The sequence below is a fragment of the Ictidomys tridecemlineatus genome, chromosome 9 (genome assembly GCF_052094955.1).
Source record: "Ictidomys tridecemlineatus isolate mIctTri1 chromosome 9, mIctTri1.hap1, whole genome shotgun sequence".
Classification (NCBI taxonomy): Eukaryota; Metazoa; Chordata; class Mammalia; order Rodentia; family Sciuridae; genus Ictidomys; species Ictidomys tridecemlineatus.
Window position 1 is genome coordinate 55,783,396 of NC_135485.1, and position 288,358 is coordinate 56,071,753.

General features: G+C 35.4%; 4 protein-coding genes and 1 long non-coding RNA gene across 12 annotated transcripts; 4 read left to right on the forward strand and 1 right to left on the reverse strand.

The window, feature by feature from the left end:
* Nucleotides 1–5,602: 5,602 nt before the first annotated feature.
* Mthfd2l (methylenetetrahydrofolate dehydrogenase (NADP+ dependent) 2 like) lies at nucleotides 5,603–123,828 on the forward strand. Of its 8 annotated transcripts, none has more exons than XM_040292305.2 (9): nucleotides 5,604–5,881; nucleotides 20,814–20,998; nucleotides 21,605–21,727; nucleotides 39,292–39,444; nucleotides 40,631–40,738; nucleotides 57,497–57,589; nucleotides 96,706–96,831; nucleotides 121,002–121,105; nucleotides 123,581–123,774. In XM_040292305.2, exons 1-9 carry the CDS (start codon nucleotides 5,739–5,741, stop codon nucleotides 123,629–123,631), a joined length of 1,086 nt encoding a protein of 361 aa, XP_040148239.1. In that variant the 5' UTR covers nucleotides 5,604–5,738; the 3' UTR covers nucleotides 123,632–123,774. The 8 variants fall into 8 exon arrangements, with proteins under 8 accessions (XP_040148238.1, XP_040148239.1, XP_077877538.1 ...); XM_078021412.1 differs by lacking the exon at nucleotides 123,581–123,774 and adding an exon at nucleotides 123,795–123,828 and having other exon boundaries at nucleotides 5,605–5,881; XM_040292309.2 differs by lacking the exon at nucleotides 123,581–123,774 and adding an exon at nucleotides 7,626–7,714 and having other exon boundaries at nucleotides 5,844–5,881; nucleotides 121,002–121,574.
* On the forward strand, nucleotides 121,017–130,883 carry Epgn (epithelial mitogen). Its single transcript, XM_005333239.4, has 6 exons — nucleotides 121,017–121,105; nucleotides 123,795–123,878; nucleotides 124,430–124,519; nucleotides 127,214–127,334; nucleotides 128,092–128,244; nucleotides 129,510–130,883. Exons 2-6 carry the CDS (start codon nucleotides 123,836–123,838, stop codon nucleotides 129,562–129,564), a joined length of 462 nt encoding a protein of 153 aa, XP_005333296.1. The 5' UTR covers nucleotides 121,017–121,105; nucleotides 123,795–123,835; the 3' UTR covers nucleotides 129,565–130,883.
* A 38,604-nt stretch (nucleotides 130,884–169,487) lies between these two features.
* Nucleotides 169,488–175,095, reverse strand: LOC120892341 (uncharacterized). Its single transcript, XR_013425825.1, has 3 exons — nucleotides 174,391–175,095; nucleotides 171,810–171,862; nucleotides 169,488–171,112 (listed from the first exon to the last, which is right to left on the reverse strand). It is a non-coding gene; the product is annotated as an uncharacterized LOC120892341 (long non-coding RNA).
* Nucleotides 174,921–194,962, forward strand: Ereg (epiregulin). Its single transcript, XM_040292313.2, has 5 exons — nucleotides 174,921–175,754; nucleotides 186,882–186,968; nucleotides 189,096–189,219; nucleotides 189,816–189,965; nucleotides 191,162–194,962. The coding sequence occupies exons 1-5, from the start codon at nucleotides 175,706–175,708 to the stop codon at nucleotides 191,241–191,243; spliced, it is 492 nt and encodes a 163-aa protein (XP_040148247.1). The 5' UTR covers nucleotides 174,921–175,705; the 3' UTR covers nucleotides 191,244–194,962.
* A 41,295-nt stretch (nucleotides 194,963–236,257) lies between these two features.
* Nucleotides 236,258–245,582, forward strand: Areg (amphiregulin). Its single transcript, XM_005333237.4, has 6 exons — nucleotides 236,258–236,626; nucleotides 237,654–237,899; nucleotides 240,425–240,626; nucleotides 241,314–241,469; nucleotides 243,385–243,493; nucleotides 245,332–245,582. Exons 1-5 carry the CDS (start codon nucleotides 236,566–236,568, stop codon nucleotides 243,476–243,478), a joined length of 759 nt encoding a protein of 252 aa, XP_005333294.1. The 5' UTR covers nucleotides 236,258–236,565; the 3' UTR covers nucleotides 243,479–243,493; nucleotides 245,332–245,582.
* Nucleotides 245,583–288,358: the final 42,776 nt, after the last annotated feature.

Below are 288,358 nucleotides of genomic sequence, written 5' to 3' on the forward strand. Positions count from 1 at the left end.
TTTTAATTCTTGTTAATTTCATTTTGTATTTTCCTTAAAAAATTTATAACTCTTATCTGTTAGTGCCTTACAGAAGTAAACTTCTTAGCTCCTACACCTTCTGGTTAAAAAAATGCTGGTCACTATCATCATCATCATATTCATTTTGATGATTATAATATAGCTGATTATAATATAGCTGATTATAAAATAGCTGATTATAATAAAGAAGAGAAGAAAGAAAGAAAGAAAGAAAGAAAGAAAGAAAGAGAAAGAAAGGAAGAAAGGAAGGAAGGAAAGAAGGAAGGAAGGAAGAAAAGAAATTGGGTAGATAGTACTCCCTATCATCAGTGCTTTGGAACAAAATATTTCAAGAGTCCTCCAGGATCAGGAGGCTATTGATAATGAACTTAAAGCTAAGTTGAATAGGTTAGAAGCTACTGTAGTGGGCTTGGGTGATCAGATATAAAGTTTTCAAGTCAAACAACAATTATGATGTTATGTCACTTATCAGTTTATTTATGTAACACTGTTCCATAGAATACCTCCCAAAGGGATTGGGAAATGATAAAGATGTATCTCTTAGGAATTTGGAATCATATCAATGTTAGTTTAAATCTCTTACCACTTCACCATTACATCCAACTTATTCAAGAAAAGTTGGATTCCTATGTTATCTCCTGCCAGTTTTACAAAGAAGCTGTTGGATGATCTGAACGGCTTCAATCCTTGGAATATACTAAAACATACTTCATGGTATTGCATAGGACTTATTTCCTTACTCTTAAGTCAATGTTGTTTTCTTTCAGTCATCTGCAAGCTCATCTGATACAAGTTCAAGCACTTCAGAGTAGACATGCATCAGTTACATTTTAAAAATATAAAAGGGGGAGATGTGCAAGAGTGGTGACTTAGATCATGGTCTCTGCCTCAAGGCTATGGCTGAACTTGTGCTCAGAACTTTCTGAGCAAATATGCAGAAAAAGATTGCCCAGTTACTATGGTGATGCCCTGCCTGATGAAGTTCTGTGCAAAGGCCCAGAACTCTATGAGTCTGGACCTTAAGGTCAGCCGCTGGGGATAGAGGATACAAGATACAAGATAACCACAATGACTCACAAGTGCTGTGACCTTCAAACTTGTTTGCTTTACAGAAACTTTCCCACGAGAAACCTTTTGATGATAATATAATAAATGTGCTATACTAGCTCTGTGTCATTGTTCCTCCACCAGAGGATGTTGTCTTACCTGGTTCCAGCTTTCTCTCCGTAAATTTTTGTGTGTCTTTCTTAATTCCCCATTGACCCTCCTTGATTTCTAAGGTTCTCTTGTGAAGGTCTCAGCATCAGTTCTTAAATTTCTAGTCCAGAAGGGGGTAGGGTCAATAATTGCAATAAATATAACTTGGATAGAGTCCACTTTAGAGAACCTCTCCTGGTATTGATTCCAATGGATACCTGCTCTGGCTGAATAAAAAAGACATTAGTTTTTAGAACAGTTATTAATTTCCAGAACAATTGAGAAGATAGTATCAAGAGTTCCCATGCATCCAGTTTCTCCTATTATTAATATCACATTATTAAAGAACCAGTACTGATGCATTATATTACATTATTTTTTCTTAGCTTTTATGTAAAGTCATTTTTCTGTTCCAGGACCTAATTCAGGTTACCTCATTACATTTGGTCATGTCTTCTTAAGGTTCCACTTGGCTGTGACAGTTTTCCAGACTTCCCTTGTTTTTGATGACCTTGACAATTTTAACAAGTACTGCTCAGCTATATTTAATCCTAAATATAGCTCTATTATCCCTCTATTGGGATGACTTAAAATTCTTTCTCATTATACTGGAATTATGAGTTCTGGAAAAATACTACAGAGGTAAAGTATAATTTTGATCTCATTTTATCAAGTATCCATACAATCAACATAGTCTATCACTTGATGTTAATTAATAACATGGCTGAACAAGTTTTTGTCAGGTTTTTCTACTAAATAACTGTCTTTTCTTCTTTGCAAACTATAGATTTTGAAAGGAAGTCACTATGATCAATTCCCACTTAAGGAGTGAAGAGCTTTTCTCTTCCTCTTTGAGGGTATGGTATCTACATAAATTTTTAGAATCTGCACATGATTTTCTCTTCTCTTCCATTCATTTATTTATCTAATTATGTATTTATATAAGTATGCTATTATGATTGTTAGTATTTTACATTGAGTTGTAACCCCATACTATTTTATTTTGCTGTTCAAATTATTCCAGCTTTGGCCTCAAAGAGCCCATTTAGCTCATTGTCTTTGGCATAGCCCCATTAAAATGGAATTCTTTGAGCAAGAATTAAAGCTAGACTTGTCTTATATATTTTCTGATCAAGTCCTAGAATCAGCCTTTTCTCCAAGGACTCCTGGTTCCTTTATTGTTAAAGTCAAGATCTGGGTCCTAGGTTTACTTATTGCTGCTAGGCATTGTCTCTTTTAGGCAGTCTCAGCTGACAAAGCAGAGAAATATGTATGCATACTAACTCCTGAATATTCACACATCTATAAATATTTCTGTACGTAACTATATGTATCTATTTTATGCCAAAAATCTGTTCATAAGATGTTCCAACATTAGTCCATTGGTATATGGATCATTCTATTCTCCTCCCATTGCTTATGTTGATTCTTACTCCAAAAGCAAGAAACCTGTTTCCCACCATCCCTCATTTATTTATTTAACTATTCCAGTGTATATGCATATCATTTCAGAATTGTTAACTTATATTTCCAACTTCATTAAATATTGTATAATGTTTATATGCTGTTTCTTTTGCCATTAGTTTTAAGGATTCTATTCAGTTCCAGAGTTACTTAGGTAAGAAGATTTCCTCACCCCTTTCAGTGAGCATACATTACATTTGTAATGCAATTAGATTATCTTGTCACAGTCTGCATTCCTTTTTGGAAAACACCAATCTCCTAAATGATTTTTTTTTGTAATTCACCTACAAGTTTCACTCTTTGTGCTATGAAGTTCTAAATATTTATGGTCTCACTGTCCTAAAATTCCTCTGTGCTTCACCTATTAAAGCTTCTCTTTTTCTGAATCTGTGACAACCACTAATCTTTTTACTGTCTCTATAGTTTTGCCTTTTATGGAATGTCAAAGAATTGAAATCATATATTATGTAATTATTTCAGACTGGTTTCTTTCACTTATCAATATTCATTTAAAGTTCATCTTCATCATCTTATGGCTTGATGGATAAATAATATACCATTGTGTGGTTATATGATAATTTGTTTATTCATCACCTATTGAAGAACATCTTAGTTTTTAGAGAGTGTGAATGAAAGTGCTATCAACATTCATGTGGAGGTTTCTGTGATGATATAAATTTCAAATCAGTTGTGTAAATAGCTAGAAACATGACTGCTCATAGTTTAGCACTGTTTAATACAGTTAAACTATTTTTAACTTTGAAAGAAGTTTTGTTAGTTTTCCAAGCAATCTTCTAAAGTGACTTAGTATAGTTTGGATCTTTAAATGTCTCCTAAAGGCCCATGTGTTAAAGCCCTAGTCTCCAGCCTATGGACCAGTTGGGAGATGGTGTAATTTTTAGAAGGTGGGGATGAGTGGAAGGAAGTTAGGTCACTGGGGGTATACCCTTGAATAGGATATTGGAGACCCCTGACTGCTATCAAGTGAATTAGTGTCCTCTGCTACATACTCCTGCCATGATTCGATGTGCTCTTACAGACCCTCAGCAACAGGGCCTATTGATCATGGACTGGAACCTCTGAAACTGTGAGCAAAAATAAACCTTTCCTCTTTTTAAGTTAATTATCTCTTGTCACAGTGACAGCTGACTAACAATGATTGATTTTTTTTTTTTTTTTGTACAGGAGATTGAATTCAGGGTCACGAAACCACTGAGCCACATTCCCAGCCCTATTTTGTATTTTATTTAGAGACAGGGTCTCACTGAGTTGCTTAGCACTTCACTCTTGCTGAGGCTGGCTTTGAACTTGTGATCCTCCTGCCTCAGCCTCCCCAGTCGCTGGGATTTCAGGTGTGCATATACCACCCAGCAATTAAATCATTTTTATTCCTGTCAACAATGAATGATAGTTCCTGTTGCTCCATATCTTTGTCAACTTTTGGACTTTAGCTATTTTACCAGGAATGTAGTGGCATTTTATGGTTATTTCATTTGCATTTCCTTAATGCAAATGATATTAAATATTTTTCTTTTATGTGCTTTCTTTTTCATCTATGTATCTTATTTGTGCTTGGTAGGTTATCTGTTCAGATATTCTGCAAATTTTTAGCTTTTTAGCTGGCTTGTTTAATTTTTGTTATTAAGTTTCAAAAGTTTTTTTTGGGGGGGTTTAAAACATTTCTTTTTCTTTTCTTTCTTTCTTTCTTTCTTTTTTCTTTTTCTTTTCTTTCTTTTTTTTTTTTTTTGGAACCAGGGATTGAATTTGGGGCACTCAACCACTGACTGAGCCAAATACCCAGCCCTATTTTGTATTTTTATTTAGAGGCAGGGTCTCACTGAGCTGCTTAGCATTGGTGGAGGCTGGCATTGAACTCATGATCCTCCTGCCTCAGCTTCCCCAGCTGCTGGGATTACAGACGTGTGCCATGGCACCGGTCACTTTCTTTATCAGAAAGTTTCACAAATATTTTCTTCTAACAGTGCCTTTTTGCACAGCAGCAGTTTAAAATTATTTTGTGTGTGTGTGTGTGTGATTTTTTGATTTAATGGATTTAAAAATATGTTCTGGTTTAGATCTAAAATCTAGTTGTTAACATTTTTTGTTTTCTTCTAGGTTGTTTCTTTGTGTCAAATTGACATATCAGCAAGACAAGATGCTCATTCTTAGTGATATACTTTTTAAAGAACAATTTTCTGGCAGTCTGTAACTTTTGAAAACAAATTTTCTCAGTCAAAAAGCAGTTCTGAAAAGAGATTGTTATGACTCTTCACAGCTGCAGCCAGCCCCAGGGAGAAATATTTCCTGTTGACTTTGCAGATGGTTTTATCTATGACTCTTATTGTCTTAATTGGAACAACGAATCAATCGTCTGATATATATGTGTGTGTGTGTATACACACACACACACACACACACATATTAAACATTTTATAAGGAACTTGCTGGAAGAGGTTTTCCTTCTCCACACATTTAAATCTTCATCTCCTTAGACTTCTTTCTTCTAGGTATCCCAAGGTCACCTAAAGGCATTGGAAAACAAAGACCCTATTACTTTACAGCTTCAAGTCAAATTCCACCTAACCCTGGGGACGGGGCGGGAGTATGGCTTAGGGAAAAGGGGGGCTGCCTGAAGTTATTGGTTCGGATGTCTTCACTCAGCCCTCACTAAGGGAAGGTCAGCAGAATGTGGGTGGGTGCAGACACCGGCCGCCAGGCCACACTGCCAGCCTCCGAGGTCTCCAGTTCTCCAGAACCTGCAATACCCTCCGCTCGCCCAGTATTCAGCTCCTGGCCCGGTCCCTGAGGACCCGGCTCCTCTAGGCTCCTTCTTCCCAGGGGTCCATCTCCTGGCCCCGCCCCTGAGGACCCGGCTCCTCTTGGACCAACCCCTCCCGGAGCTCTGCTCCTGGCCCCGCCCAGCACAGCGACCCAGAACCCGGCAGCTGGCCCACGCGCTTGCTCCGCCAGGCCGGGTGGGGGCAGAGCCGGCTTCTGTCGGTGAGGATTCCAGCTGCGGGAGGTGGAACCCGGGGTGGGAAGCCGGTGTTGCGGCCATGACAGTACTGGCCCGTGGTTCCTCGCTCCTCCGTGGTCTCCTGGGCCGAGGGCCGGCGCTGGGCGGGAGCGCTGCACCCGCCGTGGTGTCCCCGGGAACGGCCGGGCGCGCGTCCGCTGGCTTTCGGAGCAGCGGCGTGAGGTACGGGCGCTGCGGGCGCGGGCCGCTGAGCCGCTGGCCGTGGGATGCGGTGACTGGCGCCCTCAGCGCGAGAGCGGCGCGCGGGCCAGAGCCGATTGGGAGTCGCGCCAGGCGCGCTAGGGGCGAGGCCAGCCTTCGCGGTGAACGTGGTCTTGCGGGAAGGTGGCCTTTGCTTGGTCTCGGCCGCTGGGACGCACTCCGCCCTGTGCTGTCGCCCCAGCACGTTACATCTTTGCAGCAAGTGCAGTTGAGTGACTTATGAAGACATTTGAAGTTCCCAGGAAAGGTGCCATAAAAGCCTGTCTGCTTGGTCAAACAGTTGTTTCTGTTTTGGTTACTGTTGTGTTTCCAAGGAATTGTCCAGAATTTAATTGTCCAGAATTTCTCACAATGATATCTGAGAAAATAACTGTGATTCAGAGGACTGGTTGTGTGAATTCCTTTCTTTGCTGAGCTCTTATCCAGATCTAAAATTCTTAATGGTTTCACAAAACCAGACTTTCAACTTGATTCTCTGGCGCTTCCCAAACTTCTCTCAAACGTTCAGTTTTAGATTTATTACATCCCTGTGGACTTGGTTGCGGCTAGTACACTAGTGTAGATGCACAGTGGAACCCAGAAACAGTTCACCTACTTTACTTACTTCAGTTAGAAAACACAACTTAAGCTAAAATTGCATTCACTCAGAGCCAGTGATTCCAGAAGAGCCTTTGTTTTCAAACGTTCAGGGCTTCCAAAAAGGCATTTTCTCTGCTGTTTTACATGACCACACATTGTCCTGTACTTTAGTATTTCTAGTGCCTGGTATGCTACTTGGAAAGAGTAATAGTATGTAATCATAGATGCTGTTTATTTAATTTAAATTAATTCATTCCCCACTGTATACATTTGGGTCTTAGTCTTGAGTGACTGAGTTAAGTTTACTATATAGAGTTTACTTTGGACATGGTTTCTAGTAACTAGGCCTTCCACAGTGATATGTGAGAAAATAACAGTGATTCAGAGAACTGGTTGTGTAAAGTGTAAATGGTGTCTAAGAATTTGTGATTTGGAATTACCAGTCAGCTGTACTTCCTAGAAAAATAAAATTCTGTAGAATTCTATTTGCTATTTGTATTACAGAACTGTGGGGGTTATTTAATATTGCCAGTCTAAATTATTTAGATAGATCATCATTCTTTGAATTTCCATTGTTTTAAGGCTTCTTTCCAGAATATAATAACCTTTTTCGAATTGTACAAGTTGGTTAATTTCTCATTGTCAGGTTGATGTAAGCACTTCCATCTCCCCATCCTTTTCGTTACCTGTGACCATTGAATAGGTCACAAACAATATATAACCAAAATATTTGGTAGTAGCTACGCATTTCATATGCAATAGCACATATACACTTACAGAGAATTTAGATCTTATTTGAAAGCCTCCTTATAATTTAAAATAATTGAGTGAAATGGTTTTGGAAAGCTATTATTCATATGAATGTTAAGAGGTATTACTTTCAGCCTGGCTGCTTTCTGCACCATTTCATGCAGATTACAATTATGTAAAAGTAAATAATATTTTTAAAGACAGAAGTAATCAAATTAAGATAGGTAATATTTTTGACATTCTGTTGGCACTGATTACCATATTTGAAGGTGAGGTTGGCTGTAAGGTTGAGAAACACCTGTGGACTGGAGGATCTCGGGTGGGGAGGACTTTGGACAGTGTGTTGATGCTTATTGGTGTCTCTTTTCTCTTCTAGGACCAGCAGAGAGAAGAGATTCCATCCTCCAGAGGTCGCCACTGTCTGCCTCCCCACTTGTCCCTATCCTCAGTCATCTTTTAAAAAATGTATAGTGACACATTAGTTATCTAGTTCTGCATAGTGAATGTCACTTGTAGTTAATATTATTCCTATTGATAGAAATTTGGAGCTTAGCATTATTTTGACTGAAAATTATCTTTCAGTTTGATAACTCTTTCCCTAGTGATATTGACTGTTTTAAATGAACGGATCTGTCACCAGTTTCTGAGTGTTCTAAAGCCTGAAATGAAAAATATTTTTAATTTTTTTTTATATTTGTGACACTTATAATAATGGGATATATTAAATGCATTTTAAATGGAGAAGTTTTTAAATAAGAATTTCAAGAAATAATATTTGATGGAATTTGGAAAATTCAAATTCTTGAGGTATTATTTAACATTTTCAGTGGTTTTAGCTGTAAAATTTGCAATGAGATTTTCCCCCATTTATGAATGAAATGTTAGATATTATTAATTGGGGAAAATTAATTATTATCAAATAAATAAACCCTTCTGTTTATTGTAGTTTCTTATTTCTTGAAATTACCTACACATGCTGTGTTTAATAAGGAGTTAATAAATTTGAAGTATCCTGGGTTGTAAATATCATGTGAATTTTGGGTTAGGGCTTTTCAGTGGAGGGAGGGAGCCTGGCAGCAGCCTATCCCATGTAGGTAGACAGTGTATATTAATGCCAGGATCAAAGCAGATTTACAGGTATCCTACAACATGGGAACTTCTCCAAATCCTGCTTTAGATCACTGTACATGAACTACTCATTTTCAGTAACTAAATGAAAATCCCATGTATTTGTTTCTGTTTATCTTGCTGCTTAGTGATTTCTCCAATCATTATTTTGAAAGATTGTCTTTTTTTCCCTCCTTATTTCTTTTAGCATCTATTAACTTTTGTGTACCAGCCCTACAGCTTTTTATTAAGGCCTCACCTTTCTGTATGTCTCACTGCCAATGGCTATAATTTTTACACCTAGGCCAACATTAAAAAAAAAAAAAAATATATATATATATATATATATATATATACACACACACACACACATACACACACACAAACACACACACACATACACAAACACACACATACATTTTTGGAGCTAGTAAACATGTTATGTTATTTAGATATTCATGTCTTTTTGAGTGGGTAGATGTGTTTAATCATTTAACAAAGACAAATTTTAGCAGTAACACTGTTTATTTTTCTTCACTTTTCTTTAGTATTTACTTAGTATTTCTGTCTCTGCAGTAGAGTTATCATTTGATTTAAAGACCTATTGTACTCTTTTGAAGGACCCAGACTAGTTAGGCCATTATAAAAGTTTATTTTCTATAGATTGATTTTAATCATTGTAGAGTTAATCTTAAAGGCAGTCCAGTGACAGTTTCTCAAAATCATATTCTGTTTTGTTGACAAATGTAGTGTGGTTTTTCCTATCTTACTGCATTATTTTATTCTAGTGAAAGTATGATATAATAGCCATCTGTGTATAATTTTGATTTCTAAGCAGTTCTTGTGTCATAAATTTAGAAATTAAATGTTTTACCATTTGGTATCTCATGCTTTAGTTTAATCATTGCATCTGTGTCCAGCTGTTCAGAGATAGTGTGTATTTCCAAAACCAAGTTTTTTATTAAAATGGGTCAGTAGAGGAAAAAAAAAAGGGACTGATGTTAATCTTAGATCTACTTAGTATTGGTCTTAGTTATAATTTCGCATTATCTTAAATGACCGGAATCTTTGTTTTTGAAATGCTTTGAAGTTATGTTATATTTTCTTGTTTATACCCTTGATTGGATAATAAAAACAGCAGCAGGGGAGTAAAAAAACCCAAGTAAACTAAAGCACTAGATTATCTTTCACAGCTGTATAAGTTTTGAAAATAGCTTGGCTTAGAGATGATGAAGTTGTTGACAGAGTTAGGAATAGTTTAGATGAAATTTGAACTGTAAAGTGGGATAAACTGAAAGAACAATTTGTAACTAATGATATTTTCTATTAAAAATTGCAAATTGGATCCAAGAAAATAGAAATCTTTGTAGTCAGAATGAATCATAATCCAAACTAACATAATAGTAGTGCCAAAGAAGATCTTACAGCTGAATATATCCAAGAAGGCTTATGACTGCTGTATTTAACATTACATCATGAGCTTTTTTGGTGTGTTGTTAGTTTTTTTTTTTTTAACATTTCAATGTGTGCATGATATTACATTGAATAATTTGTCTACTTCTTAACCTGGTCATCTTGTTATTAATGTTTAGTTCTTGAAAAATGAAATAATTTACTTTAAGATTCAGGTCATATATTTATCAACATCATACCAGCCAGGTTTCTTCACTTAATGATCTATGATCACACTCATTAAAATCTGTGTTTTGAACCAAAAGTTTTGTAATTCTAAAGATTTGTAATTCTAAAGTGAGGGCATTTATATGATTTAAAACAGAGATGTTCACCCTTTTTCATGTTTCTCTTTATAACTTCGCAATGTCATCTTGCCTTTAAGAAATCCAGTTTTATTGTTGAGAAATAAATTTTTATTAATATACAAGGAGGCTTTACGCATTTTGCAGAGATTTTTCACATACAGTATATTTTTAAATTCTTAAAACAACTGATGGAATTGGGTACTACTGCTATCCTGAGTTGACAGATTGGGAGGTCATTAACATCTAATAAATCCAGCATTTTTTCTATTGTAAATATTGGCAGCAAATCACAATACTGTTGGTGCTTGTAATATAACCAATAAAAAGCACAAATATATTAATATAGAGTGAATGCATAGGGGCTGGGACTGTAGCTCAGTGGTTAAGTGCTTGTCTTGCCGTGTGAGGCACTGGGTTCATCCTCAGCACCACATAAAAGTAAAGATATTGTGTGTCCATCTACAACTAAAAAAAATTTTAAAAATAGAGTGGACACAGATACCTATAAACATCTATATTTATATATTCATCATTTCTTTGATATTATGGTAGTTAAAAGATCTACCCTTAGATCCTGTTATTTAATGATTCGTTTTAAAAAAGAAATAATTTGATTACAATATATCAAAAAACCTGGTTTTCCTTGTAATCTTACATATTCTATCTTAAACATTTAAAACAGTTATTCTGAGAATATGTCTCTAAATTTCAGCATATGAACCAGGAGTTCTCACAGCACAAAGATTAGCATCTAAGATTCTTCCTGGGAAAATTAGTTTATAAAAAGCACACATTTATTTAGGTTGTTACAATGTTCTAATTTACATGTTAGGGTCCCGAGTGAACATGTTATAAAATTGAATATAAAAAATAATCATGCATAATAAAAACTTGGCTTCTCTTCTGTTAACTTTCAAATGTATGATTTTTAGTGAAATAATTTCAAGGTGTGAGTATTTAGGATATGAAATGAAATGTTTTTAAACCGTTTATAAACTTAACGTTTATTGACACTTATTGACTTTAAAAACACCTCAAAAGGCTCCCTTGTACTAGTGATTTGTTTTATTCCAAATGTAATTTTTCTCTGGTTCCCTTGGGTATTATTAATTCAAAATCAAAATGTGTAAGTTGTGCCATAAAACAGAAAGTGATTAACATATATGTTAGAAACTGCTGAGACTTTGAATTTCCTAATGATTTTGTTAGGCTTTTTATCTTTAAAATAAACAGTTTACTGAAACTCTTATTCAAATTCTGATTAAAAAGAAGATTGAAAAAAGGGTGTAAGACTTGTCAATTGTATAAATCAAACTATTGATTTGGCTAAAATTTTGCTGATATTTTACTATTTTGTGGTGGGATTTATTGATTTACAAAAAGTGATTATTTTTCTTGTTTATTACTTTGCTGTGGTTATTAAACACTATATTGAGTTGTAGTCCATAGATTAAAATGGTTACATTTATTTTCTGGAAATACAGGTAAATAAGTGCATAGAAATAATGCTAAGTGCTGATGACTTTGTTTTTATATTGTTCCAGGTTATTTGAACAGACTGTATTATTAAATAGAAACTAGGAGAAAGAGCCATTTTTGCAAACAAGTCAATCAGCTCTTAGCCAAATCACAGAAAGTATTCTCGTTATACAAATGGGGGAATAGCCTGCCTTTGAAAGCAGTTACAAGACTTGCCTGATAATAGGGCTGCTAGTGGTGGACACTATCTGGCTTTAGGTGAGCAATTTTTACTGCAGAGTACTGCCTCAATACTCCCTTCCACCCCTTCTGTTATTTTTCCTATGAAGCCCCATTTAGAAGCTAGCTCAGCAAGGGGGAGAAAAGTAAGTATAAGGAGTCTGCCTTTCTTGGGTGGTGGTAGGGAGGGCAGGTACTGTGTAAGGGTGTTCATTTAGTAAGGCTGTTGTAGCAAGGTACCACAAAGTAGGTGACTTAAAACAATAGAATTCTATCCTCACACTTTTTGGAAGCCAGAAGTCTGGAATCTAGTTATCTTCAGGGCAGCTCTCCTAGCTTCAGCTCTCCTGGCTTCTGATTGTTGCCAGTAGTCCTTAGTATTCTTTAGTACTCGGTGCATAATTTTAATCTTTGCCTCTGTAGTTATGTCACTGTGTTCTCTCTGAGTTTTTACAGGGTATTCTGTGTGTGTTTGTCTCTTTTCTTGAAAGAACAGCAGTTGTTTTGGAATAAGGATCCCACTGTATTCCAGTTTGATGTTATCTTACCCTTAATTACATACACAAAGACCTTATCTTCAAATAAGGTCCTATGTACCATAGGTTAGGGGGTTGAACATATCTTTTGGAGAGTGGGCACAGTTTAATCTACCACAGAATTTCAAAATAATTTGTACATTGCTTGAGGTATCATTTAATTAGTTCAGTTCTTTCCTTGGGTTTGAAAGGGTATGTTTCTGTTTGTCAGCTTTGGTTTCACTAATTATAGTTCACTAAAAGCTTCAAATCTGAAAATGCTCTTTTCTCTTTTTGGTCTATTTGCTCAATAGTGGATTAATAATTTCTAACAGATTTTAAGCAAAATACAACAATTTTAGATCTTTCAGGCTGATTTACAAAATATTTTTTTTTAAATTCTTATTTCTAAAACCTGGTAAGGCAACAAAGAGAAAAGAATACTTTCTAGGTGAAAGTATTTTTTGTATTAAACATAAATTTTTCAACATAATTTAAATTTAGCCACAATATATATGTACAATATTTATTAATTTTGGTATGGGTTTTTACTTCAGTTGATCAAAGATTATAGCTTATACCTTGTTTGTACACATTTATGGATAGCATGTATTTCATGACCAATTTCAAGCATATTTATGCATCATAATTTTCTTCATATTGAAAGTAGATGATGGCCTCCTATCACTAATACTAGATTGGGATTCCTCCTTTGAGAGTATTGGGCCTAAATCTGAGGCTCTTAACTGAGGCTCTGTAGAGCCATGTTAATAATAAACTGTGGGATTTTCAGATCTACCTATAGAATATCTCAACAAATTCCTGATAACTGTTTAACAAGTCTGTTTTATCAATTGTGAGTCTTGTATTTTGTGACATTAGAGCTCTGACCTTATCAATAGATTAATATTTTGTCCCAGTAATGAAAAGCTAACACAGATAGGAAAACAAAAATGTGTGTGTGTGTGTGTGTGTGTGTGTGTGTGTGTGTGTGTGTACAAATTCTAGAGTTACTGAACATTTTGGAATACTGAAACAAACCTCCAAAATTCCAAGAAATCTTCAAGAGCAAACTTGATCAAACAGAAGAAAGAATCAGTAAACTCAAAGACAGGTCATTCAAATTTACTAAATTCGAGATGTAAGAATGAGGAAATAGTACTTAGGGGATACTGTCAAGTGAACTAATATGCAAATTATGGGAGTCTCAGAAGGAGCAGAGAAAGAAAAAGGGCAGAAAGTTTATTTAAAGAAATAATGATATAAAACTTCCTAAATTGTGTAGAGGAATTCAATAAGTTCAAAGAACCACAAATAGATTAAGTACACAAATACATTATAATCAAAATTCTCAGTGAATTCTGAAAGCAGCAAAAGAAAAGTAACTCTTCACATAAAAAGGAATTCTCCATAAGGCTATCAGCTTGAGAAGAAAAAAGCAAGAAAGGAACAAAGAAAAAAAGATATACAAATCAACCAGAAAATAATTAACAAAATGATAGTAGTGACTCTTTGCCTATCAGTAATAATCTTGAATGCAAGTGAATTAAATTGTCCAAACAAAAAACATGCAATGATTAATGAATAAAACCAAGGTTCAACTATCCTCTGCCCACAATAGACATATTTTAGTTTTAAGTATAAACGTGGGTTGAAAATAAAGTGAGGAAAAAAGATACTCTATACAAATGGTAACCAAAGGACATAAGGGATTATTATACTTTGACAAAATAAATCAAATGAGGCAAAGGAGATTATTACATAATAATAGGAATCCATTCTCCAAGAATATACGATGCTTGTAAATATGTAAAATAAATATCTACAGAACTAAAGAGAGGAATAGAGATCAATATAATAATGATAAGGAACTTCACTACCCCACTTTTAAAAAATAGATAATCCAGATGGAAAATCAAAAGGGAACAGTGGTCTTGGACAACAGTATAGACCAAATTAACCTAACAGATATACAGGACATTCCATCCAACAGCCATAAAAATACACTTTCTTCTCAAACACATAGGATAGATCATGTTAGGTTATCAAAAAAAAAAAGATTTAGCAAATTGAAGATGATTGAAATCTTATAAAGTATTTTCTTACCACACTGATGTGAAACTAGATATCAATGAGAGTATGTAATAGAAAATTTTACAAATATGTGAAAAAAGGAAAAGAAGCCTCAAAGTTGTAAACTAAAGAGATGATATTACATGATTACCACTGATTCCACAGAAATATAAATGATCATAAGAAATTCCTATAAACAAGTATACATCAACAAATTGGATAACCTAGAAGAAATGAGTGCATTCCTAGAAATATACAACTTATGAGACTGAATCATGAAGAAATACAGGCTATGAGCAGGCCAATAATAAGAGACTGGACTAGGTAATAAAATGCCTTTTAATAAAGAACACCCTGCACACCTGATGGCTTCAATGGTGAACACTATCAAGCTTTAATAATAATACCCTTTTAAATTTCTTCAAAAAATGGAAGAGGGAGCATGTCCAAACCCATTTTAAAAGGTCAACATTACCTCTATAACAAAGCCAGACAAGGTCATCACAAAAAAAGGGAACTACAAGTCAATGCCCCTGATGAAAATAGATGCAAAAATGATAAAACAGTAGTAAATTGAATTTGGTAGTTATTTGAAAGGATTATATGTCAAGATCAAGTGGAATTTAGCACTAGGATGGAAAAATAGGCTAACACATATAGATAAGTATGGTGCTCTACATTAACAAAATGAAGGATGACCATTTTATGATCATCTCAGTAGGTGAAAAGCATTTGACAAAATTCAATGTTCTTTCATGATAAAAACTCAACAAATAAAAGCCCACCTCAACATATTAATCTTACATCACACATAACAAAATATTCAGTGGTAAAAAGCTGAAAACTTTTCCTCTAAAATTGGGAACAAGACTAGTATACCCACCCTTGCCACTTCTATTCAATATAGCATGAAAGCTGGAGTCGAAGAAATTAGGCAAGAAAAAGACATTAAACACATCCAAATTAAGAAAGAACAACTCTCTCTCTCCATCCCTCTCCCTCTTTCTGTCTCTCCCACCCCTGCTCTCCATATATATATATGGCCCTAAAACTTTTACCAAAAAACTAATAATTCAGTAAGGTTGCAGAAGATAAAATAAATATACAAAACTCAGCATTTCTATATACTAACAACAAACTATGAGAAAAAGAAAAAAAATCCCATTTATAACAGCATAAAAACGAAAATATTTAGAAATAGATTTAACTAAGAAAATGAAAGATCCATTCACTGAAAACTATAAAACACTGATGAAGGAAACTGAAAAAGACAAACAAGATATCCCATTCTTGTGGATTGGAAGAATTAATATAATTAAAGCATCCATACATACTACCGCTAGTTGTCTATAGATAAATTGTAAGTTCTAACAAAATTCCAAAGGCAGTTTTCACAGAAGTAGACAAAAAAAAAAAAAAATCCTTAGGTTCACATGGAATTATAAAAGATCCTGAAGAGCCAGAACAGTCTTGGATAAGAAGAGTGAAGATGGAGGCATCACCCTACCTCATCTCAAAATATATTACCAAGTTATAGTAATTTGGCATAAAAACAAGCATGTAGATCAATGGAACAGAATAGAGATCCCACACATTTATATTTAATTGAAGATGGAGAAAGGACACAATAGAGAAAGTTTCTTTAATAAGTGGTTTTGGGAAAGCAATATTGTTATACTGAGGGATGAAATTAGACTATCTCATGCCATATACAAAATTCAAAATGGATTAAAGACTTAAATCCTGAAATCATACATCTTCTAGAAGACAATATATGGAAAAACTCTTTGAATTTGGTCTGGGAGAGGATTCGTTTTTGGACATGAGCCCAGAAGCATAAGACTTAAAAACAAAAATGGTATTGCAAAACACTCAAAACTTTACACACAGCAAAGGAAATACTTGACAGTCAAGAGACAACATACAAAATGAGAGAAAATATTTGCAAACCCTATACCTAGTAAGTGTTAATATAAAAATATAAGGAATTCAACTCAATAAGCAACCCACTTAAAAATGGGCAAATGAAAAAAACTGGGCACATGGCTTTAATATGAACTTCTCTAAAGAAATAAAAATGGCCTACAGATTTATGAAAAAATTGCTAAAATATCATTTGTCATCAAGGTAACACAAATTGAAACCTCAATGAGATATTGCTTCACACCCATTAGGATGGCTATTATCAGAAGTAAAGAAATAGCAAGTATTGAGGATATGGAGATATAGGAAACTTTGTGCACTGTTGGTGGGAATGTATATCAATTATGGAAGATAATTAGAGGTTCCTAGAAAAGAGGTTCCTAGAAAGATTAAAAATAGTATTACTATTTGATCCAACAATCCAACTTCTGGTTATATATTCCAAGGAAATGAAATCAGTTTGTTGAAGAGATCTCTATACTCTGATGTTCTTTGTAGCATTTTTCATAATAGCCAAGATGTAAAAACAACCTGTATCCATTGATGGATGAAGGCATAAGAAAATCTGCTATATAACTATACAGAATGGAATGTTGCTCAGCCACAAAGAGAAAATCCTGTCTTTTGAAACAACATGAATGAACTTGGTGGACCTTATGATAAGTACAATAGGCTAGACACAGAATACCACATGCTCTTGCTTACATGTGAAATCTAAAATAGTTGAACTCAGAATTAGAATGGTGGTTACTAGAGGCGAGAGATGAGAAGAAAGAATTAGGGAGATGTGGATCAAAAGGTACAAAGTTTCAGTTAGGATGGATAGTTTCTTGAGATCTACTGTACAGCATAGTGGCTATGTATTTCATACTTGAATATTATAGGACTATAGATCTTAAATGTTTTCATAACAAAAAGTGATTAGTTTGTGACATGATAGACATGTTACTTAGCTTTATTTAGCCATTTTACAATGCATACATATACAAAACATGTTGTACACCATAAATACACACACACATATAGTTTGTCTTTTTAAATTATATTTTAATAAAGCTGTGGGGAATAATAACTATTAAACTAAAATATAGTTCTACTAAACAATTACCAAAATACTATAAAATAACTACTAAAACATGGACATAGGTTAATAATGTAACTGAACAGAAAAATGGTCAAAAGAGACAACAGGCCTTCAATAGAAGAACTTTGGCCAATACACCTCTAAGACATCCAAACTTTAGTAATTAGGGCAATGTATATCAAAATAACAATGAAATACCCTTTAGCTAATTGATTAAAGTTAAAAACCTTGGTAATATCAAGAGAATAAAGGAAAGCTTAGAGTCTACTAGGGAGAGAGATTAATTTTAATAAGAATTTAATATAGTACTGAAGGTTAAGAACAGACTACTGTAGGAGCCCCTAGCAGAGGCAATTCCTCCATGGTGTAGAAAGGCTTCTAAGTTGAGACTTGAGTAATGTGTTGGATGGACTTGCCAGGGAGGCTGGAGGGGTAAGAAAGAGAAGAGAATGCTTGGCTGAAGGAATAGTATATGTGAAGGCCCAGAAATCAGAACATACATCATTGGTGAATTAAAATGTAGTTGGTGTGTAGTTTGGAACTTGGTGAGCATAGTGTTCTTTAGCAGTGAGTCTAAAGAAGCTCATGAAGTGGCCCTGGGAATTTGCATTTTAGTAAAAACTCCTTTTTACTTATTTTTGAGGTTAAAAAAAATTTGGTGTCATCTTTGACTTCCATCCTTCTTCTCAAATCCTGCACCCAATCTCAGTAAATGCCCTAAAAAAAGATTCCCAATTAGACAACTTAGCACCTCCAGTACTGTCTAATGCACCAGCATCCTTTACTTGGAATACACTGGTCTCATTGGCATCTCCTTCTCTCCTTGAGATTTTATAAATCTACCCTCCATATTTTCACTAGATTTCATTTTCAAAAAGAAAATCAGTTCATGTCATTCTTCTCAAAATCCTAAATGGCTGCCTGTCTCACAATAAAAGCCAATCTCCTTTTAAAGACTTGCAGGGCCTTGTATGACCTGATATCTAGCTACTTCTCTGACTTCCTATCTTTTCCTGGTTAATTTGTTCTCCTCACTATAGCAACTCTTGCTGCTCCTCCAACATGCCAGCACACTCCTGCCTAAAAGCTTTCATACATGCTATGCTATGTGCTTCCCTGGGCCTAATATTCTTTTTACACACTACTTATTAGTTTTATTTATTTCTGTTCCAATATCACCTTTTTTAACAGTTTCACCTTAACCATTGATACAAAATAATTTTGACCCTCAAATGGGTCCTTTCCCTCTATTATGTCACACATGATATATTAAATATTTACTTAAATTTTTTTTCATATGTCTTCTTTAACTGGAATATAGTTTCCGTGTAAGTGGTGCACTTTACCCTTTTAGCTTTTCAATAGTATGCATATTGAAAAGTCTCATTTTTTTTATGCACTACATTCTGTGATCCAGAAAATTTGTTTTCAGTTCTTCTAGCGTATAGACTGATGCAGGCATTCTCTCATGGGACCTCTGCTAATTCTGGGTAGCTTCATTCAGTTTCTTATTGTTTCTACAGAGTAGGCTTGGTTGGGCTCTGAGGTGACTGAAGGGATCAATGCAAAGGGCCAGTTACTAATGAAAATTCTCAGAATCTCAATTCTTAATTTACTCACAAACACCAGCTAGGCTATATCATTTCAGTTATACATAGTAATTTGATTTAACATCTTAATGCTTTATTGTAAAGGAATCCCTTCCACGTTCTCAGACTTAACATAGGATGTAGTCGAATTTAATCTGTATATAGTTGTTTTGTCTCTTTGGAAGCTAGGAATCAGTTTATGCCATTGTCATTTCTGACATCCTTAGGGTCACATGTCTTCGTAGCATCTGGTCCATAATTACCCTGGACCATGTTTAGTGACGGACAGCTTCATAGTAGTCTATGAACAAATTATTGTGTTTAACAGAGAATCAATTAATAGCATCAACAACAACATTTCTATTCATATGCTATAAACCTAAGATAGAGACCAAAATGTTTTGTATTTTAAAATATAAATGTGTTCTTTACTGTGAGAGTGAATTATCTGTTAGCAGATAAACCTGCTTCTGTAAGAATGTTTTATCCTAACTGAATATTGCTGACACAAATTAATTTATTAAAAGTATTTACTTTTTTACTATCTCTTAGAAATGAATTGTGCTGTAATTATTTATCATATCTGCAACCCTTAATATTTGCTAATATAGAAGGTAATTTATATTTTAGTATTAAAAGGCCACTTAAATAAATTCATAAAATATGGGAAACAAAAATTCATAATGGAAAAAGTTTATTAATTTATCTTTAAAAATAAAACTCAAAATTAAGCATATTTATTTTAATTTGATTTAGTCTATAATTGTAATAAGCATGACAAGACTGACAGCTTAAGTCAGGGTTCTGATCAGGGTGATAGAATAAAATTATTCCTTGGAGAAGTTAAAAGAGTTGTGTAGCATGGTGCTCATGGCTTCAGGCTCTTATATAGGATGTATTAAGCAAGAGTGAACTGATTTAGCCTTAAGGTCACAAGCTTTGGGGGCTACTTATACACAACATGGAGCACAAGTTTGAAATTAGGTGCTAGTTTTAACTAAGCTCTGAGGATTTATCTCTTTAGAAAGAATATATAATATAGCCAATATTATAGTAGAGATCTTGAGTATGTGGCTTGACAATTAAAAAATGTATATGAATGAAAGTTATAAAGAAATGTATAAAGTAGTGATTTTGTTTATTTAGGCTGCTAAACCAGCATACCATAAACTTAGTGGCTTATGAACAAGAGAAATTTATTTCTCAAGTTCTGAAGGCTGAAATCCAAGATTAAGGTACCAGGAAATTTGGTATCTAGTAAGGACCTCCTCCTTGATTGGTGCATAGTTATATTCTGTGTGCTCACACGGAAAAATAAGACCCTCTCTAGTCTCATTCATGAGGACTCCATCCTTTTGCCCTAATCATCTAACAAATGACCCACCTCCTAATCCCATATCCTTGGGGGTTAGGATTTCAACATACAAATTTTGGGGAAAGACAAACATTTCCCCTATAGGGGGTGGATTATAAAGTAGAACTAAAAAGCAGAATTGGAATCCTTCACAAAATTACAAATATATTTATGAATCTGAAGAGTGTTCAATATAATTGAGAAAATAAAATTTTGGATGCCTATCCTTGTTTTTTTCATTCTTGTACCTTAAACTTATGCAGTGGAATGAATGAAATATTTTTTAGCAAGAGTGAACTGATTTAGCCTTAAGGTCACAAGTCTGTGGGGCTACTCATATACAACACGGAGCACAAGTTTGAAGTTAGGTGCTGGTTTTAACTAAGCTCTGATGATTTATCTCTTCAGAAAGAATATATATGCGTTTTTAGTATTAAAACTTTTTGTTTCATTTTCCATAGATATGAAGCTGTTGTCATCTCAGGAACTGAAATGGCCAAGCAAATCCAGAAAGAAATACATCAAGGTGTGGAATCATGGATTGCCCTTGGGCACAGAAGACCTCACCTCAGTATCATTTTAGTGGGAGACAACCCAGCAAGCCATACATATGTCAGGAATAAGATAAAAGCTGCTTCAGCAGTAGGTGGGTATGTGTTTTAGTTGGAATTATTGTTTAGTGATTTTATTTAAAAGTGTGATCATTATAGATAATGATTATCAAATAAGCATCATTTGAATAACATGTATCATTATTATTAGAGATTACCCAGTTACCAAAGTTTATGTTAACCTTACTAGTTTTCTTCTGATTTTTTATGGAGTGAATTCAACATGATTTCATATTTTATGGGAGATATTAGAGGAATACTTAATATTAAAAGGGCCTACACATTCACTATATTTGCTTTAATGAAATAATAACCTCCCTTACTCTGTTCTAGTTGGCCTAATAGTGTTGGTGGTAGTGGTATTTTTACTCTGGTTAAATATATTAATAGTAGGTTGTATCAAATTAGTGCAGATTGTCACTTGGGAAAGAATGTATAACCAAAGAATGCGTATGAGTCATGAGAAAACATCTGATCTATTTGAGAAATCCTACCCTATGATATGCTGAACACTGTCTTTGTATGAGGGGCTTTCCCTCCAGTGGGATGGGTGCATAGGAAATGAATCACACACTGTTGAACACCATTAATGAAAAACCATATTTTGGTTAGGTAAGTGATTTTGCTTATTTTTCTTCCAGGTATCTGTAGTGAGCTCATTCTAAAACCTAAGGATGTTTCTCAGGAAGAACTTTTGGATATAACTGATCAATTGAACATGGACCCAAGAGTCAGTGGTATATTAGTTCAGTTACCGCTTCCAGGTACGTAAGGCTCTTCCATATGTCTGGTTTGTCTAGGATAAAGGGTATCTTTCAACATAATATCATAAACCTACAGGTAATTTATGCAATATATTCAGAAGGAGACTAACTATTATACTAATGGTGGGGTAATAGGTAACAACTTCTGAATCATTTATGGTGACATTGATGAAAACCTATGAAAGAAAAATTTAGGCATTGGCAATACCCACACTTCTTGCTTTGCACAATAGTGTACAACCATAAAAATGACTGTGTACACTAAAATCAAGCAATATAATCTTAATAATCAATAAGAAACAATAATTTTTCTGTGACTTTAACATTTTTTCTTAAATTCTTACAAACTGTCTTGGTATGGTTTATAAATATAGTGAAATAAAAAGTGAAACTAATGTTTATTCAAAACACTAATTTAAAACATTAGCAACATTGAGAATTAAAGTTTTTTTTGTTTTGTGTTTGTTTTGTAAAGAGTAGTGCATTGTATGAGCTTGGCATGGTGACATAAGTCTGTAATTCCAGTTACTATGGGGATCTAGGTAGGAGGATGGCAAGTTTGAGGACAATCGAGGCAACTTAATGTCTCAACATAAGAGGGACAGGGATATAGCTTAGTGGTAGAGCACTTGCCTAGCATGTGTGAGACCCTCACTTTGATCTCCAGTACTGAAAAAACAAAAAAGAGTAGTTTGAAGTTTGAAGTGCTTACCCCTCATTACACAACTTACGATGTGGAGTGAACATCTTTTCAATGCTATGGCAAATTGAACTGTCATATTCCTGTCCATGTTTTGATCAGCTTCCAACATTTTATCCTTGATACTTTCAATGTTATGAAATATTGCTAATAGTTCCTTTAATGTGAAATTTTATGCAGTTATCATTTCCTCTGGGACACCATCATCCTTTTTATCACACTTCCTATGTTTATGTCAATCAGTTCACCTTCACTAAGTTCCTCTGGATGCATAGCCAAATCTCTGCAAAGGATGCAATGTCAGCATTCCACAGTCAATTTACAGTCAATTAGAACCCTGTGGAAGTGGCTTTTCAATATTGTTCTTGCCTTCACTTTATACAGGCCTCTGTCTCTCCTATCTTTGTTTTGCTGTTATCATTTTTCAGATCTACTACTCATGTACATTTCACTTTTAGTATTATCATTTTATGAGTGTTCACTGAACTTTCATCTTTATAGGTTAATGCCCTTTGTTAGTTTTCCACTTTGTAAAATGTCATATGGGTTTATCTGTCTGGGAGACATGGTTACAACATACTTTGGTTTCCCATGTTTTAACTGGGTAAAAACATGAGGAAAAAACATGCAGTATCCATTCTCCAGGGGTCTTTGAAAGAAGTGGTATGATTGGTCAGCAATCATGATGCTGATCTGTTATTTACATAGTAATTGTGGACTGAACAACCAGTAGCTGTTATGTAATTACAGTTAATATAGAATGATAGCTGAAATTTGAACTATGTTGTTGTTGGAGGAATGGTATCACTTAACTAAATTGAGGTTCTGAAATTTGTGCATATTTGAATTGTGCAAGTGAGGATTGCTATATTAGAAGTTAGTTTTTACAGTTTCAAGTTATGTAAGTTTTTATCAACAATTTTATGATGGGCAGAAAGTAAAGTTATATGATGTTTTTATATTTCCTTTAATGATATAACTTAATATCTTGGTATACATGATACATTTTATGGTGTTTAAATTATATCAAAATTCATACTTTTAATTATTTTTCTCCAATCTAGTGACATTTAAAAATAGTAAAATTGGAAAGGATCATAGAAGTTATCAAGGTTTCCTTCTGAGAAAAATTCTGAGATAGATAATGCTGTATATTCTTCATGTTAATGTAGTGTTATATCACGTCCTTTTTAAACTAGGTGAAGAATTCAACACATGCAATACTCCCATTTCATATTCTAGATAAATGAGATTTAGAGAAGATTAAAAGTTCATTAACATTATAAATCTTCCCAAAAAGTTTTGTTGGTGTTTGACAGTTGTTTGGCTTATGCAAAAAAAAAAAATACTTTTGGCACTGTATTTGCTAAGCAATCATTTTATAGCTTGCAGTTGTTGAAACTTCCTCCAATTGCATTTTTACAATATTTAAATAGTTTTACAAGACATATAACAATACTAACTCTTAAAATGCCCATACTACTCCAAGTGATCTATCGATTCATTATAATACCTATCAAAATTTCAGTAGTACATTGCATAAAAATAGATAATACAATACTAAAGTTCATTTGAAACAATGAAAGACCCTGAATATCCAAAGCAATTCAGAGCAAAAGGAAAAAAGATACGCCTCATGCTACTTGATCTCAAAATCAACTACAAAGCTATAGTACTCAAATCAGCACAGTACTTGCACAAAAAGGTATGCGTAGGTCAATAAAACAGAATAGAGAGCCCAGGAATAAATTCACATTTAAGGTCAACTATTTTTGACAAGAGCACACATTAGAAAAGGACAGTCTCTTTAAGAAATTAATCAAAGACTTAAATGTAGACCTGAAACTGTAAAGTGTAAAGAGAAAAACTTGGGGAGATTTTTGACATTCTTCTGGGCTCTGAGTCTTAGATGTGACCCCTAAGCACAGGCAATAAAGGCAAAAATACATGAATGGGATTGTATCAAACTAAAATGCTCATGCACAGAAAAGGAAACAACAGAGAGGAGACAACATATAGAATGGGAAAAATATTTGTAAATCACACACATGATAAGGGTTAATATAAAAAATGCAAGCAACTCACAAAACTCAATAGCAAGGAAACAAATAACCTGATTAAAAAAATAGACAAAGAAACTAAATAGTCATTTCCAAAAAAACCCATAAAAATAGTTAACATGTATATAAAAAATGCTCAATCACACTAATCATTAGGGGAAAGTAAATTAAAACCATAATGAGATATTGCCTCCTGTTAGGATGGCTACTATCATGAAAACAAAAAATAAGTGTTGAAAAGGATGTGCATAAAAGGGCACCAGGATGAGGAGAAAACGAAACTGTCCTGAATTTTTGTTGAGAATGTGAATTGGTACACTCATTATAGGAAACAGTATGGAGGTTCTTCAGAAGTTAAAAATAAAATTATCATATAATCCAGGAGTCCCCCTTTTAGGTGTATAACCAGTTTGCCAAGGAGACATCTGTATTCTCATATCCACTGAAGGATTTTTTATAATAGCCAATATATAGAATCAACCTAAATACTTATCAACAGATAAATGGATAAAGAAAGTATTGCATGTATACTATGGAATGATGTTGAGTCACTGAAGAAGAAAATTCTGCCATTTGTGATAACATGAAAGAATATGGAGTACATTATGCTAAGTGAAATAAACCAGGCAAAGAGGCAATTACTGCATGATCTCATTAAATGTAGAATCTAAAACAAGTCAAACCCATAGAAATACAGGGTGGTTACTGTGATGGAGGCTGGAGTATGTGTGTGTGAATGGGTGTGAGTGTGTGTCTAAATAGGTCAAAGGGCACAAAATTTCTGTCATGATGAATAAATTCTGTTGAACAACATGGTGACTATAGTGTTAACAATGTATTGTATACTTAAAAATTACTGAGAAGGTAGATTGTACATGGTCTTACCACACAAAATTATATATAGATTAGATATTCTAATGAGTTTGACTTGGCCAATCTATAAAATTGTATACATGTTTGAAAACATAATGGAATGGGAATGTAGCTCAGTTATACAGAGCTTGCATAGCATGAGTAAGGCTCTGGGGTCTAACCTCCAGCTCCATCAAAACATATATAGTATACCATAATACATATAATTTTTAATCTATCAATTAAAAAAATTTAAAAATCATTTTACAAACTACTACATGTAATTTCTTAGAGAGTTCTAACTGTATTAGATTTAATTTATCTTAATAAAATCAAAATTTTATCTAGAAATTTTACCCCTTTAAGAGCAACCTTCTTATTTGGGGACTTTGTTATCAATATGCCACTAGATGGCACTGGCTATCCATCTGTACTAGAAAACAAATTGAACTCTGTGTTCATTTCAGAGTAAGAAACAATCAAAGGGACCATAGCAAATTCTAGATGCTCTGTGCAAGGGCCTTTTTCTATCTTGCTGAAAAGTCTCTCTCTATATATTTACCTGAACACATACATACAAAATAATAATGGTGAATATTAATTGCGTTAAGCATTTATTATGTCAGGCAGTTTACATTTATTAACTCATTGAATCCTCACAATAATCCTGTGGAGTTGAAGTTATGTAAATTTTTCTAATGTGGTATTTCAAGCACGAAATGGTTATATAACCTCCTTCCAGGTTACAGAGCTTCTGAGTAATTAAGCTGGAATTTGAATCCAGGCAGACTGATCTCACATGCTAATACTTTTAGCCATCTTTGATGCCCTCACCAGCTTATCAGTATTAACTAGTGAGTAGGAGGATTGTTTGAAATGTATGTGCTCATGTTGTGACTTATAATGTTCTGAAAGACAGTCTAATGTAACATACTGTTAAAAGACAAACTCTAGAAACCCATGGCTTGGGTTTGGATCTTGGTTCTACCATTTACTAATGGGTAATATTGAAATATTGGTCAGTTTTTACTTCACCTCTCTGTCTTACTCTTCCTATCTATAAAATAAAAAAGATAATTCCTACAATAAGGATTTATTGAGAATTAAATAAAATAATCAATATAAAGAAGTATCTGTTATGTAGTAATAAAAATGGATTCCCAGTTATTTTATTGTAGAAATCTGAGATTCTTTTTCACAATTAGGCCAAAGTCTTGAATAAAATAAATTCCAAACTATAACTATAATTCTAATGTTGGGAGCACAAGGTTGCATAAGGATTAAATAGAACCTGTAATCAGTTCTCATGTACTTCAGGAGGGTAAAAGCAAAGGAATGAGATAGAATCATTTCCTGCCTAATGGTACTAGGTCTGTCATAGGCTAAGCTCCTGTTTGTGTTTGAAAGCTGTGCAACCTTAGCCAGGATTGGAGGTACCCAGGTTATAACTGTGTGTCTACAGTCATTATAGCTTATCTTTCCTATAGCTGACTTTAAAGCTTAGAAGGACTAAAAAGACCATATGTAGGTGTTTCACTTGTCCAGATTGTGCATAGATTCTATCAGTAATGATTAGTGAGAATTTTAAGATGAGTGAGAAGTCTGTTATTCATGTTCCTTTTTTTCTCATAAGTAGGCATTTTATTTGCTTTGAATTTTATTGAGTTATATCTATTACTCTGATGTTCTATTGAAAGTTAAATCTTTTGTGAAGTATATATTTGCATATAGAATTTTTTAAAAAGTGGAACAATGTTTCTTTAAAACCAGGAAATAGTGACATCCTTTTCAAGGTAATGACAGGGAAATTATAATATCCACAATCTCGAAGCACAGTAGAATTTTGCTATGAACATTTATCATAGTAGGGGACTTGGTGCACAGTGAATTTTGTTTAAGAGGGTTTAAATTGTATGAACTGTGTGAAAGCATTTATATCTAAGCCTAGGAAACAATAATCACTCATTTAACACTCACAACCCTTAACACTAGGATCTGTTTTTACCTGTGGATTATAATTAAGAAAACTGAGGGAAATGAATAACCTATTAAGTTCACAGAGACCAGAGTAGCAGTGTGTGGCCAGAAGAACCAGATACAGTGTGCTTCTGACCCCAGTCCTGGTGCCACCACAAAGCCTCTAAGGTAGGCATTTGGAGATGCTTGCTTACTCTTCCATATTTGCTTATTTTCTGAGAAGCCTACTTCTCACTTGTTTCTGACACCATTAGGTAGAATGCGAAGGCTTAGTCTATATTGTCTTTGTGTACAATATTTTTCAAGTACTTCCTTCAGTTATTTAGTTTCAAACATTTGAGAATTAAAATCTTTTGATTACTGTAATAGAATTGAATAGAGAGATGAGAAATAAGTATAGGATTAAATGATTAAATCTAAAGGGGACAAGTTAAAGAGCGGGAGTTTAATCTGTGGATTTAACATAAATAAATATTCTAATAATTAGTAGGTATAAAAGTGAGGATATTGAACCTAATTTGTAAGTGTGGAGAGAGGTATATTTGTCTAGAACTTGATCCTGTATTTAGTAGGAAAAAAACTTTTGGTATAATTGTTTTTCATAAGATATCATCAAATTTATGTATGCAGAATACTTACTATTCTGGTTTTAAAGTTCTTGGTCAGAGCAGTACATTTTAATCATCCTGGACTCTTTCATGTATATAGAGCCATTTATTTTATTTTATTTCTAAATAAATGGCTTTTAAATTTTAACTTGATTTTTGTTCTATTATTCTCTCTCTCTCTCTCTCTCTCTCTCTCTCTCTCTCTCTCTCTCTCTCTCCTCTCTCTCTCTCTCTCCCTCCCTCCCTCCCTCCCTTCCTCCTTCCCTCCCTCTCTCTCTCTCTTTCTCTATGGGAGAAACCCAAGTTCTATGTTTTAGTATTCAGAACAATTCCACTTAGGGACAGTTGTAGTCAACAATTTATCCCTGAAATCTATCCAGTATCATGGTAGACTTAATGAGTATTAGTGAAGGAATGTATGAATCCTGAAGTTTCTCAGTCACTGCTTTTTTATAATTGACCTAAGTGTCATCTATGTTTCTACATGAAACAGAGTAGCTATGTCACTGTTTAAGATTTGATGAGACTCTCATACCCACATATCCTTGAAAATTTGCTGCTATAGTATTCATTATATAGAAAGCATGCTAGAAAAATGCACATTTTTATTACTTGAATAAGGATTTGGCCACTGACCCCTTGACTACGTTGGCTACTTTTCACATGTACTAAGGCTCAGTCTTTCCTACCCTCAGGTCTTAGCTTAAATGCTATTGCTTTAGGGAGGCCTTTTCAGGCCATTTATTATCATTATCTATTTGAGAACTGCTTTTTTTTTTCTGTGACAGAGGCAAATGAAGTTTTCCAAATACTCATGCTTGTAATTCCCATTTTTCTCTTGGCAATTACCTTGAGCCCATGCAACTTGTGGCTACTGTGAGGCAAAGTGACTTCTTGAGCCACATTTGGACTGAGATGGTTAAGTGCACTATATTCCTCTCCTACTCCTGATTTTGTTTCAGTGATCTTGGAAGCTGGATGTTACAGGTTATTGTAAATTACAAGAAGTTGGGCAGTGGAATTCTTTTTTTAAAAAAAACTTTATTTATTTATTTATTTATGTGGTGCTGAGGATCCAACCCAAGGCCTTGCATGTGCAAGGCAAGTGCTCTACCACTGAGCCATAATCTCAGCCCCGGGTAGTGGAATTCTTATTGGAATTCAATGAATAAATAAGTAGCCTTTTATAAGTGACTGAGATTTGAGATTTTTTTTGTAAACTATGAAACTTAAAAATCCAAGAAGTTTAACAAACTTATTTTTTTCATATTTTTTTTTTAATTTGGAAGCTCAACAAACTAAAAGCCCATGAAATATGAAGAAAATTACATCAAACAACACCATAATCAAATTATTCAAAACTACTAGAAAAAAACAAAACAAAACCCCCAAACACTTAAAAGAAGCAGGGGTAGGAAAGATATGTAACCTTTAGAAAAACACAGAGAATGATGAAAGATTTCTTGTCAGAAACAATGCAAGCAAGAAAATAGTGGAGCATCTTTATCTTCCAAGTATTGAAAGGGAAAAACTAAAAAAGTCAAACAGGGATTCAATACCCAGTGTAAAAAACTTTTTTTTCAAAAGCAAGAAGTAAAACATACAAAAAACCTTTTTTCCCAGATATACCAGAAAAGGGAGATTCCAGGTAAAGCTAAAATAATTAATTACTGGTAGCGTTTTCTTCCTAATATAAGAAATATTAAAGGATGTTCTACAGGAAAAAAGGAAATGATACTATACATATATAGATAGATAGATAGATAGATAGATAGATAGATAGATAGATAGATAGATATAGGTCTATCCAAAGGAATGAAGAGCTCTGGAAATGGTAACTACTTGTGTAAATATGTATATATATATATTTTTTCATACATACATACATATATATGTGTGTCTCCCTACTATTTAAATCATTTTAGAAGATAATGTTTAACTAAAAATGAAATCGATACAGCATATGATTTATAACATAAGTAAAAGTAAACTGTATGACAAAAATAGCATAAAAGTCAAGAGGGAATGAGTGGTAGAATATTGTTGTTCCATTCTTATACTACATGTGAAGTGATACAGTATCACTTGTTGATATACTATGGTAAGTTAAAGATGTACACTGTGAAACCAAAAGCAACCATTAAAATACCACAATAGTTATAGCTGATAAACCAATGAAAGACAAAAATTATTTTATTATATTATAATAATATATTATTTAATTGTGTTGATATATTAATAATTATTAATATTAATAATGTTAATTAATATGTAAATAAAAGACATAAAATACATTATAAATAGGGTTGTCATGAATATTCAATGAACCTAAAGGAAGAAAGATGGAGAAAAGACAGCAAAGAAAACACATAATAATATGATAGTTTTAAACATGTAAAATGTAATGAAAATAACCCAATAAACATAAGAGGTTGTCAAATTGGATAAAAATCAAGACCTAACTTTATGTTGCTTATAAGAAAAACACTTCAAATGTAAAAACAGTGAGATTAAAAGTAAGAGGATTCTAACATTAATCAAAGGAAAGCTTGAGTACTTATGTTAATATAAAGCAAAGCATATTTCAGAATATTTCCAAGGATCAAGAGGTCATTCCATAGTACTTGAGGTTTCAGCTAATCAAAAAGAAATAACAATATTAATTTAAATGCCTAATAGGAAAGCTTCAATTATGTGAAAACAGACCCAGTGGAATATTAAGAAAAAGAAAACATCTGAAATTATCACTAGAGGTTTTAAAATATCTCTCTTAATAATTGAGAAAACAAATAGGCAGAAAATCAGTATGTATGTAGATTTGAGTATAGTATCAACCCATTTGATCCTATTAACATTTGTATAACACTTTCTTGCAAATATCAGAATATACTTTTCTTTTTTCAAGTTCATATGGAATACTTACCAAGACAAACCACATTCTAGGCCATAAACCAAATCTCAAATTTAAAGGACTCATGTCACATGAAGCACATTCTCAGAATACAGTGGAAATAAATTAAAAATCAATAGCAGAAAAATATCTAAAAAATTCTAACAATTTTGTATAGCAAAGAGTTGTGAGGGGAATGGGAAAATAAACAAGGAGAGAAAATGAATTACAGTAGATGGGGTAGAGAGAGAAGATGTGAGGGAAGGGGAGGGGGGGATAATAGGGGATAGGAAAGGTAGCAGAATACAACAGTTACTAATAGGGCATTATGTAAAATTGTGAATGTGTAACCGACGTGATTCTGTAATCTGCATTTGGGGTAAAAATTGGGAGTTCATAACCCACTTCAATCTAATGTATGAAATATGATATGTCAAGAGCTTTGTAATGTTGTGAACAACCAATAAAAAAAATAAAATAAAGGATATTTTAAGTTGAAAAAAAAATCCTAACAATTGAAAACTAAATAACCTGCTTCTGAATAACCCTTGTGTAGAGGAAAAAGGAAAATTACAAATTATTTTAAACTTTTTATGAATACACATACACAAAACACAACATATCAAAATTTATGAGATGCCATTAAAATGGCTCTTAGGGAAAAATAAATAGCGCTAAATGCCTATCTTAGAAAAGAATGGTCCCAAATAAATAATCTCTGCTTTTCCTTAAAAATACTACTAAAATTTATTTTGTAGTTAAAACTATTCCACAAAGAAGTCTATATTCAGATAGAGTCCCTGTAGAATTCTGTCAAATATTTAGGGAATACAATACAGAGGAAGGAATTCTTCCTGACTCATTATAGAGTCCACGATTACCCTTATGCCAAAAACCTGAAAAAGACATTACAAGAAATGAAAACCACAGGTTAGTATCCTTCATAAATATAGATGTAAAATATATTAACAAAAACTTAACAAATGAATCCAACAATATATAAATGGATCAATTATCATGATCAAATGCATTTTACTCCAGTAATGCAACATCATTTTAATATTTAGAAATAAAACAATGAATTTCATCATATGAACAAAGTAAAAATGAAAACAATCATATTGTCATCTCAATAGATACAGATAAAGTATTTGATAAAAATCCATCATCAGTTATCAATAAAGGCTGACAAATAACTAATAATAGAAGAGAACGTCTTCAAGTGAATTAAAGGCATTTATGAAAATTCTGAAGCTATCATAATTATTGATTTTTGAAAGATAGAATATTTTTCTGCTACAGTCAGGAAGAAGTCAAGGATGTCTGCTTTCACCTCCACTTAACTTTGTACTGGAGAGTCTAATGCAATAAGCCAAAAAAAATTAATAAAAGACAGATGACTTAATGTGTATGAAAAATAAATCAATGTCACTTACAAAAAATAAAAACAAATAAAAATTTAAAAAAAATTCCCCCAAACCTACTAGTACTAATAAGTGAGTTTAGCAAGACTGGAGAATGTAATATTAGTATACAAAAATCAATGCCACCATACTAGCATCAAGTAATCAGATACTGAATTTTTAAAAGATATGTAAAATAGCATTAAAATATGAAATCCTTAGACATAAACTTGACAAAGCATGGGGAAAACCTGTACATTGAAATTTAAAGGATGTCTAGAGAGAAACTAGGAACAGCCTAAAGTAATAAATCAAGACACCTTGTTTTACACTCAACATTAAGATGTCAGATTTCCTCTAATTGTTTGTAGATTCAAGACAAAACCAGTCAAAATATCCTAGTTTTTGTGGGACATTTTCTAAAGGTGTAAATATAGAATTAAAATACCAGAAGGAGAAGAGAGAACAGCACAGAAGAAATATTTGAAGTAATAATGGCTGAAAGTGAAATGAGTGACAGACACCAAACTCCAGAGAATGCCAAACAAAATAAAAGAATAAATACCAAAAGTGGCCCCAGCAGAGGAAAGATTCTCAACTCATGGAAGGATCAGGAAGCAGAGGCACAGGAAAGATGCACCCTTCCAGGGTATGCCCCCAGTGACCCACCTTCTCTAGCCACACCTCAGCTGCCACAATGATCACCCAGCACATCAAAACTAGGATGGACTAAGTGGGTTACAGCTCTCACAATTCAATCATTTTACCTCTAAATATTCCTGAGAAACACAGGAATAAAAGGGGTACACCTTTAATCGAAACCATGATACCATGGAATGGGTGGCTTAACCAACAGAAATTATTTTCTCACAGTTCTAGAGGCTGAAAGTCTGAGATCAGTCACAGATTTTATGAGCAAAAGGAAGACAAATTGAAGACAGCTCACCAGCTTGTGCAACGTAAGAGCCACAGGATGGCAGCATCGAGCAAGCATTTTCCTTCCTTCCTTCCTTCCTTCCTTCCTTCCTTCCTTCCTTCCTTCCTTCCTTCCTTCCTTCCTTCCTTCCTTCCTTCCTTCCTTCCTTCCTTCCTCCCTCCCTCCCTCCCTCCCTCCTTCCTTCCTTCCTTCCCCACCCACCCGCTCTCTCTTCCTTTCTTTCAGAAAAGTTAATAATTTATACCCATCTCTGAGTAAATCACTGAGATAATTTGCATATTAGTGGGATTGGTTGGTCTTTGTAACCACTTAAGTCCCTTGCTGTTCATACCCAGGTGGAAACCATCCTAAGAGCTTTTTCAGTTGCTCAAATCTATAGAATTGTGTGTGTGTGTGTGTGTGTGTGTGTGTGTGTTTTGAGCAGTTGTATTGCAAACTTGTTATGTCGTCTAACTCGAGATGACTGATTTCTCAAAATATCTTCAAATTTAGGCATTTCTTAAACAGCAGTAGTTACTATTTTTCTTTTTAATATTATGTTTTTTTCTTTACCATGAAACTCTTTTCTGTTTTGAGTATATTTAGCTTGAAATGCTAACAAGGATTTACTAAAATCACAAGTCCCTATTTATATGGTAGCTCTCTGAGCCTCTTTATTTATCAGGTCAACAAATATTTACCTAGAATCCAATCTATATAACTCTATGGGAGGCACTAGGGGAAAGAGATAGTTAGGAAACAATTTGAGACTAACTCATTGTCCTTAAAATATTTGCATGCAAGATCTCCAAAATGTAACATTTTGTTTTTCTTTTCTCTTATGGTTTTACAAAGAGCTCATTATCTAAGTCTTTTCCTCTATAGAATGTACATAGCTTTGAAAGTAGTACTGTGCACTTGACAGAATTTACTATATTGGGCTGGGGATATAGCTTAGTTGGTAGAGTGCTTCCCTTGAATGTACAAGGCTCTGGGTTAAATCCCCAGCACCACAAATAAAATAAAATAAAATAAAATAAAATAAAATGAAGAAGAAGAAGAGGAAGAGGAAGAGGAAGAAGAAGAAGAAGAAGAAGAAGAAGAAGAAGAAGAAGAAGAAGAAGAAGAAGAATTTTTTATGTAAAGTTATTAGAGTGCCTAGGAAACAAAGGGCTTAATAAACCAAAGTGTTTTCAACATAGTTTTAGAAGAATAAGGCAATTTTAGGATCTCCATATCCGTACACCTCATCCAAGACAATCATATAGGGCACAGGTTAGCAACTTTAGCAAAATGTGTAAGTTCCAACCCCAGTAATTTTTTTTTAAACAGCCTGTGAAGTAAGCCTGTCTGGAAACTTACTGGGCATTTTCTGTGGCTGTAGGAGAGGGAGGGTGAGGAAGGGTGGAGAGCCAGATGCACCCTTTCTGGCCTAGAGAACACCTCCCACTCCACCTCCATGCTGCACAATATTTTCAACTTGGGAGGTGGAGTAGCCCAGTGAGGTTAGAGTCATTTCCCATTCCTTTTCTGTTTGTCTACCCCTTGATGATGAAACAACTACTAAATGATATTGGGCAAGTGGTAGGCACTAGATAAGTATTTTCTGTCTTGAAATCTTGATATAGAAGCCAGGAGAATATTAATCAGTTTGAGAACACTGAATTAGCTTGAGAACATTGAATTCTATCTCTCATTTACTTCTAGAAAATAATCCATTAAGATACTGTAGTTAAATAGTTTGATTAGACAATTTGTTTTAATTTATAAACATTTATTCCATTAGAATAAATTTCAGAGGGCAAGAATTTTGTCTGTTGGCTCACTTATTATCCTATGCCCTGGGCACATGGAAGATACTCAGTAAATATTTGTTGAGTGAATAAATGCGTGAATTCTCAAAGACTTTATATACACTCTAAGAGTATGGACTTTAATCTATTAGCATAAAATTTTGCCTGAAATTTTTGATTTTTCAAGTCCTGAAAGATAGAAGTAAAAGGAAAAAACAAAAAACACAAGTCATTCACCTTAAATTTATATTGTAGAATATAACAGTGCAGATGTCTAAAAAGATTATATAGGGCTGTGGTTGTGGCTCAGTGGTAGAGCACTTGCCTAGCATGCGTGAGGAGGCAACTGGGTTCGATTCTCAGCACCACATGAAAATAAATGAATAAAATAAAAGTCTGTCAACATCTAAAAAATATTTTTTAAAAAAGATTATATAGGGTCAATAAATCAAGATTCTATGACCACCCCCTACCCCTGTGATTTTTTAAAAAATATTTTTACAACAAGGATGTCAAAGTATATAGAAGGATCACACAACTTTTCCTCCTGGTAGTCTCTTCTTCTAATTGTTCCCAGTTATCCACCAGAATTTTCTTAGTTTTTTTTATTTGTAAAGTAGAAATAATAATAGTCACTTATTCAGGAAATATTTATTGAGCACCCCTGTTTTCCAGGCACTGTTTTTTGTGGTAGGAATATATCAGACAAAAATTTCTTCCCTTGTGAATATGTAGTAGGACAGATAAAAATAAACATCATAAATGAGCAACTACATTTTATATTGTGGTAAAAAAGACAATATATCATGGTGAAAGGGATAAGGGTGTTGGGGAATGGTTGTATTTGTATCCCCCTTTCTAACATTTTATTCTAAAAAATTTTAAGCATACAGAAAAATTTAAAAAATAGTATAATGAATACCTATATACCCTCAACCTAGATTCTATAGTTGTCAAAATTTTGCTGTTTCCTTTGTCAAATATGTATCCATCTATTAACCCCTCAAACATCTTATTTTTAAAGCATTTAAAGTTAAGAACATACTAATATACCACAAAAACTTCAGTATGTACATTATTAACTATATTCAACATTAAGATTTTTATGTGAAATTATGTATATTGAAATGCACACTAGTAAGTTTACTTTTGCACATATTTTGAAAAATATAAACTCGTACTTAACTTAAACTCTTATGTAACTATCAAAATGTAGAACATTTTCATTAAATGAGAGAGTATTCTCATGCCACTTCCTAGTGATTCCCTCTTCCTACCTTTCATCCTCACCCTAAGGTAACTAGTAATCTTATATTTCTACGTGTTTACTGTCCATTTGGATATCTTTCTTTCCTGTTTAAATATTTAGCTCATTTTAAGAAATTAAGATACTTATCTTTTAACTATTGAGCTTTTGAAGTTTTTATATATATCTAAATACAAATTCTTTGTCAGATACATATTTTGTAAATATTTCTCACAGTCCTGTTTTCTTAACAGTAAAACCTTAAAATCTTTTGATAAAATAAAAATTTTAATTTCCTAAAGTCTAATTGATTACTTCTTTCACTTATGCTTAAGCATTTTATATTCTAAAACGTATTTGCAATTGGAAATAGTGCATTGAAGGCACTTTCTCATGTGATATCTGCTAAATGTCATTTACAATTTATGTAGTCTTATGCAGAATTTTCCTTTCTATCTTTGGAGACTGATAAATAAAATTTCTTCCTTGCTTAAAAAAAGGAAACATTTGAATGAAGGTAATAGTTTAGCTAAGGTGACAAGACAGTTTTTGATTGTTTTTGTTTGTTTTTAGGAAAAAAAACCTTCCATGACAGAAGGCTGTAGCCAAGGTGGGAAAATGCCTAACTTTTTTTTTTTTTTTAAATGCCTAATTTTTTTGAGGAAGAACAAGGAGACCAGTGTGATGCTAATTGAGAAAAGAGTAGCTAGTGATGAGATCAGATAGATGATTGGGGTTTGGAGTAGTAGAGATCACAAGTGTCCTGTTTACCACTGTAAGGTTATAAAATTGCTTCTGAGAACCAAAAATATTTTTATAAATACTGTGACAAAACTGGTATTAGTATATCTTCTAATCATATGTCCTAAGGGTGACTTCAGGTAAGTCATTCAAATGAATTGGATTTCTTAATTTTTCTCATCTTAATCTTTTTTCCTCTATTCATATGAAATCCTTCCTTTTAGACTAAATAACCTTAGCTAAATGAATCCTGTGTCATACCATTTGAATGTCCACACATCTGTCTTTTAAAACTACTAACACTTAAGTAGCTCAAGACAAAATTGTTATGGAATAATGATCTAAGGTATGATCTGAGTAGAAGTTAAGTAAGTATATAAGAAGACTTTGCTCTCATAAAGATAGTTTGTTAAATTTGAGTCATAAACATTAATTTTTAATGTAATACATTCAGAACCTACTTTTGTGGGTTGTATAAAGCAAAAATCCCTTTTGTTCACGTGGGAATTTCCCTAATTCTGTTTATTAAATAACACATTCTTTATCAGTGGCCCAAAGATTTTTAAAAACAAAGTACAAGAGGTACACAAAGGGTAGGGTAATACTCAGGGGTAGAACATGTGCTTAGCATACCCAAGACCCTGAGCTGGATGTCCAGGACTAAAAAAAACAAAAACCAAAAACAACCCAACAATAACAACAAAAATGCAAAACAACAAACAAATAAACAAAACCAAGAAAGGAAGGAAAGGAGGCAGGATTGAGGAAGAAATGAAGGAAGGACACAGAGGGCAGGTCTTTTCAGTGTTCTTTAAGTGAATGGGCAGCACAGAGCTGTAGATGCTAAAAGTCAATGTAGCTCAGGCTTATTGGTAAAATAGCTCTTAAAATCTAAAGAAGAGCCCTTTTTGAGTTCTTTTAATAAATGGATCAGCTCATACATATATCATACATATATTAGTAGAGTTTTCACTAATGAACTAACTTGGGCCCTTATTAGAAAATGAGAATTTCAAATATAATTGTTTTTCTTTTCATTTATAAAGCCTTTGAATTATTGCAAAAATATCTATATCATGAAACTTCTGCATGACTAAAAAAAGACTCATCACCATCTTCATAATCATCATCATCTTCCAGATTTTAGAAAAATGGAACCATGATTTTTGTCCTCAAATAGTAAATTAAACATGTAATTATTTAAAGTTTTGCTAGAATCTGTAATGATCTTCTAGTTTTAGAGAAAATAGATGAGATTTACCCTGCTCATTATAGAATGAGTGAAGTTATGAAAAATGAAAAACTATTGATGAGAGAGACATTCCAAAGTGTTTCTATTTGAAAGTGATTAAAGTGTCTACTTTTATGTTTAATGGAGTTTCATAGCTTGATGATGGTAAATTGGATATATTTAAAGTAAGGTGGCAGTTGTCATCTTTAGAATACAAAGATGTCAGAAACAAAACATAATTCTTTAAAAACAGTTGGGACTTGTGCTTTTAGGATTTAAAAAAAATATATAATATATATATATGGGAAAAAAGAAGAAGAAACGTGTCTAGATAGAGCTTTTTCCTAGTATGTATGATGTCCTGGGTTTGATTCCCCAGAAAGCACATGGGCATGCACACACACACACACACACACGCACACACACACACACACTGTATAAATGGCATTCATTTTGTAATGGATAAAGAAGTATTTACGTACCAAATATGTTAGGCACATGAATTAATTATTGAGATAAAGGTAAACTAAATGATTCTTCATAAAATAGTAAGAACCTATTTTATGTCAATACTTTTTTAAATGAGATGGTTGGTATGCCATATATCACTTGATTAGTTCATTATTCAGGATGTGTTCTTTTCCTTATGCTTAGCAAACCATAGTGATATTTTAGATTTGAATGTGTTAATTAATGCTTTATGGAAAGTGTGTATTGGACATTTGCTTTTTCCTTATCTAACTTAAGAGGAAACTTGAATTAATCATGTGATGGCTATTTTTAACACAATAATAAAGCCCCTTTAATCTGCAGTGCTCAAAGTATTGAATAGAAACCTATTAACAGAAATGTTTTGTATTAGAGTAAAGTGGGTTTAAATACTCTTAATATGCAAACTTTTTGAGGCAAAGACTCATCAGTCCAGCCACTTCTGACCCTATAATAGCACATACTCTAAGAGTCATTAATAACAGCTATTAGTCAAGACCCTCTTGGCTTGATTTTTGATGGCAAGGAAAGAGTAAGGGTGTTGCATCTTTCCTGGAACTGAACCATAGTGATGTGACTGTTGGTCCCTATATTTCACATTTCATATTTCCACATAAACAGCAATTTTAAAATGAGACCAATTTTATTTATTTTTCAGATCATGTGGATGAGCGAACAATATGCAATGGAATTTCCCCAGAAAAAGATGTGGATGGATTTCATATTATCAATATTGGAAGACTGTGCCTTGATCAGCATTCTCTCATACCTGCCACTGCTGGTGCTGTTTGGGAAATAATTAAAAGAACAGGTTGGTAACTTGGGGTCTGATGGACAGAGGTATTAGGTCCTGAAATGAGCATTTGCAGATTGCCTTGATAGAATTTACCTTAACCCTGCAAAGTGACAGAAATAATAAGCCACAAAACTTTAGTCTGTAGATAGGTATAAAATTATAGGAGTCAAAGACCAAATCCAAAATGAAATGGAATGAAGGCCATGTGCCAGGTTATGGGCACTGCAGTTGTAACATGTAGGGAGTAAATTTTCCAAATTGTAGTTTGTTTCCCTACTTTTAAACTATAAATTTCATGCATTTGGATGAAAACTTTTTCAAAATGAGTTATATTTTCCATTAATAAACTAACATGTTGTTCTTATGGAAGCCATGTCTATTGACCTAAGATTTCACGGTAAACATTTGTTCTTCTACTATGCCATATACAGTCTTGCTCTCACAGACTGCCTGGGAGTATAGAGATATTTACCTCTATGTTAATTGACCTCAAATTGCTTTGTGTGTTGATGATTTTCCTGCTGCCACCACTATCATCTCTCTATCTGGCAGCATCTTCTCTATTCTAATCTGCTGTTTTCTGAGACAAAATCTCCAAGAGAAAGCAGATCCTAGAATCATACTCTGAAATAATTATACTTAGAAAACCCTAAGTTTCAACTTCTTTATTTTACTTATGAAGAAACTGAGCCCCAAAGAGGTAGAGTATATGAATTTTCAGGCTTTATCTTTTTCATCTTTCGAAGATGGGAAGTTTGGTGCTTCTTTTATATGGAATGAAGTACATTAGCACTGTGTAAAATCCTTTTTTTTTCACTTACTTTATTCCAGCTTTGCTCAAAATTTGATTGCCAGTGAAGCTTGATATTGTTGTACTTGGTTTATTTTGTCATTAGTAGTTAATATATTTTAAGGCTTTGCACTTCTAACTCTTCAAGTGAATCTCAATGTTTAAAATTAATTTGATGGCAACTTGAGGATGTTTGTGGTTTTTAAATGAGGACATAATCAAAGGGAAAGTGACAAATCCAAGAAGCATAAAAATATGCTTATAAATAATTGAATGTGGGCATGTTAGAAACAAGCTGTGTAAATCCAAATTTAATTAGAACTTTTTAAAGAATGTTTCAGTTGAGTGTTCTGATGCTTAATTTGTTTCTTGTTGTTGATTCTGCATTTAAACCAAACTCTGTATTTTAAGGAATTGAAACATTTGGGAAAAATGTGGTTGTGGCTGGAAGATCCAAGAATGTAGGCATGCCTATTGCCATGCTTTTGCACACTGATGGAGAGCATGAACGGCCAGGAGGTAGGTAGGACCTTGCAGATTCCATATATTCTTAGATTTTCTTTCATCTTCCATCATCAAGTAAAAATTTAACAATTTGACTTCACATACTTGTGGATATATGCAATTAAAGGTTTCCTTTATTCCTTATCTAATGGTATGAAAGCCTTGAAAGTGATTAGAGAATTGCTGAAAATATGTGGCCCTGTTGTTTCTTTTTTTTTCCTCTTTTTTTTTTGGCTGTATACTTTCTTTAAGTCATTATAGTCATCAAGAAAGGCTGAAAAGTCACAAGATACTAAAAAATCACATGCCTCAGAAAATTATCAGAACCTTGGAAAGTTGGATGTAGATTTCCTAAAATGGCAAGGTCTTAGTACTTTACAAATAAGCTAGTTACCTCACTTTATAGACAAGGAAGCTGAGTCTTAGGGTTAACTGATTATCTAGAACAGACAAATAGCCATTAAATTGTGAGTAGTGACACCCCAAGTCTCTAAGAAAGCCCAGGCAAAATGTGATGGTGCTTGAGAGCATGGGGGCTACATTCTTTAGGTGCCTGTCATCACACCATCATCCCAGGACCTTGTTTATTTAAATATCCTGATAGCTGTGATAGCTGAGCAGCTCTGCAGGAATGAGGATGGGAATAGGGTGAGAAAGAAGTTTAGCAAAAGGGTAATAGGGCATTGCTCATGGTTGCCTGAGTCAGTGTTGTGGGCAGAAAACAAAAGGTTACTCATCCCATTGCTTTCTGTTAAATTCTGTATCTTGTTCTAACATGGATAAAAAACTAATTTCATATTCTTAATAGAAGTAGTTATTGGTCTGTATTTGTCAAGAAATTTTCAATACTTCCTTTACTGCTTATTTTCTTAATCTTTTTCCTAGTCTTTGATGTAGTAAGTACTTCATTGGTTTAATTCCAAAAATACCAGGGGATTTTCTTGGTTTTCTAATATTAAATCAGAGTGATAGAGACAACAACATGCTTATGTACAACATACATATTACTGTACATAGATATATACATTTCTTAACATTATAAACCTTAGTGAATTTTAGTTTCTTGATATTAAAATTTTGTGATACTTATTTTAGGATCTTGGCTGACATATCTGAAAAATATTTTTCATAATATATGAAAAATATTTCATATTTAAAATATGAAACCAATGAAAAAATAAACCCAATGTTAATGTATTTAAATTGATGAATGATGAAGATTTGAATATTATTTTCCCTTTCTGGGCTAAGGATTTAAATATTGTCAGAAGTCACTATGTGTGTATAGACATTGTAAGTTAGGGTTGGGAGCTTTTAAAAGCAGGGAACTTTTAAAAGACTTAGTTTTGAAGAGCTCTCTGAAAGACCACATGTGATAGTACAACAGTTTTCATGATGCCCATGTCCAAGGCTACTTTCGTAGCCTCACTGTTCACTTCTATCTTATTTCATTATGGCTTCCCTATCTCTTAGGTATAATAATTATATTGATTCAGTTTGCCTTCATGTAGTCATTTCTGAGTTAAGCAAGGTAAGATAATGAGAAATATTTAACTAGGTATACTACAATTTTGACTAAAAGCCAGGCAGTATGTTTTTCATTATTTTCAACATTTTGTTGTCTTTTCTAATCAATAACATAATAACCAACATTGTGTAGTTTTATGTTTTTCTCAGTACTTTTTTATGAACTATCTCATTTTTTTCAATAATTAGTATATATTAACGTTATTTACATCTTTGTAGCTAAAGGAAATGAGCTTTAGAGACTTAGTAGGACATGCCCAAGGCCCCAGGAGCAAATGGGGTTCAGAGTTGGGAGCTGGTGCTGATGTTATGGCTGGAAGGGAAGAACTGGAGTCAGACTCTTTTGTTGCCACGCTTGTGACCCTGGGCAAGTTATTTAATTGGTGTAGACCTCCTCTTTTTCATCTATAAAATGCAAATAATGTTATCATCCATTTCACTTGGTTATTGTGAAAATTAAATGAGAAAAAATTAAATGAGATATAAATGTTAAGTGCTAATAATAGTGCCTAACACACAGTAAGTTAAGTTGCTACAAGTAGCTGTGGCTGTAGCTATTGTTTCAATCATATGCTTAATAACCTGTTATGTTTCCAGCCATAAAGTGTAACATAATATGATCTGAGGTTAATGATATGTTTTTAACCTTTATTTGAAATTTTATTTTCTTTTTCTGCTATGTTTTTTATTTGCTGTTTTTAGATCATATCTAGTTTTTTGTAATAATTTGAATAAAAAGACTTTATAAAAGCCTGCAAAGTATTTGATTAGAAATGTGACATTCTAATATGCCAAATAATACTTTTTACAGTGTGTACATTTTTATATAAACATGCTAATTTCTTGTTGAGTTTCAATTTGGAATTAGTTATTTGCCTACAAAATACCTGAGAAAATCAATTTACTCCTCTTTATTGCAATTTTAGACTAGTAATCCTACTGCATATAATTTTATTATATATGGATAATTTATAGGTACATACATGTGTAGTAAAAATAGCTATGTAAGTATGAGAAAGATAAGCATGAATTAATGGTAGTAATGAGCTCTGGAGAATGAATTGTAGGATAAAAACATATTACTTTAAAAATATCTTATACATTGTGTAATGAAATAGTCTCATTTGAAAACATATTAAAAATTGAATAAATGTGGATTTAGTTTTAGTGCTGGTTATAAACAGACAGTTAAACTTACCTTTATTATCATGGTACCTAAGTGCCGTTATTGAAAGCAAAAATAAATGAAACAGGGAACAGACCTCAATGGATCAGCAAGCTTTCTTTATTAAGCAACAAAATGGCACATTTTCAGGGGAGAACATGGCAACTGGTTACAAGAAGGGTCTGATTTTTATAGGGTTTAAGTGAGACTTAATCACCATAACAGCATGGGTAGTGAGACTTAACCATATAGACTTAATTATAGCAGAATATGTCAGGTGAGCAGTCAGGGAAATATTGTAGAAGGAGAAATTGTGAAAGTTCAGAGCCCATTGTTTCCTTGACTCCTCGGGACCCATTGTCCTCCTTTCTTCTTGGGAGTTGTTGTTCCCCCTTTTCCCTGGGGGTTGTTTTCCTTATCCTTCAGTTACAATTATAGAATCTAAAATATAACAAATATTACAAAAAATGGTTTCCAAAACAGATATTTAATCTCACGAATATTTAATAGGACTGTGGTGACATATTATTAATATGATGAATTGTTAAGAGCTGCTTACTGAAGATTTTGAATCTGTGGGAAAGTTAATATTTCAATGTCCCTGTCTGGTAGAGCAGTAATTATGTGCAGTGACTCCATGTGCATTGTTAACTAATGGAGATAATGAAGGAGGATTAACTCTGCAAATTCATATCTATAGAACTTGTTCTACTGACACGCACAAAGTTAAGCATTCAGCTCATGCTGTGTATTTCTTTGCCAGAAGAGATTCAAACTCTAATCATTCATTTTTGTCTGAAAGCCAAAGATAATTGCTGTAAAAGAAAAATGGCCAAACTATAATTTAGCTTGATTCATAAGTGTCTACCAATGGTTAGCTTTTTTTTTTTTTTAAGTAAATACATGGACCTCAGATGTTTTGTGAAGAAAAACTTCTTTTAATTCTCCTGGGGCATGAAACATTTGAAATGAAAACGTGCTAAAATCTTGAAGTAAAAGAGTAGGGCAGACTGATACTCAACCCTCAGAGGAAGCAAGGACAGAGATTCCCTTCTGCTGAGGACAGGCTATTTACAGAAGGCTCTGTAGGGGATTGGGCATTTGAGCCATTATGTAGCTTAAAGACAGGAGGTGAGAGATGGTTCTTCTTCTCCTAGAACTGTGGTCTTGATGGTAGTGATGGGGCATGAAGGGACATGATATAAAAGTAGGGTAAATTTGGATATTCAGTGGTACAAAACAAAATATTTTTGTGGATGCCCATGGTAAAGGGAACTGATATAAAGTGATCAACAGTGGAAAGTCTCTTCTTAGCTCCACTAATTATTAGGCTGTTTGAATAGCTTTGTGACCATTAGTAGATCACTGTGTATTCTTTTTTTTTTTAAGAGAGAGAGAGAGAGAGAGAGAGAGAGAGAGAGAGAGAGAGAGAGAGAGAGAGAGAGAGAATCTTTTTTATAGATGGACACAACACAATGCCTTTATTTTTATGTGGTGCTAAGAATTGAATCCGGGTCCCGCCCATACTAGAGGACTGCTCTACCGCTGAGCCACAATCCCAACCCAATCACTGTGTATTCTTGAGGCTTCTTTGTAGTGACCTACCCAGTTCACCTTTGAGAATGGAAACTGAATACCATTGCTTTAGCACATTGTCTGTTTTTAGCTTTACCATGAGAAAGGAAGAGAGAAACTTTGCAATGTCTTTAAAACAGTTTTTCTTCTTTCAAGATAACACAGTGCCCTAATGACCAAGGAATTATTGTCACCCAAGGAATTAAGATTTTATTTTGAATTCTTTTAGAGTAAGTTACTCTCTCTGTATTGCTAATCTTATGCATGCTATCTCCTGTGAATAAGTCCCTCTAAATGGTCACAAAATGGGTTACATCGTCCTCCTTTAACTAAAAGGTTGTGGCATCAGTGCAGGAACACTTTTTAAAGAGTATTTGCAAGACCAGCAAAGAAAGCACAACCTCTTATTTTGTTTAGAGTCCTATAAGCCTGGTAATATGTATTTTTTCCCCAGTACTGGAGATTGAATCTAGGACCACATACATGCTAGGCAAGCATTCTACTACTGAGTTACACCCCCAGCCCCTTTTTATTTGATCTTGAGACAAGGTCTTGATAAATTGCAGAGGCTGGCCTTGAACTTGTGATTCTCTTGCCTCAGCTTCTTGAGTAGCTGGAATTACAGTGTATACCACCATACCTGCTGTGAGATTTTTTATTTCACTCAGCTGATATTCATTCAGTACTTAATCTCTGTGAATCGCTGTGGGATACATCAGTGTAAAAAACTTTGTCCTCTATTTTCAGAAGCTGCCAGTTGGCCTCTTTAGGACTCATGCTTGGTAGGCATGTTTTCTCCATGTGCTGGCTCTGCATTGACATCCACTTTTACAGTTATGCCTACCTTCTGTTGTGATTTCTGTATAGCAGGCCTTTTTCTTCAAGAATTCCACTATCTAAATGGAAAACCACATGAGTTTTTGCCCCCTGAATGCCTTTCCTTTGTGAGAATTGATTTCAGTTTTGAAAATGAATATTTTTGCCAGCCTAGGAGCATTATCCCCCACTGACAGAGGTAGTAGTAACTCAGTGGTGGATGCTTGAGGCACTGCAATGTGATGCAAGTGGTATGTGTGATTAAGCTCTGCCCAGTGGCAGGCTGGGTCAACACTGTTAGGTTTCAAGAGAGGAGACAAGTAGGAACGCCTAGGAATGCAGAGTCACGCAAAATGATCACACCATGAGAACTGAAGCTCTTAGTCTTACTGCAGCAGAGTGAAGTGGGATGTTTGCTGCCTTTATGGAAGGAAGTATTTGCAAACTGGGGCAGGGGTGGTGGCAGGCATTAGTCTCTGCTACTCCCATCCCAAGGTGAAAATTACTCTTAACAAGATATTGGAAATATTTTATTTTGTGATGCTTCCATGTTGATTAGACTTTACTAAATTACAACTTTGAGTCTGAGTAGTTGAATTAGTGGAAAAGTAATAATGATTATTCTAGGCTCATTATCTAAATTGAATAATAGGATCATGTTTTTATTTTCAATGTTTCATAAATTTAGTTAGCTAGTATCTGGTAAACACTATACTTGGAAAATAGGTATTCTCATCAGACAACTAGAACTATTATACTATTGAAATATTAAAACTTATTTAAAATATAAAGCAAAATCCAAAACTTTCTCTTTCCCTTTCATTTTCTCTATTACTTCAGAGTACTAGATATTTATTGTATTAGCAGCGGGAAGCATCCCTTTTCTAATGTCCATGAGCCTCATTGTTTAAGGGACCACTAATAAAGGTATATACTCCACTTTCATCTACCTTTCTCTTGTCACTCTCTCCCTGTCTTATATTGAAATTTCATAAAAGTACAAACGCTATCAAACACACCATCTCTTTCATACCTACTTGTGGTTACAGATCCTGTTCCCTTTGCATGGAATCCCATTTCCCATCACACATTTCCTTTCTTCCCACCTCTCACCATTTCTTCAGATGCAGTTCAAATCTAACTTTCATGCTTTGGGTATGATGCCATCACGACACTTATCATATAGCATATTGATTATCTTACCTGTTCACTTCTTATATATACATAGTAAATGTAAACTTCTTGACAAATGTTTTTTACAGGCTTTTTGTATTGCTGAAATTTACTGTGGGGCTTCATGTATAATAATGGATTGAGTCAATCGGTCAATAAAATTCTGTTGTGCTTCCTATGTGCCAAATACCATGCCAGCATTGAAGAAAATAAAACCACAGATTAGGGTTTAAAATATGACACTTTGTTTATTGAAAAAAAAAATCTCAGTATACAGATAGGAAGGGAAGGAGGGCAGTTGCTAGATGCCCACCACCCACAAGTTTTTCATATTTAGAATTAATAGACCTTTGTATAAAAGTTTTACTTAAAACACCCGTTCATCCAGAAGTCATCTTGTATTAAAGAGGGGGGAAGTTGCCTCATGACCACCGGGAAGAGTAAAGGAGATCTCAGCAGACATGGCAGAGGAGGGGAAGCTGGCACTGATGACATTCTTGAAAGATATCTCAGTGTTTTTCCAGTAAAACACTGAGGGTCTGTTAATTTTTTTAGACTTCCCCCCACCCCAAGCTGTGAACTTGCAATGCTGTCTTCTTATACAGGGGATGATTTCTTTGTTGCTAAGTTTGGAGAAAACAGTTGTGAATAAATCAGATATGGCTCTGTCCTCTTGAGATTAAAATCAAGTAGGAAAGAGAGTCATTAAACAATGAGGTATAAATGATTCACTAACTGTAATTGTGCAGACTACTTCAAAAGAGAAGTAGGAAAGGTATCAGAATACAACAGTTACTAATATGGCATTATGTAAAAATGTGGATGTGTAACCGATGTGATTCTGCAATCTGTATTTGGGGTAAAAATGGGAGTTCATAACCCACTTGATTCTAATGTATGAAATATGATATGTCAAGAGCTTTGTAATATCGTGAACAACCAATAAAAAAGCTTAGTTGTTGGATGGAATGAATGAATTCAAATCACAATTACATATGAATATTATACTCTATTTTGAGATCTACCTATGTTATTATTGTAAAGGAATGCTTTTATTATAGGTTACCTGCGTCTGTACTTAAAACTAAAAATTTCAACCTCATGTACACATGGCAATATACAAAACAAATGCAAATGAGAACTAGTGAAGAAAAAGGGGAAGGAAGGACTGGAGCTATATAGAGCCAAAGATAAGACTTATACTAAAAATAAACACATCATTAAAACCCCATGGATATATTGCCACTATCAGGCACAGCTTTTTATATATTGGAGCTGAATATATGTTTGGTAAATGTATTTAATTGAGTCTAAATTATATATGCCATGTTTGGGTCACTAATTTTATCCTGAGAGCTCATTAGCAGGAAAAAAATGACTAGTTACCTAAGTTAATATCTTTTGGATTAAAAATAAAACATATGCTAAGGAAAAAGAAAACATTTTTTCTGATTTTAAAACAAAAGTAATTTCTCCCATGTTTTTTATTAATTTTTAAATTTATTTTAATTAGTTATACATGACAGTAGAATGCATTTATGCACTGTGATATATCATACATAGATTGAATATAACTTCTCATTTTTATGAGGGTACATGTTGTAGAATCATATTGGTCATGCAGTCATATATATATATATATATATGACTGTATATATATAATATATATGACTATATATATATAATATATGTATATTATTAATATACATATATATATATTAATAATGACTATTTCATTCTATTATCTTTCCTATCCCCACATCCCCTCCTCTCCCCTACCTTCACTTCCTCCTACCTTAAGATAATACTATTCTTCTCTAGTGCCCCCCTGTCCCCACCTTATTGTAAATTAGCATCTGCATATTAGAGAAAACATTCAGCCTTTTTTGGGGGGGGATTTTTGCTTATTTTGCTTAGCATGATATTCTCCAGCTTCATCCATTTACTGGCAAATGCCATAATTTCACTCTTCTTTAAAGCTGAGTAATATTCCATTGAGTATATATACCACATTTTTTAATCCATTCATCTATTGGTTCCATAGTTTTGCTATTGTGAATTGAGCTGCTATAAAAATTGATGTGGCTGCATTACTATAGTATGCTGATTTTAAGACCTTTGGATATAAACTGAGGAGTGGGATAGCTGGGTCAAATGGTGGTTCCATTCCAAGTTTTCTGAGGAATGGAACCAATTTGCAGTCCCTCCAGCAATGTATGAATGTACCTTTTCCCCCACATCTTTGCCAACATTTATTGTTGCCTGTATTCTTGATGATTGCCATTCTGACAGGAGTGAGATGAAATCTTAGTTTTGATTTACATTTCTCTAATTGCTAGAGATGTTGAACAGTTTTTCATATATTTGTTCATCAGTTGTATATCTTCTTCTGTGAAGTGTCTGTTCAATTCCTTAGCCCATTTATTGATTGGGTTATTTGTTTTGTTGGTGTTAAATTTTTTGAGTTCTTTATATATCCTAGAGATTAATGCTTTATAGGAGGTGCATGTGGTAAAGATTTTCTCCCAATCTGTAGGCTGTCTCCTCATATTATTGATTGTTTCCTTTGCTGAGAAGAAGCTTTTTAATTTGAATCCCATGTGTTCTTATAAACAGGAAATTATACAATGGATTGAGAAATATTCAAAACATGCTTTTTAATTTAACAAAATGGCCACTTTTATAGGGCTTTTTAAAATCATTGAAGCACAAATTAAGCTACCACTCACAAGTATTATTCTTGTTCCATTAGACGTTTTTTCTCATTATTTTTTCCTGAGTCATTCCCCTTTTCTTAACTTCTCAAGCCCTACCTACTTCTGGAATCATCAGGGGGCCTTAAAAATATAGCTTCCTACACCCAAATACAATGAAATTAAATCAAAATATTTAAGAGTTGGACCTGAAGATCATTATTTTTTTTAGAAAGTGCCGTAGAAGAATCTAACATGGTCAGAATTGAAAATGATTACTCAAAAAATGTTGGAATGAGACCAGGAATTAACTTCTTCCTTTTTAGCTATTTCCTAGGTGATTCTTTGCAGTCCCTTAGCTCTAAATACTATCTGTATTCTTCCTAATCATATAACTATCTACCCAGCAATCTTACTAGCATGGCTAATAAGCATTTCAAACTGACCATATACAAGCTTTCATTCTGAATTTTACTCCTCATAGTCTTCCTCATATAACATAGTTTGTATCTTAAGTGTATGTAGTAAAGATTTGCTTCCCAGGAGGCACTATTTGATGTGGTGGAGCCTATAGAAGGTGGGATATAGTGGAATATCTTTAGGTCATTGGGGCCATGCCCACGAAGGGGATAGCAGGACCCCAGTCTCTTCCTCTTTCTAGTGGTTTTGTTCCACTACTCACTCCTGCCATGATATACGTCACTGGCCCAAATCAGTGGGACCAACTGATTATGGACAGAAATCTCTAAAACTGTTAGCCATAATAACCTTTTTCTCTTTTTAAGTTGATTATATCAGATATTTGTGATAGTAATGGAAAGCTGACTAACATACTATTTTAGTAACTGGCACTATCAATTCACCCTGTTGCTCAGTTCATTCTTCTCTCTTTCTGTGATACTCTGTCTGATCTACTAGTAAACTGTGTATAATATACCTGTGATATCACCACCTCTCCAGTTAATATCCTAATCCAGACAACTACAATCTCTCACTTGGAACATTATAATATTTATGAAATAGTTTCCCTGCATCCACCCTTGTCCCATCTTCCACACAGTCAATTTTCTACATGGTAGGCCTCAAGCATTCATGGCTTCCCATAACACTGATAACAACATAACATAAATATAATCCAAGCTCTTTACCATGATGTTTTTCTCAGATGTAATAGATAATGATGTTTTGTGCCAACATTATGACTGATACTTCTAACATGGAACTTAGTACATTGTATTATAATTCCTATTTTCATATTTTCCTCCATGATAGTAGAGAATTATGTATCCTCATTGGTTAGCATGATTCTGGGATTCTTTTTTTCTTTTTCTTTTTTTTTTTTTTTTTTAGTACCAAGGATTGAACTCAGGGGCACTCAAACACTGAGCCACATCCCAGCCCTATTTTATATTTTATTTAGAGACGGGGTCTCACTGAGTTGCTTGGGGCCTCACTAAGTTGCTGAGGCTGGATTTGAACTGAGATCCTCCTGCTTTAGGTTTCCAAGCTGCTGGGATTACAGGCATGAACCACTGTGCCAGGGGATTCTGGGATTTTTTTCTTGATTATTGAATTAAAGAAGGTAGAAAAGGGCCTGGAACTGTCTTTAAAACCCGCTAATTTGTTGACTTTAACAAAAAAAGAATGATACTTAAAAATGAAGAAGATCACGTTATTTGTTCTAGCTTTGTTTCTTAATATAAACATTTTCCTCTAATTTGCATTCTACATTAAGCATCAACCAGTCTTTGCTAGGATGTGATTTTGCATAAATTTCAGAGAGCTGATAGCCTAGAAAACTGCTCCGATGGCTCCCAGTAGGCAATTCTCAATTGACTGTGGATTTTATGCACTAAGAAACATATCTTTCCTACTAGTTAATTACTGAGTTCTTGCAAAACTAAAGTTCCAAGAGAGACATTCTATTTTATTCTTCCTTAGTTTAAAAAAACATGATGTAAAGCATGAGGCACAAAATAGTTGCTTAAAACTTCGCTTTATAATTTTTAAAAAAATCTAGATCTATGTTACAGAATGTTAGACCCCTGCATTATCATATATACAACACAGGGGTACAACTAAGAGTTGGAAAAAGTCATCTAAGGGTCAGAGATATGCATCATTCTATGGAGTAGCTGTTGCAACTTGTTAGTACTGATAACCCTAGGGAAAAACCTGAGGAGATAGAAAGGATTACATGCAGCAAGCCAGAGGATTAGTTAAAGAAAGTCAAGGGGGGATCAGAATGGGAAATAAGAATGACAAGAATTTTCACAATGACAAGTAAGACAGGTTAAATAAGAATATAGTTACTAGGGAAGCTTAGGAGCCAAAATCAGGAATAGGTACCAAGGTACTCACTGCCAGGTTAAGAAAAGAAGAGCCTGAGTTGTTATTGGAACATATTACTTTTAAATTCTTTGGGTCATTTCTCTTTTGCTGACACCATCAGGTCTACCAAATAGCAGGCTCAAAGCTTTTCCCTTTCTATGGTTTGATTATCATTGTAGCCATGAATTCTAATCAATAAAATCTAAATGTGACTTTGATATGTTCCATGGACATTGCCAGCCCAACTCACTTACGAGTATCAAGTTAACCTAATGCTGTTAAAGATGGAGCAAAATTACTTAAAATATCTTTCTATGCAGACTGAAATTAATTTTCCTTTTGCCTGAAACTTTGCAGATTGTTAATTATGGATTATGGTGTATCTCTCAATTCTTGCTGAAATCTTCAGTACTGATGTAGCAGGAGATTTTGGTTTTGTTTTGAATGATTGATTATGTGTTTTTGTATATGAGAGGGGTGAGGGTAGGGTGGGGGAATTCATTTGGAGTCTCTCATTTAGAACTAGAGAATACTCTAGTGGGTTGCTGAGGTATAAGGGAATAAGGAGACCCTTCGGAATTGGGGGGACCTGGACTAAGACAGAAATGGAAAGATGCTTCATAATTTTGGTATTTTGGAATGAATGTAAATGTATACTTTATACACATTGATTTTAAATTCAATGAAAGAAAGAGTAAAACCAAAGGAGACTCAGGTTTTTACTCTGAGCAGAAGGTGACTTCGTTAACTAGAATGCAAATGGCTATCACCATGTACTATCTCCTTGTTCTTCCTTTTCAAAGTTTTCCTGGTTTTAGTTTCTATATTCTCATATTAATTTTAGTATTAAATTATATGCTTCCTAAAAAATTTTATTAGAGTCGTATTATTGTATTTGTAATAAACATATGGAGAGTTCTCATCAATATGATATTGAATCTTTCTAAGAATGTGGTTTGTCTTTCTAGTTCATCAGTCTTATTTATGTCTTTTGGTGGCATTTTAGAGAATTTCTTATATGACATAGATTGTTCACATTTCTTGTTATGCTTACTTATATTTTTTTCTGAGGGTGGGGTATCAAGGGTTAAACTCTGGGGCACTCAACCACTAAGCCACATCTGAACCCCTATTTTGTATTTTATTTAGAGACAAGTTCTCACTGAGTTGCTTAGCACCTTGCCATTGCTAAGGCTGGCTTTAACTTTCTAGCCTCCTGTCTCAGCCTCCTAGGTCACTGGGATTTATAGTTGTGTGCCACCACAGCCAGCCATATTTTATCTTTTAACCATATTTTATCTTTTATATAGCTATGAGAATAGATTTATTTTAATATGTGTTCTTTACATGTTGTTACATGTGAAATCTATGTGCTTTTGCGTATTCATTTTTTCCTTGGAAAAGTATTGAATTCTCTTTAATGTTTTAATAATATTTCCATTTTTAGCTTTAACAAATACATTTTAACTTTTATGTTTATTAATCTTAAGGATTTATTTTTATCTATATAACTTAAGATAAATGATTGATTAATTTATTTTCTGATTTATATCTTATTGATATAATAACTTAGGTCTATGAATTTTCCTATTTCTTCCTAGAAACATTTACAACATTATTTTGTAAAGAATTTTTTTTGATACAAGAATTGTTTGAAATAGGACTTTTTAAACTTCCAATAGAAGGATCTTTGTATTCCTGATTTTGTCAATAGTTACAACTTTATTGTCATAATTAAATAAATTATTTATAGTTTATATAACTATCTTCTTTTTGATATTAATAAATATTTCTTTTGTACCAAAAGCCATACCATTTTAAAAAATATATTGTTTGGTGAGGGTACATAAAATTGTACTATCTATTTTCAGACTTTAATATAATCATATAGATTTTATTAATTATGTTATTTACATTTTCTACATTCTTATCTGCCCTGAATTATGAAGGCTGAATTAAATTCAGCAAATACAATGTATTATATTTTTATCATCTCTAATTTTGACTTATGAATTCTACATATCTTTCTTTTGTTAATTACATATTTATTAGTGCTGTATTTTCTTTTGAATCTCCCATATGCTTTTTAATGTGTACCTCTTTGTCCTACTTAATATTGAATTTTTTCTTGCATGAAAGAGCATCATTCTTTTTGTGCATGTCATTTTACCTGCTATATTTGAACATATTTTGTTCTCAACATTTCTGAATGCTGAGTAACTTTAAATGTGTCATATATAATATGATTTGTATTGTATACCATATTTTTTGTGAGTCAATTTGCAAATATTGTTCTTTTAAATAGATGAGTTAGAGAAATTTATATTTATTGCTATGACAAATATATGTGGCCATAATCATCACATTATTTTCTGCTTGTGGTTTTTATTTTTTACATTAATTTCTTTTCTATGTTTTTTTCTAATATTTAGGAAGGTTTTGGTTATCTCAATAATTATAACACTATACAGTGCACCATACAGTACTCTGTTTCTTTATATGGTATCTACTGATACTCATAAAATAAGTGATAATCTGATTCCATTTCTTTTTATGTGTTAACTGATGTTTGCCAATAAAAATTAACTTTCAAAGTATTTATACTTTTAAATATTTTAAAACTATTATTGATTAGCTTTTTGAATATTTGTTGATTCCCATTATAGCATATTAAGCAATAACTTAAATTTCTTATCTTTTTCCTTCCAATTTTAATTCTGTTAATTGCATTATTCCTGCATAGTCAAAGCAAGTGTCATTTACATTCACCTGTGTCTTAGTCTACCTTGTCAGGCATAATAGAATACCACAGATTGGCTAATTTATAAAGAACAGAACTTTATTCCCTCACAGTTCAGGAGATGAGAAGTCTAGGATGAAGGTACTGGCATTTGGTGAGGGTCTTCTTGCTGTACCATGCCATTGCAGAAGGCAAAAGGGCAAGGAAGGGTTCAAGTGAGACAAAAGGGGGATGAACTCATCCTTTTGTAGTGAACCCACTTCCGCCAAAGGACATTAATCCATTCATATGGGCAGAGCCCTTATGACCTGCACACCTCTTGAAGGTGCCGCCTCTTAATGTTGCTACAATGGCAATTAAATTTCAACATGAGTTTGGTAGGAGGTAAACATTCAAACCAGAGTAGTTTGTCACTTTAGTTCTCACATAGTTTTAAACCTTAATTATATAATGAAATATATTTAGAACTCTATGATAGTCTTTTGGCCAGTTTCCTCAAACTCATCTTAATTAATTTGAAGTACATATTTTAGCATGTTCCTGAGGAAAGATTTTGGTAAGCAGTATTCCCCGATTCTTTCATTTTCAGAATTGTTTCTTATTTTTTAATCTGAGAGCCAGATTTGACTAGGTCTAATTCTTGGCTTCCAATGACTTCATGTGAATTTCTGTGGATATTGACCTATAATTTTTTGAAATTGAATGTTAAAATTGGAAATTTGGCCTGCTTACTCATAGGATTCTTTTTCTTCTCCTCCTCTTCTTTCTCCTCCTCTTCCTCCTCCTCCTCTTCTTCTTCTCTCCTTATCTTCCTCCTTTTCCTCCTCCCACCCTCCTCCTCCTTTTAAAATCTTTACAATCCAGGATCTTTACTATGTTGGTGTTTACAATTATAAGTCAATTTTGATTGATTCAAGTCTTTTTTTCCTCACCTTTTATTATCTTGAGTTCTAATTTTAAACATTTTGATATAGAGTTTGTTTATAATGTTCAAGTTTTCCATGACAGCATTTTTTTGTTGAGTTTATTGATAAACTGGTAAATTCCTTACAAATTTTTTTCTTTTTGTTTTCTTTCTTGATTCTGCCATTTTCTTAAATGTATGCTTTTATTTATTTTAAAATTTGCATATGGTAAAATTCGATTCTTTTGGTATGCTGGTCTATTAATTTGTACAAGTGCCTATAATTATCTGCCAGATGACTATAATAGTTCCTACTTGAATCAGAATTGTTTCATCACTTTTCAAAATTCTGGGCTTTCCCTTATGTAGAGACTTCTATTGATGTTTCATCCAGTCCTTTTTTATTATTCATAATTGAATGAGTTAAGATTTTTGTGGACCTGCTGTTTGCAGAATATTTCCACCATAGGTTGGGGAGGCAGCCTGTGGCTTCTCTGCTTTCATGAAACTCCCTATTGTAATGGCTCCTCTATGTCACCTTTGTGATATAACACATTTTGCACTATACCTGATCCAAGAGGGCTCTTCTGATTTTATTTTTATTTTCTCTGCTATAATTAAGAAAGATGGGCTTTTTCCCCCCAGTTTGGATGTAAACCCTTCACTTCAATCAAGTATATTTTGATAGTCATTTTCAAAGATCTGTTGTCGCTCAGAACCCTGCATGTTTTTTTGTTTGTTTGTTTGTTTGTTTTTGCTACTTTTATCCCTGTGAGGTATCTAGTAACTGCTGCTTTTTGTAATTCTTACATGTTTTGGGAGTCTGTGAAAATATGTTTTCTAATTTTTCTAGATATGAAGATAGTGCACTTTTGTTATGATCTGTGTAGCATTTGCACAACTTCCAGGAGAAGGAAAGTGAGACAGTGTCTCACATGGTCACACTCTCACTGGAAGTCCCTCTCAACTTCTCCACATCATCACTTTTTCCTCTCTTCTCTTTCCTGGTTGACACTTTAAACCTTGGAATGCCTCAAGCTGCTTACCTCTCTTACTCACCCATAACTCCATTAAAGTTTTTATACAGAAGCTTCTTGTTATAGTCTAGACCTGTTCATTTTCTAAACACATAATGATTGGTATATCATGCTCATAATTAAAATACCTAAAATATTTTGCCTCCTCTAAGAACTCTTCCTTGATATGTCCTCATGGCAGAATTCATCTCTAACCTTATTTCCATAATGTATTGTTCAGTTGTAGAATACTTATCTTGTTGTTTTCTGAATTTATTTATCTGTCATTAGAAAGCAAATGAATATCTCCTGTGACAATCCATTAAACATTAAATATGGACTTTTCAAATTCTGGATTTTTAGGATTTATAGTTTTTCCATGACAATCAGAACTTATCTTCATTCAGCCTAATTTGATTTTTCTTTGTATCCATTTGAAATGGATATATATATATATATATTTATATATATATTTATTTTTGTTACTGAGGATTGAATTTAGGGACACTTGACCACTAAGCCACATCCATAGCCCAATTTTGTATTTTATCTATAGATAGGCAGGGTCTCACTGAGTTGATGATGCTGGCTTCAGTGATCTTCATGCCTCAGCCTCCAAAGCCGCTAGGATTATGGCCCTGCACCACCGTGCCTGGTGAAAGGTGCAATATTTTGGTTCATCCAAATCTCCTTATCTAGCTTTTTCTCTCACGGGATTTAGACATGTCAAAACAATATTTTCTAAGATAACATCCAAAATTCCTCTAGATTTAGAGCTTTTATAAAATTTGGAAAAGCACAATAATCATTAATGAAAACTCTCTGTATTGCAGGTGATGCAACTGTCACCATAGCTCACAGATACACTCCCAGAGAACAACTGAAGATCCACACTCAGCTGGCAGATATTATCATAGTAGCTGCGGGTAAGTCTCTAGTGACTTATTTGGTAGAATGTCATCAGCAGAGTAATTCCTGCTCTAATTGCAGCACATAGCCAATCCCAAAAAAACAAATGCCGAATGTTTTCTCTGATATAAGGAGGCTGATTCATAGTGGGGTAGGGAGCAGGAGCATGGGAGGAATAGACAAACTCTAGATAGGGCAGAGGGGTGGGAGGATAAGGGAGGAGGGAGGGGGTTAGCAAGGATGGTGGAATGTGATAGACATCATTAGCCAAAGTATGTATGTGAAGACACAAATTGGTGTGAACATACTTTATATACAACCAGAGATATGAAAACTTGTTCTCCATATGTGTAATGCATTCTGCTACCATTTATTTTTTTAAAAAATCAATTATAAATTAAAATAAAATAGAATGAGGCTTCAAAAAATAAGCAATAATGACAATAAAAACAAAAACAAAAGAACAAAATCAGTGAAGATCAGTAATGTATTGTGGCTGAGGGGAAAAGTGAAAGAAAACTGTACTTTCAAGTTTGTCAATGAAAATAGAAGGTCCAGGTATGAGGAAAAGATAGACAACCACTATACTGCAATGGCCATATACACACTGAAGAACTCTTTTGCCATCTAAGACTTTAAAGGGGAAGTTGATGGACTAGACCATGTTCAAAAGAGCATTTGGATGTTGTTTCCACAAAGAATGGCCTAGGAAACTTGGTCCAATGAACTGTGAATGTTTGGTCTGGAAGAAAGAAAATATGACTTAGATACAGAGTTTTTGTTTTTTAAATATATAGGATAAAAGACCCAAACACAAACCTTAATTATAATAAGAGCTGCTTTAAGTTGCCATTCTTGATATAGTGAATTTCCTCTCATTCCATTGATCAGGTAGACAAATAATATAAATATGATATCATAGAGAATTATTTGCTAGTGTTTTTTTAAATAAACTTTTGTCCCATTTTGAATGTAAAGAGTATTCTATCCCTTTTTAAACATTAAATTTTAATAGATCAAATACCATAGCTAAAATCACACATGAACAGCTGTAATTATTATGAACATATGTTCTCTGGGAGAGGTATTACATTCACTCTTTACTCTTTACCTATGAAGGGACCATTGTCAAGAATGTCCATGAATTGTGTGTGGGGTTGTGCTAAGAATTTTAATGTTTTTTCCAATTCTAAGATTCTGTTATTTTATATTTGTGTATAAAATTTATGAAATATAATGTGTTTATGTATATTTCTTTATCACAAAAATGTTTAAATTTTTGTTATTCTACAGGGTAAATTAGCAAGAAAGATATTTTGAAATTTAGAAAGGACTATAGTATATAGGTCTTATGTGTGACTAAGTCAACTATAACTCTTTAGAGATATTGTATTTTTCTAATTTTATTAAACATAAATACTTTTGAATAGCAAAGGGAGTGTTAAATTCATTCATTCATTCAGTAAACAATGAACACTTGCTATGAAGTAGTTTTTATAAATTGTAGAGATGCAGAAATGTATACAAATGACAAAATCCCAGCCCTTGCAGAGCTTTTATGTTAGTGTGAGAGCAAATAAACAAACAATACAATATAATATCAGGTAGTGAGAAGTACAATAACAAATTGACAAGGCTGTGTAAAGGAGAACTGATTCCTGAGAGGCAAGCATATAAACAGAAAAGTTATTGCAATTTTACTTAATGGATCTAGAAATTTCCCTAATATGTTTTATATTTGAATATACCGAATGATTATACTCTTATTCTATCTTTGCCCTTGCCATGTAGTATTTCTGCATTGAAGATGATAGTTATAATTTTTGCTTCAGCCAAGGCTTGAAGGATTGCTTTAATGGGGTACCATTTTAGGTTGATTAATTAGTGAAGATCTTTCTTAGGAGATGATCTTTTGAATAGAGCCCTTGTCCTGGCCTTTCTCCATTTGCCTATCTGATCCAATTTTTCCCTTTCCCTACTTTGGCCCCAGGAGGCTGACTAATGAGGACTAATGTGTTTCTCAGCCACTGGCTCCTGGCAAGGCTTGGAACCTTTCAGAGATTCAAGGGAGGAGAAAAAGATCAGGCCAGGAAATGTTTCTCTCTTGTATTTCTACCTGCTTTCTAACACTCCCCCCATGTCCTGCTGGGGAACCTCTGGAAGGGGTTGTGGCTCTCAGTGGGCTGCAATAAATCAGTTCCTTCCAGCTGCCCTTTCAGGCTTAGGGATGGTAAAGGCTTCCTCCTGTTTCTAATCTACAAGTGCCTTGACAGCTCATTTTTCTCTTAATACTGAACATACCCCCTGTAAAATTCCTTTAGTAATTTCTCTCCATATAATGGTCTAAGGAGTAATCCATGTCCTGCAGGGACACTGACTGATACAGATTTATAGGAGATGAAGAAATGAATCAAAGAAACATCTGGGAGAACATTCCTACCAGGGGAAGAACACATACAAGAGTCTTTAAAGAGTAGCATGCTTAGCATGTTCCAGAACACAGATATTTGAGAGTTGGTCACATTATTCTGATTTTTATTAAGCTAGTAAGTTATGAGAGAGACTCATAGGAAAGTAGCCAAGGTTTGTTCATGTGGGACCTTGAGGGCCAAGGTGAAGACTTTGATAGAAGCCAAGAGTGACAGAGAGTAGGAGATGAACAACTTGTGTTTTTAAAGGTCACCTAGGCTATGTAAAGGAGAATTGATACCCGAGAGGCAAGCATAGAAACAGAAAAGTTATTGCAATTTTACTTAATGGATCTAGAAATTTCCCTAATATGTTTTATATTTGAACATACCAAATGATTATACTCTTCTTCTGTCTTTACCCTTGCCATGTAATATTTCTGCATTGAAGATGATAGTTATAATTTTTGTTTTAGCCAAGGCTTGAAGGAGAGCTTTAATCACTTTGCTGCTGATCAGATACTGTTAATTTCTAGACTTTAAATGTGAATTGATGATTATTTACAAACTATGAAGGGAGAGTAAAAGTTCTGGAATGAATTAAGTTTGATGAAGAGAATAAATGTTTAAATTAGTTTCAACTGAATTTAATTTATTTTAGTATTCTTAAGTATGTCTTTTTCTGGAACCCAAAGGGAGGGAAGAATTGAGCTTGCCAAATGAACAAAAAGAGCCAGAAGGATTAGGGGCCCCGGGGTATAACCAGGTTGAGGTTCTCTGCTTTGACCAGCCTACTGTGGGTCTTCTCTTACCACCAGAGGGCTCTAGTACAGTGAGGAGCTGTTTTGAATGTAGCTGGGTTGGCCACACCACAGCCTGCCTGATCCTGCCCAGAAGATATTTTGAGGGAAGACAGTGGGATCAAGGCCTCTTCTTAGCCTTGTTTTCCACCTTTAATGCCTCTCACTAGATGCAAAGATGTGCTGAATGTTGGAGTACAGCTCTGTAAGCAGCCTTGCAATAATCCTAAAGAAAAAAGGTTTGGTTAATGGGAAATTTTAGGACAGAAAATTATTAGAAATAACTAAAGATCACTAGATTTCCACTTCATTAATAATCAATCATCTTGAGAATTTAAGAATAAAACATATAGGAATTAGTAAATTAAAGTGAAATTACAGAGAAAACATGAATTGGTGTGAAAAACAGATTCCACATAACCAGACAATCGGAATAAAGTATCACCAAAATGACCACGTCATGCTTATGTGTGGGAAATGAACAAATACAATTAGCAGCAGGTATTAAAGAGGGAGATAGTGATCTAATGGCAGAGGTAGCTGGAACAGGGAGGGCTGGACCACTGTCATAACTGGAATGTCAGCATATATGGAAGCAGTCCCATCTAGGAGAAGTCAGGAAGAGTAGAAGGAGGAGGAGTGCATGATGTGTCAAAAAGATTGATAATGTTTGAGAGATGATGGTGAAGAATGTGGTGATGAAATCTTGAATTGGGCTTGGAGAAGAACAAAGTAAAAGAAGAAATCATAGCAAGAAGATCCTGAGGCATGAATAATATTAGCTTATATTAATATTAATCTCACTCGTCCAGTTTCTCATAGATCACAGTTTTTTTTTAAAAAAAATGGAACCATTATTCTAGTTATTTGTTGATCTATATAGTGTAGCATTATTTTCAGGAACTACTAAACATTCCTAGTTTGTCATTATAAAATAGTTAATAAAATCGTAAAAGTACAATATTTGTTCATAAAAGAGTAGTCAGAGCATCAAGTGCATAACTGACTTTATGCTAAGAATAAGGGTGAAGAAAGAGTAAAGACTATTTCAGACAGTTAACTACATGGCTGAACGAAAACTAGTAGCTGGGGGAAGGTCATATGAGCTTAGTATGAAGCTAACCATAAGAAGGGAAGGCTAGCTAGAGCAGGGCATCAATTCTAAGATTGCGCTAGAAGATCCTGAGCTATCTTATATCTCATGCTTCAAGGGAACTTGGGAATATCCCAAGTTTGTAAAAGTTCTTACAATGTATGTACATTATCCAGGCAGGAGAAGCAAATTTTTTACAGATATTGTCCAAAAGGACCTCCATGCATTTGAGTCAATTCTATGGAACTAACTTCATTCAGGAGACGATCTGCTGAGTCAGTGCCACTTGCATGTTAACTTCTAGACGTGGATTGGCATGGTCACAAAAGCTGGCATTTTGTCCACTAAGCTATCCCCTCCAGCATGATGAATGAACTTCCACAGTTGTAACTCTAGCGTCTCCATTGCAACACTGTTAATGACAGACACTGTAATATAAAACAAGGTAAATGGGCAATTCAGTGGAGTAATTTGGAATATTCATACTTACTAGTAAAAAAATGCAAAGTGACCAGCTAGCTTCCTTTCACCTATTTTCCCACTGTATCATCAAGTATTGAATACACACCCATTAAACATCATCCTAAATTTTTGAAAGAATTTTCCTCTTGTGGATTTACTCCTCCTTGGAGAAGGATTAGTAATGTTCAGAATTCCAGGACACTGAGGGATGCTGAGGGGTGGGGCATGGAAATAGTCTGCTTCGCCCTCTGGAGCTCATGCAACCCAGGAGCGGAACTTGCTCATTTACAGCCCCGGGTACTTTCTAAGTGGATGCCAGCACATTTCATGGCTTTACTAATACTATTGTTCTTCCCATATCCTGTTGCTCATTCTCCAGCTTGTCCCCTTTAGCAAACTCTGCTTCTCCAGTTCCTTCTTTCCTAAAGTTGTCACTTATCTCAACTTTGTCAATTATTTTTAATGGTATAGAGTAGCAGCAATGCACAGGCCACACTAAGGTAAGAATTCCAGGATTTAAGTTGTAACTCTACCACTGATGAATTTAGTAACCTTGGTCAAGTTATCTCATCTCTCTGAACCTCAAACTTCATTGATATGGTGTGAAGAATAATAAACTTTCACACAGTGTTGTTAAACTAGCCAGTTCATGTAAAGCGTGAAGCTCAGTACCTTGCACATTGTAAATTGTCATTAAATTGTATGTGCTAATAAGTTATATGCCAGTCCTTCTTATGTTATTGGATATGAACACTTAAATAATAATTTAGAAATATTAAATTAACTGACTTTTAAGCTAAAACTCAACTAAAAGGATGGATATAATTTTTTGATACTTTTGATATAAACATTGAATCAGAGTTGAGAGGATATCATACATGTAAATAAATTAAACATAAGAGACCACCTTTATGAAAACTTTATTTTTACCTAAGATTTCTTATTTTACAGAAAGACATTAGTCTTTGTTTATAGCTGTGTATTTGGTTGTTCCTTGGATGAACTCCTTATTGCCTCTCCCTCTTTTGGAGCAACCTGACTTTGTGGGGCAATTGAGGAGGTGGACACACTTAGGAAAGTGTTTTTTTCTTTCTGACTCCGACCTTTGCTCCTAGCTTCCCAGTCTCTATCTCTTGCTTCTACCTCAGCCCATTCCAGCTCCCGCACTTCACGATGAGAGCTTATTATGAACTAGGCAAAACATTTCTGATCCACAAGTTTTGTTAATGTATGAGAGGGCAGCTTGACTCTTGATTTTTCCCCCTTAATGTCAGTAACATATCCTTCCTGCCAAAACTTAGAAAACATGGGCAATAGAGAGAGGGAGAAAAATTCCAAATCTGAACAAAAGTGAGCTGAGGTTAACAATGTGATGTTTGGCTTTCCACTATTTTATATTTTCATATAAACTCAAATATCTAAACATGTCTTTTACCCTGAACATACTACTTGCATTTGTAGCTCTTCAGTGTGTACCTGTTTCTTCATAAAATATTTTCTTCTTAAATATGATTTATAATGAGTCCAGAGTATCCCATGCTATGGATATAATATTATTTATTCACTCAGTTCTTGATTATTGGATATTTAGATGGTTTCCTGATTTTTACTATAATGAGTAATTCAGTAAACAACTATGAACATAATTGTAAATTCCTAAGGGATTTGCACAAGGGATGTATTTTATCCTATTAATCTTAAGTTTTTTATTTGCTTAGTAATGGTTCCTTATATTCTCAAAATCAAGATTAACACTGAAACCTGTGTATAATAAAGGCTACATATGTATATATAATACTATGTCATATTTTATGTCTCATGTATGTATTATTAAGCAACTTTAACAAAGGAGATAAGTGTGAAGGAGATAAGTTTGTGTCACTTGTAATCCATTCTTTAGGTCTATTATAGATCAGTACACTAAGCTCTAAGGACACAAGAGAAGGTGGCAGTCTGTGTATAAAGAGAAAGATCCTTGAACATGAGGGTGTTGTAGTAGAAGAAGCACGGTCTTTTAAGTAAGGAAGATTTGGTTTCAATTTTCTTTTGCTTTTTTCCTTTCCTTTTTTTTTTATATATGTAAACACTCTACTGTGGATGATACCTCCAATCCCCTTTCAATTTCAATTTGAACATTAAAAATAATATACAACACTCTGGGCTTCATTTTCAGTTATTATAAAATGAAGGCAATAATCCCAGTGTTACAGACTTCAATAAGAATTAAATGCCTACTATGTAATGGCTTCCAAGTGAATGTAGTTTTTCTTTCCTTCGGTTTGCTGTTGTCAGGACTGTATCTATGCCTAAAATTAAATTATGCTTTAATGAAAATATATGAAATTCTATTATCTCTCTTTTTTTTTTTTTGTGGTGCTGGGGATTGAACCCAGGGCCTTGTGCATGCAAGGCAAGCACTCTACCAACTGAGCTATATCTCCAGCCCGAAATTCTATTATCTTGTACAAAAATACATATTTTCTTCCTAATTGCCTAAAAACTTTTTATTTTTTTCTCAATTTGTGCTAATTGCAGGACTTTGGAAAAGGGGGTCAAAATCTCATCTCTGAGTGTTTTCGTTCTGTGGTGAGAATAGGTAGATTTTTTTTTTTGAGGTTTTTCTCTCTAAACATATTTACACTTCTGGTTTTTCATGACTAAAATAAGCACTAGTAGCAATATTGAAAAGAAATTCTACTGTAAAGAACAATTAGATCTTGGTCAGGTGTGGTTATGTATGCCTGTAATCCCGGTGGCTTTGGAAGCTAAGGCAGGAGGATCGAGAGTTCAAAGCCAGCCTCAGCAACTTAGTGAGGCCCTAAGCAACTCAGTGAGATCCTGTCTCTAAATAAAATACAAAATAGGGTTAGGAATATGGCTCAGTTTTTGAGTACCCATGAGTTCAATTATCAGTACTACTACTACTACTAATTATAATAATAATAATAATAATTAGATCAAGGATTTTTCATTATATAGAAATATAAATTTACTTAAAAATATATTGCAAATAGCTGAATGCTATGTTGCTTAAATATAATTTCTCTTGACTATATATGTGTATCTCATGGGGTAGTGGGTGAGGTCCCTTTCAAGATGTCTCTAGCCCTTGCCATTATCACTTTGTATGTTTTTATGGCTATACCTCTAACAAATTTGTATTATGAAATGTTTAAAATATGTGTAAAAGCAAAGAATGTTAGCACCTATATAATCACCACCTAGATTTGTCAGATCTGAATATTTTATGCATACTTTCAATCTCTACATGCTGTATATTCTTACAACTTGCTTTGTTTTGATAAATATTATGATTGGGAGATCTCCCCATGCTAATGCATATGTCACTAGTTGTATAATACTCAACTGACTACCCATTTTCTGTTAATGGGAATGTATTTATTTCCAATTTATTGCTATTATAACTACTGCTATAGTGTAAGTCTGTACATGTCTCTTTGGGCTTATTCACTTATCCAACATATATTAATTTTGCCACTAATATATATGAGGCCCTATATCATATGTTAGAAAAAAACAAAGATATATAAAGTTTAGTTCCAGAGCTTAAGAAGCCCATAAATTAGCAGAGGAGAAAGATGTATAAACAAATTAGATTAAGTATTTATTATTTTTAATTTTTATAAATTTTTCTCTTATTTATTGTTTCTTTTTAGTCACACATGACAGTAGAATCCATTTTGATATAATTATTCAAGTTTGGAATATATCTTATTCTAGTTAGGACCCCATTCTTGTGGATGTACATGATGGTGGGGATCCATTGTGATGTTTTTGTACATGTATATAGGAAAAGTATGTCAGATTCATTCCACTGTCTTTCCTTTTCCTATTCCCTCCCATTTATTCTTCATTGTCTAATCTACTGAACTTCTATATGCCTCCCCTTTATCATGCGTTATCTTTTACATATTTGATAAAACATTTGACCTTTCATTCTGGAACTGGTCATTTCACTTAGGATGATAGTCTCCAGACCCATCCACTTGCTGGCAAATATCATGAAGCCATTCTTCTTTATGGCAGAGTAATACTCCATTGTCCAAATGTGTTCTATATACCACATTTTATTTTTCCATATTTATTTGTATAGCATTTATACTGTTTATAAATAATAATTTGCCAATAAAATATTGTGTGTGTGTGTGTGTGTGTGTATGTGCAGACCTGTGTGTGTCCATTGAGAGAAGAACAAAGAGAGTATAACCAGAGAAAGGGTGATGGTTAGATTCCACTGACTGTAAATATTATGATTAAGCTAAGTCCATCTCATAGAATGAACAGAAATTCAATGAATTGAATAAAAGAGAACGAGAAGTCTGATAGCTTAGGCCTATGAATATATCAAAAAATATTAACTGTGCCTGTGTATGAGTGATGAAAGATGAAGACGAACATTTAAGAGGGCTCCAAACAGCATGATAATTAACAGATTTGGATTTTATCTGTAGGTCATAGGCAACCTGTAGATAGTTGTGAGCTCTAAAATAACATGATTAAGTTAAGTTTTAAAGAGGCCTCTGGGCAGGTATGAAACTGGAAGTAATGTCAACGTGGCTCTGATCTAAAACAAGAGTATGTGGAAGTGAGGAGAAATAAGAAGCAGTCTACAAAGATATATTGGCTTCAGAGTGTTACCATTAACAAGGAACCACATAGAAAAGAAGCAAGGTTTTCTAGAAGTCAAGATGAGTGGGTGGAAGGAGATGATGAGTAAACTTGGAATTGTTCAATTTGAGACCCTTGTGGTATATTCAGATGGAAAGTCCAGTAGAGGGTTGAGATATATGGATTTGGGCATGGGAGCGAGCTCTGGGATGTAGTGATGGATTTAGAAGTTATTAGCATCCAGTGGGCCTGGAGGCATGGATAAAACCATTTAGAATAAGTTTGACTTAGCAGGATGCCTGGATCATAATGCTCAATAACAATGGCAATTACTATTGGCTTTGAAGATGTCAGATGAAAGGACACAGGGATATTTTGGTCCTTTTTTCTAGGACCCAGGGCTATTTTGGTCCTTTTTTCTATACCAGTAACTGGCCCATAAACCAGTCAATGCTTTTTAAAATGCATAGATGAAATCATATCCATGATATTCTTTCATTGAAGGAGAGCTAGAGGCTTTATTTTGTCATCAATAAAGACATTTTACTGAAGTGCCCAAAATCCCAATGATTATATGATACACCCGAAACCATCTTCATCTTTCCCTTTGCTAGATTAGTGCTGAACACTACTATATAACCTCAAATTAATCTCAAATTGTGCACAATTTGAGATTAATTTGAGGTTATATAGTAGTGTCTTCTGCTACATTATCTCTTCACTCTTCAACTTACAGTAAAGCATGCAAATCAATTTCAGCCTTTATGACTACTTGGAATACAGGCTATACTCTTTCTCATATGAGTAACAACAGAATGCCTGTGTATAAGGTTTATATGCTAGGCACTGTTCCACCAGCCCTATGGGTTTCAAATTCTCTCTGTGGCTCATAACCTAATTGACTTTTCTAACATCACCCACCAAAACCAGTGCAAGATTTCATGCAGTATTCTAGCCAAAACATGGCACGGGCTCCAACAAGAGTCCAAGTCCCTTGAAGGCAAGGTGTCTCCTGCTGTCTCTGAGGCTTTCAGCATGCAGACTCTCCCCAAGAGGCAGCAAGCAATACACTTCCCCTCTGTCCATATGATTAACTTCTGTTAGGGAGGCAGAGGGCAAAACAAAGCTCCCACTAAAGACTATACCAGCGACTGGCCCTAAGCCAGTTAATGCTTTTTAAAATGCATAGATGAAAGGATTTTAAAACCTTGGGAAAGCACACTTTCACCCTCTGCCAACCAAATTTTTCTATGGTCTTACCTTTTTCTGGTTATTTTCCCATTGCTCCTAGAGAACAGTTCTTTGGGGTCTTAGACAAAGATCTAAGAACATAGTCTTTAGAGAGGTCTTGCCTGCTTCCAGTTGCCAAGGGCATGGAGTCCTTTAGGCAGGCATACTACCTATGGAGGCTCTCAGATACCTGTCCTAGGCCACTCCATCCCACCACATGAGGGAGACTGGGCAGCGTCTACTCACTTGGGGTCACTCCCTAAGCACACATACCACCTACCCTCCTGTAGGAGCCTCATAGAATGAGTTTGTTTGTTTACGTGTGGGAATTGACGTGTTTGAAATGTGTTGGTTGATATGGTAAGCTCTCTAGCACTACCTTTCGCCTCTGTATAACCAGTGCCAATGAATGATAGCCTATTTTTGCTTTAGTATTTCCTTTGTGTAAGAAAAAAAATGCTCTTTATCTAAAGCTTTGGCATTTTATACCTGCTTTTCCCTACAAACCCGGTCTTTGTCATTTTTAAAAGAATTATGTGAGTATCAATAGAAAATCATCTTTGATTACCCAAAATATATCATATCATAGAGACAAATTCATATCCTAAAAACAGGATGAATTAACTTCATGAATGTTGAGGCTTTTTCATGTGTAACCTTAAGTTTTATTAATAAATGTTTCTAACAGCCTGAATTTCCTTCCTGCATTTTCAGGGCATGCATGTCAGATTTGTCATGACAAAGCCATTCACTGCCTTTATCTTATTTCAGTTGAATTTCCCCTATGTGGCTTGACCAGATTCTTCTTTTTTTTTTTTTTAAGAGAGAGGGAGAGGGAGGGAGGGAGGGAGGGAAAGAGAGAGAAAAAGAGAGAGAGAGAAAGAGAGAGAGAGAATTTTTCAATATTTATTTTTTAGTTATCGGCAGACACAACATCTTTGTTTGTATGTGGTGCTGAGGATCGAACCAGAGCGCACTACTGCTTGAGCCACATCCCCAGCCCCTTGACCAGATTATTCATTGGACCTGTTTGTAGCAGTCTTCATTCTCACAGCCCATTGTCTCTTCATGATATGTATACAACACAGAGTTTGGTTTACTAATCATGGACTTCTCATGTTTGTTTTTTCATCACTTGAATATTTTCTAAGGCAAGAAGAAATTGTTTTCTCAGTCTTTTGTGGTTTTTGATCCTGGACTTCTTGGAACATCTATTGACTTATTCACTCTTATCTTTTAAAAACTAAGACCTGAAAATTGAGGTGCTGCAGTCTATGGATGTGCTCTGTAATTTTTTCTGGTCAGTTAGTCTATTGTCTGTGAATTTATTCTTCTACACCTATTCTGTCCATTCAACAATCTGGAGGCTTTTCTCAGGCAGCTCATACTGAGGTCTACATGCAAGGATGGATTAGAAGCTTTCTCTCCACCCTGCTAGTAAAGGATTATCTCTGAATTGAAAACAGGATAGGTTCTGGAATATCCAATTCAGATGGAATAGAGAAGGGTGCCTAAAGTTATATTTTTTCCAGTGTAGCAGTAGATGATTGAAAATCTACTTCAAGTTCTTTGTGCCATTTATGGATATATCCCTTGAATATTATCACTCAATTCAATAAGTGACTCTAAAAAATGCTGAAGAGGAGAATTAAGACAGTATCTGAAGAAGGGAATTAAGCATTAATTAGTAGGGAATACTGAGAATTACAGTGGGACAGCATTGAAGTGACTCTCACTGAATCATGATCTCTAGCAGCCAGGAGCAGGTCCTATCTTTGTATTTCTCAGGCATAGTGAAGAATTTTGCTCTTGGCAGCAGCAACTTACCATTGAATGAATGAATAAATGTCCTTCTTTAGAAGTCAGGTGCTTATCTTGGTTTAAGTTTTTCTAGAAGGTGAAGAGAGTCTTTATAGGGTCTGATAATCTCTTCAGGGCCCATTCAGCCTTAGATTCTCTTTAACACCTTGTTTGGGACTATTGCACTTCTTAAAGACGTAATATGGCATTGCATCAGTGCCTTGACTCAGAGCTTGCACCTGCAGAGTTCAAATGTAGGGTAGGGAGGAGAAAGAGAAACAACCCAGAGAAGATGACTGTCTTCAATGAATGAACTAGAAAATACTACTGCTTTACTTTCTAGTGTGGGTAGGCATATGAGCCCTTCTGGAGGTGAAGTCACCATTCCTGTGGTGTGTGCAGAGTGCACTGTTGCTGAATGTTTCTTCTAGGCATGTGTTGACTGGCAGAGTGAAATGATTTCATTAGAATAGTAAGAATTCCTCCATGTGTACTTTCATTTTTTAAGTTACTAAGATATCACCCCTAAATTTTAAATTGTAAATAAAAAACACATGAATGTGTTTGACCTTCCTCTACTTCATGATACATTTTATGTGGACTTCTGATATGTTTTATTACAGTGCATTTTAGTTTTTTTTCAATCATCCTCCATAGAGTACTTTCTAAGTTCCTGAAAAAGAGCTCTGTCAGTGATTTTTGTTCTCCAAATGGGAACATAATGTCTCATTGCATGTCTATTGGGCTGTATGGGAAGAGATTGTCATGGTAGGATAAGAAGTCAATCATTGAATTCCTTGACGAATTTTAGGGAAAGTCTTGAAGTTTTCTCAAATTTGCTTTTGTTCATTTTTTAAGACAAGCATTTGACTTATTTAGATATTTTCTTTTATACATTTGTTTTAAATAAACTATTTTACCTCAAAAATTTTTTCTTTGACTTACATAAATTTATCTCAGGACTGTTCAGAGTTTCTTTCTCTGCATATCTTCAGTGTTTCTGAACGAACATGAACTTATTACCCTTATTCTTAGTTTGGTCTTTGCATCACAAAGTATGGTATAGACAAATTATTAATTCTCCCCAAAGCTTGTAGGCAAGGTAACAGAGATACCCATTAAATCTCTAGGAGTACAAAGAGATTTTTTTAAATGCTCATTTTTTCTTGACTTTGACCTGTACAGCAACCTCACCTATAATAATGTACTCAGTAAAATATGACCAAATAATGTATAATAATATCATTTTATGCTTTGAGAAAACCAAAATTAGAAATAATACCTTTGAGTTTGTTGATAGATAAGACAGAAAAATCCTTTTGCTACTAATTTTTCTAACTATTTTTGTGTGATTGTTAAATATATTTGGATCTGTGGGAGAAAAATCCCTCTCCCTATCTGTAGATGATGAAGTCTCAAATGAAAAGCAAGATTATTCATTATATTCATCATGGTGCTTTCAAATATGCTGGGAAATGTGGGTTAGTTCTTAAACCATATCGATGGACAGGTATGGAGGTCTTTGTCTGCTGGTACTGGGGTGCACATCTTAAACCTAGCAGCTTAGGGGGCTGAGATAGGAGGATTTCAAGTTCAAGACCAGCCTCAGTGACTTAGTGAGGCCCTATGCAAAAGACCCTGTCTCAAATAAAAAGCAAAAAGGGCTGGGATATAGCTCAGTAGTAAATTACTCTTGGGTTAAATTGACCAGTATCAAAAAGAAAAAGAAAATGAGTTAGAGTGCTTGATGATCTGCACTCAGGTGGACAGGATGATAGCAAAAGCACTCAGGCAAGTTATGGTGGATTTGCATTAGCCTTCTGGGATAGGGCTGTAGTTTGATTTCAGGCAACTTAGTAAAACATAAAAACAGACACCAGTGGAACAGAATGGAGACCCCTGAAGCAAACCCATACATTTACTATCAACTGATCTTAGATGAGGGTGCCAAAAATATGCAATATAGAAAGAATAGTCTCTTCAAATAATGGTCTCTTTGAAACTGAATATCTACATGCAAAACAGAATTAATTAGACTCTTAAACCATATGCAAAAATTAAGTCAAAATGGATCAGACAATTAAATGTAAGACCTGAAATTGTAAAACTCCTAGAGAAAATGGGAAAATATACTTGATTGATATTGTCTTTGGTGGTAATCTCTAGTTTTTGACACCAAAAGCACACACAACAGAAACAAACATAGACAAGTACAAACCAAAAATCTTTTGCATAGCAAAGGAAGCAGTCTAAGAAATGAAGAATGCAATTTATGGAATGGGACAAACACTTTGCAAATCATATATCTGATAAGGCGTTATCATCCAAAATATATTAGGAACTCAAACAACTGAATAGAAACACACACACACACACACACACACACACACACACACACACCCACAACCAGATTAAAAAATTGGCAAAGGACCTGAACTGACATTTTTCTAAAGAAGACACACAAGTGGCCAGAAACAGATATATGAAAAGAATATAGACTATTATGAAGCCATACAAAGTAGAACATTTTACTATTTGTGACCATATTAATGAACCTGGAGGACAATAAGCTAAGTGAAATAAGTCAAAAATAGAGTAACAAAAAGTACATGTCCCAATTATATGAGGAGTCTAACAAACAAAAAAAATAAGCAAAAAAACTATATTTTCATAATCTCAGATATGACATTTACCAAAATCTGTCATACATTCTGATTTAAAAATTAAAATAATAACAACTCAGCAACCTGGGAATTGAAGGGAACTTCTCTACCTGATGAAGAACATCTGTGGAAACCTTACACCTAGCATCAGATTAATGGCAAAGAAAGAATGCGTTCTCCTAAAATCAGAAACAAGACAAAGAATTTCCCTTCAAACATTGCTATTGGTGATTCTATCTGGTGCAAACAGGTGAAGAAAAGTAATCTAATGCATCTAGATTGGAAAAGAATTTTAAAATTTGTCTTCATTTCCAAGCAACATGATTGTGGAAAATCTAATGGGATCTACAAAAATATATAATATAATTTAATTAAATCTAGCAAGTTTAAAGAATATATGGTCAATATAATAATATAATCATGAAGTTGGACATGGCGGCATATTCCTATAATCTTTGCAACTTGAGAGGCTACAGCAAGTTTAAGGCCAGACTCAGCAATTTACTGAGAGAGACCCTGCTTCAAAATTAAAAAAAAAACAAGCTGGGGTGTAGTTCAGTGATAAAGTACCCTGGGTACAATCTCAGTACAAACAAAAAAAATGTAATCATGAATAACTAGGTATTCACCTTTCCAACCCCAGGACTAGAATATTCCAAGTAACTTACATCTGGTACGTATGGGCTTCTCTCTTATTTCATATCCATGTTTTAAAAACATCTCAATGTTTTTTATATATTTTATATTTCATAAGTATATAATCTAGATGAAGGAATGAGGAAAAATTAGAAGATAAAAAAGCACACATTCATCTAGTAAAAAAGATAAGAATTTGGATTAAGTTTGAGAGATACTTTATCTGTATCTGTAATTCTAATATATTAAAGGGAAATAGATTCATAGCTAAATTGTTTAACATTTTTGTACAAACTTAAAAAAAAACACTCAAAGCAAATATGCCAAGTTTTTACATTGGTTATACTTAAGTAGTGGTAATGGGGGTGGAGTTCCCTCTCCTTTTATTGTTTTTTTTCTACTTTCTATGTTATTTCTTTGTATACATTATATACTATTTTCTATACTATTTAATTTTTACTTTGTGCTGTCACTATGGAACCAATCATGTCAAAACTTACTGGCTAAAATTAATACTCATTGTTAATATAACTTATAAGTCTGTGCCTTGGTGGGGTATTGATATTCTAGGCTGGCCCCACTTTGTCCATTATTGATTTATTGTTATAAATTGAACAACTAGTGTGTCCGTGAGTCTTATGGGGGCTCTGCTCCTATATAGGCTTGTTTAAAGCACTGTAGCTATTCTTCTGTGTGTATCTACTCTTCATCTTGTGATCAGCTTATAAATCCTAAATGTGTCTTTCTAATGGTAATGGCAGAAGTGCCAGAGGGCAAGTAGAAATATGGAGGACATCTTGAGGGTAGGCTTAGAACTGGTTCATTGTCATTCCTCTCTTATTCTATTGTTATGCTGTATAACAAATTGACTTCTATAGCCAGGCTTAGATTCAAAGTGTGGAAATTCTTAACTCTTTAATAAAAGGAACTGTAAAGTCGACATGGCAAGAAGTTTGATAGTATATATGGGGTAATTGGGACTTTAATGCAATATATTACACATTTAATGACTTAATATATAGGTATATATGCATACATAAGAGAAAAGTTTTATCAAAAATACTTAACCTTGTCTTGCCCTTTGGTATATGCCATGCTATATTATACTACGCTATGTATTTTTAAAAAAATGCTAGTTGCCAATGGATTGTTTCACAGTTCATTTTCTGTTGCTATAACAAAATGCTTGAGGCTACAAAAAAAGAAGTTTATTTAGCTCACATATTGTATTTGGAGGATTGAAAGCTCCTGTTCTGGTGGCCCCATCTCTTTGGCCTCTGATAGGCTCATGGCAGAGGTGATAAAAATGGCGGAATTTTGTGCTAAAGAAATCACATGACAAGTTAGGAAGTAAGAGGGGTTCAGAGGCCAGGCTTTCTCTTTTTCTAACAACTTTCTTTCAGAAACTAGCTGGGGTCTTGTATTAACTATATTAATCCCTTCCAAAAGTGGTGCCAATAGTGACCTAACCACCTTCTATTAGCCTCATCTCTTATATGTTGCCACACTGGGGACAAACTTTCAACTCTTGGACCTTTGAAGGACACATTCAAACCATAGAACATCCCTCTCCCCCAAACTTTATTGACTTTTTCATTAATAATATGAACATTTTGTTGGAAGTGGTAGAAACTCAAGCTTAGTCTACTTAAACTCTTCTTTTGTATCCCCTGATATTTTATTTAATATCAAGACATAGTGAAGATATTTAGTTTCCACTAATGTGTTTCTAAACTCACCTCCACTGAAATGGCCATCATCTCATCTGGTCTTTGGCCAGCTGGCTATGCACTCATCCACAAAAGTGCCCCTTATTTGTATCTGTATGGCCCTTTTGTATCCAATTTCTTTAAGCTCTCTGCTCCTTCCATGGCACCCTTGTATATACAGACCCTATGAAAGCGTTGAAGTCATCTGCCTAAGCTGTGTTCCCATCCATTTAATAATTTGAGATCACTCAGTTTTCCTGCATAAGTTATAGGGAAAATACCTCTTTGTTTTTAGATATCCCAAGTCAATATTGAGATTTGGTTAACTCTCCAAGACACAGCCTAAGGCACATTGACAAGGTAATCTCTTACCCTAGGAACCTCTGAAGTTGAAACTTTCACCTTTTCTTCTCCAAGTCTCCTGACGTTTCTTACTAAACCTTTCATTTTCTAGTTTGAGTTCTTTTGTCCTTATAATGCACTATAATTTTGAAATTCTGAAGCTAAAGAGTTTTTTCTTCTTTGCCATGATCCACTCAGCATCAACAAAGGATATTCAAGTAGGGGCAACTGAAGATGGAGAAAAACATAAGATGTTATCAAGTAGAGCTGGGGCCAGGTGGGACACTGCACTCTGATGGAGGAACAGTGACCCAGAACTAGCTCCACAAGTTTATTATATAGAGTCTCATAATTGTGAAGTTAAACTATAGGGGCATTGTAAATTGTTTAAGGCTTTTGAGTTGCTAGAGGCTTCTTTGTACACTAAAAATTTACAGAGCTAGGAACAATTTTTTTTGTAGCTATCCTACTATTACAGTGTTAGGAACATTCTACTGCACCCAGGAAACCCGTTGTCCTAGGGCACCTGATAGCTGTTAGCATCAGAGGCAAGAGTCAACTGATATCATCCTTTCCTTTGGCAAGAAATATTTCCCAGGATTGCCTTTTGATGATGACTGGGGACTCATCCATTCTCTACATCTCCCCCTTTTTAAATTTTTTTTAACTAAAATCCATGCTAGTCTACTTGGAGGTGTTGGAACTGGGATTGGATGAACTTGCAGCTAACGGTAAGAAAAGAATATAGAATTAAAACAAAGGAAATACTCTATGAGACAACATGCAATATGTTTTAACATATTCCAAGGATTGAAACCATTTAGATCATTTGACAACTTTTTTTTCAAAATTGGTAAGAGATAACATAGGAATCTTACTTTTTAATATGATTTAGATGTAGTGGTACAGTTGTAAATGCTATAAACTAACATTGTTAGAATTCCAACTTATTAATAGATGCATCTTTACTTTTTCAACCCCATTGGGAGCTTGTTTGGATAAGTGTTACACAAATTAATTGATAAGCAACATGGCATTGTAATTGTTATCTGATTTTAAGACTCTGTATCTGATCACCTAAAACTCATTATGGTAGCTCCTAAAGTATTTAACTTACCTTCAAGTTTATTGTCAATAATCTCCTGATCTCAGAGGGATCTTGAAGTATTTTATGCCAAATCATTGATCATGGAGAAAATTATATACTCATTTCCTTTGTAAAATCTTTAAAATTTTTTCTTTCTTCCTTTAAAAAAAATAATCAGCTACCTGTTCTTTGTCCTGGTCTCATTTTTGCCTCTGAGTGAGGGAACCCTTACTGCTGTAAAGGGAAATAGATGATAACTACTCTGGCTGCTTGAGGTTAAGAAGGGGTGATATAGAGCAAGCAGTTTGGGTTTCTCTTTTAGGAATGTTTTGGGTCAGTTGAGGGCTCTGTGGCAAAATTCTCGTTTGGAGGAAAGAGGTTGTAAAGTCATCTGAGAGGTTGGTGCTTCTATGAGAGAAATAAGAAGACATGAGTACTGGAATGAGATTAGTAAAAATTAAATGTTGCAGCATCTGAAACATGTCAATGAATATCATGATGAGAGAAAGCAATAATTTTTTACCAGAAGTGCAAGACCTAAGAAGTTGTTCCCATGACAAGGCTGGTGATGACATGGACTCTATTTGGGAATATACACCCTTAAGAATATTGTCAGTAGCCTCCTGATCTCAGAGGGCTCTTGAGTGATTGCCAGAGTTATCAGAAATGTCAACACAACACTTAGTTTTGAATGTTATAAATGTCCCATAAGATGTAGTTAAGATATCAAATGTCATCTGATTTTTATAAAATACCTTTTTATTATTTTAACCTCCGTGTTTAGTAGAGATCCCTTTATTTCTGTCACTTAGGGCTAGATAATCATTCTAGCAAAATTGCAAAATTGGTAGGAGATTATATAGGAATCTTACTTTTTTGTATGACTTAGATGTAGTGGTACATCTAAGATTAAGTCTGCCAATGTAGGAGGTTAGGAATATTTGTAGGCCTTAAATTGATTTAAAAAAAAAAAAGCTTTTGACTCTAATAGTCTTTTTGATAGTTATTAGGCATTCCTATCTAAGAATCTTTTTTTCATATCCTCCAGCTTTATTTACTCTCAGTGGGACTGACACAAGTGTACATTTTAAGTTACAGTAAAATAACTATTGTGTTTTCTTTAAAAATGTCCAGGTATAGCTGTACTTTGGTTATAACTAGTTTTTCTAGGTGTTTAAGACCAAGGTGGTCAAAATGACTTTGTTCCTATCGATTGTTAAGAGTCAGTTGAGTTTCCATAAGAGGTCATTTTTGTGAACTTGTGAGCAGTCTCTTAGTTCCTCCAGTGCCATCTGTCAGGATAAGTTAGGATTTTGTCGATCACCTGGCTTCTCTAGGAAGCCTCAGGAATACTGTCCTCTTTAATGACCCTCCTCTTTGTAGAATGTGCATGGGTTGGCTTTTTTGTTCTCTAGGGTCTTATTGTTCCCCTGATCAGGTGATAAGGTGGTTCAGAGTTGCAAAATCCTCAGAGAAGTCCCCTTGTTTTCTGACTTCAAGCTGACTCAGAGGGCAAGAGCCAGCATTTGCTATTTTTGTTTTGTTTTGTTTTTTGGAATTGGGGATTGAACTCAGGGGCACATAACCCACTGAACCACATCCTCAGCCCGATTTTGTATTTTATTTAGAGATAGGGTCTCACTGAGTTGCTTAGGGCGTCACTAAGTTGCTGAGACTGGCTTTGAACTCACAATCCTCCTGCCTCAGCCTCCAGAGCCACTAGGATTACAGATATGCACCAGCACACCTGGCTAAAATATTGGTTATTTTTTTTCTTGACACTTTCATCTTTGGTCTTTAAGTTTGGGTTTTAAACATCCAGCAAACCAGTTTCATCAGCCATAAAGTAGGAGTACTGAGGTTTTAAATTTAATTTCTATTACTTTACAGTTATTTACCTCTTCCATTTCACTGGGGTCAGTATTAGTACTAGAAGTTAGCCCTATACCCTGTTTGTTCTATTACTGATGGCCTATTATCATAACTTAACTTAGGTAGTTATATTAGAAATTGTAATTGTGAAAGGCAATAACAACAGTAGTTATAAAAATATATTTTTATAAAAATATTTTAAAAATTAACAAAAATAAAAACATATTTGGTCCATATAATAGCTATGAACTGAGAAACATAATTTTTATAATCCTAAACCTTTACTTTAAACTTTAGTTTGAAGAACATCACCTTGGTAAAATGTTCTTTTAAATCTATATTTTAAAGACTTGTCTATTTGGAAGATATGAATACATCTTGTATATAATTAAGCCAATAAAAGCACCACAATTACACTGAGGTTTTTATATTAACCAAGTTTAGCTTTTAAAGAAAAATTTAGAATTTGTAGTGTAGTATAGTGTGATATTCTAAAATAACAATTATTATTTAACCAGAGTTTTACAAACCCTAATTCTTTTAAGACCAGTTTCTCTAAATAATAAAACTTAATGGAGATAAGAAATTATCTTGATAGGTAGGAGTAAATTAATGTTTTAAGAAATCCTGTTGTTACTTTAACACATCAAGGATTAAACTTTGGTTTATAGCAGTACATTAAGATTTGACCTTAGAAAAAAGTCTGAAGTAACTTTAACGGATTGTGTTAATTACATATAACCAATTTAATTGCATACAAAAACTTTTTGAGATTTACCTTCCACAAGCCTTCTGTAACTTACTTAGACATTTTGTAACTTTTTATCACACAAAAGACTTTTATATTGAAAAACATTTCTTTTTTGCTTTTCTTTCCATATTAAAATATATTTTCAAATGCATTCTACTGTCATATATAACAAATTACAATAAAAAAATAAAAAATAAAAGAATATAGTTTCATACCTAGAACTCTTTTATGTCTCTTTTTGAGCTGTTTACTCCTTTTAAAATTTATACTTTGAAACAATCCTTATGAAATTTTGAATCTAGACAAATTCCTCCACTTTAATAACATGAAATATTTTGCTTTTAAATAGTATTTTAATTAAAACTTTTGTACTTTTTGTATATAAAATTATATCTGATAGAATTTTAACTCTTAGTAATCTTGATTTTAGTGAAGACACAGAAACAAAGCAATCTCAAACTTTTTCTATTTATTAATGTATGAAAACACCTTTATTGTTTAAATATATTACCTTATGGGATTTAAGAAGTCAAAAGTACTTGATTTCATATTAGTAGTTGATATTTTAGTACTTTAAGTTTGTAAATTAATGAGTCATTTTTATGTTTTTAACAAATACATTTATGAAGATTGATCCCATTTATGTTAAATCTAATTTACTCATTTTTAATTGTAAAAACCAGGAATCAGACAAGTGTAGTTAGCGGTATTAGCCATCCCTTCCCTGTTGAAGAAAAATCCTAGAAGCAATGGATATTATATTTTAGACATTTTATAGAAACCAACACTTTATTGTCTTACCACCTAGAAAAACTCATGAGTTAGTAACTTTAAAGACACCTTTACTCTCATTTGTTTACTTAATTTAAATTGAAACTTTTTATGTCACATGATCCATTTTTATTTAAATTATGATTAATGAGTGCTCATTTATCTATATGACAGTTTTGATACCATGTACATGATATATGGACACAAATACATATGTAAACACAACAATACAATACGCAGGTGTGCACACATAAAACAGGTAGGAAACAAAGATCTTGTAGCTTTATATAGGTATATCTCCACAGGTAGGAGACAACATTATAGATGTTTATTAAAGCCTCTATTAGATTGAACTATTAGAAAACAAGATAGAGTCTATCGGACTTTTACCTTATGACTTAAATGTAGGGCAGTCCTGCACAGTTGAAAATGCTACATGTCAAGTCTAACAGTCATAGTGGACCCTGAAATCAAAAGTTCAGGTGGCCACTTGTCCTTGATGGCTATCAGATTTATACCCAACACCACCATATCTATGTTCTTTGTAGAATTTTGTAAAAAGGAGATATTTTAATATATTTGAGAATCAACCCTTGAAAAAAATTGGCCTCTGAATAAAAGCAGAATACAAAAACCTCTATAATAGATAAATTAAGACTGATCAAAAATATATTAATTTAGGTGCACAGAATCAAATGTGAATTCACCATAAAATCATGAGCTAAAAAATATAGAATTAAAAAACACAGGAGTTCTAAAACTAATACAGCCAATTAGATTTAACATAACTCTAGTAAAGGAGCATTTAGAACTTTTTTTTATCAGATCATAGCATACGTACCTTCCTTTTCTCTATTTTTTGTTCTTTTTAGTTATATTTGACAGTAGAATGTATTTTGACATACATACATGGAGTATAACTTTCTACTTTCCATTCCTGTGGTCGTACATGATGTGGAGTTACACTGGTCGTGTTTTCTTATATGAACATAGGAAAGTTATGTCTGCTTTATTTACCTGTCTTTTTAAATTTTCATTCCCCTCCTCTTTCTTTTTTTTTTCCTTTGTGCCCTCCTGCTAGCCTGCCTTTATTTTATTTTATTTTATTTTTTTGGGGGGGGTACTTCTATTTTTTTTAACATTTTTTTATTGGTTGTTCACAACATTACAAAGCTCTTGACATATCATATTTCGTACATTAGATTGAAGTGGGTTATGAACTCCCAATTTTACCCCAAATGCAGATTGCAGAATCACGTCAGTTATACATCCACAATTTTACATAATGCCCAATTTCTTTTGTTCCTCTTTTGTCTACTCCAATGTTAATGGGGAGCATAAGAAAGGAAGGCTGGTATAAAACCAAAATATCTTGATCTTTGTTATAATCTCCTCACACAATTTGTGAGATTACAATTAGATCACTGTACAAAATATCAATTATACTATCCATTTTTGTGATATTAGTATATCCTGTTAGTAACACATAAGGAGACTGGACACATGCCTGCAAACCATACTGCAACATGAGTTAGCAGTACAATCACTGGTTGGATCTATAAGCGATTGACTAGTAAAGTTAACAAGATCCAAAGCAGTAGTTAGACGCCATAAATCCTTCTAAATGACTCTTGATTTTGTGGTAAAAATATTACTAACAAACCCTCCAGGAGTCATGAATTTATTATAAGGATATGCTAAATCAAACTTATGACACCAGTCTAGGACAAATGACTCAGACTGGAAAATATTATGTCTTATAGGAACTCAATTAGCACAATTTAGTCATTGAGGAAAAATACCTAGTTCTGAAGTGGTGGAATTTGGACAATAAGGAGATAGAGAGTGTTTGATAGAGTCCTTATATGTGGAGTTAGGAAACCTTATTTTAATAATAGTTTGTATATATATTATCAAATCCCAAGGACTGGAAACTATAGCAACACACATATCACCATAAGATATCATATTTCTAGGACACTTCTAAGCACCCAGTTTTTTGATGAATAGACAAACAATTAGGAATATCAGCCCAATATTCAGAATAAGTGTAATTAAAGTAATGAGAGGGAATAATATGAAAGTCAGATTGAATCAGTCTAGATATTTAAAGAATGTGAAAGCCTTGAAATCCTCAAGTAAAGGTTTTCAAGGTGAAGAAGACTTCTATATATGAGATCATTTTATTTTTTCTCCCTATGCTATAGTGCTCAGGGAGGAAGTTGTTAAGAAAGCAGAGTGGGGCTGGGTACAGTGGCACATGCCTGTAATCCCAGTGGCTCGGGAGGCTGAGGCCAGAGGATCAAGCGTTCAAAGCCAGCCTCTGCAATTTTGTGAGACCTTAAGAAACTTAGTGAGACCCTTTCTCTAAGTAAAACACAAAATAGGACTGGAGATGTGGCTCAGTGTTTGAGTGCCCCTGAGTTCAATCCATGGTACCAAAAAAGAAAGAAGGAAACAAGGGTACAGAGTGCCAGAGAAGATAGAAAGATAGTCAGCCATTTAAGTCCACAGAGGCCTGAATTTAAAAGTGACACTTTATTCTGTTTTTTTTTTTTCTTCTTCTTCTTTCTCTTTGGTCTTAAACTGGTTTTGGATCTCTTGCAAGCTCTGTAAGCATCCTCAATATACATTTTCAATGCAAGCCTAGGAGAGATAGAGATAGAGAACTGGCAGAGAAGTAAGAAAGCTGCTGTTCTGAGCTTGAGAGGCAAAACATTACCAGTCTCCTAAGGTGTGTTTCCTTTGGAGATTCAGTTTATTAAGGTATATTTCCTTTGGAGACCCTGGGTAAGACTCATTGACACAATTTAAAAATTTAGCAAGTTGATGACTTTTGATGGGATAACTTCAAGCTTTAAGCATTACTCTAAAGCATTAGCACATAGAGGTTTTTTTTTATGAGAACCAGAATTTCCCACATTTTATAATCAACAACTGATCCCACTACAAATATATGCTCCCACTACAAATATATGCTTCACTACAAATATATTACCTTGAAGTTTTGATAGTAACTACTACTTGTAATGTTGGGATCTCAAAAATACAAGCATGTCTTAGGACCATCTACTCATCTGATTCCATTCAACTTCCCCTGTACTTGAGCTCCTCATTGGGTGCCAACTGCCATAACCCATGCAGCATCAACAAAGGATTCTCAGGTAGGGCAACTGGAGATGGAGAAAAACACAGAGACAGCGAAAATACACAGACATTATCAAGTAAAGCTGGGGCCAGTTGGGACACTGCATTCTGATGAAGGAAAAGTGACCCAGAACTAGCACCACAATTTTATTATATAGGGTCTCACAATCAGGAAGTTAAACTATAGAGGCATTGTAAATTGTTTAAGGTTTGTGAGTTGCCAGAGGCTTCTTGGTGCACTAAAAAGTTACAGAACTAGAAACATTTTTTTTTGTAGCTATCCTACTGTTACAGTGCTAAAAATATTCTGCTGCATTCAGGAATCCCATTGTCCTGGAGCAACTGATAACTGTTAGTATCAGAGCTGAGAGTCAAGGCTGATAATAGCCTCCCCTTTGGCAAGAAATATTTCCCAGGATTGGCTTTTGCCAATGCTGAAGGATCAGCCAGTGACTGGGGCTCATCTGCTCTTCCCATTTCTCTTTCTTGTCTTTATCACTTATGTGTGTCAATGAGCACATAATGCTGTAGCTGCAGCTGAAAAGCTTCAAGGAGGTGGAAGGAAGGTCTAAGACTAAATATGAAGGGACTAACTAGGATAATAAAATTAGTATGTTTCTTGATTCAAACTAAAAATCTTCTCAGCAAAGGAAGTGATCAATAATGTGAAGAGGGAGCCCACAGAGTGAGAGAACATCTTTACTACATGCACATCAGATAGAGCACTAATCTCCAGGATATAGATAAAGAACTCAAAAAACTTAACACCAAAATAAATAAGTAAATAAATAACCCAATCAGTAAATGGCTAAAGAAATGAACAGACACTTCTTAGAAGAAGATATACAATAGATCAACAAATATATGAAAAAATATTCAACTTCTCTAGTAATTAGAGAAATGCAAATCAAAACCACTCTAAGATTTCATCTCAGTCCTGTCAGAATGTTGATTATCGATAATACGATCAATAATAAATGTTAGTGAGGATTTGGGAAAAAGGTACATTCATATATTGCTGGTGGGACCACAAATTGGCGTAACCTCTCTGGAAAGCAGTATAGAGATTCCTTAGGAAACTTGGAATAGAACCACCATTTGACCCAGATATCCTACTCCTCAGTCTATACCCAAAGGACTTAAAGTCAGCATACTATAGTGATGAAGCCACACCAATGTTCATAGCAGCTCAATTCACAATAGCTAAACTGTGGAACCAACCTAGATGCCCTTCAATAGATGAATGGATAAAGAAATTGTAGTGCATATGCACATGGAATATTACTCAGCATTAAAAGAGAACAAAATTATTGAATTTTCAGGTAAATGGATGGAGTTGGAGAATATCATAATAAGTGAAGGAAGCCAATCCCCCAAAATCAAAAGCCAAATGTTCTCTCTGATAAGTCAATGCTAATCCTTATTGGGGGAGTGGCATGGGAAGAATGGAGGAACTTGATTGGGCAAAGTGGAGGAAGGGGAGGGGAGGGGCATGGGGGCAGGAAAGATGATGGACATTATTACTCTAGGTACATGTATGACTGCTCATATGGTGTTACTCTACATCATGTACAACAAGAGAAATAAAAAGTTGTGTTCCATTTGTGTACAATGAATCAAAATGCATTCTTCTATCATGTATAATTAGAACAAATATAAAAATAGTATGTTTCTTATATATTAGACTTTTTAATTGTAAAAATTGTATGTATTATCTAGACTATCTAGATTACTTGTATATAATATCAGGCCCTATTTGTATGTATTACCTAGATGTGTAGGAGCTACATGGTTTTTTTGTTTGTTTGTATAGTGCTGGGGTTTGAACCCAGGGCCTTGCGCATGCAAAGCAAGCACCTTACCAACTGAGCCATATATATCCTCAGCCCTATGAGCTTTAGCTTTAAGATAGAAAGATTGAACTCATTGGTTTTCAAATTGGGCTCTGAGAAGCCTAAGGGATTTTATCTGGTTGCAGGGCTCTCCTAAGATCACCTTCTCTGTTCAACTAGTGCATTTCTCCTTATTTTTGTAATTTTATATTCTAAGCTTGGCAAAATTTATTTTGATGAAACAATTAAAAAATGTTTAAGACCCATCCCACTCTACTTTGGTATTCTCTGATTAAGATGACAGTTGATAATATAGACATTGATCTATCTACCCCACTGGCCTCCGAGCTATTCCCATAACCCAAATGCACCAGTGTGTCTTTGTAGGGAGTGATAGGAGAAAAGGGATGTATTTGACACCTCAGATCCATTGACTTTACAGAAACAAACAAACAAACAAAAACAGGTCCAAGGAAGAAGCTGATGAAATTATTCAAGAATAATCCTATGAATTTCTAAGTATGAAGAGATTCTATATTTCCAACTGATCTAATATATCATAGATCAGGACCCTGCTTGTCCTGTCTTCTGTAAGAAACATAGTACTGTTCTGATATCTCAAGAGGTAGAATCTTTGGGAGCATCCACATGCTGTCCTTAGCATGCAGATTAATCTTTTTTTTTTCTTTTTTTTTATTGTTGGTCGTTCAAAACATTACATAGTTCTTGATATATCATATTATACACTTTGATTCAAGTGGGTTATGAACTCCCATTTTTATCCCGTATACAGATTGCAGAATCACATCAGTTACACTTCCATTGATTTACATATTGCCATACTAGTGTCTGTTGTATTCTGCTGCCTTTCCTATCCTCTACTATCCCCCCTCCCCTCCCCTTCCCTCCCCTCTTCTCTCTCTACCGCCTCCACTGTAATTCATTTCTCCCCCTTGTATTATTTTTCCCTTTCCCCTCACTTCCTCTTGTATGTAATTTTGTATAACCCTGAGGGTCTCCTTCCATTTCCATGCAATTTCCCTTCTCTGTCCCTTTCCCTCCCACCTCTTATCCCTATTTAATGTTAATCTTCTTCTCATGCTCTTCGTCCCTCCTCTGTTCTTAGTTACTCTCCTTATATCAAAGAAGACATTTGGCATTTGTTTTTTAGGGATTGGCTGGCTTCACTTAGCATAATCTGCTCTAATGCCATCCATTTCCCTCCAAATTCTATGATTTTGTCATTTTTTAATGCAGAGTAATACTCCATTGTATATAAATGCCACATTTTTTTTATCCATTCGTCTATTGAAGGGCATCTAGGTTGGTTCCACAGTCTTGCTATCGTGAATTGTGCTGCTATGAACATCGATGTAGCAGTGTCCCTGTAGCATGCTCTTTTTAGGTCTTTAGGGAATAGACCGAGAAGGGGAATAGCTGGGTCAAATGGTGGTTCCATTCCCAGCTTTCAGGTATGACAACCATACGGGTATCAGATAGGAAGAGAAAAAGCCAAGTAAAAAAAAATTTTAAAAATGACAGTATATGCAGTGTGGACACTACCACTGACTCTGGTTTGTAAACACTTCTTGAGAATTCCTAGAGATAATAGGAAGACTCCTGGAGAAGATGCTTGCCCTATTGGTGTGGGCTCTATTTAGCTAGGATGCATTTAAACATTATATGATTGTCTCCAAAGAAAATAATGCTGAATAAAGTTTTTTTCTAATCTAGAAAGAAACTTACACATTCATATAAATTCCATTGCAATTACTCTTATTATTTAAGTAGTAGGATAACTTCCAGCTGAAGGAGTGATCCTCCTGAATAAGCACTTCCATGGTGTTGCATTTATATCTGAGCTAGAGCTCTGGTCTTGTTCCCAGCCTCACCTCTGACTCATCATTGTGAAACTAAGAAATCATTTAGCGCTCAGCACCTCAAAATCTCTTCTGTGAATGAGGATAATGGGTAAACCTTCTCTTGCTTCACTGAATTGTTGTGAAGTTTAATTAGGTAATGTTTGCACAGGCCTTTGAACTCTACTAATTAAAGTGATGTGTAAATATGGTGGTAAATGTAAATATCCTTTTATCAGGATGCCTTCACTGAGCTATTTCATAAAGACTTAAAGATGACTATGATAGGAGGATCTATAGGGAAGGAACTAATTTTTTTTTATTCATGTGAACTGAATTCTGAAATTGTCAAATTGACGTATAAAAATATCCATTTGGGGCTCTAATTGGTGAGAACAAGAATAGAGCCTCACACTTACTCAAGAGGTAATTGTTACACCTTTTAATATAAAGGAAATTTAATTCCTATATTAGGTAGTAGCTAGCAATGAGCAGTGAAATGCATGGAAATGTCAGAAGTATTCTTTAAATTACTTTAGGGTCTTGTTTAAACTATCCTCAGAGTGGACAAGAAATCAAATAGTGGTAGTTAATTAATTTATAGAAAATAAACAGAAGCAAAGGAACCATGGGAAAATGTGTCAAAAGAAAAGGAGTAATGGGACTAAGTCTTGACAGGGTCCATTTATGTTGAGGTGAAGCTAGGATTTTTGACTATTGGTGTCTTCATTTGTCTGGGAAGGAAGATTGCTTCAGTAGTGCAGGTGCACTAAGGAAATTTCTGACCAGCTATTTAGCCCACTACCCACATAACATGGGATTGACTTGTAGATGAAGCCTGCCTAATAGAATGGCCACACAGTTCCAGAGAGGACCAACTAAGTGAAAAACTCCATCATCCAGCGTGAAGGAGGAGTTGAACCCTTGATTGGCAAAGAGTACAGAAGTGTTCCCAGTTCTCCTGGTAAACATCAAACAGTAATAAATTTGGAGACAGTCTCCTTTGTTGGTTTCTGTTCAGAGATAGCACATGCATATGCTCATATTCTCTCTCTCTCTCTCTCTCTCTCTCTCTCTCTCTCTCATGCTTTCTGCTTAAGCCTTACTTTGATTTTACTTTACTTTCACCTCACTTTCACTTATAATAAAGTTCCCTTGCATGGCTTTTTATGTCTGACTTTAAATTTTATTTCATTGGAACACAAAAATGGAGATTTGGAGTTTCAGCTGTTTGCTTTCCTTACGTATAATGCAGACTAATGCCCTGCATGCTTTAGGTATTGCTATCATTATTTATTTATTTATTTATTTATTTATTTATTTATTTATTTATTTATTTATGTGGAGCTGAGGATTGAACCCAGGGCCTTACATGGGCTAGGCAAGCGCACTACCACTGAGCCACAACCCCAGCACCTATTGCTATCATTTTGAAATGTTAGTTTGCTCAGTATATTTTGCTAAGACAACCATGGTAAATTATTTTACATTTTTCCTATAAAGAATCATAAAATAACAGATTTGTATGGAACAAATCTTTACTCCTCACACTTCAGATAGAGCCCTAATATCCAGAGTATACAAAGAACTCAAAAAATTAGACAATAAGATAACAAATAACCCAATCAATAAATGGGCCAAGGACCTGAACAGACACTTCTCAGAGGAGGACATACAATCAATCAATAAGTACATGAAGAAATGCTCACCATTGCTAGCAGTCAGAGAAATGCAAATCAAAACTACCCTAAGATACCATCTCACTCCAGTAAGATTGGCAGCCATTAGGAAGTCAAACAACAATAAGTGCTGGAGAGGATGCGGGGAAAAGGGCACTCTTGTTCATTGCTGGTGGGACTGCAAATTGGTGCAGCCAATTTGGAAAGCAGTATGGAGATTTCTTGGAAAGCTGGGAATGGAACCACCATTTGACCCAGCTATTCCCCTTCTCGGTCTATTCCCTAAAGACTTAAAAAGAGCATGCTACAGGGACACTGCTGCATCGATGTTCATAGCAGCACAATTCACGATAGCAAGATTGTGGAACCAACCTAGATGCCCTTCAATAGATGAATGGATTAAAAAAATGTGGCATTTATACACAATGGAGTATTACTCTGCATTAAGAAACGACAAAATCATAGAATTTGGAGGGAAATGGATGGCATTAGAGCAGATTATGCTAAGTGAAGCAAGTCAATCGTTAAAAAACAAATACCAAATGACCCCTTTGATATAAGGGGAGTACACAAGGACAGGGTAGGGACAAAGCTTGAGAAGAAGATTTACATTAAACAGGGATGAGAGGTGGGAGGGAAAGGAAGTGAGAAGGGAAATCGCATGGAAATGGAAGGCGATCCTCAGGGTTATACAAAATGATATATAAGAGGAAAGGAGGGGTAAGACAAGATAATACAAATGGAAGAAATGATTTACAGTAGCAGGGGTAGAGAGAGAAAAGGGGAGGGGAGGGGAGGGGAGGGGAGATAGTAGAGAATAGGACTGACAGCAGAATACATCAGACACTAGAAAGGCAATATGTCAATCAATGGAAGGGTAACTGATGTGATACAGCAATCTGTATACGGGGTAAAGTTGGGAGTTCATAACCCGCTTGAATCAAACTGTGAAATATGATGTATTAAGAACTGTGTAATGTTTTGAACGACCAACAATAAAAAAAAAGAAAAAAAAATCATTCACTAAAAGTGAGTAGAAAGCTGGGCCTTCATCTGCATTGAGATTTACTTGTGAATGTTGTCAAAAGATTAGCCTGTACCTGATTTCACTAATGGATCAATGCTTTCTTTGCTTACAGAACTGAATCAGAATCTACTCTATGTTTACAGGAATTATTTTAGAGATAGCTTCCAAAAGATGTCCAATATCTACACTTTCTAAATCCCTCTGTTTTCTTATAAAATTTGAATCTTTGAATTCTGTGTTTCCATGCAATTATTTTGCACCTGAACATATGGATTAATAGATGGAGGTTTGGGAGCCACTATGGTTTGGATGTGGTTTCAATGTTTTCCAAAAGCCCATGTGTTAAAAGCTTGGTCTCCAGAGTAGCAGTATTGGGAAGTGACAACACTTTCAAGAGGCAGGGACTAATGAGAGGGTCTTAGATCACTGGGGGCATGCTTTCTAAAAGGATTAAGCTACTTCTCTTATAACCCATTGGTAGTTCTGAAGAGTAAGAGTTTATAAAAGGAGAAATCCTTTTTCCTCTCTCTCTGTCTGGTTTTCTGTTTGAGATGTGATATTTGTTTCCCTATACACTTCTGTCATGATGTGATGCCATCTGCTGTTAGGTCCTCACTAAAGGCCAAATGGGGCTTGCCTGTTTTTGGACTTTGAACCTTCCAGACTTAGAACTAAACAAACCTCCTTTCCTTTATAAGTAGTCTATCTTAACATATATCATTGTAGTGATGTGAAGCTAACACAAAAGCCTGGATTATTATGTCCCTAAGACTATTCCTTATTCCTTTGAAAATTTTATGGCAGATAGGTTTTGGAAAAATGTTAATAAAGAATTTTAGCTCAAAATAAGACTATGTCTTACAATCAACAATGAGGGGCTTTACTTTATGAGGTTATTGCTCTTGAGAGACTTCTGTTCAGCCAAGAGGTAATAGGAATAAGTCAGAAGGAGATGAAGAAACAGAGTTGAAGAGAAATTGCAGGATAAAGACCATTAGATTTGTGTTGAGATTTGAAGGAATATAAAAGGGAGTTTAAGTTCTCACTTTTTTTTCTTTTTTTTTTTTTTTTTTACTTAACCAAGGACTCTGTTAGGAGAATAGTTTTAGAATCTGAATACCTTTGGATACTTCTTCAAACAAATTTAAATGTGCAGACTGTTGGATGTCTGGAATTTTATCCCTTTCTGTACTTAGGTTCCTCTCAAATGAACATTTTTTATTCTTATCAAAATTTATTTAAAAATAGCTATTACAATTTTAATTTTTCTTTAGTGAAATTATGCCATTTTTAAAGATAGTAGGTATAAGAATTTGGGTTATGGTATAAATGTATGTAAGAAACAAAAGTACTTGAAAAGTATTGGTATTAATTCTTCTTTAAAGGTTTTGTAAAACTCCGCTGTATACCCATCCGGTCCTGGGCTTTTCTTGGTTGGTAGTCTTTTGATGGCTTCTTCAATTTCATCCATTGATATTGGTCTGTTCAAATTGTGTGTATCCTCCTGACTCAGTCTGGGCAAATCATATGACTTAAGAAATTTATCGATGTCTTCACTATCTTCTATTTTATTGGAATATAGGTTTTCAAAATAATTTCTAATTGTCTTCTGTATTTCTGTAGCATCTGTTGTGATATTGCCTTTTTCATCCCGTATGTTAGTAATTTGAGTTCTCTCTCTTCTTCTCTTTGTTAGCATGGCTAAAGGTCTGTCGATCTTATTTATTTTTTCAAAGAACCAACTTTTAGTTTTGTTAATTTTTTCAATAGTTTCTTTTGTTTCAATTTCATTAATTTCTGCTCTGATTTTAATTATTTCTTGCCTTCTGCTACATTTGCTGTTGTTTTGCTCTTCCTTTTCTAGGGCTTTGAGATGAAGTGTGAGCTCATTTATTTGTTGGTTTTTTCTTTTTTTGAGGAATGACCACCAGGCGATGAATTTTCCTCTTAAAACTGCTTTCATTGTGTCCCATAGATTCCGATATGTTGTGTCTGTATTTTCATTTATCTCTAAGAATTTTTTGATTTCCTCCTTTATGTCTTCTGTAGCATGCTACAGGGATGCTGCCATATCAATGTTCATAGCAGCACAATTCACAGTAGCTAGACTGTGGAACCAACCCAGATGCCCTTCAATAGATGAATGGATAAAAAAAATGTGGCATCTATACACAATGGAGTACTATGCAGCAATAAAAAATGACAAAATCATAGAATTTGCAGGGAAATGGATGGCACTAGAGCAGATTATGCTTAGTGAAGCTAGTCAATTCCTAAAAAACAAATACCAAATGTCTTCTTTGATATAATGAGAGCAACTATGAACAGAGCAAGGAGGAAGAGCAGGAAGAAAAGACTAACATTTAACAGAGTCATGAGATGGGAGGGAAAGGGAGAGAAAAGGGAAATTGCATGGAAATGAAGGGAGACCCTCATTGCTATACAAAATTACATATAAGAGGTTGTGAGGGGAATGGGAAAATAAACAAGGAGAGTAATGAATTACAGTAGATGGGGTAGAGAGAGAAGATGGGAGGGGAGGGGAGGGGGGATAGTAGGGGATAGGAAAGGTAGCAGAATACAACAATTACTAATTGGGCATTATGTAAAATTGTGGATGTGTAATCGACGTGATTCTGCAATCTGCATTTGGGGTAAAATTGGGAGTTCATAACCCACTTCAATCTAATGTATGAAATATGATATGTCAAGAGCTTTGTAATGTTGTGAACAACCAATAAAAAAATAAAAAAATTTAAAAAAAAAGAAACAAAAGTACATATCAGAAGGGAAGTGGTCTTGGGTTTAGAAGGAGGCCAATACTGCAGAACTAGGAATGGTCAATTGAAACTGCTGCTTGTTACCCCTTGCCTCAGTTACCCGCAGCTTAATGGTGAGGCATTTACAGCTACAAACTTGACTTCTCTGCAGTTTTCCATAGACAGTAAGGTATGGGGAGATATAATAGACAAAACAAAAAAAAAAGAAGAACTCTAAGCATTTTGCTAAATGAAAGCAAAATTTACCAAATAATTTTTGAAGTTTACTAGAGACTTTTGAACTTCTCAGTCCTCAGTGTTAGTTTGAGAAATGGATTTGTCCTATCAACCTTTCACTTACACCTATCAACCTGTCACTCTCCTGTGAACTTCCATTTTATAAAGACACAACAAAAAATGACAGAGGCAGAGCTAAATAGTGTTGTTAGTTACGAAACTGATTTGCACCAAGAATAAAATATTTTTCAAATCTAATCAGATAACCAAAAAATTCCAAAAAATATAAAACATAATAAACTTCCATAAAAGAAATTGGAGTTCAAGCTCAACACAAGACTTAACTCATCATCACAGTCAGACTAACTGCTCCCTTTGCCCCCAGGAGGCTTGAGAGGCTAGAGATGCTCATAGTTCTAAGTTGAGGTTTTGTTTTGGATCATGGTCAAGAAAAATTCTTGAATAGATGTTTGTAAATCCCCAAAGTTGTTGGATTCTGGCTCTTTCTAAATGTCACCCAGCAATCCACTGCTAGACAAATTTGATACAGCATGGAAGACAACTCCCTCAATAGACATGGTAGCAAGGGTATGCTAGGTCAGCTCCTATTAGCCTACAAAGGTTTATTCTGAGCATCTCTTCCCTATTTCATGATCAGCCATGTCACATAGATTGAAGATAGGCATGGTAGGACTATTTATATCACAGACATCATCTAGTTGTACAAATCATGGGTCCCCAACCCCACCCCTTAGAGAGCCAGTTTATTTTAGCAGCATATTGGCACGTGAAGGCAAAGTTGGGATATTTTTGATATGTTGGAGTTTATTTTAAGGCAAGTTGTTTTAAAATGGAGACTTGATTATAACTGAGTTATGATCATAATATAAAAGTTTTGGGTGGTGAGCACAATAGCAGAGAGTTTTGAAGCAAAGGTTTCAAACTCTTAGAGAATAAAGAGCCAATGAATGATTTCTTCCAACTAGGCTTCACCTTCTATAGTTTCCATAGCCTTTCAATAGTTCATTCAATTTTGATTCTATCAGTGGATTCACCCCCTGTTGAGGTCAGAGCCCTCTTGTTCCAATCACTTCTCCCAAACGCCACCTCTGAACGCTGCTGCATTGGGAACCAAGCTTTCAACATATGAGCCTTCAGTTTATATTCCAGGTCCAAACTATAAGAAGCCCCCTACTTCCTGAAATTTTCACTATCTTCTAATAACATCATAAGCTGGCAACAAAGACATCAGCATGTGGCTTTTGAGGAACATTTATGATGCAAATCATAACACTAATGTTATTTCTCTCCTGTCTTAAGTAAAGTGATAAGATCTGAAGTCTGCAAAGGTTCAGCAATAAATTAGTTGGAAAGAGGAAAAACAACTTTAAAAAAATGTTAGAAAGGGGCTGGGGTTGTGGCTCAGTGGTAGAGTGCTCGCCTGACACATGTGACGCACTGGATTCAAACCTCAGCACCACACAAAAATGAAATAAAGATATTGTGTCCACCTACAACTAAAAAATAAATATTAAAAAAAATGTTGTAAAAGACAAAGGAGAATGTTTAAATCTTAGAATTGGAAGTCACCACTCTTTCGAAGGTTTATAAATATGACAGAACTTTAGAGGAGATCAAGCTGTTGCAGGAAACTAACACTAAAGGACAGCGGTGAGGAATAAAAGGATTACCAATATTTCTACCACTTTTATGAGTTTGGTGAGACAGAACACATACAATAAATCAAGCAAAGCAGATTTATTTATTTCTCACAGAAAGATAGCAAGAATGAACAGAAGCCTAGGATCCATGGCAAGCTAGTCTCCCAAGACTCAGGAATACTGCTCTGGGAAGATGGAACCTCTTCTGTGCATGTTCTACATTGACATGGCTGTAGGACTTTCAAAGCATTCCACTGTGGGCCCCACTGGGATTGCTGGGCCTCAAGAATCACAGGACATCCTATTCTCAGAGAGATGAAGACTGAAGACGTAGCCTGGGTTGTCCCAAACATTCCCTACTTATCTCAAGATGTCCCATACTTGGCTCATTCTGAGAATTACAAGTGGGAAGAGATAGAACTAGGTTGGCCAGGGTCATATGGGGAACTATCCCCCATAACTAAACTTCCCAATTCAATTCCTCTTTTACCCTATGCTGAATACTTCTGTTGAGGAATAAGGATAGTAAAAGTTCCTCTTTGTGGCATATTTTATTATATTTCTTAAGATCTTTATATTGGGCTAATTCTTCTGTGTTCCTTTGTTTTCCTTCCTTCTTTTGTTCTTCTCTTTGAAACCATAGAGAGTAAATCTATCCCTTATTCAGTTTAACATATTGAAGACCCTACCATAATTATTGTTATTTTGTTTTATGGGGTTTTTCCCCCTGGAAATAAAAAGCTGGAGTTTATTCAAATACATCTCTATTTTAGAGGCATTCAGTATGCACTATTTTTGGTCTGTGACTGTTTCTTGCCCTCTGTGAACTGTACATTAAGGGTCACTACAAAGTAGGGAGCTTAGATGTACGAACACTATAAATCAACACACTGCTTCCTTCATTAAGAAAGTCTTGCTATGAGAAAATATAGATGGATTGATTAAACAGTGTGTTTAGGAATACTTTTTCCCCTTATAGTTTAAGCTTTTTATATTGCTACAGACTAATAATAAACAGTTGAACTAAATAATTGAACAATTGAAATGAACTATGGACTTACTCTAAACATTTTGCTCTAAAATAGCCTCTGGAATACAACCAGCTTTTCCAGAAAGAGTCTTCTGAAAAAGTAGTAGAAAATATTATACTCTTGTATCTGGACCCAATTTGTCTTACTTTTTAGTGAATTTCCAATCAAGTATATCACCTGATAAGAATTATACATTTATTTCCCTTGAAATTCTTCTTGCTGCTTATAATCCTTTGTTTCAAAGTGACAACCTTCTGTTCAATTTTATATCATTTGCAAATGTGAGATATTCAACTATTAATGTGTTAAAAAAAAGACAAAACAAAACCCCCCAAATTTAGCCAACCACTTTTTAAAAAATAATTCTATATGAGTCTGTGGTTCAACTGGTCAGTTATGCTAGCCTTGGTTCATTCTGATGACCTTTCTGGGATTATTTAGGCATCTGCCATCAGCTAGTGGTTGTCTAGGGACTCATCAGTCTAGGTGCCCCAGCTGAAATGACTCATCTCTGCTCCACAGGACCTGTAACCTCTAGTAGACTAGCTTGAGCTTGTTCTCATGGCCACGACAGGATGCAAAGAGAGATAGGAAGCACATGAGATCTCTGTAAGGATCAGCCCCACCCTTGGCATACAGTAGAGCAGAGCAAAGTAGAAAATAAATCTGGAGGAAGACAAAGATAAAATAACCATCATAATGTCAGTGTCTACTTCCAAATTCTTTATAAATTTTTGAAAATGGCACTGGTAAATATTTCTCTTAAAAGACCTCAATGAACCTCTATAGATATAGATGCACTGAAAAATCCCAAGGTAGATAGATCATCCAGCTGAGCTCAGTCAACTCACAGAACCATGAAAAATGATTATAATTGGTGTTTTAATCCACTAAGTTTGAAGATGACTTAGTAAGCATTTATTTTTTTAAATTTAAACCTTAGGTATTATTAACTATACTGTTGTACTTGAAATAAAATTTGAAAATAGTTATAGGAAACATGATGATATAAGATCTGTATAGTTCTATCTTTTCAATGAGAATAAAGCTATACTGAATAGAGCTTACTATACTTTACATCTTTCAGAGTAATATACATAATGAATCAAAGAAACCGAGAAAAAAAGGGATAGCGTTTCATGTTTGGGGTTGATAAGATGCCACTAAATAGATGGCACTTTACCATAACCCTAGTGAATATTTTTATTACCCTCATTTTCCCTTTTCTCACTCCCTTCTTTTCTCTGTCCCCAACTTCTGAGTAGTTTTCATTCCATTTCACTCCATATTAGTAGGAGCCTGTTTCATGTCCATAATCTTCTGATGATATTTATATTACATGAAATACAAAAGGATGCTGTTCAAACAGATATCCATATGGAGAAGTCAGGTAAGCAATCCTTAGGGTGATAGAGTAGTTCTTGGCAGAATTTCATCCACAAAAGACTCCATCTGCTACTATAATCATCTTTGTTCTTTGTTCTTTTGCCTGATCAGAAATGGCCAGAATGCAGTTGGCATCTAACAAATGGTATATTTTGTATATTTTTAAAACTCTATGATGACAGAAACATTAGTACAAACCTTTGTTATACTCAAGGATAAAGTCTGAATATTAGAGTGTTTCACAACTCCATTTTCTTTTCAGGTATTCCAAAGCTGATTACATCAGATATGGTTAAAGAAGGTGCTGCTGTAATTGATGTCGGTATCAACTATGTCCATGATCCGATAACAGGAAAGACAAAATTAGTTGGAGATGTGGACTTTGAAGGTAAGAAATCAAATATCTTTTGCTAAATGTAAAAAAATTCTGCTTTGCATGCTTTGAAAATAGAAAGAAAAACTTTCAGTTTTGTATGGACATCATTAAGTTATTAATCATCAACAACTCTTTCCTTTGAGGGAAGAATTTAATCATACTTGTATCATCTTCCCTCTTTCCCTCCCTTTCTCCTATCCTTCCTTTTATTTTTCTTCTTCCCTTCCTTCTAATTGTACCACTAATCTGGTTTTAAGATCAAATTTCTTGTTGTGCAGTTTTAATGAAAGAATTCAGCTGACCTTTCACAGACATTTGCATTATTTTTATTTTTTGGAGTAGTGTTATTTTTTGCTACATTTAGCCATCTGTGTTTTCTACTCAGCCATTCATTCTTAGAGTAAGAAGGGATCTTAGGTTGTGTTTGGCAATCCAGACTATAGTTCAGATCTATATAGTTGTCTAGAATATTGAAGTTGATGTTTTTTTCATTTTTGCCTTACAGAGGATAAACAAGAGGATTTAGGCTAAAATTTCTGTGGCCAATGAAAGATTTAAGACAGTCAACATGTAGTTGTAAAATAGAATAATTCCAACCAAATGAATGTTCTTTCTACTGATGAGAAAACTGAGCCCCAAGAGATATATGTTTCATGATGCCAGACCCTTAAACCAGTTTTACTTCCAATATCTCTGTCAGAATCTATCCTATATTTAGGTTTTCATAATAGCATATAAGTCTTAGATGTGTACAAAGGTATGAATATGGTAAAGTGAGTGGGAACATTTCATATTAGAAGTATTTTATGTAAAAGACTGATCATTCTGATCCCAAAAAGCAGGACTACGTGAATATTTTATTTATTTATTTATTTTGCACTGGGATTGAACCCAGGATCACTTAACCATTGAGCCCCAGCAGACCCTACCCCCATTTATATTTTATTTAGAGGCAGGGTTTTGCTGAGTTGTTTAGGGCTTCACTAAGTTACTGAGGCTAAGTTTGAGTTTGCAATACTCCTGCCTCAGACTCCCAAACTTCTAGTATTTTGTTCATGAAGGTTTGCTGAAAACATTATAAAATAAGTACAGGCAAGCACCACCACCTGGCTAGATGAAGACTTTATTAGTTACAGGAATGTGCTTACAGATAAACTCAATCAATAATATGATATTTAAAATTCAGACATTTTATTTTTAAAACTATACTTTAAAATTAAAATGTTCAATATCCCTAGCAATCAGGGAAATGTAAATCCAACCTATACTGAGATTGTATCTCACTCCAGTTAGAATGACAATCATCGAGAATACAAATAATGATAAATGTTGGTGAGGATGTGGGAGAAAGGTATACTCATACATTGTTGATGGGACTGCCAATTAGTATAACCACTTTGAAAAACATAATTTCAGATTTTAAATTTTTACTTGGAACCTGGTCTTCAGCTGATAGTTTACACAATTCCTAGCATGGTATTGAATAAAATTTTAAAATGTAGACAGTAAGGAGGGTCCTAGGGTATTGGCCTCATATATGAGATTCTAAGATGTAACAGGGACTAGGTCCAGGTAAACACTTTGAACTTAGTGGTAAAGAAAAACTTAATGAGACATACATACAATACCTGCAGCTCTTGTGCCCTAGGAGTTTCCTAACTCACTCTCATACTTTTTATGGAATGGTGAATAAGAGCAAAGCACAGATGGACCTTATCAAAGAATACAATGCTGCCCTTGTAGGTTATAATTCATAGGGTCCCCAACATGGATGGAATTCTAGTCTAGCAGGATGAGTGTGTGTGTCTGTGTGTGTGTTGTGTGTGTGTGTTGTGTGTGTGTGTGTTGCATGTACATGCTGAAATTCTTAGGATATAACCTTATTTATTTATTTCATCTTTCAAGTTCAGTGATTCCAATCAGATATCAATAATTTATTTGAATTTCTCAACTCACATGAGTAAAGATGCATTTCATTTTAAAACTTGGCATGTTATTTTCTGCGGTGTCATTCTGTTTCTTGATAACATTATAGTTACTATGTGTTTATTGCAAAATCACCACGTACTAGATGGCATGGACAGCATAGATAACCAGATCAAAAAAAAAAAAAAAGCTGGGATGTTTGCAATTCACAACTTTGATTGTGCCTGTGGGACAAGCTTAGCTAGCAGTTCTTCATCATATTTTATAAGACTCTTTTTCTCATAGGGTATTTCATTGGTCTCAGATGATTTCCATGCTTAATTGTATTTAACCAAGAATAGTATTTTGTTCATGAAGGTTTGCTGAAAACATTATAAAATAAGTATTTTGGGGTGTGTGTATGTTCAGTGATCAGACAGATATGCACTTAAGGCTGCATACTGCTCAACTTGGTATCTGTTAAATCAAATTGTAGTTCTCTGTACCTAAGTATTTAATAAAATTTCAAAAAGAAAATGATAAAGAGAAATAATAATATAAAATGAACAGAAAAAAAACATTGGACTAGATAACCAAAGAGGTTATTTTAGACATGCACTGCTATCTGATATCTTTGCAACCTCTCTGACCATCATTATTTCAGTGTTACGGTAGCCTTCCCTTATCCAAGGTTCTGTTTTCCTGGCATACTCAATGAGAAAACTGTAATTGTATCATCTCATATTATCACAAGAAGAAGACTGAGTATAGTACATAAAATATTTTGAGATACAGAGGGGGTCCACATTTATGTAACTATTATTAAGGTCTAATTTTTAGTTGTTCTATATTCTTATTATTGTTATTAATATGCCTTCATTATACATAAAACTTGAACATATGTGATATGTATAGGAAGAAACATGATATGTGGAGTTGGGTACTATCTTCAGTTTCAGACATCCAGAAACTGAACATATCCCTCATAGATAAGGGAGACTCATATATATCAATGGGTCCCTTTAGCTTTAATGTTTACTACATCCTGGACATTCAACAAGGCACTACCAGACGATCATGTAAAAACACAGAAACTCTTAGGCCAGAATTTTCCAATCCTGTCATAAAAAACACCGATATGATTGCTAGTAGTTGTTGTTGCTGCCCTGTTGGCTGGTGGAACCAGAGCTCTAAGGAAGATCAGGACTTGGTAAAGAAGGCCTTGCCATGAGGCCGTGACTCAGCCACCCATATGAGCAGGCAAGTGATAGGTTTTGACATGTTGTTCTTTAGGTTGTTCACAGGACTTAACCTGAGGTGAGGGATGATCCCCAGCTAAAAGGGAGGGACTTTAACTTGGGTTATGCCACAAAACTCATAGGTAGCATTTGGCTGCAAATTGCCACAGGGAAAGTGTGCCTGCTTTGTGAGTATCGATGAAAGTTTCACTATAACTACTGCCAAGATAAAGCGGATGTAGGTAAAATCAAATGTTGAAATAAATTATCCTTGCAGAAATGTTTGGCTCATTAATGAAGGAAACCAAGCAACCCATTTAAAATAGATTATACTTATGGGAATGATTTATTGACATAAATAAACAAATTGATTGTGACAAAAAGGATGAATGGCGCCCCAGAGGAAGTGGTGCTGGCATAAAACTTCACACTAAGTGAAATTTCAGAGATATTTCATGACATTGAAAGGGCAAAGGATAAAAATGCTGGAAGTTTATGCAAACCGAGGAAAGAATCTGAGAATTTTCCAAGATAGAAAAAAAATTGCTTTCTCCAAATAGTAAGTTATATGACCAGAAGAAGGCATTCACCAAGCTATTCTTGACAGGAGTTTTCAAAGAAATAAAACACTTATACTCAATGTTTCTAATGTTTTAAATTATGGAACCCTAAATAAATATTAGTTTTCCATTATTTTCAATTCCAAATATATCTATAAACTATGGTAAGAGACTTTTAAATGTTTTGACAAAAGTTTTTAAAGATCATTGAACAAATATAATTTTCCCTATTGATTATTAATATTGATTTGCACTGTTTTAAAAATCATTTTTATGATCTTACTCTACTGTGAAAACTGAGTACTGCTATATTTATCCCTGTATAATAGAATATCATGAAATTAGTGATCAGTAGTTCAAATTCATATACAATGCCATAATCGCCACTATGACATGATTATCCAATTTGTTTGGCAACAGTTTCTCACTATTATTCTTGAAGTACTATCCATGCAGGTGATTCAGTGTTGTTTATCAGTTTTCTAGAGACTCAGTGCTTCTACTTTGCCTCCATATAGATCTAACATGGGCCGGTTGTGCAATGTCAAACCTCTCCAGGTGCTTTGAGAAATAAATAGGTCCTCAAATTAGTACGATTTTGTTTTGTATTAATCCCCCCTTACAAATCTCAAAATGATTCATCACTGCTTTCAGCCTCTAATAAATACTTAACTTCAGTTACCTGAACAGATCTACCCCACCAACTTAAGACATTAAAAGAAGAAACAGGGGTTGGGGTTGTGGCTCAGTGGTAGTGCACTTGCCTAGCATGTGTGAGGCACTGGGTTCAATCCTCAGCACCACATAAAAATAAATAAATAAAATAAAGATAGTGTGTCCATCTAGAACTAAAAAAGAAAGAAAGAAAAAACAGTATTTAAAAGCATCAGTGACTAAATTATTTCTATGTCTAAAAGTTCTTTTTCATTACCAATCATCATGTAATGAATAATCTCTTTGGAAATTTTGGATTTGATATATATTATTAATTTTAACACTAGGAACTTCTTTTAATCATTTTCTATTGTAGCTTTGAAGTAAACTATATATTTCTGATAAAGAAAACTTCATTCTCAATCAGGAGAATTATGAAGGAAGCAAGAGATTTTGTGATGTGAGTGGCAAACAGTTTCTGAATAACAAGCTGGAAGGCAGTCTCTAGTGCCAGTCTCAGACGCTCATAATTACTTTGTTTTTATAACCGCAATTCACCAAATGGATTTGGTCAGCTGCACAGTCTAATTAATGACTTCCCGTGCTGTTAATTCAGTTGCCCTTGCTCACGCTGGTGAACTCTTGGGCCTCATCTATACCTTATACCTAACACCCAGATGTTTTTATAGCCTTTTGAAGCTTTAATAGCTTTGCTTCAGTTTTATGGTGCATTCCACAGGAATTGAGGTGGAATGAAAAGAACTGGAATGTCTGCTCCTTATTACCTGCCACCCCTCCTCCCTGTCTTCCAGTCTGGACCACACCTCTCTACTGGTCTAAACCAAAACGGGGGAAAATAACACAGGGTAGAACTTGTGAAAAGGAAACAAAAAGATAGAAGGGAGGAATAATGTGTGACATCTTTCTGAAAATCAAAATAGGTAAGGTTAATGTCTAGAGTGAATTTTCCCTCTACAGTGTTTTAAAGTTATAGGGTAGTAAATAGAAATTTTAAAGATTAGTCTAAAGGTACCTTATACTGTTGATGAAACTGATTTAAATTGTAAAAATAATAGCCATATTTTATGGAAAAGAATATCCACCCCTCTAACACAGCCAATATTATTTTTACAGTTTTTTTAACTCTGTTGTTTCCAGATGTTTTATATAAACATATTTTATATAGCTCGAGGAATATATAACTTACGCAGTTACGCACTTTCAGTGCTAAGGCTCTAATGCATAGTTGTGTTCAGTGAATTTATCATGACTTACTCCACCCTTTCTTATTACACACTTATGTGGTTTTCATTTTTTTGCTCTAAGTTTTATGCATGAATACAGGTTAAGCTGCTATAACAAAGGGACACCAAAATATATTAACTCAAGATAATTTAGCCCTCTCCCATCAATGTTGGAAGTTAGACAGGTAGTCAAGGGAGTGGGGCAGTTAGGTTCATTCAAGGATACTATTTTGATCTATCCTAATGTTTGTAGTAGTTTGCTGGAGCTGCCAAAGCAAAATATGACTGATGTCATGGCATTAACATAAAAAAATCTATTTCTCATAAACCTTGAGACTAAAAGTCCAAGATTGAAGGGTTGTTAGGGTTATTTCTTCTGTGTTCTCTCGCCTCAGCATGTAGATTGTCATCTTTTCCCTGTGTTTTCATACAGTCTTACCTCTGTACATGTTCAGATTCAGATTTCCTCTGTTTCTAATGACATCATCATATTGGATTAGACCTTATTATAATGACCTCATTTAACCTTTTTGCCTCTTTCAGTATCTTTTTTCAAAATACAGTCACATTCTAAGGTACTGGGTGTTAGGACTTTGCTTATGAATTTTGAGAGGACACAATTTAGTTCATAACACTGTTCTGCCTGACTATTGTCCTCCATACAGTTGAGGTTGAAAGGCCTTTTCATGAACATTCTCTTCCATGGGAAGGTCAAAGAGAGTGCAGGGCAAGTAGCTCCACCTTTAAGAAAATTGAACTAGAAAGTTTCATGCATCACTTCTGCTAATGCCCTGTGGACCTGACCTGTGGTCATGTATGGGAATGAAAGGGATGTAGAATCCACGTTGTCTGGATTGGATACAATACTTGGGTGAATGATAATCCATCCTACACATATGAACATGAAAACTAATCTCTTACTTGAAGGAAAAAAGAAAGAGATATCATTATACAACATCCATGCATCAGTTGATCTATGTATTCTGAATTAATTCAGTTGTGAAAACCTTAGGAGACAATCTTATCATTGTTGGCTTGCTTTTGGTTTCAAAGCATCTACTATTTAAGATGTCTTCTTGCAGAGTTGGTGGATGCCTAGTGTCAGTTCTCATTCTTACTGTATTAATTCTGAATTTTCTGTAGGTCAATATTATATAGTTCTACAATAAAATTTGTGCAAATAGTACAGCCTCGCCTCAATGTCTTCAGTTATAATTAAACTCACTTTATTAGTAAATAATTAATAGAGATTGGTTACTTTTGTCCACTTTGAAGAGTGTATCAAGTTTCTTAATGGCTTTCATTTTTCATATTTCTGTTGTTAATGGACAATTTCAATCTCTTGATTATTACTGATGTTTTTAGTGTGACTCTTCCAGTTCCTCAATTTAGATTCATTCATTTAGTTTTCATCCACAAACATGTTGAAGCATCTACTATGTGTTAGGCATTGTTATAGACCCTTGAGTTACAAGAATGACTTAAAGAAACAAAGTTGTTACCTACAAGTAGCTTACATTTGGGCTAGAGGAGACAGATAATAAACAAATGCATACATATACATATGATGCATAATGCAGTGTTTAGTGTTACAAAAACAAAACAAGACAAGGGATCCAGAGAATAATGAGGTAAAGTTGCTTAGAAAGGGTGGTTAGGCAAGGCTCACAGCTAACCTTAACAAAATAGGGAAGAGAACCATGTGGATATATGAGGAACAAACATTCGAAACAGAGTAGCAAATGCAAAGACCTTGGGAATGTTCCAGCCAAACATAGCAGCTAACTGTAAGGAGAGGCATGCTTGGTGGTTTTGATGAGCAGCAAGGGGGCTGCTATAATTAAATGTAGTAAATAAAAGGGGGGAAAGGTAGGGGAAAGCCAGAAACAGCAGAAGAAGTTGCTAGAGCTGGCAAATGTAGGACCTTATAGACCATGGAAAGGAATTTGGATTTTACACTAAGTGTAAGGATAGCCATTAGAGGATTTGGGACTAAGAAATGATGTTGGGCTTGTTTTTAAGAGTATCACTCTGAATGATGCCTATGCTTTTTGGAGAGGTAAGGGTGTAAATAGGGGTACCTGTTAAGAGGCTATTGCAATTATCCAAGTAAGAAATGATGGGGTGTGGACCAGGATGGTAATGGGTAAAGATGTTAAGAGGTAGTTAGATGGTAGATATAATTTAAAAGGAGAGTTGGAATGATTAGTTAAATGATTAAATATGAGGAAAAAAGAAGATTTAAGTATGACTCTAAAGGTTTTGGAATAAGCAAGAGTGGAGGTGCCAGTTCTACAGTCCTCTGGGGATGAATCTTAAAGGTCAATTTCACTGAAGTATGCTATGCATATTTAGAGTAGAGAGTAGGTAAAAGGAAGAAGGGGCTCTTTCCAGGTAGAGAGAGCAGCAAATAAAGACAAATGGAAGAATTTTAGGAGGACTTAACATACTCTAAATTGTAGGCCAAATGTATGACGTTGCAAACAACTGTGAATGTGTCCCAAATAGTTGGAGTTTTGCCTTGCATTTTTAAAAGAATATCCACTGGGCAAGAGATCTCTCCCCAAATGAGACATATAAAATGTGGGACACCATCTTGTCAGAATTATTCCTCAAAGTTTCAAACCAATAGTCAACATGTTGACAAAACAGGGTCTAGAATTATATAGAAGCCCAATATCATTCATATAAAACAAAAACTCTAGGAGGGTTTTTAAAGACGTTTTTCATTTGCTCTCGCTCCTTTAAGTGGCCTATGTTTGAAACCTCAGAGTTATTTTTCACTCCCTGCTCTACTTATATCATGTCAAACCTTTCAGAAAAGACTATGTTCAGGCTGACTTGTGTTTGAATCCTGGCCCTGCTGCTTAAAACAATTATGATCTTAGGTAAATCACTTCACCTGTCTGAGGCTTGATTTTATCATCTGAAAAACAGATAATAATACCTATCGTATAAAGTTGTTGTGAAGATTAAATGAAATAATCACCATACATGGGCTAATTAAAGTATGTGAATTGCTGAGCATAATGGCTGGCAGAAATCAGTGCATGTTTGTGTGAACATTATTCCGCCTTTCTGTTCCCCAGTCCCACTACACTAATCCAGGAGTCTAGAACTTCATTTGCCATGATGCTCCTCATAACTTTCTGTTCTCAGCTCTCTTATGGTTCAGTTTGTTTTTTACCCAATGCTCATCTGAATCAGCTTGAAAGAAATATGCTTATTCCTATCTTCCTCAAACTCCTAGAGCAGGTTTCATCTGTCTTCATCACTTTGTTCTTATATCACCTTGTGCTTTTACTTGGTTGTCCTCACCTAAATTGTGTACCTCCATAGTGTAAACTTCTATCTTGCATTTCATTCTTATTTTCATCCTATACCAGGTCCTAGCCTTCTTAGTCATACTACTGGCTATTTGTATCACCATCTTCTGTACTTATAAACCTATAGGGTCACTCTAAGTATTTCCCTAAATTTACCTAAATGGGACACAGCTCCCACTTAATGTAGCAGAAAATACAATATTAATCTACAACAACCTGCACAAGTTCCTGGGTTCAACCCCTAGCACCTGAAAAAAGTAAATAGTGTACAACAATCCACAATTATTGATGAATGACATATCTGTTGATTCATTTACTGACTTACTCAGATAATTAAGTGAGTGCTGCTTCACTTATATACCTTACTGGGTATATAGCCATGTATTTTATAGACAAAGTCCCTAGAATTTATATTTTCCAGTTTATATCAAAGTCAGTTTCCTTTAAAAGTGGTTTTAGTACTGCTTTGATCCATGTATGTGTCCTACCACATGGGAAAGTAAGCATATTACCAATTCAAAGGAAACAAGACTGTTTTTGAACTATACCACTTTTACTGAACTATTTATCTGTGATACTATAAAGAACCAAGTTAAAGTGACTCCCCACCCTCACAATTTTCATTATTAATATTTTATCAATTTTTGGTGTTCAATAACTATAAGGTAGCCCAAAGTCCAGCTTTACTGTAAGGGAGGACCTATTACTCTAATCCAGAGGTGATCTATCTCAATCATTTGGGACAGGTTGATGGAAAGTGCAAAACCTCTCTGCCGGGACTATGTTTCTAACACACAGGCAGGTCATTTTATAAAACAAGTAGAACCACCGATGGTAACTATGAGATCCTTACTTTCAGTGAGCAAACTGCCTTCTTGTTGCTTATAACATAGACAAGATGGTTATTGTGAAGGATAGATGTTTGAAAACAAGTCTACCTTTAAAGACATTCTATTTATTAGGGCATATTTGACATGGAATGGTCTACTTTTATGGAGAAGAGTTAACGTTGAGGCACATTAAGTTCACATCCACAGGACCAAGAGAAGCATCTGATAGCTCTACAAGTTTTCTTTCTTTTTTATACTACAGTGAAATTTTTTTTGTAATTGTGTCTCAGTGTCCTGTATTAAGATACAAATATTTTGTTGGTTATGCTTTCTATTGAGTTTTTTAAATTTCATTTATTGTATCCTTCATTTCAAGGACCAGCTTTCCCTCTCCTTAGTCTATACCCAAAGGACTTAAAAACAGCATACTACAGGGACACAGCCACATCAATGTTTATAGCAGCACAATTCAAAATAGCTAAACTGTGGAACCAACCTAGATGCCCTTCTGTAGATGAATGGATAAAAAAAATGTGGTATATAAACACAATACATATTACTCATCAATAAAAGAGAATAAAATCATGGCATTTGCTGGTAAATGGATGGAGTTAGAAAAGATAAGGCTAAGTGAAGTTAGCCAATCCCCCCCAAAAAACAAATGCTGAATGTTTTCTCTGGTATAAGGAGGCTGATTCATGAAGTGGGGTAGGGAGAGAGAACATGGGAGGAATAGACAAACTCTATATAAGGTAGAGGGGTGGGAGGGGAAAGGAAGAGGCATCGGGTTAGAAATGATGGTGGAATATGATGGACATTATAGTCCAAAATACATGTATGAAGACACAAATTGGTGTGAATATACTTTGTATACAGAGATATGAAAAATTGTGCTCTATATGTGTAATAAGAATTATGATTCATTCTACTGTCATATATAAATAAAAAAATAATTAAAAAATAGATACAAATATTTGTGAAAGAGAACTTTTATGTCTTTTTATTTAGGGTTGATTATGTTAGACTGCTGAGAACAAATCCCTGCCATGAAATGTGGAGGATAACCCAAACAGCCTATCTAGTTTGTCACTCTAATATGAATGTTTAATGACTTAAGGAAAAAAGATTAAGGGCAGAAAGAAAACAAATTAGGAAAAATTATGGGAGATGATAATTTTTTTAAAAAGACACTGGAAGGGCAGGTATTTTTAGTCATTTTCCCAGCTCTTATTACAGTTACCAGAAATGGCACACAATATTTCTGTCCTGTCAATCAAAATTGAAATGGGCAATGATAGCTGACACCATCCATGTTAGTAAGAAGGTTCCACTGATGAGTGATAACCAGATTTCACAGAGAGCAATTTTAAACTTTTGCCAGATGATCGTTTTGCTCTTTATTTGCACTGAATGTTTTCTAGGTACTTTGAGAGGTATTTTTTAAGCCATCTCTATTTCTGATACAGCTATGCAAATATATAGAGGTATTTATTTAATATAAAAGTAGGAAAAGTATCAGAAGGAAAGAAAGAAAACTTACAAGAAAGTATAAGTATAGCTCACTAACCTAATGAAGTCATCAAAATTTAAAAAATGTAGATAAGAGTCTCATGCTCTTCTACCCCATGAATCCTCTCTGTTCCATTACTGCTCACAGAATGCCATGATAATATTTTAATACTATATATGTAGAAAACTTGTGGAAACCTCTGGAATCATATAACCAGATAAATGCAAGAGGAAGCATAGAAATTTGTGTCTGGGTCACATGATTCGTTATTGCCTTGGAAAGTTCAGTGGTGAGCCATTCACCTGCTAAGGGCTCCCTTGCTCTCCTGGTGCATCATTTTTATACCAGCCATATGAGAAAGCATAGTGTTTTCCATATTACTTCCTGAGTCATACTATTTCTTGAGTCCTATGCCATTCAGGTTTTTCTGGTTGTTATTCCTGTACTTCATTTTCCTGAAGCTTGTCTCCCCTTCATTATAGTGGATATGTTTGAGAGGCCATGCCTAAGTGGCTTGCATTTAGAAGCATGGGAAAATTCTCCAAGCATTTAATTTAGACAATTACATATGTATGCTAGGAGACTGAAATTCACATAAGTGAAGCAAGAAATTTTTGTTCTGCCACCTTGGCACAGATAAGAAACCATCCCTCTTCTTTTTGAGACAGGAAGTTTGTTTTAAAAATTAGTTGTAGCATTGTGAGAAATCTGACATGGGCCATAGACTAATTTTTTTTTTCAGTGACAGAGAATCAGACAAAATAGAGAAAAGAACAATATTACAGAACTTGAGATATTAGTTTTTCTTCTTCCTCCACTTACAAAAGTAGATTTATAGAGCACAAATATTTCCTTTGATTTTTACCAGAATATACAGTTTTGTTATAACAAAACAAAAATGTAAAAAGCAATTCTGTTTAAATACATCTAGAAATTCCATTATTTTGGGGCTTGGGATACAATACGGTGTACTCACCACATAGAACTTCACAATCTGCCAAAGAATTAGGCAGTATTTTAGACAAAGTATTTTAGATGAGAATTTGGATTATTAAGTGCCAGGTCCTGGGAACTTAATATACAGTTTCCAGAGGAAGTAATGACACAGAACACACAAGCTGGAGACACCCTGTCATGAAGCATGGGTTGCTGGTGCCAAAGGTTAATGATTGTACCTTTCTTTTGTTCTTACTTAAGTAGTTATAGAGCATTTTAAATATTCCTGGTGTTGCTATTAGTATCTTTCATGAGTAATCTTTCCACACCCTGTGACCATATGTCACCACTGAATTTTTTTGAGGCATAGACTGAACACCTAGTTTCTTTCATCATCCTGTCATCATCTCAATTTTAACACGAAATAATCTTTGCTTCATACATATTGTTCATATTCTATTAATTGAAACATGATTTGCTTCAAGTAAGAATAATGGGAATCATGTCAAGCCATGCTCATCTTTATTCTTCCATTTAGAAATCTGAAGCCAATAACTTAAAAAAAAAGAGCTAGAGTAGAGCATATCAGATTAGATATATGTTCCAGGCAGGACACATTTCTTTGGTAAGTGACATACATGAGTCTGAAACTTTATGAAAACAGAAGATAAATTCTTCCTTTAATTTTCTATTGAAAATTACATATTAGTGATTATTTTTCCTCTCAAAAGTTTCACTTTACAAAACTGGCCATTCCTAAATATATAAATAATTAAGTTCATTCACAGATGACTTTATTAAAGTTTATTCACCTTGAACACCATGACTATAGCTACCATTATTCAACTTTAGTTTCCTGACTCCTGCCCTCAGGGTCATACGCCATGACCCTTTCCCCAGCCTCAACTCTTTCCTCTTGCTGTTTTCCTCACATGCTGCTGTAATAATGAACTTCTCAGTTCCTCCATTCCATCAGCTTCCTTGTCAAATTCAAACAGTCATTGCTTTTCCTTTTCCGTATGTCTGCAGTGCTCTTCCTCTTCTTTCTCCCTCATGTGTCCATCAGGTTTTAAGTTTTCTGTAATTTTTGAATCTTTTGATGAGCCATATATCTAACTTTCATTCCCTCTAGGAGGTGCTCGCAGAAGAACCTGAATTATTTAGTATCTCTCTCCTTTCTTTACACCCGTATTATCACTTCATTAAATAAATGTACAAACACAAAACAGATAGTTTTCCAAGTTGATTTATCACATCCCCTAGCCTAGTTATCTCATTAGATCAGAAGCCAGCTTGTCACAAGTTATGAAGGATTCATTTCTGTTTTCTGTAAAAATATCAGGATGTCTGTATGGCCTGGCCACTAGTTGATGTTGTAAAGCTGATTGGAATGCCTGCCCGTGCCCTGAACTCACCCATGTCTGGTTTTCCCTGACCATATAACAACCCTTTCCTAAACCTTAGTGACGCCTCATAAATTCTGGCCTTCCCTGGCCGGATAACGACCCTGAGTCTCTAAGATCTCCATAAATTCTGATGCCGGGGCCAGCAAAAATGTAAACTTGTGTTATGCTCCTCAGAGTGTTGTTATCTGTAACCCCCCTTTTGTGTAACTTTTGGGGCTATAAAACTGGGCCACAAAGAAGCCTCCGGGCTATCCTTGGCTCCCACGATTTTGAGGGGCAAGGCAGCCCGGCCGGTCGAAATAATAAGCTTGCTTTAATTTGATTTTAATTGGAGTCAGTGGTCTTTTCTTGCGTCGTGGTCTAACAGTATATTTTTCCAAGTATTAAAAATACTTCAGCCCTTGCTTTCAAGTTAATCTCCTCAATGGAGAGTCTGCATTATATACCAGGCACACCATAAGCTGACCACTTCCTGCTTTGTCTTCTGCAGCTCTTCCCCTTTACTCCTACATGGCAGCCATACTGCACTTCTTATACTGCTTCCCAGAGTTCAAGCTGCTTTCCATCCAAAGGAAACTTCTTGACACCTTTATCACAAACGTTGTCACCCCTACCAAGAACACTGTTTTCTACCTCTCTGTCTCAATTGGAAAAGTGAGGCATAGATACATTTTACACACACACACACACACACACACACACACACACACACACACACATTACGTAATATATATAATATATATATTAAGTGCTCAGACTCCGAATTATTCACAGTGCAATAAACATTTTATTTATGAAATACATTTCATAGCCATGGCTCAGTTATTATTTAGGTAATTGTATTTTTAACATCTTTCTCCCCAACTAGACTATAAACTACAAGAGGCAGTAACTATGTCTGTCTTGTATAGGAACATTTATTCTGAATCTGGGCCATTTTGTAGCACATGAGGGAAAAATGACAATAAAGTATAGGGTTAGGAAATGATGAAAGACAAAGATGTTGGAATAGATGATAAAACATCTTGATGGCTGTGACAAACAATTTATAGTTTATCCTAGAGACAGTGAATATATAGAAGCTTAAATGATCAAATCAGTGTTTTAAAAAATAAATCTGGCAGCAGATAGTATGGCTGATATGACAGACTGAGAGCCAGAAGACCACTATAGTAGGTGATAAAAAATGGCCACACATTTCTTCTCTCTCAATATGCACGTCCTCTTTGCATTGTGACTTTGTTACTCTTCTTATACCAAGCATTTGACTTTGAGCATAACTGTGAAACTTGCTTTGGCCAATTAGACATTATCCACCGTGATGGAAGCCAGGATGTGAAAGCATTTGCACACTGGGATTTTCCTGGGACTTGACTAAGAACTTGAGGCCACCACATGAAGCAGCCTTAGCAGCCTTACTGAAGCAGTGAATCTCAACAGATTTTTGAATTTCTATACCTTGTTTATATGTATAATACTCCTTTCCCACCTTTAGAAACACCTCTTACTTCAGGCAGTGATATTCACTGGTACATACTAGAATCTTGTGGTAGGAGGAGGCATATATAATTTGACCTCATTTCACAGGAGAATCCAACATATTCTATGACTGTAAATTGAAAGACATTCTATAAATTTTATGGACCAACAAATAAACAGTAAACTCAGCCTGAAGAGTTAACAGAATCCACAAAGGAAGTGACATTTATGTTAGCTCTGAGGAGACAAAATAAATATTTCCCAGACAAAGCAGTGAGGGTAGGGCATTTTAGACAAAGATATATAGAGCACACACTCTTAAACATTCTAGGTAGTGCTAGTGAAGCCATGGAACTTTCAAAAAAAATCTGTGGAAATTATTTTGCAAGTCTAAAGTTTGCAGAAAGGTCATTAAAATAGATTTTCATGATAATTACTGCCTTTCATTAAAATATTCTTATTTTCAGTTAACTTGATTTAAACATTACCAAGTAATTTCCACCTAAGTCTCATCCCTAAGAATAAGTTACACACAAAATAGAATTTGATAATTGTTTTATCTGCCTTCATTGTCAAACAGTTCTGATAACTCTAAAATGATGGTGATTTTATGAAATTAAATTTCACTCTGATTTTTCCCTCTGAGTTCATTAGCCTCTCGTGAAATTGCCAATATCAAGATCTACTTTCTGATTCTCATAATACAGAACTTTTAGTATTTTCCTTAACACATGCACACATATACCTTCAAGGTAAATACCCACTTCTAAAGGCTGATCTTTATGTAAATAAGTCTCTGAAGAATATTATTACCGTCTAACACTTCTGTATTTCTTTAGTGAAGTACATAGAACACCTTCTCTCTTCTGCACACACACAATAATAAGATTAATCTTTAAAAGAATCATCTTTATAAGCTGACGCTGTCTGCCTTTAAGGAAAAATCAACCAATGAGAAGATGCTTTGGTGATGTAAAACCTATTAAATTACTCTTTTGGACGCGATTGGGTAAGAGACTTCTCAGGATATCAATCATGCAATGAATTTCTTTTTCTCCCATGACTAATCTTAGCTCATAAGATTATGGTACTTCACAAACACATTATTTTAAGATAGGTTTGAAATGGTTATGCAAAATGGTTATACAAAATCATTAAACTAGAGAAATTTATGTTTAATTTTTTTAGATTACAGGATCCTGCTGTTGTCTAAGCTGGCCTTGAATTCCTAGGCTCAAGTAATCCTCTGCCTCAGCCTCCCAATTAGCGGGGACAACAGGCAAACACCATCATACCTGGCTGAGATTCTTTTCAAACTTTAGCATCTATACCCATTGGCATTTGCTAATATTTCTTCACCTTTCTTGAAAAATCACTTTCTTCTAAACGTTGATATTTATGTAAATAGACAATACATTAACACCACAGCCACCAGCATATAAGTAATTATTTTCCTCATATATAGATACTCAGGAAAATCACATCAAAAGGAATAGAGACCTAATATGCTTTTTATTCAAATTAATCACCATCTACCTTTCATGACTGTGTACAAGCTTTATCTTTATATTCATATACTTTATTTCAAATATAAAATATTTGAATAACCAGATATGTTCACAGTGATATTACAATCTTCTTCCTACTAATGAATTTTCCGGGTTCCACTGATGCTTCTAAATGCTTGCTAATGTCCAGAGAAGCCCTAGCCCAAGTCAGATGAAGGCTCCTACCACATAGGCCTAATTCTGTGAAGAGTGATAGGCAGGACAGAATGAATTTGTGTTGGTTTCCACCAGACAAGTACACAAAAATACAGGAGCTAAGCTAAAAACTTCAGGCAAGTCTTATTCATGCAATAGCTTATTCCCATTCCTTCTTCCTCCACTTTTCAGCAGGAATACAATAGTAAGCATGCTGTGAAAAACATAATTTCGAAGAAGAAGATTTTAATACCTGAGAAGACTAGTGGTTTACCCAAGGAATAAAGCAACTCAGACTGCTAAACCAGCTGTGTAATTTGGAGAGCAAGATGTAATTCAAAGTTGATGACTATGAATACTCAAAGTAGGAAAATTAATACATTAGAACCACTTTCTCTCTCTCTCTTTCCCTTTTCCCATCTCTCCCTCTATTTCTCTCTTTCAGGATATCCTAGAAATCCTTTGAAAAAACTAAGTTAATTTCTGGCACTTGACTCATTCTTGGGACTTTTCTCCTAGTTCACTTCATGATAGTACAGTTGTACTGGGAGAGGGTGATATTATGGGGTCATACAGTCTTTTGAATCTGACCATGAAGAGTGTCTCTCTCTTATGGGAGAGTGACAAGGCATTGTAACTTCAGTGAGCCACACTTTCTCACCAATTAAAATAAATAATATTAAATTATTAAATTAATATTTATAAAGCCCAGGGTGGTGGCAAATACCTTTAGTCCCAGCTAGTCAAAAGGCTGAGAGAGAAGAATTGCTTGAGCCCGGGAGTTTGAGACCAGCCTGTGCAACATTGTGAGACCCATCTCAAAAACAAAACAAAACAAACAAAAAAAAAACATAAATAAAATTCTTGGAAAGTAATAATTACTCAAGAAACAGTAGCTATAGTTACTATTTTCCTATATACAAATGATATTTAAGCCACTTTACCTTTCAGAGTTAAACCAAACTACATAAAAACAATTATATGACCATAATAGATTCACTAATCTTCCACTAATTTTACTCTATTTTTTGATTTAGAAATTATTTATTTCAATGGATATCATTTTTTGAGAAAATTTATAGACAGGTGACATTTAATTCAGTTTTAGAGAATAGTAAGGCATTTCCTATTTAGATAAGGTGGAAAAATATTGAAAAGGAACACCTAGATAAAAGAAAGAAAGTTTTAAAATTATAGCTATTTGTGGAATGGCTATTGAACCATCTAATGTTTTGGCAACAGGACATATATAAATATGGCATGGACAGGATTCACTCATGTACAGAGAGGTTTCGTTAAAGTTGAAATATTACCTTCCAAGTCACAGTGTTGCTTTCTTTATAATATACTGTATTAGTCTGTTTTTCATTGCTTTAACAAAATACCTAGAGACTAAGTGAAGAGCACCAGCTTCTTTTTGGCTCCAATGAGGGCCTTGTAATAGAACACATGAAAGACTATTAACACTGTAAGATAGGAAATCAGAAAGCAGGGAGGGCTAGTCTTGTTCTTTTATAACAATTCAGTAGCACAGCAACTAACCAGAGTCACCTGAGAAATACACTAATTCCTTTCAAAACAGTGCCCTGCAATGACCTGATTATCTCCCACTAGGCCCTACCTTTCTTTTAAAGGCTCCACCACCTATTAATACTGTCACATTAGGTACTATACTTCCAGTATATGAAACTTAGGGAATACATTCAAAGCATATCCAAACTGTAGCACATACCATTAGAAGATGCATAATACACACTATCTGCGTGTGTGTGTGTGTGTGTGTGTGTATGTGTGTGTGTATGAGAGAGAAAGAGAGAGATATTGATTTAAGCTTATATGGACTTTTCTTCAAGTAAAAAATATTATTCCTTTGCTCTTCTTATGATTTTTAAAAAAGTATCCCAATGTACTATTTTACTTCATACAAGGTAAAAGTAAATTTTATAAACCATCTTTCAATAAGACAATATAAATAGTTGAAAATAGTATGAGATCTAAAAAACATCTCTTGGTTTTGATTCATGTAGAAGTTTACATGAGCAATACAAAGTTAATAATATCAAATTATGTATTAAAGAAGTATTGTCTATGCTAAAGAAGTATTGTCTAAATGGGCATGTGTTTGTTTTAAGAGTTATCTGGGAAGGTTGCATTACTCTTATTCACATGGTAAAAAACTGAATTAACCATCAAGTCAATGAATGCATGGAACCATTCACCTTTAATACTGTGGGTGTGAACACATTCTTAAATTTTGCTCTATGTTCCCTGTCATTTCCTTGAAGTATATTAACTGAATAAAAAGTCTTCATGTCTTTAAACAGGACTATGTGGATGTGCTCAATAGTTCAAATATATTTGATGAGTTTTATCAGACATGACTTTAATGTATTTTTTAGACATATACATGATATGCTATAAAAAGAATAATTCAATTTAACAAATGGCATGTACTGAGTTGTCTATATCCTCTCTCCCCTTTGTAATCAATATCAAGTCTTTTTGTTTTTAAGTGAAATTTAGTTATATGTAATAGTGGAGTTCATTATGACATATTTATACACATATATAACATAATCTGTTCCATTTCATCCCCCCAGTACTCCTCGCTTCCCTTCCCTCTTCCTTCTCCTGATCTCTTCCTTTGCTCTACTGGTCTTCCTTCTATTTATTCACATTTTTAAATTGGAGCATTATAATTATACATAAAAGTGGGATTCATTGTGACATTTTCAGCATATACACATAGCATAATTTAGTCAACCTCATTCTGCTTTTTCTCCCCTTTCCCACTCCTCCTGCCCCCTTCAGTCCCTTCTTCTGCACTACCGTTCTTCCTTCTGTTTTCAGGAGGTGAAATTTATTACTACATTATATTTATTTGTTTGTTTGTTTTAATTCCTTATGCCTCTTATATGAGAAGACATTGACCCTTGACTTTCTGAATTTGGCTTTACTTCACTCAGCATGATGTTCTCCAGGGCCTTGTGCATGCAAGGCAGGCACTTTACTAACTGAGCTATATCCCCAGCCCCAGTTCCATCCATTTACCAGCAAATACTATAATTTCCTTCTTCTTTATGGCTGACTAGACCTCCATTATGTATATTTGAATTCAGCATAATAGAGTAATAGAGTCATTCCAAAATTTATAGTAGCACAGTTCACAGTAGCCATGTAATGGAATTAGACTAGGTGTCCATCAATTGGATGAACGAATAACAGATAAAGAAAATATCATGACTTTTAGAAGTAGCTTACTAGAATTACAGGTCATCAGGTCAACCATGGCTTATAGAATTTTATCATGTAAAGCTAACTGAGGTGCACGGAGGAGGAACCAATAGTCTTGGACCCATTGTGTTTTTCTATCCATATTAAATATTATACACAGGAGTGCTTGTCTAAATGTGCATGTGTTTGTTATTCCCATGTCATCCTACAAATAATTAGAGTTTGTTAGAATTTGTATGTGTAATGCAGAAAAATCCACTGTGTACAGCATGCTTAGAAATGTGAAATTCTCAGGTAAATTTAGAAATAAAGAATATTTCCTGTTTCCTCTGCCAGCTGTTAAGGAGAAAGCTAGTTTTATCACTCCAGTTCCAGGAGGCGTGGGACCCATGACAGTGGCGATGCTTCTGAAGAATACTCTTCTGGCAGCCAAAAAAATCATTCACTAGACGACAAGGGAGAATCAAGCAACTGAGGATCATGCTGTGTATTTCTTTGACAAAGGGCAAAAACCTTTATATTTTACTACAAAGTTATTTATTACTACATTATATTTATTTTTTCATGGATGGAATCATTGTGGATCAGATGATTCATGCAACTTTGTGCATTTCCTGCTGATTTTGAGTTTTAGGAAAAACCAAAATAATTCCAGTGAAATTTTGGTAATAATTGCTTATTATTAACAAAGGATATTTGTTCATAATAAAACATCAAAGGGTTCATAATAAATAGTTATATTTTTGACACAAGTAACTATTGCACACAGTATGTTTTCAACAAATATTTTGTCAGTCAAATGGATACCCACATGCAATTTTATCACAGACATGCTCAATTTTTACTATATTCTGTGTTTTATGTCATATGCTGTAAAAGAGCTTACTTGATACAAGAAAGATGGAATACTAAAAATCAAAATCTTCCCAAATGCAACCTACAAGGCCATCCTATTGAAAAATTATGTCCTCTTTAAGAAAAATATTTAAGGAAGGCAAAAGATACAATGCTACTTGTAAAAGTAATTTATATCACACTGTGAATAACTACTCGTCATAATAAAATATACATTAAGAATATGTTAGGTTTATATATCATTGTTTCTTCCTGTAAAAAGTGTTCAGACCATACAGTTACTGAAAAATGATGGGAAAATCCAAAAATATAGAAAAACCACAAAACTTTGGTTGTATTTTCCTGCAAATATCAGAAAAACAATATATTGTATGAGTAAAATGATCATTAAAGAAAAGTAACTGGTATGTCTGTCAACACATTCAGTAATCTAAAAGTAAAAAATAGTAAATTCAATGTGCCAAAACAAAACTATAGGATGCAAGTAAAATTTTTATGCTTTGTACTCACAGTTCTTCTTTCTTCTGTTATGGCATTTTGTTCTCAAAATAGATGTAATGTTCCTAACATAATTTATATTAGGAAATACATGTGAATGTTAGTTAAAGGCTATTTTGAGGCTATTGGAACAATGTAATTAGTGTTCTGTTTTCATGCCCAAATCCCAGTATGTTTACGTAAAAATAATGATTCTTATTCAATGCATGTTTTTATCAGTGTATTCTCTTGATCATTTGTGTGAAAATAGACTTGATGTTTATAATTAATACCATTTCAACAAAATAATAAAAAGTAATTTGAAGAAGGATAGCCATGTTCTCTTTTTGTAAGAACAGCTGTTTCTTTGTCCATATTTTGTTACCCAGTTTACTGCATGCTTAAAAAACGTAGCAAGTTTTGCAAACTTGAAAGAAAAAAATAGTATAAAATATTCTACAATCTGTCCAAACCAACTTTGTCCAGTAATTCTGACAAGAATTTAAATCCAAAGTTTGCAAGCAAACATTTTAGAAAGGGCCTCTTTAAATTTAAAGGGTGCCTAACTCCCTAATTAAAATGACCAAAAGTACATGTGTGCAAGGAAGGTTATTTTGGAATTATATTCAGGAGTCAGCCTTCCCAGAGTCTATTTAAAATATTATAAAGAAAGACTACAGGGGAGGGAAATTGAAGTTAACTCTGTAAATAGCAAAGAGCTGAGGATTTATAGCCAATGTGCTGAGATAAGAGGTTGGTGGTTTTGATGACAAGGAATTAGAAAGAATTAGAAAGAACTGGGTTTGAGATCAAGGATAGGGGAATTCTTGCTGAAACTAGCTTATCAGTATTCTTGAAAACAGCAGAACAACATTTTTTATATCAAGGGTAGGGAATGGGGAATTTGATCAGTTACCAAAGGTAGGGTGGATTGTTTATAAAGATTTAATATAAACCAGGCACAGTGACACACACCTGTAATCCCAGCAGCTCAGGAGGCTGAGGCAGGAGCACTGGGAGTTCAAAGCTAGCCTCAGCAATTTAGCAAAGCCCTAAGCAACTCAGAGAGACCCTGTTTCTAAATAAAATGTAAAAAATGGTTGGAGATGTGGTTCAGTGGTTGAGCACCCCTGGGTTCAATCCTCGATACAAAAAAAAAAAAATTGAGTTCAGTGGGCCAAATTCAAGCCTTTACATATATGTCATTGCCTCAAACTCAGCAAGAAGAGGACTCAGAGGATCCTGACTGAAGATCCGTGCAGGAAGGAGCCTTTGTCAACACATAAAAGAGATAAAGCCAATTCATTGGCATCATACCTTTATTTATGGATATACAGAGTCCGTAAGATATACACACATGTTGGTCCTGCAGAGGAGCTTGGAGACATACATTTTCTTTTCTTACTCCATCAGTATCTAGAAAGAAGACCCTTAATAATAAATAGGATTTCAGCAATAATACAAACACATGGAGGTAAAAAGGAACTTAGCATACACTTATGAAAGTAAGGGTCTCAGATACAAATGAAAAGTGTGAGGTGCAAGGTGATGGAAATGCAGCTGGGTTAATATGCAAAAACTAGACTAGAGGAAACCATGCTAAATCAGAATGTATATTATATTTACTAAGTGATGAGAATTATAATTAGAGGATGGAAGATGTTATCATCAGTTAATATAAGGAAGTTGTAAAGAGGAGGTGGTTTTGGAGAAGAGATAATATGTTCAGTTTGAAACATGTTGAGTTTGAGGCAATGACATAATATGTAAATAAGTGTCCTGATGTAATATCAGTATGGGAAGAGGACAGGTTTTCCTGGCTAGTGGGGAAATTTTAGGATTCATTAGCACATATTAGCTACAAAATCTCTCACCCTCTTTGTGACCACTGTAAATGCTGAGGCTCTTTACACTTGTTCAGTAGTAACCACTATCCTTAATTTGGTACCAGTCATGTGCCAAATACCTCCCTCTGTGCGTGCGTGTGTGTGTGTGTGTGTGTGTGTGTGTGTGTGTTTATTTCTTATTAAAAATTTTTACTTGATAGATGAGGAAAATGCTCTTAATCATTAAAACATCTCACCTAAGGCACATGTATAATAAAAAAGAATCTGAATTTAAAATAAGGTCTGTTAGGATAATGTGAGTCAGAGCCCACCCTTCACATTTTACTCTGTCTCCCTTCAATGACCTCTACACTTATAATCCATTCTCATTTTTAAAAATCCTACTTATTAAAAATTCATTTCAATGAAACTTGTTCATGAAAAACACCATGAAAGTCTGAGTAAGCATGACTTCTCGACTCTCTGCCTTTTATGCACATGTTGATGGTGCTCATAATTTCCTACCCAGTGCTTTAGGCATGTGGTACTCTTCCTAGCTCTCTTTAGTTCTCTGAGGTCAGAATATCTGCATTATCTATTTGTGCCTTATCACATCCAATGCCGTAGATATAGTAGACAATGAGTAATTTCCAAATGAAGGAATAAATAGCAAATAAGACTATGAGAATTACAGAATAAATTTAGAGAGAAAAGCAATAGATGAATGGATATGTCTTGCCAATGACCAGCTACAAATGCTGGTTGAGTTAGTTTACTGAAAGGGGGGGAGGAGAAAGCATGAGTGCACGAGAAAGACAGACGGACAGAAGTGGGGGGAAGGGAGAAAGGAATAAAAGGAAAAGGAAAGGGAAAAATAAATTTCTAGATGGACTTAGGAGAGAGAGGAATAGATTAAAGACAAAAAATACGGGATGAGAGAAAAATAGTAGTGGAGCCTCTGTCTCTTTTCTCACTCTGACTTGTCTTACTATTTCTTAGGAATAAATAAAGATGACAGAAAAGCCACTTTACAACAACACATGTCCCACTTTCTTCAAGATTGGGAGAAAGGACTTTTGGGTGAGAGGGTCAAAGAGATGAAGGTAATGTATTTTTCTATGAACAGTGCAAGGGGGAACCATTTGTATGGGCCCCAAAGGAAAAGAAGCAGGTGGAATGACTTAGAGACATTTTCTGTATAAACCTTAACCCAGAATGGTAGATAGGTTTGTATTATGATATAGCCTAATTTACCAGAGTGGGGAAACATCTACAGAAGTACACATTCATCCATCTCTCTCAGCCCAGATATGAATGAAAATCATGGTTTAATATTTAGTTTCTTACGTGATAATTCATTTAAAGCTTGATTTTTGGAGATAATCAAGGGATTTCTGTTGAGATCAGTATACCAGCTTCTATCAGAAGACATCTGATTAAGAATCTGAAAAATGGAAATGAAGTACTGACTCTGAAGCAAGTGTCTGGCAGATCACTAAATCACTGTGTATGTGTGTGTGTGTGTGTGTGTGTGTGTGTGTGTGTGTGTGTGAGAGAGAGAGAGAGAGAGAGAGAGAGAGAGAGAGAGAGAGATTGAGGATTGAATCCAGGGCCTTATAAATGCTAAGCATGTCCTCTATCACCTAACTATATCCTCAGCCTCTATTTAATTCTTTTTGGCCTCTATTCCTCACTTGTCATCTGATAATCAAAAAAGCCCTGTTATTACTTTACCCATTCAAGACATGTTCATTGGGTTTGTAGTATACATCTGGCAGTAAATTTATTTGGGCCGGGTGCAATGATGTATACCTATAACCCCAGCAACTCTGGAGGCTGAGGCAAGAGGATCATAAACTTGAGGCCAGCTGGGTAACTTAACAAGATCCTGTCTCAAAATTTAAAAGAAAGCAAAAACAACAACAAAAACCTACAAATGTTAGGGAGGTAGCTCAATGGTAGAGCACCCCTAGTTTTAATCTCTAGTAACACACACACACACACACACACACACACACACACACACACACAGAATTGGGATAAGTGTGAAAACCTATAAAATTGAACTGTTCTAGTTCCATTTAGTTCTTACAAAGATGATTATTGTATTTCTATATCTCAGTGTTAGAAATAAAGGTATTTGTGCTGGGGATGTAGACCTGTGGTAGAGCACTTGCCTAGCATGCACTACAAAACAACAATGAAAATAGCAAACAAAGACATCTAATGTGAGTTCTAACATCCCCTCCAGAACCTACAAATGGATTTGGGATGGTTTATTTGATACTTTGTAAATGATTTCTTGAGTTCTCACCAACAATGCCAAGAAGAATCTTTTATTTATATTTCAAATAGTACTTGCCTGGGGAAAATGATGTTCAGAAATTGACTTAATAAACAGTTTTTAAAAATAATCTTAAGGGTAAAAATACAAAATGTGGGCACATCTAAAGTGAGTCAAGTGCTACATTTTCTTTTAACTTTAAAACGATGACTCTTGTGGTAAGTGATTGCCCAAGTTATAATGAGTACAGCAAGCTCATTCCTGTGTGATTTCTAAAGCCAAATTCATATTTAAATACAGAAAGGGATCTTTTCTGATAAATCTAACTCACTGGGTGGACATGATACAAATGATAACCTATCTTGACTTGAACAGGTTTTCAAAGTTCAGAAAACATGAGCAATTCAAATTCCAGGTAGAAAGACACAGCACTTCAGCAAAAATATTTTAATAATAATTTCGGGCAAGTGAAAACTTAGGGGAAGTCCCTAAAGTCCAAAAGTATAATAATCATCATAAGCAATAATTACACATTATGTCCTTTAGAGTGGCATTTTAATAATTATAACTTGATTAAGATTGAAAAGGCTTTGCTACATTTAAGACTTTCTATTCATTAGATGTATCTAAACTAAATGTCATCTTAATTTTACCTCAATGGAGAATTGTATTATTAGTAGTACTGTTAGTACTATTTGATACTTTATCAGTTCTCTCTAGCCTGATTATCAGAGTACAGACCTGAGCATTTTTGTTCCTACAATGTGGTAGTCCATTCCATTTACTCAGAAAAATATTAAATAGCAGAATGACATAAAAAAGTTAATGTTGTATCATTAAAATATATTTATAAAGTTTGTCATAAGTAAAGCTAAGTAACTAAAATGGAATTTATTTTTTTGGCTGTCTGGGAATTGAAGCCAGGGCCTCAGGTACGCTAAGCAGGTGCTCTGTCCCTGGTCCATACCCTGAAATGGAATGTTAAACCTATTTTGACAGTAATTTCTCTGTTCTCCCTTGCATCCATATTAACTGAACATTTTGTTTACTATAGAACTCACAGTCTGTGATGAAAGGAAATGGAACTACTATACTATTGAGGGTTTTATTATTATTATTATTATTAACAATAATTATGCTGTCTCCTAATTTGCCGATCTCTTTGTTGGAATCCTTCCTTAATTTCTAGCCTAACTAGTACACAGTTCTGTTCACACCAGTGGGGATTTTTCTGAACTCATGTTCTTTTGGGTTGTTGTTTTAAGTACTTTTACATATAGGAGTATGCCCACAGGTAACAGGAAACCAGTGTTTCAAAAGGAAACTTGATCACATCGCTAGATAACACAGGCATCCCAAACAAGTGTGTGAGCGCCCCAAGGCTTGGGGCTGCTGCCAGAAGTACATATTCTTCTGATTGGTAAGAACTGCCAGATGACGCTTCATGAAATATATAATGCAAGAAAGACTCAGAGAGCTCAATAAAAGCCTTCCACCCCACCCGTCAGGTTGGGAGGATAAGAGAAAGAAAGTAAAGCAACTACAGAAGATGGCTTTGGGAGTTCCAATATCAGTCTGCCTTTTGTTCAACGGTAGGTAATTTCCCTTTTGTTTAATTAACTTTGTATCAAGGTGTAATGTAATGTAAATGTAAATGGGATTTATTCTCCCTGAATTAAAGAGATGTTGGTTTGTAAGAGTTGTTCATGATAAAGATCAGAATAATTAAATCTGTGGGTTAATGTAGTTTCTTATGAAACTTATGTTCCTCTCCTGGTATGTTTTGATTTCTTTTTTTTTTTTTTTGAGAACTCCAAAATGTTTGCTCTATAGAATTGAAGAGTCGTTGATAACATTTAGTTACAATACCACAGTATTATATCCTTGTGATTGAATTAATATATAAATGCATTCACTTTTTCTTTAAAATTTATGTGTTTCTATTTTCCATAATTATAATGTAGTTGATGGAATGGCTGAAAAACAGATAAGCAAATGCCCTAGTCAGGTTCTAGATTTAAAATGGAATAAATTAAAAGCAGAATGGAAATAGGATTAAACACAGTAAAAAAAACTCTGGGTCTATTGCTTGCACCTGGATAGAGGCACACCTGCTAAAGATGCTTCCCCCCACTCCCAACAGCAATGACAGCACTGACAGAAGAGGCAGCCGTGATTGTGACTCCCCCAAGCTCAGTCCAGCAAAGTAACTGGACCGCGAACAAAACTGAAGGTATTTTCTTCCCATTTTTGTACTTCAAATGACTTCTTTGAAACCTTTGAGAAAAACTTGGATTATGATAGAAACAACATTGGAAATTTTTAACTATATGTTTTATAGGGTTATCAACACTTTTAGCACGATGCTATTAAATTGAAGTGACAGATAAATGTGTGAGCCAAGAATTGCCCTTTTAAAAGGAGGAAGTGAAACAAAGGAGAGAAAGAAAAGTTGTCTTCAGCCACTGTCCTGAATGTGAAGTGTACCATATTTTCTGCTTGGCTTCCAATAACCCATGTGTGTTCGGTGACAGCTCATTTCCATTTTGGCATTCTTGAAGGGGCATCATATTTTGATCTATGACTATAAGCTTAACAGTCAAAGAAATCATGGACAAAATGAAGCATTTTCCTTCATCTTTGGAACCATCTTTTTTCTTGCTTGTTTTTTGGGGGCTTTTGTTCTTTTAGCATGTGCTACTTTTCCTCCCCACTTATACCTGATTTTTTTTTTATTGATGGTGATGTATTTTCTTTTCTATTTTATTATTATTATTGCAGTGGCTTCTGGCTGCTGTTGAGCGTCAGCATTGTTTTCAAACCTGTTTGAACTACAGGTGAACTTGGAAAACTTGTTGCCTGTCAAGACCTGAGACTGAGTGGTTTTGATTCTCATGCAAATCACTTAAGGCCCCCAGAGGTGAATGCTGGTGATGTGACCCAGGACGGAGGAAACATCGGATCTTACTCTGAGAGTCCAGCAAATAAAAGATAAAGTCAAATATTTCAATTTTAAAGGAAAGATAGTAGTATTTAACTGTTCCTCATTCCACAATTAATTTAAAAATTGAAAATATTTTATCTATTTGATTTTTTGAATATCAATTTGCAAAACAAAATTAGAGTGGGTTTTAGAATAACTTTTAGCCAAATTCTTTGTCTTCTGAACCTTTGAGCAAAGAGGGAAAATTTTTATTGGAATATGATCAATAATACTGTAGAAAAAATAAAGAAGTGTGGTTTTCTCTCAGTGACTGATGTCATAGCAATATTCCCAACACCACATTTTTTCCTTCCTTAATGGTTAATTGCAAATAAATTAACTGAATTATAGGCAATAGGAATGGAAAAGTGGGATGGAATATGTCATCTCTCTATTTTTTCTTTGTTTTCTTGATGAAAAACTTTAGTTTTTCTTTTCACTTTTTATTTATTTTGAAAATATGAATCTAGTATCTCAGAAAATTTTAAATTAAGTTTAATATTCTCCTTAAGGGATGGATAAGTCTCTCTGTCATAGCTTTTTCTTTGGAAATGGCTTCTTTCAATTCTCACATTTTCCAAAAAATCCCATTTTAGGCTTGGTTAATTGAGTTTGAGTAATCTTGAATTAAGAAGAGCCTAGCACAGCTTATAATGGGAAATTCTCACTGCCTCAGAATTAATTATTAAAATTATAAATTGTGTTCACTACATCACATTTAACAAAATGAATGTGAATTCTAAGGTAATATTGGACATTCTTGATAAAAAGGTAAGTGATATAATATAATATCCTGTTGGTCCTTGAGTACCTAAAGTTTTAATTTTTTCCAATATAAAATAAAAATATCCTTTAGATTATTTTTCCTAAAATGAAGAAATAGGTTTCTCTTAACCTCCTTAACAAGGCAAATATGGTGATTTGGCCCATAATAACTAACCATGAGGGACACATTCATTCATAGCAATGATAAATTAAAATACCAAAAACTTTGCTTGAGAAATAGTTAACTAAAATATACCAAAAAAATCAATTCTGCAGTTTTATGCAAGAGTCATCCCCACTGCATAATTAGTAAGGATGGTCTATGTATGTCTTTAGCATATCAGAAGATGGGAGGCATCCTGAACCATGTGTGTGCTGCCAGAACATATCTTCCTGAAGAGGATTTCCCCTAAGGAGGTTTCTGGACACTTGACTACAAAAATTGTGTCTAGTCATGTTCAATTGCATCGTGTTAGAGCTAGAAATAAAAACCTGAGTTTTTCTAATCCCAGGTTCATGGCTTTTACCATTACTTTAGAATACCTCTTAACTGAGTTAAAATTTTAATTAATATTTGATGGAATTGTCATATAACTATTTCAGCCAGAACCATAAGTTGTTTCTGGATTCCTGTATGGGTCATAACAAATACCTCTTCTCAAGTCAATTACAGAAAATGTCCCATTTTAAATTAGATTTCATTTTAAATTAGATTTACCATCTTTTCCTCTGGGGAAGGAATAAAATTGTTTATTATTTCACAAGCATAAATCCAGACCTTCCTAAGTGCCAACTACTCAGTGTAAAGGAGAAAAATATAAAGATTATATGAGATGTTCTACGTTTATCAGGATGCAGGCAGTGGTATGGGAAACATTACTCAAAATAACCTGCTAAGATTAGAACCAATGCTGCCACCTTTTGGCAAACTTGCCTCTGTACCTGATTAGGTAGCTAAAGAATGGAACAATCATGGGTACACTTTTTCACTGTAATAAATGAATTACATTTCTGGATGATACTAACCAAACACTTGTAAATATAACCAACCTGCCAAAGAATCAATAGCTCAAAAGGCAAAGTACTCCTAAAATAATCTTAAATGTCCTCTTACATATGTGTTGAAAGTCATGAAGTAGGACACACTTCATTTGTTAGTATTATATCTCCTTTTTCTAGATGACTATGCAGAAGGACCCATAGCCTTGAGGTTTTCTCACCGTTGCCTGGAAGATCATAATAGCTACTGCATCAATGGGATGTGTGCATTCCACCATGAGCTAGAGAAAGCCATCTGCAGGTAATTGCAAAGAACTCCCAAGTCCTGGAGACAGGAGAAGGTGAACTTATGCCTTTGTTGTTTTACACAGTACAGTGCCACTCTCTACCTTATCTGGTTAAAACTGTGTTTGATCTGAATGTGACTTGCCAGTCCTCTTTGTACTTGACTTTCCAAAAAGATTTTTTATTTTTTCTGCTTAATCCTCATTATTTAAAAAATATGGTTCCCAGATTAGCAGCATCTGTAGAAGCTGGGACTTTTAAAAAATGTAGAATTTCATGCTTCACCTCAGAACTACTAAATCAGAATCTGCATTTTAATGATATGCAAAGGTGAATCCTAGTTTTCACAGGATTATTTGTAGGATAAAATGAAACAGGGCAAGGCAAAAATCTTCATAAGAAGTTCACAATTTTTATGATCATTGATTTGCTTGGTCTTCTTTTTTTCCACATTTTTTATTGATGCATTACAGTTGTACATGATGATGAGATTTGTTGTTACATATTCATATATGCACACAATTAAACAATATAATTTGGCAATATCACTCCCTGGTGCTCAGTTTGCTTGACAAGCATACTACACTTTGTGTCTACCATTGAGGGGAATATATGGGGTCTTAATGAGATGATTATTGTGAAATTCAAGCTACTTCATACCTTAACACATTGATTTCACTTGGTGTTTGCCTATTTAAATTACTTCCTTTCCTCCCCACCACTCCCTGCCATTCTGTAGGCTTTAAAATTACTTTTTTTTTCTCTTTTTTAAGGTGTTATACTGGTTATACTGGAGAAAGGTGTGAGCACTTGACCTTAACTTCATATGCTGTGGATTCTTATGAAAAATACATTGCAATTGGGATTGGTGTTGGATTATTAATAAGTGGTTTTCTTGCTATTTTTTACTGCTACGTAAGAAAGAGGTATGAAAAAGACAAAATATGAAGTAACTCTGTGTGCGTTCATTTAACAAATATCTGAAAAGCCTCTATGACATACCAGGCTTTGACATGTATCCTTTTTTAAGGAAAAAGAAGAAGGTGAATCTGAGCAGTTCCTCCGTAACATTTTTGATACCCTTCTCACAGAAGTGGTAAAAGTTTACCTTTAGTTGCAATAAGAGAGTTCAAATTTACAACTTCCTTTCTTCTTATATCTGTGTCTTCCTAAGTCAAAATTATAAGTGAGGAGGATAGCAGGCCTCAAGTGGGTAGAGACCCGGTGTATCTTGTTTACAAGTACACATTTAGCATCTACTTTTGTGCTCAGAACAGACACTGAAAAAATATTTGTGGAATGAAAAAAAATCAAGAAATAAGTCTTCATCCTTATTTCTGGTTTTTCATACCTTAAATCTGTGTAATTAGGGAAAAGTCAAGCAATCATGTAAGATACATTAATTTTAAAATACAATTATACTTCCCTTGATATACTTTACTGTTATCAGTTTAACATGACTAAAATTGCCCATCCAAAATTAGAAAAATTTGTTTTGCTTATGAGAGGATCAAATCAACATATATAAGTTGCATATTTATATAAGAATCTAAGAAGAATAATGAGGAAGAGAAGGAAGGAGAGAAGAGGTGAGGGAGAAGGTGGAGGAGGAGGCAGCCGGGGAGGAGGAAAGACCTGTTGGTGGTAATAAGCTAGCTGTTTGAGATCCAGTTCTGATGAGAGGATTGTGCATGTGACAGGTGGCAGGAGGGCTCTGAGGTGAAACCTGTGATGACCTAAGGAAAGCAGAAGCAGCTAAGCAAAGATGTAGCTTGAGCTGTCTTAGCTTGATTCCACAGGAAGATGGAGAATGTGAATGGCATCATAGACCTTCCCAAGGAGGACAGAGATCTTGGTCTCAGTTTACCTCATGGGTCAATCAGGCCACAAGCTATTCATGGTAGGTTAGTGGGCTAGTGGGCAGCGGTTTGAAATTTCCCAGGAATCTTCTGGCAAGGTGTTCTATTGGCTATGGCAATCCTCTGGAGAATGATGGTGCTATCAGCCTGTTAATGCTCCCAGCCACTGAAGGATGGGTCTACTATTGAAGGGGATCTGGGCAGGGCACCAGGAGAAAAATATGAATTTACTCTGTGTGCGTTCATTTGAGCAACTGATACACCAGTGCATTCTGTGAACCACAATGACCAACGCAAACCACAGTCATAAGGAAATCAATGCTCTGTTTTAGGTGTCTAAAACTGAAATCACCTTACAACATCTGTTCTGGAGGGAGACCACTCTGAGGATTTGTGGGCGTTTTCATCATGTCATTTGGGAAACTCAGTGGGCCCCACATTGAAATCCTCAAGTGAAAGAACCAAAACGTCAAGCTGTCTAGACTTGAAAAGAATGAAAATTGGGATCACAATGAAATAAGAGGATAAGATTCAACATTGGTCTTTAGACTTTGCCATCATTAGGAGCCATGGAAGCCAAGTGAATGAGCAACAAAGGAAGAGGTCAAGTTTGCAATCCTAACCTGGGTTTGTTGTTTGGTTATTGTTCACACTACAAAAAAAAAATTGTGTTTTGTGCTTCTGACCATGTCAGATGTAGGTTTTCCTGGGAATAATTGTCATCCTTGCAGCAAGCTGAAGCAATTCCAAGTTCTGCTTGCTACCCAGCATTTGGATAGCACAACCTAAATGTGAGCTCTTTGTTCACTCAGTGGACCTCATCCCAAGCATTCTGTTTTTATAGCATCAAAGGAGTTTAATTTCAATTTTAGGGTGATATCAGTGTTATGGCATCTTGAGTGAACCAAACATGTGTCTTAAGTGCAAGCCATTGAAAAGAAATGAATGTCCAAAGCAAACACAAATCATACCTAGCTTATGATAATACTGTGCAACTTTTATCTGTGAAACATGGAATAAGCTAAAGACTTTCTCAGAACTAAAAGCCATCTGGATATCAAATCCAGAGTAGGCTAAGCATTTCTTTTCCATATGGATTATGAAATTCTCTGTTGGACTTATGTTCCCTCTCCTTTTGTCACTTCTAGTCATTATCAGTGGTATTAACTGATGACCATCCATTTGAACTGAAATTCAAGACTTCGGGTCTAAAATGACTAAAAGTCTACAACTGGTCCTGAAGTAGAAACTGACAAACTAGACATGAGAGTTATTTCACCAGCCAACAGCGTGTGGAAACTTCACCCCGTTTCTGAACAGATTTGCACATAAAAAAAAAAATGGAGCAATGGTAGAAATAACAATTTGGGAACCAAGGTCCTTCCTTTTTAATTATACTTCTGCTACACAATTCGTACAGTCTTGTGCAGGTCCCTTAATTTCCTGGGGCTTTGGTTTCATCTTCTACAAGACTCTTGTGGTTCTGAAGTTTAACAATGAGAGAAGAAAGAAGTTTTCTGCACTATTAAGTGACAGATGGAAGTGACAGTTCTATCATCAAACCAACCCCAAAGCCCCAAAACACATCACTAGCCATTATCTTAGATGTATATTTTAAAGATCAATTTATACAATAATAATTTATTTTTAAGAAAAATATAAAATTAAATTAAAGAATTATAACATTAAACGTCTTTAAGTTTCAACCTAATAGTGTTGGCTCCTATTGTGATGTCGATAAACAAAACAATTTTGATCATGAGATTGACAGAAAATCAAACTTGAATGTTTGAACAATGGCAGCCTATTAATAAGCCTTCGTTTGCATTAAATTATAGATTTTTATTCGCTCCTAACTTCCCATTTCGCTTTCCTTTGAAGAGAAGGAATTTCACTTGCTTTGGTTTTCCTTCAGAAGGAATTTAACACAGATGAATCACAGGTCAGCACTTTCTGCCTGTCTTCACACAGCATGCAAAGATTACATCACCCCAAGGGGTGGGGAGCCAAGGTTCCACCCATGACTCCAGCACCGCACCTAGAAAGCTGTGCTCTTCCTGAGCATTTCAAAAAGATGTAAAAATACCAGGGAGAGTCCAGGAAGGCGTGTCTTTAAGTAATTAAGGACTGCCTCTTAATGAAAGGAAAGAGGAAGCAATGATAGTGACTACAGAAATGGTAACCTAAATGCTTACAAATATTGGCAGTCTGTAAATGCCTGCCAGTTTTAAACTTATTACATTGAAATTAGAACAACGTCACAGCAGTTAAAATTTTCAGCACTGCTAATCCAAAATGTTAATCCAAACAAATGCTAATACAGATTCCTTCTTTCACCTATGGAAAAGTATTCATTAACAATATAAAATCTACCCAGTGAGACTGTACAGAAATTTACAATATGGTTTATGAAGCCATCTGTTTGTGGTCTGTCCTATGAAATAATCTTGTGATCCCGTAACTCCCAGAGTTAATTTTGCAGGAAGGAATCTCTGGCATTCCCATAGAGCTGGAGCCCCACCTGGCAACATTTACATACATAAAGGACTTGTACCTTGTGTGTGGGGGGGCGGAATGCATAAATACAAGATGATCTGTCAATTGTTTCATCTTGTACATTTTTTTCTCCTGTATGCAGTAAGACCCTGAAAAGTGCCTACCCATGAACTTGCATTTGAACTCCACTTGCAGCCATCAATCAGGGATCATTAAGTTGGGTGGATGACTTAGGAAAGAAATGACAGCATGCTGCTGGCATCTTTCACTAAATCAACCTGGCCAAGGGGTTCATCTGCTTCTTTCAGTCCCCCTTTTGTCTCTTCCTTATGTCTATCCTTCAATTCTTTGAGAACACTTTCTTAGCTCATCAGTATTGAGAAGTACATCATTATTTAGCACTTTGATGGGATGGGGGCAAACATTACAAAATCTCCTCTCTGAGCCAGTAAATCTCCAATTAAAAGAATTAAAATTGCTTGTCATTGTATCCTCTCTCCCCAAATTAGCTTTTTTGTACAATCATGTTTTTATAAAGTTTGAAGAGGGTGAAATTATAACATAGCTCGTCTTTCAAAATGCAAATCTAATCCTTTAGTTTTCACATATCCATTTTGGTGACGTCAATAAGATTTTCATTCATTATATTTAACTGAAAAAAAGTCTTAAGAAAATAATAAGACAAACTTCAGCAATTTGAGCTTTTGAAATCGAACATAAGAACAATTCATATACCCAGAAGACTATGAGTAAGCCATTTAACTTCGATGCATTACAAAACGTAACATGCTTTCTGTGTGTGATATAAATATTGATATTCTTCAACCCACACTCATGGGAAGGGTTACCAAAATCTCTGTTGCAAAATACCACTCTTTCTGGCTTACATCATGACTGCATGACATCAGATGTGAGCATCTGCCAAGATGAACTGGAAGTGTTGAAATTGAATTTGTCATTGTCTGGCACTGGTGATCTGGGTGAGTCCACATTTCTGTCCAAACTTTGGTGCAGACCAATTCAGTAGCACATTCAGAAGCATATCTTCCAAATTCTCTAGGAAATTTGTTAATAAAAATTCAGGCAATTCTGAATTTTTCTGCAATCTGTGTACGGGGTAAAAAATGGGTGTTCATAATCCGCTTGAATCAAATGTATGAAATATGATATGTCAAGAGCTTTGTAATGTTTTGAACAACTAATAATTTAAAAAGAAGGAAATTCTCATTGCAAAATAACAGAGAAAATAAAACCTTCTATCCCAGAAAAAAAAAAATTCAGTCAGTCAATGCCCAGCCCAGAGCTCAAGAGCTTGAACAGTTAATCTGAGAATTCCAAGGCTAATTCTTGAGAATGTCCATGTACAAAAGCATGTCCCATCATTTTACTTCACTCCTCTGCCAAAACTGAACATGATGAGTGTTCTAGATTACAGGAAACACAGCTTCCAATAAAACATCTCATAAAGATTAGGTGAATGATTATATGATAATAAGAATTGGATTTGTTAGTCAGGCCTTATTTAAAACCCTCATGTTCTTTCTTTGTCTTTTTTGGGGGAGGCAGGTGGTGGGGTGCCAGTACTTTCTTTGTCATTTTTATGTCTCAGTTATTGGAGCATAGATTTCCTAGATTGAATTTGGTTAAAACAAATGACAAGAAGCTATCAAATTAGTACTTTTGATCTTTAAGAGGATAATAATTAGGTCTCACATCTTTCTGGAAAGAATGGCATCTCTAGATTTTTTTTTTGAATTGCAACAAAAATACTAATTCAATATTAAGTTCCTTGAAAATCAAGTTAAAGAAATAGTTTGAGAGCTACCATTTGTGAAAACTTGCACTGTTTGAAAGTATTTGCATTATTTTGATTAACCCACATCTGTGGTTTCAAGAAGGCAGTTCACTTGTTTAAGGTCACATAGCTTTAAAGTGGAAAAGCCGTGTCCTGAAGGAGTTACAGTCAATCAATGCTGAAGTCCCTCATCTAAGTTCTAGATGATAATCTTTCCCAACATTTTATGGGAAATATTTACATTGGGTACTAAATCTTGGTGAACTTGGAGATGTAACCAAGTGATTTGTATGCAAAGAAAAATAGTTCTTTTTTGTTTTATACACACACACACACACACACACACACACACATATATATATATATATATATATATATATATATATATATATATATATTCACCTTGTCACAGATCAATTACAAAAATTCCCTGCTGTCATCCTCAGATTACAATATGCATACCATCCTTAGGGTGGGGCCAGAACAGTGTCAAGTGCCTGGTGGCATGTGAGAACACAGACTGAGAAGAGACTGTAGACTGTAAATAAACCCTAGGTTATCCTCAGGATTAAAAGAGTGGGCAGGTTGCTGGAGAATATCCTACCCAGTCTGTAGACACGGGTTCTCTGTCACTGTGCTACCTTAAATTGGACACATCTAATAGGTTGGTTAAGGGATGTAAAGTGAGGTATCCAAGTGCAGAGGGTTTTTCCATCTACATTAAAATCTTAGTAAATACCCTCTTTGCCCCACATCACCCTCAATCCTAACCCTAACCCCATATGCGCTAGCAGTAAATGATGGTAGTCTGTCTGGGTTAGGGCCAAACTTGGAAACAATAGGAAAAATCTGTGCTATGGATTAATGACCTGTGTTCTAAAGTAGCTGTCTATTTAACCTTGCTGGAGCCTTCTGGATATGATATTCTTGTTTAAGTGGAGAATATAGAGTCTAAAAATGACCTTTACATTCCCTTCCTGGTTGGAAGGTGTATGGTGAAAATGTAATGCCTAGAAGCCAAATCCAGTCCACACATGTATTATTTCCTTTGACTTTCATGGTGTTTGTTTCAAATCAAACCCACATTTGGAAACCAAGATACCTTACTATAAATATCTAGTTTCCTTTGAGATGCAGATCATATGAACATTGGCCTTATCTTCCCACATAGCTTTGGTCAAGGGGGTGTCCTCAACACCAACCAGTTTCAGTTGTTAGGCTGCCAAGTTAAGTTCTCATGGGCTTTTAAATCTGCAAACTTGGCTCTTGGGATTAATTTGAAGATCTTTCCTCATCTAAATTCCTCTGAGTCTAATCAGGATGATGGCTGTAGAGGGCCCTGTTGTACTGCAAATCTCATAAGCTATAAAGGAATCTCAGATCAAAGAGTTACCCTGGAATGTGCTCTTGAGGAGAACCCACACTCACCTGAAAGCTGGCAGGGTGGCATCTGATGACTCAGATGCTGCCCACACCCTCAGCCACTCTCTGCTACAATTTTTGCCAGATTTTTCTGGGCACACAGCCCTGCTCAGGTTACCTCCCCATTGTGTACCATGCTTAGCAAGGACTCCTACCCTAGCAGTGAGCAGCCTGCCCCAGGAAGGCTTGGGTGGGCAGCCTCTTGTCTCTCCCCCTCCACTCTAGATGCCTAGCACCAGGGGAAGCCCATAGACGCTTTATGCTCCTGAATAGATGCCACAATTCCTTCTCTGTATTAGGGTCTCCACTGGTCTCTCTGCATGTATTATCCTCTCATCTCTATCTGCTAAGATCCTATAGGAGGTGTTTCAAGTGCTATCTCCTCCTTGAAGAATTGTTAATTTACAAATGTCATTTCTCTGCCCTTTAACTCCCTTAGCATCTTAATTTTTTTTGGTACCCATCAGATATTATATGTATATATTCTGCCATGTATTATGATTATTTATGTTCTTGGCTAAGTTCCAATGGTAATAATAATAACAAACTTCACTCATTAAGTTTATATCATAGTCTGGGCATAGTGCTAAGAAATTTATATATAGTATCTTTCTCAATCCTCCGAGACAAACAGGAGGAAGGTTGTGTTGCGGCAAATTGTGGTTAACAAGATGAGTGTCTGGAATTTGCTAAGGGTTAACGCCTTCCTTGCAAGCTGTCCAATATTAATCATACTTCTTTACTTTTTTCCACATTTTGTCATTTGGAGGAAGGGATGATATCGTCTCGTCTCATAGAACTTGTTGAGGGTAACAGTGAGTGCTCAGTGAATGTTAACTATTGATTGCAATTGTCAACTTATTTTTTTCAGATTAGGAAACTAAAATTTAGAAAGTGTAAGTAACTTCTTCACCTTTAGTTAATGGTAGAAGCTGGATTTGATTGCAAGGCTGTCCAGTTCCAAGGCTCCAGTGTCTCTAGGAGAGGCAGGGGAGCCTGGCCAAGCTGGTCAGTTTGGCTTCCAGTCTGAAGTGGGATCTGCATTCAAAGACAGCTGTATTTTGAATTCCAACTGGTTATTAGCTTTGTGATTGAGAAAAAAATTTAACCCTTCTAAATCACAGTTGCCTTTATGATAAAATGAGGAGAATTCCCCCATAGGGTCATTTTAGGATTATGTTAAATCAAATAGCTAGTGTTAAATCAGATATCTAGAATATCTGGAACACAGTGCCCATTCTATAAATATTGCTGACTATGATTATTAAAAATTTGAAATTCTTATTGACACTCAATACATTTGATTTTATTTTAAGGTGTCAATATTCAAAAACTTCATCAGTAATACATTAAAGACAAATAAGTGAAAGGAAACCTAATAAAATGGCAACAGTCTCACATAGCTTCTATGGCTAGGTGTACATAAATATGATACTTTATCTTGAAAAAGACCTGCAATTAGCTTGTGGAAGTGGACATTGGCAGAGTTGTAGCTTCAGAGTTATTATCAAATGACAGGCAGGATTATTGACATTGGATGGGAAACGTAACAGCCCTTGCAGATAGTACAGCCCATAACACAGATGTGAGCCAACATAGCTGGTATGTGCTTGAGGTTTGTGCACACCTGTCCCCTGTGTGCATTCCCACACTCATCTAGTGTTCCTTTCAGATGAAATCATAGGTAAGTACAACATTCCCATTATGTGCAAATTATTGCTTTATATTGGAATAAACTTAGGTTTTCAAAACACACATTAAAACAGAACTGACTATTCCATGAGATTACCAGGATCTTTGCTTCTCAACCTAAACCTTAATTATAATTGAGAAGTATTTGAAATATTCCAATTATATTGTCCATGCAAGACCCTGGTGATGGTAGGGGGGTATGATAACCTTCATTTCTCCACCTATAATTTAACAAGAGTGCCAAGTACACAATTTCAAGGCCTCAAATTACTGTGGATTTAAGTTCTTGTTATCATATTATTTGTTCTGTCATTTGTCAAGCTATAAATGAACAGAAGCCCTCAAGACTATGTTTTCTCTCTTAAGTAAACTAACACTGCAAGATGGCTTTCATTCTAACCTTGTCACCTTTCTGTACTACTGTGAAGAGTTTCAGTTCTCTGTCCTCTTATCATGACTTATTCCCCTCTTCATTTTTATCTTCTGAACAAACTTTTAATTTTTTTTATCATAAGTATTGAAATGATTCTGAGAAAAATAGTTTTATCTCCTTCAGCAGGCTATACTAAGCACAAAATTAACCCAAAGTGGGCTGAGTTGTAGCATACACTTAATATATATGAGATCCTGAATTCAATCCCCAGCACAAAATAAATAACTCAAACTGCATATGTTCCAGCAGCAAAAACTTGTTCAAGAATTAATTAAATATTTAATAAAAAGGAATGCATTAAATAAAAGGAAATCTATAAAAGAATTATACTTGGTATGTATTAGAGTCCCCAGCTTGACCCTAAAACCTGGGCCTTGGGCAAGATAGAACAGGGAAGGATGCACATAGTAGAACAGAGCCACTCACCTCATGGCAGCTAGGAAGCAGAGGGGCTGTGGGGCTGGGGGTAGGGACAAAATACAACTTTTAAAGTCACATCCCCCTTGACCTACATCTCCAAGTAGGAATCACCTCCCAAAGTTTCCTCAGTTTCCTGATATCACTACCAACTGGGGGCCACACCTTCAATACGTGAGTCTTTGGGGGACATTCTAGATCCAAACTGTAACAGTTGGTTGAGAGTTGATACATACATGTGTATCGACTTTCAAACTTAAAATTTAATAATTGTTTTCAATAATAATAATAATAATAATAAGAATAAGAATAAGAATAAGAAGAAGAAGAAGAAGAAGAAGAAGAAGAAGAAGAAGAAGAAGAAGAGGAAGAAGAAGAAGAAGCATAACAAGGAATCAAGAAAATAAAACTAGGAAGTGAAAATGAACCCATGGCTTATAGCATTTAAAAGTTGGCTAATTTACCAAATAATATTTTTGATATTGGATGCTCAAATCCATTAATGCTCAAATCCAATCATTTTGTGATTGATATTTTTATGTGGAGTTCTGTTTGGGCCATTCATGTTATGTACTTTGTTAAACAACGATATTCTAGTAATCAGATTACTTGAATTCCAGGTTCTAGTAAATTGTGTATTTCTTATCAATGAGAAAATTGTGAACAATTTTTCATCAGCTATTATCAGTGTTATTTATAATTAAAGTCCCTTATTTGTCCTAAAACTCTTCTTTCATTTCATTTGCACTTCTATCACCTTTGTTTTGCCATTCTCCTTGAAAAACTGTCCTTATTCTAGATATTCTCCTAATCAAAATTTGGTGAATATAGAAAACATGTGCGGGAAATATTTATTAAAATAAAGATTCCTGGGCCCTGACACAAATCAAGAAAATCAGAATTCCAGGAAGTAGTGCGTAGGAGTTTATCTTTTCAATAATACCATCCTTGGTATTGATTGGAAAAACAGTGCAGGATATTTTGAAATCCACTTGCCTTTGCTGCCTGTAGCTTGTATGAAACTGTTCAGTGAATTGCTAATATCATTTGTTCTTCTACACATGAGCTTGACCTTGACGTAATCAAGATAATGACAAACTTGCACAGAAATATGGATGCTTTCAACACCTTTATTAGTGTATTGACTGCCATGTTCTTACATGCAATTTCTGTGTCAATGGTTCTCAAAATTCAGTGTATACAGGAATCATGTGCCCGAAAAATTTATTAAAACTCAGATTCCTTGGTTCCAATAGAAATAAAAAAAATCAGAGTTCTAGGAGGAAGTGTCTAGAAGTTTATATTTTCAATAATACTCAAAAAATACTAAGAATTATATTTAACCCTATTAGTCTTAGCACACTATCAGGAAATCTTCAAAGAAAGAAATGAAATAAAAAATGATCATTTTTATTTGCAAGCTGAATATTCCTCTTTGTCACTTTAAAATTATGTTTTCAAAAAATTGAAAAAGAACTTCTGAAATCCCCAGCATGAGAGATTTTCTTACAAATTTCTTTTAAAACAACTTCAAATACATGGAGATAATGTTGACATAAAATTTAGCCTCAATAAATTCTTAGGTTCATCTGAGAACTGAATTGCATGCCTATAATCCCAGTGACTTGGGAGGCTAAGAAGGAGAATCACAAGTTCCTGGCCAGACTATCTCAAAATAAAATAAAAAGTTCTGTGGTAGCACTGCTGGGTTCAATCTCCAGTACTGGGGTGGTGGGGGGATACAATGGAGTTGTGACTTTAAACTTATGTGATTACATTTGTTCTAGCTTGTTGAACAGCAGCATGAACAAAACAGGAAGCACAAAAAAATTATTACTGCTAAAATGGCTTTTTATTATGTGTCATCTATATAATATTCTTCATATAATAATTTTTATTAGCTTGAGACCACCAAACAAAAATGATAATGTAATTAGAGTCATTCTCACCAAATTATATGAGGGGAAAAATGTTCCCTATTTGGACATTATCTGAAAATGTTCAGAAGTGTCAACTGATGCCAAATCTTCTTATGCAGGCATTGGTAAAGTTATTTAAAAGTAATGATGGAATTAAAATATCACTTCGATTGAAAACTTTGAAGTACAAATGATATATCTTGAACTTCATAAATATCACTTCAGTGAGAACGTTAATTTGTCACACCACTAACACAACTCTTTTTTTTTTTTTAAAGAGAGAGTGAGAGAGGGGAGAGAGAGAGAGAGAGAGAGAGAGAGAGAGAGAGAGAGAGAGAGAGAGAGAGAGAGAGAGAGAATTTTTTAATATTGATTTTTTAGTTCTCGGCGGACACAACATCTTTGTTAGTATGTGGTGCTGAGGATCGAACCTGGGCCGCACGCATGCCAGGTGAGCGCGCTACCGCTTGAGCCACATCCCTAGCCCCACTAACACAACTCTTTTACAGTAAAACTGTACATTATAGATTTTCCATATTTTTTTTCTTTGGTACTGAAGATGGAATTCAGGGGTGATCAACCAGTGAGCCACATCTTCAGCCTGATTTTGTATTTTATTTAGAGACAGGGTCTCACTGTGTTGCTTAGTGCCTCACTTTTGCTGAGGCTGGCTTTGAATTTGCGATCCTCTTGCCTCAACCTCCTGAGCCTCTGGTATTACAGTGAGCTAAGTAAGTATTTCTTACTTAGCACAGCAGCAGAACCTGATGCTATTATTGGGATCAAAACAAAAACCTTATAAAGTGTTTTTTTCTATGGTCTCTGATAATTCTAACATTTTCTTGCTTACATTTTAACATGGAAAATTATTTTAGTGTCAGAAATTGCTACTGTGTGAGTTCAAAAGGAAAAAAATAGAAATAGTCACATTTTTAAAAGAGTCATAGGGTCAAATTTGATGCCATTTAGAGGAAGGAATAGTTCTAAATAGAAGACATTTAGAACCCTGGGCTAGGAAATCTATTCTATATATGCATGGCATTGTTCTTGGTATTTTCTTGTTGTTTTCCTAATTAAATCCTTTAGACCCAATTCAATCTCAATATGCAGGATAATGTATTTTGAAATCCACTTGCCTTTGCTCTGTGTTGCTTGGATGAAACTGTCCATGAATTATTTATGTAAGAAATACTATAAAATTTGCCCCAGGTAGACAGTCAAGATTTCAGTGAAGGAAAAATACCCCATTCAGACTTTAGACAGAAAAAGAACCATCTTTACAAAATCAGAACTTGAAGAAAAGGAACTGAAATCACATTACTTACATGGCGTTGGAATTCCAAACTGAGAAATCCAGTATAAAATTAGAAATTCAGAATCAATGGTCTTTATGGCAACTAAGCACTGTTAAACTTAGAATGTCTTAAAGTAGAAGTTTCTATAGCAAATTGTATGTGGTGGACTTGCAAAGAATAATTTCTAGGGCTGGGGATGTGGCTCAAGCAGTAGTGCGCTCGCCTAGCATGCGTGCGGCCAGAGTTCGATCCTCAGCACCACATACCAACAAAGATGTTGTGTCCGCCGATAACTAAAAAAAAAAAAAAAAAAAAAAGAATAATTTCTAGTTTAAGATGACTTTGTGAACAAAAATTAGAAAATACATGAAGAATTTTAGGGAGAAGAGAGTCTACATACCCAAGAGACTTAGAATTCACACCTAAGTGATTAGAATAAGTATAATTTTAAAAAAGCCTTTTTAAGAAGTGTAGCTTAGTGCTGAGGGTTAGCTCAGTGGTAAAGCAAGTACTTGGCATATCTGAGGCCCTGGATTTAATTCCTAGGACAAAAGGGGGGAAGGTAACCTAAAATATTCTAAGAGAAATAAGAAGAGATTATTCTATGAAATAAAAGTAGGGAATTCAAAAATAAACAAATTAAAAATCCTGCAATTAAAAAAAATACAGTCTTGAGGGAGCATGGGGACAGGAAAAATAGTAGAATGAGATGGACATCTTTACCCTAGGTACATGTATGACTGCACATGTGGTGAGACTCTACATCGTGTACAACCAGAGAAATGAAAAGTTACTCTCCATTTGTGTACAATGAACCGAAATGCATTCTGTGGTCATGTATTACTAATTAGAGCAAATAAACAAATACAGTCTTTGGAATTTAAAAAAATCCCTATAGGTAGAATAAGCATAGCTGAAAAGAGAATTAGAGATGTGGGAAAAGATTTGAAGAAATCATCTAGAATATAGCACAAAGAGATACAATGTATAAAAGTTTCTAAAACTAATTCCAGAATGAATTGCAAAAGGAAAGTTATCTAGGAAAGATATTCATAATAACTCAATGGTAGATATCTAACTATTGAGAAAATATTAAGGAAATAATAGCTAAGAACTTCTAGAATTAAAATGGGACATGAAGCTTCAAATTGAAGATGTGTTCTACCTAGTCTGAGGAAAGATGTGCAAAAAAATCTATACATGAACAAAATCACAATAAAACTAAACAATATCAATGGTTAAAAATATCTTCAAATCCAACAAGAAAAAAGATATATTGCCTAAGAAGTAGAATGGAGGACAATTTCTCATCAGCGAATACATCTGCCATAATACAATGGAATAAGTGTACAAAATACTTAGGAAAAAAGCAATGTTAACAGAGAACTCTGTTACATTTAATAAGAATAAAGATTAAATTGTAGACAAGAACAAAAAGGAAGCTTGGAGGGGAATTTCAGGAAAAAGTTAAAGTATGCTAAGTTTTATTCAAATAAATAATAGAGATATTTTCTAAAAGGAGAGCATGTTACAAAGTCATAATATAAGAATGAGTGTAAAACATATTGTTAACCCTTAATAATGTCATTAAATATTTATGTTAAGGATAAATACTATATCTCACTTCTGAAAGAGCAGAGTACATAAAAATGTTTCTCTTATTTATTGATAAATAAGAGAAAAAAGTAAGTATAAAATATGAAAAGAATTATCATGCTAACTAGAAAATAAAAATAAGATGGTGGAGATAAATTCAAATGTATTATAAATTATGTCCATTGTTGATTGTTGGTGATATTACTAGAATAAAAAATACTAGAATACTACAATAAAAAAAATTCAGGTGTTCAGTTATTTACAAAAGACACATGTAATAACTGAATGGCAGATCCCTAAATATTAGATTGTCACTATAAGAGAGAGAATACCAAATATTAAAGAGAAGGGAGTTTTAGGCCAAAAAAAGGTTTAATTAGAATTATGAGAACTCTTTCCTAAAGATACAAAAAGTAATGCACAACTTTACAAAAGTTGACAGAATTTCCAGAAGAACCTGGCAAACATGTAATTATAGAGTTTAAGATATCTCTCAAAAATTGTGCAAACAAAACCTTGAATAGTACAATTAATAAATGTACTCTAAAAGATATGCATATTCTCCCACAAAGAAGGTGCAAAAATTTGAGGAACCCAGCCTAATTCCATTTTAAGATTGGGAGCCATCTTGTCACAAAGTCATAAAAAGTTAATTTCTGTTTTACTGTAAATTACTGTGATTTCTAAACTTGCTTGGTATGCCCGCCCATGCCTTGAACTCACTCATCCTGGCTTTCCCTGACCAAATTAACCCTCTCTGAAAACTTAGAGGTGCCTCATAAACTCTGGTGTTGGGATTTAATTTACTCCCTAACTTGACATGCTGAACCCTTTAGATCATTTAAATCATTTAGATCATTTAAAACTGAAAGAATTTGTTTTTTGTTGCCAACCTGAAAAGCTGAGGGAAATAACTAGCTATCTGCTAGAAAGTGAAGGAAATCTGAGCAGAGAATGGAGAATTACAGGAGAAACAACAACCAGCGAAGTCAGTATTTGGGGTTTCTTCTTGTTGTTTGTTATTCCTGTTGGGATCATTGGCAATTCCAGAGCAGAAGGCTCCAAGGTTGAGCAGATCCTTTGACTGCCTCCGGAAACTCTGAAGACACAGGTTGGAGTTCAAGGCCTACTGTGGTGAGGTGTGTAGGAGGGAACTAATAGTCATTTAGTTGGAACACAGAGGACTTTGCCTTGAGAACAGGGTGAGTCAGAGAAGTAGGCCCTTTTAAAGGCCCCAGTGCTTGAAATTAGGCTAATGAAATCCTAACATTTTAAGTCTGCTCCCCAGAAGCAAATGTAAATTAAATCTGAAAAAAATAATTATCCTAGACCTGAAATTATTTTGAAAATAATTTGCAAATATTTGCATATAAATTGCAAATATCCTTTCAAAAAACAAATGGCATAGTATACGCACTATTTTTTTTTTAATCTAAAACTATATCTTTGTATATTTTTCACATAAGTACATCCAAGGCTGTGTTATTTATTCTAGAATTGTGGAATATTGCCTTGGTCAATTCACCACATTGATTAGCCCCACTTTAATGATGGGATGATAGATACTTACATTGCCTCTGACCTCATATTACAACAAACATGCTGCAGGGAATATCCTCACATCGTGTTTCAGGTATGGAAGCATATCCTTAAAAACCTCTCAGGTCTGTGATTTAAGTGGCCATGCTGCTAGAAAGTTGTGCTTTCTCTTTCTAGCCCTTTACCTACTTCCTAAAAATAGTAGTAGCTCTCTGTAGCATTATGGAGTTTCAGCAGAACAACATTTTTACCATTAAATACTGGCATTATATTGAACTAGGCATTGAGAAATGAGTCAAACTACAAATTTTTAATTTAAAAAAAGGTGATAAGTTCATAGAACTAAGGTTGCTGCTTCCTAGAAGTTGTTGATTTCTGGATCACTTCTTTTTCTGTATTTAAAATATGTTCATGTTTCCGTTTCTTTGTCAACCAAAGGTCCATCCCACTATTCAGAAATAAGCTATTCTTTATCTAAAGAAAATTAGCCCTTTGCTTTAGAGATGACTTGCAAATATTTCCTTTTACTTTTGAATTATTTCTGATGTTTTTAATGCATTTTGTGTGGCTAAATTTATCCATCTTTTATTTTAGGTTAATAATTTTCCAGGACACATGATTATCTTTCCTTGTTCATACTTCAAGCCTTCATTTGGGGAAAATAAATAAAAAAATAACTTACTTTGTCCTCTCTTGTACTATTTGTATAGTCATTTTTATGGTAAGTCCTTGATCCATATAAAACATGAAGTTAAGTCATTTTCTTTTTTAGAAACCTATTCCAGTTTCTCAGCATTCTTTCTGAGTAATCCATATTCTTCAGCATCCATCTGCAGTGCTAACTTCATGCTATAAACTGCTACTGGTTTTGAATTGTTTTGCTTTGTTGATATGACTGATCTATTTTAAAAAATTGACCTGTTATTATTTTGTTATTATTGTATTAAATGTACAGCCTTATTCTAGAGAAAATTAAGAATTTATATTACTAATATGTTGAGTGTTTTAAATATAAGATACACTTTCTATTAATTCAAATCTTTTCTTAATCCCCATTATAGCATTTTAATATTTCATTCATAAAGGTCCTGAACATTTCTTTTTAAATTTACTCAAAGATATTATAAATCATTGTTATTCCTGGGTGCAGTGGCACACACTTGTGATCCCAATTAGTTGGGAGGAGGATCAAAAACTTGAGAGCAGCCTTGGCAACTTAGTGAGACCCTGTCTAAAAATAAAATTTAGGAAAGGGCTGGGGATGTAGCTTAGTGGTAGGGCACAGTCATGAGCCCCAGAGTTCAATCCCCAGTACTGTAAGTACTTGTAAGTTAGACCTTCTTCCATTTTATATTCTAATTGGCTATTGATTCTATATAGAAAAGTCATCAATTTGGTTTTGGATATCTTAGTTAAACACCTTTTTGATGGTAATTGTTCATGATTCTCCTGCTTTTTAAATAAACAAAATAATTTCTTCTATTAATAATATCACATTCCTCCTACTGTTCGGATGCTCTACCTCCTATTTCTGCCTTTAATCTAATGCAAATCATTATTCTAATTAGTAACAATTTGTCTCTGTTAGCACAAAAGGGACCAGGCCCCACACAAACTTCACGGATCATCTCAGCCTTTTATTCAGAAAAGAGATTACACCCACAGGAATGGATCCACTCTCCTGATGGAAAATGAGCCTCTGGACAAAGGAGGGGACTGGACTTATATAAGTTGACTGAGAGGTGCCTTAATTAACGAGTTTGGAGTGCTCAGGAATTTGGGATCTGTCTTACAGGGTGAGATGGGAGGGTCTAGGGTCAGAGGAGGTCAGTTTTAGGCCCTCAGGAAACAGGTTTCTGAGAATTTGAAAATTCGTTTTTGCTGGGCAGTATTTTTACTTGGAGAAGAAATGGAGGGTCTGTGGTCAGTGTTTAGTGATTATCTCTTTCTCTTCAGGGTCCCATGCTACTGTCACTGGGAAAAAAATTTATTTGGGGAAGGTTCAATGCTTTGGCTTCCTTTCTAGGGATTGTTCTGTCACTGGGAAAGGATCAATGCTATCAATGTGCTGCTTTTCTCTTCATGCTCTCTTCCCAGGCCATACTTTTGGGGGACTTGTCATTTTCCATATCTAATAGTCTTATTCTCAGCTTTAATGTGACTGTATCTAGTATTTTACATTTACAGGGTATGAACCATTGAGTTGATCTAAGTATTTATAATAACACATTTTTATTTCTATTTTATTGTTTGGTGGCACTGGAGATTGAACCTAGGGGAACCCTACAAATAAGCTACATCCCCCGCCTTTTTAAATTCTAAATTGCTAAATTCTCTAGGCTGGCCTTCAACCCTCAATCTTCCTGAGTTACTGGGATTACAGGTGTGAGCCTCTGTGCCCAGTTCTTTATTTCTATTTTAGAAAAAATACTTTTAAAATCAGGAATGGATACTGAATGTTATCAAAATAATATATAACATCTGTAACATTATTTATGTATTTTCCTTATTGATTAATTTGTTAAATTAAATTAATAATTTTCCTAATGGTAAATTTTCTTTGCACTCTTGGAATTAATCACAGCTAATGGGCTGCTGAATTTTCTTTTTCCCTTAAAATTACTGTTATCAAATTTTGGGCCTAAAATGTAATTGTGCTCATTTCTTGGATCTGCAAGTGGGTAAGAATAAAATACCTCATTGGAAATGTTTCTTTGGCATATTTCCAATTGAGTATTCACAAAAAATGCATATCTTTTCAGACAAGGAAATAACTCTAAAAAACTATATCCATTTACATTAATAGCAAATGCAGATAAAGAACTTTCTGTTCCCATATCCCACTTTCTGCTTAGGAGAGATTTGTCTAACAGAAGAAGAAACTGAGGTCTGACATCTGGCCCAGACAGGTTACGGCAGGCTACTGTAATCTAGGAGACTTCACATGCATGTCAAGAGGACCCTTGCTCCCTGCAGGTCCTCCTGCCACCTTCCAAGCTCATACCACCTCCCTTCTGCCCGGAAGTCCAAGATGCAATCCCTTTAAGCACTATATAAAAGCCAACTATTTTGCCCTTCTTTGAGTCTAAATTCCTATGCCTTAGGCATGTCATAAAATTTGTGTGTTCCTTAACTGTTATCTAGTCAGTTATTTCATTGACTAAAATTACCAAAATTTCAAAGGGAAAAGAATAAATTTAAAACTTCCCTACAAGTATCAGTTTTATATAGGCTGTCTTGTTGTCAAATGGTATTAACTGTAGAGTCAGATTGTCCAAGTTTAAATACCAGCTCTGCTACCAGTAACTGCAAGTCCTTGGTCACTCTCACTTCTCTGTGACTTGTTTTCCATACTGTAAAATATGAGATCTGGTATGAGACTAAGCATGAGACCATTATTTTTCCGGTTTATCTTTCAACTAGTAACACTAGGATCCTTACTTCTAGTCCCAAATGACAGGCTTTGCGTGTAGTAGAAGTGCTTTTTTGTAAAAGCCTAAGCTTTCATTTTTGTCCCCAATCCTTATAAATTTATCAATATCATCAGTTACTAGAGAGCAAGAGTGGTTCAAGGGCTGGACTGACCACCCACCCTCACAGATGAAGCTCCTCAGTTCCCCACTGCTTTTCTCTCTAATGCTTTCAGATAAATGCTTTGTTTTGTTTAGCTCCTTTCTTTCTTCCTTTCTTTTTTTTTTTGTTACCAGTGAGATTTTTAAAAAAATTATTTATTTTATACATGATAGCAAAATGCACTTCAATTCCTACTACACATGTACAGCACAATTTTTCATGTCTCTGGTTGTACGCAAAGTAGAGTCACACCATTCGGGTCTTCCTATATGTACTTAGGGTAATGATGTCCATCTCATTCCACAGTCTTTCCTACCCCCCATGCACCCACCCCTTTACCCTATTCAAAGTTCTTCCATTTCTCCTATGCTCCCCCCACCATGCCTGTTATGGATCAGAATCCACATATCAGAGAAAACATTCGGTATTTGGTTTTGGGGGATTAGCTAACTTCACTTAGCATGATATTCTCTAACTCCATCCATTTACCTGCAAATGCCATGATTTTATTCTCTTTTAATGCTGAGTAATATTTCATTGTGTATATATACTACAGTTTCTTTATCCATTCATCTAGAACAACTAGGGATAATAGGAATATATTTCAACATTGTAAAAGTTATCTATGCTAAGCCCAAGGCCGACATTATTCTAAATGGAGAGAAGTTGAAAGTATTCCCCCTAAAAACTGGAACAAGAAAGGGATGCCTTCTTTCATCACTCACTTCTATTTAACATGGTTCTTGAAACTCCAGCTAGAGCAATTAGACAAACAATGAAATTAAAGGGATATGGATAGGAAAAGAAGAACTCAAACTATCACTATTTGCTGATGACATGATTCTATACCTAGAGGCTCTAAAAAATTCCACCAGAAAACTTAAAGAAGTAATAAATGAATTTAGCAAAGTAGCAGGATATAAAACCAACACCCATAGATCAAAGGCATTTCTGTATATCAGTGACCAACCCTCCAAAAGAGACACCAGGAAAACTACCCCATTTACAATTGCCTCAATAAAATAAAATAAAATAAAATACTTGGGAATCAACAAAAGATGTGAAAGATCTCTATAATGAAAACTACATAACACAAAAGAAATTAAAGAAGACCCCTTGTTTTTGGACAGGCAGAATTAATATTATCAAAATGACCACACTACCAAAGGCACTAATCAGATTTAATGCAATCCCAATTAAAATCCCAATGACATTCCTCATAGAAAAAGAAAAAGCAGTCATGAAATTCATCTGGAAAAATGAGAGACCCAGAATAGCTAAAGCAATCCTTAGCAAGAAGAGTGAAGCTGGTGGCATCATTATATCAGACCTTAAACTGTACTACAGAGCAATAGTAACAAAAATGGCATTGTATTGTGATCAAAACAGACTTGTAGAATAATGATACAGAATAGAGGACACAGAGACAAACCCACATAAATATATTTATCTCACATTAGAAAAAGGTGCCAAAAACCTATATTGGAGAAAAGATAGCTCCACTTTTCTACTTATTCTCAGTGGAAAGCTTACTACAAAACACATCTTCCCATGTTTTATCATTAGTGTAAAATTTAAATTGAGTTATCTGTTACAATTATTATTTTAATTTTGCCTGTGTATCTGCTTTGTTTGCTTTCCTCTTTGAGTCTGCCCTCCATGACCCTACTGTGTTTTCAGCAGTGACTATTTTCTTTACTAAAAGGTGTTCATTTCTAATAATTTTGACCTCTCTTCCATGTTTTTCTTGAGCTCTGACAACCTTTGCCCTAGTTTTCTGCTGTCTCATAATAGGTCCTGAGGTCTCTGTGTTATCTTTGAGAGCTTTGACTTACTCTAAGCCACGTAAGCTATGGCAATATGTTAAGTCATGATTTTTACCTGCTCAGTGTAAATAATTTGAAACCTGCCATTCTTTCTGTTTTCTCTCCTCCTTTTTTTTAATAGTCTCAACATTGTTTTAACTAACAACATATTCAATGTAGACAAAAACAGAAATACAATAATATAAACATGTCTTTAATAGCCTTGTATGAAATATGCAGTATGAGGAATAAGAAAGCTTGGGGGTCAAGGGCAAGGCTTTGGTTCTTGACTCCTGATACTTGTGGAAGCTGAGGCTAGGGTTGGGATTTTGCAAAAAGAAAAAGGTTTATTGTGCAGTTAACCAGCAAGGAGGTCAGGAAGTGGAAACAAAACAAAACAAACAAACAAAACCCCTCAAATCTTCAACCTCATCCTTTGAAAGCATGGGAATTTAGAGGAAGAGAAGAGAGAGAAACTGCTGGTTGATTGGATGGTGAGAAGGGGGATTTGGGGTGTTTTTGCAAGGTGAGGTAGGTCATCACACCTCTTTACAGGTCTCAAGTTTCTTTTAGGAGGAGTTATCATATTCTGTACAGGGATTTTTGAGTTTGTAACGTCAAAGGGTTAGTGACCAGACTAGTTGGCTTTTTCTGCGCATGTCCATTCTTGAAAAGCCGGTTTCAAACCATCCTGGAATAGATTCTGGAGGCTTTCCTGAAAGACAACTTAAGTACTTTGTTATTTAAGGAATTTATCTCTGGTGTGTCCAGGCCCTAGGGGATTTCACTCCAGCTTCCAACCTGTGATTTCTTGTGCTTTAGTTTTCTTCTTTTTTTCTTTCCATTTGAATCATTATAAATAAAAAGGAATAATACTCATGTCTTCCTCTTAGGAGTTTGTAAAGGAGGAAATCTATATTAGTTTGCTAGAGCTGCTATAAGAAAATACCACAGATTAGGTGATTTGACCAACAGAAATTTATTTTCTCACAGTTCTGAAGGCTAAGTATGGGAGACCAAGGGCTCCCAGAGTTGCTTCTTCTGAGGCCTCTCTCCTGGCTTGCACTCACCTTCTTTGCTTGGTATAGTCTAAGTTGCTGGTATCTCTACATGTGTTGGAATTTCCTTTTCTTATGACACCAGTCAGAATTCCATTCAGGCCCACCCTAACAGCCTCAATTTAACTTGTTCTCTTTAAAGAACTTATCTCCAAATACAGTCAAATTCTAAGGACTAAGGATCAGGATTTGAACATATGAATTTTGGAAGAGGGGACACAATTCAGCCCATAACACAAATCATTGTTTATTCTGTTAGAAATGATATTTTAGTTTTTTTTTTTTGATACTGCAAAATTATCCTCACTCGAAACTCACTGGAACCAGTGGAATCAGCTTAATTAGTTTTACCAGTAGGGACAGTAAAAGAATTAAAAATCTAGTGGCTATACAGTAGTTACCCTTTATCCAAGACACCCCAGTGTATGCCTGAGACTATGGAATGTACTACCTCCCATATGTGCTATGTTTTTTTTATTATTAAACTTATGATAAAGTTTAATGTATAAATGAGAAACAATAAGAGATCAATGATAATAACTAATAATAAAATAAGACACTTATAACAATATACTATAATATCATTATGTGAATGTGATTTCTCTCTCTCAAAATATCTTTTTGTACTTTACTCACCCTTCTTGTAATGATGTGAAATGATTCAATGCCTACGTGATGAGATAAAGTGAGATGAATGATGAGGCAATGTGATGTAGCTTTACATGACTACATAAAGGTTATTTAAACACCAATACTACGTCAGAAGATCTGTTAACCCAGATGGCTGAGTGACTAATGATGGGTAGTGTACACAGCATGGACCACTGGAAAAGGATATGTATGATTCACTTCCTGAGAAGAATAGAATGAGATGGTGAGGGATTTAATCTTGCCATTCAGAATGGCATGAAATTTAAAATATATGAATTGTTTATTTCTGGAAATTTCTGTGAATTATTTTTGGACTACAGTTAACCATGGATAACTGAAACTGTGAAAAGTGAAACCATAGATTATGATGGACTACAATACAGACAACTGTTTGCAAAAGGTGTTGTATTGTAGTGCTGGCAATAAAATCATGATGTGTGACTCAAATTTAAGTGATAAAATTTAATTTATAACTGATCATTGAAGCAAAATCTCATTCATAAATTTATGCATGTAAGAACTACAGAATTTACAGATTACCACATCTTTCAGATTGTCTAGATTGTTATTATTATTATGCATGCTTTCAAGAATTTTCTAGGTGGGCCGTGCATGGTTGGCCAAGCTTATAATTCACCAACTTCTCAGGCTGAGGCAGAAGGATTGCAAGTTCAGGGCCATCTGGAAGATGAGCAAAACCTTGTTTCAAAATAAAAAAGGGTTGTAAATGTAGTTTAGTGGTAAAGTGGCCCTTGGGTCAATCCCCAGCACTGTGGGGGGGGGGAGAAAAATGTCTTCTACTTGGGTCTTTAATCTTGTTTAATAATTTAGCTGTGTCATTAAACAAAATAAGAATTTAAAAATGCAGCTGTTCCAAAAATGTAATGTTTATGCTTTCTGAAAAAATTCTAAGGAAAAACTTGAACTCAGGCTGATGAAGTTTACCTTACACAAGAATTTATAATATACAATTGACGTCAATTCAGGAGCCAAACTGAAGACAGATGTCATCCTTAAAAGCATGAAATCAGTAAATTATTTATTTTCCCCCACGCATGCTTGTAAATGCAGCATGATATAAATAGTTGCAAGTACCATTTATTCTCATATTGCAACTCATGGCAGTTTACACCTTTAAATAAAAATGTACCAGATGTAAATTGTAATGCTGGCAATAAAAATACTCCTATTTTCTGCATTACTTGGCTTCCCAAACAAAGAAATTTAGACTTTAAAAAAATTCCACACCTGCTGATCTTCCCTGTATTTTGTGAGATCCACACCCCCACTTCCTGAGGTCCATTTTATCCCCTTACTTTGCTGCAACTTCCACTATGAGAATCAGTGCAGCAGGAAAAGGGGATTGAGGGGGAGGAGGGGAGGGGGGAGTGACCGGAAAAGAGAGGAAATGCAGAATGAATTTGACAAAATTATAAATATGCCACAGTGGATTCTACCTTTATGTATATCTGTAAATCACCAATTAAAAAACAATAAGTAACAAAATCATGGATTTTGCAGGGAAATGGATGGCATTAGAGCAGATTATGCTAAGTGAAGGTAGCCAATCCTTAAAAAACAAATGCCAAATGTCTTCTTTGATATAAAGAGAGCAAGTAAGAACAGAACAGGGAAGAAGAGCATGAGGAAAAGATTAACATTAAACAGAGTGGGGGGAGAGAAAGGGAGAGAGAAGGGAAACTGTATGGAAATGGAAGGAGACCCTCATTGTTACACAAAATTACATATAAGAGTTTGTGAGGGAAAAGGGGGAAAAAAAACAAGGGAGAGAATTAAACAACAGCAGATGGGGTACAGAGGGAAGATGAGAGGGAAGGGGAGGGGGATAGTAGGGGATAGGAAAGGTAGCAGAATACAACAGTCATTAATATGGTATTATGTAAAAATGTGGATGTGTAACCGATGTGATTCTGCAACTTGTATTTGGGTTAAAAAATGGGAGTTCATAACCCACTTGAATCAAATGTATGGAAGATGATATGTCATGAGCTTTGTAATGTTTTGAACAACCAATAAAAAAAAAACAATAAGTAGATTAGAGGGAAGGAAATAGGGGGAAGGAGGAAGGGAAGAAAAGAGGAAGCCCTGGGGCCTGAAATGGAGCAAATTAAATTGCTTGCATGTAGAATATGCCAAAATGCACCCCACTATTACGTATAACCATAATGTAGTAATCAAAGGATATAAAAATTTTATGTACTATTACTCAGCCCTCTTTTGTAAAAGACAAAGATACTGTCCACTCTAAATTTTGAAGAGTTGATGTTTATAATTAAATGTACTACTAATCTAACAACTGTACTACAGGAAAACATTAGTTAAACCATCATGACATTGCAACACTCCCACAAGTGAGGAAATTTATATTGGGTACATTTTTATTTATTTTGTAATGAAACAAAAGGACCCTTGCTGACATTTAGTCTTATGCTGTTTATCTGTAATTTTCGTCATGAACAAGGATTGTTTCTTACTTAGTTGGCAAGTGAATAAGTGTGCATGTGCACATGTGTGGGGGAGACACACACTTGGGGGTGAACTGACGTATCATTTCTTGAGCACCTTTTGTGTGTCAGGCGTTCTGTTCAACATAATGACTATGAGATAATTTCAATGTCAGAAGTATCCCATGGTGCATGCTCTGTTAGCAGCATTCTACAGATAAAACCATGATTCAAGCTTGTCAAATAGCTCTAAGTCATTACATAAGGGAGCTGGAATCCAAGAACAACATTTAAAAATAGTGAGAATCATCATTAGAAGAATCAAAACCCCAAGTAGTTACACTGTCTTTAGACAAACTTAGACTGAAAGTAGTGTGTGTGCGTGTGTGTGTGTGTGTGTGTGTGCATACACACATTTTTTATTTTTATTTATTTTTTATCCATGGTTTCTTTTTATTCATGGTTTCTAACTCACAACACACTCCCCAAGGCCGGCCATAGAAACTAGAATTTCTTGTCCCCAAGGCGGGTCAGAGAAATTCTAATCTTCCCACGCCTTTCTGTCTTGGAGATGACCATAAAGAAATTCTCTGACCTCCCCTTGTCGAGAGTAGAACATAAGATTCTCCCTATTTCAGAGGGATCCTGCCCCATGCCCTGGAGAGAGGCATGTCATACACATAGAGGCAAGAAGAATCTGAAGACAGGACTTACTGTGTTTCCTCACTAGTCTATTAGTATTAGGTATGCAAAGGAGTCTCCCTAAAAACCCCAAGAAAGCAGGGTTTGGGGAGCTTTCAGATTCCTGAACACACATGGAAGTTCTCAGGGGGTGGCAGGCTCAGCGAGGGCATTGAAGGGCCACACCCTTCCTCTCAGACTCTACTCTACGCATCTCTGTGTCCTTTGAAATATTTTTCATAATAAATTGGTAAATGTAAATAAGCATTTCTTTGAGAAATGCTGTTCCAGCAAATGAACTGAACCTGAGGTGGGGGTAAGGGAAAATTGATTTACAGCCGGTGGACCAGAAACACCCCTGAAAACTTGGGGCTTGTGACTGGCATCTGAAATGGAGGGTCTGTCTTGGGGACTGAACCCTCAACCTGTGAGATCTGACCTGACACCATCTCTAAGTAGATGAGATCAAAACACACTGGATTGGCAGATTCAGAGCTGGCATCTGCTACAAAATTATTTGCTTGCTTTCTGGTGGAGAGAAATCTCCACACCTTTTGAGGTCACAGGTTATCTTCAGTGATGACTGTGGAAGGAGAGTGGAGGAAATCACTTTGTTTTTCCCTAGATAGTACTCTATCCTTTTTTCCTGCAAAATCTTCAAGGATGAGACTATACCAGTCTTTTGTGATCTATTCCAATCTCCATTTTTAACTGCTAGAGCACTTCTGGAGGACTTCGATCATTTAGGAGCATCCTGTTTGGTCCTGTCTCAACTGAGAGTGTGTTCACCACCACCCATAACTGAGAGATTTTTCTCTCTACTCAACACACCCCATTCCTGTGGCTATTCTTGGTCACCTGCTCCACCCAGCAATCCCAGCATAAACCCTGATTTGAAATCTGTTCCTAGAGCAAATCAGAAGTTCCAGTAAACTCTTGGGGTCTGTTTGCCACTGACATGGATCAGACCCATTGCTAACATAAATCTGATACTTCTATGCTTTTATTTCAAATGGGAATAACTTCCAGTCAGACAAAACTTCTCAGGTTTATTCAGGATATCTTACATACATGCATAACTGAATTCAACAAGGAGATGAAAAAGAAAAATAGAGTAAGTTTAAATGCCACAAAATTTCCACAAAGAAAGAAAAGAAACCCAATGAATATTATTTTACCAGTATATATATGGTTAAAACAAATCTACTGAATATGTTTTTACTAGTACATTGCTATGACCACACCTATGACATAATTAATGTTCACTCTTAAATTTGTAAGGAATATTAATAATAGAAATTACATAGGTTCTTTGCACATTCAATGCTGTCTTTGTTTCCAATTACAAACATTAGATTCACAGACACCTCCGGGTGTTTTCTTTCTCATATGTGCATAGTTCTCTCAGTCAGTTATATTCTTAGATATCTGCTTTATGAGTATGGAAGAGTCCTCCAAGGAGAAAATAAGTTAATAGAAAATGAATAACTAAAGACTACTGATTTTCAAGGGTAAAATTGTTTTATCTGATAATGATTTTTTTTAAAGAGAGAGAGAGAGAATTTTTTAATATTTATTTTTTAGTTTTCAGCGGACACAACATTTTTACTTGTATGTGGTGCTGAGGATCGAACCCAGGCCGCACACATCTACCAGGCAAGCGCGCTACCGCTTGAGCCACATCTCCAGCCGTCTGATAATGATTTTAATGGACTTTTTGCAAATTGGACATTATAATTTTAGCTCATTTAGCTAATGGTGTTGAGGCAGGAGTACAGGGTAAGTTTAGGGTGGTGATTGTTGAAGGAAGAGGACTGCATGCTCCATGCTTAAGAGATGGAGGAGGACCTTCCCAAGGATATCTATTGTTGAAGACAAATAACAAGCAGCATCAGACCCATGCTAAGAGATCTAACCACCAGAGCATGTCTGAACGTAACCTAAGACCATCAAATAAATACAATTACATGTTAAAAGATGTGCCTGGGTGGGTAGGGGGTCGGGTGACCTAACAAAATTTTAGGCACATTTTGGACCTGTGAAAAGTGGCACAGGTACAATGAGACATTGCAATATAGGTTAGGGAAATGTTAGCTTCTAGCCCCCCCGAAATTTATGTAAGCTATGGTTGACTTCCTTGTCGATGGGATAGCTGCCTTGCGTGGTCACCCCGTGATTTCCTTTCTAGTCTTCTTCTGGAGTGACCATCTTTCTATGGGAGTCAATGTAATAAATCTTACTAACTTTCCTTTTGTTATCCATGCTTGATTTCTGTCCCACATGACCTAAAGGATCCACTGAAGGCTGACACTGTTAAGAATGAGACTGATCAAACACCAGGGAGAATGTCATATGTGACTCTTCCTACTTAAAAATCATTTCATGAATATATCAAAATGAGCCCTACTATTATGTGCAACTATAATATACTAATAAAAGTATAAAAATAATACATCCTATTATTCAACTCTCTTTTGTAAAATGCAAAGATCCCTGTAAAATCTGAAGATTTCATCACGAGATTATACACTTTCCATTTCACACACCATATTACAACAATGTGGCTCCAGGGGAAGTTATCACTCCCCTCCTTACAATAAGAAAAACAGAACAAGCTAAAAATAAATTTTGGGGGGATTGTCAGAGAATCTAGGTCACAGGGCAAATCAACACCCAAAATCTAGACAAACAGGTAAATTCAGAGAGTCACTTCTGAAATATGTGTATCTGAAGCAGCAGCTGCTAGAGCCACAAACTGGTAGAAGAAACACTTACAGGGTTAATTTTAATGAATTGCTAGAGGCTAAGTGTGGAGTAATAGAGAAGTGAGAGAATCCTGGGGGCTGGGGGCTTAGAGGCCTCCAACTTTAACTGGCTTTGCCTCTAGAAAACCAGATGTTCTCATGCCGAGTAACTGAGAAAAGGGGTAGGGGAAGCATGAACCTTTAAATCAAGTATAGAACATTTTCCACAGCAAAGGCCAACTCTCCACAGGGAAGAATTCACCAAAGCCTCATTCCACCTGGAGGAAGGACCTTTACCCCACTCCAACCCTAGGCTAGACTTCTTGACTCATCTGAGGGAGGAAAATGAAGATAAAAAACACTCATGAAATTTATAGCCTTAGGAACTCAAATTCTAAAAGATTTAATCCTGAGGTTATGGAACACTCCCCTTTCCATAGATTGTAATACCACATCAATGAAACTCCAGCAGAACAGTAGAGGATAGCCAAAGTGCTATAAGATGTACGAACTTTCTCTGAGGAGGAGAACTTAGAGGACTCTAAAGTAATGAAGAGAGATCAAAAAAAGAAAAAGATTTAGAAGAATAAAAGAAAGGGAAAAAAAAGACTATAGAGGAATTTTAAGTCACTGACACCTACAATTACAGAAAACATTAGATACGGTCCGATTAATCATCGGATTTATATAAGACTTTATACTGAAGGACTATTTACATCAGTTTCTGTTACCTGATACATCATGCCCAGCTTTTAACAAAAAAACTATAAGACATGCTGAAAGGCAAGGGAAAATACTATTTGAGGAGATAAAATAAGCATCAGAAATCAGTTATGTAAGGAATTTTAAATAATTGTGAATAAAATGTTAAGGACTCTACTGGAAATAGTAGACAACATGCTAAAATGGATATTTAGGGTAAACACAAAGATGGGAATACTAAGAACTTAAAAGAAAATAATAGAAATTATAATACTGTAACAGATGTGAAGAACACTTTTGATGGGATGAACAGTAGACCGGACACAGCTGATGAATGAATAAATGGATTTGATGACAAATCAATATAAACATTTTAAAACAGAAATGCAATGAGAAAAAATACCAACCAACGAACCAACCCAGAACAGAAAATCCAAAAATATGGAAAAATTTCAAGTATATATTCTTAACTGGATTAATGGTTAATAGTGGTTGAAAAACATTTTCTGAAACTAATGATAGATACCAGATCCAGGAATCTCAGAGAACACCAAGCAAGGTAAATAACAAAGCAAAGAGCTAGGCCATGTCATATTAAAACTACAAATAAATAAATAAAGGCAAAGAGAAGTTCTTGAAAGAATCCAGAGAAGTATATATTCCTATAGGAGAATAAGAAATACAGTGGACTTCTCAGCACATATTATTTAATTAAAGCAATGTCAAAGTAGAGTAATGTAAAGTTATATATGAAAGAAAGACAACTGATCACCTATCCTGTTATCTGGTAATATTATCTCTTAAAAGTTAAGAAACAATTTCTCAGACAAAAACTGGGTGAAATCACTGCCGGCAGATTTGCACCGTGAGAAGTGTTAAAACTGATTCTTCAGTGAGAAGGAAAATAAAATACAGGTCAAAAACTTGGATTTATGTAAAGAAAGAAAGAAGGTTGAAGAAGGAATAAATGATGAGACTGTTGCTGGAATACTTAGAAGTTAGAGGTTTGATCTGGGATCTTTTTGTTCTTTTTTGTCACCAAGGATTGAACCCAGGGCACTTGATCATTGAGCCAGCTCTTTTTTGGATTTTATTTAGAGACAGGGTCTCGCTAAGTTGCTGAGAGGCTTGCTAAATTGCTGAGGCTAGCCTTGAACTTATGATCCTCCTGCCTCAGCCTCCCAAGCCTCTGGGATTACAGGCATGCATCACCACACCTTGACTCTGGGGTCATAAAAGATCAAGTATGGCCACCTGCCACCTGCAGGATCCAATTAGCAAAGAGAAGAGATTTATCAGTAAAATAGAAAAGAAGTTTATTTCAGCAAATCTAGAAACTTCTTTGGTTTAATAAGAGCTTCCGGATTATATAAAGGAAAGACAAAAGCAGTAGCTGAGAGATATGCATATTCAAAACACTCCTGGTCAAGCTGTCATCTGGTGGTAGGTCTGGTTTGTGGGATCCTGCAGGGTTCCTGCTGGAGCTAAGGTTTGGGGTGCAGTTCTCACTCCTAGCATGACTTGCAGGAAGCTGGAAGGGAGAAATAACTTAGAGACCAAAGTTAGAGGGACAAAAAGGAATCAGGACTGACTGAGTCCTCCTTAAAAGTCTCCAATTTTAAAGGAGCTTAAATAAAATCTTTGATTTTTCTTGCTACTTAATCTACAATACAACTTTTTAAAAATTAATTATAGTAATAATGTATTGGGTGATTATAAAATGGGGATAAATGAAAAATGACAGACACATTCCTATGATCCCAGTTACTCAAGAGGCTGAGTCAGGAGGATTGCAAGTTCAAGGCCAGCCTAGGCAACTGAGTGAGGCCTTGTCTCAAAATAGAAAATAAAAAGGGCTGGGGATGTAGCTCAGAGGAACAGCACCTGAGTATAATGGTTGGATCTCCAGTACCACATACCCTACACACAAAAAGAAAGAAAGAAAGAAAAAAGGAGGGAGGGAAGGAAGAAAGGAAGGAAGGAAGGAAGGAAGGGAGGGAGGGAGGAAAGGAGGAAAGAAAGAAAGAAAGAAAGAAAGAAAGAAAGAAAGAAAGAAAGAAAGAAAGAAAGAAAGAAAGAAAGAAACCACATGATACCAGTGCCATAAGGAATGAGAGGGAGAAATTGGAAATACTCTGTTTTAAGGTATTTGTCCTACAAGTGGCATTATGCTATTTGAAGATGGACTTAGATGAGTTAAAAAACATATCTTGCAAACTTTAGAGCAATTACATATTTTTAAATGTCATAATTGATACATAAATAAAGGATGTGAAATTAAATAATATAAAATGCTCAATTAAGACCAGAAAATACAGAAAAAGAGATACCAAAAAAGGGAATCAAGGAAAAATAAGATAGATAACCGTTATAATTGGAATATCACGGTGGAAAGGTGTGGAGGAGGAAAGCTTCTCACCTCATGGTAGCCAGGAAATGGAGACAGAGGAAGGAGTTGGGGACAAGAAATAGCCTTCCAGGGCACACCCTCAGTGACCCACTTCCTTTAACAAGGTCCCACCTCCTACAGTTTCCACCACCTCCCAAGAATGCAACTGAATTATTAATCCCGCAGTGGATTAATCCATCACTGAGGTCAGAGCCCTTATGTTCCAATCACTTCCACAAAGCTCCACCTCTGATCATGGTTGCACTGGAGATTAAGCCTTCAACACATGGGGCATTCCAGACCCAAACCATAACACATGATAAATATTAATCCAACAATGTAAAAATATCTGAACAGAGCAAATAGAGCAATTAAAAGACAAAGAGATGGTCAGAGTAGAGAGAAAATAACACCCAACTATGTTTTCATAAAAAATACACCCTATATATAAAAAGTTAAAAAAAATTAGGAAAAAGGGCATCTAGAAAGACATAGCAAGCTAACACTAATGAAAAGAAACCTGAAAAAACGACTGATTTCAGACAGAGCATTCTTCAGAACAAGGAAAGTTACTAAGAACCAAGAGAGACAATTGTTTAATGATAAAGAGCTCCATTCTCCTAGAAGACATAACAACTCTAAGTATTCATGAATTTAGTCAAAATATGTTAGGCAAAACTGATAGAACAGTTGGTGACTTCAACATCCCTCTTTCAGTAGTTGATAGATCAAGCAAACAGAAAGTCAGTAAGGATATAGCTGACCAGAGGGGCACTATTAATTAACATGACCTAATGGATATGGATAGAATCCAAATAATTGCCCAAAACACATTCTTTTTGAAACTCATATGAAACATTCATCAAGATAGACCACATTCAGGGTCATATTTCATATTTTGACAAATGTAATTGCGTAGAGACATACAAGTTCAGAGTACTTGAACTCATTATTGGAATTAAACGTGAAATTATCAAAAGAAAGCAGGAAAAATATTCAGGTATTTTTTAATTAAACCACACCCTCCAAACAATACAAAGAAGTATAGAGTAAAATTTTAAAAATACCTTAAACAAAATGAAAATAAAAATACAATTTGAAATTTGTTGGATGCAAACCAACATGTCTAGAGGGAACAGAAAAGCTCTGTTGATTTTGCAAGGGATTACTCTGAATCTGAAATTTGGCTGAAGGTGAGCTCATCTAGACTGGTCTGGGGGCTTAGTTCTGCTCCACATGTTTCCAATCCTTTTCCTGGAACCAGCATGATTTCCTGGTGATGGCAGAGGTGCACAATAGCAAGCACATTTATGCAAGTGCTCCTCAAAGGCTCACATCATGCCTGTGTGCATCCCTTGGCCCAGGCAAGTGAGATGGACCAGACCAGAATCATGAGGCAGCAACACACCTTCCTTCCAAACATGGAAGTGAGGATAAGAAATGAGCTTTTTTTTTTTTTTTTAACAATAATCTATTCAATATGAAACATAGTGAATTTGGTGGAAAGGTGTGGAGGAGGAACGCTTCTCATATCATCACCATACAGTTAGAACAACTTCCTTATGCCAAGGATGATAGCTGAATAGCTGCAATCCCCTGCCCTGACTGTTGCCAAGAAAGCTGAGATTAGAGCTGGCCCCCTGTCCTGGCCTGTCTAGCCCAAGCTAACTAAATTTGCATATGTGCATTTCTTACCTTTCATCCCATTTCACCCTCTTCTCAGACCAATTAAATATACATATGCATATCATCTGCTTTTGTTTCTATAAATTATAACTGCTTCTGTGAGGCCTGTGGGTAGAAGCATTCAAACTGCTTCTCCCATTTTGATTCAATTATTTGAAGTTCATTGTTTCTTCTTCTGTCTTTTGCTCATTTCTTATGCCGGTTTGTGACCAAATCCAGCCAGTCAGTGTCCAGGGAGGGTCCCTGGGTTAGACTGCCAGTAACAATGGTGCCATCTTTAAAGTGTATCAAATGTGATATTAATATATGTTAACTTTGTAAGTTAATAGTCCGCACGTACTAAATATACTATCACTTCAGCTATTTGTTATTGTATTGGGATATGGAAATAAAACGGTCATAATTCTTGTGCTCATATTGCTTTTAGGAAAACAGAGATTGGATATGTAACTACAAGAAGTGCAACATGGCATGGGTAATATTGGGAACACACTCTCCAGATAAAATAACTTATTTTTACTTGTCTTGTACACAAGCCTAACAGTACTGTTAATTCAAGTTCATGCACAAGTAAAATTTTAAAATATCATAAATTACAACCTTTATCACTGAAGATGAACAGTTAAATTTGAATATTAAACCTTGGACAATAATGAGTTCACTGTACTACATTAACTTTTAAACAATCTTGGTCATTTTTAAAAACAATAAAAGTCTTGTATGATTTATAGTTTCCAACTTGCTAGAGTTCAAAATGGCTAAACTTTACTGAACTTCTAGCATTTGCCAAGCACAGTCCTAAATAGTTTGAATTTATTTAAGACTCTCAACATTTTTAAGGGATATTGATCCTTGTGTGTGTGTGTGTGTGTGTGTGTGTGTGCGTGCACGCTAAGGATAGAACCCTTGGCCTCACACATGCTGACACTTGCTCTACCACCAAGCTTCATTGCAGCCCCACAGTGATACTATTATCTGCTTTATAATTGAGGAAAAACTGAGGCAGGGAAAAGTTAAGTGGCTTGCCCAAAGTTGCAGAAGATAAGGCAGTCAGTTTGAACCCAGCTGGCCTAACTCCATGCTTTTAACTCCCCATTCAATGCTTTCTCCAATATTATTCCCTTTAACATCAATCATCCATTCACCTGAAGAACATTAACAGAGCACAGTAATGTTCAGGTAAGAGCCAGGCACTGGAGGATTGCAGAAAAGTGGGAGACAAGGGGCCAGTTCACCATTCAGAAAAAGAAGGAAACTTAAGTTCTTGTTTGATCTACAAAACAGGAGTGTCTCTTTGGAAACCACAGATCAGAGCTGCCCAGGTTGTTCACAGGATCCCAAGAGCAACAAACCTCCATTCCTGAGGCTTTGTACTTCCTTGTAAAAATCCTCCGGACAGTGTTCTCTTACCCAGGCTTAAAAGCAGAAAGAAATCCCTTTTTCTTCAACAGCATTTCTTTCTGCTGTTATCCACAAAGACTGCTTCCATATCCTCAGTGTTCTACCAAACCAAAGGCTTCAACTTTGTGTTGCCCTACTGGTCATTCTGGCCTTTTCTGTTCAGCCTCACTCTGTTCCCATTCTTGAAAAACTGGTAAAGCCTACAGAAGTATCTTGTTTTCCGTTGACTAATTTGAAATGCTCTTTATCTGAAAAAAGAAAATGAAGAGCAAAGCAACAAGCAAACTGTCTTGACTATAAAGAAATCAAATTTATTTACTTATCAGAAACAAAAAGTGGACACTCCAAATGTGACATTGAATTCTGAGACAGTTCTGAGCAAACCTTCACACTGAATCAATTCATAGTTAAAATTCATGTAAATTCATCAAATCCACACAAGCGGGGCTGGGGATGTGGCTCAAGCGGTAGTGCGCTTGCCTGGCATGCGTGCAGCCCGGGTTTGATCCTCAGCACCACATACCAACAAAGATGTTGTGTCCGCTGAGAACTAAAAAATAAATATTAAAATTAAAAAAAAAATCCACACAAGCCCGTAATATTCATTCTAAAATTAAAATGCTACATTTGAAAGATAAAAGAAAACAGCATTGTACAAGTACTTTAAGTTTACTAGAACTTTGTGCCTACAGGATTATTTGAAATGAAAAGATCCTAGGAGACATGTTTTTATGTAGTTATTTCTGAAGAAGTGGTTTTTTGGCATAACAAGATTTGAGTTAATAGATAAGGAAATTATAGAGATAATTGTCAAACTTTGTAAACCAATGTTTCTTTAAATAAAATTTTATGGGTGAAACCTATATATACAACAAGAAAATAGTAAAAGGTGGGAGAACCTGGAACCCATCTGCTCCTGGAGCACATTCTCCCTCCCTTTTCTGATCCCTGCAGCAATGCCAAGTTTCCTGCCCACACACATCCCTCTTAGGGCTCCAAGGGCCACAGGAAAAGCATCACTGACCTTCATTACTGTTTTCCAAATTGCACAATATAACGAATTAGTGTGTCATCAAAAAATTTTAATAAGTTGTGAAGTAAAAAGAGAGGTTGTAGAGCATCTTAACAATTGCTTTTAAAGTATTTATTTCAGATTTATATGAATATATATTTCTGTGTATGTTTCATTATAATGTAAAATGATTTTAGGTTTTAGTCAAGAAAAGCCTGAAAGATTCTATACCACTTCATCCTTTTAAGGAAAACTCATGAATATAATAATATTTGAGTAAAATAAATTAGAGATGAAAAACTTTCAAGTCTAATAAAATATGATGAAACTATTCAAAAGAAAAGTTACAGGACTGGGGTTGTGGCTCAGAAGTAGATCCTAGCATGCGTGAGGCACTGGGTTCGATCCTCAGCACCACATAAAATTACAATAAAGATATTGTGTCCACCTATAACTAAAGAACAAATGTTTTTTAAAAAAGAAAAGTTATGAAAAGCTATACATAGGCCAATCAATAAGGAAGTTTGAAGCAAGAATTTTGCTAACAATAAAAAGAAATAACTGGCTATTTTTAGCAGTTTATTTTTCTTATTTTATAATTGATTAATTTTAAGTTGTATGCTATTTTTTCTCTGTTAAAAACTTTTAGTTTCAAATCTATGACTGTTGAATAATTTGACCTGTCTTATGCCCTCTATCATAGTTTCTAAATCCTTCATAAATGAGAGATGCACATGTAAAAGTATTTTAAATATTGCAAATGTAAAGCATGGAAATAACAAATAACTTAGTTAATCCATTGAATTGGGTGATAGCTTATATATGTTTATCTCTCAGGTTTCAGTTTCATGCCTGTATTAATTCTCATAGTAATGAACATATAAACAGATTTTTATAGAGCACCGCAATATTGTGTTCTTTGGGCTCCTAGTTGGGATGTTGTTACAAGAAGTCCTTTGGCTTCTTCTGCTACTCTGTGTTTTCTTAAAATGATTTGTCTCATCTCTGATGGCTTTTTCTAAGTATGATTTAAGATGTCTTGAACAAGCAGCATATTCTGAAGACTGTTTAAAGTTATTTGTTTTGTCTAATAAGCTTTAGGTTTTCTGGACCAAACCCAGCATATGACACTGTAGCTTGTGAGCACTACTCTTCTATATTTAGTAGTCTTAAATTTGAATCATAGGTGTATAAAAAACTGGTCCAGATTCTAGTTGAGATAATATGCACATAATTAATGTTATAGGAATCACAGTTGCAGTAATTATTAACATAATGATGTCTGAACACTATGAGATGTAGGACAACTGAGGCCCTATGTAATTTCCTTCTATTCCTATAATTTTAATATAGATTTTAGCTTTTGTAATCAACAATTTCACTCAAAAACAATGTAGTTATATGTCTACTATATGTCAGCATGTAACTAGAGAAAGCAGGGTATCCAAGCACAAGTAATGTATTATTTGGGCATACAGAATCTGGCATTGAAAAGAATATATATATATATATATATATATATATATATATATATATATATATATAAATTTTTTTTTGTTCAGTGCTGGGGATCAAACGCTGGCCCTAATGGATGCTAAGCAATCACTCTACCACCAAGCTATACCCAGCTTCAGAAAATGACTTCTAAATCACCACTAACAAGAACAATAGCTAATACTTAGTGAACAACTACTATGGGCCAGTCAAATATCTAAATCCCCCCACCCCCTAATAAAGGTAATTGAAGCCAGGGTCTCACACATGATAGGTAAACGCTCTCCCACTGAGCTGAATACCCAGACCTTCTTATTTTATTCTGAGACAGGATCTCCCTAAGTTGTCCAGGCTGGCTTCAAACTTATGATCCTACTGCCTCAGCCTCCTGAGTTGCTGGGATTACAGACCCACACCATAGGGCCCAGCATGAAGATATGGGTCAATGAAGGAAGGTAAAGTTGTTTGTTAAAGGTCTTTATAAAATAGAGGACTTTGTGGGTGTGGGGTACAGGAGATGTAAGTTTGGAGAGACAGGAGAGAAAAGTAGTGCAATAAGACACTCAATGAAGATTCAAGGGAGAATAATAACTGAAGAAAGGAGTCAAGGCAAGGGGCAAAGAGGGAGGAGTCATTTCTAAGAAATGGTAATGAGGAACAATGTGGTAGATTGCAGGGTATAGAAGAAACTTAATCTTATGATTGAAAAACCTCGTGTTAATATCTTCTCATATAAGAACAAAAATCACTCATAAAAGGTATTCTTCAGTTTATCATTTTTATGTGTAAACAGTGCCTTCAAAATTGTCATTTTAATTTACATTTTTTGTATATACCACAATCCTTAGAAAGCTTTTGGGTCCTCCAGGCCAATAGGTATTTAACAATTAATTTATCCTCTAACATTGATTAAATATCTATTGTGTGCCAGACACACATTAAGTATCAAGAATAAAAAAATTGCTAAAGAGAGAAATGATTCCTTCTTCCTAGAGCTTATTTTTCAATAGCTGAAGCAAATTTTAAAAAGCACGAAAAAGTACCAAATTTTATAATAGAAAAAGTGTGGGTTGTAATATAAGGGCCTCACAGGTTTTTATTGGTGCATTATAATTATATGCATTAATTACATTATAATTATATATATATATATAATTATATATAAATCGGTTTTCATTATGCCATATTCCTGGGTGAAGATAACATAATTTGATCATTCTCATTCTCCAGTAAATTACTTGGTTCTCTTAAACTATAAATCCAGCCTCAGGACCCTTCAAAAACCCTTCAAGGGTTTACCTAGCATGTACGAGACCCTGGCTTCAAGGCCTGACAGGTTTGGGAGGATTGGAGAAGGATTTCAGAGGAATTTATAATTAAGGTGAGACTCTTTAGAGACTCTTTTTACCAAGACAATAATCAGTGAAGAATACTAGTCAATTGGAGATGAAGTATCACAAAAATATTTTTAACTTAAAATTCACAAAAATAGAAATGTTTTATATCACCTACTTCAATCCTCCAATTGACTTTCTAACATTTAAAAGTTGTCCTTATCTTGTTATTCCACTGCTGACTTTGATTCTGTTGTCCTTTCAAAATATCTGTGTTATTGACCTGTGGTTTTGGATGTCTAACAAAAATCAGAAAATCTCATCTTTGGGTATCATGATGTCCACAGGGAAACGAGCATGAAAGTTAGCTTTAAAGAGAAGAGCCATTTACAGTCATTTCTTTTGGAATCTAACAGCTATATGGGCAATATGTTTCCCAAGTCCAAAGACACACTTTGTCATGTAGGTAAAGCACAGAATATATCTAGGAAATTGGCACCAGTGTCCTATAAGGCTCAGGTTTTTCTTGAGAGAGTTTGGGTTTCATTAAGATTCTACCATTTCATATACTCTTAGGCACACTGTTGCACTGAAACAGGATGAATTGAACTGAAGCACATTTCCTAGGATGCAAAGATAGAAAGATGACCAGATTTCACATAGAGGTCTATTTTTGGAGTTGTCTTTATTTTTTTTCATTTTTTAAAAATATTTTTTAGTTGTTGATGGAGATTTATTTATTTATATGCGGCACTGAGGATGGAACCCAGGGCCTCACACATGCCTGGAAAGCGCTCTACCACAGCCACAGCCACAGCCCTGGAGTTGTCTTTAGAGGAAGGAAAATTAAGGGAGTTTATGGATTAATTGGTGAAATGATGGGAATTTTGAAGGGTCCTGGGGCTGGTTTATAGTATGAGAGAGCCAGATAACTTACTGGAGAATGAAAATGATCAAATTATGTTATCTGCACTAGGAATATGGCATAATGGAAACCACTTTATATATAATTATAATGTAATTAATGCATGTAATTACAGCGCACCAATAAAAACGTTTTAAAAAAGCAGTCTAAGATCCATGAGAATGACATTTCTTTCATGTCATCATTTTCCTGATCTTATGCCCTTCTGAAGTCCAAATCAGTTTAAATCCACATGAGCATGTAAAGATAGAGCATATTCAACAAGTCTATTTTTCTAACGTCAGCTATTAGCCCTCACTGGAGACATAATGGATTATATGTCATATAATTTATATAATATATACTTTCTTACACATATATTTTCTTCCTGACACAAACAGTGAAATAGAGGTAGATGGAAAAGGAGCAAGAGGAGAGACCAATAAACTTAATGACTCAGTGAGGTAATAAGTATAGACTCAAAGAATCACTTAGTCTGGAATCTCTATTATAATGTGCAAGGACACTTTCTTAGAAAAGTAGTAATAATTTCATAAAAACTAGATATTTCTCCAAATGAAATAATAAGAGGCTATGCACACCATCTAAAAACCCACCCACAAACAGCTTCTCTGTCTCATTCATTGGCATATATTATGAGTTACACAGAAGCCTGAGTGTAAAAATGACCCATCTCTCTCATGTGGGGTTTACACTGTCTTATGAGGGAAGAGGAGTCTGTGTCACAAATGCCCCTATTCTGAGACTCCGGGTGACTCATTCACAGAGAGTATTATTTGGAATTAGAAGAAACACAGCTTTCATATTCCTGTAATGTGACTCCTGCCCTCTCCATTCTACTGAACTTTCTCCTGCAAAGGCACCACTGATCTCACTATTGCCACACCTCTTCCTCTGTTCGTAATATCTGGACCTCATTGTCCCACCTGCTGCGGGTGCTTGTGCCTCCTCTTGGGAACACCAACCTCCTTTGGATTTGAAAATCTAACACTGTGCTGCTTCCTCTCTTAACTTTTTTGACTCCATTCTATTTCCTGGTACAAAATAAAAACCTGATGTTTACTTTCATCTTCTATCTTACAGTTCTCACTATTCTATTAAACATTTTATCTCATTTGAGTCTCATGAAAGACAAGATCAATTTTCTTCCAGTTTTACAGATGAGGCTACTGCAGTTTAAATAAGTTCATAAAGTAAAAATACTGATTTATGATGGGAACCTTGGCCTATAACTACTAATTCAGTGTTATTTTTGCTTAACTGACTTTCCCCCTTATTTTTTGAAACATGAGAAAAAGAGTATATTTTTTTCCTCATTAGAAAAAGGGAAACTCTCTACATAAATGTAGTTTGGGTCATTCATATACAAGAAAACCCTCTTACTCTGCAAAAGGACCTGGATTTTCTAGTTTCTAAAGCCCTGTATTGTTTTTTTTTTTGTGGCGTTCATGATTCATAAGTTGTAAGCAAAAGAAAGAAAATGATAAATGGAATAAAAATGAGTAAGCAAAGATCCTAGGAGAGATGAAGTCAAGAGTTTAAAAACTGGAGAAGCCTGTTTATAAGATGGACTACTTTTGCATATCCTGAGGACATTATCTGTGCTATCACTCAGGATATTTTAACCAGTGCTTTTACACACTTGCCTAATCTTGTTCAATGCTTAAAGGCACATACGGGTGGCTCCATCTTCTTAATATGGTTCTAAGAAAGCCATAACATTAGAGACTGAGTAGCTCAAACTTACATTTTAAGAACGAGAAGAATCTAGCCTAGAGAAATTAAATGGGCTACACAAGATCACGACACAATTTATTTTGAGTCAGGACTACAATTTGGATTTAAAAGGTATAGTTCAATACTCTTTCTATGTTTGAGTTAAAACATTAAGCTTTCAGTTTGTAAGAATGCATTTCCTTGGGACCCTCCTTAGATCAAACGAGTCAGAAGCTCCAGAAGGTAAGGCCCAGGCATCAGTCATTTTTCTGAATGCAGCCATCGGTGAGAATGAACATGTATACAGTCATTGAATAAAATATTAACTGTTTGCACAAATACTGCCTTACAATGTGTTATAAAATAAAGTATAATCTTATTAATGCAGAATTTTATTGGGAGCTATTTTCTAAGTCAGATACAGAATAGGAGTAATAAAAACTTAAGTTGTTCTTGTTTTATTACCTTCATTAGCAATGTTTTACTTGTCCATTAGTGATAAGGCTAACAAGTGAAAAACTATCAATCATTAAAAAAAAAAAATTCAGGCATTTTAGTGACATTCCACTGGTTTTCTAAATGTTTTATCTCCAGGATATTCATACATTAGGTAATCTTCTGTACTGTTTGTTGATATTTAGATGTAGAAAGTAATTTTTATATCTTTGAGGAGATTGAAACACAAGAAAGTCTCATGCTAGAGAATCTATCACCTGAGTATTCTGCTACTGAGAATGTTAACATTAACATTTATAAAAATACATAAATTCAAATGTAATCATAAAATAATTATGCAAATGATTTAGCAATAAATTCAAATTTCCTCCGATTAAATATATTTATTTAAATGGCTGCTTTGTGGTTGCAGGATACATAAAATGTTTGTTAAAAGAGCAAGCCTAAAATGTTTATGGAATGATTGGCTTTATGAAAGTTAGTATTTTAACTGTAAAATGTTGCTTAAGGTGTAACAACATCAGTGTAGGCAATACAACTAGGTGTTAGCTAAACATGAAACAGCAGTACTTCAAATAGCTGCATTCCTGATTCATCATCGCTACGTGTGTAATTAACACTGTGTGGGTTTGTACAGGAGGGGAGGTTCTTCTATTATTAGGGCATAGCTCATGGTATGGCAAGAATAGGAAGTAGTAGCTTCAGAATTGGTAAGATTCCTAAGAGCAAATACTATCAGGCTCAGTTTTAAATTTTTGTGATTGTTAAATGATTCTATGGATGAAATTCATAGACGTCATTCCCGATGTGACGTTTTTAGAATAAAATGTTTCTATAAGCACAATGAATAATGACAAATGAAGATTAGTGAATGCTTTGGAGATGCAAGCCGAAAGTTTGACACACATGATTTTCTCCTTCACAGGGAAATAACATAGAAAGTCCTTCTTAAGGAAAGAAAATAAAGATTATTAGCAAAGGGCTGTAAAAGCTCTTTGAAAATAATCTGAGAATAAGCAACTCTGGAAATGTGGATTTTAATTAAAAAATATACAAGAGCGTGTGTATAACAAACCCTGCACTATAGGTGCATTAAATATTTATACAGCATGAAGCAACTTGGTGCTGTGTTGAAGCCTGGAGAATTGTAGTCAGGCTGTCTGGTTTGCTTCTCTGCTGGCCATTTTTGAGCTGAAGGGTCTTGGACAAATATATGAATCTTTTTTCCTTTAGTTTCATCTATAAAATGGAAACAAAAAGTATTTATTGGATTATTTTGAGGAATAAATATACAATTTTTAAAAACTATCTAATGAATTAAGAATGCTAGGTATGATTATTAGCTGCTATTATTAGTCTGGCATATCTCATTTATAAAGTACTATTATCAATACTTTCATGTTCATTTCTATTAATAGTTCTGAATATAAATAAAATAAAAAATAGGAGAAATTTTTTTGATGAATTCACTCATTAAATTGGTTAATTGGCCATTCACCCAATATTCAAATGATGTACAAGTTTTAAAATACATTACAGTCATTTTAATTTATAAAAATCCTTCAATTATTAGGTTAATTTATGAGGAAATACAATTTACTATTCAGTAGACTTTAAAATTTTTCTTAGTTTTTGTTTTCTTCTATCCTTTAAATTATGTATTGAAAGAGAAACAAAATAATTTTCCTTTTGGAATTGTTAAAAGAGTTACAAATGGATTAGTCCACAGGATAAAGACTTTTTCCCATCCCAAATCCATGATAGAGTATATTAAAATAAAGAAGAGTATCATTAAAATATATGCTTCTTTATTTTGCCTCTTATTGGATTAAAAGCTCTTTGAGTTCAGGGTTGCACTTATATATCTATACAACAATGCCATTATAGAGATAATCAATAAATAGTTGCTGAAATAGTAAGTAAATGAGACATTTACCTAAATAGCATTGTAGTCTGTTGACTTTGGGTAGAAATACAAGAGTCACTGTCCTACAAAAACAATGGGGAAATATGGTACACAAAGTTTGCTTGGAAATTTGTCCTTCATTATTTTATAAGACATTATTTAATTTATAATACATAATAAAATGATCTTAGAAGACATCTATTTTTCATTCAAATGAAACTTTCTAAAAAGCCCTTTATTGTTAATATGTGGCTAAACATAGAATAAATACAATTTTTTTTCAAAGAGTAGCATCTGATAGAAAAAGAGACATATTCAAAGTCTCATATTTTGAATATTAACAATCTGTTTGTCTGTTAATTTAACAGTCTGTTTTTTTGGGGGGGGGTACTGTGGATATGCCTCCAGTATACTAAATGCTCTCTTCAATAATGAGCTATACCTCTCATCCTCAATACCTTAATTATATGTATAAAAAATCCAATACTGTTTTATGTCAATGATTCTTGTTAATAACTAATGAATGACTTAAAACACTTTGTGTTTTGTAGAAACTAATTCACTAAAGTAGAATTATGCTACTAATCATGCTACTAGTACTCAGTTTTTCAGTTAGAAAAGCAGTAATTTCATAATAAATGACAGCTGCAGTCAGAATAAATGCTAACTTGAGGGAAAAGGCAAGATATAAAAGAACTGTAAAGTTTTATTAATTTTTGTCTGGCTGTCTTGACAGAGTGCAGGGCTCAATCTGGCTGCAGTCTGTTATGGAGGCTGCTCAGGGCCTATACATGTAGGCTTTCAGTCCAGTATTTTAAAATTTTTCTCTTTTTAAAAGAACCCCCTTTAATGTAAGAGATTATTTTACAGACTTCCCCCAATAGTGCTTATATGTTTTTTTATGTATCGATAGATTAAAAAACACATGCCAGAAAGCCACCATGAATTCAGTATCTATTTTTAAATGAAAACATTTTGTTAATCACAATAGATTCAATATACTTTTAAGAATAATACTATGTATGAATATTTAATCTGTAGAGATTATATTTAGATTTACTCACAACTTGGAAAGAAATTCCATTAACTCTCAGATAGGGAACTGCTGATTTGGCCGATTTCTTAAAGTCATTTGTTAGTTGGAAAATTTTATATGGTTTATTTATTTTCTTCCTGAATTGTTCTATCCTCAAATATGTTTTGTGCCTTTAAGAGTAAATATGATTGTACTTCATAGTATGTATATGTATTTAAAAGGAAGATTAATGAAAATTGTCCAATTATTTTAAAAAAAAAAAAGAAGACGACGAATACTATTTTGCGGAGGCAGTGGCAAATCCCTGATGTGTCATGGTGGAGTCATTCTCAAAAACTAATGGCTAGAAAATTGAGTAAACATAGACCCAATAAAGAAAAGGTTTCTTCACACCATGTAAAAATCAGCCTGTAGAAGAGCACATTGCTGTGGAAAATTTTGAGACAAGCGCAGGGATTTTTTTCACGATGATGATATCTTATGCTGGCAGGCATTGGCTACAAAGTGAAAAAATTCCTCCCCACATATCAATACCATAGAGTTGACTGTTGCCAACTGTTGTCACCATGACCCCATTCTCCTCATTGCACTCCCACCCCATCCTTTTGAACATAAGGTACAACACTATATTTGATGAAAGGAGGCATTAATCCGATCCCATGAAGTCTTGCCTGTCACTCCTTGCAAGTACCTGCAGGTGTCACTGTGCAGAATAAGGAAATGATCCCAGTTGACACCCAATTCTTTGGAATTCTGTTTTCATTCCTCAGGCACTAGAGCTTTTTATTTTACTTTTCAAGATCCAATATGTAGGGGGGAAAAAACAACACAGTTTGTAACCAGCAATCCCTTTTCCTAATTCTAAATTGCAAAATTTAGGATTCTGATTAATGCTCCATAAAACTGTACCCCATTGCCAATATAATCTTTCATGGCTGCATTTGTTCTTATATAAAAGAGTAATTAAGTGAGAAGTCATTTATACCTAGTTAGAAGACTTAGGGACCCTTACTGTTCTTTGGTTCACTTAACTCACAAATATTGATCACTCACCAAGAACCATCATCTTAAGAATCATTGTTTAGATACAGTAGTAAATACTGTTAAGGAACACTAACTTTGCTAGACACTGTACTAAGCACTTTCATTATTTCCTATGAGTTAGATACTATTATTATTCCTAGTTTACATGTGAGCAACCTGAGAGAGATCAAATAATAATTCAATGATTCACAGATACCCTAAATCTTAACCACTAAAAGATAGATGAAGTATTTGTTTCCAACAAGGGAGTTTCTGGGCATTAAAGGACCTTGGAGTCAGTGACAGAGAATAATAATGATGATGATGATGATGATGATGATGATAATAATAATAATAATAATAATAATAATAATAATAATAATAATAAATTAAAAGTAGAAATAGGTAAGGAGTTAATAACATCCATTGATTCTGTTTTCTAGCCAAATATGTTAGCATATTGCTAAATTGACTTTCTTTAGTCCCTTCAAATAACTATGATAAAAAGCAAGACAATTTATGTGTATGAACATATCTGAACACAGGACTTACACACAATAGAGGTTGTTTTTCACCAACAGTGTAGTATCGGATCCAGAAATCTGTGAACTTGGGAAAGGTTAAACATTAAAAGCTGGAGATCAGATGAATGGAGATCCCTGTATATTCAGGCTCATTGAGAACCATGAAAATTTAACTAGGTTTGACTAGTTCCCATAAAGGGCAGTCATTCCCCCAAAGTGTGACTCCATAAGCAAAAGCTGATTGGAATAAGCAAAGGCTTAGCGTGTTTTCCAGCCTGGTTGGGGTGGGACCATTTGTCAAATTTGGGAGAGCTGAGGTTGAGGACTGATGGGGTTCACCTTGTGTCAGGCCTTGTCCAAAGGCAATCGAATTTTGTACAAAGAGTGACAGGATTGAGGAGACGTTAGGGGGAAATGATTTCCAAAATAGCAGGCTGATAGAAGGTGAGTAGGGCAGAAAAAAAAATAACGTGGGGTTTTCTTCGTAATTAAGAGACATTGAGATGATAAATGCCTGAATCATGTTTGAAGCAGAGGAGATGAGAAGGAAGGGTATCTGTGAAAGGCATTTCTGGGTGGTGGTGTGTTTGCATGGGAGGGGAGTGCTTGAGCTACTGACAAACTTCAAGTATGTTCATAAACAGGGAGTTATCGCTGAAGTTAGTAAGTCTCTCTCTCTCTCTTTCACACACACACACACACACACACACACACACACACACACACACACACACACACACGGCTCTCCAAAAGCATGCACTGGAAACACTAGCCCTGATTCAAGTTATGTCTGTCACCCACAGCAACCAAAGCCACCCACTACTCGGCAGGTGACCCCAGGAAGCAAACCAACGCATCTGGTTCATGCTCCCCACCTCCTCCTGCGGGAGTCGGAGTTTGAGGATGGAAAAGTTTGGGGAGTAGTCTCTGGCTACCCAGAGGACATTTTTCATTCCTCAACCACTACTCTCAAGTGCTCCAGAGAGGGAGGATGACATCCGGAGAGTCCAATGGTCACCACTCCTTCCCCGGGGGCCGAGATTATGAAACTCTGGGCACTTTTTGAACCTCACCCCAATAGTAAGTGCTCCTGTCCGGAAGCACCTCCCCAGACTTATAAAGGTCGCAGCGCGTGGCGGTTGAGCTCACTTGCCTGACAAGCTGGTGTCAGAGGGACACAGTGGACGCATAGACTCTTCAGGCTTTCAGCAGCACTCCAGCTACAGCGCGGCAGCCGATCGCTTCGGCGGGTCGGAGCGTCCGCAGCAGCCCTCTGCCGCCTGCCTCCCACCTCCTGCAGCCGGGGCGCCTGCGCTCAGCCGAGGCTAGCCGCAGGGAAGAGGATGGAGACGCGTCCCACGGGCCTGGTCCAGGCACTGCTGCTCTGCCTAGGTGAGCCTCGCCTCTTCCACCCCCCGCCCCCGAAGAAGAGACGGATACTGAGTCTGTGAACTTGTCACAAGACAAGTACGGAGTTGTCACTAGGCTAAAGCGAACTCCATTTAAATTGAGGCGGGTCTGTCGTTTCCACTGGCAAAGCTGGAGGTGGGGTGTGGGATCAATATTGAAAATGCTTTTCATTAATAAATTAATTATTAGCATATATGTTGTGCATACATTGACATATTTTTATTAGGCAAAATTAAAAGTGGAAAAACTTTGGTTTTTCCAAAAGCTTAAAAAGCACCTTTGATATTTCGTGTTTTGTTCTTCCTTGTTGGAGGGTGGCCTTTTGAGACTAGCCGCGCGCAACAAGAGACCATTTGAAAATAAATGCTTTTCCTCCTCGATCTTGCACCCAGTTTTTTAAAATCTAGCCCGGTTTAGCATCCTGGGGGCGCTGGGGTGTGCCAATGGGAGCTTGACTGGAGCTCCAGACGTGACAGAATTAAAACGCTATCCACGGGTACCTGGAATTGAAGGGCCTTGGGCAGGTCCTGGAGCTCCCCACCGCCCTTTGCCTCCTACACCTGCTGAGTTCGGTTTCCCCAGCAGCTGTCTCCGCCTCCAGAGCTTCGTCAGGCGCTTTTCTCTTGGGGCTGATTGCACCCGGTAGTCTGTAATCACTGAAGGTATTTTAATGTCAGTCTTCCAATTTAAGACACCCCCCCTCCCCCGCATCGCTTAACCCATGGGCAAGGCAAGGAAAAAAAAATCTGAATGTTACTTTCTGGTTTTCCCTGATTCTAAATTTTCAAGGGGAGTTTGGAGTTGGATATGAATATTTCAATAAGGAAGTAAAAGTTGCTAGTCTCACATTCTTCCTGGAATGACAAGGAGGTGAATTTCCCTCACACACTAACTCTACCTTTGCAGAATGTGACAGTTAAATGATTATTTCGACAGGCAGGCCTTATCTCAGGGTTGAAAGACTTAATGAAATGCATACTATGCATAGTTAGAATTTACACATCCAAGCTCAGGAACATACGTGGAAACTGGATCTGTGGTTTCTGCCAAAACTAAGATAAAAACAACTTGGTAAAAGATTCTCAATAAAAACTATAGCTTTGCTCTCTTTGCTTAGAATCTGTGAAAAAGAATAAAATTAGAAAGACAACAGTCTTCCTAGAGTTAGATATTAACATAGAGGTCAGAATGGCACTATACTTTTTTTTTTTCCCTCCACCTGTAAGTTGCATCTGAACAATGCAAGTGTCTGTTCTAGGTATCTCATTGAATATTCTAATTTAAGACAGCAAGAGCCTATGAATAACCTTGGTACTACCCAACCAGCATGTGTTGTGTGTTTTTGTTGTCATGAAAGTGCTTAACTCCTTTATTGCATTACTTAATTATAGTTCACCTATTTCGTCAGCTGCCAAGCCCATTTCCAAATGAGCTAGGTCAGTTTCTGTTTTCCCAGTTTGTTTAGATTTTTCTCTGCCACTAGGAAAGTTCCTGTTTGAAGTTCTATATCAAATCTTTATATTCAATTCAGGTATGCAGGTCTTATAGTTTTAGTCCTTTTTTATATGGAATAAAAGGCAAAGGCAATTCTAAAATTGCCTCCCTCCAAAAAAAAAAAAGATTGCCTAGAAATATTTTCCCCAAACTCTCTTCTATAAAAGAAAGAGATTTTTATTTTAGATCTCTTCATACATTCTATTATTTTTGTCTTATATGTATTTATGATTATGGAAAAATTCTATCCTCCATCTTCAATACATGTAGGTTTAAATTGTTACACATACACACAATCATTTTGACTACTTACAAATTTTTGAAATGTTTCCTATTTATATTTTTGTTTTATAGATTGGGAAATTGAGCCTAATTTTTCATATAAATGATGTTGAACAACTGAAGGATTATAAAACATTTTCATTCATGTTCAAACAGGTTTCTGAACATGTTTCTGAATGGTATCTCCTTGACAGTTTAGTACAACTTCACACAGTAAGAGAGCATTAAGCAGAGCAAACATTCCTTCTAAAAAATAAGAGAAACTGAAATCTCAGTGAGACATTTGGCTTGCTTTCCAGTCCCCTCTATTGACCCTGAGAATTTATGAGCTGCCTGAGTCTTGACACCACCTGAGATGACACATCTGGGCAGAAAACACAACGACAGGCCTCTCCTGTCTGGATTTTGACCCCATTTGCCCTCTGCATGGTCTTACCGTATTAGCAGCTAGGGTAGTTGGAGTGTCTGGTTCCCCACTGGAATGCAAATCCAGGAGCAGGGAAGGGAACTGAAAATTACTAAACGCCTACTATCTGCCACACATGAGTGTTAGATGTGTTGCATACATCACCTCATTTGTTCTTTACACAGTAGGTGTAGTTAGCTTACTTTTGACAAATACAGAAATGAAGACTACTTTACAAGGATTTGGAGTAAATTGCAAGGTCATTCTTTAAAAATGTGTAAGGAGCCATTGGGTTAGTGAGAGCATAATCAAAATAAGAAGTTCTGATAGAGAAGTTCCAGAGGCATTTGGGGCCACCCCAAGACTTGGAACCTGTTCTAGGGGCAGCATATATACAAAAATGGGCTTCCTGACCCTATTCAAAATGAGATGCCAAAGACAATATGAGCATTCTCTCAACTTGTACTCAAAAATGTTGAATTTTTAGTGTTCATAATTTTTATCAATATAGCTCTTGGATATGATTTTTATTAAAAGCAGTAACTGAATTCAGTTAACTAAGGCCTTTATTTCTATATTTTCCAAGCTATATTATGTAAGGCAATCAAGGAAAAGGATATCTTATATTGTTTGTATACCTAGTCTGTTTTATATAATTATGAATTAAATAAGTATCAATAAAAGGACCATGTTGGAATCTACAGCCCATTCCTACTAATTGTGAGAAAATAGATATATTTCCTTTTTTAAAAATTCAATACTCATATAGTCACTTTGAAAAAAAAAATTAAGTGTTTTCTGCTCATCCTCCCATTTTTTTTGCATAAGAATCTCCCATTTCCTGACAAGAGATGAAAATGTCAAGTAATAAATCCTTCTTAGAGAGACTATAAATTAAGGTATTGTTTCCGTCTTAACTCTGAATATAGGCCTATGCAAATTATCTACTGATATGGCCGTAACTGCTGTTGGGAATATTCCATTGGAAGACAATAGGAAGGTTCCCCAAAGCTGCAATAAGGGAGATCCTCAGGGAGGAGTAGCCTGACAGCCATCACTTTGGTATGCTAATTCTGGAACCTTTGAAAAAATGAGGTAATGCAACAGACTCAGTATCCGCTGGCAGTGCAGTTTATGTAAGACTGGGTGTCTAGTTGCAGAACAGATAAAGGTTCAATGCCATTCTAGGTTAAAGTAATGATTTAATTAACTAGCATACTATTTAAGTTAGTTATTCATAACGAATTGATTCTTGTCCAGGAAAAAAAAATATGTTAGCCTTGTCAGAGCACAGTGTGAGTCTGTATCTAAACAAGCTTAGTGACAGCATAAAAAACAAAAACAGAACACAAAAACCATCAGTATAACCTGTTTGTCAGACGGATGATTAGATTTATTCTATATTCAGAGTTCTCACCACTATTTCTTGACTGAACCAGCTGTTCTTTGAAAATGTACATGAGAAGGAAAATATTTCAAGAGTAAGCAGTAGTTTTAAAACTCAATTCTGTTGCTTCTTAGTCTAATAATTTTTCTTCCCTTTTATCCACATTTCTATTGGTTCTTATAGACTATTCAGTGATGTTATGCCTACCAAAATTCAAGTGTATAGAAGTGTGTGTGTGTGTGTGTGAGAGAGAGAGAGAGAGAGAGAGAGAGAGAGAGAGAGAGAGAGAGAGAGAGAGAGAATAAAAGAGAGATTACTGAACAGTGATATGATTGAATGATGGATATAGCCAGTAGGAGAAAGAGAAAGGGAATTTAGAGTAATCTAATTCAAATTCCATCTCTCTTTCTATACCATCTCACTCTCTGGTTTGTTTTTAGAGGTAAAGAAACTCAGTTGAAGGAGAATAAATAAGTATCTGAGCTAGAACTAGATTCCACATCTCTTGACACTAATTAAGGTGTTTTTGACTTTGATTGTATTGACATGACCTGGACAATTCTTTGCTGTGGGGGTCTGTCCTGTGCATTGCAGGTGTCGAGTAGCAACCCTGTTTTTTACCCACTAGATGTCAGTAGTTCCCCCCAGTTTTGACAACCACAACCATCTCCAGAGATGGTCAAGCATTCCTGGTTGATAAAATAGCTCCTGGTTGAGAACTACTAATCCAATGTATTTTTTTAATAGTCATAATCATTGACACCCATAGTTCACAGTTTGAATAATTAGCCCTTAAGTTATGAAGACAAATAAAATTAATAGTAAGTTAGATACAAACACAAATCAAATTCTACTTTTTTTAAAAAAAATCCTGCTTTGGGGTCTGAGAATGTAGCTTAGTGGTAGAACACTTGTCTTGCATGAGTGAAGTCTTGATCCAATCACCAGCATCACAAAAACAAACAAGAAAATCGGTTTAGCAATTTTTATTGCTGATTTTAGAACCATTTGCATCTAATAAGGATGACTCTTCTTTATGATGGGGTCATTAATGCAGTCATTGCCTTGCTGACTTCCTCATGTTTCCTATTACAATTATACTCCCTTGGCTCTCACAACACTGAAATTTCTTTTTTTTCCCCTGAAATTTCTCTTTCTTTTCCCTTGACTATTTCTGTCTGCTGTCTACCACCTATTCCCCCAAGTTCTGTTAGTTTTCATTAGAAACTATTACCCTGTAACTTTTGAGAGACTTCCTTGACTTTAAGATGTAATCCCTTCATATGACCTTCACATAGATATAATCAATTCCATTCTTATTCCTTTACTCCAGATCTGTATTCTCAACTACCTCATATATTTAAATATTCAAACTCCAATTCATTTACCCACGTCCTCTCTTCATGCCCAAATGCCCCCACAAACCTGCTGCCCTGCCTGATTTCTACTCATTTAATGGCACCATCCTCCTTCCTATTATCTGGCCAGATACTTAACATCATCTGTGAATTCTCTTCTTTTTTTACCTCCTCCAGGTGTCTAGTTTCATTAAGGGTACAGAGGTCCAGAACCATGTCTTTTGCACCAATTTTCCAGACAGCATCTTGCTTGATATCTTGCATGTAGAAAAATAGATATTTATAAATATTTAGATATCATTTGCCATATGTCAAATGTTAACTAAAAGCAAATAGGGGCTAAGCTGCCTTCCTCCTTCTTTTCTGTTTGTGGGGTTGTAAGGAAGCCCTTCTCACCCTGCTATCATACTGTGGATGTTAGATATGCCTCTAACTGAAGTCAAGGTCTCTAATGTTAAGCAAATATATTTTCATAAACTATATAAAGAAAATTTCCATAATATAATGTGTGATTTGTATTATGTAGGTTCATTAAATGAAAAATAACCAACTTCAAGATTTTTAAATGCTCTTTTATGTACTAACTTCCCCATTTTCAAGGGGAGGGCTCACTGATTAATATCTTATCCTTCTGAAAAATTTATGTTTGGCATAAACATTTATATATAAAAGCAAAATGGTCAATATACTTCTAAAAATGTCATTAAATATTCTAAATTCAGGCCACAATATGACTATAATGATTAAAAAGGCAAATGGCAAATACTCATAATCAAACTTTGCTCCTTTATAAGAATCTGCTTTTGGGAAAACAATGTAAAGGTAGCTTAAATCTCTGAATTGGACCTATAGGGGTAGAGATGGGAAGCAAGAGAAATGGTTATAAAAAATTCCCTTCCCTATCAGATTATTTTGCCGATAAAACCTTTTCCCTAGAATTGAAATTATACAGTAGAAATGAGTCATTGGCTTTCAAGAGGTGTATCTCATCTTTAGGACTCTTAGCCACAAAGTTCTAGAACACCCATATAAACATAAACTGGACCCATTATCCAAGAGTTGGTCTTAGTTCTTCTCCATTACACCAACACTTCTATGATGAATGAGATATGCATGTTTCCACCCATGTTTAGGGCAAAGTAGTTGATTTTTCCTTATTTTGACTCACTGATTATTTTATTTGAATAGTGTTAAGTATATGAGCACTTAGAAATATGATTTAGAAATTACTGTCAAAATTGTAGAATATAATGCTCTTCATATAAATTGAAAAACATGGCATATTAAATCTTCCCTTGTCACTTGTTGAGGAAGATCTTATAGCTATCTTTTAAAGCTCAAAATTAAAGAAATACTTATTTGTAAGTTGTTATTTTATCAGCCTTGGGTGCTATTTTAGCTCAAATAGTTATAGTTTTTACATTTTTTTAAAATAAAGCTTAGTTTTAAGATTTGTAATGAAGAAATAGAATAATTGCTGGCAGAAGACAAGGTTAATTTTCTATACATTTATATATTTCTACTCATTTATATGTATATATAAATATATACATATATATATACACATACATATATATTATATACATTTATATATTTATATATATACACACATATATATATATACACACATATAAATATATATATATATATATTTCTCTGAAAATTAGGCTGTTACTAGAAAGTACTGAAATTTGTCTGGTCTGTTCACTATATTATTTGACCAAGTTTATAGTTATTTTATCCAAGATAAAGCAAGGTCTTGTCTAATAGTGAAATTCTATTTAAAATAGCAAGCCATCCCAAAATGGTGAAGGCATGTTCATTCTTTAAAAGTGCACAAGACCTAACAAGTCTACTATGTTCTAGACAAATTCTAAAATTATAAACTGCTGTGGAAGAAGGTAGGAAACTAACAGTCCATGAGTAGGCTGGCATGTGACCACAGCAAAAGTGTAAACGAAGCGGATTTTGCTACCTGTTTGGGCCAAGCAAATACTATGATTCATCATGAGTTTGCTGTTCTGTTCTTAATATTCTAAAAGATTTGATTGGGAAAATAAGGCATATACCTTTCATTCTGTTGCATCATATTTTTGGATCATTTTTATTTGTTTTGATTGCTTTCCAAAGGAATTATTTTCCCCCTGAGATTTGCAAACAGTGTTGCTGACTTGGCTTGGTTGGTTGTTCACTGAATCCCAGCATACTCTGCATTGTCCTCCTTCTAGATGAGCCCCTCAGTGTGACCCTTAGGAACCAAGGTGAAAAGAAACCAAGTGCAATGACAAACATTTTTCTACTTCCGGCATTCTGATGGACTGTTGGGTAACCACTTCTTAGTGCTCCAGGGCCCACGACATTTAGTGCTATCCCCATTCCGGTGATGGTACTCAGCCTCTCCCACGCACCACGCACGGTCCCCAATATTGTGTAAGGGTGTAGGCTCGGCCTGACTCATGGGGAAGAGACAATTTGTATCCTCTGAGTCAGTGACTCCACTTCCTGTTGGCACATTTGAGATTTCGCTGAAACACAATCTCCGAAAGGTGAAGGTGGAGAGATGAATAGGTGAGCTTCATATTCCTAAAACCCATTTGGAAATTTGACAGAAATAATACCCTCTAAAAGGATTTTGAACTTTGTATTTGTATTGAAGTAGAAATTCTAGCTGACACTGAAAGTTTGTAGATCATCTCCCAAAATCACTTTGCAGACTTCTCTCTTAGTTGCCAGTGTAAATTTGTTCACATCTTGATTTTGACACTGACACTATCCAAAATCTTTAGTATCATAGTGAATTATTTTCTTGTCAGGGAGTATTGAAATGGATCAAAAGCTCAAATATAATATTTATAATTGAATCATAGAGTGATTGTTGTGTGCAATGAACACTAAAATCTAGAAAAAGTGAATATTAAGGAAATGGATGGATATAACTTAGCACTTAGTTCTTTCCTGTATGACTGTGAAATAACAAATAGTGATTTTTACACTTGGGAACCACTGTTTTAAAGCACTAGAGCTGTACATTTGGTCAATTGATTTAGAAACAACTTTGTTATTTCATTGGTGACATACATCTATGATAGAACTACACTTACACACTTTTAATTTGAGAGGAGAATTTACAATTATTTACAATTTCCTCTGTTAAAATATCCTGTTGTTGGATTAATGCAGCAAGTCTCACAGAAACTGTCCTGACAATGGACTGTGTCCAAAGAAGCGTCACAGGTAGAGGAAGCCCAGTTTTCACGGAGGCACACCCTGGCCTGAACAATCTTTAATTGACAAAGACACATATTTCACCAGTGGCCTAAACAACTAGAACAAAGTTTCCAACAGTGGAAAAACTGACAACTACCAAAAACCTAAACAAACAAACAAACAAAACCTCCAGTACCTCAACACAATTAGCTGCATTCTCTAGCAGTGCCAAGTTGCAATTGTAAGCAATTCCAAGCACGCAAAGCCACTCTTGGTTTCTGTAAAGGATAGAAAACCTGGCTTGAAATGTGTACTTTTACCTGGCTGGCACCTTCCTAGGAGAGAATTAGTTATAAGAACCTTTGCAAAGAGAAGTTCAGTTTGTACCCAAGATGCTAAGACAGGGTTTAATTCTTCAGTAACATTTATGTCAAAATTATAGTGAGAAGTATCACAAAATTAACACAGAAGAGAATCTAATTCATCTTCTGTTAAAAAAAATTTTTTAATCTCAGTTTAACTGACAATGAAATTCAGATTTAGCCACTATTTTTGTTATTTAAGAAAGATGATTTTTTTTAAATGTATGAGAACAATTGAAGCAACAGTTATATTGTAGGATAAGCATGGAGTGGGAAAGAGGGAGTTTAAAGCTGTCAAGAAAACAGTATTTTCAAATTATCAAAAGAGTATGTAACTTGCTGTTAGATTCTTTACTCTTACCTTCTGTGGTCACTAGATAAGTGGTCTTGCATAAGACATTTCATTTATATGCACTGAGCTGTCTGAGGCTAATAACAGCTTCCCAGGATTGTTATGTTAAGTTTGAAACATGAAAATATAAACTATGATACTGATGCTGATATGTAACTTGGTTTGTAGGACCCAAAGAATTTTCAGCTTTCTTAATAAATACAAGCCTCCTCTGATTAAGAAAAAGTAAAATAAAATATCCGTTTTACATGGTTTAATTCATCCTTAAAAGACCAAAATAATTAACAGTTTTATAATCTTGTTATAAACCAGTAGAGGGCACCACCCACATATACTGCTAAAACTACAGGCTAGAAGTTGAGTATCAAGGAACATTTATGGGAAATCACTGGTATGTAAGACATTTTGGAAGAATATCATTTCATTTCAATTTTCCCAAAACTCTGTAAGGTAGGGAAAATGGAGACTTGGAGAAGTTAATTAATGCATCAAAAGTTCTTTCGCTCAAGTTTGCTCACATGATTGCTTTTCCACCATACTTTGCTACCTCCCTTTGGGGTAGATACTCTGCTTCAATTACAGGTACCCTAGTTTGATACGTGTGATGTTCATTGGGTTTCATTGCCATTTATACATTCTCCTGGCTCATTTAGCATTGTGTTTCCTTAACCTGTTTATGCTCAGTTTTCTTTAAAATTTTTGTTGTTGTTGTTACAAATGGACAAAATGCCTTTGTTTTATTTATTTATTTTTATGTGGTGCTGAGGTTTGAACCCAGTGCCTCACACATGCTAGGCAAGTGCTCTACCACTGAGCCATAACCCCAGCCTGCTCAGTTTTCTTATATGTCTGATGGAGCTAATCATAGTGTCTTCCTCAAAGAGTCACTGAGAGAATTAAATAAGATAATATGGATAAGGGGAATAGAAACATGCCTGGCATACAGCACATTTTCATGAAATCTTAACTGTTGTTAACTATTGCTACTACCCCCACCATTATTATTTATTATCTAACAATTACTCATCTAGACAGGAAAGAGGAGTTGAAGTGCAAATACCTGAAACTTAAACGGAGGAGGCTAAATGCTCTTAAATAAACATGTAAAATTAAAAGGTTTCTTCTTATCATGATTTCTATGCAGTTTAGAATTCACTGGAGACATTCTGATGCCTATTTTCCAAGGTTTACCTTTTCACTGGAAGCACATAATGAAAGAGCTGGTTCAGACCCTGTCTGAGCTGGCAGAAACTTGGTGCTAGGAATTGGTGTGGTTCTACATTCCAGCTCTTTCCTGAATTAGATAAGCTACATAGCTTATCTGTATCCACAAGTTCAAAAGTATTTAAAGAGTGCATCTGTGCTGAACACGTATGGACCTTTTCTGTACATTCCCTAAACAATGCAGTATAACAGACATTTACACAGCATCCACATTGTAGTTGATGTTATAGATAATCTAGAGATAATTTAAAGCATATAGGAAGAAGTTCATAGGTTATATACAAATTCTATGCCATTTTATGTATGGGATTTAAGCATCTACAGATTTGGGTACTTTCTGGAACTACTTTCCTATGAATATGGTGGGAAGCTATTTTCTGATTTTACCTAGATTATATTTTACTAATTACAGTCTATTTTCATGTATAATACAATGTAAAAAGTAACAGATACTTAGGTAAACAATAAATATATGCTAGATTTTTTTCTGTTGTTACCATAAATGGAGACTTTTTCTTTTTCTAATTTATTTTTTAGTTGTAGTTTGACACATTACCTTTACTTTACTTATTTATTTTAATGTGGTGCTGAGGATCGAACCCAGGGCCTCACACACACTAGGTGAGCGCTCTACCACTGAGCCCAAGCCCCAGCCCTAGAGCCTGTTTTTTTATTTGAAGTCTTTTGTGGTGGGGTCTACATCACAGCATTATTGTAAACACACAGTGGAGTAAAACAGTGGAAATTCTCTAACTGTTCAACTTAGGAAAACTCAAAGTTCACAATCAGGTCTTTGAAAACGTTACTGTGAAATGTTTACAGCAGGTCAAATTTGTAACTCTGAATGCACTGCTTGACCCTGGGAGAGAAAAGCTGAAGGGTCATTTATTCTCATGAACTACTTTTTTATGCTTTTGATTGATAAAAATTTTAAAACAATCAAAACTACTCTGTAAATGCTGCATTTCTTTCCAAATCTGACCAAGGTTTCTTGCCTTGAAACATTAACTGTGTATTTGATTTCCCTCCATTAATAGGTTTCCAACTTCTACAAACGGTTCCCAGCACGACTGTGATTCCATCATGTATCCCGGGGGAATCAGATGACAACTGCACAGCTTTGGGTAAGCCCAGCTTCATAAATTATACATCAAGAGATGTCACAGTTTTCAACAAAATTGTAAATATAAATATGTGACAATCAAAAAGGGGAGAGTATTGTCGTATTAATTTTTGATCCATTAATCAATTAGAGTTCAGGAAAAACACATGAAGGAGGAGTGTGAGAGGGATCAGACATCATCTATTTATATATAAAGATTTGTTCTTAAAAATTCAGGAAATAAGGAAAATACCATTTTTCTACAGAATCATCATTAAAAGACACACTGAAAGACTGGATCCCAGGAAACAGAAGAAAGTTCATTTTATAAACAGTTGTTTAAAAATTGTGCATGCATACACATGTCTATTTGTTAAGAGGAGCAAATGATGTCCTTTCTTGCTCAATGTGTGTCAGACATTTTACTAAGCAATAGTCTTAAGTAATGCCCAGTCTTTTCCCATCAGAGACAGCAGTCTCTGTGGTCCAATGAAGGTCAGTTCTGTATTCAGTCTGAGCGCTCCTGAGTCAAGGGTTAGTTTGAGAAAACAAGATATTTTCCACAAAAATATTGCCTTCTTTCTTATTCCTTCACTATCATGTTCTTTGGAAGTTTGGTGGGCCTTCCTCTACCACCTGCCTCCCTTTTTTGGTTATATGTACAAAAGTATTATAGTCAAGATTTTTAAAAATGATAATTTCATAAACATCTCTCACATTTTAGTAACAAAAACATTCTAATGGGAATTTATTTGTAAATAAATGTTGCAACATTCTTTCCAACAAGATTCTCTTTCTCCTTCTTCTCCTTCTCCTTCTCCTTCTTTCCTCTTCTTTTTTTGGTGGTGAGCAGGTACCAGGGATTGAACTCAGGGGCACTCAACCACTGAGCCATATCCCTAGCTCCATTTTGCATTTTATTTAGAGACAGGGTCTCACCGGGTTGCTTACACCTCCCTGTTGCTGAGACTGGCTTTGAATTTGTGATCCTCCTGCCTCAGCCACCCCAGCTGCTGGGATTATAGGCGTACACCACTGCCCCTGGCCTAGATTCCTATTTTTATTTTTCTATGTGCCTAATAGGAATTTCTAACTCAGAATTTGTCTAGTTTGTTTCAGGTCTCAATGTGAGAAATGTCAGGAGACTTTGATTTCTTTGATGATAACCTCAGCTATTAGGGAATACACACCAAAACAAAGCTTATGACTTAAAAACCTGTGATAGAATTAAGCTTTCTTAAGTTAATTAAAGGTTTTAGCTTGGAATTGCTTTTGAGAGTAATGAATTTCAGAATCACTTTGAGACTTGAAAAAAATGAGATGTTTTATTTATACCTACTGTGGAAGGTAATGGTGTGTTGTGTGTGTGTGTGTGTGTGTGTGTGTGTGTGTGTGTATGTAACTATTTTTTCTTTTTTGTTATTTTTTTATTTTATTTTATTTATTTATTTTTGCATTACAATTCTTAATACACCATTATACCATCATTTATCATATCTCTGATTGTGTATAAGGTATGTTGACACCAAATTCACATCTTCATACATGTATCTTGTATAATGATGAGGGTCTCCCTTAACCATCCATGCTATTCCCCTTCTTCCTCCCTTTCCCTCCCACCCCTATTCCCTATCTAAAGGTAATCTTCCTCCCTTGCTCTCCCTCCCAACCCCATTTTGAGTCACCTCCCTTATGTCAGAGAACACATTCGGCATTTGTTTTTTTGGGATTGGCTAACTTCACTTAGCATAATCTTCTCTAATGCCATCCATTTCCCTGCAAATGCCAGGATCTTATTTTTTTTATTGCTAAATAATATTCCATTGTGTATAAATGCCACATTTTTTATTCATTTATCCACTACCTTTTCTATCTATGAAGTCTGTTTTTTGAGTATTAAATCTTCAAGTGCTATTTCATTTTGTTTAGTCCATTGGATATATTCCTTTGGACTCAGGGGTTTCTTTATTGTTTTAGGGAGTGTGATACCTAAAGTGGAGTAGTTTTCTCCTCCTGAAAATTCTCCTGGACTGATTGGCATCTGACCTGTTTTGTGAAGTTGCTCAGTGATTACTGTTATGAAAGAATGATTAATGCCCTGAGTCCAAGAGGGCAACAGAATGCTTTCAACTTTCCATTTCCTTTACAGTTCAGATGGAAGATAATCCACGTGTGGCTCAGGTGTCCATAACAAAGTGTGGCACTGACATGAATGGCTACTGTTTGCATGGACAGTGCATCTACCTGGTGGATATGAGTGAAAATTACTGCAGGTAATATGCCAAAAGCAAACAAAGACAGTGTTTGAGATTATGTTTCTCTCCTTTTGTTTTAAATTTTGAAGTTATCCTGTATTTCTACGGACAGTGAAAATATAATTGATATAGAGTATTAGAAATTGTATTAACTTTCTTGAAATTAGAGAACAAATAGTAGTTTTCAAATTGTACACATACTCCAGGGATGTACAGTGGACATTTCAATTCCTCCCACTTGCCATGATAGGAAGTCCACTTTTAATCTTTTCATTGGACTTCTATGTCAGCCATTATTTTCAGAATTGATTCCACCCATTTAGACAAAAAGCATCTCAATCCTACAAAGCTTACAAAACACCACTTCTAGGTAACCAGTCCCCTTGGCAGCTAATACAGACTGTCATTTTAATGCCACAATTTAACCTGAGAGCTCTGTGGAGTCATTTTATTAATGCTGTCCCAACTCTATATTCAATCTTTGAATTTATGTTTATAATTTTTAGCAAATCTTGCAGATTTCTTACATTACACTGTAATACTAATTCTTATGAAACTAATTCATAACCATGATATACTGAAATAATTGATTTTTTTCTTGTATTTTTCTTCAGATGTGAAGTGGGTTACACTGGTGTCCGATGTGAGCACTTCTTTTTAACTGTGCATCAACCCTTGAGCAAAGAATATGTGGCTTTGACTGTGATTCTTATTATTTTGTTTCTTGTAATAGTCGCCGGTTCCATATACTACTTCTGCAGATGGTAAGCCAGTACTTGCTTTATATTCTACTTTCATAAATTACAAAATGCAGACCTACAAACCAAGTAAAAATGTGAACAAGGTATTAGAGAAATAATTCTGCATTGATGACATATACAGAGATGTTCTAGCTACAGAACGTCCGGATTTCACTTCATTATGGGTTCTGTTACTTATTACTTAAGTGATCGTCTGAAAGTCAAACAGGGAATATCAGTTCCTTCCTCTATAAAATACAGATGGAAATTCTTATCCTATAATAACCAGGCTGGTTTTAGTACTGAGTATGATAGTCCTATGCATACAAAGTAAACCATGAGGCAGGATGCTGCTATTATACTTAGATTCTTGTATTTACTTTATTAGGTCAAACTTTTATTTCATAAAACACAGCTTGTAAATTAATCATCCCAGAGTCTTGGCATCTTAAAATGAAAGTCAGACTTGTACAAATGAGTTTCCAGGAAAAAAATATAAAATATAACTGATAGAATTGATTCAGGTCATTTCCCTAAATCAATCATATCCCATTCTTAAGTACAATATTGTCACAAGTTGGTAACTGAGAAAGACTAGAACTGTAGACTGACAGGTTTTGTAGGTTAGGACCAGACTGTGGGACTAGTGTGAATTATTTAATAACAGTTGCCTTGAAATGGTGTCCTTTTAAAATCCTCCTTATTTTGAAACCGGTACAAACTGCTCAGTAAATTTTTTAATTTCATTTTACAAATCTTTCCGTAGTGAAGGTTAAAAGTGTGCTATTTTTTTAAGGTTAAATTTATTTTGTCCATATTTGATTCAAAGAATCCATCAAATAATAATGCCTTCCTAATTAGTTATCATCACAGAATGAAGAGCTATTAAGAGAGAGAGGGAAAAAAGAAAGAGAAGGGAAGAGAATGGAAGGGGGAAGAGAGAAATGGATTCTCTTCAGTAAATTTCACAGAATTCATGATCATGTTAAGACCTTTGAGAAGTCCTTCCACTATTTCCTTCCAAATTTCTTTTGACTAAAGAACACTACTCCCTTCCTTCTTCCTTTTGTCATCTTGTCCAACCTAAACCCAGGCACTTCCGCCATTTTGAATACACTATGCTAACATGCCTTTGGAGTCCATATTTTTTTTTGTTACCTTGCTTTTTTCTTGTAACTATTGAGTATAATGCTAACAGTTTAATTTCTTAATATTTCCAGGTACAAAAACCACAAAAGCAAAAACTCAAAGAAGGAATATGAGAGAGTGACCTCAGGGGATCCAGCATTATCTCAAGTCTGAACAGCGCAGGGATGCACTGCATTCCTAGTCAATGTTAATATTCCTATTTTATTAATAATATTTATGTTGGGTTGTGTGTTAGGTCAACAACTGTGTATTTTTAATATACTCAAAAATGTTTTTATTTTTGTTTTATTTTTGACAAACTATTTACTAATATATTATGTGTAAAAATATTTAATACAAAAGAAAAGTGATATTTTTGTAAGAAATAATTTCCTGAGCTAAATGCTTTATTGAAAGCTTCAAAGCTTATATGCCTGCTGCACAGGGCCTAGGAATGAGCAATGCCTAATTCATTGTTCAGGAAGTGTCAGCTTGTGACATATTTCTGTAAACCTAAATATATAGTCAAATCAATCTTATAAGTAGATTCTTTTCTACTGCTCAAATCAGTGATAATTGACTTGACTATGTTATGGTTAGATGCATTGGTTGGTGCCACTGTTTCATGTAATACAATTGGGATTTGGGAAAACAAATGCAGGTCATATGCTAAACACTGCATATTTGAAATAAACTGAGTTCAGGAAGAATGGCCTCTACATTCCTATATTGGCTAGCTTGAAACTCACTTGCTTGGAGGGTCAATGGACCATCCCCTGTGCCAACCTACAACTACAGAAAATTGTCAGCCACCTGCCAGATCCTCTTCAAGTAAAGTGAATGGAAGAGTTTGTCATCTTTCATGTCAATAGTGGGTATTCCATAGCTTCACACTATTCTACTTTTGTACAACACATCGTTTATGTTATGTGTTTTATGTGAGATAATTGTTTCTCATGAGACAATTAGAAAAAAAATACATTCTTGAAGCCAAAATTGTGCTTCTTTTTAGGTATTAATTTTCATAAGAGATTTGTTGAAGAATTGTAATAGTAAATCAGAGTCCAAAATGTGATAAGCTAATTATTATTTTAAAATAGAACAGTAGTTCTATGTTATCTAAAAATGGACATACAGGTATTTCTACTCAAGATAGTTTCACTTACAGTTTAAGTAGCTTCTTCTAAAACTTAAAGTTACATATTTAAAAATATCTTCATATAGGCAGTGGAAAATAATAAGAGAAAATAAACTATAGTGTATTTTTCCAAATGAAAAACTCTATTGGAAAGCTTTTAAAATGTGGGGACTTAACTACACCTTCTTATGGAGGCTGAGATGAAAGTACCCCTTACACACTTTACCCCCTGTTATCTATTTATTTTCTGGAAGAAACTGAGATTTCTTCTGCACTCTGAGGTCTCAGTGAGCTCAGGGTATTTTGAGCAATTGCATAGAAGTCAGGGCTGTCACCACCTTTGGCTTTCATGGGAGTCTACCTCTCTGAATGCTAAATTTTTTGTTCTCATCTCTGGATCACATACCAGGTCAGGGAGGATCTTCTTCCTCCACATTTTTTCCTGGCATGTACTAGGGCAACAAAGATATCACCAGACAAGTCACCTCTGGAGTACCAGATGCCAGGACTTGCCTCCAGATGGAGCCATGTATTATATACCCTGACGTGTTCACATGGCTCTCATGTATAGTCCTGGCCTGGCAGGGAAACAAGCAAACAAAAGAAACGAAAATCTATACATAAACATATTTGCATACAAACACTTAAGTACACATGAGCTGTATTGACTATTGAATCATAGTCATTTGTTGCTCTATTAACTAATGTGTGAAACTTAAAAGCAAGATAAAAGGAAAATAGAAATCAGTGAGACTTAAAAGTATATTTATTTCATGTTTACTATAGCTGAAATCAAATGTGTTACATAAGGGCACATTTTAAATTGACACCTACTGAATGTAATGCAAGTTTGCCTATTTTCAGTGATCTTGTCTGTTTTAAAGAAAACGTATCGACTAAGAACTCAACTACAATCTATTTCATTAACAAAAGTTTCATTGACAACGTCTCAGCATTGATATATTAGTCTGTCTTCAGCATCTCAATGCATATTATATAACATGGTGCAAGTAGTTTTGGATTTTTTTTTTGGGGGGGGGTACTGGGGAGTGAACTCAGGGGCACTCGGCCACTGAGCCACATCCCAGCCCTATTTTGTATTTTATTTAGAGACAGACTCTCACTGAGTTGCTTAGTGCCTTGCTTTTGCTGAGGCTGACTTTGAACTCACAATCCTCCTGCCTTAGCCCCCGCCCCTGAGCTGCTGGGTTTACAGGCATGTGCCACCATGCCCGGCTAGTTTAGGATATTTTTATCTTTACTAAAATGCTTAAAAACCAGCCCCATAGGGTTGGATGTGTAACTCAGTGACATAGCACTTGCCTAGTATGTGCAAGGCCCTGAGTTTGATCCCCAGTACTGCAAACAAACTAACAAACTAACCCCTAAAAGAGTTAAATTTTCATATTAAATAAGAAAAATATATAAATCAGATTGCATTTTGTGGATGAAAATTAGTAAAAAGTGGTTGCTTTTGTGAGGATAATGCTGAATAGACATAAAAGACTTTTGCTCTCAGTTCATGTTTCCTACAGGAAATGAAAAGTATTTGGCTCATTCTTAGTTATCATCTTCATTTTACAGATTTCTCTATCTATGTCTCAAAGAAGCTATACACATACACACACACACACACATATATATGTGGATATATAATATAAATATTATATTTTATATATATGTGTATATGTATATATGTATATATGTATAAAATATGTATAAAATTAGTCACATGATTCCCTCCACTTACGCTGTATATGTATACACATATACATATATGTACTGAGAACCTAAGCAATCCCTGAAGCAAAAATGCATAATTTATTATCTCCCACCAAGACCACCCAAAAACCCAGAAGATATACTCTGTAACCAGGATGTTAAATTCTGTGATTGGTACTAAAGTTTAACCTTAAAGTTGAGATTATTGTACTATTTGAACATCTATAATCCAATACAATTTTACTGTTCTCCTATACATTGTTTTTCCTTCATTCCTCTGTCAAAAGTCAAAGCAGTGGGAAAAAATGATATACTGGTATGACTTTGTCCAAACTCAAATTTTTATTTTTGAGTCCTCGAATGGAAAGCTAGCTAAATTTAATTGTGACTGAGAATCAAATCAATTTTTATTCAGCAAATACATGTGTTTAATTTATATTTAATAGTAGATTTAAAATCTCTCTGACTCATGTTGGTAATTTTTGCTACAGTTTTATTTTGTAGAATTTTGAAAACAAAATGCTTGATTTGCTGGCAAACATTTTCAGACTTTTTCTATTCTTTTGAGAGAAATGGGAGCATAAACAGTGTTTCTGGAATAACTTTTAAAGTTTTAACATAATAATGATGTCTAAAATATATCTGCTATTTTAACATAATGATGTTAAATCTAATATACTGTATTTTTCTTTTTGCCTTTTTTGCACTCTGTAATTGCACTTTTTAAGTTTGAAGAGCCATTTTGGTATACAGTTTCTATTAAAGATGCTATGGAACATAAACTTGTACTATATATATTTTAAAGTAACTTATTTGATGACCATAAATTTTATCAGAATACTGAATTGTATCAATTTGTTTGTGTTCAGTATCAGCTTTGATAATTGTGTACCTTAAGACATTGAAGGAGAATATAGGTAATTTACAAGATATTGTTAATTTTTATTTATTTGTTTTGGGAACTGGTAAACAAAAACACAATTGAGAAATAAATGTGCATTAAGCACCATCAATAAAACATCTGCACTTTCAATATGGTCTCTTTCTTCTATTTTATTTTTCTTTTGCTATTTTTCCCCACAATTTATTAAGGGGCTTAAAAGTAGTGACAGAATTATAATGTGTGTTCATATAAAGACATAATGCTCTGAATTTGCAAAAAAAGTGAGACACATTAATTATAAAATTATTTTACAAGAATATATTTTACAAAGAATATTTTAAATAATATATTAAAACAGTACTTTTGAAAAGAATAATATTCTACTAAGATGTAGCTTTTTAAGGTACATATTAGCTAGAATTAGGCCACATGATTCCCTCAGCTTATGCTAAGAAACTTGGCGTACGCTTTCAAAGAAAACATGTGTTCCCTGTGATGCATGGAGGCATCATGATAGTGTTAGCTTCCTTGATATACTGCTTCAATAACCTGTAGAGTTGTGTGTGTGTGTGTGTGTGTGTGTGTGTTGTTTAGCATGGAACTCAGAGTCTTGTGCATCCTAAGAGTATACTCTACCACTGAGCTACATCCCTATCCCTGCCCAGAAAGTACTTTATCCATTTCTTAGCTCCTTGGGTTCTTCATTAGTCTGCAGGGAGAGGTGGGAGTCAGGACTATGATCATTCCACAGAGAAGTTAAGTAACTAATAGCAATGAGCTGTTAGGAGAAATGAAGTCTTAGGACCTCCAATTCCCCTGAAATTCTGACCAGGTTAGGGGCTGCAAAACATTGTGAGGAGTTAGTCTCAAATTTAGCTTAAAATTTCCTTGGGAAAACCAGGAATTCTTATTAATTAGAATTAATGGGATCTTACAGAACCAACAGACTGATTGGGTGCAAAGTCTGAGAACTTGGAGAGCAAAGGAAAGGAAGTAGAAACTTTTTTCTTTTGGCTTAGAGGCTATTACACTCACCTGGTTTTATACTCACTTCTGAGTCTCTTGCTAGATCTTGTTCAATATACTTCATCCTTAACCATGGACCTGTAATACCGCAGTGTTCTGGATTTATGTTTTATGTTTTGTTTTGTGACCATTTGAGGAGAAATATATTCATGAATTGGTCAATTTGAATTCAGTACCTGTAATTTTGTCTTTTGAAAATCTTGATATTCTAACCCTTAATCAAGAAGAATTTTATAGGACAAATATGAGATTCCATATAATTAAAGTAAAAGCCAAAGAACAGGGCTATTCTAATGAACTGCTTTACTGCTTTTAAAAATGGTGAACTCCAACCATTTTTATTTTGGGGGTACTTATGCTCTAGGATAGCCACATATCATTGCCTAGCTCTGAATGTGGACTTACCCCTTGGCTAAGGGAGGGCATTTTAATTGAGAAAAGCACCAACTTTTATCTAATGGAAAATAACAACAACAACAACAGTTGTACTCCAAAGGAAAAGCACTGTGTATTTCCAGAGAAGAATGAATGATTTTTGAACAGATGAATGACAGAGGTCCACCCTGTATACAGGAGAGTACCAGGCCAAATAACTTAGAGTCAAGTGATATCAACAGAGAAGGTTTTATTGGAAGGCAATACTTAAACTGGAATTTGTAAAGTTAACAGTACTTTGATAAGCAAAGAAGAGATAGTAGGACATTTCAAATAATTAGCAAGTACGCTAACAAAATAATAGAATTAATATCAGCAGACCATATAGCAACAAAGCAGACCATCCTTATAGTAGCAGAGGATATAAGTTTGAGAATAGTTAAGGATTTCACTTGAAGGACTTTCAAAGTCATGCTGAGGAGATAAGCTTGATATTAATAAGTAATAGGGAATCATTTGAAACTCATGATCAGAGACATAACACTATAAATTGGTGTGATAGGCAGAACTCCTACATCCCTCCCCTAAAAAGATCTTGTTGGAATCCCTGAAACCTGTGAGTATTTACCTCACATAGCAAAGGGATGTTACAGATGAGAGCGAGGTTATGACCTAGAGATTGGAGGTTTCTAGGTTAGCCAGGTAGGCATATAGGCCCACTCTAACCATAGGAGTGCTTTAAAATTGGGGGTCATTCATGGCTAGAGTCAGATATGACATGAGAAGCACTTGACCCACTTTCTGATGAAGGAAAGGAGCCACAAACCAAGAAATATTGGTAATCTATGGAAGGCGAAAGAGGTGAGGCCAAAGATTCTCCTTTATGGCCTCCAGAAAAGAAGGGAGCCCAGCTGATTACTGGATTTTTATGAAGTACCAACACTGTGATTTTAGTCCAATGAAGATGATGTTGAACTTTTGATCTATAAGGTAGTAAATTCTGTTGTTTTAAGTTAGTGAGTAAATGGAGATTTGTTATAGCAATACTAGGAATCTACTACAGTTAGTGTTTTGGGAAGATTGCAGAGATTATTCAGGAAGACTGAGAGAAAAAGATTGGAGACAGAGAAGCCAGTCAATGGAATGCTGTAAATAGTCGAGATGTATATTGAGGAAGGCTAAGATTGGAATTTTGTTTGAGAGAACAGAGAGTAGGAGGCCAAGTTTGACACATCACAGTGGGATAATTGAATATATATATTGTTTGGAGGTGGGAATAAAGCAAAGTTGGAAATAATTCAGTTCAGAAAAGAAGAAAATTAGTCTAGTTTAAACATGTTGAATCTAAGATAACAGCTGGGCATAATATAAATAGTATATCTACTATATTTGGTATTACCTCAAAATAACACACAGTTTTATAATTCATAAAACACTCATCTATTAACTCTTTGTTTATATGCATATTTCTATGAGATGGAATACAGCGATTAATAATTATTACCTACATGAAAACAGGGCTGGGAGTATATCTCAGTGGTTGAGTGCATGTTTAGCATGTGCAAAGCTCTGGGTTTGATCCTTGGCATAAAAACAATCAAAACATGAAAAAGAGAATATAGTCTCCAGAAAGGTTGTGATTTGCAAAATTACAGGACTCACAGAAGAGCCTAGATGTTCTGACTCCCAGGTCACCTTCTTAGTGGTGTCTTTCCAGTGCAGAGTTTGGGTATTGGTTGTGACTAAAGGTATAATGGTGGGAACCCTCATCACAGAGACTATGGATGAAACCAGTAAAACACTTCAAGTTAAACACTTTTAAGGAATGAGAGTATAGGGAAAATGCAAAAAGAAAAAAAGAGAAAGAAACTAAACCAAATCAGACAAAAACAAACAAACAAACAAAAAATGAGTCTGAGGAAATGTTTTTGTTTAAAGAACTGGTAAAAGAAAAGAAGTCTTTCAAGACAAATAAATGGTTAAATATTTCATCCAAGCATTCAAATACTTATTGAGGACCTTACTCTACTCCATCTTGAGAATAAGTGATAGGCAAAATAGACAAAACCTGAAATTTATATTCTAGTAAGAAAAAAAGAAAATAAATACTATTAACAATAATAGTAACAAACACTTATTATATGAGTTTGATTATATAGAGCTTCATTGTTCAGCTTTTTGATCACAACTTGATAAATCCTTGCAAAAATTCTATGACATATGTAACTATTTTCATAAGATGTGTGTTTTTTTTTCAGATGAGGAGATGGAAGCAAAGTAATTTGCCTAAGGTTTCATTGGTGGTGATAAAATAAGATAGTAGAATATCACACTATGATTTCGGGGTAGCTTTAGCTAGGGTGGTCAGGGAAGTAGCCCTATGGAGGTGATAAATTAAGACCAATAGAGAAATGAGACAAACTTGGCCAATGTGTGTCACCAAAATATTCTTGGACTGGAGTAATAATGGCTCTAATGTGCCAAAGATTTTAGGATCAGTGTGGGCCAGTGCATGCTCTAAGGACTGTGACAAGAGAAGTTCAGAGGGGCCGTCAAGAGTAGAAAGTATAGAGCATGTAGGGCTTTGCTTCTAATTATTAAAAGTGCAATCACAAATAATCCAAGGGTTAGAGATAGGATAATAAAGAATATGTACTTCTAAAAGACCAGGCTATCTATTATATGGAAAATAGACTGAAGTGGGACAAGACAGAAACCTGGAAAACAAGATGGGAGGCATTTAAATCACTCACCTCAGTTACAACAAGGCTAAGACAAAGCTGGCAGTAGTGGAGGTAATGAATTGGGTTGAATTTGAGGTGTTTCTTATATATGCTTTAGATTAACAGGACGTATTGATAGTTATAACCAGGTAGGCACTAGGAAAACATGGCAACCCAGGAGGAAAAAAATATCTATGATGTACACCAATAGTCAACACTGTCCAGTACAAAAGAAATCTAGAAGGGAAACACACACACACACACACACACACACACACACACACACACGGGAAAACGGAAAATGCCTCTTCTGGCTTTGACTTCTCAATGTCATGAAGGTTGAAAATGTGTTTCTAGTGGTGGTGAGGGGGGAGGCCCGATGGCACTGGATTAAGGAGGTGGTGGTGGCTGCTAATAGAAAATATTCATCTAGAATCTTGTCTGGGAAAGAGATGGACAACATCAAATTCTCAAGTGTTCAGTTGTTGATTATACAGTTTTTTGGATTAACCAGGCTTTCTGCTTTTTTCTCTTTGGACTTTTGTATATTCATTAAAATCTATAGTAAAATTAAGTTGATCTCAGGAAGGAATACCTATTGGATTTCACTTCTAGCCATCTCTGGCATTCATATCACAGATAACTGAAAGCTGGCTCTCACCCCAAGTTTCAGGAAAGGTACCAGTGCACGTGAGTCATATGCTTACATAAGATGCAGTCTAGATTACAGTGGGAGAATCTGGCTGTGGGAATATAAATAAGCCCCTTATCAGTGGGCAGGGCCTCTTTATACATGGGTTGGGCTTTGGAACAGAAAGTTGAACTGAAGAACACACACAGGAGCTATACTGAAATTTAATCCCTCCTCCAATGCATGTGATGACTCCTGGGCCTGCTGGTGGTGTCGTGTAATTTAGAAATTATGAGTAGGAGGTTTCAGGACATAAATCTTAGTTGACTTTTCAGAGGTAACAATTTGCTATCTTTGATATGAGAATGCAAAACCTAAGGATAAAAAGCCATATTACAATATTGTTTCTGCCTCTTTAATCAGTATCTTCAAAGACTCCCCAAGTCTAGAGCCCTGCTGTAATATTCCTTAGGCAGGGGTCCAATCCCCAGTTGTTCCATGTTTGACATGTGCTTCTTTTCTGGCCATTTGTCATTCTCCAGTATTTTGTAGAAGAATTCAACATTTATTACTAATAAGATGATAACTAATCATTCCTATTAGGGACCAATATAGATTATAATAAAGTCTCAAATTAAGACTATAAAAGAAATATTTTCTGAATCTAAGCCCACACTATGTGAGATTTGGGTCCTAAAGTAGTATGTAAGAAACTGACCATGGGAATGAAATCACAACAGAAGTGAATTCCATTGAAAATCCTTGACACAGAGAAAATGCAAATTCAGCTTATAACATAAATGATCTTGCCACAGATACTAATCAATTTTATGGCATTTTCTTGTCATAACATGCAGCATTTGGTTTGGGGTTTGAGGTATATAGGAAACAAATCCCACAGTCCATTAACCTTTATAACAGCCATATATCAGATCACAGCAATTTAAAAAGAATTTCTTGGGTATGCATTCCACCAACAGAGAGTTCCAGGGTCAGGCTCTAAGCATCACTCACCAGCATCAGCAGCAGGGTCCTGTGTCACTGAAAGCAGTGATGTTATGTGGGGTGTGTGTGTGTGTGTGTGTGTGTATGTGTGGTGTGTGTGTGTGTGTGTGTGTGTGTGTGTGTGTGTGTGTGGTGTTTAACAAGAAACCGAGAGTCTCATAAAAATTTATGGCTACTTCTGCCATTTTTTTAAAAAAGAGTCATACTCTCGGTTCCAGAAAAGTAATTGTTTTTATAAGTTATTGTTTTGGTGTTTGATTTAACTAAGTTTTAAAGTACTGCCAAATAAAAAGCTTAAAGGTTATCCTTTCTCATTTATACCTTAAAATTATCACAATTAACATTTCAATTTCTAGTTTTGCAGTTCTTCCTGTGTGTGTGATTGTGGGTATGTTTACATGCACATGTATATACAGAAATGAAATCATTCTTGGTGCATCATTTTCTATCTTGTTTTTATCACTTAACAGTAAATATTATTGTTTAATAACATTTTAATGACAACATGATACTAAAACAATGCTACATTACTAGGTGCAAAAGTTGTTTCCAGTTTTCCACAGTTGTACATAAGTTTTGATGAAGAACTTTGTAACAAAATCATGTGCCTCTCCATGATTATTTCCTTAGAATGAGTGTACAAAGGTGAAATTACTGAACCAATGCTAAGAACATGTAAAATTTTGCTTTTGATGTAATTCTCAGCAGTTACTTTTAAAAAATACAAATGAAAAAATTTTTAAATGTGAATTAATACTAATAGGAGACCTGGGAAGTGATTTAATCATGAGTTATTAGGTAAGCTAAAATATGCCCATGGAAAAAGACCCTCAGTAAATGACAAGTTTGTGGAGTTTAGTTTCACGGTTAAAGATCATCAGAACACTCAATGTATGTTCATAAGAGATGAGACACATTATTAATTAAAATATCTCTCACTGAGGAACTTTCACAATGTGCCTTCAGGAAATAATGGCTAGACTGTTTGACCAAAGAGGAGAATTCTGACTTTCAAGTAGAGAGTTGTTGCCACGGGACCTGGTTTCCATGAGACTTGATCACCAAGAAACTTTGCAAACTTACCCAAATGACACACCTGCTTAGAATCCTACCCCCTCACCCACAGAATCTATATCTATATCTATATCTGTATCTATATCTATATCTGTATCTGTATCTGTATCTGTATCTATATCTATATCTGTATCTGTATCTATATCTGTAAAAAACCCTTGGGCACATCACTCATCTTTTTTTCTCTGAAAGGTGGGGGTCACCTGCCCCCTCTCTGAGTGTGAATTTCCTTGCTGTTCTTAAGTAAATCTTTTCCTGTTCCTTGCTTATTCTTTTTGTGATGAGTGGCAAGCACTTGGTTAGTTCCAAGTTGAAGTCTCCTTCTCTTTGGACATCCTTGAATCCCCTTTGGTGACATTATGAGCTTTTAAGCCCTCTTGATTCATTATTTCTTTTGTCTTTAAGCAAGTTGAGAATATTTCCAGATAGCATGTAGCTCTGCCTCTCTGAATACTTCAGTGTTTATTTCCTAAGAAAAAAGGATATTCTCACATAACCATAGTCCAATTTTCAAAAGCAGGAAATTTAGCAGAAACTGAATACTTTTTCTGATATTCATTTCACTAAAATGTCAGAAATTGTGCTAATATTGTTCTTCATAGTTACTGCTTTTTTCTTATCCAGAATCCAATTCAGGATCATGGGTCGAACTTAACTGTACATTCTCTTTAATTTCCTTTAATCCGTAACAGTTCCTCAACATTTCTTTGTATTCTTGATGTCGATCTTGACAGTTGAAGATTACAACACAGCTCTTTTCTGAAAGGTCCCACATTTGATAGTGGTTTATGATTAAATTCAGGTCATGCTGCTTTGCAAGGAACATGCAAGAAGCAATAGCATACCTCTTGCATACATTGTATTAGAAACCCTAAGATACTGACTTATCATAATATTGTGATATTAACTTTGATTACTTAGTTAAGATGAAATGTTAGATGGCTCAACTAGAAAGTTATTATTTTTCCTCATAATTAATAACTAATTTGTAGGAAGTATCTTTGGACTATGTAAATTTGCTTTTTCTTGTCAATATTTAACCCACTGGTTTTAATAATCACTAATGAAATTTTGAATTTTATTATTTGGCAGTCTATTGTGAAAAAGAATTTTTTCCTAAGGCTTTATTTATTTTTATCATTATGAACTTATGAATACTGGTTCTACCTCTATTCATAAATTAAACAGAAGGGGACTTTCAGGCTTACAGTTCAGACTAAGATACAGCCAAGGCTCAGAAACCTACAGCCTGCTGCTTAACCTAGAGCATGTTATGTTAACATCTCTGTGTGGATATTGCCTTTTCTTGGTGGGGATTCTACCTTATAGGGTTGCTGTAAGGATTCAATGCATTAACACATGCAAAATGCCTAGAACAGTACCTGCAGATACTGAATATCTAATAAGTGCCATCTGCTATTAGGCTTTCAAAAGAATATAGTTCCGTACAATTGGTGCTTAATTGGGAGAAATTATACATTTAAACCACTTGTTCAAATCACTCTAGTTACTTCTAAATTACATCTGGCATGATTTCTTTTTCTTATATAATTAAACCAGCTGTGATCTCATGTTTGTGATTTCTGATAAGTTTTAGCAATGCATTCTTAACTTTTGTCAGACAAACTGGGCAATAGAAAGCAGGGATATATACAACCTCCCTCTAGTTTGCATGAACAGTGGAAGGTGACATCATGGAAAGCTGGTGGCTGAAGTACTTCCTTTTAATGGGACATATGGTCTCCTTGGCATCCGTATAGTGGCAGAAAGCGGTGGAGTGTACTCACTTCTTGCTGTGGCCTGCTATCATCTCATGAGACTAGAGAAGGCTCAGGGTCATCTTGGTGGAGGTCGGTTGCTGCTTCTATTTTAAAGCTTCAGTCCAGGAGTGGGAAGAGGAAGCACAGTCCTCTGTGCAAAGTCAGAATAGATCTAAGAAATTGATCTGGAGGAACTGGAAATCAGAAATGTGAAAATGTCTGTAAAGATATTAATCAAAACTCTAATTTTAAGAGCACAAACTTAGTTACCACATAAACTTTCAATGAAAAGGGAATAAATTTTTGGTTAGAACATAAGTTGATACTGTGTTTTTGAAAATTTGACTCATAAATCAAAACATGAATTTTCAGCTAGTCATTGTGGCTAGAAATCCATTCTCAAGAAGTATTCTGAGATCCATGTAAAGAATTTTTTCTTTGTTTTTGCTTTTTTTGGGGGGAGGGCACTGGGGTTTGAACTCTGGGGCACCTTTCCAATGAGCTACATCCCCAGTCCTGTTTATTTTTTATTTTAAGACAGGATCTCACTAAGTTGCTGAGGGCCTCACTAATTTGCTGAGGCTGACCTTGAACTTGTGATCCTCTTGCCTTAGCCTCCCAAGTGGCTGGGATTACAGGTATGTACCAATATGCCTGGCCATGTAAATATAAATCTAACATAATGAATAATTATGTTCATTGTAGTATTATTTTTATAATGGAAAAAAAATGGAAACATCTTGGATCTCCAAATAATGAATCTACAAACTAAAAATAATGTTCATGTAAATAGTTTCATGACATTGGGGGATGCTCATCACTTAATGTTGAATGAAGAATTTAAGATGTAAAACTGTGTTAGTGGGTCCTCTGGGAAGCAAAGAATTTGGGGCAGGATTATGTCTGTGACAGATCAAAGACAGGGAATAAGAACAGCAGCAATGAGGACAGATTTCGCATTGTAGGTCTGACACCTGTAGGAGGAGAGAGGGAAGAAGGAGAGTTGAGGAAGAGGAGACAGACTGTGGCCCTGAGAAAGGGATGGCTTGAAGAGGACCCTGCTTTGGGTAGAGAGGCCAAGCCCCAGTCCCTGCTGCCATGCTCAGTCACTTGCTACGGGGACTTTTGAAGAACTTGGAGAGCTGAGCACTCTCCACCACTGTGGCCCATTTCAAAGAGGCTGTAACTGAAGACTGTGGCTCCCTCATTCCTCACAGTTGATTGACAGGTTCTTTCTTGATGAAAGATCTGATGCTGTACCTCCATGATGTGTGATAGTGTGATCTTCTTATTGAGAAATAGTGAAGGGGGGAGGAAAAGAAAAAATAAAGCTAACATAGATTATCTGTAGATTGTAAAAATATGAATTTTGTGAAGTCATTTACTTGTCTTTATACTAATTTTTTATTTGTTTTTATACTAATTTTTAATTTGTTTTATACATTTTTATAATAAACATATTTTTTACAATAAGAAATTTGATTTAAAAAGAACTAATATAAAAATTAGTATGAAAAGGAATAAAATATTTTCCCTCCTTCCATCTTAAATCAATCATTTTTAAAAGCTAGTTTGTATCCATGGGCCATAGACTCCCAGTTTCCTTTGCTAAGCCAAGAACAGTACACGGCTTTTCAGTGAGCAGCAGAGAAATTTGAATTTTCAGTGAATTGTTACCTAAGATCTTCTGAGAACTTTTCAATAATATTTTTAGAATGAAAAAAAATTAAGTAAAAATTAAGAATACCATATCAAAATTTACCGTAGTCAATAGCAAGTCTTAACTTTCACCTTCACCCCACCCCCAACAAGTAAACAAACAACACACTACACTGTACTTGTCTGCAAAATCACTTTGAAAAGATTTATTTGCTTTTATTTTGTAAGTAAATATAAAATTTGGAAAACATAAAGAGAAGAAAAAATTCCTCTATGTTATAAAGCAAAGTAGCCCTATCATTCTCTTCTGCATTCATTGTTTCTCTTTTTGGTAATTAATGATGCTTTTCCAAAAAATAACATGACCGGGGACAGATTTTTTTTTTTCAGATCAGTTCTCAAGATAAATATGTTAAAAGGTGACAAAGTTCACATGGTAGGCTAATCCATTAATATTCATTGAATATTCATTGAACATTCAAGACTAAGATAATTCTGTATATCATACTTTAAATTTGACCAACAAAAACTGAAGTTAAGGAGCTGGGGTTGTGGTTCAGTGGTAGAGCGCTTGCCTAGCACTTAGGAGGCGCTGAGTTTGATCCTCAGCACCACATAAAAATAAAAAGAAATAAAACAAAGGTATTGTGTCCAACTACAACTAAAAATATATATTTAAAAAAAAGAAGAATGTTAACAGGTAAGAGTCTGAGGTTAAATTCACTCAACCACAACTTTGTTAAATAAGCACTCATTTGCTGAATTAATGCCCAGCAGTGAAATTCTACTGGGAGTGCACATAGGCTCAAATGAAGTGATGTTTATTAGCTCTGTTGCTGTAGCAGCAAAGGAAAACACCCACTGTAGGGTACTTTTAGTGAAAGGGAGTTAGAAATTGTTAAAGGGTTTGGGACTGGGCTGGATGATTTTAGGAGTGTTTAAGGAAGTAAGGCTTTGCTCTAGATGGAGTGCTGTCAGAAAGCCTGGCCAATTCAATAATGGTCTTGAAAAATTTTAAGAGGCAGGAAGAAGGTTAGAAGCTTAAAGGCTCGGATGTCTTTGGTAAAGAAATAGAAGTCACATCAGCTAGGTTATTTTGGTGGCTATGTTGAATCCTTGTCTCTGTGTTCATGCATAATTGGGAAGTCCTTTTATGTTTTGTCATGTTCCACTCTGGCCATGGGATGGCCCTCTCTGTCTCTTCTTAGTTTCCTGTGGGTATAGTTCATCTTGAGTGGGAAATACAGTGACCTACCTGTCAGCTCTCAGGGCCTTTTTATTTGACTCTTAATTTCTCATTTTTTCATACATTCCTCAAATATATATGAGTTTCAGGATGCACCTGGCAGTATGTGAGGTATGAAGAACAGATTGGAAAATGAGACAGCCAGGTGCAGTTCAAGTAGCAACAACACAATTCAGGGCATGGCTTTACTGTCAAAGTGCCCAGGTTTAACTCCTAGATTTAGTACTTACTGTCTCTCTGGATAACTGATTTAATATCATTAATTCTCAGAAATCCCATCTCTAAACAAGAATAATACCAGTAACTCCCTCAGAAAAATTGTTACTGATATTAAGCAGGTGTTAGTTATACTAATCTAGGGAGATAGCTTTTAAAAGCTTTTATGCTATGAAAGAGGAATCACAATACTAGGATGGTGTAGAACAAGGGACCTAAACAACTCAGTGAATCAAAGAAATGTCTCCAAGGGATAAAAATGTTGAAAGTGTGCCTTAGGGCATTTTAGTCAGGTGGAAGGCTTGAGAAGAGAGGGATTTCCTATCCAGGTAAAAGAGGGAATTTGAGCAAAGATTCTGAGATGGAAGAGAATAGGCCACATTCAAAGCCTTGGAGGTAACCCTGTATGGTTCTCCATTGGGAGAAGTGGAAGTGGGAGGTCAGACTGGTGAGGTGGGCAGGGCCAGATCAGGCAGGACCTCAGGGCCATATTGCAGATTTTGAACCGTGTTCTGAGAGCAACAGCACACCACCACCAACAGTGTCCTCCCTCACCAGACACCCTTTATTGGAGCCACTGCTCAGCAGTAGGGGGCTTGATTTTAATCTCTTTACTCCCTTCTCTGGCTCCCAGACAGGTTCCAGATGAAGATGAAAGGATTTGGATTGCTAGTTCTGTCAATTAGCAAAGCTTTATTTGTACTCCTCTGTTGGCAGTGTGAGAGTGTGTTGAGGGGCTAGGGGACTGGTTGGGGGGTGGAAGAGGAGGAAGCCAAGAGAAGAATATATATGAGCAAGTCAGCTCTTCCAAGTTCCAGATAGTGGAATATAAGACACTTTTTTGCTTTTATCCCTTTATCTGAGAATGTTTGATGTTACATTTAGGGTTTGAATTTGAGTCTACTATTCCATAAGTTTTTCTTTGTTCGTATATGTGTGATTTTGTTGTTGGTGCCAATGTTGTTTTAGCAATACCTATAATTCACTCAGCTTCCAAGTAACTTAATAGGCATGGGATTACCAGAGTACAGATAAATAGTCTAAAATATAGATGTCGATTTTTTCCAAATTGCATATTTACAATCCAAAAATTAACTTATGAATATATTTTGTCATATAATTTTAGTTATTTATTATAATTTTTAATTTTCTACTCTTCAAGATTAGTATAAATACCTTCCCTAATTTCTATGACTGTGGGGAGAATAACTTGGATAATATAGTCAATGAGTATTTGATACATTTGAGTTGCATTTCCATCTAAATAAATAAATAAAAGAAGGGGGGCTATTAAGGGAAGTCAGAGCTAACCAGGTAGAACAGAGCTCTGTGTCTTAATTTTTCCTCAGTCCTCAGTTTAATGCTGGGTATTGAACCGAAGGACTTACATGCTAAGCCTGTACTCTACTACTGAGCTATAACCTGTCCCCCATTTTCCTCAGTCTGATTTGGAGTATGTCACTGAAAAGAAACCATCTTTGAAACTGTGGTCAATTAGAGAATATGCAAGGAAGTTGAATAAAATCATCAATGAATGAAAGGTTATCTTGGATTCCATTCTTCATGAAAAATGATTTCTTGCAATGCAGATCTTTACAGTAACAAGTCTACAAGAACTTGTCAGACTTTGTCTAGGTGGAGCTGAGATTAAAAAAAAAATCTAGCAAAATTAACTGCCCTAGCATACCATTCATGTGATTCATTTTAATGGAAACATGACATTATTTGAAGACTTAGGAAAGTCTTATATGAAGTGAGGTAAATAAAATGAACTAAATGTCTAGAGAATGAATGAGTCAATTTTTTTTCTCCATAAGTACTAGAATTCCTGCCTATGTCATTCAGAATCACTAGTCTTCCTGGAACATTTCATTAACCTTTGTTTAATCTTCTCTTCATCTAAACTTTTCTCCTCAACTTGTAATATTTTCTCAAGTTATAATTCCAGATTACCATTACTTAGATTTTTAAAACAACTTGAAAAGGATAATTTTGCCTTTGAATGGGAGGTAACTGAATTTTTCAATAAAACCTCAATTTTATAGTACTTTATTTTTATAAGCAGCTGATGGAATGCATCAGAACAATCCATTTATATCCATAGTTCTGAGAAACTGCTACCCCAAGAAATTTCCAAACTGTATCATGGATTGCACGATAGAAGTATTTACAAACAAATGTTGGTGGAAATAACACAATGTTTTCTTTAATCCATGTGAGATTTACATGGAATAAATAAATGTCTTTCCCAGATGGTGGTTTGCATAGGTGATGACACTGTGCTGAAATAATCACACACATTTGCACGCTATTCATGCCTGGGCTTTTCCACGGAGGAGGAATGACTAAGAGTGACCATGAAAGCTCACGGGGCCAAAAATTCCAGGACAATCTTCTTGTCTGCTCTGGCCCAACCTGTCAAAAGTATAGGTATAGAAGCCATTTCTGATCATCCTTATAAGCAACTACAACTGGGAAAATTGATTATACACAGTGGTCTGTTCCACTGGTTATTACTTAACTGCCACAAGATGACCAGAGAACAGTAGTCATCAACAAAAACAGATGACTCTTCTTGCCATATTTTCTTCACAATTAGATACATCATTTTTTGTTATCACTCAACCTTACGCATATCAGTCCTCACTGATGTTACTGTTGAACTTTAGAGATTTAATCAGAACTTCTTGGAGGGAAACTGGGTGTTAAGAAAATTCTTAAGATGTTTGTATGTGAGAAAGCTGGGAGAAATAGCCTCATCCAATGGAGTCACTTAATGAAATGTGTAGAACAGGCATATTTAGACTCTACCCTGATATTCAGATCTAAGGACGTAGGGGTGGTCAGGTCATGATAGTGACATAGTCGACTTCCTGCATCTTCTGTTCAGAGATCTCTAGGACTCCAGGAAGAGGAAGCTTCCTGAAGCATGGCTCCAACACTGGGTCTCTTAAGGAAAAAAAAAAAAAAGCTCTTCATAACTCCAATAATCCCTCACATTTACTTAGTATATTTCAGTGTTTTCCAAAGCATTATATTATAATGAATAGTTGGTATGATTATATGAAAAAAAGAAAAAAATACCCAGATACCTCTATAATGTCATCTACAATCTTCTATTTTGTATCTATTGGTAGTTTTAACAAAGATTGAATTCCTCTAATAAACTACAAGTTCCTGAAGATCATACAACAGACTACTGTGCATGATCAATATTTCTGGATCTTATTTGTCTTTGTATTCTGTAGAAGTGTTTGATAAATGTTTTAATCTAAAAAATGTCCTATCAATTCCTCTGGAATAATTCAATTTGCTTTGGTGAATTCTGCTGAGCACCTCTTCTGCCCTCGGCTCTCTAGATACAGTGAACCTGATGCTCACAATCCTTGTTTTCAAGGAGTTTTATTCCAGGAAATGAGTGACATACTTAGCTCTTGATTTCCAGGATGACTCCACGCCTCACATCAGTACTGACATGCCTTAGCAGAGATTCTGGGCTAGTATGAGCCAAAAAGTACAGAAGGCCTGTGCCCTCCCCCTGGTGACAAGCAATCAAGAATCAGCCTGCCTAGAATTGTTGCAATCCTTCTATCATTTTAAATGAATGACTTCCGATTACTTTGAGTTTCCTCACCTTAGGAACTTAAATGCCAAAATCAAAGGAATGTATTAGCCATGCTTAGAACAGAAAGCTAAAATCTTGGCAGAGAATGCAAGTGTCTCAGGTTACCACCATATAATCTATGTTTAATTTCCACATTGGAAGGACTATACTTGAGTTCATGGTACTGTTGATTTACACTTTGAATCTTTAAGTAGAGATATGCTGAGATGTGTCAAAAACCGATTGAAATTATATGTGTGCATGTGTAATGATGACCTTTGGCAACTCGAAGGAGAAGAGGGCAGCTTCCCCTTAGGTTATGGGAAATTGAAGAAGTGGTGCAGGCCAGCATTAGAAGGTCTGCTGCCTATCCAAAGTTTTGCTCTCCTCCAACCTGCTCTGGTGTCTGATCTCATATCATCCTCTTAAGCAAAAACCAAATGAGCTCTGCTTTTCCATTTCAAGAAAAATTAGGCATCTTCAGAAAGGCTGATGGAGATTGTACCATGATGTGAGGACCAGAGGCTTGAAAATCAGTTTCACTGGCCCTTAGGAGTCTAATACTGCCTTGGAAAGGAGAATAAGAAAAATCATGAATCCTCTGCCTTACTCAGAGTCACATCCCAATTCACTGGTGCCTAAACTGTGGAACAGACTAAGTGAGGTTTGGCAACAAATAAATTTGCTCATAGCTATTAACATTTTACTTTCGATTTTAGAATCCAATTTTATTGGGTTTTGTGATCAAACATCTTTTAGGAGTTCTGTCAGGACTACTGGGGCAATGGCAGAGATTCTTTTCTAAAGCTCTTTGTACTTAGCATGGAACCAACTTAATATTCAGGGCAAACAACTGATTAAAGAATTAACATTATGCTGGGACCCAGGGTGGAGATGAGAGGGAGAGTTATTTTGAGTTTTGAGTCCAAATATAAAAGTGATTTACATGGATGGAAAAACATTAGTCTACTTTCAAGTTAAACTTCTAACTAAAGTTATTTATCATAATAACCATAATTATTTTAAAAAGCACCTTGACAAAAATTCAGCATGGCAAATCATCTAGCCAAATTACTAAGGTCAGAATCTCAGAGTCTGATCTAAAGTTAATGTTTTGTTTGTTGATATCCCTTGCTATGTTTCTACAAATGCTAATCTTAGGTTTATGTTTCTCAAAAACAGCAGACATTGTCCGGTGCCTTATTACCCCTTTGAATGAGGTAATAAAAGAGCTAATTACTAAGAAAGAAAAAAAATATATTCAAACAGCTGACCCATATTAGGTATCACTTTCTTTTTCTGAGTTAGAACAGGATGATGATCCAGTAGCTACTTTTAAAGATTGGAAACTAACAGGATATAATCAGCTTGGTATGCAGAAAGAGGAGAATTTAATTACCAACAAGTTGTTAAGGTAAAAATGACACTTGATACTTGATATCAGAGTAAATACTGAAAGAACAGTATTCTATTGTTGCAAATATTAGGATTTAAGGGAAATAATACAGTTATATTAGCTTTATATTACCCAGCATTTTATTAATCAGAATTCTCTGTTAACTTGGCACTTCTGAAAACGTCTAGTACAAGGATAATTATTATTAATCATTGCAACACTACAGTATTAAAATATTGTTAAGAATTAAAGTCTAAGCATATTTATATACTCTAATACTTGAAATTGCATTTATGTAAGCCATATTTGGCATATTCTTAATTAATCATAACATTGTTATCTAGGAATGCCAAATACCAGACTTCTTTTAAATTATATCTGTTTGAGGAATTTTCCCTGAAGTTATATTAATTAGCAGAGGATTAGGCACAGTGTTACATACCTGCAATCTCAGCAATTTGGAAAACTGAGGTAGGAGGATTTCAAGACCAGTTTCAGAAGCTTAGCAAGGACCCGTGTCAAAATTTTAAAAAAGGGCTTGAGATGTAGCTCAAAGGTAGAGCAATTGGGTTCAATTCCCAGTACCAAAAAGAAAGAAAAAAACTTTTATTAGTAGAAAAAGATTTGTCATGGAGGCCAATTAAAAAATAAGTTTAATTGGAGAAAAATGATTGCATCAACAGTTTTCAAGTAGCAGTGAATTTGAACTCATTGGTTTCAATTCTGCATCAGTTTCCAGGTATTAGACATTTTCTCTCTAAGGTTGGGTCTCTTGTTTTTATGATGACTTTTGCCATTTGGAGATTAATATTTTAGGTCCTCATTACTGAGTTACAGAATAGATGTGCAATGGTGGAAGTGATTACAAATTGCAGGAGTTATGAGACCTCAACCCTAAAGTCATTAAAATGGAGTTTTTTCAAAGTATAGTGGACCCCTCTAATCAACAATAAATCACTTGTGATGTTTTCACACAGGTGAATTCCTGGGCCCCTGCTCTGGATCCAGAATGAATCCAACTCTTAATGGAGAAATAGGAATTTTTATTAGTGTCTCAGTTGATTCTTACTTATTCTAAAGACCCAAACTATCTCCCTTAAAATGATTTATTTTCTCAACTTTTAATGCCAAAATACTAAAAAATGTTGAGGTACTTAAAAATTTACAGTTCTGCCTAAACCAGGTGTGGTTGTGCATACCTGTAATTTCAGTGGCTTGGGGGGCTGAGATGGGAGGATCACAAGTTCAAAACCAGCCTCAGCTACTTAGCGAGGCCCTAAGCAAATTAGCAAGAACTTGTCTCAAAAATAAAATAAAATGAAACTAGGATAGGGATGTGGCTCAGTGTTGAAGCACCCTGGCTTCAATCCCTAGTACCAAAAAAAAAAAAAAAAAAGAAAGAAAAAAAAAAGGAAATGACTATCTCTAAGGAACTTTTCCAAAATTACATGATGTTGATGATGATGATGATGATGATGATGATGGAATCATGTTAATTCTGACCAAAATTTCAGGCTGTTGTTTGAAAATATTAAGTACAACACTGATCCCAGGACCTTTGCATTTACTTATGTTCCTATGAAAATACTTTCCAAACTTTAAAGACATATTTATTTCTGCTCAAAAATCATGTTACCTGAGAACTCTTCCTTAACTATACTAAAATTATACCACTTTCATTTACTGTCTTGTTTGCATTTGTCTTTCTTCATGGGTATCTTATATATTTACTTAATTGTTTAATATTATCCCCTACTAGAGTGTACAATCAGTAAGAGCAATGTCTGCATGTGTTTTGTACATTGCTATATTCCAAGTGCTTAGAGGATGGTAACAGGCAAATGAAAAATCTTAATAAATATTTGTTGGAAGTAAATCAGCCAACCCACACAGTTGTTAGTTAATCCCCCAGTAAGAACATATAAAATGATATAAAAGGAAACTTAAACGTGAGCTTGTAAAACCCCTTCTTGCCCCACACTCCAGCCATGTTATCTACAGAAAGAATCCATTAAAGGTCAACTTATGCTCCCATACTTCAAGATACCCCCTTGAAGTAGACTCCTTGCTTCCACTAAGGGCACAGTTTAATTCACCCTCCACTCTGAGCCAGGTGATGGATCACATCATTCTTCCCCTTAAAACTCATCAAAGGCAGCCCATTGGCAATCAGGGTAGAAGACATCCAGAATTTTGTGTGGTTCAGCTTCACCTGAGCTCCTCCCTTGGATCTTTTTTTCAGTCCTGAGTACTGTATCAGACTTAGGGCTGCATCTATGCCAACCTCTACTGGGACTGCTCCCTACTCCTGTCCTGGCAAACTTTTACTCAGTATTCAAATCTGAACTACAATACCCACTTTTCTTAGAAGCACTTCCTGACTTTGATATTTAGATTAGTTCTCCTTGAAATGTTTGCTGAAAATTCTAGAATTTTTGTCCATAATATTTATAACAATTCACACAGTTTTGATGGTAAGATTATTATTTTTAAGCACCTCATCTCCACTAAACTCTAAGTTCCACTCCACAGGTCTTTCTATTCTTTTTATATACATAGTAATTAGTACGATATAATATGGATTCTCAGTGAAGATACATTGACTGAGTGAGATGACTGTCCAAAGTTAACTCCTGATAAGATGGTGTTATGACAGGTATTTTATATTACTGTGAGTGCTTTTGAAGTCTCTAGAAAGCTTAGTGATTTTTAAAAATAGTTTCATTAATTCAGTTGTCCAAATTCTACTAATAGTAACTCTCATACTTTATGCAAGTACTTGATTTAGTAGTTTAAAACCCTTCTGAGAAAGTTACTATTATTTATTTGACCATGAGGCTCACTGCTAATTATGGGAACAAGAATTTGCATCCAGTTCTATTGACTCCAAAGCCTTAACCTCAACACTGTGCAATGTCAGAGCCCCCTTAAACCTCCATTTCCTTCCTGAAGCGTACTTGGGGATGCCCTGAATACGTATTTATTTAAGTGTAGTTTTTATTTGCTGTCCATGGGTCATTTTAAAATCTAATTGGAATAATCTAAATCTTCCTATTTCATTAATAGATATTGCAACTAAATATTCAACTCTGTAATCCATAGATGGCCTTTCAGTCTTGGGTTTGGAACATTAAAAATCAAATTAGTGCCTTCCTTATTTTTTTTTAATACCATAGGTCCAAAATTTTAATATGCATGGAGATGTCTTTATATATGGAGATTTGCTTAAAATGCAAGGTTTTGATTTGGCAGCTGCTTGGCCTGTTGAATGCTGAGCTTAGGCATGCCTTGGCATGTATCCTGAACTTGCTCTCTCTGTCGTCGTTATGTCCGTCAGGCTCATAAAGACAGCTCCCAAGTCAATGCGAATGCCAGATCAGCTAGGGAATTTGTAACATTATTTGCTTTGAATCAAAGTTCATTTGGTTGACTCTGGCATTCGGAATATTGGCCTGGGTCCTCCTAATTTGTCCTTGTTTATACTAAAGTAAACCTCAGGTGATGTTTCAAAATCTTGATGAACAGGAAACCAATTGTTGAAGTAAGTGAAAGGCAAAAATTCTTTTTGTGTGAAAGTCCACTGGATTTTTGAAGACATGTGTGCATAAACGATCGGTGAGTCACCAACATGAGTGAGTTTATTATGTATCACTATGATTTTACCTTTAATCATAAATTTTTAAGTGGGATAATTTATAATTATTTAAAAGCCATTATAAAATTTCAACACTCTGTGTATGTCTTTATGTTCATTTTAGATTGGGATCCAAATCTGACTATTCTTACTTGGATTAGAATAATATGCCAAGATGGGAAATCAGAAGTTTTATGATTGACAGAATTATCTTTTTTGCTCTATCTACAAGAATGTCTAGGAATCACATTTAAGAAGTTTAGAATAGTTGATAAATTCCCAACATTTTTCATTTCCATTATAATTAGCAATCAGCCTATTTGGTCAGCCATGAAGTTTGCTTAAAAGTGAAAAGAATGTCAGTAGTCATTTAGTTTCTTTGTTGTTGTTTTTTTTTTTCAGGTTTATTAGATAAATGTGCCCTAAGAGCAATTAGACTTTAATTAGAAGTGTAATTGGAACTTCCTGTGTATCTTGTTAAACAGCAGATTATGAATCAGTACATTTGGATCTGAGATTTGGCCTTTTATCCAGCTCTAGCTGATGATGACGGTGCTGCGTTTTGAGCCATTATATGTTCGCATTATACAGAACAGGGCTCAACAGAGGCAGGGTTAATTGGATTCAGGAAAACTGATTCCATGAGGACATTGCATGACTTGGTTGGTCATTTTCTCATTTATTGAATAAATGTAATGAGTGCCTGCTATGTTCCAGGGCAAGTAACAGGAAGGCACTTGGTATCCGTGGTGAACAAAACAGATACATAGGAACCTGCAGACCATAGTAGTGAAAACCACCAAATTCTGATTTTCTCCCTTCTCTAAGTCTTTTGGAAAAGAGTTATATTAAAGAAATAAACACATATATAAATATAGGTATTTTAGTTTATTTTCTATTGTTACAACAAATTACCTGAGGCTGGATATTTTATAAAGAAAGAGGTTTTATTTAAATCACAGTTTGAGAGGTTGAAAGTCAAAGATTGAGCAAACTTTATCTGTTGGGCCTCTGATGAGCACCCTATTATGTATCATGGTGGAGAAGAGGAAAGGAAAACAGCCACATGCAAAAAAGGCCAAGTGCATGGGGTGGCCTCACTTAATAATCCCTTCTTGCAAGAATCAACTCACTCTGGAAGACCATTATTAACTGCTGAGGGTAGTGCCCCCAATGACCAGACCAAGGCTCATCTTAAAGATGACCCCATCTCTACACAACCACACTGAGGACCAGCCTACGGCACAAGAACCTTTAGGAGACAAACCACATCTCAATTATAGCAAGAGGATTGCAAATTCTCATACATACAATGAAGAGTAATGAAAGAGGCTCAGAGATTTATACCAGGGGTGAGGAAGTGAGTTTTTGCAGACTTGAAAGGGGCCTAAAGGCTAACTCAATGAAGACAGGGAAAAATGTACTTCAGGCAGGAGGGACATATCTTTGGTGGGACCCGAAGACACGAGAAGTTTAACTGCTTCCTGGAACTGAGAGTCAGCCAGCGTAGCTACAGTGGGGTGAAAGAGGAGAGGGGCAAAAAGGAGATTGGATTCAAATGACCATTAACTGGATATTCAAACAATGCTTTTGAGGGTGTAAACCGTGATGCCTGCCCTAATGTGGACTGATAGGCAGAGGCCAAACCATGCAGCAATTTTGATTATAATGAAGTTGTTTCCTCCTATAGAAAACATTCCTGTTGTTGGAGGAACACAACCCTGTTTATAGTGTAATAAATTACTCTGAGGATTGTGGGTGTGTGGTGAAGAAACCACAAAGTATTTTCATTTTATTTCCAAACACTTTTATTTGGCTTCAGAATAAGCAGTGTCAAAAAAAAAAGATACTAATTTGAGGAATACTTCCATCATATTTTCATCTTGTTCCATTTACTTGTTACCTGTGGGTCCCCCATATTTAATTACTGTGTTCCATATATAAACTCACTTAATGTTTTCATTTCTTGAATTTAAAGGGAATAGGCATTAAGTAAAAATAAAATCCCCTTAAAGTATTTTAAGGTCATTGGAATGACAAATGTTATGTAAATTCAAAGAACTTTTAGTGTTGAGGATGTAAGTCTGATGAACAAGGATGATAGACAGGTGAATCTCAGGTGTACATGCCAGAGGCTGGAGATGAAGAAGTGGATATTCACAAAAACAGGGGTCCTTCTCCCATTTTTGTTCACTGGGAAATTAAAATGCCTTACACAGATGATATAGAATCTTAGAGCAGCTAGTTAAGATAATGTTTTAGAATTATGTCAAACCACTTTTTCTTTTTTTGCTTTCAATTACATTCTACCAATTTCCTTTGCATTTCCTTTCTTTAAAGAGAGACTTCTCACTGCCCTCCCATCCTTTCTGTATAGAACACCTAGATGCTGACAATGTACAATGCTCTTCTTCTATCACAGGGATTCTTCTACTTTCATCACCTCCTTAACATTGGTGTGTCAGACTCTCCTCCAGAGCCAAGCTGGTTTCTGGCAGTGATTTGGTGCTTGGGGTACACAAGTCACTCTCACAGGACACTAAATACTGTTTCTGTCCCCCAAGAGCCTGGTGGGTGTGTAGGAGTGTGGGAGTGAGGGGATTCAAAGCTCCATGGCTTCCTTTCTTCCCTCTTCCCTGGCCCCTCACCACACGCCCGCCCTCTGATGCCAGTGGACTCATTCATTCTCCATGACCCATTGCCTCCTCTGGAACTAGTCCAGGTTTTCTCCGCCTTCCCATTTCCTCTGCCTGAAGCTCTAACTCTAAGACAGAGAAATGCTTTCCTAAAGAGATGAGTGATATCACATCCTTTTAAAACTGTTTATTTTATGCCTAGTGCATGATGCACCCAGCAAGTTTAATTCCCTTTGTGTGATGCCCTTAACAATTGGAACTGAATCAAATTTATTTTAAATGTACTCTGGCATCTTGTTACTAAGAAGAGTTCTTTGAAGAATGCTTTTAAGTGAAGGAGTTATTCCAACATACTCACCATCGTGTACAAGTAAATATTTTTTTTTTTACCTTTGTTTTCTGCCAAGACATGGAAACCCATATAAGATAAGGTTTCTGGGCCATCCCAGGTATTAAGTGCCCCACTTTCTACATGTGAGACGAGGTACTGATGCAGTCACTGGGAAACATAATAGCCATTTTCTGTTATTATCTACTTCCATGAGAAAACAGATCTTTTAAATATAAGAAAATTATAAATTGTATATTGGTTACCAAAACAAAAATGAAGACAGCTAAATATAGTGCAGGAAAAAAAAATCACCTTAAATATGATCACCCAAGGAAAAGAAAAGTGACCTTTGGGGACCACTTAGGTCACTTTTTCCAGAATGAGTTTCCATGTTCTCATCCTGGGTGGGCAGGGCTAGAGATGGGGGTAGGGATAAGAATAAAACAGCTGGGCCCAATAGCTGGGGCCAAGTGGGCGTAGAAGAGGAACGTCATTTCCTTATCCACGCAGGATGTCACAGTTGCCTCAGTACAGAGTGGGAAAGGAAGTGGGGGTGGCATGAAAGCAGAAGGTATGGGAACAAAACCCTCCATCCCTGTACTTTTCTGGAGACTTCCACAAGTTGAGGGACAAAGAACAACATTTAATAGAACTCACTATATTAAATGATTTACCAAGTTTCTTCGGAGGACCTAGGAACTTGGCTCTCCTTTGGATGTAAGGGGACCATTAACTATTAACTTGAACACTGGATTTTAGTCCATTCTCATTTAGGACAGGGTGGCCAGACATGTTTGAAACTCTACCTTCCTCACAGATCAAATAATTCCATATTGTTAAAATTCTCACACAGGCAGAACTTTAAGGAGCTTAGAGAGTATAATGTATCTGAAATGACTCCAGGCCTTTGCACTTACTATTCTCTTTTGAAAGTTGAACATTGCCCCCTAAATCTTTGCCTTGTTGTCTCTGCTCAAATGTCTGCTCCAAGAGAACCTCCCTTTTCCTCAATATACGTAGCCATCCTCACCTCAGCCCTCTTTATCTCATCTGATTTTTTTCTCATAGTTGTCATCATTTGAGATTATCGTCTCCACTTACTTTTTTTATTGTCTATGTGCCTTCATTGTAATGAGAACACTGGCCATGTCTATTTCATAGCTTATCCTCATCTGTAAAATCCCCTGGCACATAGTAGGTGCTCAATAAATGTCACATTAATGACTAAGTGAGGCAAAAGTAATGTAAATTCTGGTTTCATAAGAATGATTTTATTAAAAATACTTACATAATTTTATTGAAAGTAACAGATAAAGCTCATATGTTGCAACTATTGAAAGGTTAGGCCTAAAAAGTAGGAAATTTGGGGTGAACCAACTTGCAAATTAGTCCTTCCATGAGCTGAAACTCAGGAGATAAATTGGTACTGAAAGGGGTCTCTTCCGTTTACTTACCGTTTCCTCTTCCCTAGCTGCTCTTACTTCACGCACATGAAAACACTTTGTGCATTGTGTGGTACTTTGCAAAAGTCAAGTGTTTTTATTTGTATCACCAAGAGCCATCTTAATTCACCATACTTCTTTTTTTAAGATGAGAAAAACAATGGATCTGTGGAGAACTGGTAGACGCACACTGTTGAAGGTGCAGCACACAAAAGCAACCAACCTTCTCTGGGTATCTACCAGGGACCATGGGCAATCACTGCTCTCAAAACACTCCTATAAAACCTCTATAAAACACTCCTTATTATCAGATCATTTATCAGGGAAGGGCAGTGAGAATAAAAGGGTTATGAGTAGCTAACCTTTTATGAGTAGGTTATGTCCAAGATCACATAACTTAAAATTAAAACTTATTGTGATTCCAAAGCTAATGGTTTCTGCTGTATCATGAGGGCTCCAGCAGAGAGATGCTGTGTGAAAAAGGAGCCAACTGTACTGGCCCCTTCCCCACCACACACATTTCATAAAGCATTTAAACCTAATGGTTTGTAGTGTAGCAGAATTACCTGAAATACAGAGGCAAATGTAGACCGTTTCCTTCTGCCTCCTTGTTAAACAAGCTTCTCTTCCTCAGATGTCATTTCCACTGTGATTTTTTTGTGGGGGCGGGTACTAAAGATTGAACTCAGGGGCACTCAACCACTGAGATACATCCCCTGCTACATTTTATATTTTATTTAGAGACGGGGTCTCACTGAATTGCTTTGCACCTCGATATTGCTGAGTTGGCTTTGAACTCTGGATCCTCCTGAATCAGTCTCCAGAGCCGCTGGGATCACAGGTGTGCGCCACTACACCTGGTTCCACTATGATCTTGACTTACGCTGCCAACATCACTGTTAAGAAGAAAGAGGAGGGGGATAAGAGGAAGGAAAGGGAGGGGAGAGAAGAGGAAGAGTCAGAAGAAGGAAGGGAGGAAGGAAGGGGAGGAGAAGAAAGAGAGGGAGAGAAGGAGGAAACATGGAAGAAAGGAAGAAAACAAAGAATAGAAGGAAGAAAATAATACATTAAGGCTCTGGGCACCAGGACTTTAACTGGTGTGTGTGTGTGTGTGTGTGTGTGTGTGTGTGTGTGTGTGTGTGTGTGTGTATCTTTGGGGGCCTAGTTTTTGTAGCTATCTACATCTCCTGTTGAAGAAAATGAAGCTAAGCAGAGAAGCCCTTTCCTCTGTATACATCTTATACTAAAATATCTAGCTCATCATCAATCTAGAGCTGGGATTTTTCTCTTACCTCAGATCTCTCTCTCCTTTTCCACAGTTAATGACCTCTAGTTTGCTACTGCTGGTTTTGGCTGAATGACCTTCCACTGTGGCAATTTCTTTTTGCTGTAACTTTTACAGGAGATACATCATTAATAAAGCAAGGGAGAAGGTGGGGTGTGAGTATGGAGGAGATGATACAGGAAGAAACAAGAAGGTGGCAAAACTTTGTTTTAAACACAAAGCTAGACAGGCGTAGTTGAGGGATCCCACTCACCCAGCGAGTGAGCAGGATTGCCCTGTGCTTAAATTGGGTAGGGCCCTTCAGGGTAACAGGTCCCTTATGGATATGGGATACACATTCCAGGTCTGAGTGCAACTGACTGGCTCTTCATGCCTCTACTTTCCACAATGGTCCCACTCCCGTTCCAGCCAGTGTTTCTTGTGGCTGAAGAAATTTAAAGAATCATCAGTCATCCATACAGAGGTTCACTGTCAAGCCATGTTGGCTGCTGGTCCTTTTCTGACTACTGCCTCCTCTAGCCCTCCCTGATTATAGTAACTATAAACCCACACAGTTCTGGTAAGTAAGCATTTATCTTGTTCATCCTATTGAGAGCCTAAATTTTTGCCCTTCCTGTATCCCCAATTCTGGATTCTTACCAGAATTGGATCTCCAAGCTTAATTTGAAAAATTTTGACATAGACAATACACCCAAGTAATCACTACCCCAAATCAGATAAAAATTATTTTATTCCCCCAGAAAGCTGCTCAATCCCCTTTCCAATCAGTTACTCCTTTGTCCTGCCCCCCAGAAGAGTCATCTTTCTTATTTCTTCTCCTACAGGTTCATTTTACCTATTCTTGGACCTCATCTATTGAAAACCTATATAGCATTTTACCTTTTATATGTCTGGTTGCTTTGGTTTAGTAAAATACTTTTAAAATTCAGCCACGTTATTGCATATATCATTTTTTGTGTATGGTACTTGAGGATTGAACCCAGGCCCTGGAGCATGCTAGGCAAGAGCTCTACCACTGAGCCACCCTCCAACTCTGCCTATATTGTTTTTATTTCTTGCTAAATAGTATTCTAATATGTAAATTTACCACATTTTATCTATTCTTCAATTTGTTTACAGTTTGAAGCAATTATAAACAAGGCTGCCAGGACACAACCTGTACATGCTCTTTGGTAAATTTCTAGGAATAGAATTGCTGGGTTATGAGTTAGATATGTTTATCTTTATTTAAAAACTGCCACAAAGTTCTTCAAAATAGTGGGAAAAAATGTCCTGAGAAAAAAAGAAGAGGAAGAAAAACATCTAAGAAAAAATATATGAATACTTACAATAAACCCAAGCACAGTGTTTTACATGAGTTATTTTTAATAATCTATATGAAATGGATGGCATAATAACCATACATTTGCAGACAAGTGAAGTAATCAATTATTTCATTTTCCTCTGTTATTGTGGATAAATGTATTAGATAAAAATAAAATAGGCACGGTCCTAATATAGATTCTTTCCATCAAGAATCAAGATATCCTTTTCTTTATTAATAACTATCTTTCTCAACAAGTTAGCCCAAAATTTCAGCTTCCTCTCTGATAGTATCAAAGACTCTCAATAGTTAGAAGCCACTATCAAGTCACAGAATTCTACGCCCACCCAAAGACTGGTCAAATCTTTTAACCTGAGTTAAGTAAATTTTCCACTTGTCATCCTAATGAAGTCTTTTCTCATTCCCTTTATCCACACTTGGACACTGGGAGAAAAGTTCTGGTGTTAAAGGATCTAATGCTCCAGCACAAGGCCACATCCCAGGCCACAGTAAGGACAAGAAACCAGTTCACAGAGTACATAATGAGTCCCCAACTTATCAAGAGCTGGTTGTAATAAACTAAGAATAGCTCACAGCTCACTTCCAAGTCGTTGGTGTTAGCTCTATAGTGCTGACAACAGAAAAAGTAAACAGTCAACAAAATGGCTATGACTCAGAGAGCGGACAAGGTATGTTTATAGAAAACCGAGTCTGGCTCTTTCTTTGTATCCCACATAGTTCTTCCTCGTGTTGAATTCCTTTTGAAGTCAATTAAAGCTCTGTGATGAAATGCACTAAGAAACACATAGGAGAAAACAGTAAGCGCAATGGGTAGTGGTTTAAATAACAACTATTTTGGGGGAAACTGCATCTGAATAAGAATCCATCTCAAATGACTTTCTAACATCATATTGGTTAACAACCCATTTATTGAGACTGGAGACTCAATCCCCAAGTGATTATTCAAAAAAAAATTCCTTTGTAGGATTACTTTATGTAAATATGGTTTTGTTTGTGTAGAATATTGGATAGTAAAAATTAAAAATTTTCATCAGAGCTTCTTCTCATTTAAAGATATCCCAAGCCTTTCATTTCCGCACTGTGTTTCATTGTCTACAATATTTAGCATTTTTATTCATTACACTCAAATTTCACTTAAAGTTATTTACAACTGAAAAAGTTAAGCTTACTTACATCTTAAGGTGATAATAATTTATATTAGAAAAGAGTGCAGATATCCTAGATTTTTAAACTATCTAAAAATCCGTAACCATATGCCTTAAGAGAAAAATCCTAAATGCATTCAAAACGGTAAATAGAAGGCATCCTCAAGGAGTGCAAGACAGATTGAAGGTGGCAGAATTCTTGGCAGCAAGATTGAACATTAGAAGGCAAGCAGGCAATGACTTTAAGGTTCTGAATGGCATTATTCTGAAGCTGGAATTAGATACACAGAATTGCAATCGAATGCAAAAGAAAGTGGAGAAAATTTAAGATGGACAGCAACTCAAATGACAGCTGGCATGCCCCATGTTAAAAAGTTTAGAAGAGATACTCTAGGGAAGAACACTAAAAGGGAGAAAACTGAAGACTGACACCTGAAACAAGAAACACGAGCACCTGACTAGGATCCACAAGAAGCAAAGCAGACTAGACAGAAAATACCTGGAGATACACTGATGATACACAGAAGGTGTTAGGAAGATTCCTCTTTGAACAGCAACATTTAAGTGACATTTCTGTCTCTACCATTGCAATATTTTGCTTCATTCTACAATGCTGTAAATACTATTAACTTTCAAGTTATCTATATGAAGAAGCACAAGTGAAGCTAATTATAACAATAGAAGGTGAAAATTATAAAATGGACTAATATTTAGGTATTAAAGAGTAAAATGCATTCATCTACATACAAGAGGAAATGAGGGGTAAGGGAAGAATAATACAAGTGGAAGAAATGATTTATAGTAGAGGGGGTAGAGAGAGAAGAAGGGAGGGGAGGGGAGGGGAGGGGGATAGTAGAGAATAGGATAGACAGCAGAATACATCAGACACTAGAATGGCAATATGTAAATCAATGGAACTGTAACTGATGTGATACAGCAATCTGTATACAGGGTAAAAATGGGAGTTCATAAACCACTTGAATCAAACTGTGAAATATGATATATCAAGAACTATGTAATGTTTTGAATGACCAACAATAAAAAAATTAAAAAATAAAAAATAAAAAAAAATGCATTCATCTCATTTTTTATTTGAAAAAAAAGGTGATATTATTTCAGCCCAATCAATAAATACAAAACAGTGTTGGCAATATGTTGTGTAAGGTCATGAAGACCACTGAATAGAGAGAAATAAAATTTATAATATAACTCACAAAAAATGAGAATTAAATGAATTTGGGAGATAGTGTTGGGGATTATTTTTTTCTTCACAGGGGAATGAAATAGTGTATAAAGATAAAGTCAGAAAATAAAAGCTTCCACCCTATGATATAAAGTTGACATAATATCAACTAGAAGAAGCAAAAGCAAGTAGATACCAGTGACTAGACAGAGGCAATGGCTTGAGAGAGGGACAATCCAGGCAGAAGACCTTTACAAGTTGTTAAATACAAATTTCACTCCTGATTTCTTTTTATTTAATCATACCCAATAATTACTTTCAATAAAATGAAACTAAAACTTGGTACTTTTCAGTGGCATCCTAAATGAATTTAATGAGGCTCACTGCTATGAAAGTATTTTCTAACTTTATATTTACTAACATTTTACCTTTTACAAATTAAAAATGCTGTCTTTAAGAAGCTAAGGAGAAAATGTCATAAAAATACATCACTGAAGGCAACATGTCATTGATGGAGGAGGTGTCAAATTCGTCCCTCTGGATTATGCTCTGGTTAGCCTGTTCCACACTGACCTCCCCTGTATAAACTGGAAAGTGGGCCCATATTAGACAACTCATGCAAGCTTTCGTGTTCAAGATATACTGTCCTTACTTCCAAGATCCTTAATTGTTTTTATTCTGGACAACAATTTGCACTTTTCATGCTTCAGCTATTTTCATGTTGAAATCCTTAAGAATGTTCTCTTCAGCTTGCACTGGGGAAATCGTTCCCTGATACCTTGAGCAGAATTCTACAGGCTAATATCAGAAGCTTCCAACAGCAGAGTCAGAAGCCAGATCCCTGGATTGTGTGTCATTTTCACAGCACATAGTGAGAACTCTTGAATGCATGAAGGGTGCTAGATGTTAAGAGCTCCGAAATGACTCATGTCAAATAGGGTTAGAATGGCAATCGTTCTTGGTCGGCAACTTCTCTTTCTCAAAACATGAGGAAACAAAGTAAGATGATGTCATAGAGCAAAAAGCATGAAGCCCAGAGGAGAGCCACTGACTGAATGGACTTTGGTTTGCTATCTGTTCATGTGGCCTGTGATAAAGAAAAGAGGTCATGAAATAGTAGAGAGTATATGGTTATAAAAATGACACATCAGATCTTTCTGCAGAAGAAGGTATGTTTCATTATAACTTTGTAAGGCAGCTGACAAAGAGATAGAGATCTGTCAGCAGCTAGTCCTTGGCTTCCAACTAGATGTGGACCTTCACAAGTTCTGTTCCCTTTTCCTGGAAGGCTGGCCTTCTCCCTTCTTCCAGGTCCACTAAGCTCAGATACAAGATCACTTAGTTCTCATCTGACTGTCAAACACCCTCTGTTTTGTATTTCTTCACTGTATTTAAGGGAATTGTCTTGTTCATTTTTGCATTCCCACAGTCTATTGCAGAGCCTGGGATGTACGTGGTGCTGAATATACTTCATGAATGAATGGATGAATGAATAGTAGGATCAGAATGTCATCAAGGCCATTTGTGGAGGGTAAAGCTGACTATCAGAGGCAGAGGCAGCTGAATAAAACTTGTACCGAGTGAGGCAGAAATCCAGAAGCCTAATTTAGTAATGCATAGTGAGAATTATGACTGCTAATGTGCCTGAATCCAAGAATCTGTCTAGCTGGTACTATCTGTGGACAAATAGAGAAGACAAATTCTAACCAGAAAGTTGCAGTGGCACAGACTGGGTGACATGGATATACTTCTACCTCTTTGATAGTGATGTGTCAGCTACCAACTTCCATGGATCAGAGAAGACCTTTCTTATAACATGTTCAGAGTCAATCTTAGGCTTCCTCAATTTTCCTTCTGATCATTTCATCAGTCTTTCAGTTTTATTAAAATATCAGTGTCATATAGGCCTAGGAGCAAGTTTGTCCTTTTGTGTTATTTCATGTACTCATTCTATTAGTGGTAAACTCAGAGGTCAGTATGTTTCATTTTCTTTTGTCCTATGATATCAATAGCATTTTGGCTTACCGAACTGTTTATTTCCATTTTAAAAACACTTTTGAACACTTACTGTGTGCCTGGTTCTATGTGTGTGTGTGTGCGTGTGTATGAACTTTGGTTCAAAGAAAGCTAAGTTGCAATCCTACCTCTCTGGAGCAAATATGTGACTTCCAGCTAATCATTTGCACTCTTGATTTCCTCTTCTGTTATATGTGGATGGAAATATTTGCTTTATAGAGTTTCATGAGAATCATAAGAGGTAATATCTACAAAATGATTAGAGCATAAGCCCTCAATAAATGCCAACTAAATTATATGATAATACTTACAATTTAAAGGCACTCTTTTTAGTCATGGACAACTCTTACTGTAAAGTTAATGTAAACTCAAACTAGTAGTTTGAGCATCAACAGTAAAACTACACTTTACTTTTTAGAGTAGGAAATACTTAATGGAATTCTGTTCCTATCCCAGGATCTGCATATGATGATAAATGATATTATTTACTGAGAAAATCCAACATATTTAAAACTTGGATAGAAAGTAAGGGTGATGAACAGACAGATTGCTACCTTTTTTTAAATCAATTATGCATATTGGATAGAGTTAATTGTCATTCTCAGTATCTTTCCAAATATCTCTTGCTCTTGGCTTTGACAATCCCATTAACCTCATGACTAGTTGTCTTATGTAAAGATTACATAATTTTAATTACATCATTAAAAAAATGACATAAATTCACTCAAAAGTGACTACAAAATAAAGACAATAACTCAATGCTTTTCGATTGTTTATTAAACAGTTGTGAATTAATTCAATTCATTCACATTTATTGAGCTCTTTCCCTGCAGTGTAACAAGTAAGAAGAAAAAACAAAAAAAGCCACTCCTGTATCCAGAAGCTTAATTGGTACTATCACCTAGGCTCTTTATATTCTTCTGTTGAACATAAACCAATTTCACAGAGTAGTAACATCAAACACCACATGATGGACAAAGGCAAAAGTAAGACTACCATCCACAATCATGTCTGAACACAGACAAAATATGAACATTGTCCAAGATCCAACCCTGGTCAAACATCCCGCTGTCCTGAAAAATATAGGTGACTGCTCATTCTTTAATAATTACAGCTGTTTTAGCCTTTCTCCTATAGAAGATTTCTTAAGCTACCCAATCGCAGAATTATGCCATCTTCCAGACAGTCATTCATTTGAGAGCAAAGCCTTACTTCCTTAAATTCTCCCCAAGTCATCTAACAAAAACCCAAATCCTATACTGTAGCCCTGTCTTTAAGAGACTCATGGGTCCCTATGGTGTACATTCTCCCTGGCAGAAACTTGTACAGTTGTGTTCTGGTGGTCATTAGCTGAAGGATGCTGACATAGAGAGGAGTATCACAATGAACACAGCAGAGCTCCCTGGTTACCACATTATCTAGTATGTTGGGATCAACTGTGTATCTTAGGAAACCTAAAATAACAGTGGCTTAAACATGATAAACATTTTTTCTCCCTTATATAAAAGAAGTCTGAGGGTAAAAAGTACAGAAATGAAGTGCTAGCTTGCCATCATGGAGTCAGGCTCTTCACTTCTCTACTATTCAAGCTCAAACCTTCCAGGTGCAGGGTCAGTTCATGCTCCTGTATGATGCTTGGTGATTCAGCCAAGTGTCCACACTTCAGGAAGCTGGATGATAGGACTGTTTTTCACTTTCACCAACTCCTGTCAAGAAGCCTTTCAGGAACTTCTACACATCCCTTCTGCTTTCAGCTTACCAGAACTAATTAGCAGTTATTTAGTCACATGGTCCCCATTATCTCTAAAGAATTCTGGGAAGTGTTAATATTAGCTGGGCATAATGTCAGTCTGCATAAAATCTGGAGTTTTGTTTTTTTTTATTAAGGGCAAAGATGTAAATGGATACCAAGTAAAGTCTCCCTCCGGTCTAATTATTGACACGATAATCAGTATAGTACAGGTATGAAATAACTTGCTCTCTCATCTACTTGAGTGTCAACTGGGTTAGTTTATGGATAAAAAAAAAATTTCTACCAAGCAATGTATTCATAGCAGAAATTACCTGAGTTTATAGAAATAGTAGTATGGTGATATCACAGAGTAAGAACGTCTTTCAGAACTACAAAAGGAAAGGTGAGAAAAGACATCCTTCTGTACAAAGTCTAGATGTTTAAAAATAAGCAATGCTCAGGAGATGCCAGTGATGTGGGATATTTATAATAAGACCTTAGAAACAGGACTCACTCTTGCTGTCTTCATCATTCTAAGAAAGTTTTAAATACTTACAGGCACATCTGTCACAATAAATGGAGGTTCTCAAGTTATAAAGTCAAAACTATCACACTTATTCTACAAATATGCATTAAAAAATTTTCACTGGAATCCACAAATCTTTCTTCACTGATCTCAATATTAATGGTAATAAAAAATACTTTCTATATTTGAGTAATAATTAAATATCTGATACTATTCTCAGTGTTTTACATGCCATATTACATTTAAACATCACAAAAGTCCTACTATGATTTTGGTACTGTTATTATCATTATCTCCTTTTTTTTTTTTGTAGAGATGAGAAAACCAAAGCTACAAAGAGCTTAAGTAATTTACCCTGGTTGATAAGAGGAAGAGAGTTGTACTAAAATTCAGTAGTTTCAAACTCAGTTCCTACAGCCTTGACCATGTACTCTCTATATGATGAAGGACAGTACAGATGTGGGAGTAATGTACTAGTGTAAGAATGGGTGGGGAACAGCAGGTGACTCAGAGATCATTTTCTCTCAAATCTGGTATTCTTATTTGTAAACCTGATGTATTCATTATGGAATCACATCAAATTAGTTCATTTTGGAGATTATCTTCTTGTACACTTTGGGATTTTAACCATAAAAAAATTGAAGTAATGCATGATTTTTGTATTACATAAGTTAGGCCATGGAGAGAAACAATTCCTTAACAAAAAGATATTGTTAATATTTTTATATATATTTTAGGATTTTTTTATGCATGCATATTTCCACATATATTTATATATAATATGTCCACAACTATGTGTAAGTAGTTATGTAGTTTATAACTTTTTATGTAACAACTATTATAATTAATTTTTACCGTCAATAAACATTTGTTCATAAAACTTCCTTCATTTTCCTGTTCTATTCTTAAAATTAATTTTTAAAATTTGGACTTCCTTTTATAATGTACTTTTACTTTTCATCCCATGTGTGTGACTTCCCAAAATGTATGGATGCAGAAATAATTAAAAACTTTGAGTTTTTCCCTGGAATATGTCATTGAAATGAATAATTTTGTGCAGATAGTACTATTGTTGTAAGGAAGTAAAAATGAAATGTATTCTATGGTTTATAACTGTACAGAAATATCTTCAAATATCCCAAACAGGGCAAATTCAGAAACAAATAATTTGGCATATAATTTTTGCAAGTTATTATATCTTTAAGCTGTCTGGCAGTTAAAAGAACTTTCAAAGTGCAAACTGCATAAATTCTTCCAAAAATGTAATTTTAAGCAAAATTTGTCTTCAAAGTTTCTATTTTTTTCCTATTTCAATGAACATATGAATTCTATTGAATACATTCTGAAATGAAAAGATTTCATCAAATTTATAGTTCTTAAAAAAAATAGTCCTTTAAAATTGTTGCCTGCCATTTATGTTGCTCTCCCCCTCACCCTATCAGGATTCGTGCAGGCAATGATACCAATGAAAAGTCAAATATTTTCTTAAATTCACAAAAGGTAGAGCACGAGATTCCCAGAATTTTCAGCAACTTGGTTTTAAAAAATACATTGCTAGAAGGTTTGATACCTTGAGAGGTGACCAAAAGGAATGTTTTTAAAATTCCTTTGAAAGGAAAAAAAATCAGGATTGAAATTATATTTACTACAAATGGTAAAATTATTTGAGTCAACATAAGTACAGGGTCAAGACAGAACTACTGATTACAGGAAGAATACTGAAAGACATACTTGATGTTTACAAAATTGGTAACCCGAATTCCTCCTTTTCTATGAGTTTTACACATAATTGTATTTTTAAAATATTAGCAAATACTTGGTTCTTCTTCTGGATGTATAATTTTCATGCAAGTATTTGGAAAGCTCTGAGAAGTATGAGACATAAGGCTCATTTTCTTTGTGGTTTAACCTGTTCATGACTAGAATAGACTGTACAGAAGTGGTCTATACAACAAATTAATAATGCCTTCACTTATGATGTTATAAAACTGCCGTTCTCATTGAACTCTGAAACAAAAGCTTGTTGTGAAAAAACAACAGTGAAATCTAGCTGGGTGTGGTGGTGCATGCCTGCAATCCCAGCAACTTGAGAGGCTGAGGCAGAAGGATTGAAAGTTCGAGGCCAGGCTCAGCAACTTAGTGAGACACTGTCTCAAATTAATAAAAAGGGCTGAGGATGCTGTTACCAAAAAGAGTGTGTGTGTGGGGGGGGGGAGGGAGGGAGAAGGAGAGGAAGGAAGAAAATGCAGTGAAATTGGTATATTTTCTAAATATGCTAAAAATGCATGGGTATTTAAGAAGGTTATATAAATTCATAAAAATGCATAAAATATTGGTCCTTAATAATAGTATTATGTAATTCTTAGAGGTATGTTGGTTTTTTAATAACCAGAGATCAATAAGAGTTTAGCAACTGGGCTGGGGATGTGGCTCAAGCGGTAGCGCGCTCACCTGGCATGCGTGCGTCCCGGGTTCAATCCTCAGCACCATATACAAAGATGTTGTGTCTGCTGAAAACTAAAATATAAATATTAAATCCCTCCCCCTCTCTCTCTCTCTCTCTCTCTCTCTCTCTCTCTCTCTCTCTCTCTCTTTAAAAAAAAAGAGTTTAGCAACTTAAAAACTGGTCATCACACATTTCTTAATTGTGTGATAAATGGAGTGATAAAATGTAAAATAAAGTATAAGAAAACAAGGAAAGTGTAGAAATGCATTAAAGAAAGTTTAAGTAAATGTAAAGAACTGGGGGAAATAATTTAAAAAATCAAGGCAAATATATTTAATGACTGCCATTCATAAGTCAGTCCATAAATATCTTCATTGGACTTTGATCACCTCAATCACCTGACTTTATAATAATTATTTTTTAATAGTAAAATGCCAAATCTTATTCTAAAATTACAAATTGATAAAGAATTAATAGCTTACTACACTTTGAATGCTTCCTATTTCAGTATATGATGGTTGCAGATACCCTGTTTTGTGGTCTTATATTTAGAATCAAATTACTGAGTATTTATAATAAACTGGCATAGATCTATTGCTTTTATGTGACAAATTGGTTCTTAAACAAATATATCCAAAGTGGATTTAAAAATATATATTCAAACATATTTTTGGCACAGTAGATTTCCCTATTTTCAAAGACATATGTTTGAATCATTTTGTAACATGAGTGTTTTAGAGATAAGTGTCTTCCTCTCACTTTGCTTGTGTGCTGCCTCAGCCAGTGTAGTCCTCCTGTGAAATTCACTTCTCCATTCTTCGAATTTCCAACAAAACTTCCATGCACATGAATGTGCAGCTCTGCTACTTTATAATCTCCTTGAATGTAGAAATCTTGATTTTTTTTTTCCTACCTGGTTATCCCCTAGTGGAGTGATTCTTCTTCAGAGTGCATGTGAGAATTTTCTTGAGAGTTCTTAAAAAAAAAAAAAAAATACAGAGGCTTGGACCTGCCTCCAAACCTATGGATTTAAGAGAGGAGAATGGAAAGTGAGAACATTCTGAGGTGATTCTCTTCAATCCACTCTTTGAAGTCCTAAAGAATGCTTTTGCATTGCAGTGCTTAGAGGGGTACAGAAGAAATGACATGAATTCCTAGATTAAAAGTCCTACCCCTCCACATTTCTGAGGCCCAATTCAATATTTATATCTATTTTGCATCCCTTGTTCTTCCTGCCCACTTGTGTCTCTATACCTCTGATCATCCACACTTATTATTCAGTAGGATACTACTCTCCATATTATCCTGCCATTGTACTCCTCTAAAGAGAAAATGTGAACTACTAAGTGTAGGGACTGTGTTTTCTTCTGCATCGTCTCCCTGCACCATTTCAAACCCTCTATTTCACATATTTTATTTTCTTTCTAGCCCTTTTCACTTCCAATTCATTTTATATATTGTTTCTCTGTATAGAATATAAAGTCCTTGAAAACAAAGACATTGTGACTTATTCAAAGTTCTCTCCCCAGTGCCTAGAATAGTGCCTAGAATAGTGCCTACTTCTCAAAATGTATTTGATGAAACAAATGAAGTACCTAGAAGATTTATATTTTTTTTCTTTTGCATAAATAAATGAAATTATTACTTAGTTTCTGTTGTATCTCCTGATGCTTTCATTCACATCTACCAATCCTTGCCCTGCAAAAGTTATGATGTTAAAGGTAGTAAAGGACAAATAATTTAGCTTTGTGTGTTGAGTTGTTCAACTTCCAAGTTCAATTAAGGGTTTTCTGGTGGTTGGGGGGTATACTAGGAATTGAACCCAGAGATGTTTAACCACTGAGCTACATCAATAGCCCTTTTTATTTTTTCTTTTAGGACAGAGTCTCATTAAGTTGCTTAGGGCCTTGCTGAGTTGTTGAGGCTGGCCTAAACATGTGATCCTCTTGCCTCAGCTTCCCAAGCTATTGGGATTACAGGTTTGTGCCACTGTGCCTGTAGGCTCTTTTTCTCAAAGAAATTAGAAATAATAATATAATAATAATTCTGTAGCATGGGTAAATTCCAAGACAAAAAGTAGAACATTATAAACATCTAGATAGAATTAATATGTTTGTTAATAACATAGAAAATACTATCTATGGATGGAGAATTTTTAAATTGTGGTCTGGGGGTTCATGACTCATAATAAAATTGATCATATTGTAATACTCAGATTTTGCACTGTCTGTAAAAATGAAAGGTTATTTGAATAAGTTCATGACCATAGTTTTGATTACAGCATATATTTTAGTGGAATAAAAGTAAGTTTTTTTATGAGCATTTCAAATATTAGGATACAGGATAGTAGGCACCAACAGGGATGGCAGGTTAGAGGCATTTGACTTAGGCTGCCCTTAGCCTCGTAAGTTAGGGAACTATCTGTTTATCAGGATAATGTAGAGTTCCTTTCAAATTTGTTGAAATTATTCCTTTTTGTCTCAAGCTAGCATGCAGAACATAAAGAGTCCTTCATTTACATGAAGCTGGTTTACTACTCAGGCACATATTCCAGAATGTCATGACACATCAGTAGGTGATGCACTGTGATGCGACTATGATGATGCCCCTATGCTACCCTTTGATGCATCATAAGCCGCTCAAAATGGTTAGTCTTAGTGTGAAATATGTACAAAGTTCATGGCTTGAAAATAATGAAGGGGATGATTTCACTTGTTCTGTGAGCATCTCCATTTATAAAAATTACTTGGTTCTTTAATGTGCTTGCAATAGCATAATTTCATAATGTCAAGGTTACAGTTTACTGAGACTTAACATATGCTATGGTCTGTTCTATATATTTGTATATTTTATCTCATTTGACCTGCTTAATAGCAGGTAGGTGTTTCTTTATTCATATTTTCAGGTGAGGAATTTGAGTTTTTTAAATATCAGGAATTTAGTATATAGTAGAGTTTGGATATGAAAACCTAGATTGATTCAACTCTAAATCTCATATTAAGCTCTAAGCTATTCTGTTTCCACTATCTAGGTTATGTGCCACAGAAATGTAAATTATCATCCTCTGAATTTCCAATTGGAGAAAGACTAAGCAATTTCTAATGTAAAGAGTCCGATTTCACTTCAAATAGAAAGTGGACCATTTCTGATGATAGAATAAAGAGTAAGAAAATAGGAGGTAAGGCATATGTTAAATAGCTCGATATAGCCTAAAGTGAAAACATATCAAGACATTATGTTGTACAACATAGCTATAATTTTCACTTGTTAAATAAAAAATAAATTTTATAAAAGGAAAATTGGAGGAATAGAACAAAACTGACACCTAGGGAAACAAAATGTACATTATAAGCCAACTTCCTGAGTTTCAAACAAAATCTCTACTATCACCTTTTGAAATCCTGGGCAAGTCTTTAATCTCTGAATCACAATCGCCTCATCCACCAAAAAAAGATGACAGTGCAGGCCCCTGCTTCACTCTGGAATGTGCAGTGCCACCTTTCCAGCCTTAGTTCCCACACTTGGTCACACCTCAACATTGGGTCTTTTTTTTTAAATCTGAACTTTCTGCTGTGAAGGCCTTTCAGGGGGTCTCTCCATCTTTCCTCAAACTTTCCAGGATAACCAGAGATGCTGTCTAGGCCACACCATGGAACTCCTGAAACACAGGCATCTGGTGACTATTTAATCTTCCTCTTTAACTCCCACCCCTTGCCCCCATAACAATATAACAGGTGGTTTACACAAAATGCACTTTCAACAAATGTTGACTCGAAGACATGATTCATGACTCTTGCTCATTTTATTCTGCAAAATGTATGGCATTATTTAGCCTACTCACTGTGATATACCACTGAAAGGCCAGTAAGCTTTTTAAAAGTTTCTCAGAATGAGGACAAGAGGCACTGTGACCCACATTCCTAAAAAGGCTGTTTTACTGGCACTATCAGGGAAGAGATGCGTATCTCCAGGTCAAGGAGACAGTTAAAGAGGGAGAACAATGCAACTTGTTTCTCTTCCTTAAGTCAGGAAAATTCCAGTTCTGAAGCTGCCACTACATCAAAGTTAAATTCAGCAGCTCCCTCTCTCCTCTACATTTTATCTACTTATGATTAAATGCCTTCTGGGTTCTAAAAGGGTGGTCGAAGCTGACTCTTTTATCTTGGGATTTGAGAGGCAGAGCCTCTGGCACTACCCTTTGCCCAAATGTCAATGTTACCAGCAGAGATGGATTCTTTCTAAGCATTGTTCTGCCCAGAAATCCTCTTTTCAGAGATCAGTTTAGTCCTATATTTCTTTATCAGAGTGGCAAGAGGCCAACTTCAGGGCCATATGAATTTGAATCAAATCTACCTGACACTTGCCATTACACGCTGTGTCAATTTCTTCTTTGCTTTGTAAAACCTGCCCTTTATCTCCCTGTAAAATGGGGAGATGAGACTTTACCAACAGGTTACTGAGTGAGAGAGTATAGGTAAAATTTTAAGTGCATAGTAAGAGATCACTAAATACTAATTTTGGCCAGGAACCCTGAACCACCTAAAAAGTGAGGAGGGAGATGGTTTGAAATTCTGGCCATTTCAAGTGGGTGGCAAAGGGCCTTTGATTGATGAAAGCCCATCACACCTGAAGAAGTTTCCCTTTAGGAGATTCTCTCATTTAATGAACTTCATTTATCTTCACTAAAGACAAGCTACCCTTGCTTACTCACTCTTGGTCTTAACAGTACTTTTACATCATGGAACTTTTCTGTCGTTGAGATCAACCAAAATATATACAGAGGTTTATTTTATTTTATTTTATTTTATTTTCAGATAGTTTGAAACTTTGGAACTTTTGACTGTCCAGTACTACCTCTCCACTCTAGAATATGGATATATATATATTTTTTTCTCCTTGCACCTAGAGGTTTGACTTTCTATTTCCTCCCCGCGGCTCTTTACGCACGAGGGAGGTGTGGCCCCCGCCATCCGTGTGTGGTTTTGGGGTAGTAACTTCTGGGGCGGCCTCCCGCCTCCACCCACAGCCGCGGTAGTGACGTCACAGGCGGTGGCTCCCTCCCCGCCCGGCCCTATAAAGCGGCAGGTGCGCGGGCGCCTACCGAACGTTCACACACCTTGCTGCCTGTGAGCGAGTAGCAACCCAGAGATTCCTGCGTGGAGCCCAGGGCGCCGGCGGCTCCCATCACCCGGAGCCGAGCCGGGCGGGGCCGCGCCGGGCCTTGGAACACAGGAGCACAGCCGCTCTTGTGCCCTTTTTTCCTACCACTTCTTCCTTCTGCCAGTAGCTGCCGTCTGAGTTGCCCCAGAGACCCAGACGCCGACGTCCCGAGGGACCAATGAGAACTCCGCTGCTGCCTCAGGCGCCGGTGGTGCTGTGGCTCTTGATCCTCGGCTCAGGTGAGGATCTGCTGGCTCTGAACTACCTGGTGATTCTCTCCAGGCAGGCAGAATCTGTCGCCTTTTGAATGTTGCTATTGCTTCTCCAAAAAGAAATCTGTCCCGCTGGAGGCGATCACCCTCTAAGGTTACTCCCTCCGAGAAGAGAGAAAACCCAGACAAGTGTCTCTAGCATCCAGCCAGGAGGAGTGTCCTGAAGAATACTTGTACTTTTACTTTAGTCCAGGTGATGGAGACTTTAGAGATCCTTTCATCTTAACCTTTGGTTGTACAGATAAAGAAAGGTTCAGAAAGATTTCAACAGAGTAGTTAATTCCTGAACCAGGAGTGTTTGGTGCCTCCTGCCTAAATTCTCTGTCTCCTCTTGTCTAGTTGATTGTATTTTCACCGTTTACTTTCATGTCCTGCGGAAAGATTAAAATCACCTCTCTGATGCTGTTTTATTGAGACCCAAAACAAAGTAAGATAAAGTACTGTCTTGAAACTCTGGACCCAAAATCTTACCTAGTCCTTAAGTTTCTTTCCTATGTAAATAAAAATAATAATGAAAAAATGACAATGATAATTATTAAATTGACATTACTTTTTACATTGACTTTTACATTTTATATATACATGATTTTTTAAAATGTGAGCATATGTTAAGAAAATTTAGTCTTTATGTAGAACCTACAAAGATGGGGCAAGATAGCATTTTAGCAATACAAATGAGTTTGGAATGCAAAGTGATAGGAATATTTAGATATTACTTGTTAAGTGTTTATGTTGCATTAATTTGGCCCTTTTTTAAAATGTGGAGATTAATGTAGACTCTATCTGTGGAAAGAAAACCCTGGATAAAAGAAGCTCTGTAATTGGAACAGCTGAGTTTGCTTCTTGGCAAAATGTGAAGTGACTCAATCAAAAACAATAGCACATGTGCAATAACTGCTTTGATATCAGAAGATAAACACTTCTACTTAACATAGCTGGCTGGTGAGAGAGGCACCCTGCTTCATCTTTTTTTTCCTTAATCTTTCCCCTGCAGGCCATCATGCTGTTGGATTGGATCTCAATGACACTGACTCTGGGAAAGGGGAACCATTGTCCAAGAACCACAGTACTAGTGGACCTGAGGTTGCTTCAAGAAATGAGACGACCCCAGGAATTGAGATTTCCCCTGTGACTGAAACGCCTTCTAGTACTGAAGTGTCCTCAGGAACTGACTATGACTATTTAGAATATGATGCTGAACTACAAATATCTGGCTACATCGTGGATGATTCAGTCAGAGGTAAGTAGAGGTTAAAGGGGAAATGTAGCTGAAGGGATGTGGGTTTACAGGAGCAAAACTGCTTCAGTAAAGTGTGAATTGCATACCTTTCTAGGTTAAAAACTGAGTCAGAAAGTTCTATATAGGATCACATCCTATGTCTAGAGGATTAATTGATGTTATGTTTAAATCAAATCTTCTCAACTTTACTAAGTGTAGGCATCATTATTTTCATTTTACAGATGCAATAAATGATGTTAAAAAAGATTGTGTTGCCCAAGGCTGCACAGGTAGCAGTTAAGCCAGAATTAGAACCCCATTCTGTTTTATTCCAGATATTATGTTCCTTCACATTATGCCATGTAAACTCTAATCTGAGACAGAAGTAGACCTTAACCATTCCTATTTGCTTTGTTTCTTAGCATCTGTATCCCCTTTCCCCAGCTCATCCTTCCCCAGATAACTGCATTTTAACACAAGGCAACAGAAAAAAGTAAATGGGACAGGAGAAATTTGACTTTTATCCTTTAAAATACTTGGTGTTGAGAAACTGGTAATAATGCCTTCTAGAAATAATAAAGAACAAGTATGCATAAATTTTATATCACTAAAATCACGATTTAACTCCAAATTCCATTTGTTAGTTAAAATATGACTCACTTTTCCTGTTATCTGATCTTTTTAAAAGACCCTTTACTTAAATGAATACCAAAGAAAGAGATAAATGTTGCTCAGTACCCTCATTCTACTTTGGAGTTTCATGGAAGAAGAGGCCATCAATAAGTCAAATCTCATGTACTAGGAGCATCCATCTGGAGCAGGGAAAGAAAGTTTCAGAGCTTTTTAAGGCCTCTTCTTTTCTGACCAGTTTCCCTGACTTCTCCTCTCCCTGAATCCCAAAGCTAGAGAAGAGAGAACAAGTGGAACCAGAGGGAAAGAGAGTGGTTTAAGTGGGAGCTGGGCAAAGATGTAGTGACCTCTGTACTCCCTTACTTCTGAACTTGGGCTAGGGAAAAGGTTCACTTGCAATTCTTACAGTTGGATGAGATTAGACCATCCAGGTATCTAGCAACTTGTCTCTTAACTATATATAAATTGTTAAGACATCAGAAGCCAAATCCATTATTACTAGGGCTAATAACTAGTGCTCAGATTGCAATGCATTATAAAATAGTATGAGATCACTGGAAGAACTTCTTTGGAAAGCTGTTCAGTTAAATGTCCATGGGTATAATGTCTATTGCCACACTTTAGCATAGATACTATTATTTGCCTCTATCTATGATTTGTAATCTCTCTGATAAAGTAGAGTAATATTCATTTAAAATGCTTCTCTTAGAGGACTTACTCTAACTTGTACTTTTTTTTGGATCAGAGGAAAATTTCAATATAAAAATTGCATAACCACCTGTTAGACAGTTCTCCTAATTTGAATTTTGTTAGTGTTATTATAATAGCCTGTGGAAATATTCATAATATTTATTTATCATACTCTTGTTAACCTTCACACTGTGGTTCTGAAGTTTTCTATTTAATGGGTACTGTGTGACCTTTATGATAAATGATATTTTCTCTTTTCATTGGGATCTGCTTGCTAAATAGTTCATCATATAAAACTATTAAGGTTTTAGTAGAACAGAATGCATACCACTAAATGGAAACTGCCCCTCTATGACTTTAGCATAAAAGTTACACCCTGAACAAACTTTCTATAGATTTGTTAAGTTAAATGTTTGAGGCATCAATTAACAAATATTCCTGGATTATTTTTAAATAGATCAAACACAGAAATGAGCACTGTGAAAGGTATCAATTGTGATCTGTTGTAATCTGTGAACTGGAAAAATTGATTAATACATAATCCTCAGTTTTTTGCACTCTCCAATAGTGTCTACTAATTCCCAACTATAATAGTGAGCACAGGGCCAATATGAGTAAGTAAAATCAGCAAATAAACCCCAAGTTCAATGTCATTTTAATCAATGACATTGACCTTTCCAAAGAGAAGGAAGAGTATTATGAAAAAATAACAAGCTTTTGTCATCCCAGCACAGTCATTTTCTAGCTATATATCCTAGGACAAGTTGCTTGCCTTTACTAAATTTCAGTTTCCTCATTATGTCATATGGCTAACATGCATTATGTCATATGGCTAACATGCATGCAGTCATGATCTAGATTCAAGTAAATTGATACTCATTGCCAAGAATGTGGAATGATTAGAAATTCAAGAAATGCTAAAAATGTTTAATGGATTTTCTTAGACACATAAGTCTTACTATTAATACTAATGATGATAATACAAATTCAATACAAATAATTCAAAATAAAAATGTGTAAATAAAATAACTAAAGTGTTCAGATGTTTAATTGCCATACAACTGATATTCTCTGCCCACTTATTGTGTGTATTGTGTTAAATAATGAAACAAACGTGGTTGTTATCTCCCTGTGAGCTCTCACTGCTCTGATTTCTTTGTCTCATGGATCCAAAATAATGTTCAAGATGAGAGAGACTGTTAAGAAATCTTATTTTCTTTTTTCAGTTGAACAGGTAATTAAGCCCAAGAAAAACAAAACAGAAAGTGAAAAGACTTCAGATAAACCCAAAAGAAAGAAAAAGGGAGGGAAAGGTGGAAAAAATAGAAGAAACAAAAAGAAGAAAAATCCATGTGATGCAGAATTTCAAAATTTCTGCATTCATGGAGAATGCAAATATATAGAGAATCTGGAGGCAGTAACATGCAAGTAAGTTTCAAAGAATTACAAAGAACTATGTATTTCCTACACCATATCTGAAAAATCCCTAGCTGCAGAAACCACTGATTTTTTTTCCAGTGTATAAACCAGTGATTAGAATACTTTTTATTAAGGAATCAGGTAGAAAATATTTAGGTTTTGTGGGCTGAGATTGTATTTGTACTTATGTAACCAATTAAAAGGATTAAATCTCATTCTTATGAGTTGTAAAAAACCTGGCAAATGGCCAGATTGGATTTGTGGGCTATATTTTTGAGGATCACTGCTATAAATCATTGTTTTACAATAGGTATTTTTTTAAAAAAAGATTCTTAATAAACTCTTCACCTAATTTTTCATGTTGTTCTAGCCACTTTGTCTTCTAGCCCCCCAAAACTGCTAACACATTAGATGAAAGTGGAATATATTAACTGTATAAGTCACTGAACTCATCAGTTGGTCATAAAAGAAGCACAAAGAATAGCAAGGTGTGTCTTCTTGGACTAACACACCCAAACTAATCTTGACTAATGGATATTTAGCTAGAATGGGTTCTGTGTCTCATGATTTTGAAATACAAATACATAACTTTTTTTAAATGTTGGAATTACATAGCTGTTTTTGACTTAGAAGGTGAACTGGGAATATATAAGGCGTTTTTAGTGATTATAATTTCTAAATGTGGGTTGTTTGCAGATGTCATCATGATTATTTTGGTGAACGATGTGGAGAAAAATCCATGAAGACTCACAGCATGGGTGACAGAGATTTCTCAAAAGTTGCATTAGCAGCTATAGCTGCCTTTGTCTCTGCTACAAGCTTCACTGCTGTTGCTGTTGTTATTACAGTCCAGTAAGTATGGCACAGCTTAACAATTCCTAATAAGGTTAATTTTCTTCAATATTTCTATCACACCCTACTAGAATATTTTGAATTAGTTATTTTTTGGTAGCATATGATCTTTGAATAATACAGTCAGAATTTATATTACTTTGCCTACCATAGAAACTCAACACATTAAGTTCTCTTTCAGAATTTCATAGCAATTTTTTGAACTTAAAAATGGATGATTTTATTGCATGCCATCTTTCTCTCACAGTTATTTCTAAATCTCAGAAAGTGCTGGTATCTTCTATGAATATTTTAAGATGAAGCATGTTGCCCAGAAAATAATAGTAGATTCATAGCATCAGACACACTGCGTTGGTATTAAAAATCACAAAGAACCTCAAATTGGCAGCCCAGAAGAGACATGTCTCTGCTTGTCTTGGAATGCAAAATCCTGAGTTTGTAGTTTCATAGCACGGTGATAATTTATTCACAGTTTATGCCTATTTTCTTATTGTCAAATAACAATGAGAGTGTAACCAAAACATTTCCTCCAGATGGCATGGTGTAGGAAGAACAATTCTATTAGTACTTCACTCCAACAGTATCTTCCCTCTGTTACTAACAACATCACATACTTCTCTTCATGACCAATGAAAGCTAGAACTGGCCTACTCTATGTAGTAGGCACTGATGGGTACATAAAACGGCTTTGTGTCTACCAAACAGAAGATACTGAATGAGGGAAGTTGGGGGAGGGCATGAATGGCTCTGTGATGACTCATGTGCCACTGGAGCTTGGGAAAAGTAGTGGACTCATTATTCTAATTTTAGGTCTTGGTAAATTACTTTTCACTGGATCCTGTACATGATCTACTACTGCTGTCCTTCAGGAAAGAAGGGGTTATCTTTTGCTATTGTTTACCATTATCTTAAATTCAGATCAGATAGTGATAAAATGGCATGTAAAGAACTGTTTTATCAGGCACATGAAGCTTGATGTATAGTTTAAGTTTGTTTTCCACACCCTGGAATTATTCTGATCTTCTAGTACCTCAAGTCAGATATATAAATGTGTTTAGGAAGATATCCTCAGATAAATCATTACTATTTGATATAGGGGGATAGAAGAAAAAGGTGTTTTGCAATAATTAAAATTTTCAGTCATTCAACTTGCAGTATTTAATAATCCTTTAGAAATATATGGAAAGCTATCATGTTAGCACTCTTAAAATTAAGCCACTTTACTCTTGTATTCTTTTTGTATATGAAACAAAACAAACATAAGCCTAAGCCATAGTTACTGGGTTTTCAATAACTAAAGTAAATTTTTTCTTTAAATATCATAATGAAAGTTCATATGATTTTGATGATAATATTTAGTAGATTCATTAAAGACCTACTAAAAATTGAATTGCTTGTATAATGGCAAAATTTTTTTTTCAATACACTGAATTTTAATAGCAATGTATGAAATTAGAAGAAAATGTTTATATTTAGAAATAAATAAAACAACTTGTTTTGTAAGCTGGTTTCAAAAATTCTGATCATTCAAATTGGTGTGTATAAACATCAATCCATATGTTATAAAACTATACCACCATCTCTTCCAAGTGTGTATTTGGCAGCTGTGCTAAATTCTTCAGGAAAAAAAAGGCATTTGGATATGTTCCATGCCTTCTGAAAGTTTACATCTTAAAGATGCATTTAAACCTCTGTTCTCTGGAAATATGTTTATATAAAGGCAACATAACTGTCACCTTAAAAGAGAATACTGGTGGTATTTTATAGTCGGGTTTAAGCTTTTGTTTAGCATGAAGTATGCTGCTCTGTTGTCTATAAGAGCTCATGAGAAGGAATCCCTTGTACTTGGGGAAACCTCAGTCAACATATAGATGGATGGGCTTTTAGTAACAGTAGAACATCTTCTTCTCTCAAGGCTTCGAAAAAGATACTTCAGAGAATTTGAAGAAGAAGCAGAAGAACAAAAGAAACTTCAACAAGAAAATGGACATGCACATTCTATAGCATAATTGAAGATAATACAGGTTTGACTTATAAACTTTACTTTACATTATATCCTATACTTGTGAAAAATTATAGCACTATTAATCTCAAGAAAAATGAGGAATATGTTTTTAATTATGAACATACTCTTAATGGCTATATGAAAAGTATTATTCTTTGAGTATGAGATTGAGTTTGGTATTGAGAATGGGCTATGTACTTATTCAGTATTAAAAGGTATACAGATGTGAGAGAGTTCTCAAGGAACATAACATTTAGATAGGGGAGAATGCAGAGAATCAGAATACTAAAGGAAGTCACCAGAAAGGAACCAATGGAGTATGAAAAATTTCTGATGAATGAAAAAATCTTGTGAGGCATTTTGGTAGCAGGAAATTATATATATTTAGCGTGACATTGAAGGTAAACCTTAAAGGACCTGTGAGATTGGTAAAAAGCAATTATGAAGAAAAGGAAGATGGGTATTAAATACTGAGAGATGAAACAGATCATTTTAGAAAACAGCCTGGCTCCAGTGAATATTAGAGAAGGGAACATTGTAATGATAGGTTGAGCTCATACATTGGAGAGCCAGAGTAGGGTGCTTGTTCTAAAAGACTGAGGAAGTGGGGACAGTAGATTAAATACTCCTTTTAAAGAAAGAAAGTAGAAACAGAGAGGGGTATGTAACTTGGTAAATAAATAAATAATACACACACACACACACACACACACACACACACACACACACTTTTGTCCACAGGGAGAGCTGTAGGATTGGAGAGTAGGATTCAGTGGTAGAATGCATGCTTAGCAGGTACAAGATTCTGGGTTTGATCCTCAACACCAAAAAATAAAAAGGGAGAATTAGCATGTTGTAAGTAGAAGGTAAGAAGGTATGAAGAGGGATAATTCATTGACAACTGAAGAAAGGAGTTCATGAAAGAAAACTTCCAGTGGAAGAGGGAGGAAGAGAAATCAAGGGTACACTTAAAGTCGGTCTTAAAAAAGAATTTCATTTCCTCAGACATTGGAGATGTCACCTCCTTAAGGCGCTGTTTTCCTAATGTCAGTGGCTTTAATAGTTACTTGAGATTCTTGTTAAATGTGAATATTCCTATGCCTAATGCTCAATCTACTGAATCAGAAATTTTTATCTTTAATGAGTGTTCCAGATGATTCTGATGCTTAGAGAACCCCACTCTATTTAACATTGGTTAGGTACAGATATTATGTTCTCAGCCTGTTAGAGAATTAGTCCCATACCTCGTGAAATAAATCATTATTTATAGCAGTGTTATACTCAGTATTTATTACATCAAAATTTTAATGTATTGGCCTATTGTGATGAAGTTAAGACCACCAATATAAATAGGGTAGATTTTTGGTTATTTGATGCCATCAAGATTTCTCAGTGTAGGTCCCAGAATAATTTTAGGAAAAGGAATATGCTGTGCTGGCATTTAGTAGCTGCCTATTAACTGGTAGCTACTGTTATTATGCTCTTGGTACTAATTATCCTAAATTAACTGCATATCATAAGTACAATGAGCCACTTAATCTCTGTTTTTAATTATGTCCACTGTGTAGATTTAGTTAGGAAACCTAATTTTCATGACGGTTATTGCTTTTTTTATTAAGCAGAAATTTATGCAACTGGTATGAGCATCTTTAGTTTTCTAAGGAGGCCTATAACCCAAGCAGAAATGAAAGAGAATTCAAGCTAAAGCAATATTTTGTTTCTGAAAAGCTTTTAGCATTTTTCATAAAACAATTTTGAAAAAAAAATGGCAGAAATTCTGATTGCTGATTTTTCATTGAAATTTTTTAAAACTATGTTGGAATTAAGCTTATTCTCTAACACTTTATTTTTTAACAGGGTATCAGGTCAGAGTCACTTCGAAGTCACAACTGTAAATGATGAATCGGTCCTCCTTTCAGTGAAGAAAATGGAACCTTTTTGTTCTGATGGTTTTAAACTTTCAATTGTCACTTTTTTATGCTAAATAATTTCTGTACATAAAGAGATGCATGGAGATAAAAAGTATTTTTTCAAGTTGTAAATAATTTATTTAATATTTAATGGAAGTGTATTTATTTTATAGCTCATTAAACTTTTTTAATCAAACAGATTCAGAGTTTGAATATTAGTTTTGAAATTTCAGTACTCCAGGGTATTTTGCTCCTAACATATTGATTGACCATTTTTATATTTTTAAACATTCCTTTTCTTAAAAAGTACTCAGAATGGCAAAATTGTAGCCACTTACTCTTCCCACAAACACTAATAATTTTTGCATTAACTCCAAATTAGCATTTCTATTCCATATAGAACTTGTACCAAGTCTTGTTCATTATAAAAGTACATGGAGTCAAAATATGGTACTGCCTTTATTATAGAAGGCCCAGATATTATAAAAGAAAGCAAATTCACAGCTTTCACTATAATCATTATATAGAGGCAGCAATAGTTTGCATATTACAAATATGGCATTTTGAGAGAACCAGGAAGGTTTTACACTTGAGACTTCTGATATCTCTATTGGAATCTACGAGGCATGTAAAACGCCCCTTGAGACTATTTTCTCACAATCTTTTAATCAAATGTCTGAATTTGGAGGATAGTCTTTCAAGAACATTAAGGTTTTAGGGTGATCATAGTCTGGTGCCTGGCTGATCAACCAAGTCACCTGAGTGCAAAACAAAACATAATAATGTGGGGGGCAATATGTTGAAAAAATTAAACATTATATCAACAATCATGTCATAGAACTTCATGAGTAAAGGTGCCTTAAGCATCTACCTTTATCTGACTCTGGAAACCATTCACCAGACCATTTTTCAGTGATCATGGAGCCAGTTGGTTCCCAGCCCCAGCTGCACATTATCAATACCTGAGTTTTAAACGCCTAAATACCCAGACTCCCCTCCAAAGCTTCTAACTTGAGTTGCTGGCATCTGTATTTTCAAAAGGTCCTTAGTTGTTTTCTGTATGCAGCCAAGTGTTTAGAGCCTCTGATTTATCTCTGCTTGAACATCTTCAGCACACATTTTCCTCAGCCTCCTTCACTAAATTTTAGCATAGTGCTAGGGATGCAGGATAGGAAAGCACTAACCTGGAGATATGCTGACCACTTAGATGTCAAGAGAAGGGGGTGTCTTGTCAATGCAGTGCAGTAAGCAAGCCAGGGATGCAAGGGGGCCAGGGAGCTGTCAGGTAGCCCAGCCCCAATGTATCAGGGAGGCCATCCTGGAGATATGCTTTCTGAGATTATCCTTGAAGAATGAGTAGGCATTATGGAAAGGATATTGTTAAAGGCATCAGCAAAATGACAAAGTCATCAAAGTTGAAAGGAAAAATGGAAAATTGTTTAGCATTGAAACAAAGTGTGAAGTCAAAAGAAGCTGTGAGGAAAACTGGAGTAGTGAAGGCAGGTCACCCAGGGCTTGTAATTTACACTCTACAATGAAAAAAATCCCAGCCAATGAGAGGCAGAGGCACAATCAGAGCCAGGTGGGTGGTGGTGCATGCCTATAATCCCAGCAGCTTGGAGTCTGAGACAGGAGGATCTCAAGTTCAAAGTCAGTCTCAGCAATTTAGTGGGCCCTAAGCAACTTTGTGAGACCTTGTCTCAAAATAAAAAATAAAAAATGCTGGGGATTTGGTTAAGTGGTTAAGCATCCCTGAATTCAATCCCTAGTACACACACACACACACACACACACACACACACACACACACACTCACACACAAGTGGCTTAGAAGCAACTAAAATACTCTGTATGAAGAAAAAATAGTCATGGTTCAAGCTACAGAATCTCTTGAAATGGCTTATTGAATGTTGTAGAAGGGAACAATGCTGTTTTCACTTATCCTTGACTGAAGAACAGCTCTTCTGGGGCTGGGGATGTGGCTCAAGCGGTAGCGCGCTCGCCTGGCTTGCGTGCAGCCCGGGTTCGATCCTCAGCACCACATACCAACAAGGATGTTGTGTCCACCGAGAACTTAAATAAAAAAAAATATATATTAAAAATTCTCTCTCTCTCTCCTCTCCCACTCTCTCTTAAAAAAAAAAAAAAAGAACAGCTCTTCTCTGTTATGGAAAGTGATCTTTTCTAATCTCTAACAGATTTTATGAGAAAATAAGAACCAGCCTGGTCAGTTAGTCAACTAAATCAACCCTGACCCTCACATCTGTCAGAGAGGAAGATCAGGTCTCATGTGAGCTTTGGATTTATTGCAATTGAAGTGTTGTGAGGATTCAATAAGCAGTTAGATATACAAGCCCGAAGTTCAAGGAGGAGAAAAGCTATGGAGTGGGAATTATCAAAATATATTTGGTAACTGAAGCAATAAGGCACCCAAGACCAGCAGGAGGCCATAATCAGAAGAAAAATTTTCCAGTGGTTTCCAAACACTTGGAGACTACTGTAGCCACTGTGAAGGATCTAGGCACTTGCCTGTTATTCCATGTACTTTTCTAACTCTTGAAACAGAGTTTATGAATTCATGATAGTGGAGCTGATGGGAAAGAACTACCTTCATAATAACAAATAAAAATATCTCAAATAATAGTATTGAGTACTTTCATATCTCATGGACTCAAGTAAGGGCCTTACACATTTCCTTATACTGTAGATAAATTTTATAGATAAAGTAGAGCTCAGAGAGATTAACTTGCCTATGGTTACACAACTAGTAAATGACAGTGTTAGTTTTTTTGGCTATAGAGTGGATCCACTTAAACTCTCTCTCTCTCTCTCTCTCTCTCTCTCTCTCTCTCTCTCTCTCTCTCTCTCTCTCTCTCCTGTTTTTATATAGTTAAGGTGTTTGTTTTCAGGTTGGAGAATCCCAATTATCAATTTAACATGTTTCCAATTTCAATTAAAACATTTAAGTGTCTCATTTATATTTTGAAGACTAAAATAAGACATTTTATTTAATCTACCTATGTTAACTCCACAAAATTTCCCAATCTATCCCCTAGCTCATTATCTCTTAAAATATGACTGATCTTTTATTTACAATGTGCACACACTAAATGATAAACAGAGGTGAGTATCAATCATTCAATAAACCTTAGATATATACAATTAAAGCTGTTTAGCCAAAATAGTGACTCCAATTTCTGAAGATGCTGTTGGTTCAATTAACTAGAAAATATCTACATGTGTGTGTTTTGCTCAAGAGAAAGGCACTTTATGAAGTGCTGGTTGGATTAGGTTGGAATATCATCATTCCTTCCTGGAGCCAATTTCTACCTAGGGTTTGTAAATCACATATCCATTGCTTCTTTTCTTAGTCTCAGAAGTTAAGTCTAGAGTTAAATTTAATTTCAGATTGCTATGTGGAAGTTTAAAAAGGAACGAGTTCCAACAACATTTGTCTTCTCCTTAGATATCCCCAGCACTGTGACACCTTGGAAAAGGAACTTAGTATCACAGCCAGGTTCTAAGAGCTACTCACTTTGGGAGTTCATCTCAGAGAACAACTGAAACATTTCCCCATCTCTTTTTGTCGTATTCTAAGCTTTGTTGCTTATCCCATATATGGAATATCTACTTGGTAACTCAAGAATTATAAAATTCTGTCCAGCTTCTTTCAGTAATCTCTTTTTCCTGGACATCTTTCTCCAGGTAAGTTTATAGTAGCTAAAATATATATGTAGATAAATATAAAATAAGTAAAATTCTCTCATCATATATTCTCATAGTGCTTATTCATTTTCAACTACATAATTATTTGTGTAACCCCTTAATGTCTTCCTGTCCCAGTGGTGTATAAAGCTTCTAAGGGCAGGGATTGAGTCTTTTCTCTGTACAAAAAGTATATGTTGATTTAAGAAGAAATGATTAAAGGTCATCTAGCATCATCTCCTCTCATAATTGTCATCATCACAGAAAATATTTTGCCATGGAAAAGAATTACATGGGTTTGAAATACTTGATAATGTCTTTCTCAGGAGCAAAAACTCTTTTATGGATTATAGACTTCAATGAACCTAATACCCATTTTCTTAAGAGTGTGTTAAAAGTATACACAATTTTCAGTCAGTTTTCATGGACCTCACTGAATGGTTCCTTTCAGGGGAAGTTTCTTGTATCTAATAGTGTCTTTATTATCCTCCTTTTAGCCTTCCTTTATTTATTAAGCCAATGTCTTTTGTTAACCGCAAGAAGAATGTTGTGCTGGTGAACTGCAATGTGAAGATAAATAAAGCAGTCTGCATCCTAATTACTATAACATATGAAATGCAAATCAAGAGGAAATTAATCATTCCTAATAAAGTATGGTTAGCTTATCAGCCATATCCTTACCAATATGAACTTAATGTCATTCCTAATAAAGTATGGTTAGCTTATCAGCCATATCCTTACCAATATGAACTTAATGGTTCATCATCCAAAAGTGTCTCATTGTTTTAAAAAAAATAGATTAAAAATGGAATTTTCTTATTAAAGGCAGAAAAAGGTTTTATATGTATAAAATACACTTACAATTTAAAATAATTTTTAAACTAGGAATGGAAGGACACTTCCTGAACTTGATAAAAACTGTACACCTATAGGAAAATTTAAACTTAGTGACAAAGCAGTAGATGATTTTCCTTTAAGATTAAAGCAAGGATAACACTGTCATCACTGTAGTTTAATATAGTACAAAATTTCTGATGTAAGCTTTTAGGAAAGAAACAAAAATAAGAGTTGTAACATTTTGTAGGAAAGAAATGAATGTGCCCTTTTTTTTACTACATTATTACCAATATAGTAATCTACCTAGAAGGGCCAATGGATTCAATACGCCAATATAAGAATTTATTAGAGAATTTTGTGAGATTGTCAGATAAAATACAAAATTCCAAAAAATATGTTTTTCACTATAAAGACAATAGTCTAATATTAAAATAAGAAAACAGATTACTAACAAACAGTAATACATATATGTATTTAAAATGAATACATAAGATTACATTAGAAAACATTTCAGATACCTATTAAAGGAAAAACCAAAAAATGTGTAATGGAGAGACAGTCCTCTCTTTTAGATTTTATACTATAAATAAGGTAATTGTCTCCTCAAATAATCTTTGAATTTAACAAAATATTAATAAAAATTCCATTTGGATATTTTCAGGAACTTGAAAAACCATACTCTAAATATTGCGTGAAAAAGTAGTAGTAGTTGAAAAACTGTCATTTTTCAAAAACAAAAAGCATAATTGGATGCTTGATTTATTGGAACTTTTAGATGTCACTCTTTGGAGAGTACCTTGGGACTTCCATTATGCTACTTAGCCAAATAAAACAATGAACATACCCTATTACCCATCCATACACAAAGCTAAGCAAAGCAATGATGGTTGAGTATGAACAAATAAATCAAACTAAGTAGACAGTTCACAGACAATATGTTATTAGAAGATAAAGATAGCACTATAAATTAACAGGGAAAAACCTGACTGCTTAGCCAATGTACAGAAAATGGTGTAGAAGGTGAAAGAAAATAAAATCAGATAACTATCTTATACCATGGTCAAAGGAGATTATCACAAGGATTAAATATCTAATGTGAAATGTGAAACTATAAAGTTATTGCAAAATATTGTAGGAAAATACATTTGTGAATTAGGAATGTACAAGTATTTATGAAAAATCCATAATTAAAAAAGAAAACAAATTTTAATTATGTCAAAATTAGCAAGTTCTATTAAAAGAATGTAATGGGAAAATTGGACAGTTAACAAAATAAGAGAAAAAAAATCCCTAAAATCAAAAAGGGATTATAATACTCAATGAATTACTTAAAGATGAACAACAACAACCAAAGGATCTTCAATTTAAGGGGGAAAAGATATGGGATAAGAGTTCTCAGAATTTGAAAAGTAGGTGATTAATAAGAATGTGATTAGTTTATTTTGCTTTGGGGAGAATTAGAAATAGTCAGCTTTCCTCTAAATAGCTAGAGTTCTGTGCAGAGAATGGATTGGATGCCCCCATCTAGAATTTTGACTGGACATTCTTTTGTGAGTAGATAGCACACATCCATACATCATGGCCCGGCATATGGAGATGTTCATGCCTTTTCTACATTAACATAAACACAAATCAAAACAACAATAGGATATCACTTTCTGTCCATCAGATTTATTAAAAAAAAAAACAAACAAACATAGAAGCTGGATAATGCCGATTGTAGGCAGAAAATTGTGAACATAGGGACCCTTAACTATTACTCATTGTAGATTAGCCCAGAGATACCATTCTGATAGTACTTATTCAAATTAAAAGTGAATATACTCTATTACCCATCATGTATTATATCCCTGAGACATGTAGGCTCCAAAAAGGACTTTTGTGAGGTTGTTCACTGTGGTACTTTCATGATATTGGAGGATTAGAGACCACCTACATGTCCACCACCAGGTAATGAAGGCTTTGAATGTATGGATGTGCCCTGAGAAATACTATACACACATTAGAAACAAACTAGTCATATTCATAGTATTAAGGGTAGATTTTATTTTTAATGTTAAATTTTTAAAAGATGATGCTTACTCAAATAAGAAATAAACCCATACAATTTATAAATCTTGTATGACTAAATACAATTTTCGCAATATAATTCACATAAAACACATCAAAATTGCCTAATGGTGAAGGAAAGGAGATCGGAGCAGAGAAGTGATGGGGCAAGGTAATGGGAAGTAACTAAAGAAAATTATAGAAAGCCTTCCATGTAATGATGTTGGTAACATGCCACAGAGTTACATTACAGAGTATCTTACTGTTTAGCCAGTTCCTGGACATATTGTATAGAGGATGGTTAATTCAACTCTCTGTTCCTTGCCTCCAGATATAAATCAGGTAGAAGACTTCACTGAGGAGGTGTCATTTAGTAGACCCTTGAGGGATAAGAAGCCAAGGTGAGAATAGCAGTGGCAGGTGGACAGTGGGGTGAGAAGGTGCTCTGCCCCTTCATGCAGCTGTGCTGAGAACAGGTTGAGGGAGAGAAGGGAAGGCCAAATCTCTCACAGGATACAGGAGATGTTTAGATTCCTTGTGAGAGAAATGGGAACAAAGAATTGACTTGCAAGTGAGAAGTCTCTTGATCTGAGTGACATATAATGTTGCTGTGTAGAGAATGAAATGACAAGAGGGAGGAAAATGTAGCTTGAACCAGGGTGGCAGCTGCAGCAGTGGGAGAAACAGAACTGTTGTAAGTATAGGAAAGGCTTAGCTGGGGACAGAGAACTTGGGAAAAATAACTCTGGTTAAAGTGTAATTACTGTTATTCTAGAGGAAAAGAACTTTTTATTGTCCCAATCATTTAGAAGTTGATTTTGGTTTAATGTAATTAAGGAATACCTGAGACCTGTGTAACAGTAGATTTCACTGATACTCAATCAGTGGAATCATTTAACCTAAAATATGTCTCAATCTGTGACAGAAGGGAATGACAAAGGGAATAAGAGCGTCTATATGGTATGGAGAAATCAGGCTAAATGATCTTTATATGGTCTCTTCCATTTTATGCAAAAAACATTATATACGTAACCAACTAGAATGTGAAATGCATAATTGCTAAGATCTAGAATAATGAAAACATTAAAGTCACTGTGGTGTTATGCTTATTGTTGTAGTGAATGGAATCAGGTTTCAAATGTTTCCTTAAAGATTCTGAGCTTGAATTATTTTCTTAAAAGTAACTTTAATTATTTTTGTTGAGGTACACGTTTGATTATTCGGTTTTCTATTACCATAAAAATATCTGAGATAATCAACTTATCAAGAAAAAAATTTGATTTTGACTCACAGTTGTGGAGATTTCAGTCCATTTTCAGTTGGCCCTTGCTGCTTTGGGGCCTGTAGTGAGGCAGTACAATATGGTGGGGAGTGCATGACAGAGCAACCTGCTCACCTCATGGCAGTGGGGAAGCAAAGTGAGAGAAAGGAAGGAACCGGATTTCCATTATCCCATTTGAAGATATGCCCTCAATGACCTAAGATGTCTCATTTGACCTCTTAAAAGTTCCACCACGTCCCAAAAGTGCCATAGACCAGAGACCAAGCCTTTAACCATGGGACTTTGGGAGAACACTAAGCCAAGCCATAGCAATGTTTATTACTTAAATTGAATAAGTAATAAATAAAAATCACCCCAAATTCCACTAATCAATCAAAAATGTTTTTAGGATTCTAGTAAGCATCCAAATACTTTATTGACACATATTTATTATATAATAAAAATTTTACTTTTCAAAATGCTTTATAGCCTCCTATTTTATTTAACAATTATACACACACACAAATATATGCGTGTGTGTGTGTGTGTGTATATATATATATATATATATATATTCCCATATCTAAATATCATTCCATAAAATAACTTTTCAATATTACAGAGTATCTTATTGTTTAGCCAATTACTGGACATTTTGTAGATAATTTTGAAAGCAGGGTGATATGGGACAAGTTATGGATGAGACTTTCTAAGTAAAATTTATGACATGTACCATAAAATTGTATGAAAAGGAGAACAAAGTTTGCATTAGCAAATAGCAGCTAACTTTAGGTGCTTATTTATCATGTGGTAAACGAGTTTAAGCAGCTTTTATATATAAATCCAGTTATTTATTACAACAACACTATCAAATATCAACTGTGTTACAGACAAAAGTACTAAGGCACAGGGTTTTACCACCTTGCTGAAGGTCACAAGGGGTGGATCTAGGAATGGAATGCAGGAATCATGCCCTAGTCTGGCCTTTTGAAGCACCACACTATACAATCTTAGGCATGAGATTGAAAAGGGATAAAGACTAGAAACTAACAGCCTTCCCCTTTGATTAGTGCAAAGTTTAAGCTTTTGAGCTTACTGAACTTACTTCTAGAGGGCTCAATGAAAGGCGGGTTGTTATGTACATCATACATCATGCTTTCTGTTAGCAAGGGATGTTTAAATATTTCATACCACATCTAAACAGAGACAAGGTAACTTTCCCTTTGAATTGGGATATTTCCTTTTTCAACCTTCTCCTTGTTGTCGACTGAATGTTTGTGTCCTCCCGTAATTTGCATGTTGAAGCCATATTTCCCAATGTGATAATATTAGCAGAGGAAGACTTTAGGGGTAGTTGGTAGTTAGATGTCTATGGGATAATGAATGAGAGTGGGTCCTTGTGATGGGATTACTGCATTTATGAGAGGAATCCTCCACAGAGCTTCTTCTCTTACAGGTGAGGATACAAAGAGATATGTCTCTTTACAAACCAGAAAAAGGGCTCTCAGCAACAATCAAATCTGCTGCATCTCCCAGAACTGTAAAAAATAAATGGCTGCTATTTAAGTCACCTAGTCCATGGAACTTTGTTATAGTAATCTAAGGAAGATACCCCTCTTACTTAATTCTTCCTAAAACAAGATGGTGACTTATGTACTTGGGATATTGGTAATAAGTAAAAATCCACTGGGACATCATTATCAGATATTGGAGTCACTGACCAGGAAAGATGAGGCTCCCTGGACAGGTCATACTGCCACTCTTTTTATCCTTTTTGGATAATTGTGAGCCAGCTGGTTGAGCTTCAGTTACTCTGCCTGCAATTAAGAGGACCTATCGGTGGGTCCCTCTATAGTCCTGCCTTTCTTCTATTTGGAATGCAGGAAGCATACAGCCCTGAGAAAGCTCAAATCCCACCACTGTTGTTCAGTCCTAGTTTATCATTCCTACCTATAAATCATTGAACCCAATTTGGTAATTTTGTTCCCATTCTTAGTTGTTGATTAGGGCCGGAAGAGAGGAGGAAACAATGATTGGAACCCTAGACCTCCCTGTCATTCTGATTTCTTGGATTTTGTACTGTGGGACACTTTAGAATCACAAATTCCTTGAAAATCGTGACCTATCCAAACACTTTTTTGATATTTATATTTACAGTTGGTCCATGGACTCCTTGAAGTCCATTCATTAACCACTCAAGAGTCAATGCACCAGGATTAAGAATTCCTAAATTAAAATACTGTAGCAAGCCAGGTGTGGCAGCATATGCCTTTATAATCTCAGTGGCTCAAGAGGCTCTGGCAGGAAAATTGCAAATTCAAAGCCACCCTCAGTAAAAGCCAGGCACTAAGCAACTTAGTGAGACCTTGCCTCTAAATAAAGTGCAAAATAGGGCTGGGGCTGGGGCTCAGTGGTTGAGTGCCCCTGAGTTAAATCCCTGGTACCACCCCCCTACAGACAACAACAACAACAAAAATACTATAGCAGATCTTTCATTTTTGTTTTGTTTTGTTTGTAGTTGTATATATGGGCAGAATGTCTTTATTTTATTTGTTTATTTTTATTCAGTGCTAAGGAATGAACCAAGTGTCTCACATATGCTGGGCAAATTCTCTGAGTTACAGCCCCAGCTCCTGTAGCAGATCTTAAACACCTCAATTCTTTTTTTAAATCTATTGAACTTAAAAACTGTTTACTGTTCTCAAAGACTTGCCTTCAATTCTAGGGTTTTGTAAGTAAATAAAAAATCCTTTAATCATAGCCCTAATCCCCTGCTGCAGATAGGAAGTCTTGATGAAGTCTTGCAAATTTCTCCTCCCAGGAGAAGAATGTTGAAGAAAATATCTAAGATTCGGGGATAGCAATTTGAAAAAAATAAGTGAATTCAGCAGATTAGAGTACTAAAAAAAAAAAAGAATGAAGTAGAAGAAATTATAAATGCAGAAAGATTGGCAATAATGGTGCTGGACTCTGGAGGCGTGGAGAAACCATTCCTTATGATTTTGAAAGTGTGCAGAGTAACTTGTGAAAAATTATAGGAATGGACAAACAACGCAAAGTTCTGGAGAGTCTACTTGGAACTTGGTAAGGACTAAAACAGAGGCCCTGTGAGATTCTGTATAAATCCATGAGTTCTTTTCTGCATTGCTGCTGCTTCTTCCCAATTTACATTTCACGTTTCCTTTCCAGGTAAGGAAAATTCCTGCACAATTCCTTTTTGTTGCAGGATTCTCATTTTTCAGGTTGAGGATTACATGGAAACCATTCCTCATTTGTTAGGAAAGAAGTGGGCATACGTATAGAGTGAATTTAAGAATAACCAAATTGCGGGCTGGGGTGGTGGCTCAGTGGTAGAGCACTTGCCTGGCATGTGTGAGGCACTGGGTTCGATTCTCAGCGCCACATATAAATAAATGAATAAAATAAAGGTCCATCAATGTCTAAGAATATTTTTTTAAAAGAATAATCAAATTGCATGTACAGTTGTGATAGTTCTTGAAAGGCATTTTCTATTACATGAATTTAACATTTATACACATTCATGCATTTAGCATGTACATTCATAGACATCCTAGTTAGTAAGAATATACATACTCGTTTGTAAACATATTAATGAATATGCTATACAATAAGGCATTGTGTAACTCTGTGATCCTTACCTATCAAGGAGGAGGCGGCATTGTTGAGGTCCTTGTTCCATGGTACTGGCTCCTAATGATTTTGCTATGCCATCCATTTAAACACAGATCCTTAATACCTCTAGTGATTTTCTATGAAATGTTTGTAAAATTAATTAACTAATTTAAAGTGTTCTGGGATTCTAAGCATAGCCTGAAATCAGTGACCCATTAATTTTCAGATGTTTTTCTTTAAAGAAGGTCACCTGTCACTTAGGTAACTTGGCAACTTGCCTATTGGGCTTCCCCCCCAAGGATCATTTCAAGCCTGTGACTCACTCCTTGAAGGCTTTTCGCATCAGCAACCTCAGTACTAGGAACAGAGGCTAGAGCTATGCCTAAGTAGATTTCAATTAAAAGTGAGCAGGAGAATCTTAACTGGCCAGGATTTAATTGGAGATAAATTATGGGCACAGAGAGCAAAGCATTCAATTCAGCCTTACTCAATTGACTCATACACTCAGGTTCCCTAAGGACATCAGAGGTGTGCTGTCTCTAAGATATGCACTACCACCACAGGCACAATGCTGAGGTGCCTGGTTGACTCTCAGCTTTTTTACTGAAAGGTCCTGTGTGGCGAGAAAGGGCTTGAAGGAGTTTATGTTCTTTCCTGATCAGGCCCAGATCTGCTGTTTATTTTGTATTCTTTCTTCTGCATGCTATTGCCCTTGTTTATAAGGGATTAGGTCTTCCCAGTGAAAGAAGATAATGCTATCTTGAAAATACTATGAACTTCACCGAAAGGAATGCTGCAAAGACCAAAGAATGCTAAGTCAGGGTTAGTAGTCCAGGGACTTCTGCCTGGTAAACAAGTCTCTGCCTTTCCTGAGCTGTCCTTTATCACTTACACTCAGCCTCATCTGAAAATGAGAGGCTTAGAATAGAAGATTGTAAACTGTCTTCGAAAACCAAAATGGTTACAGGCTGAGTTTGATTACTCCTATTCAGAAAGAAGCCTTGTAAAAAGTTTTGAAAATGTAGCTGATCTTGCCCGGAAGTTCCTCTATTCCATGCCAAATATAATTCCTAAATGCCACCTAAGTTTGGAATTCTTTATTTTAGTTAAGGGATATCTGTGACTCTTCCAATATATATCTAGTACATTTTGTTTTTAGCATATGAATGAATGAAGGTTTTTTAGGCCACATAGAGGGATGACTTCTTGAAAATGTAAAATATCTTACAAGTTTGCGGCTGTTAGACTGAGAGTAAAATATAATGAAATGAGCACTGGATTTGCTATGAGAAGTCTTAAATGTGAGACTTGAATAGTCTTTGACATGAAATGCAGCTTTTCTAAATTTCAGTTCTCTCATTTGCAAATTGAGACTGATAATAATACCTATCTCATTTGTTCCACAGGATTCTGATAAGAATCAAATCACATCTGAAAATGCTTTGCTAACAATAGTGTTATTAGATGTTTAGATATAAGAAATATACACTTGGGTTTTCCTACTTGTTCCGGGCACACAGCTCCTATAATATCCTTGGAGTCTCTAGAGTGATAAGAGTGTTTTTTTTTATATTCTAAATAGAATAATCAGATAGCTGGTGGCCAGAGGGCCCTCAGCAGTTTAAGAATGGGGATTGGCCACCAGAAAGACATCATTAGAGGATTAGGACTTTCAGTTCTGCCCCGTTCTATGGGGCAGGAAAGAGGGGTTAAAAATTAGGTTGATGAACAATGCCCAGAGATACAATCAATCATGCCTGTGTAATAAAGTCTCCACAAACCCAAATGACTGGGTTCAAAGAGCTCTCCGATTGCCCACCACGTGGACAAGCCTGCAGACTGATGTTCCTGGTCAAGGCACAGATGATCCTCCCATCCTCCCACACACACTGCCCTATGCACCTCTCTCCATCTGGCTGCTGACCTGTGTTCTTTGTAATACCATTTATAATAAATCAGTGATTATAAGTAAAGTGTTTCCCTGACTTTGTGAGTCACTCCAGGATATTAATTGAACTCAGAGGGTTCAATTAGTAGGTTTGGGGAACCCTATTTTCTAGTCAGATGGTCAAAAGCATAAGTCATAACCTGGGACTTGTCAGGGAGTGGGCCCTGAAACTGTGTGATGTGGTACAATCTGCAGGCAGACAATGTCAGAAGTGAATTATAAGACATCCAGCTGGTATCCACTGGAGAGTTGTTTACTATATGGGGAAAACCCCTACACATATCTGGCATCAGAAATGTTGTTTTGAGTGAGAATAGGAAAAACCATTTGGTTTTTTCTGTATCTTGAAATGCCATAACTCTTTGAGATGAATGGTTGTTAGTGTGAATGTATTCCTTCTCCAGATAATTCTTCCAAACTTTCTAACTATTTTACTAGGAAGCCCCTTTAACTAATAAGTTAATACTTTTTTTTCTATAAAATGTATCCATTATTTTCAAACACACTTTCACTGATATTTATTTTAATTCAATGAATGTATATATCATCATATCTGGATGACATTGATATCTGAACTTATTTTAATCGTCCTTATAACTGTATTACATATCTTTGAAAATACTCAATGATGGCAAATCTTCATGCTTTCTTATGGGTTACATTCTTGAAAGCAACTCAGACCACCGAGAACTAAACCTGAGGGACAAAGTAGGCTTTAAGATGAATAATATGCTGTCACTTAAAAAAAAAATCTGGTGAAGAAACATTGACAAGGAAGGAAGCCAATAAAATAGGTGACAATTAAATGTTCACCAATCAGAATATTTCATTTTATAATCCATATTTTTAAAGACTGTTAGATTTTATGGAATAACTTCAGCATAAGCAGCACTATCATGGAAAAATCAAAGCAAAACATTGTTAATTGGATCTGACATTTGTGTTCTGGAATGAAAGACCCTTCCCCACAAAACCTAATTATTTTTTCCTAACATTTGGTGGAAATCTTTCTGATAGCTGCTAATAAAACTGGAGAGAGAGAGAGAGAGAGAGAGAGAGAGAGAGAGAGAGAGAGAGAGAGAGAGAGGAGGAATGAAGGAAGGAAGAAACACTTTGACAGAAGGAAAACAAAGTAGCCTTTGCTAGCCTCCTGGATTTCTGTTGGAAAGGTTGTACCCCAGCACAAAGGGGGAAATCTAAACAGAGCATGGAGCTCTCATTAATTTGAGGAGACAGAGATCTGACTACAGGGTGACTGAGATGTCTGTGATTTATGGAGTAGAGTACAACAGGTACTTTTAAAGATATACAAAGAAAAATTGGAGAAATCTGAGGGCTGGGGCCGTGGCTCAGCGGTAGCATGCTTGCCTGGCATGTGTGAGGCAATGGGTTAGATTCTCAGCACCACATATAAATAAATAAAGGTCTATCAACAACTAAAAAAATTAACAAAAATTTGAGAAATCTGTAAGAAGTTCTCCTGAAGCCTTTGACTGACTATTAAGCTATGCATAATTAGTGTGAAATTCCATGAGGCCATGCAAGGAACTGGATATCTGTGAGTACAACAGTTCTTAGAGGTCTGACAGGGAAGATATTAAAATTTATATTATCCATGGTGGAGAAACCTCACTAAACTCATGGAACATACAATAGAGACTTTGGAAGAGATGTGTCTTATCACTGGAATGATTAGCCTAAACCTAGCTCAACAAAGCTTTAAAAACAAGTTACAAGCTTCAAACTGATCATCAGTAACTTAGCTGATGAAAAACAGTGCTAAAACTAAGACAATGAAATCCAGACAAACAACAACATAATGTCTCCAATGCCAGGATCCAATTAAAATTTACTAAACATCAAAACAGCATTATTTTAACAAGTTCCAATGAAAAAAAGAAGAGATACTATGCTTTATCAATTTATTTTTTTCCTTAATTTCTTTTTTAAAAATATTTTTTAGTTGTAGATGGACATAATACCTTTATTTTATTTTTATGTGGTGCTGAGGATCGAATCCAGTGCTTCATATATGCGAGGTTAGCACTCTACCATTGAGCTATAACCCCAGCCCCTTAATTTATTTTTTGACAAAACTGCATATCTATATCATCTACAACATATTTTGAAATATATATTGCAGAAAGGTTAAATTGAGCTGATACACATTATCGGAAATGCTTATCATTTTTTGATGGTGAGAACATCTAAAATCTACTTTCTTAGTGATTTGCAATAATACAATTAATTGTTATCAACAATAATCGCTATTTGTACACTAGACCTCTGGAACATATTCTTCATATCCAAATGAAATTTTTTATGCTTTGACCAACACCCCTGAAAGCAACTTCTCTGCATTCTAGCCTCTGACAGCCAACATTATATTCCTTGCTTCTTTTTTAGATTCCACATACAAGTGGGATTGTATGATATTCATCTCTGTGCCTGGCTTATTTTACTTAACATAATGTCCTGTAGTTTTATCCATTGTTTTCAATTATTTTTGAAGACTTAATAGTATTCATGTATATGTGTGTGTGTGTATATATATATATATATATATATATGTGTGTGTGTGTGTGTGTGTGTGTGTATACATATGTGTGTGTGTATATATGTGTGTGTATATATATACACACACATATATACACACATACACATATATAGATATATTATTCATAGATCATTTTTTGTTCATTTATCTGTTGATAGATTCGTAGATTGATGCCATATCTTGACTATTGTGAATAATGCTGCATGGACGTTAGGATGCTAATATTGTTTTGACATTTGGTTTTCATTTTCTTTAGCTACATACCCAGTAGTGGGATTTTTCTTTTTAAATTTTTTTTGGTATACAGTCTTTATTGGCAAGTGTTAAGAATACAAAACAGCAACAAATGCAGAGGAGTGGAAAAGGAGGTGGGGTCTGGTTCTCTTTTATTTTGGATGACACTTCTCCCAAGGCATTTTATTTATATACCTCAAAGATTGTATAATAATCTTTAAGTTGTATGCACCACAATAAGTTGTATACACCACTCCTGTGAAAAAGGCCATAAAAATAGTCTCAAGTCAATTTAACAAACACATACTGATTACGTACTATATGCCAGATGCTGTGATAGATAGTAAAGTTATACAAAAGCAATGAAGAGTTTAATTTCCTATTTCATTAAGAAATTTCTGAATTTATATGCATTTAATTTTCAATTTCTACTTTCATACATTATAAACCGACATCCTGAAACTAGTTTTTAAAAAATCTCCCTTGAATATTTATGCAACAATTGACACACATTTCAAGTCATTAGGTGGCAGAGCTTCCTGTTAACCAAGAATTTAGATTGGAGGTTATTGTTCCCTTTGTTAGTATGACAGATTTTATTTGTGCATTTCTTAAACATTTTACTGAAGTAATTTTCACACACAAAAGTGGGAGTTGTGCCCCAGTTATCTTCTAGGTTGAAGTGCGAGCAATTAAATGAAGTTCTATGTCCTGTCAAAATACAAAATTAAACTACAACAAATATAGTTTGAAGATCTTAATTGGCTTTATTTGTGATTTTGAAATCAAGCGACACTTCATTTCATAAAGTAGAACAAGTGTTTTGATGAACTGGAGAGAAGGGTTTGGTTTTGAAGGCAGAAGATCTAAAGAGAGTAGAAACCAAACAACAACAACAACAAAAAAAAAGTGGCCGATTATTTCCAAGATGAAGACAAAGACTGAACACTAACTGATTGGTTAACAACAGGTTACTGGTTTTTTTTTTTTGGTAACCTTTAAAGAAGAGGGAACTTCATTATCATGCCAATTGAAACTGACCTCTTGGGCAACAGGGCTGTTATCTCTTCTCACTGATTTCTTGAAAGGTCAGGTAAAAGCTTAGTTTTGGTTTGGTGATATGGACTGCAGTCAGTCTCTGACTCCATTTTCATTTTCATTTTGGTCCTGTTGGGGCCTAGTGCAGGAACTTAGTCTAAACAATGCCTCCTATGATTTTATTTCAAAATCCTCTCCTGCCTTTTTAATCATGGAGTCTCTACTTCCATTTGTGTGTTGAATTGGGCTTCTAAGAAAGTTCTCATTTGAATAAACTCTTCCAAAACTTACAATTAAAAAGCACTAATAGCATTTTATATTTTTATGATGTGATTATTTCATAAAATGAATAAAAAAATAGAAAAATAAAGTTTTCCAATAATTTTATATATAATTAAGTCAAAGATGTTTATTATTAAATTGCCAACTGACTAATTTTTAATCTTGGTCAGGCATTTATTGTGATTACCCAGTATATTGCCTTCATTTGGGAAGAGAAAAGACAAAATTTAAAAGTACTATCAAAATAATTTGAAAAAGAGGCATAATCATGGGTTTTTAGATATATTTTCTCCTTCCAGATTCATAACCCTTCTCATAAAGCATATAAGTTCTCATTGGACTTTGGCATTTTTCAACTTTCTTTAAAGAAAAAGGAGGGAATACTTGTACCAACTAACAGAAAAATGAATCAAAACCATCCATATTGAAAGATTCTTCTCAGCTGTAAATACTACTACTACTACTACTACTACTACTACTAATAATAATAATAATAATAATAATACTTTCCTAAGAATGACGCCCAAGGAGTCAGTCATGTCCCCATTTTGAGAATTCATGGAATTGATCTCTTGGGAAATCCTTGGTGATCAACGTACTTCCATAGGGAAGAATAGCTGCATGAGGTGAGAGGATTCAGGAAGACGTTTCAAGGAAATGGACTCAAAAGGCTTAGCAGATTGATTACCTTTGCACACTCAACAAAAGCTCTTCAGTGTAGAACTGCAATCTCTGGGTAAAGCTTCCTATTTAAATACAGATATTGCTTGTGACATTAGGGCACACCCAATCTTAGGAGGTAATACAATTGAAACAGACTAGATGATTTGACCAAAGTGATGGGACTAGCAGGGAGGAGAGGGTTGAGAGGAGCTATGAAAAGAAGAAGGAGATGGAGTGGGAGAGGGAGAAGTGGGAAGAAAAGGGAAGACTAGAAGGGAGAGATGGGTTAAGAGAAAATCTGGCCAACTTGAGCCAATTACAAACTCTAATTTAAATATAGGGCTTGTTACTCAGCCTGTGGTTGTGACACCTGACAGCCTGTTAGGAACACAGAATCTCAGGCCCCACCTCAGGCCTGTTAAAACTGAACCTGCATTTCAACAAGATCCCTAGAGGACGCCAGTTCACATTTTCTGTTCACATTTTGAGAAGCTCTGGTAAGAGATGTATAAGCAGGGGCTACTATGGAAGCTCTAGGAAGGAACTACTATCTTACCTAAGACAGTGGTCAGAAAGCAACATCAAAGTCCATACATCAGCATGAGATGTAAGAAATTATTGTGTACATCAACTTATCTATTCATATAGGTAGATACTTGGCAAGGCGTAGGTAGATATATTACTTAAAAGTTAAGAATTAATAAGCTTGCTAATTGGTATACTACCACATTTTTGTAAAAAAAATGACAATTATGTACATATTTTGAGCTCATATATGCCTGCTCATCATGGTCTTCAATAACAAGTCTATTGTTTATTTTTATTATTCATAATCATTGTACAGTTGAGATTTTCACAGGAAAATTATGCCAAGTTTCCTCCTTAATGTCTAGGATTATATAGCTACACATGAACCCAATGCCTAGAGGCAAGTAATTTAAATGGAACTATGTCTTAGAAAAGAGAAGGGAGCAGGACTTTTTTCTGTTGGCAGAAATTGGTCTGTTATGTAACTTAACATAATGGGGTCTACAAAGACAATCTGAGCTGTGACTTGGAAAGGAACTCATTGGTATGGATTCTAAGCCCTGTCCTAGCCTAGTTCCCTTGCCAAATCCAGCCCACTCTTGTGTGATCTGTAAAGACATACCTCTTGACAGTATATTCTAACACTTAGAAGTTCACCTAGGGACATAGGCATAAGATAAAATTGGATTCCCATTCTTCCATGTATGACACAGGGTGTGGTGAGAATGGGTTGAGGGAAGCTGCCAGCAAAGAGACAACAATGATTCTTACTTTGGCAGCTATGCCTGAACGCCTTGCTAGCTAGAAATTAAATTGGGTCTATAGAATAAATACCTAGTAAGATAAGAAAAAAATGAAGCTCAGAAAGGATTAGAAATTTCACCCAAATTATTCCGCACTGAAATTTGAATCTACACCTTGAGTTGAATTGAAAAGAATATAAACTAGAAAAATACATATATATTGTTTGAAAATGTTTTGCATTATTGCATATAAAACATACCCTACCACTATATCTTGCCTAGGTTAGGCATATCAAAATACATTTGTTGAAACTTCTTGAAAGTTTTGGGAAACAGCATGAAAAACCATTAAAACCTGAGGTGGAACTAAGTGTGTCTTTAGTGCATTGATATAAGTAATAACCTATAGATAGTTATGGAAGTGAATTGAGTTGATTCTTTAGGAAGACAGTTTAAATAAGATATGACAACTTTTTTTTTTTTTAAGAATAAAGATGGTTTATTGCTTTGCTAGCAAAGGAGAAACTCAGGGGAATCCTGTCCCAAAAGCTGTGATTCTGCCCATCAGCAGGATGAGGGGAGTTTTAAAGTGGTGATTCAAAGAAAATGAGATTAGGGAGGAGATATCAGGAAGGAGAAGATCAGGGTTAGGGAAAAGAAGATTAGGGAGGAGACGGTTGGGAAAAAGAAAAAAAAATGTAAGTTTCAAAGCAACAAGGGACATATATAGTTAAAGCATCAAGTGAACCCCTGGTACATTTCCCCACTGTCTATTTCTAGCTTTCAGTTCTATGGAAAGTGGATCATCACATCTATTGGCTTCAAATCAATATTAGTATCAGATTCGCCATTTTAGGTTGGAAGCCATTTTATCTAGAGGCTCCAAAGTTTCGATTCTGAGGCAATGCCTGCTTAACTTCCCATAAGAACATGTGCCTGCTAAATGGTCAACCCCACCCCAGCTTATGAGGCAACTCCTAAGCAGCTTATGAGATTCCTTTTGCGGGCTATAAAGCTGCTGTGTGAGTGCCGACATGCTGCTGCTCTCCTGGGAGGGACAGCCTTGTGGGTTTGCCTCGTGCTACTGACAATAAATCTCTTGTGTGAGATTCCCATGTGTGACATGGTCTGGACTTTGTGTGGGTTCTGCAAGTGTCCTTTCAACATCTCCAAACTACTTCCTGCTGAAAGGAGGCAAAGTTGAGGGAAGTACCCCAAAGTCCTTGTTGTCTATAAGGTGGGGCATGTGTATAGTTTAAGGGCATTTAGCATCAGAGGTCCACAGAGGCAGATGGCAGGTGACTGGACAAGGCATACATAAGGCAGGGATCATGCAAATAACCAAACTTGTCACAAATTTCCTGATTTTAGTTTCCTTTTTCTCAAAATGGACCCAGATGGAATAAGCAGTCAGATATGACAATTTTCTTGTTTCCTCTGCAGATTAGAATGCTAAAATCTGCTACACAGGCAAAGAATGAACCATCTTCCAGGTACCTTGTATTTTCTTAGTTTATTTTCATTATAATCTCATGTGAGTGTATTTGATTAATCTCTTCTACAAATGGGGAGGATTTGGTTGTAATATAATAAATGTAAGTAATATAATAAAGATGCCTGGCATAATAATAATAGCAAAGTTGGGCATTGCTCCCAACAGTCTAATTCCAGGACATGTGTCTTTAGTGACTCTGCATTGCCATCCATGAGAAGAGAAATTAATTACCAGGTTCTGGGTTGGGGATGTGACTCAGTGGTGAAGCACTGGGTCCTGAGTCTAATTCTCAGCACTGGAAAAAAAAAAAGCCAGATTCCAGCACCATTGTGATAGAAAATTAATAAAAACATGCTTAAAATTCATACTGAGCACTAAGCAATCCTTAAAAGAAAATATTCTCACTGTCAGCTCAGTTCTTGAGACGAAGAACATTGTCTATGTTAATTTTCTTAGAAGTGTGGCTCCTTGGTATTTACCAATTTGTAATGAGGCTTTGAGTCCATTTGTTAAAATAGCCATCCCTGACTCTGCCACCAAGTTCTCATCACTGTTCCTAGCAACATTGGCTTTGCATCTTCTGAGCAATTTATGGAGTAATTGGAGGAATTTCTCCTTTAAAAAGGAGAATGCTGGAATGGCTTAGTGGACTCATCCCACTTCCTGTTGCCCAGCATATCTCTATCTAAAGATATGCCACCTGCAAACTACCACCACTGAGGGGATCCCAGGGCACAATCTAGTCATGTGCAACACGATGCCATGTTATACAAGTAGTTTAAAGAATTGAACAGTGTTTTCTACGTATTAGTTTTAATTTCTTTTCCACCACAGAAATTGTCCATATTTTGGAACACTTTTCTTAGTGTACTCTACTTGCTAGACTTAGGTTAAGCACTTCCTTTCAGGACCTTAGATCCTTTATGAAGTAGGTCAACTTCCTCTCTGGGCCACAGATGCACACCTTTGTTCTTCAGATCAATTTGTTTAACTCATAGTTACGTTAGATCTTTCCTGATCAGAGCCTGCTGACTGAGATGAATTGGAATTTAGTCACAGAGAAGAGAATCACATAAAATAAACTTGCTGCAAGTGAGTAGGACAAGGCAAACATTGATTGTAGGAAGCAAGTTCTGAGAGAAGCTTGCCTTCCATCTTCAGGTCTGGTCTCAATATTCCTGTCCATGTCTCTATAGAAAAGGATGAATAGGACTGAGAAACTTCGGGACATTGACTGTTTTCAGCATTAGATGAGATTCTGGCCAGTTGTGCAGAGAGGTGTTGATTTGACATGATCGTAGAGACATCAGAAGCAGAGATTAAGGTTCCAGCTGGAACCTACATCCCATGGAGAGCTGGGAAAGCAGGTCTGGACAAAGGATCAGTTTAATGGATGAGCTACAAAACAACATAGAGAAAAAAGTTGCTAATCAGTGACAAAAAGAAAACCAGATTAATCTCTAAGCTTTATGAAGGATAGGATCAACAGATCCATTCCTCACTTTCAGACAAAAGGAGCAAGCTCCGAATACTTTCAGAGCTTAAGCTCTTCCAACCCAAAGGACACTTCTGAGCGGTCTGAATTTTCTTCCCCCTATAACCACAGTGGTTTCTTACTTTTACACTTTGAAACTAAACCAGATTATTTCTGAACTAGGTCTGACAATCTTCTAGCTTTCCCTTCTCATTTCCTTGTTCTCATTTTAATGATATTCTATGGAAATGATTCCCTGCACTTGAGATTTGTGTATATTCATTTAAATTTTTTTCATAAATGTACTTTTTTTGAAAATATTTATGTTTTTTCTCCAGGGCCTTCTCTATTTCTCCACATTGTTTTTCTTCAAGATGGCCCTCCTGCTAGATTACCCAGCTTACCTGAGATTTAGGTCACTATCTCTTCTTGCAGATTACCACATTACACAAATTCTCACGAAAGTCTCTTTTCCCACCTCAATGCTGGAATGGCATCTCAATTAGTATTTCCCAAACAAAACACATCAACTTTGTTCCTAAAACTGCTGTGTTTCTTCTATTCATATCATAAAACGACTCCCTCTTTTTTCTCCTTTCTTTATTAAATATAAAATCAAGTTGAATCTACCTGAATAAAACTTCTTCATTGGTTAGCTTCCTATTTTTTTTTTTTATTCCGGTTGCTATCTATGAGCCCTAATTATCTCTTACTTAACCAGTTGCAACATCTTCCAATGAATTTCCTGCATCACAATTGTTCATTATGGTTATCCCTTATTAATCTTTCCTAGAACTGCCTGATGAGTATTCTGGAACAAATTGCTGATCATTATCATTTTTCCAGCTTAAATATCAACTGTCATTACTATCTGATGTTTATTAAATTCTTACATATTCATTATCTGAAAACCTAAAGTCGAAACAGACATAATCCTGGGAGAATACTTCGGTATCATTTCCGAGGTCATCATCTGACTTCCTCTCATCTCTAAGTCTACTTGCCACCAAAGCATAACATCTTCTACATAACAGGGAGAATATTAAGCTTTTCATCAAAATATATTTCCCAACCTCGGTTACCTCTGTGTTGTTAGGATAATCTAGGTCCTGGAATCAGAATACTGCTCCTTACTCAGCACTTAAGCATACCTAGACTTTAGTTTCCAAGATAAATCTGTCAGAAACAGTAATGCAAGATCAAATTGAGGAATTTTCTATCCAGCAATCTTTTGAGGTGTCTTAGCAGGATTATAATTTTAGTAACATGTCCAGAAATGCTCTGGGGACCCTGATGCCTCCCCAGGAAATGCTGTCATATGATATTTCCTAGCCCTAGTGAAGTGTTCCCACATCGTCAAGGAATGAATCATGAAAGGAATTGAAAATTTTTTTTTCTGTAGACACATTTCCACTGAGGCCTTGTGCATTCACCTGAGCAAATGAGTTTTGCATTTCCCTGTAATTATAGTGATGATATGAAATCGATGAGCTGCTGCAAGAGCAAATGAATTCTCAAAGCTAGGGGGGTGGGGAGATGGAGAGTGAAAAGATCTTGTGATCTTTACAGTTTTTATAGATGTAATTTAAATTCCCTAAAATCTGGCAATTTGACAGATTAGGTTGATCACTTTACCTTGCCAACTAAAACGTCCTGCAATTCCCTTTCAGTTGTTGACAAACTGTTAAAACAGTGCAATGTACCTTGCCCTCATGTAACTGACCTTAGCTAGAGTCTTTGCTTATGGCCCTTGCAAGGGTAAGGTGTGGCTTTAGGGAGAGTGCATCAAGTTCAGTCTTGAAGTCACAGAAACTGGGCATTAAAGGACCGGTTTAATGCACAATCAGCAGAGCCCAGCACAAGTAGGTAGGAGGTGTGCTGTCTATGAAACTAATAAGGACCATAAGGCTGCACAAAGAGGATGTTGGGAAAAACATAAAAGCAGGTCAGAGGTTCTGAGAGTTATGATTTCTATATTTAGGCACATTTGTATATATTTCTATAGCCAATGTCTCTCTAGATCAAGAGCCACCCAACTACAGCAGGCTTGGCTATTGTCCAGTTATTATTTAATTTGAGCAAAGCATGTTGTCCTGGCTTGATGAGTTCTGTCGGTAGAATGGTGAAGGTTTGCTGCAGCACTCTTGGGATCAATGTGATAAACTTTTGAACTTAACAGCAAGGAAGACAAAAAGGAGACATTAAAACCATTTTTCCCTAAACAAAACAAAAACTATATTACAAGTCCTTTTTGTGTTGGAACCAATAACATAACAAAGCTTGCTCTAAAAATTCACCCTAAGCCTTTTTGTATAGTCATATAGGCTAATTTCACAAGAACAAAATACAAAATGCACTCATAACCCAAATACTAAGTTCCACATAAAGTTACATTAACATTAATTCTTCTCAGCAGTAGCTACATAACTTGCAGAGCCTAAGATAGAGTGAAAATGAGATGTTACTGTTCAAAGAGCAGAAAAATTTCTCATTAAAAAGAACTAAGGCCGTGGGGTTGTGGTTCAGTGGCAGAGCACTCGCCTAGCATGCGTAAAGCACTGGATTTGATCCTTAGCACCACATGAATAAAAAAATAAATGTGTTGTGTCCATCTACAACTAAAAAAAAAATTAAAAAAAGAAATAAGATACAAAACATATTTATTTCATCTGTAGTCTTTCTTTTGTCTTTTAAGTATCCTTTTAAGTGTAAAAACCAAAACCCAAAACAAGAAACTAAGACTTGTATGCTTTTAACCTGAATTTTATCATTAATCTTTATATCGTACAATTCTGGATTCAAATGCAAACATAATAGTAGTTAGCTTGCATGCAGAAACAATGAAATTACACAATTCTTACTTTGTAGTTCCTATGTGCACATATTTCTTCCCAGAGTATTAGAGACACTGAAAGACTCTGACTCAACTATCATTTCATGTTTTGATACACATACCTTCTGCCAACACTCTACCTGTTACTGAAGAATAAAGAGATAAGGAAAGGTAAGAATTGGGTTGTTCGATTTTCTTCCCTGCCGTCATTTGGCAAACACGGGGATGAACACAAGAAGGAAAGGAGGGGTATGATACATTTGGGCTGGGACTCAAAGATCTCTTACACCTCAGCATCCAAGTTACCATTTCAAAACCAATCAGAGACAAGAGTTAAAGAAAATGATAGGACATGAATCATTTCCAATGACATAAATGTAGGACAGAGAATGGACTGAAAAATTTCAGAGGAGGGAAAGACCATGAAGAGCAGGTAAGATTACCATCATCAATAATGTTATCCTTATCAAATATCCAACAATAAATAATTGTTACCTTGCTGGGGAGATCTGAATCTCTGTTGGAATTTAGGGGGAAAAAAAGGAAAGAAATGCCAAGTGTAGGGCCAACATACTGAAAATTTTGAATAAAAAACATAGTCTAAAACTAGAATTCAAGATGCAGACTAAGGCATTTTGGCTTCCTTGGGTAACTATTATTATTATTTATAAGAAGCAACCATTTGGTGATCCCTACTTCTTACTAGAAACTGTGTCCATCTATGTGCATTAAAGAACTCCTTAAATGTTCACGCAAGACATGAGTTAGGTACTGTCAGTCATACTCACTTTTTACAGAAGAAGAAATTATGAGAAATTACTTGCCCTCGACCTTACAGCTGGTAAACAGAAAATTCAGAACATGTAAGGATAAATAATTAAAGTGTTCGAAGGATAAATAATTAAAGTGTTCGGAACAGACAAGCAACAAGATGAGTGGGGAATAACCCTACCAACACCAAGTAGGACTTGCTCAGGTGAAGTTATCTGGGGACAATTATTCAGTCTAGGCAATATGGAAATCAAAGAGATGCAAAAAGTTAAAAGCATGAAACAAGAAAAAGCAATGGAAATTTAAAAGAAAACGATGCAAGAAAAAAATGCAAAAGAAAAACCAGCAGGTTTGAGAGCTACTTGGTGTCAGGAGCTGAGAGCAAAGAATCCAGTATTGTTGGTTTGTACCAGAGGTTGCAAGGTCACGGTCAGCTGACTGAATTAGATCTACAGACCTATTTTGTTTGAGGAGTCAATTATAGGATCACTTGCCAACATTTAAACACTAAGAAATTTTATTTAAAAACGGAAAATTCTAGTTAATTATTTGTTATAAATAGAGAAAAATTTGTGACATTAGTTCTCATTTACTCATAGTAGCCATCAGCCCCAGCCCTGTTTAGTTAATTCTCATTTTCTCCTCCACAGCCCAGTGGGTACAATTCGATTTTTTGTATGATCTGCCTCTACTAGTACATTTAAATTATTAATACCTATGTATATGCATAAATATCATGTTGAAAAGATTTGATTAGATAATGTATGCAAAAGTGTTTTGTAAATTATAAAGTGGTACATAAATATAGGTATGCCAATATCAAAGTTTATTAGTCCAACCCTGCTACACTTCATGAACAAAAGGACCAAACAACAAAATAGTGGACTAAGGAATTTAACCTGAAGCATCAGGACATGCTGTAAATCTTGCATTTGTTCAGTCATTCATTTAACAAGCATTTATTAAACACTGTGCAAGATACTGAAACAACCAACATTTCCAACAATATTCTTTTTTTAACCACTTACAATCTTCTAGGTAATACTGATGAGTAAGGTAGATATAGTCTCTATTCTTAAGAAGCATACAGACTAGGAAAAGAATTAAATAGAAATAAATTATAAAGAAAAAATATCATCACTTCACTCAAAATGATAAAGCAAAAAATAAACAATATGATCATTTTGGAAAAATGCTATGAAGAAAACAAAACAGCTATCAAATAAAATATAGTTGTTTTTTAGGCTCCGTAGAGGATTGGTTCCAGAACTCCCTGTGAAAACAAAAAGCTGCAGATGTCAAATACTTTATACAAAAATGCATAATATTTGCATATTTCCTACATACATCCTCTTTAAATCATCTCTAGATTACTTAAAATACTCAATGCAATGAAAATGCTCTGTACATGGTTGTTTAGGGGAAAATTTCAAGAAAATAAGTCAGTACATGTTCAATACAGATGCAATTATTATTGTTATCATTTTGCATATTTCTGAATTAGATCTACAGATCAATTTTGTTTGAGGAGTTGGTTATAGGTTGGATCTTCAGGTATGAAACCCAAGAATATGGAGGGCAGATTGTAATGTGGTTGAGAGGGAATAGGGAGCCATATTTAGATAAGAAGGTTCAGGGTCACCTGAGGAGGTGACAGCTGAGCTGAAATTGGAAAAGAAGGCAGCTATGGTGGTGTCTTTGGGCCAAAGGCCTAAAGGACAGAACAAGCTTGTATGTTTGAGAAACAGAAAGACCAGTTCAGCTAGAGATTGGTGCGGGAGAGGGAACACTGTCTGAGATAGTGTTAGAGAGTTGGCAAATGGCCAGATCATGCAAAACTGAAAGATCCAGCTTTTCTGCCCAAGTAGCTCACCTCACTGTATAATGCAGGGGCAGATATAAACAAATGTTTACCTGCATCACAGCATGATAAATGCCATGGTGGCATCATACACAGTGAGCACAGAGGGTCAGCTGTGCCTCCTGGAACTATACTGGGTCTGTGATTTCCCCTGACCCTGGACCATGCCCTCCTCCAGTTTGTCACCACTACTTCCCATTTAATCTGTGCGCTCCCCTGAACTGGCAAGCGAAGGAGCGAGCTCATGGCCTGTAGAGCAGTTTTGAGCCCTTGGGAAGAAAAGCACTCTGTAAACAAGGCCTGGGATTATCTCACTGCTTTATAAGATCAAAGCACTTTACAAACATTAACTAATTGAGCATATCATGTTGCAGATTGTCCGTGTACATGCAATTGAGTAAAAAAAAATAGGTTACTTAAGTTGCATTCAGTAAGTATTGATTAAGCATCTAAGCCATTTTCTGCTGAGGAAACAGGAAAGAAAGGACCTGGCTTCAGCCTAAGGAATACATATTGCAGTGGGAGGGAAACAGAGACTCAGACTACTGATTTAAATATAAGGCACAGAGTGATAAAGAAAATCGGAGTATAATGAAGTTTAGAGCAGGCAGGGATGGCACCTGTTGGGGTGCACAGAATGAAGAGTGAAGCCTTTTCAGTAGGTTTCTAAAGGTGATCCTGATCCTGGATCCTGACATTGACTTGGCTACCTTACTACATGATCTTGGGTAAGTCACTTAATATCTCTGTGTTGTTATTTGTCTGTAAAAGAATGTATCTGGTAATATATTTAGAGGCGTTTTTGATTCAAAAGCTTTATTATCCTGACTTTGTTTGCCTTGATGATGTGGGAATAAGTACAGTATAATGGTTTCTCAGACTGCCAGGACGGAGTCTGTAAGAAGTGGCATGCTGTTGGCAGTGAAAGCCGTTTGCCAGGTGGAGAGGTATGCTGAGGCTGGATCCCTGAGGCCCGGCTCCCAGACAGGTTTGGCAAGAAGTGCTGCTGGCATAGCGGGCTGTCACTACTGGTTTAAGTTGTTTACTTCTTGTTAAATACAGTAAGGAAAAAAGACAGAGTTTGTTGTTGTTGTTGTTACAGCTACTGCCTCACTATTTATTCTACTGGAAATAAACACACTTCCTCCCAGGAGAGGTCAGTTAGGGCTCTCTAGCTAACAATGAATAAAGAGGATTAGCAAACTGGGGAGGAAATGTCCAAATGGGACATCTGTCTTGGGTGTCAGGTGGCCTCAAGGTGGCCAGGGCTCAGGAATGCAGAGATGAGCTTGCTGGAGATTTGCCTTAGCAATTTCTTCTCCCACAAATTCATTTACCATGCAGATCATGGTGATGAGCATTTTCCTTCTTTCTGTTAAAGTAGGTGTGGAGACTCTTAAGGCACTATGGGGAAACAAAGCTAAGAATTAGAACAAAGGTTTCTCTAGTGGTATTCCTCAAAACCTTCTGCAGAGAATCCTTGTCTCTCTCGACAAGCAATATCTGTTTTGGTCCTATTTTTGTGACCACTCCTTTATAAGAGAAGAAAAAGGATTGGGTCTTCCCAATCCTTTCACTTCCAGAGTGATCTGAAAGCCTTTGAACAATTGTCAGTTTCCCTATTAATGAACTAGAATGCCTTGCAGGCAGTGGTGTGCAGGTAAGTGTTTTGCAACTGACTGGAGAACCCTTGACTTTTAACATGTACTGATTCCTCCCGTGTAAATCCTCACCCATGTGAGCTCATTAGATTCAGAGGTGGGAAGCAAGAAACACAGCCAGCTCTGACAAGCTTGCCTGTCCCAGATGATTCCAGCATACCACTGTTGAAGGTCATTCCCAAGGTTCAAAACTAGGTGAGCCACCTAGCTGAAGGCCAAGGTTTTGAGAAAAATCTGTCCTAATGACCTCTGGACACTCCTAGGCCTGGTAGTACTGGGGCTGCATTGCTACAGAATGGTCCACTTGGAGCCTATCCCAAGTCATGTGGGCTCCCTGGCTCTAATCACTGCTGGTGTGGGCAATCACTGTTCTTATACCACTTTAAGATTATTTAGAACAATGGAGTTGGATGGGGTGGGTATAAGGTTGCAAAGTTGTGAGATCAACAGTCTTAAAAATACTCATGAGTACTTAATGGATAGAGTATTTTTGGGATGGACTCCAAAAAGGTATTTGAGATACAAAAATCTAACGACCTACTGGTTCAAATATGGTGATAGAAATGTCTGCAAGTGGACAAAGCTGTCTATGAATCCTGTCTGGATATGTTTTCACCTTTGTCTTTATTCCAAAAGGTAAATACTTGTGGAAATAAAAATAAAATACTATAGAGAGCTACAAAGTAAAAGCAATATATCTTTCCTTCTAATGTCCAATCATAAACTTTGAAATTAACCATCATACACATGGTGGCTAATTAACCTGTATTATCCTTGTTTTTTCCTATTGTTATTCAAATATAGATTTTGGATTTTATTGGTGTTTTTAATCATTATTTTGATGCCATATTATACATAGTATGAAGTTTGCTTTTTCAATCAACAAAACACATAATGAGTGTCTTTACAATTAGTTCATTCAGATCTGTATATTTCCTTCTAGTGTCTATTTAAAATTCCAAGTGACAGGTTAGAAGTAATACTATTCAAATGTTCCATTTTTCTCCCCCTATTACAAATATGTGAAAAAGAGCTTTTCTCAACATATTTATAATAGAGAAAATAGGTAAATAGAGATTCTTTGGAAGACAAATAATTTGAGTTCAAATTGTGGTCATCCACTGCCCATCTGTATGACTTTAAGCAAGACTTTTTAAAATCCTCTTCTTACCTTCATCTTATAATCTGCAAATTGAAGTTGATGATAACAGTATCTAATGTTGTCATAAGGATAAAGTACAACAGCACATATGCTTAATATCTGGCACACAGAGTGCTCACTAAATGCCAGTTATTATTTTACACACATGATAGTGGGCCAGTTTACTAGATACCTAGAAATGAGTCAAAATGTACAATCAATTCTGAAAAACTTCAAACTGGCTCCAGCAACCAGATGCTTGAAGTCAAGCCCAGGACCACATATAAGATGCGTATATTTTTCATTTTGATACATAATGCCAAATTGATCCCAACACCACAGTTGAACCATTTTGAATTTTAATAAACTATGCCCCTTGTTAACACTAGCGATGATCAATTCTTTAAAATGTTACCAGTTTTTCATAATACATATTATAAACTTGCACCCATCCAAAGAAAGTATCTAGAAACTCTCTGAACAGAAAATAATCACGAAGGCCAGGAGATAAGAATCTTTTATGTTCTTTATATCCAGAGCAGAGATCCTCAGTGTGGAGAGCTCATTGTTGCTCTTGTACATTGCCTTTTCTGTTATTCTAGTGTGAGCCCTTGTGTTCCCCATCCTTACTTGTCTAGATTGCATGTTCTTTCCTGAGGTACATACAAATCCTTAGTGGTCTGGGGTGATTTTAGCAGGTCAGTATCAATACACACAGGCAGAGGACAAAGTGCTAAAAGCTGCCTCAGACAGGAGGAACCCAGCATCACCTCTGCTCCAAAGAGCAGATCACATTCTTCCAGGCACTCTTTGCCCAGGCAAGCTAGTCCATTTTTAAGGTTTGTCATTCCTCCAACATGCACATCTCTCCCTTTTATTTTGTAAAGTGGCAGTTGAAGAGTAGGGAGAAAAAGGAGCAGCATTTCCTAGCATCCTCCTCAGACAGTAGAAACTATGTTTAGAGACCTAACCCCATGAGGCAAGGGTGCATCTGACTGGTTGGTAGAAGTCTGAAAAGAGACTCACCCTGCTGAGAACAAGGTATTGTTTACCAAGGAGAACTAATCCTTTGCCAAACAGTGTCTCTTAGGAATGTGGCAATCTCATTCTGGATAATGCAGAGCCTTAACAAGTAAATAAGAAATTCCCAAATTATGGTTCAGAACAATGTATTTACAAACTATTCACTGCAACAATTACAATATAGTAAAAAGGAAAGTGAATTTCTAGACATTTGGTTAAAAAACGATGTATTTTGCTGCACACAGCACAAGTTCACCAAATTATTTATGCTGTTAGGCATTGGGTTAGAGCTACCAGAGCATACATGTATATACAAAGAAACTATAAGACTAATTGCAAGTAAATAAGCCTGTTCAACTGAAGAGGAGACCTTAGAATTATCCTGATTGCTTATATTAATAAGCTATCTATAGGATACAGCTATAGAAAAAAATAAATGTATTCTCTCTGTGTCTTAGATTATTTGTTAAATACTAGAAAAGCTATTTGCATTGAAAAAAAATGCACTGCCCTTTTACACCAAAAACATCTGCATAACATCACTGACATGAGAGCATAGAATTAGGTAACTCTCCACTGTACACTTACCAGAACACAAAAAGGAATTGTACTTTATGTTCCCATATTTTTCCCTAATTAATAATTGAATTCAAAGTCATTGATTAATTTATAGGCATGTAGGATTCCCTCTACCCTGTTCCCCCCACACACACACACACTTTTTTTTACCTTGTGTGTTCACTGGGGATTCAAAGTAAGAGAGAAGAAGTTATTTAAAATTAATGGAATGTTCACTTCCTGATTTGGGTTGAAAATTGTACAACCAGAGAAATGAAAAGTTGTGCTCTATTTGTGTACAATGAATGGAAATGCATTCTGCTATCATGTATAACTAATAAGAACAAATAAAAAACATTAAAAGAGTAGAAAATAATATTTTATTATCTAACAGCTTAAAGACAGATTTTGTGTAAGAACATGATGATTCCTATTTTAGGAAAAATTTGAAGAGCTTCTTCAGCAGAAGGCATCCAGTTATCCTCTCTTTTCACAACAGGCTTCACCTCTTTGAAGTCAATTGTGGCCCAACACAAGTAAGAGACAAAGTGTTAGGGATAAGAATCTAGACTGAGATAAATAGCTGGGTATGTTCCAGCCTCAGTTGTCAGGCAAAGAGAAAAAGCTAAAGCTCTTCCCAAGATTACACAAACTCAAAAACAAAAATTTAGGAATGCCTAAAAAAAAAAAAAAAAAGGAACATGAGCAGGGGTTTCCCAATGGCATGGAAAACATATCCTTGTTTTTATTTTAAAACTTAACCTTTCTCTAATTTAGAGTCACTTCGCACCTAAAGAGTGGAGACTAGATTCCTTTCTAGTTTGAACATGTAAAATTCTATGTTAGCAATAGTTAGAGATGCCTACATTTTTCACAAGCATGTAGAAAGCTCCATGTATGCAGAGTTTCACAGCCATATGAACTCTCTGACTCTGTAAAAAGCAACTGAAAGAAATATTCAAATGAATCGAGATAATTTCTTTATTTTGCAAAGGTATCTGAAAATCAAATAAAAACAAAACACTCTTATTCTCCACCCATGCTGCATGCAATTATAACCTGTTGTGCCAGGGACTTATGTGTAACTACCTCTCATGGGTTGACACTAAGCCTCTGGCCCCAAAACAACTAAAACATGGAGAATGGAAATAAATTTGCAGATGCAACCCTTAGTCACTTAATTTTGGAAGAAGAGTCAATGATCTCCTAAAGATTGTTGGCACAATTCTGAATGCTAGATATGGAAAAATGCCCAAGATATATAACTTATGAGAGAAAGTTTAGCAGGAGAAGCAGAGATTCAAATAATCACAATGCAAACTGATAATTAATACAAATGTTTATGAGATATGTAGTTAAAAATAAAGACCAGTGTCCATTTGAAGAAGGTTTTGCCTTCCTTTTCTGGAGGCAGCCTCCAGTTGTCATTGTTTTAACTAGCTTAAATGTTCTTTGTATTCATGCAAGTTGATAAACCTTTTTTACATATGCTTATTTACTTGCAAATCAAATCATTTTAATAATAGAGTTTGTTACAGATGCATCCTATTTAAAATTAAAATACAAAAGCTGAAATATGGCAGCATTTCCATTTAAATCTTTGGCACATATCACAGATAGGATGCCATGTTTGACTGAACTTTCCATCTGAGTTGCATGAGCCACAATTTACAAACTAAAATAGGGTTTCCAGAGCTGCGCCCCGGAGAGCAACGTTCTATTGATAAAGAAGAGATCATTGCAGGCACTTATTTTCACTCAGGCCTGATTTCTGGTTAAACCCTTGAGATCTACAAAAACTGGAAACATCTTCTCCTCCTATAGTTCTGTTTTTTGCTTCATCCCTGGGGCTCTTTGTTGGCGTGTGACAGGGGTGTGGCAAATATTCTGGCTACCTATGTCATCTCAGCTGTTGGTGATTGTGAATCTGGATAAATGCTAAAACATATGCAGCATTGTGTTTGGTACCCATGGAAGCAAGAGAATAACATGAAATAAAGGCCCTTTCAGTGTTTCTGCTTAAAGTAATAAATTCTTTATAAAATTATATCTTTGGCACTGAACCATAATATTGCATTCCTGCATTTTTCTTATTTTGCCTCTGCATTTTGGCCTCTTTTTTAATAGAAAATGATAGATGACAATCTTCATTTCACAAACAGTGACTACTTACTATGTGCCAGGGATGGCTCAATACAGATGCCACCTGTAATTAACTGGGAAGGGGACTAGTGGTTGTGACTTAGAAGGATACTTGACACTGAGACTATGCTTAGTAGTTTGGAGATTGAGAGTCAGTAAAGGCATTGTATTTTTATTTTTTTTATTTTTAAAAATTTATTTATTTTTGCATTGCAATTCTTAATATACCATAGGGCAATGTATTTTTGATGATTTTGTTTTGTTTTAGGGAGTTTCCTGCTATTTTTTTGCCATTTTTTTATTACCCTCTACTTTATAATCTAAGCATTTGTCTAAAAACATGTTCATGCTTTCATTCATTTATTCATTTCTTTATTTTCTTATCCAAAATAGTTAAATACTTAGTACTTATCTACTATGAAACAAATGGAATATGAATATTAAAGAAGAGTGTCATTCAAAAATAATAGAAGACACATGTTTACCCAGGAAAAATATATAATCTAGTTAAAGATCAGGCATACATATGTGGGGGGTTATTTCTATATTTGAGAACAAGAGGAGAAAATATCCACAAGTTTTAGAAAATGAAGAATCAAGGAACAATTTATATAGAGATTAAACTTTTATTGTTGCTCTTATTTCCTAGTAGCACACCTTTCCAATATGAGAAATTTCAATGTTCACACTTCTTATATAGGATAGAATTATCAAGGTGATGAATATTTTAGAAGTATAAAAATAAACACCCAGAGATGCACTGGTAAATTATGTGTACTATCATAAACATTCTTTGAAATGAATGACCTACTTATCATCTTTATTCTTCTTTTCTTATGTGCATTATGAATATGTTGTTCTTTACCTGCTTTCCTTGGTCTTTGAATTCCTCATAACTATAAACAAATTTCCCCTACAGATCACGAATTGTATCCTTATTTTATTTCCTGTTTATTCATTTCCTCTTATAGTTCACTGAATTTTTCCTAAGATCACTATTTTGAATTAATTCTCAGGCATTTGTAAATTTTTATTTCTTTGGGGTCAGTTAATTTAATGGAGAGTTATTGGTCTCCTTTGATGGGTTCATGTTTCCTGTTTTTGTTCTGAGTTCTTTGTGTCCTTCCTTGCATTATGTCTACGCATTTGGAGGTGCAATCACCTCTTCCAAACTTTACAGAGTTGCTATGGTAGGAATGACTTTCATCTGGAGATGTATAATGACTCTTGTTCCTTGTGAGCCGAGTTGTATAGTGTCCATCCAGCTTCAGCTGTAATCAATGACAGTGATGACCACAGATGCTTCTGTGGTCTGGGCTGCAAGAGTTTGCGTCAATGATGGTGGTTGCATTGGTTATTAAGGAAAATACTGGAACCATTTTTTCCCTCATAATAGGGAGCCTTAGCTAAAGGGATGTCTTTGGGTGTTGGGTCTGACATGGCTCAGGAATAGCCTCAGTGGCATTGGGTTCCAGGGCAGAAGTGTTAAGAGTAGCTGTGGAGCTCAAAGTCTTGTAATATCACCATAGCATCTAGGACTGGAAGTATAGATTTGACTACAGGACATGAGTGGGGCAATTCTCCAACCAAGCCAGCACCTCAGATATACCCTAGCAACATGGGCTCAAAGGGCTAGAATGTAACTGTGGTCTTGATCCTGGGTGACAAGGCACAGCTCTGTCACAGGTCCAGAGAAGATGGGGTACTCTGGGGTGCCAGGTATCAGGGAACAGGGCACAGTACAATTCAGAACCTGGAACCAATAGGACATACCAATAAGTTGGGCTCTGGGGGATGAGGTACTATATAGTGGTGACTCTGGGCCCTGGGATGGTGAGACACATCGGAATACCAGTATGAATAAAGCCCTATGAAGAGCAGCAAGGATCCAAGAGTGGCAGAATGCCAAGCTGTGGCTTGGGCCTTGGGAGGCAGGGAACTGCACAGCTATGACTCCACTTCCCAGAAATGTGGGGTGGGGGGCAGTAGCTCAGAGGGCACAGATATAATCCAGGGTGCTATAGCTATTAGGCCTAGAGGATGGAATGGCATAGCTCAGTCAAAGCTCTGATTGCCTGGCATTTGATGAACTGAAAATATAGCTATATGGGTCAGCAAAGCCTCTGGATCCCGAGAGGTAGAATGCTGCCTCAGTTGTGGCTCTGGAGGGACTTGATACTTGGTGTGTACAAGGCCTGAGTTTCCCAGGGCACTCATGGTGCTGGGGGCATGACTGCTGCAGAAGTTCAAGGCTCTGGAGGTGAGTCATCACTGGGGATGGCCCTAAGAAAAGGCTGCAGCTATACTGGGTTTGTTGTGGCACCGTGGCTGCTGGGCCTTAGTGGTAGAGTGTAGCCTCAGCTCTGCTCTGGAATGGTGGGCAACGGGCTTCAGGAATGGTGGGATACCATGAGGGCTCTCCCCTGGAGCAGGATGTACTCTAGCACTAGCTCTGGTTCTACCATGGGGCACAGCAGCAGCAGCACAGGTGGGGAACTGTCTCAGCCCTTTCTCTGAGTAGTTCACTTATGGACCTTAGGGAGTTCCCTCATCTGAGTTCAGATGAAGACTGAGCCTGTGAAGACTGCAGGTGTCTGCAGCAGTGATGAGGGGTGCCAGAGTCTCTCACAATTCGTCCTCACGGAGAGGCCCCTCCTGGTTCCAAGCTGATCTAATTGGAGGGAATGGTGGTGAGGGCAGGGTGTTCCCTTCCCTTCACAGGTAGCCCTCCTGAGTTCTATGCCCTACAGGATTGCTGCTATTTCTTTGTGTTCTCCACTGATCTCTTTTAGGTAAGCCAGTCAAAATGTCTCCCCCACTCCTTGGGATGGGGAAGAATTAGGAACTTCTAGTTCTGCATCTGGGCTGATGTCATTCTTTGGCATTTCCATTTTCCTTGGATGTCACACACAGCCATTCTCACCAATCTTACGTTTTGAGAGAATATATTTCAGTGAAAGGACATTTATTTTGTTTCATGAATGAATGTTTGCATTTTCCAGAATACAGTTGACTTAACAATTGTGGTTTGGGTTCCTGGTATTTATAATTTCTAGACCTATCAACAGTCATTTCTTACGTAATTCAAAGAATACATTAGATGCCAATTTAAAATTTAATAAGAAACTACAATTTCTACAGGATGTTCGAGTCAATTGTTTCTATACTTACATGAAGATCTTTCAGTTGATAGCCTGTGTAATCCAGATGAAATGTTTGTGGGTTTTTTTTCCCATCATTTGTTGTTTAGAAGAAATATAACATGTGACATCCCACGAGAATAAGGATGATTAGGCAGGGCTTCCATCAGACTCTTTCCTGCTACACTGTTTACCTACCTAGCCTTCGTGAGATACTGACTGGAATGAATTGGAAGCCATAAAAATGTTGATAAACACTTCATGGAAGGGCACAAACATGAAATTAGGTGGCTTCAGGAGAATAAACTTTAATCTACTTTTAAGGCAAGCATTTAGAGTAGAAGCTTCTAATTGAAACAAAATGTGAGCCATGCACTAAATTTTAAATTCACAGTAACTATACTAAAAAAAAAAAGAAGAAAAGTACAACTGACAGTGATGTTACTTTTAATAATGTAGTTTCTGTAACCTAATATATCTAAGATGTTATTTAATACGTAATCAATATAAAAAAATTGTTGAGATATTTTAAAATTTCTTTATTGAGTTCAAAATCTAGTGTATTTTTATAATTTATAATTATGGGATATATTCATTCTGATTCTGATGAGCTACATTCCTAGTACTCAATAATCATATGTGGCTAGTGGCTAATTTCAAAACTGCTTGGTGGCAAAGGAACGGAGATCCAAGATTCTATTGTCACTCCATGCTCAAAAGAATGGTCTTGGGTCTCTGAAATTTCCTTTGTTCCAACCCTCCTCTTCAGTTTTGGGTCTCTGGAAGAATATACAACCAGTAGCTTCATCCAGACCTTGAGCAATGGAGTTTGGACCAACTGATGATCATGATCCCTCATGATCCATCATAATCCCTATTTCACATTCTTTTTGAAACAATACATGTTGCCATAATATTCCTTTTTTATTGGGAGGGGGATACCATAGATTGAACCCAGGGGTACTCATCCCCACTGAGCCACATCCCCAGCTCTATTTTGTCTTTTATAGAGAGACAGAGTCTCACTGAGTTGCTTAGTACTTCTTTTTTTTTTAAGGCTGGCTTTGGATTTGAGATTCTCCTGCCTCAGCCTCCTGAGTCGCTGGGATTATATTATGTGCCACTGTGCCCAGTCCATGATATTCTTTTTGATAGGAGTTTTTAAATGTTAGACCTATTAACTAAAAGCTGTTCCCATTCTATTATTTGTCAATTGAGTACAGTTAGCCAAAACTGGACTACTGTAGTTTGGATCTAAAATGTCTCCAAAAGACCCATGTGTGCAAGGTTTAGTCCCCAGGCCGTGGCATTATTGGTAAGAATTGAGACTTTTAAGAGGTGGGGCCTAGTTGTAAGAAATTAAGTCACTGGGGCATGCCCCTGAAGCAGATATGGGGAACCCAGCCTCTTCCCCCGTCTCTTTTTGCTTCCTCACTGCCATGAGGCGAATCAGCTTTCTCTGACTCATACTCCCCCCATGTTATACTTTGCCACCATAAGCCCAAAGCAACATGGCTAAATGACCAATGACAAAGCTTCTGAAACAACAAACCAAATTAAAACTTTACTCTTTTAGAGTTGATTACTTCCGGTATTTTTGTCAAGAGCAATGAAAGGTGACTAACACACTGACAAAGGCAGCCATCAGCACCCTCAAAACAAGTGAATGATTTTCTTGCAGCAAAATGAGTAGTAGGTTTGATTTTCTTCATTACTATTTTAGTCTAGTATGGCTTCCATACCAAAATATCATACAGTGGAGTCTCAACAACAATGGAAATTTATTTCCCACATTTCTGGAGACTGGGGAAATGAAGATGCTTGAAAATTCCGTGTCTAGTAAAGACACTGAATCCCCAGTTCCTAGTTGGCACCTTCTTGGGGAGTCCTCACATGATGGAAGAGGCAAAGTCTGAGAAGGTCTAAACCACAATGCAAGTAATACTGCATCTTAAGCGTTGAGAGAATATTTGATTTGATACTCTGCCCTTCAGGCCCACGGGGGCAGATATCTCATCTTTTGGACACACTGCAGTATAAGTTCTACCCCTGTAGCTTTGCTTTGCAGCGGTTGGACCCCATGGCTTTAAGAGGCTCTGCCCCCACAGCTTTGCTCTCTACCTCAGCTCTCAGGGGTTGAAGCCATGTACCTGTGACATCCTCAGCCTACAATCACGTGCTAGTAACTCTAGTATCATGAAAGGAGCCCTGCACCCATGGGCATTGTCCGAGTGGGAACTGACTGCGGTGACCCCGTCCCTGCGTTGGTTGTCTGACAAATGAGCCATGTGGCTCTCTGAGTTACCTTTTGAAACACAGTCAAGGCAGCCACACACCGACAATTTTGTTGAGTATAATGAACACCGAATGGGGTCCCCCCCCCCGCCCGAGTAGCACACCGAGTGGGCAAGGAATACTGCAATAGAGTGTAGAGAGCAGAGTCCAATATATGTTATACCCTTAAATGGATGAAATTGAAAGAAATTTTAATGTTATTCCTCTAGATGTGGTACTGGGTGTTCCATTGCAAAGCCTAATATTGGCTGTATCAAATCAGGGAGGCTCAGCCCTTCTGCTCTTCCTTTCCAACCCTTTAGTCTGTTCTGTTCCATTCATTTCGCCTGCTCTTCCCACCATTTTGTGGGAGGGCATGAAGCACATGAAGCATGTTGTCCTCCTTCTCTGTTTCCATCTCCTCCTCCCCCTCCTCATTATTTTTAATAGCCACAGTGTCTTCGGCACTTACTCTGCTAAAAACCCAGGATATGGCCCTGAACATGCAGCATCTTACCTAAAGTGCCCTCACCACTGCAGCTGAGTGGTGACAAGAAGACTCTGAGACATAACCTCAGAAGATCACATAATTAGAAAGTGATAGGTCTGGGATTCAAGTGCTGTTTGACTGTAAAGCCTGTATCAGGAATTTTTGTATTATGTTACCATTATATCTTCTCTACTTAAGAAGTGCTTATTAAATACATAATACTGAAGTGTACAATATAAATAAAAAACAAAAATCTTACAAATAAGTATGCTTACTTTCAGATTGGTTGACTTGCTCCTCTTTTCATATATGGTCCTTTGTGGCTGCCCCTTTGAGCCACAGTACAAACAGTATGGGTGTAAGATAGTAAAGGGCATAAATTTGGGGGCATTCATTTCATCTGTACCTTAGAGTCCCAAAGCAATGGAAGGAGGAGGGATACTCTCTAACTGGATGAGGACTATTAGAATCAAAAAGAGATAGCCCTTGTCTGACCCTGCTGCCTTGGGTCCATTTCCTCTCAGCATCATAAGTAGAAGTAAAGAACTGCTATAGAGAAGTGTCTATATAGTTTAAATATATTTTTTTAGGTATACATGGGCACAATATGTTTATTTTGTTTATTTATTTTTATGTGGTGCTGAGGATCAAACCCAGTACCTCACATGTGCGGGGCAAACGCTCTACCATTGAGCCACAACTCCAGCCCTGTAGATAGTTTTTAATATCATAATGCTATTGTGAGACTTTAGCAACTGTCCAAATAAGACAACAACCTAGGTAGCAGAAACTTCTACCTTCTCTGCTCCTCTTTAATTGCTCTCCTCATGTGTCTGTCCCTCCTACTTCCTCTCCTCACTCCATACCTCCACTGGTTGGTTTTCCCTGGTAAAGCCCCTTAGCTAAACTACACTTCTGTCCCTGCTAACATGTAGAGCTACCCCAATGCTTCTAATCACCTGTTCTCATTACCACCTCTCTTCACGTTTTCCATTTATTTTACTGCTTATCCATAACATTTTAGTCTACTTACAGTTCTTTTTGCAGGATGAGGTGGTAATTTGGGAACCATGTGGGACAGGTTGTCTTAATGCATTAAGACTTTAGTTGGTACGTGGGAAGATTCCTCCAGGGATGCTGACCAAAGACCATCTCCTCCACTCTCTACTAATCCTCAAAGAATAGCACTCTTTATGTTCATTATTCCATTGCTATTCCTGGCACACTGAAAAGTAGCTACAATGAACAATGGATGTGATACATTCACTTCTTTCATTCAGACATGCAGTACCTTTCTAGTTCTATTCCCTACCATGCCCAATGTCTACTGCCAAATGACCTGTATCTCATCAGAAATGTTGCATTGTTGCAGCTCTATGCCTGCAGTTCTTTATATCTCTATTTTTATTCATTTGGCTGAATCCTTTTCATGATTTAAGATTCATGTTATCTTCTCTCTCTTCCAAGTAGCTTTCCCTATGGGATCTAACCCTTTAATTTAACTAATGTACATATCTCATAATAGTTGCCATATTAACTTGAAGTTAACTATGCATGCGTCTGCCTTTGCCCTTACATTGTGAGCTTCTAGACAGCACAAACCAAAAGTTATTTATTTTTATATTGAAAGAAGCTAAAATAGTATCTGACTCATATTGTGTACTCAATATATATATATATATATATATATATATATATATATATATTATTGGTTGTTCAAAACATTACAAAGCTCATGACTTTGAATTCTATCTTAAAATTGTAAATCTTAAGAAACAAAAATGAAATTGTGTAGTAATTGGTTTAATAAACCAAGAGGAAGACTTTAACTTTGTGGTAATTTTACTGATACTCTACCACATGATTTCTGTAGAAATTTTTTTAGCGGGTGCCAGGAATTGAACTCAGAATCACTCAACCAATGAGCCACATCCCCAGCCCTATTTTGTATTTTATTTAGAGACAGGGTCTCACTGAGTTGCTTAGCACCTCACTTTTGTTGAGGCTGGCTTTGAATTCCTTCTTCATGATCCTTCTGTCTCAGTCTCCTGAGCCACTGGGATTAGAGGCATGCACCACCATGCCCTGTTCTGTAGAAATTCTTTTAAACATTTTATTCTTTCACTTGAAAAATATTTATTGAGGGCCATAGGAGAAGAGAACCATGACATCTGTGTTAGTAATGATTTATTTATTTTTTGACATGGCATCAAAAGCACAAAAAATAAAAGCAAAAATAGTCAAATGGAAATTGTATCTGTACAGTCAAGGAAGAAATCTGCAGAAGAGGTAACCTGTAGGATGTGGAAATTCTTTTCAAACCATGTTGGTACCTTTTCCCTCCCTTGGTACTGCGGCCATTATTGGGTGTTGGTTGAGGCGGCCTCATGGATTAGCATTTCCGTATGTGTGACCTGGCTGGATTGGCGTTCATGGGCTTTTAGCCCACGCTCGGGCTTTTGACCTTAGTCCCGCCTGATGGTTTAATCTGAAATCTGCCTAGGCCCCTTAGTGACAGTGACGTAACTGCTCCTTATTGGTTCTGGTCTCCCATGTACCCTTGTCGTGGGTGGGTGGGGGGTGACAAAACCATACATCTAATAAGAGACTATATCCAAAATATAAAAGTAATT

Coding starts and splice junctions, on each gene's coding strand:
- Ereg (XM_040292313.2), top strand. CDS start 175,706: ATGGAGACGCGTCCCACGGGCCTGGTCCAGGCACTGCTGCTCTGCCTA. Junction 175,755..186,881: donor GGCACTGCTGCTCTGCCTAG/GTGAGCCTCGCC, acceptor CTCCATTAATAG/GTTTCCAACTTCTACAAACG. Junction 186,969..189,095: donor TGACAACTGCACAGCTTTGG/GTAAGCCCAGCT, acceptor TTTCCTTTACAG/TTCAGATGGAAGATAATCCA.
- Mthfd2l (XM_040292304.2), top strand. CDS start 5,739: ATGACAGTACTGGCCCGTGGTTCCTCGCTCCTCCGTGGTCTCCTGGGC. Junction 5,882..20,813: donor TTTCGGAGCAGCGGCGTGAG/GTACGGGCGCTG, acceptor CATTTTCCATAG/ATATGAAGCTGTTGTCATCT. Junction 20,999..21,604: donor AAAAGCTGCTTCAGCAGTAG/GTGGGTATGTGT, acceptor TTTTTCTTCCAG/GTATCTGTAGTGAGCTCATT.
- Epgn (XM_005333239.4), top strand. CDS start 123,836: ATGGCTTTGGGAGTTCCAATATCAGTCTGCCTTTTGTTCAACG. Junction 123,879..124,429: donor AGTCTGCCTTTTGTTCAACG/GTAGGTAATTTC, acceptor CACTCCCAACAG/CAATGACAGCACTGACAGAA. Junction 124,520..127,213: donor GACCGCGAACAAAACTGAAG/GTATTTTCTTCC, acceptor TCCTTTTTCTAG/ATGACTATGCAGAAGGACCC.
- Areg (XM_005333237.4), top strand. CDS start 236,566: ATGAGAACTCCGCTGCTGCCTCAGGCGCCGGTGGTGCTGTGGCTCTTG. Junction 236,627..237,653: donor GCTCTTGATCCTCGGCTCAG/GTGAGGATCTGC, acceptor TTTCCCCTGCAG/GCCATCATGCTGTTGGATTG. Junction 241,470..243,384: donor GCTGTTGTTATTACAGTCCA/GTAAGTATGGCA, acceptor TCTTCTCTCAAG/GCTTCGAAAAAGATACTTCA.